Source organism: Peromyscus maniculatus, chromosome X (genome assembly GCF_049852395.1).
Source record: "Peromyscus maniculatus bairdii isolate BWxNUB_F1_BW_parent chromosome X, HU_Pman_BW_mat_3.1, whole genome shotgun sequence".
Taxonomy (NCBI): domain Eukaryota; kingdom Metazoa; phylum Chordata; class Mammalia; order Rodentia; family Cricetidae; genus Peromyscus; species Peromyscus maniculatus.
Genome location: NC_134875.1, coordinates 142,277,127 through 142,565,484, shown reverse-complemented (window position 1 = coordinate 142,565,484; position 288,358 = coordinate 142,277,127). Strand labels below are relative to the sequence as shown.

Here is a 288,358-nt window from a genome sequence, read left to right as displayed (position 1 = left end):
TGTATGGAAAACACCAATATCTGGAGACCCTACATTTTATACAGATGCCAATAAACAAGGAAAGGCAGGTTACAAACCAGAAACTTTAAGTAATGTGGCACAAAGTACTTATAATTCTTTCCCAAAATCAGAATTGTATGCTACTCTGATTGTATTAATGGATTTTTTGGAACTTCTCAACATAGTTACTGACTCAGTATGCTGAAAGAATGGTCTTATATATTGAGACTGCAGAACTTATCTGTGATGAGTCAGAATTAACTTTGTTATTTATTCAGTTACAAGATATAATCAGGAACATCCCTTATATATTACTCACATCCACTCCCGTACGGGTCTTCCAGGACATCTAGCACAAGGTAATGATGAGACTGATAAACTATTGATAGGAAATGTGGTGGAGGCCTCAGAATTTCATAAAAAAAAACCATCATGTCAATAATAAAGGTTTAAAAAAGGATTTTTCCATAAACTGGCAACAAGCCAAGGAAATTGTAAGGAAATGTCCTAGTTCTTCTTTTTACCAGCAGGATGTAACCTAAAGGGTATTCAGAGGAATGAAATCTGGCAGATGGATGTGTTTCATTTTTCAAAATTTGGAAAATTGAAATATGTACACCACACTATTGATACCTATTCAGGATTTCAATGGGCAAAACTGCTCTGAATTCCCAAAAGTCTGATTCTGTAATCATGCCTTTGCTAGAAGTTATAGCCACTATGGGTAAACCTGTACAAATTAAGACTGACAATGCTCCAGCATATGCCTCTGGTAAAATGAAACTATTTTTGGCTTATCACAATATAAAGCATATTACAGGTATACCCCACAATCCTACAGGCCAAGCAGTCATAGAAATATCAAATCAAACTCTACAGGATATGCTAAATAAACAGAAAGTGGTAACAAAAAAAACAGAAATAGACTGCATAATGCTCTATTAACTTTGAATTTTCTCAGTGCTAATGAGAAAGGAACAACAGCTCTGGAGAGACAGTGGATAACAGAAAAAAAACTACAGAATTAAATCAGCCTGTATACTTCAAAGATGTGCTGACCTGAGAATGAAAACCATGATATGTATTACATTGGGGATGACATTTTGATTTGTTTCTATAGGAGAAGAAAAGCTATGGATACCATCAAAACTGATAAAGGTTTGATTTGAACAAGAGAGCCCTCTTAATTAGAAGAGGTAATAGTTCATCAACCAGCATGACCATTCAATTTAAATTAACTTATACCACTAACAAATGCTTTTCATTTAGTCAGATGTAACTTGTCAAAAGGGAACCTCCCCAAAGTTAGGGTTGGGGAAGGGTTTTTAGTTTTGTCTTTCAGAGAATGAAGGCCAAGGCATCTGAAGAAAACTGGACAAATGAGACATCTGAAGAAAAAGGACAAATCATCCAGAAAAAATGCCCCAAGAGAAAGAGCAAATTGGCCTATTGGTATATCATATATCTAATAGGATAAAATTTTATAAGTCTTACTAAATGTTTGTTTCTGCTGTTTTCTACAGACAACAAAATGGTCTTTATGTAGTCCTAGTACAATTAAAAATTAAAGCTGGCTTTGGAATTGGCTTGTGGCTCTCTCCTCCTCTAAATCCAAGCATGCTTGTTAAAAGAAAATGCAAAATCTCTTTATCATGTTAGAAGACCCATCTAATATGAGACAGAAGAAAACCCAAACCCAAAATTAAGGGACTATTTATTCTATCGCCACTAATTTCATAAATCTTTGGTTCTATTTTCACTCTTTAAAACTTTTCTTAAGGTTTGAATTTTATATCAAAATTTATAAGATTTGTATATATATATATATATACTTTTGTCATGATATTAATGGTCATACAGAGTACTAACTAATTCTTTTTTTTAAAGGCTTCCCCAGGCGGTGGTGGCACACATCTTTAATCCCAACACTCAGGAGTCAGAGCCAGGTGGATCTCTGTGAGTTCAAGGCCATCCTGGGCTACAGAGTGAGTTCCAGGAAAGGCACAAAGCTACACAGAGAAACCCTGTATCAAAAAGAAAAAACAAAAATAAAAAGGCTTCATCTAGCTTCCTGTACATGTTTTTTCTGTTTGGGTTTTTCTCAGCTTTGGGCAGGGAACCATGACCGTGCCTAACAGTGACTTTGAAGTCTCCAAAAAGATGATGGGGCCCCACAATGATTCCATCAGGACAATGATAATCCCACTAAGCTGACAAACACCACCCAAAGATTGGCTTTGGACTGCAAACTGCTCAGGACAATTTTGAGATGGCTAGCTGAGATGATCCAGCCTCACAGACTATTTGAGTAAGGACTTGAGACAAGCCCTGCATTTCATATTATGCAGAAACTGGACAACAAATGATACAGCTACCTCTCCCAGAACTTGGCAATTAACCCAAAATTTTTCTTTTTAGGATCCCCCTAAAGATGTCTTTGCCCCCAAACAGCAGGAAGTAATTTTATGAATATGATGCCCACATTCCCAAGAGATGGGATAGGTGGTTTTTGGTCATTCAATTGGTTTTAGATAATTGTCATCGTTTAGGATGGTTGGTTACAAGTTGTTTTGTTAATGCTCAGGGAAAACGCTATACAAGGGAAATCAGATTCAGGGTTCTTGTTTGAAAAAAAAGATGATATAGATAAGAGGTAGATTATTAAATCTACTCTGAAAAAAGATATAGAAATGATAGAATAAAGGGTAGATTATTGAATATACTCTGAAAAGAAAAAAGAGAAAATATGGATATGATAAGACAAAAGATTTGATCATTAAATCTACTTTAAAGGGCAACTACTAGTTTTAAACATTTACATTGGATTGGATTTTTATATATTGTATACAAATTATATAGATTGATACAGATTTGAGATTGATTTTGTCAGAATATACTGTATATATATTTCTAATCTTGTTTAAGGTATTGTACCTATACAGTTCACTTAACAAGGTAATGCAATTTGTTAATCCTTAAAAGTTATTATTACTAACTATTTAGGATAATAAAGAAAGGCAGGTTAGTAGTTAGTCACTACAATTGAACTTATAGTCATATTAGGTATGTTTTCAAGGTCAAGCAGAAATATATTTTAGATAGACAGGTCATCTTCCAACACTTCAGAGTTCTTCAGAATATGGTATTTAAGATGTTTTAATAACATAGATTTTTTTCCATTTTTTATAACAATGAGACATGTCTGCTCCTGCCAGCACCAATCTACTTCAGAGAAGATATGGACACTGAAGAACCTCCACATGGAGTTTACTTTCACTGCGGCAGAAGTTATCCACTGGGCAAAAAAGTGCACTCACATCAACTTCTGACAGTATTCTATCCAAAATGGACAAGCAAGACACAAATAAAAGAACTACCAGTCCTTGCCAAGACACAGTAGGAAAATCCTGCTTCACAATGAGTCTGTCAGATATGTTAAGATGATGCCCCAGTGTTGGAGAGAAACCTCGGGTGACTGTCTAGGCAGCTGGCTGTTTCTGTCATAACTCACATTTTTTGGAAGTTGCTTGTTTGCACTTCCTGTTTTACTAGGTAATATTATTTCCTTCTCTGGTCTCTAAAAGAATTAAAGATTAGATAGTTATAGTTTTCCTTGTTAACAATTCAGAAAAGAAACTCACTAAAGAGGTGTAAAGTGTATACATTTGAAAGATATCAAAAGATAGTTTTCTGTTGGTTATACAAGGTAAGATAGAAAGTGAATTAGGAACATTTTGGACTCACCAAAATAGAATAGATAATGGAATATTTTTGCTGAATTTGTCAAATGCAAATGGACTAGACATTGCTGATGTCTTTATTGCTTGTATAAGCTGTATATAGTTATTGTACTTATTGTATATAGTTTTTCTTATATTAGTTATAAGTTTTTTTTATTTAGACAAAAAGGGGAAATACGGTGATATTTTATCTGTGTCCCCCAATAAAGTTTATCTGAGGATCAGAGGAAAAAGCCAGCCACTATAGTAAACATAGAGCTTAGGCAGTAGTAGCACAAGCCTTTAATCCTATCACTTGGAGACACAGATCCATCTAGATCTCTGTGAATTCAAGGCCACACTGGGAATGAAGCAAGGTGTGGTGGCACACACCTTCAATTCCAACGCTAGTTAACCATAAAGGTCTGGAGGTCTGTACAGACAGGAAGTGACAGAGCTGAGCAAAAAGATTAAGTGATATAACTGTGGAGAGAGAAGTGAGATGCAGAACAGAAAAGCATATAGGTGTGGGTATACAGGAAGTAGGTCTCTTTGGAAGCTGAGGGTTGGTAAGGTGAAGTTGGCTTTGGCTTGTCCTATTCCTCAGATCTTTCAGAGTTTACCACAATATCAGGCTCCAGGTTTTTATTAATAAGATCATTTCGCATTTCATCTACATCACTGCAAATACTTAAGATATTAATAAACACAAATCTCTTGAACGATAGCATGTATCCATCTCTGGATAATGCTCAAAGAGAAATCAGCCTAGAACAGATATAACATTCCACATATGCTATCATCCTTAACTTTCTTCTAGGTTTATACTCAGTATTTCAGTTTCTACAGAGCATTCTTCTATTTATCCACAGGATGACAGCATAAGGATGGCAGCATAACAAGCCCATCAATACAGAAGAAGCAAAACATAATTTCAGTTATTCTTCAGCTATGATAATTTCGATTATCATAAGCTCATATAACATTATTCTGATACTTTATAGAATAACAACAAAAGCAAAAATTAAATTCAGTATTTTAATATCCACATAGTATTCTTCCATTTACTCACAGGATGGCAGCAAAAGCCCATCAAATGAACTACAAGCAAAAATAAAGTATTTCTACGTCCAGATCGTATTCCTCCATTTGTCTATGGGATGGCAGCAATAATAAGCCTATCAAATACAGTAGAAACAAAAACTAATTTCAGTATTTCTACCTCCAGAAATCATTCTTCTACTTCTCCACATGACCACAAGCTAGGCCCCAAAGTCCAGTTAAAGAAAAAAACATGTGATTCCATGTACATAAAGCATTTTTCCATTTGACCACAAGATGGAAGCATAAGCAATCAAATACAGAAGAATATATTTCAGGTTTTTCTTTCTTTCTTTGAAAGGAAGAGACCTTGTGATCAAAATGGGAGCTGAGCTCTTCTTACTCCTGAACATAACTCAAAAGGACATTCAGAAGACAAGACCAGCCTGACAGAGATGAAACATTTGCCTAAATGTTCAGGAAATGCAAGCCACACTGTTGCTCTCCCCACTTAAGTAAAGTTAAAAGATCCTATGTGTTTTCCCTTCAGGAAACACTCCTTCAAAAGGAGATGGCATGGAGTGTAAATAGTGATGGAGGAATTCAAGAGTGAACTTAAAAGCTTCATTAGTCAACAGTGCAGCAACTGACAATCTCTGGAGGCATAGGCCCATCCTCTAACCAATGGTTCTAATAACTTTCACAGATATGCTATTTGTTGTAAAGAGCCCTGTAGTGATCTCTTATCTTTTGGTGATATCCAGTTCAAAAAGCACTTAAGCCCATTAATATTGACATAATTTTTTTAGGATTTATATATTATGTAGTGTTCCTCCTGCATGTATGCCTGCATGCCAGAAGAGGGCACCAGATCTTATTATAGATGACTGTGAACCACCATGTCGTTGCTGGGAATTGAACTCAGGACTTCTGTAAGAGGTGCCAACGCTCTTAACCTCTGAGTCATCTCTCCAGCTCAATATATAATATAATTCTACATCAATTCCCATACAGTGTGACTATTCCTACAATGCCCCCAACTCTTTTTCACTTTTATTAAACATATTTTCTTTTTTCACATAGTATAATCTGGATAGAGTTTCCCCTCCCTCTACTCTTCCCATGAATTTTATCACTTACCCTACTATCATAAAGTATTCCCCCTTTGTAAAAAGGATAGCAGCATAAAATAATTTCCAATATTCTAAGTTCATATGGTGTTCTTCCATTTGTCCACAGGATGGCAAGATAATGAAACACAGATACAGCAAAATAGTAATTCTATGTCCTTAAATTCTGGGTCTATGCAGAATAACCACAGTACAAGCAAAAAAAAATAAATTCAGTTTTTCAATGTCCAAGATTACTAATGAAGAAAATAAACTTAGTTGTTTTTAAGATATTTTTTCTTTTTTTTTTGTATTTTTTTAAATATTTATTTATTTATTTATTTATTTATTTATTTATTTATTTATTTATTTTTACATCCTGACTGCAGTTTCTCCTCCCTGCCCTCCTCCCATTCCTTCCCCTACCTCCCCTCTACCCAGTCACCCAATCCACTCCTCCTCTGTTTCTGTTCAGAAAGGGGCAGGCTTCCGATGGATATCAACAAAACATGGCATATCAAATTATAGTAAGAAAAGGCACCTCCCCTTGTATTAAGTCTAGGAAAGACAACCAAGAATGAGGAATAGAGTCCCAAAAGCTAGCAAAAGAGTCAAGGACAGCTTCTGCTCCTACTATTAGGAGTCACATAAGAAGACCAAGCTACACAAATGTCACATATATGCTGATGGTCATATATGAGATCAGTCCTATGCAGGCTCCCTGGTTGTCAGTTCAGACTCTGTGAGCTCCTATGAGCCCAGGTTAGTTGATTCTATAACTTTTCTTGTGGTGTCCTTGATCCCTCTGGCTCCTAGAATCCTTCCTCCCTCTCTTCAGCAGGATTCTCTGAGCTTGGCCTAATGTTTGACTGTGGGTTTCTGCATCTGTTTCCATCAGCTGCTGGAAGAAGCTTCTCTGATGACAATCAGGGTAGTCACCAATCTATGAGTATAACAGAATACCATTAGGCATCATTACATTGATATTTCTTTTCTCTAGTCATGTTTGGTTCTATCCTGGGTCTCTGGGCCATCCAGCCTGTGGGTTCTGGCACTCCAGAAAGTGTTCAAGGTGGGCTTACTCTTGTGGCATGTTTCTCAGGCTAGTTGGTCACTCCCACAATCTCTGTGCCACCCTTATCCCCCAGCACACCCCATAGGCTGGACAGACTGTAGGTCAAAGGTTATGTGGCTGGGTTTGTGTCCCAATCCCTCCACTGGAAGTCTTGCCTGGTTATAGAAGTTGGCCAGTTCAGGCTATGCATCCACTATTGCTCAGTCTTAGCTGGGATCACAGAAGTAGATTCCTGGGAATTTCCATTGCACTGTTTCTACCTCACCCAGAAATGGCCTCCTTTTCCAGTACTCCATCCCCTCAATCTCTCTTATCCCCCACCAACTGATCCCTCCCATTCCCATCCACACCCAGTCCCAGTCCACCTGTGAAATCTATTCTATTTTTCCTTCCTAGGGAGATCTAAGCATCCTCCCTTGAGTCCTCCTTGTTACTTAGCTTCTCTGAGTCTGTGGATTGTAGACTGGTTATCCCCTTTGCTTTACATCTACTGTCCACTTATTAAATGAGCACATACCACATTTGTCTTTCTGGGTCTGGGTTACCTCACTCAGGAACATTTTTTTGTAGTTCCATTCATTTGCCTGCAAATTTCATGTCATTATTTTTAACAGCTGAGTAATAGTCCATTGTGTAAACATACCACAATTTCTTTATCCATTCTTAGCTTGAGGGACATCTAGGTTGTTTCTAGGTTCTGGATATTATGAGTAAAGGTGCTATGAACATAGTTGAGTAAGTGTCCTTGTGGTATGATTGAGGATCCTTTGGGTATATACCCAGTTATAATGTAAAAGAAAAGAGCACAGCATAAAACTAGTAGGATATTTGACAAAAATACATACACATTCTGTTACAATCTTTTTAAAATTTTTGAAATGTTGAAGAATGTAAGAAATTATATTCAATAATCACGTGGAAGACTGAGCATGAACTAAACTGAAAAATGAAATGAGGTTGTCTGGCAATATTGGAGACATACATAATACAGTTAAAGACATAGAAGACATTTTTTTCATGTGTATTAATTTATTAGTGGGCTAGTTAAACTACCAAATTTATAAAGTTAAAACTAAAACAAAGTTAAATAACTACAAAAAAGCAATTTTAATTGAAGTCTACAAATTCTTAGAAAATGAAAGACTCTAGCACACCAAAGGCTTATACAATTTTAAGTGTCAATTTAAAAAATACTAAATTTATTAGAACTAATGAGATTATCAAGGTTTCTCGCTATATGACAAACATATGAAGTATTGGGCTTTAAACCAGTAATCACGTGTAAAATATGAAAGAAAATAATAGTACATTAAACAATAAGTAAATTCTATGAAACAGTCTGGTAAATGTTAAAGTTTCTCATATAGGAAGAACTCTTTCTCAAAAGATTAAAAACAAGCTCTGAGTTAGACCATGTTTTCTTACTTGTGTTAGTTTCCTTTCTTGCTATTGCAGCAAGATATTTAGCAGCAACACCTTAGGAGTGGAAGGACTTGTTTGGACTCAAGGGTTTGATCATCATGGGCGGGAACACATGGTGATGGCCATGGTTTAGTCATTGTTCATGGGTGAATATTGTAGCAGGTCACATAATAGTTAGTGGCCAACCAAAAAGCAGAGAATGGGACTGGAAGCAGGGCCTGGCTTTACTGCTCAAAGGCTAGTCCCCAGTAGCTTCTACCACATATGACTCTGACCCAAAGTTACCAAAGCATCCCAAAGACCACGACAATCTGGACTAGGTTCAAATACATAAGCAATGGGGGATCTGCGACATTCAAATAATAGCAAATGAGAAGTCTTACAATGAAAGACTTACATGATCAAGATACCAATATTTTTCTAATAAAATGCATGTACATGTCTTTAAATTGATATTATGACTAAAGCTACCAACTTTCCTAATTCTTTTTGTTGTTGTTGTTTTGTTTTGTTTTGTTTTCCGAGTCAAGGTTTCTCTGTGTAGCTTTGCGCCTTTCCTGGAACTCACTCTGTAGCCCAGGCTGGCCTCGAACTCACAGAGATCCGCCTGCCTCTGCCTCCCGAGTACTGGGATTAAAGGCGTGCGCCACCACCGCCCGGCCAACTTTCCTAATTCTAAGTGATGAGTGGTTTTAAAATTTAGTTTAAAATAAACAAATTTAGTTTAAAAAAATAACTAAACTTAAAGCTCATGTCAGGTCCCTGATGATGGTCTCAGAACAGCTGTTTGGACTCGTTTGTTCCTTCTCTCAATTTGCTCACATTAAGTAAATGCCCTGTCTGCTTTTTATTATTACTTATCTCTTGAATTGGAATATCAAGGACAGGTGGCCAAGCCTGGATTGTTAGAGCTGCCAGGTTCCAAGCTTTGACCTTAACAACTCCAGTAACAATTCTAGCAAGTTGTGGCCAAGAGAAAAGACATATTTGGGGTGTCAGCCACTGAGAGCAAGTTTACTCCAAATAGAGACAAATGATTGAATGGTCTCACACAGCTCCAATAATCACTTGTGTTTTCTCTTCTTCCCCCTTCAGCTGCCATCAGCTGCTCTCTGCCTGTATTGGATAAAGCAGAGAAACAAGTACTTTATTGATGTATCCAACCGTCTTATTAAATAAGAAACACAGAAACAATGTAAAAGAGAAAGCCGAGAGGTCAGAGCTCAGAGCTAAAATCTCACCCTTCCTCCTGCTGTCCCAGCTTCGCGAAAAGAGACCTACTTCCTGTCGGTTCGCTTTTTTTATAGTATGTTGTTCTGCCTTCTCATTGGTTGTAAACCCAAACACATGACTGCCTCGTCACTGTCTGAATGTACAGCCCCCTAGGTCTTAAAGGCATATGTCTCCAATGCTGACTATATCCCTGAACACACAGAGATCTTATGGGATTAAAGGCGTGTGCCACCACCGCCACACTCTTGCTATGGCTCTAATAGCTCTGACCCTGAACACACAGATATCTATGGGATTAAAGGCATGTGCCACCACCGCCACACTCTTGCTATGGCTCTAATAGCTCTGACCCCCGGACAACTTTATTTATTAACATACAATCAAAATAATAATTCAGTACTATTAGATTACCACCACATTCCCCCTTTTCTATTTTAATAAAAAGAAAAAGAAAGCAAAAGGTTATAACTAACAAAAGAAAAACTATATACAAAAGTACAATAACTATATACAATATATACAAGTAATAAATACCTAAACAGGTATTTGACAAATCAGAGAAAATAATTCCATTATCTATCCTATTTTGGTAAATCCAAGATGTATCTAATGCACTTTCTATCCTAATTAATTTTCAACTATAACTAACTAATCTTCAACCATAACTAACTAATCTTCAACTCCCTCAGAGACCCAAGAAGGGAATAATTAGCTAACAAAAATAAAAACAGGAAGTGCATACAAGCAACTTCCAAAAAATTTTGTGAGTTGACAGAAACAGCCAGCTGCCTGGGCAGTCACCTGAGGTTTCTCCGCAGTGTTGGGGCATCATCTTCAGCCTATAGGCTTAGTGTATCTGACAGACTCATTTGTGAAGTAGGATGTACACAAGGTCAACAGTTCAACCTCACATTGGGTGAGAGCAGTCCACGTACCAGAAACACCTGAATTCCACTAGTGTCCTGTCATGATTCAGGATTTTAAATTCTGGAAATTGTTGACAGTTTTTAAATTCAGCTGTCCATTCTTCTTGGCTGTGTATATATGGCTTCATCTCAGCATCCCCTTCTTCTCCACATCCCTCTATTAAACGCCAGTCTACTTTTGAGAGGCATGAGCTTTCCGCCGCCATGACCAGAGACACTGCAGCCGCCACCATGACCAGCAGCATGTGAAGACGCCAGTAAGCCACCAGCCACATGACAAGGTATAGATGTATGGAAATGGATCAATTTAAGATAAAAGCACAGTTAGCAAGATAGGGACAGTTAGCAGGAAGCCTGCCACGGCCGTGCAGTTTGTAAGCAAGATAAGTCTCTGTGTTTACTTGGTTGGGTCTGAGCGGCTGTGGGACTGGCGGATGACAAAGATTTGTCCTGACTGTGGGCAAGGCGGAAAAGTCTAGCAACAGTACTTAGGCTCTGTTTTGGATTCTCAGTACCTTTGGCACTTCACGCTTTGCTTTCCTTTTGGTTAGTGAGCCCTTTTGAGCTGTTCTCTCCAAAGCACCTTGGCAATTTGGTAACTGGATTTGTCTTTTGGAGTTCTTCTGTGCCACTGGGCATCTGCTGAATCATTTGGACTTTTTTTTGCCACAGCCTGACGCAGGAGGTCAGGGTAAAAGTCTCAGGAGTCACCACATGGGTTCTGGGAACCAAACTAAGGTCACCAGGCCTAGCAACAAGTACCTTTATCCACTGAGCCAATTCACTGGCCCAAGGATTATTCTAGTAAAATTTTCTCATACTCTAAATGAAGTAATGATTTTTGAGATCAATTAAGTATTTGAGTTAAATTCTCTCTTTTTTATAGTTTTGACTTTGCTCTTCTGAAAATGGGTAATAGGTTAGAGATAGTGCTCAGTGGAAGAACACTTCCTAGCATGTGTTCGTTCCTAGGTTCAATCTACAGTGCTGTAAAACACATATACACACTTGGAGAAAGTGTCTTGCCCAAGCTAGCTTGGAATTCACAGCCTCCTGAGTTCTGGGATTACAGGCCTGTACTATCATGCTGGACCTTTCATAGTTTTAAAAGCATACACATACCTACCAATATGCCTTTAGTTAGAATGTTATATGAAATATACACAAAATTAACTCTTCATAGAATTATTGAAAAATAGACAAATTTGATTGGCAGTCAACATAAAGTTAAAAGACATTTTTATCTTTTAAAATCCTAAATAATGAAGGTGGGTAGGACTCTTGTTACTGGCCAGCTCACTGTCTCTTGCAATGTACTCAACAAACCTGTTTTCATTCATAAGAGAGAAAAATAAGGGCACAGATGGCTCAGTGGGTACAAGAAACCTGAGTTCAATACCCAGAACCTACATACAGGTGAAAGCAAAGAATTGACTTCACAAAGTTGTTCACTGATCTCCACAGTCACATGCCATGGCACATCCATGTGCACACATACAGTAAATAATAAAAATAAATTTTTAACTAAAATTCTGAATGTTGGAAATAATTGGTTCAATTGAAAGTTAGGTTAATATAGGCAGGTGGATCAGTAGGAAAGCACTTCCCTAGCATATGTTCCAACCTTAAGTTTCAACATCAACAATACAAACATACCCAATAAGTACAGTTAAATTCAAAATAATGTCCAGATATATTCAAGTTCTCAAATATTAAATCTGTTACTGAAGTTGAAAGGTATCATACCATCATTGAGGAAGCATCTATACTCAGACTTCTATATTCAAGGCTAACACTCCACCACTGAGCTACATTCCCTACTAAGAGGTTACTCTTAACCCCTTGCCATATTGGGCAGCTCACAGCATAAGGCATTCACTCAGTCACAGCCATGTAGAGGGCCTGGAGGCAGATACCTCAGTAGTAGAGTACTTATTAGAATGCACAAGTTGCTGCTGGGTTCCATCTGCCATCCAGAAACTTCTATGGAGTACATCTATCACAGCCACTTTTCACAGCTGTCTGATAGGACAGGACAACTGTGTGCCTTTGGAGGTAGCAGCTTAGAATCTCAGGCTGGGTGTCTATGTAAATACTCCCAGACTGAGTTCCTGTCATCTGATGGAGTGAAATGTTAATGGGATGCAAAGATGACATGCATGAGTACAGGCAGCATTTTTTGCCTTGAATCCTGCATTCTGTTTGATTAGTTTAACCTTATGGAGTACATAAAATGCTAACGTCCAGCTGCAAAGCTTCAGAGGTATGCCATGTATTGTAGTGGTTTATACCTTAACATTTAACCCATTTCTCTGCTCCCTGGGGAATTCCATAGCTCTGCAAATAAATATACCATACAAGGAATGGGTTTTAAATGTAGACTTGAAACCCCAAAACCACTGGTTTTTACTTGTTGTTGGACAGTGACTTCAGCTGATAAAGTGTGAGCATCATGAATCTCTTAAAAACAAGAATCTATGCATTGAGAAATGATACCTCAGTAATGAGTTCATGAGCTAAACGGTGCAGCATGAGAAGAGTAAAAAATCAAAGACAAGGGGAAAGGAGAGGGACAGATGAGTCCTAAGATGTTGACACCATTATAGGGCTCCCTTCCACCAGAAAGCAACGTTGAGGACTAAATTTGCATCTTCTTGCTTAACTTCCTATTCCTTCCCTTAGATCCACCTTTGATCCCTATTTTACATAGGAAGCACTAGAGGTGAGATAAGTTGTCCAAGGTCAGCAAGGTGGTAAAGTTGAGAATCAAACCCAGCAAGTTAGGATTATTTCCCAAGAAGGTAGCTAGAGATTTGTGCCTCTGCCCCTACAGAATCTGCAAGCTGTAAGACTAGAAAAATGCACCTTCTCACCCCACCATCTTAAAGCAACACAGTCTGATTTTGAGATACTGAGGTGGGCTGCAGATGGTTAAATTTGATGCCTCATTGACTATAGCTGTTTGCAAGGGAGTGTGCACATGAGTGTGTGAATGTGTTTCGGGAAACAATTAGGATAGGTACATATGTACACTTATAATATATTTCAAAACCTTGTTCATCCCTTACCTAATGTTTCATTTCGCAGTATGTCATTCAGTGAAATGAGTTTAGTGGGGGTAGGGGGTGTTGGGTGGTTGTATGATTAAATGCTGTGGAGTCACCAGACTGTCAAATCAAACCATAAAGTTTGACTAATGTATATGCTTATCTATTTACTAATCTTTGGTCATGGAGAATGAGCTCAGAGACTTGAGTGCTCCACAGACATTCAAGTGTGGCTCAGAGCAGGAAATAGGAAGCCCACAGGAAACCTGACACTTGGCTTGTGGTGTGTGGTTAGTGTGTGGGCAGAAAGCACCCTTTTCTTCAGCCCTTAGTACACATTGAGGAAGCACTGTTGGAGGCACAGGCTGAAAAGGAAACCTGTGAATCTCAGGACTAGAAGGTGCTGATATACAACATGTGCATAAGTTACTTCTCTCTTCATAGTCTAAGGGCCTATCTGTAATGGACCTAAGTGTAATGAAACCCCCAAAATGTTTCTTTGGTTTCCCTGTTCTGTCCTTGGTCTAGGATTCAGAGCTGACCAACTATGTAACACAAGGGTCTCACCCTGGAGGCACTTCTGTGGTCTATCTCGGGGGCTGGAAAAGTTTTCCTTAAAGGAGACAGTGAAACAAGACATGGTGGCCCATGTCTTTAATCCTAGCACTCTGAACGCAGTCAGACCTCTGGGAGTTCTAGGCCAGCCTGACCTACATAGCAAGGGGATGGTACAGATTGTAGTCTTTCTTTTTTTTTTTTTTTTTTTTTTTTGGTTTTTCGAGACAGGGTTTCTCTGTGTAGCTTTGCGCCTTTCCTGGAGCTCACTTGGTAGCCCAGGCTGGCCTCGAACTCACAGAGATCCGCCTGACTCTGCCTCCCAAGTGCTGGGATTAAAGGCGTGCGCCACCAACGCCCGGCTAGATTGTAGTCTTTCGAAGTCATGCAGTCTCTGCTGCAACTGTCCAACTCTATTATAGATAGAGACCACCCTAGGTTACACAAAATCCTGTATTAAAAAAAAAACACAAATTTTTATTAAAGACCATCACTTAGTCTTTGAAGGAGTTGTAAATTCGGGGGCAGACATTAAGAACCTGTGATGTGGGTCTAAAGAGATGGCTCAGTAGTTAAAGAGCACTGGCTGCTCTTCCCAAAGACCTGATTTCAAATCCCAGCAACACATGGTAGTTCACAACATTCTATAACTCCAAGATCTGACACTCTCACACAGACATACATGCAGGCAAAACACTTACACACACACACACACACACACACACACACACACACACACACACACGACACATAAAATAATAAATTATTTTAAAAAAGAATTTGTGGTATAATTCTATGAAAGCCTAAGACAGGGACTGAATGGAAAGAAAGGCTCGCTGAACTGTGACAACAGAGAAACAAGAAGATATTGTTCCTTAAACTTGCTGGCACCACGTGAGAGAAATTGTAAGAGGGTGGGAAGGCCTGCAACTGAACTGGTCCGGAATCCTTTCCACCAGAACTGAGGACCACCCGACCGCTCCACCTGGGCTTCTCTGAACACAAATACTGCCTCCCTCCTCACCTATTGTGCTGGGCCTCCCGGACCTCAGCTGACTAGCCAATAGCCTCCCTGCATGCCCGGACTTGGCAGAAGTTAACAGTCAGACCTTGCATGAGTCCACAGAGAACTCCCAAAGGTTTTGCTGGTGCCAGGGCTAGCCCTTTGCAGCCTGTCCACGGAGCACCCAAACACATCTTTTTATTATTATTATTTTTTAAATTTATTAAATTTAATTTTACATATCAGCCACGGATTCCCTTGTTCTCCCCCATCCCCCCCACCTTACCCCAGCCCACCCCCATTCCCATCTCCTCCAGGGCAAAGACTCCCCCGAGGATTGAGTTTACCTGGTAGACTCAGTCCAGGCAGGTCCAGTCCCCTCCTCCCAGGCTGAGCCAAGTGTCCCTGTATAAGCCCCACGTTCCAAACTACCAGTTCATGCACTGAGGACAGGAACCGGTCCCACTGTCTGGATGCCTCTCAAACAGATCAAGCCAATCAAATGTCTTACCTATTCAGAGGGCCTGATCCAGTTGGGGGCTCCTCAGCTATTGGTTCATAGTTCATGTGTTTCCTTTCATTTGGATATTTGTCCCTGTGCTTTTTCCAACCTTGGTCTCAACAATTCTCGCTCATACAAACCCTCCTCTATCTCGCCAATTGGACTCCTGGAGCTCCACCTGGGGCCTGGCCTTGGATCACTGCATCCGGTTCCCTCAGTCATTGGATGGGGTTTCTGGCCCAACTATTAGGGTGTTTGGCCATCCCATCACCAGAGTAGTTCAGTCCGGGCTATCTCTCGACCATTGCCAGCAGTCTTTTGTGGGGGTATCTTTGTGGATTTCTGTGGCCCTCTTTAGCTCTTTGTTTCTTCCTTTTCTCATGTGGTCTTCATTTACCATGGTCTCCTATTCCTTGTTCTCCCTCTCTTTTCTTGATCGAGCTAGGATCTCCCGCTCTCTTTCCCTCGACCCTTGCCCTTCATTGCTCCCACTCATGTCCAGGCTGTTCATGTAGATCTCATCCATTTCTCCGTGTCTTTCTTGGGGTCCTGTTTTCCAGGTAGCCTCACTGGTTCCACACCTAGCATCTTCCTATGAGTAAGTACATACCATATTTGTCTTTCTGAGTCTGGGTTACCTCACTCAGGATGATTTTTTCTAGATCCATCCATTTGCCTGCAAACATCAGGATGTCATTGTTTTTCTCTACTGAGTAGTATTCCATTGTGTATATGTGCCATAATTTATTTATCCATTCTTCAGTTGAAGGGCATCTAGGTTGTTTCCAGGTTTTGGCTATTACAAACAATGCTGATATGAACATAGCTGAGCAAGTGCTCTTGTGTTATGATTGAGCATTTCTTGGGTATATGCCCAAGAATGGTATAGCTGGATCTTGGGGGAGATTGATTCCCAATTTTCTAAGAAAGCACCATATTGATTTCCAAAGTGGTTGTACAAGCTTGCATTCCTCTCCAGCATAAAGTGTCTTCAGTGTTTTTGATCTTAGCCATTCTGACAGGCATAAGGTGGTATCTCAGAGTTGTTTTGATTTGCATTTCCCTGATGATTAGGGATGTTGAGCAATTCCTTAAATGTCTTTCAGCCATTTGAGTTTCCTATGTTGAGAATTCTCTGTTTAGTTCTATAGCCCATTTCTTAATTGGACTGTTGGTCGTTTTGATGTCTAATTTCTTAAGTTCCTTATATATTCTGGATATCAGTCCTCTGTCAGATGTGGAGTTGGTGAAGATCTTTTCCCATTCTGTAGGCTGTCGCTTTGCCTTGTTGACCGTATCCTTTGCTCTACAAAAGCTTCTCAATTTCAAGAGGTCCCATTGATTGATTGTTTCTCTCAGTGTCTGTGCTACTGGTGTTATATTTAGGAAGTGATCTCCTATGCCAATGCGTTCAAGACTACTTCCTACTTTCTCATCTAGCAGGTTCAGAGTAGCTAGATTTGTGTTGAGGTCCTTGATCTACTTGGACTTAAGTTTTGTGCACGGTGACAGATTTGCAGCCTTCTACACGTTGATATCCAGTTATGCCAGCACCATTTGTTGAAGATGCTTTCTTTTTTCCATTGTACACTTTTGGCTTCTTTGTCAAAAATTATATGTTCATAGGTGTGCAGGTTAATGTTAGGGTCTTCAATTCGATTCCATTGGTACACATGTCGGTTTTTATGCCAATACCAAGCTGTTTTTATTACTGTAGCTCTATAGTAGAGCTTGAAGTCAGGGATCGTGATGCCTCCAGAGGTTGTTTTATTGTACAGGATTCTTTTGGCTCTCCTGGGTTTTTTGTTTTTCCATATGAAGTTGAGTAGTATTCTTTCCAGGTCTGTGAAGAATTGTGCTGGTATTTTGATGGAGATTGCATTGAATCTGTAGATTGTTTTTGGTAAAATTGCCATTTTTACTATGTTGGTCCTGCCTATCCATGAGCATGGGATATCTTTCCATTTTCTGACATCTTTTTCAATTTTTTTCAGCGACTTAAAGTTCTTGTCATATAGGTCCTTCACTTCCTTGGTTAGTGTTACCACAAGGTATTTTATGCCATTTGTGGCTATTGTAAAGGGTGATATATCTCTGATTTCCTTCTCAGCTTCTTTGTCCATTGTATATAGGAGGGCTACCGATTTTTTTGCGTTGATCTTGTATCCTGCTACATTGCTGAAGGTGTTTATAAGCTTTAAACACATCTTACAAGTGTGCTGGAAGTAGCGAAACCCCAGGGCACGCACTACTGCCCCACCCCCACCCATGCGCCCCGCCCCCTTGGGTTGGCGGTGGTAGGCAGCTGTGCTCCCAGAGAGCAACCTTTGCAGGCGCCTGAAGTAATACTGAGCTGCAGCACCCCCTGGGGCTTCACTGTGAACAGCAGTGTCAAGCCTGACCTTGGTCATCACCAACGCAAAGCAACCTTGGAGTCTGCCCGCCTGGTGACCCCTACCCTGAAGGCTTGTCAGGTTGGGTGCATGGTCTGCGTGAGTTACCTGTGGGGGTGTGGGTTCTGGACAGTTATAGCTGTGGAGTTGCGGTGCCACCGTGACTCCAGGAGACTGCCAGTTTAAATGGCTCCATTTCTGAGGTCCCCTTTCTCTCCTCCAGGAAAGAGTTTGGTCTCTAGAACAGCGGTTCTCAACCTTCCTAATGCTGCAACCCTTCAATACAGTTCCTCATGTTGTGGTGACCCCCACCATAAAATTATTTTCATTGCCACTTCATAGCTGTAATTTTGCTACTGTTGAGAACCTCTGCTCCAGAGTCTTCTGTCGTTCCTGGTTATTTCATTGGGAAACCTACATCAGTGGTGCTGCCTGGAGTGAGGGAAAGAAAATTCCCAGGAGCCAGAGATTGACACAGCTGTGCCCCAATCTGCATTGCTATCTAGGGTCCCTGTTTTTGCAGGTGTTGACCTGTACTTGCTTCCACTCAAATCCAAATTAGCAGCCGCCAGCAGCCCAGCTTTTCTATTTGGGGAAAAGTGTGGCTAGTGGACACAAACAAAATAAAAAAGCCCAGGAACTGAAGCAGAAGCATGGTAAGTTTAAGGGAAGCCTGGGTATGTAGGGAGACCCTGTAAAAAAATGTACAGAGGACCTTAGTCAGTGGTACATTGCTTGTCCAGCATTTGTGGGACTCTGGGCTTGAACCCCAAGATCACAAAAAATAACGATAATAAATTGAAAAAATAAATAATAGAGCTTCATGTAAGTGAACCTCAAAGCAAAGATTTTATGTATGTCAAAGCATAAATATCATTACCTTCACTTTCACTAGTGTTACCACTGGCCCCATTGTCCTTGCTTTGTTAGTATAAAAGTAACTCACATTTATTAAGCACTTTCTGAATGCCAGGCATGATTTTAATCCCTTGACAAATAAAGCCAATTCTTGTCAAGCATAAATCACTCCATCTCTCATTTATAGGTGAGAATCCAAGATATTAACATCTGGCTTGTGCCAAGCATGATGACAAATGCCTTAATCCCAATACTTGGGAGGCAGAGGCAGGTGGATCTCTATGAGTTCAAGACCAGCCTGGCCTAAAGAGTGAGTTCCAGTTATCCAGAGGGCCTAGTCCAGTACCATGGGGGCTCCTCAGCTATTGGTTCATAGCTCATGTGTTTCCACTAGTTTGGCTATTTGTCCCTGTGCTTTTTCCAATCATGGTCTCAATATCTTTTGCTCATATAATCCCTCCTCTCTCTCATCAATTGGACTACTGAAGCTCTGCCTGGGGCTTGGCCGTGGATCTCTGCATCTGCTTCCATCAGTCACTGGATGGGAGTTCTATCATAACAGTTAGGGTGTTCGGCCATCTGATCACCAGAGTAGGTCAGCTCAGGCACCCTCTCGACCACTGCCCTCTGGATAAGTGAGACAGTTGCTTAGCTTGAACTGTTTAGTGGACCCACAGGCAGTGAGACCAGGACCTGTCCTTAGTGCATGAGCAGCTTTTTGGAACCTGGTGCATATGGTGGGACACTTTGCACAGCCTTGGTGCAGGGAGGAGGGGCTTGGACCTGTCTCAACTGAATGTACCAGGCTCTGCTGACTCCCCAGGGGAGACCTTGCCTTGGAGGAGGTGAGAATAGGGAAGTGGGTTGGAGGAGAATGCTGGGGGGTGGGAGGAGGGAGGACAGGGGAATCCATGGTTGATATGTAAAACAAATAGAAAAATCTCTTAATAAAAAAAAAGACTGAATTCCAGGACAGCCAGGGTTAAAAAAAAATGTGACTTGTGGGAGTCATGATGTTTGAAGGCATTGTAGCCATCTCAAACATGCCTTGCCTTTCTCTCCCCAATTCCCTCTGCCTTGCTAAAAACCATTAGATTATATTCCTAAAGCTAGCCCCCAAGGCCATTGTGAGCTGTATGACCTAGATGTGGGAGCTGGGATCCAAACTTGGGTCCTCTGCAAGAGTACCAATTGCTGTTAACTGATGGGTCATCTCTCCAGCCCCTCATTTTTATTTATTTTATTCATTTATTTCATTTAGAAATAGCCTTACTATGTAGCCTAAGGTGGACACAAACTTACAGTCCTGCTTCTGCCACCAAGGGTTGGGACTACACACCTGGCTCCTTCGTTTCTTTCTTTTCTTTTTTTTAAAGGTTATATTTATTTATTTATCATGTATACAGTGAGTGTTTGGCCTGCAGGCCAGAAGAGGGCACCATATCTCATTTTAAATGGTTGTGAGCCACCATGTGGTTGCTGGGAATTGAACTCAGGACCTCTGGAAGAACAGCCAGTGTTCTTAACCTCTGAGCCATCTCTCCAGCCCCCTCCTTCGTTTCTTTTAATTTGCAACTAAACTTTATACATATTGTGGTGAGAATGCTCCCATAGGCTCAGATGTTTGGGTACTTCATCCCCAGTTAGTAGTGCAATTTGGGTAAGTTTAGGATATGTGGCTTTGCTGGAAGAAGTATGTCACTAGTGCTGGGCTTTGAGGTTTCAAAGCACCATTCCCAGTTCACTCTCTTTACTTCTCATTTATGGTATGAGCTCTTAGCTATTCCTACCACCTTGTCTGCCTACTGCCACACTTTCCCACCATGATGGTAGTGGACACTTATTCTACTGGACCTATAAGCCCAAATAAATCCCTCCTTCTATAAGTTACCTTGGTCTTGGTTGATGTAAAATGACACTGGTTGCTGGTGCTGGTTGCTGGTGGAAAAGTCATGAGCCACAGCCATGACTGCCAGAGTTATAAAGAGCTTTATTAGAAAGAAATAAGGGATAGGAGGGGATCCAGGCCTGGTGGGGGAGGGAGCAGAGCAGAGCATGGAACAGAGAGAGAACACAGAGCAGAGAGCGCAGAGAGAGGGGTGGGGATCCGCATCCAGCTTTTTAAGGTGGGGATTGTGTGACCATGTGGTGGGTGCAGTGGGTATGTAATCACCCATGCCCCCTGATGACATAAGACACCAGACCCCAAGCTATGCATGTGCCGGAGTGCAGCTGAAGTGAGAGCAAAATCCTAACATTCCAAACTTTTTGCTTATTATAAAAAAGCAAATGAATAGGAATAGGGGCATCATTTCTCCCAGAAAAACTGCTTCCAACTGACTTGGTGGGCATCGGTTGGCTCTTAGGGGGAATAGGGAAGGGAGCCTTCTGAGGTAGACAGGTGTTCTGGGATGTTGGGCTGTCCTGCTGCCCTGGAGCCGTTCATTCCTCTTGGCTTGGCACTCTGGCTACTTTTGTATCTGACAGGATGCTGGTGAGATAGGAAGACTCTGAAGTAGATCCGACCTGTTCAGGTAGATTTAAGCTGGTTTCTGGAGCTTGGGAAAAATTTTTGAACATGTTAAGAAGCAGCCATGAGAAGATTAGTGATCATTTGTCGTGTTTAGTACTCTGCTTATATTGGTTAGTGTTAATGGGAGAGACAGAGAGATTGGAACATGTTAAGCTTTATCAGAGACAGATTATTTTAAGGTACCTGTTTCCTTTATTAATTTAGCATCCAGGAGACAGGTGATCAATTGTTGAAGGCATTTATCAGTAATGGGTGGTTATATTAAAGTTTGTTTTTGCAGAGCCCAGATTAAAGTCTGTTTTTGTAGAGCCCAGACACTTTTGGGTCTGGGGGTGTAAATAAGTTTTAGCTGTTACAGTTTCTTACTTGATGATCCCTGGACTCCAGTTCTGCGGTGGTCCTGTACCATTAGCTGAGCAGTGAGTTAGGAGAGGGAACTGGGAAGAGAAAAGCTCATTGTGCATGAAAACATATTTCTTTGGAATTAGGGACAAGGCAGAGATCAGGGCCCTGTCTCTGTACACGAGGAGGAGAAGCACTTCTGACAGGTCTGGAGTGAGGCACATGGAGGAGCAATGAAGTGAAAGCTCCTACCTTAGCTGGAAAATCTTTTCCCATTAAGTAACTCTGAAAGTGCAATTAAATCTGGTGAGGTGAGTAAGGCTGTCCTCCCTACCCCGACAATAGGGAAATGAGGAAAGGTGAGACCCCAAAATTCCTAGGACTGGGTTAGTGGCTCTGGTGTCCAGAAGGAAAGAAATGGATCACTTCCATGCTGTGTTCTGGGTTCCCTGAGAGCCTGTGACCAAACCTAGGTCTGCTGGAGTTCTTAGCTTGATGTTCCCATGCCATCTTGGTGCCAGGGGGCAGTCAGCTGACTGGTTTTATTTCTAGGTGGCATTTTTAACAAGGCTCAATTGGTGGCCTGGCAGGGCACTCACTAGCCTATGTGGCCTTTTTTCCTCCCTTAAAACAGGAACCCAATGGCTTTCAGGAGCCAGTGTGTGCCAACACTTGGGGATTTTGATCTCGGGCCTTTTTTTTTTATCTCTTCCCTGGTACACCTTGACGTCCACAGATGACACTTTCGCCTGTGGGGTCAGGAGTCTTGCTCTCTAGATGCTCAAGTTTTAGTCCCATGTCAGGGAGGTCTTAGGGACCTTGATGTTTGCTGGCTTGAGGACAGCTTTTGGAAGACCTGCCAGGAGGCAGGCTATAAACTGATCTCTGACTTAAGAGCCATCCTGATTACTGTAAACTTATTTGCATGGATCCTAGCCTGCTTCCAGACACATCTGTGCCTCTCATGGCAGCTTGAAAAAGAGTGGGAGGAGTTAAGGTGAGTTAGGGTGAGAGTCAGCAGAAGCAGCCCACTCAACACAATACTGGAAAGCAGAAAGCAGAAGTCAGAAAGACAGAAGTGGTTGCATGTGGCAGGCGGCTGTAGGGGGAGGGAAAAGGATTCAGAGCTTCAGTAGAAAGCTTGGGGATAAGGTAACTCTTTTCATTTGCCCATTCACTGGCAGAAGTTCCTGTGAAGCCATTATGTGGCCAAATTTACTGGTATCCACCCCTATGTCCCACGGATGCAGCTGAGAGAGAAAAATAAAAAATTAAAATAACAAAGATCCCAGGCTCCTATCTCAAGCATCCCTGAGAATAGGCAGTCTTCGAATTGGCATTAACAGCACAGGTTACCCAAACCATTGTCACGGTAGGGGTAAGGCCTAGAGCGTACATACCCAGAAGACACCCTCTGGGGGCCGGAAAGCATCCTATACTTTGTCAAGATAGAATGTGCCATGGTATGCAGCCAAGGACCCCCCCCAGGGGTCCAACGCGAATGAAATAGCTCAGGCTGCAGTTACTGGGACTCACCAATCACACCTTCAGTGGAGGTGCAGGATGCAGCAATGACGAATGTGGTGTGTAGATGGTGTGCAGGTCCAGCAGCTGGGAAAATGAAAAAAGCAGATCTGGCCATAGCCAGGCACTCACAGGTCCTGGGTTAGGCTTCTGACATTCAGCCCCAGATGCTGAGTGCACAGAATTTCCTATCCAAGTTCATGGCACCAAATGATGGTAAAACGGTGCTGGTTGGTATCGCTGATTACCGGCGGAAAAGTCCAACTACCAAAATTAGAAAGAGCTTTATTAGAAGGGAAAGGTGGGGAGAAGAAAGGAGGGAGAGCCAGGCCTGGGGGAGGGAGCAGAGCAGAGCAGAGAGGAAACACAGAGAGCACAGAGAGAGGGGTTGGGGTCTGCATCTAGCTTTTTAAGGCAGGGATTGCATGACCACGTAGTCGCCCTTGCCCCCTGATGACGTAAGACAATAGACCCCAAGCTGCACATGAGCCAGAGTGCAGCTGGAGTGAGAGTAGGATCCTAACATTGGTGCTTTATCACAGCAACAGAAAAATAATATCTAGATTGATGGTATATAGCATGACATTGTGAAATATGTATACATTGTACACAATAATTTTGTAGCAGGGTCCTGTGCTGTTGTTCTCTTTGAGGGAGGGGGCCAAGTAGGCACAGAGTCAAACCACACAGACTCTGGGAGAATGTCCAAACAACAAGCTCAGTTTATTCAGGAAGAGACAAGCCTTATATACCCTCCACCCCACTCTGGTGTGACATGGCTGCCTCTCATTGGGCCAGGTCATCTCCAGATCTTGTCTCAGCTGCTGTTGCTAAGGTCCTTGGGCAGACCCAGTTTGGCTATCAAAAGGTATCTTTTTTACTGTTTTGGGCTCGCTGGCCCTCAAGCCTGTTAGGGATGAGTCATCCTACATAATTTATTGGAGCTAGTTAACATATGCATTACCCCACAAACAATATTTTGTGTGTGAAAAGAACAATTAACTTCCTTCAGCAACTTTCAAAATATAGTATGTTCCTTGTAGCTGCAGTCTCTATGAATAGAACAGAACTCTTGGACTTCTTTTCATGAAGATTTTGTCTTTTCAGCATCACCTCCTCCTGCTCCCCAGACCTATGTAGTTTTAAATTTTTCACACAATGCCCTCCAGGTTCATCATTGTGCAAATGATAGGGATTTTATTTTATTTTTAATGTCAAATAGAGTTCCATTTTATATAACTGTCACATTATCCATTTGTCTGTGGGTGGACACTGGGGTTGAGTCCATATCTTGAGTATTCTGAGAAGCACTTCAATGAACCTGGACATGCAGTTATCTGTCAAAGCTGCTGACTAATTCCCTTGGGATACTCACTAGTAAAGTTGTTTGGTCATATGGTTAGTTCTAAGCTCAATTATTTGAGGAGCCTCTCTCCTGATTTTCATAAATATTGTAGCAATTTGCATTCCAACCAATGATATGGAAGGGTCCCCTTTTCTCACATACTTTGCTACTCCTGTCACCCCTTATTTTTGATAGTAACATTTGTAACAAATGTGATGTGACATCTCATGATCATTTCAATGTGCATATCTTCTGTACTTAGTGATATTGACCATTTTTTATATGCCCATTGGTAGACTCTTCCTGTTAAGGGATATTTCTTTAGTCTGTTAGTGCGGTGTAGTTGATTTATTTTCTGACATTAAACCCTGCATTTAATTGTTGTTACCAATTAATTAATTGTTAATTGTTAGAATAAACTCCACTTAGCTGGAACATTTTGTACTTTTTCTATATTGCTGAATTTTTAAAAAAAAATATAGACTGGTTTAATTTAGTAGTTGTTATAATCCAATGTCTCCTAGCAGCTATTGTTTGCTCATCAGCAATCAAAAATTTAAAGTTAATACAACACTATATAGGATCCAGACTCCCCGTATATTTCCCATTTCTACATGGCTTATTCTTTTTTATTTTTTTAATTTTTATTTTAAAAAAATTTCTTTCCTTTTACACACCAACCCCTCCCTCCTCTTCTCCCACTCCCTCCACATACTCCCATCCCACCCCCATCCACTCTTCAAAAAGAATAAGGTCTTCCTTTGGTAGTCAATACAGGCTGTTATACCATGTTGGGGCTAGACATAGACCCTCCCTTCTGCCTCAAGGCTGGGATCAAAAAAGGCATTAAAATGGGAAATAATGATCAAATTATATTATACGATAAAAGTTTTGAAATTAATAAATGAAGTTAATTAATTATACTTTTAATTTTTCTCAGATATGAGATGGGTATTAACTATTCTGGTCCTTTAAGAATATATGTCTTGACTCTGGTTCATTGCTCATAATGTGACATCTCTGGTAGCTATGGAAACATAAGAATTTTTTAAGTCACTCTCTTACCGTGGGCAGTCACTAATATTTGGGCCTCATAAAAGAGAAAAATAGGCAAGTATTTTCTATTTTCTACATAGTTTCTATTAGTAAGTTTCAATTTCATGACATAGAATGTCAAAGAGGCCACTGACATGTTTCAGATATTTTTGACACCATTTCCATGTGAGTAAATCCTACTTTATTTAATAAGTGCTGTGAATACTTGCATGTCTATGAAGGCTCTCGAGCTGGCACTAACCATTATACCTGTGTAGTTGTCTGAAGTTCATTATGTGAATTAGCCTCTCTATGTTGTTCTTCTATCTACAAAATGGGAATAATGATTGTGTGGATCTCATTGGAGGGACGATAATGTAAAATATGCTAATACCCCAGAAGTATATAAATGAGGTTCCAACTAAGCAAAACAGAGGAGAGGAATGGAAAGGTTTGGGTGAACCAGGATTTGGTTGGTGGAACACTGCTGTGAATTGAAATAACTGTCTAACAGAATTTCTTTTACTGAAGGTGATTCGCCTCTTGTGTGACTCCCTGTCTGGTCGTCATTTCCTGTTGTTTGGAAGACATTTATAATCTTCGCATATACCAAATGGTTCTTCTCACCCTTGATATGCAAAGGTAAAAACTTAAAATAATCCATTGAGATTTTCAAGTAGGATCTTTCTGAAGCACATGCATCTACTCCATGGGATTCAGACATGGGCAGAACTGTATCCAGCCAGGCTAGCTCATTTGCCTTGCACAACAGCATTCTCCACTCTGTTTCCATTTGTGCTTCAAAATTCACTGCTCCTGCTCTCAACAGCTTCAGATCTGCCTTGGCAAGGAATAAGAGTGTGATATTACACAAGCCACTGTCAATTGAAAACCCATCTTGCAGGTGTAACTTCCCAAGTAGTACAGCAACTGCCTCCTTCCAATTAGGAAGCACATTCCACAGTCTGTGGAGCACAGGGTAGCTGGTACAGATTTCCTGGTAAGGAGATCCAGTTTGTAGGTCCCCCAAACATTGTGCATGGGAAATGGCAATGTCATTATCTAGAGGTCTTAGCCAACTTTCTATTCAAAGCATGGTGACACTCCTTGAGCCATAGTTTTTCAGAAGCATTAATACTACCTTCAAAGAAGTGATCTAAATAAGTTGGTGTACAGTAAATGTGGAGTCTCAATTCATGCTGAAGAAGATAGGTGTAAACACAATATAGACAAGATGCTTTATGCATTTCAATTAAATGAAGAAAATTTTCTGAAAAGGACCTTTGGGTAAGTTTTAGGAAATGCTTGAAACATCTATGAATCCTCATGTTTTACAAATAGATTTTAGTTTTCTGGGAAAAAAGAAAGAATTCAAGTTTCCCACATGATCTTTTTCTTTCTTTCTTTTTCTTTTTTTCTCTTTTTTTGAGACAGGTTTTCTCTGTGAGACAGTCCTGGCTGTCCTGGCACTCACTCTGTAGACCAGGCTGGCCTCACTCACAGAGATCTGCCTGCCTCTGCCTCCTGAGTGCTGGGATTAAAGGTATGCACCACAGCCACCTAGCTCCCCACATGTTCTGCAATCACACATATACTAGCACACACATGTACACATACAGTGAAATATACATAATTCAAGTGTGAAATTTTGATATACATGCATATACCATGTTAAACATTTGTCATTTTCCTTTGTTCTTCCAGCAGACAGTACAAGTAAGTTCAGTGTTTGTAATATTCCACAATCATATTTTAGAAGTGAAATTATTCTAAACAATACCTCTGCTTATTGCTACCATTTAAGTTATGTATCATTTTTATGTATTGCAAACATAGTGGAAATGAGCATCACCTTACATATAATATTGCAAACTCATTTTGACTTAATTTCAAGCATTAAAGTTCTTAGTTAACAAATATACACATTTCAGCATTTGACAGATACAGTGAAATTGCTAAGCAAAACCTCTTATAGAGGGAGCTTCTGCTATATTTGTGGAATTTGGGGCATCTTACACTCTTACCTGTAGTATGATGATCCCTAATACATAGATAGACTGCTTAAATACAACTGTGAGACAGCATAGCCAAGGTATGAGAGTTTAGCTCTCCATAAAGCATGACTCATTTTGTTTCCCAACTTCCCTTGTGTTCCCGGCTTGACTATATCCTTGTTCAATCTCATCTTCAGATTTTTCAGTGGAAAAGGGTGCATCTTCAAGCTGAGTGCCCTCCTTAGCAGCCTATTAGCTTTGGTGTTTGAAATAATCATTGCAAGCAGCCAATGCTGGCGCCCACGGAGATTCGACAACAACATTTTGCAATTTGTGTCCTTTGGACTCTGGGAGGCTTATTCCCCTCAAGAGCTTAATGAATCAGGGACTGTAACCAAGATGCTGGTGCACACCACTACCGAATCTACCAGGACCAGTTCACCTGAGTTTCAGATTGCACAGACCCTGATAGTGTGGGCCATTTTGATGAAGCCTGTAGTTCTGGTTTTTGGTGTAGTTGCTATTAAGATCAGCTGCATGAAAGACCCATTTGTGGAGATGGCGACATACTGCTACAATGTTTCTGCCTCAGTTTTGTGTGTTAGCAGCTTGTTCACATTGGTTTCTGTCAGCTGGAACCACTTTGTAGATCATTATGGCCAAACCACTCTTGACTTTCCACCATACTTTCCTGTTAGCAAAGAAGCACTGATAACCAAATACTGCACTACTGTGCTGCCATTAGGGGTTCTGACAGCTGCCATCTCACTTTTCAGTGCAGTTATCTTTCTTTCTGAGATAAGCGTTTTGCAACTACAGAGTTGGAAGAAGGCCCAGCATGCTTCCATAGTGACCACTCAAGAGGCCTGAAGTAAGGGCTCCTGCATTTGCAACATCTGTCAGAGGGCTCCTTGAAGAAATTTCCTATTCACACACAAAACTCAAGTACTCATCAGTTTGTTCTAAATAAAGCATAAACATGGTTCTCTGGGTGTGTCTAATCTTACTTCCTCCTCTATCTGTCTAGAATGTTCCTTTTGATAACTGTTTTCACATCCTAAACTCTGTGAAGGTCATGATCATGTGTTCAGATTTGGCCAATAAGGTATAATAAACAAAAGTAATGGTGAAATGCAATGTGCAAAATAAACACAACAAATACCAATGAAAGAAGGTTTGTGAGGAAGCTGCCACTTAAACAAAAGAAAGTAACCACACTCCTTTGTAGAGTCCATTAGGTACTCAGGTCTAATGAGGGCAGAGCTGGACTTCTTTATTGTTGGCTTTGCTGACAGTGTGTGCCCTTTTCATAAAGTGGGGAGGTCATGCTGTACACTGGGCAGTGAGCATCTCCTGTATTTCTGTTTGTAAATATCACAAATAGCCAGGCATTTCCAGTGTGCTCTGATGGAACAAGTGGTATGAAGACCGGAGGACAGGTTGTCCAAGTTGCTTTCCTTGTTTTATCTATTAAGTCACTGGGTTCAAACACACAAGTTTGATACAAAAAATATTTACCCATTATACCCCATTTCACATAAGGATACTCCATACTTTGTGCCCATAGAATGAAAGCCATTTCATAGAGAAAAAGAAACTCATGGCATCTATAAAATTTTCCATAGTCTTTATTAGCCCGAACTTTGTTCAGTAGTCCAAAGTCTCTTTTGGGACTCAGGGCAGTTTTTCAACCATGAGAACTTAGACAATCAGAAATTGACTCCTTTATTTCTAAAATAAAATGATATAGATAAATTACCATTATAAAAGGGAGGAAGGAGACATAGCTGCTGTGAACTATTTCTTTACTCTGTGTTGCCATTAAATAAACAAGCTGACTGGCCAATAGCTGAATAGGATAAAGTTAGGCTGGAAAGCCAAATTGAGAATGATAGGGAGAAGAAGGGTGAAGTCAAGGGAGACACCAGCTAGCTGCAGAGCAAGCAGGATGTGTAGAAGATGAGGTAAGAAACCATAAAACACATGGCAAAGCATATATAGAAATATGGGTTAATTTAAGTATAAGACTTAGCTAGTAACTGTACCATAGAGAATGGGCTCCAAAAATCCAGTTCTTGTACCCGAAATAAGTCCTGATCCCATTGCCAGGGAACCCACAAACACATCAAGCCACACAACTTTCATCCACATTCAGAGGGCCTGGTTCGGTCCCATGCAGGCTCCCCAACTGTCAGTCCAGAGTCCATGAACTCCTACTAGCTTGAGCTCCTACTAGCTCCTACTAGCTATCTCTGTGGTTTTTCCCATCATGATTCTGAACCCCCTTGCTCTTATAATCCTCCCTCCCTCTCTTCTACTCAACTTCAAGATCTTGGCCAAGTGATTGGCTGTGGGTCTCTGCATCTGCTTCTATCAGTCACTGGATGTAGGTTCTATTATGACAATTATGGTAGACACCAATCCAAGTGCAGGGGAAGTCTAGTTCAAGCACCCTCTCCACCATTTCTGTGAGTCTTAGCTGGGGACAATCTTGTGAGTTCCTGGGGTTTTCCCCAGCTGCAGATTTCTCCCCATCCCCTTAATGGTTCACTCTGTCAAGATATCTCTTCACTGCTCTCCCCACCCATCTCTCCCCCAACTCAGCCATCTTGAGCCCTGATGTTCCCAATCCCATCCCTTCCCCTCTACTCCCTCCTGCCAGTTTACCCAAAAGATCTTAACCCTTTCCCCTCCCTGGGGCAATCTATGTGTGTCCCTCTTAGTGTCTGCCTCTAGCTTCTCTGGGGTTATGGATTGTAGCCCAGTTATCCTTTGCTTTGCTTCTAACATTCACTTATGAGTAAGTACATACCAAGTTTGTCTTTCTGGGTCTGCTCACTCAGGATGAATTTTTCTAGTTCCATCCATTTGTTTACAGATTTCATAATGATATTATTTTTTACTGCTGCATAATACTCCATTGTGTAAATGTACCATATTTTCTTTATCCATTCTTCTGTTGAAGGGCATCTAGGTTGTTGCCGTGTTCTGGCTATCACAAACAATACTGCTATGAACATGGTTGAGCAACTGTCCTTGTGGTGTGGTTGAGCAACTTTTGGGTATATGCCCAGGAGTGGTATTGCTAGGTCTTGAGGTAGGTAAATTCCTAGCTTTCTGAGATACCACCACACTGATTTCCAGAGTGGCTCTACAAGATTGCATTCCCACCATCAGTAGAGGAGTGTTCCCCTTTCTCCACATCTTCTCCAGCATAAGCTGTTGTCTGTATTTTTTATCTTAGCCATTCTGACAGGTGTAATATGGTATCCCAGAGTCATATTGATTTGCATTTCCCTGATAGCTAAAGATTTTGAACATTTCCTTAAATGCCTTTCTGCCCTTTGAGATTCTTTTGTGGGGAATTCTCTGTTTAGCTCTATAGCAAATTTTTTAATTGGGTTATTTGATATTTTGGTGTCTAGTTTCTCAAGTTCTTCATATATTTTAGGGATCAGCCCTCTATCTGATGTGGAGTTGGTGAAGATCTTTTCCCATTCTGTAGGCTGTCCCTTTGCCTTGTTGACCGTATCCTTTGCTCTACAAAAGCTTCTCAGTTTCCAGAGGTCCCATTGATTGATTGTTTCTCTCAGTGTCTGTGCTACTGGTGTTATATTTAGGAAGTGATCTCCTATGCCAATACATTCAAGACTCCTTCCTAATTTTTCTTCTAGCAAGATCAGAGTAGCTGGATTTATGTTGAGGTCCTTGATCTACTTGGACTTAGTTTTGTGCATGGTGACAGACATGAATCTATTTGCAGCCTTCTACATGTTGATATCCAGTTATGCCAGTACCATTTGTTGAAGATGCTTTCTTTTTCCATTGTATAATTTTGAATTCTTTGTCAAAAATCAGGTGTTCATAGGTGTGTGGGTTAATGTCAGGGTCTTCAATACAATTCCATTGGTCACTGTGTCTGTTTTTATGCCAATACCAAGCTGTTTTTTATTATTATAGCTCTATAGTAGAGCCTGAAGTCAGGGATGGTGATGCCTCTGGAAGTTCCTTTATTGTATAAGATTGTTTTGGCTATCCTGGGTTTTTTGTTTTTCCATATGAAGTTGAGTATTGTTCTTTCAAGGTCTGTGAAGAATTGCATCAGGATTTTGGTGGGGATTGCATTAAATCTGTAGATTGCTTTTGGTAAGACTGTCATTTTTACTATGTTGATTCTGCCTATCCACAAACCTGGGAAATCTTTCCATTTTCTGATATCTTCTTCAATTTCTTTCTTCTTGTCATACAGGTCTTTCACTTGTTTGTTAGAGCTACCCCAGGATATTTTGTTATTTGTGGCCATTGTAAAGGGTAATGTTTCTCTAATTTCTTTATCAGCCCATTTATCATTTGTATATATGAGGGCCACTGATGTTTTTTAGTTAATCTTGTATCCTGCCATATTACTGAAGGTGTTTATCAGGTGTAGGAGTTTCCTGGTGAAATTTTTGGGGTCATTGATGTAGACTATCATATCATCTGCAAATAGAGAAAATTTGATTTCTTTTCCAATTTGTATCCCCTTTATCTCCTTTTGTTGTCTTATTGCTGTAGCTAGAACTTCAAGTACTATGTTGAATAAGTATGGGGAGAGTGGACAGCTTTGTCTTGTTCCTGATTTTAGTGGAATCACTTTGAGATTCTCTCCATTTACTTTGATGTTGGCTGTTGGCTTGCTGTAAATTGCCTTTATTGTGTTTAGGTATGTTTCTTGTATTCCTGATCTCTCCAAGACCTTTATCATGAAGGGTTGTTAGATTTTGTCAAAGGCTTTTCCAACATCTAATGAGATGATCATGTAGTATTTTTTTCTTTTAGTTTGTTTATATGGTGGATTACATTGACAGATTTTCATATGTTGAAGCATTCCTGCATCCCTGGGATGAAGCCTACCTGATCATGGTAGATGATTTTTTTGATGTGTTCCTGGATTCAGTTTGCTAGTATTTTACTGGGTATTTTTGCATCAAAATTCATGAGGGAGATTGGTCTGTAATTCTCTTTCCTAGTTGCATCTTTATGTGGTTTGGGTATCAGGGTAACTGTAGCCTTGTAAAGGGAGTTTGACAATGTTCCTTCTGATTCTTTTGTTCAGAACAATTTTAGGAGTATTGGTATTAGCTCTTCTTTGAAATTCTAGTAGAATTCTGCACTGAAACCATTTGACCATGTGCTTTTTTTTGGTTGGGAGACTTTTGATGACTGCTTCTATTTCCTTTGGGGTTATTGGTCTATTTAAGTTCTTTATCTGATCTTGATTTAATTTTGGTATGTAGTACATATCCAAAAAAATATCTATTTCTTTTGTATTTTCCAATTTTGCAGAGTGCAGTCTTTTGAAGTATGATCTAATGATTCTCTGGATTTTCTCAGTGTCTATTATTATATCCCCCTTTTCATTTCTGATTTTGTTAATTTGGATATTATCTCTCTGCTTTTTGCTTAGTTTGGATAAGGGTTTGTCTATCTTGTTGATTTTCTCAAAGAACCAACTCTTTGTTTCATTGATTCTTTGTATTGTTCTCTTTGTTTCTATTTTTTTGATTTCAGCTCTCAATTTGATTATTTCCTGGCATCTATTCCTCCTTGGTGAGTTTGCTTCTTTTTGTTCTAGAGCTTTCAGTTGTGCTATTAAGTCACTAGTGTGAGATTTCTGCAACTTCTTTATGTGGGCATTTAGAACTAAGAATTTTCCTCTTAGCACTGCTTTCATGGTGTCCCATAAGTTTGGGTATGTGGTGCCTTCATTTCCATTGATCTCTAATCTTTAATTTCTTTATTTCTTCCTTGACCCAATGATAATTCAGTTAAGCATTGTTCAGTTTCCATGAGTTGGTTGGGCTTTCTGTAATTTTTGTTGTTGAAATCTAACTTTAAGCCATGGTGGTCAGATAAGATATAGGGGGTTATTCCAATTTTTTAATATCTTTTGAGATTTGTTTTGTTACTGAGTATGTGTCAGTTTTGGAGAAGGTTCCATGGGGTGCTGAAAAGAATGTTTATTCTTCTGTATTTGGGTGAAATGTTCTATAGATGTCTGTTAGGTCCATTTGAGTCATAGTATCTGTTAGTTCCCTTATTTCTCTGTTAAGTTTCTGTCTGTCAGATCTGTCCAGTGGTAAGAGTGGGGTGTTGAAGTCTCCCACTATTAGTGTGTGGGGTTTTATGTGTGATTTGAGCTTTAGTAATGTTTCTTTTACAAATGTAGGTGCCCTTGTATTTGGAGCATACATGCTCAGAATTGAGACTTCCTCTTGAATGATTTTTCCTGTGATGAATATAAAATGCCCTTCTTCCTCTCTTTTGATTGATTTTAGTTTGAAATTTATTTTGTTAGATATTAGGATAGCTACACCAGCTTTTTTCTTGGGTTTATTTGATTGGAAAGTTTTTTCCTCAACCGTTTACTCAGAGGTAATATCTGTCTTTGAGGTTGAGGTGTGTTTCTTGTATGCAGCAGAAGGATGGATCCTGATTTTGTATCCATTCTATTAGCCTGTGTCATTTTATAGGTGAATTGAGTCCATTGATATTAAGGGATATTAGTGACCAGTGTTTGTATTTCCTCTTTTTTTTGGTGGTAGTATGTGTGTGTGTTTGTGTTTCCCTTCTTTGGGATTTGTTGATGCGAGGTGATCTGTTGTCTGTGTTTTGGTGGTTGCAGCTAGCTTCCTTGGGTTGGAGTTTTCCTTCTAGTACTTTCTGTAGGGCTGGATTTGTGGATAGGTAATGTTTAAATCTGGTTTTGTCGTGAAATATTTTGTTTTCTCCATCTGCAATGATTGACAGCTTTGCTGGGTATAGTAGTCTGGGCTGTTATCCATGGTTTCTTAGTATCTGCAGAACGTCTGTCCAGGACCTCCTGGCTTTCATAGTTTCCATTGAGTAGTCAGGTGTAATTCTGATAGGTCTGCCTTTAAATGTTACTTGATTTTCTTCCTTTACTTCTCTTAATATTCTTTCTTTATTCCATATGTTAATATTTTGACTGTTATGTGACCCGAGAGGACTTTTTTGTGGTCCAGTCTATTTGGTGTTCTGTATTCTTCTTGTACCTCCATAGGCAAGTCTTTCTTTAGGTTGGGAAAGTTTTCTTCTATAATTTTGTAGAATACATTTTTGTGCCTTTGAGCTGGAGTTCTTCTCCTTCTATCCCTATTATTCTTAGGTTTGGTCTTTTTATGGTATCCCAGATTTCTTGCATGTTTTGTGTTAAAATTTTGATGGGTTTATCATTTTCTTTCACCATGAATCTATTTCTTTATAGAATCCTCAATGCCTGAGATTCTCTCTTCCATTTCTTATATTCTGTTGTTTATGATTGCTGCTGTAGTTACTGTTTGTTTACTCAGATTTTTCTTTTTCCTTAATTCCCTCAGTTTATGTTTTCTTTATTGCTTCCATTTCAATTTTCATGTCTTGAACTGTTTCTTTCATCTCTTTGATTGTTTTTTCTTGGGTCTCTTGACTTTCTTTAAGAGATTTCTTGATTTCCTCCAATTTTTTGTTTGTCTTTTCCTCCATTTCTTTAAGGGAATTTTTCATTTCTTCTTTTAGGTTTTCTGTCATCTTCATAAAGGTCATTTTCTTCTGGGTCATCTCCTTTGGGATATTCAGGTCTTGCTGTTGTAGGATCACTAGGTTTTGGTGGTACCATATTGCTCTTTATGTTATTTAATGTGTTCTTACCCTGCCATCTACCCATTTTTTCCTTTAATCTGAACAGGTGGGGCTCTAGGTCACTCTTCTTCCAATTCGTCCAGGTGGGGCCTCTGGTTGTTCTTCTTCCTAACTGGTCCAGGAGGGGGCTTATAGCTCTGGTGTTTACTGTTCCCAATCAGTGCAGGGTGGGTATATGTCTCAGGTGGTCACTGTTCCCACTCGGTGCAGGGTGTGCATATGACTTTGGTGGTCACTGGTGCTGTAGGGGATGGTTGGCTTGGGGAGGGGGCAGGGGAAGAGGGAGCTGGCCAGTCCCTGGGTCTCCACTGGCTAAGGGGAGAGGCATGAGATGTGCCCCGAGTACCTAGGATCTAGAGTCCTGGTCTGCCCAGTCCAGAGATCAGGGCCTTACCTGTTCCCAATCAGTGCAGGGTGGGCTTATGGCTCTGGTGGTCACTGGTGCTGCAGTGGATGGTTGGATTGGTGAGAGGGGTGGGGGAAGAATCTGCTACCCAGTCTCTGGGGCTGCACTGGCTGGGAGGAAGGGCCACAGAAAGTTCCCCTGGGGCCTAAGGTCTAGAGAACTGTTCTTCCCAGTCTGGAGATGGGGCCTTAGCTGTTCTCAGTCCATGGAGTGTGGGGGTATGGCCTCAGCCTGCTTTCTTAAAGCATCTGAGACCTACTAGCCAGGAGTTTCACCCCCCTGAATTTGACTTGTGAATACCTTATCTGGTGTACTGACATTTATTTTTCTAAGAAAAATAGAACAGTGATGTTCCTTCTTAATATCTATGCCCTGCTGTGTTATATGCTCTTGTACACTGTAAAGATTTATCACTCAATTGGTTTAATAAAACACTGATTGGCCAGTAGCCAGGCAGGAAGTATAGGCAGGGTGAACAGACTAGGGGAATTCTGGGAAGAAGGGGGGGCAGATTCAGGAGTCACCAGCTAGATGCAGAGGAAGCAAGATGAGAATGTTGGACATAGAAACAATACCCAAGTCATGTGGCTAAACATAGATAAGAATTATGGGTTAACTTAAGTGTAAGAGCTAGTTAGTAATAAGCTTGAGCTACTGCCTGAGCATTTATAATTAATATTAAGCCTCTGAGTCAATTACTTGGGAAGCGGCTGCTGAGTATTTGGGAACAGGCACGTGGGAGAGAAACTTTTTTCTACAATGCCCCAACACAAGGGTACACAAGCTTATAAAACAAACACTACTACATCTTAAATCACATATTGACCCTCACACACTGATAGTGGGAGACTTCACTATCCCACTCTCAACAATGGACAAGTCATCCAGACAAAATCTAAACAGAGTATTACAGGAGCGAACATGTTATAAATCATATAGACCTAGCAGATATTTACAGAACATTTCATGCAAACACAAAAGAATATACATTCTTCTCAGCACCTCATGGAAGTTTCTCCAAAATTGATCACACATTGAGACACAGTAAGTTGAACACCCAGAGGAGTAAACTGCAAGAAATAAACTGAGAACTGAAATCAATGAAACAGAAACAAAGAGGCAATACAAAGAATGAAACAAAGACTTGGTTCTTTGAGAAAATCAACAAGATAGACAAACCTTACCCAAACAAACTAAAAGGTGAAGAGAGAATATCCAAATTAACAAAATCAGAAATGAAAAAGGGACATAACAGATGAAGAAATCCAGAGAATCATAAGAACATATTTTTTAAATCTGTACTCCACAAAATTAGTAAATCTAAAAGAACTGGATAATTTTTTTGTTAGGTACCACTTACCAAAGTTAAATCAAGATCAGATAAGCAATTTAAACAGACCTATAACCTGCAGTGAAATAGAAACAGTCATTAATAGTGCCCCAACCAAAAAAATAAATAAATAAATAAGCAGTGCCAGATGGTTTTACCTCTGAATTCTACCAGACTTTCAAATAAGAGTTGATGCCAATACTCCTCCTCAAATTATTCCACAAAATAGAAACAGAAGGAAAATTGCCAAACTGAGTCTATGAGGCCACAGTTACCCTCATACCCAAACCACATAAAGAACCAACAAAGGAAGTGAATTATAGATGAATTCCCCTTATGAACACAGATGTAAAAATACTCAATAAAAAACCTGCTCTCCCCCTTCCCCCCAGGTGGCTGTTATGTAGAACTGAATAGTATTGTAACATAAAATAAAAATAAATAAATAAATTTTTTCAAGAGATATGAAAGAAAAATAAACAAAAACAAAAATCCTGCAAACTGAAACCAAGAACACGTCAAAGTAAGCTTCATCCCAAAGATTCATGGATGGGTTAATATACAAAAATCACTAAATGTATAAACATTTATATATAAACAAACTGAAAGAAAAAGCACATGATCATCTCATTAGATGCAGAAAAGGCTTTTGACAAAATCCAACATCTCTTCATGATAAAAGTCCTGGAGATATTAAGGATACAAGGGACATACCTAAGCATAATACAGGCACTTTATGGCAAGCCTATTGCCAACATCAAATTAAATGGAAACTCAAAGCAATTCCACTAAAATCAGAAACAAGACAAGGTTGTCCACTCTCTCCTTATCTATTCAATATAGTGATTGAAGTTTTAGCTGGAGCAATAACACAACTAAGGAGATCAAGGGGATGCAGTTTGGAAAGAAAGAAGTCAAAGTATCATAATTTGCAAGTGAAATAATAGTACACATTAATGAATCTGAAAAATCCACCAGGAAACACCTACAGCTGATAAACACTTTCAGCAAAATGACTGGATACAAGCAAAATCAGCTAAAAAAAAATCAGTTGCCCTTCTATATACAAATGAAGAATGGACTGAGAAAGAAATCAGGGAAACAACACCTTTCACAAAAGCCTCATGTAGTGGGTAGCCATTCCAGCTTTGGTCTGGAAGTTCAAACCCCCACTGAGGCTTCGGTAACTATCACACCTACAAGGCGGGGCCAAGGGGGGGCCCTGAAGACCTGGGATGTGCCGCTCTTCCTGCTTGGACCATGGACGCTAGAGGTAGACCAAGGAGAGTTCTCCAGAGAACGCTGCCGGACTGTGCTGTGTCTTTCACAGAATCTGCAACCTACCTATCCCTTCATTTGTAAATTACGCCATTAAATAAATCTCCTTTTGAACTATGTGGAGTGGCCTTAATAATTACACCAATAGACTCAAATAATATAAAACATCTTGAGGTAATGCTAACCAAGAAAGTAAAAGATTTGCATGAAAAAAAAAACTTCTCAAAAAACCCTGTCTCGAAAAACCAAAAATAAATAAATAAATAAATAAATATAAAAAAATTTAAAAAAATAAAAAAAACTTCAAGACTTTGAAGGAAGAAATTTAAGAAGACATCAGAAGATGTAAAAATCTCCCATGTTCAAGGATCAGTAGGATTAACATATTAAAAATGGTGAGCAGAATTGCGCAGCGGAAGTGTGCTGGCCCCATAACATATTAAAAATGGCCATCTAAGCAATCTATATCCCCATTAATACAATCCCCATCAAAATGTAATCCCCAACACAATTTTTTATTCTCTCATACAATAGATCCCAACAACAGTTTCCCTTCTCTCCATTCCTCCCAGTGCCCACCCTTACCTCTCCTCTCCCACAGATTCCCTCCTCCTCCATTTCCCATCAGGAAAGAGCAGGCCTCCCAGTGATATCAACCAAACATGGCATAATAAATTACAATAAGAATAGGCCCAAACCCTCTTATCAGGCCTGGGCAAGGCAACCCAGTGGGAGGAAAAGAATCCAAAGAGCAGGCAAAAGAGTCAGATACACCCCTGCTCCTACTATTAGGAGTCCCACAAAAACACCAAGCTAACAACCATAACATATTTGCAGAGAATCTAATGCAGACCCATGCAGGTTCTGTGGTTGCCACTTCAGACTCTGTGAGCTTCTAAGAGCCCTGCTTAGTTTATTCTGTGGACCATGTTCTCCTGGTGTCCTTGACCCCTCTGGCTCCTACAGTTCTTCCTCTCCCTCTTCTGCCAGGTTCCCCAAGCTCTGAGGAAAGGGACCTGATGAAGATCTCCATTTTGTACTCTCTCTTCACCTAATGTTTGGCTATGGGTCTCTGCATCTGTGGGTCATCTGTTCCCATCAGCTGTTAGAGGAAGCCTCTCTGATGATTGGGCTAGGCACCAATCTATGAGTTTATCAGAATATCATTAGGAATCATTTTATTGATTTTATTTTTCTATTCTAGGTCTCTGGGCTATCCATCCTCCAGTTCCTGGTTATCTAGGCTGTGTCAGGCTCCTTTTTGAGGCATGGGCTTCAAATTAGACCAGTCATTGGTTGGCCACTCCCACAAATTCTGCACTTCCATTGCCCCGGTATATATTGTAGATAGGATAAATTGTTGGTCAAAGGTTTTATGGCTGGTTTGGTGTCCTAGTCCCACCATTGGAAGTTACCTAGTTATAGAAAATGGCCAGTTCAGGCTCTGTAGCTTCCATTACTAGGAGTCATCATGAGGATCAGCCTTGTAGAATTCTGGGACTTTCTATTGCACTAGATTTCCACATTGTGCCCCTGAAATGCCCTCCAATTCTAGTCTTCTCTCTCTGTCACCTGATCCATCCTGTTTCCATTCCCACCCATTCCCTATCTACCCACAAAATCTATTCTATTTCTCCTTCCTAGGGAGATCCATGTATCCTCCTTAGAGCCTTCATTGTTACTTAGCCTTTCTGGTCTGTGGGTTGTAGCATTAGTATCATTTACTTAACAGTTTCCAACACAATTCTTTACAGGACTTGAAAGGACAATTTTCAACTTCATATGGAAAAACTAAAAAACCCAGGATAACTAAAACAATTCTGAACATCATAAGGACTGCTGGAGGTATCACTATCCCTGATTTCAAGTTGTACTACAGAACTATAGTAATAAGAACTGCATGGTTTAGACATAAATAACAGACACATTAATCAATAAATTGAAATTAAAGACCCAGGCATAAATCCAAACACACATGGAAATATGATTTGTGATAAAGAAGCCAGAAAAACACACTGGAAAAAAAGACAGAAACAAATGATACTCTTCAAACTGGATGTCTGCATGTAGAAGAATGCAAATAGATCCATATTTATCATCCTGCACAAAATTCAAGTCCAAGTGGATCAAAGATCTCAACATAAAACCAGATATGCTGAACCTGAGAGAAAAGAAAGTAGGTAATAGCTTTGAATGCATTCACACAGTAGATGACTTCCTGAACAGAACACCAATAACACAGACACTAAGATCAACAACTAATAAATGGGACCTCAAGAAACTGAGAAACTTCTGTTCAGCAAAGGACACCACAAATTGGGGAAATGGGCAGCCTACAGAATGAAAAAGATTTTGACCAACTCTACACCTGATAGAGTACTAATATAAAATATATGTAAAGAACTCAAGAAACTAAATATCAAAAACCCAAATAATCCAATTTAAAAATGGAGTACCGATCTAAACAGAGAATTTTCAATAGAGAAAACTCAAATGGCTGAGAAACACTTAAAGAAATGTTTAACATCCTTAGCCATCAGGGAAATTCAAATCAAAACTACTTTGAGATTCCATGTCACACCTGTCAGAATAGCTAAGATCAATAACACAAGTGACAGCTCATGCTGGCAAGGATGTGGTGTAAGGGGAACAGTCATCCACTGCTGGTTGGAGTGAAAATTTGTACAACCACTATGGAAATCAATATGGCCATTCCTTAGGAAGTTGGGAATTGATCTACCTCAAAATCTAGGCATAATACTCTTGGGCCTATACACAAAGTCACTTCATCCTACCATGGGAACACTTTCTCAACCATATTTAGTGCTGCTGTATTCATAACAGACAAAAACTGGAAAATAACCTAGATTTCCCTTAACCAAAGAATGGATAAAGAAAATGTAGATGTGCACAATGGATTATGTGGTAATCAAAATGTAATTGGCCCCCATCATCTCATAGGGAGTGGCACTATTAGGAGCTGTGGCTTTGTTAGAGTGGATATGGCCTTATTGGAGGAAGTATGTCACTGTGGGGGTGAGCTTTGAGGTTTCTTATGCTTAAGACACCATACAGTGTCTCAGTCAGCTTCTCATTGCCTGCAAGATGAATGACTCTCATCTATACTCCAGCACCATGTCTGCCTGCATGCCGCCATGCTACCTGCTATGATGATAATGGATGAAACCTCTGAAACTGTAAGCAAGCCACCTCAATTAAATGTTTTCTTTATAAGAGTCGCCATGGTCATGGTGTGTCTTCACAGCAATAAAAACCCTAACTAAGAGTATTACTCACCAATTTTTTAAAAATGACATCATGAAATTTGTAGGCTAATGGATGGAATTAGAAAAAAAATAATTCTGAGTGAGGTAATACAGACCCAGAAAGACAAACATGGTATATATTAACTTATAAGTGGATATTAGTTGTTAATTAAGTAATAACCAAGCTACAATCTGTAGACTCAGAAAGGTTAGGTAAAGAGGAGGGCTCTAGGGGGAATTCATGGCTCTCCCTGGGAAGTGGAAATAGAATATATTATACTGGTAGACTGGTAGAGGATGGAGATGGGAGTGGGAGGAACCAGGTGTGATGGGGAGATGGGATGGAGGGAGAGAGTGTGGAGAGAGACAGCTGGAATTGAGAGGCATTTGGGGATGGTGTGGAAACCTAGTACAGTGGAAACTTCCTGGAATCTATGAAGGTGATCCTAATGAGGATTCTTGGTAATGGGGGATACGGAGTCTCAGCTGGTCATCTCTTGTAGCCAGGAAAGGCTTCCAGTGTCAGAACTGAGTTGTATTCAACTGAATTGTTGGCCAAGGTGAGGGTCCCATGGAAATCCTCAAACAACCCAGGCTGATGTTAAGACAAAGGGTTGCTCTCCACAAACTGACAGCATGACCGCTTTGCCAGGGACAACATCCACACAACTCATTGAACAAGAAATCAAGCTGCTGTCTACATGGAACCTTCACCCTTAAGTTCTAGTATCTTTGTTTGGGAAGGTAGTCTGACAACTACCAAAGGAGAAATGTGAACAACCAACCTAGACACAAAACCTCTAACCTACAATCTTTCCAGCCTACAAAATAGGACAATAGTGGCACAGCTGTGGGAGCAGATAACCAATGTCTGATTTGACTTAAGGCCCATTCCATGAGAAGGAATTCATACTCAACACTGCTTGGATAACCAAGAACCAGAGACTAGGTAGCCCAGAGACCTAGAGTAAAACCAAACAAGACTGGTCTAAAAAAATCCATAAAATGATTCCTAATGATATTCTGCTATACTCATAGATCAGTGGCTTATCCAGTCATCATCAGAGAGGCTTCTTTTGGCAGCAGATGGGAGCAGGTGCAGAGACTCACAGTCAGACATTATGTGGAGATAGGGTCTAAATTGGAGGACTCCATTAAATCCCTCCACTTAGAGGTCTAGAAATCCTGTGCAAGAGGAGGCAAAAAGATTGTAAGATTCACAGGGAATGGAAGGACACCAGAAGAACAAAGTCCTCTGAATCAAATAAACAAGGTATATATGAACTCACAGAGACTGAAACAGCAAGCCTACATGGATCTATATCGGGTCCTCTGTTTATATATTATAGCTATTAGCATAGTATTTTTATGGGATTTCTGATTATAAGAACAAGTGGGCCAGGAGGTGGTGGCACATGCCTTTAATTCTAGGACTCAGGAGGCAGAGCCAGGCAGATCTCTGAGTTCAAGGCCAGCCTGGTCTACAGAGGGAGAGCCAGGACAGGCATCAAAACAACACAGAGAAAACCTGTCTCAAAAAGAAGAAGGAGGAGGAGGAGGGGGAGGAAGAGGAGGGGGAGGAAGAGGAGGAGGAGGAAAAGAAGAAGAAGAAGAAGAAGAAGAAGAAGAAGAAGAAGAAGAAGAAGAAGAAGAAGAAGAAGAAGAAAAAGAAGAAGAAGAAGAAGAAGAAGAAGAAGAAGAAGAAGAAGAAGAAGAAGAAGAAGAAGAAGAAGAAGAAGAAGAAGAAGAAGAAGAAGAAGAGGTTCTCAGACTCTCTCTCACCTACTCTTGGGACTCTTTACCTCCTGTTGGGTTGCCATGTGCAACTTCAATACAATAGTTTTTGCTTCATCTTATATTTCATTTTGTCATGTTTGGTTGTTATATCTTAGAAGCCAGGTGAATCTCTGTGAGTTTGAAGTCAGCCTGGTCTACAAAGCAAGTACCAGGATAGTCAGGACATACAGAGAAATCTGTATCCAAAAAAGCCTGATCTTTCCTAAGGAAGGGATCTAGAAGGTGGAGAGGATCTTGGAAAAGTAAAGGGAGGGGAAAATATAATCAGGATATATTGTAAAAGAAAAATCTATTTTCCATAAAAGAAAATACATAAATGCATGAGAGCAGAGGTATCCCAATAAAACCTTATTTTATAAAAATGAGCAAGGTGACTAGAGAGATGGCTCAGGGGTTAAGAGCACTGGCTGCTCTTCCAGAGGACCCTGGTTCAAATCCCAGCACCTACATGGCAGCTCAAAACTATCTATAACTCCAGTTCCAGGCCTTCTGACACCCTCACACAGACATTCATGCAGGCAAAACACCAATGCACGTAAAAATAAATAAATCTTTAAAAAAATAAACAGAGGGGTGAATTGTCCTGTAGGTTATACTTGAACAACACTTGCCCAAGACTACTGTTCTGGTTAGTTTTTTGTCAACTGGACACAAGATAGGAATGTCTTGAAAGAAGGAACCTCAATTGAGAAAATGCCTCCATAGAATTGGGATATAAACAAGCAGATGGGGGTATTTTATTGATTAATGATTAACGTAGAAGGCCCAGCCCACTATGGCCAGTGCTTGTCCTGGAAAGATAGATGGTCCTGAGTTGTATGAAAAAGCAAGCTATATAAAGAACAAGCTAATCATCAACATCCCTTTGTAGTCTCTGTTTCTGATGAGTTTGCATGATATACATTAAAATAAAAATCAAGGTTTCAAATGTTTGTCAGTGGGCTGCCTGCTGGATAGTTTTATGACAGCTGATACAAGCTTGAGTCATTGGAAAGGAGGCAACTTCAATTGAGAAAATGCCTCCATAAGATCAGACTACAGGGAAGCCTGTAGGCATTTTCTTAATTAATGATTAATGTGGGAGGGCCCAGCCCATTGTAGGTGGGATTACCCCTGGGCTAGTAGTTTTGGTTATATAAAAAAAGCAGGCTGAGTAAGCCATAAGGAACAAGCCAGTAAGCAGCATTCCTCCATGACCTTTGCATAAGCTCCTGCCTCCAGGTTCTTACTCTGCTTGAATCCCTGCCCTTACTGCCTCTGATAAAATGTTGCATGGAACTCTGAATGAAATAAACCCTTTCTTTCCCATGTTGCCTGTTTTTGCTGTTGTTGTTGTTTTGGGGTTGGGGTGTTTTTTTTTTTTTTTGAGACAGCGTTTCTCTGTGTAGCTCTGGCTGTCCTAAAACTCACTTTGTAGACCAGGCTGGTCTCGAACTCACAGAGATCCACATTCCTCTGCCTCCCAAGTGTTGGTATTAAAGGCATGAGCCACCATGCCTGGCTCTAAGTTGCCTTTAGTAATGTTGTTTCATTACCACAATAATAACCCTAACTAAAACAGCTGCTTAAAATTGTTTTTAGTACTATGTACAATATGGCTAATGCAGTGGATTTCTCTGTTATGGGATGGTGTACTTAAAATAGTGTCTTGTTATGTTTGAAACCCATGACCCTCTTAATTAGAACTTTAGCATTCTGAGATTATAGATCTATACTCTGCTGGCTAGTTTTATGTCAACTTGATACAAACTAGAGCTACCTGAAATTGAGATACTGAAGAAATTGAGAAAAGTTATCTCAGTTGAGAAAAATGCCTCCATAAGATCTAGCTGTAAGGCATTTTCTTAATTAGGGATTGATGGAGGAGGGAACAGCCCATTGTGGATTATGTCATCCCTGGGCTGGTGGTCCTGGATTCTATAAGAGAGCAAGCTGAGCCAGCCATGCAGAGCAAGTCAGTCAGAAGTGCCCCTCCATAGCCTTTTCATCAGCTCCTGCCTCCAGGTTCCTGCCCTGCTTGAGTTCCTGTCCTGACTTCCTTCAATGATGAACAGTGTTGTGGAAGTGTAAGCCAACTGAATGCTTTCCTTCCCATCTTTCTTTGGTCATGGCGTTTCATCATAGCAATAGTAGCCCCAACTAAGACATGTATCAACATGCCTGTTTTTTGTTTGTTTGTTTGTTTGTTTGTTTGTTTTGTGGGGAAGGGGTTGATTCTGTGACAGGATCTTGCTGTATAGACTAGGCTGGCCTTGAACTCTCATCTTTCATCTACTCCCAAGTGCTAGGATCATAGGCATATACCATTGTGCCTAGGGAGAAGGTTGTTCTTAATGTCCTTCAGTGTACCACTTGTCACAGTTTTCTTTTCCACAAATGGCTCTTGATAAGTTGTCTGTTGAATGATGGTCCTTCCTTCAATGCTGGGGTGTTAGGAATCTTTATTTTTCTACTTGCTACCCAAAGAGTTCTCAGTTTTTGGAGTAGTCTATTAAAGAGTCTGATAAATGACCCAGGAGAGTCTAGAACCTAGGAAATAGCTCACAGAAGAGGAGATATATTTGCGGTAGGTTTTAAGCTGGAATTTTCCATGCAAGGGAAGAAGAAACATGTAGGAAGGAAAATCAAGAGCCCAAATAAAGGGCTTGGGGCACAGCAAAACCTAGCATGTTTAGAGAGAAGGCGCCATCTTGGCAAAGGGAACCGGAATACATGATGAGTGGCATCTATGCTGGCATCTAAGTCCCAGCAGATTGCCACCAGCTGAAATGTAGCAAAGTGTTAAGGTGGAAGCTATTGATACATTTGTGAAATCTATGTCTTGAATACCAGTGAATAAAGGATAATCAGTCTACTCAATGAAAATTATTAACAAAAATGTTGACTATGAAAAACAGAAAGCATTGAAGAAAAATGCTTATTCTGCATTAAGTTTAAAAAAAATAGGGGTCCTTAGTATAAAGTATCCTAGGACCATGAAGATTGAGTTAGAGACTTTTCTCTCTGTTTTGACAAAGTACCTGACAAAAATCACCTGACAAAAAAAATGGGGGGGGTAGTATTATTTTGCCTCATGGTTTCAGAGAAATCTTAGTTACTTTTCTGTTGCTGTAAGAAAATGCCATGATAACTCCTCCAACAAGGTCTTACACCCTAGTCCTTCCCAAACAATTCCACCAAAAGGAGACTAAATATTCAAACTTGAGAGCCATGAGGTCCATTCTCATATGAGCCATGGGGGTCATTCTCATTCAAATCACCACATTCTATTTCCTGTCCTCCATAGGTTTGTGGCCATGTCATAATTCAAAATGCATTTAGAAAAATTTCAAAAGTCCCTATAGTCTTCCATAGTCCCAACACCATTTTAAATCCAAAGTCTCTACTGGAACTCAAGGCAATCTCTTAACTGCAACCACTTGCAAACTCAAAATTCGAATTACATACTTCCAATATACAATGGCACAGAAAATACATTACCATTACAAAAGGGAGGAAGGTGGGCATACTGAGGAAATACTGAACCAAAGCAAGAGGGAAACCCAGCACAACAAACTCCAAATCCTGTAGCTCTATGTTCCATGTCAAAAGAATTATATAGTAGAAGGCAAAACTTTCCACTATAAACACAAATTGACTTTCTTTACTGCAGAGTTTGGGGCCATCTGGCCTTCGATAAGTCTCTTAGACACAAACACAGATCGAATATTGATAGTCTATAATTGCTGGAACCCTGGGACGTTTTGTTGTCATTACAAACAAATTCACCTTTTTCCTTTCTTATTTTATTTTCAACATGAGTATCACACAGTTATACAGAGAACTGTAAATATATACCATCTGTCTTCTTACTCTAGTCAAAATTTTAAATCCCGCTATACAACATATAGTTTAAATGAACCAGAGAAAAAAGTTACCAGAGAGGTGAAAAAAGGGCAGATTCAATATCCAAGTCTCTTTTGAAACTCAAGGCAATCTCTTAATTGTAAAATCAAAACGCAAGTTACATATTTCCAATATACAATGGCACAAAATATACATTACCATTCCAAAAGGGATATAATGTGGGAATACTGGATCAAATCAAGACCAAAACCCAGGAGGGAAAACTTTAAATCCTATAGCTCCATGTCTGATGTCAGAGGGCTTAGATGGCTCTACCCTTCCAGCTTTGCTGCCTACAAGATAAATCTCTCTCCTGGGCTGGTTCCACTCCCCGTGTACAACTCCCCTTGGCAGATATTCCATGCCTTGGCATGTCAAACATCTTGGAGTCTCCAACACAATCTAGATTTCACTTTCACTACCTCATGCAATAGCTTCTCAGGACCTCCATGCTGGGACACTTCTGCCACACACTGGCTTGCTTCAATGGTTCTCCTTAACCACAGAGGAAGATTTCACAACCCCTTTAACTGGTGTATCCTTTGTGACTAGAAAGTCAGAACCATGTGAACAGCATTGCCAAATTTGGCTGCCTGCTTGGAATGAAGACTGGCCTCCTTGAATCACATTTGCAGAAGCTTTGATTTGTTTTTTTGGAAACAGGGAATTCTTTGGGCCTTTTCATTTTACAAGTTGGAAGTTTAGCTATGTGGGGTCTTGTCCTGGGTCACCAATTTATTCTATTTTGCATCAAGCCTCTTAATCTCCTTATCTCTTTTCATCACAAGCCTTTTGGCTCCCACATTAAATTTCCTGCCATTTTTTTCTCCCCACACTGTACATTTTGTAATTCTTTTTGCCCTACTTTGTTGTTGGTTGTTTTTACTCTTTGCTCTTTGCGGGGGAGGGGGGCTGCCACCCAGCTCCAAAGTAAATCACACACAGAGGCTTATTCTTTCTTATAAATTACCGGCCTAAGCTTGACTTGTTAATTGCCAGCTTTTCCTAACTTTAAATTACCTCACTACCTTTTGCCTCTGGGTTTTTACCTTTCTCTATATCTTTTCTTTCCTTCTTATTCCGTGTCTGGCTGTGTGGCTGTGTGACTGGCCCCTGGAACCCCCCTCTCCTCCTTTTCTCATTCCTTGATCCTTGATCTCTTTTCTCTCTTTTTCTCCTATTTATTCTCTCTGTCTGCCAGCCCTACCTATCCTTTCTCCTGTCCTGCTACTGGCCATTCAGCTCTTTATTAGACCAATCAGGTGTTTTAGACAAGCAAAGTAACACAGCTTCACAGAGTTAAACAAATGCAACATAAAAGAATGCAACATATCTTTACATCATTAAACAAATGTTCTACAGCATAAACAAATGTAACACATCTTAAAATAATATTCTATAACACTGCTTGCTCTTTTTCATTGTAGACCTCCATACGAGTGATTACTAAGGACCACATGACAGAGTCAATGTTAAGTTGTCTTGTAATCTGCTCCACCAAAGAAATCAGCCCATTGCTTTTCAATTTAGCCTCAGTCTAAATCTTGGGACAAGAGCTGAAGGAAACCACATTCTTTATCAAAATATGAGAATGGTCTCTAGCCCAGGTGCTAATATTGTTCCCCTCTTGAGCTAGGCCTCCATAATCCAAATAATTTTCAGGAGTACTGCTTTCCAAACCCCTCTTAAGATGTTCCTATTAAGTTCTGGTTATAGCATCCAACTGTTTTTCTAGTCCAAAGTCTCAAAGTTGTCCACATGCCTCCAAAAACACCATGGTCAGGCTTTTCACATCAAGGCCCAATCCAACTTCTGTCTTTGTTACTTTTCTGTTGCTGTAATAATGTACCATGGCCAAGGCAACTTTTCATAAAATAAAGAGTTTAGTTGGATTTATGGTTCTAGATGATTAGAGATTATGATGGTGGAAGGAAGACATAGTGAAAGGCAGCTAGAGCAGTAGCTAAAGCTCACATCTTGATCTGTAAGCACAAGGCAGAGTGAACACTGGGAATGGCACTAGTCTTTTAAAACCTCAAAGTGTGCCACCAACAAGGCCACACCTCCTAATCTTTCCAAACAGTTCAACCAACTGGAGATCAAGTATTCTTAGGGGAAGAGGGGGGAATCAGTCTCATTCAAGCACCATCAGTTGAGAACACAGCATTCAAAATCCTGAGCCATGGAGGCATTTTTATACTCAACTATAACAATGATTCTTCATAATTACACATGAAACTTAATGCAGATACAGGAAAGTGACTTGAGGGTGTTCCCCAATGTGAGACTGTTTTATTGGTCTCATAATAATGTGAGTTATTCCTTTTATTCTCCAAGTTGCTTTTTCTATTATTACCAAAATCACCTTAACTTTTTAAGAAACTTTTGTTTTATCATTTTCATATTTATTTCTTTATTGAGAGTTGCACATGCCACAGCATACAGGTGAAGGACAGAGAACAACTTGTGGGAGTTAGTGCTCTGTCTTTACAATGCATGTCTCCAGACCAGAACTGAGTAAAGCTTGGTAGCAAATATCTTTATCTGCTGAGACAGGCCTCATGTTAACTATTTGCGTGAGTGTGTGTGTGTGTGTGTGTGTGTGTGTGTGTGTGTGTGTGTGTGTGTGTAGGGTTGGTGCATGTCTAGGTTTAGTGCCTTTTATTGTCAATCTCCAGTTGTACATTCATAACACTATTTCCCAATATCCAGTTATTTGCCAAGCTTTCAAGGATTTGAAGCTATTGGGGGAACACTCTAGTGTGAAGGATGAGACTGTCTCATCTGCCACCTCTACACTGACAAGCAGGAGCTGAAGATTATGCTCACTTTGCCTATGCTAACTTCTTGGTCAGTGCTCCTAGGAAAGTAATATTTCCCCCTCCCACCTACCAACTCAAAGAGGCCCCTGTGTGCAGTCTCCTCATCTCAAGCCCATCACTGGCCTGGAAAGAAGTTTCTCCCTTAATGTATAACATAAGTGATGCTTTCCCCCTGCTGGATGTTACCCATGTTTAGCAGATGTTAAGAGTATCGGCTGGGGTATTGGGTCTCCATCATCAGGACTCATGTGAATCAAAGCTAGACACTTTAAGTGTAATCCTATTTTAGCAAGATTCTTGTGGTATTTCTTTTGGCTGCTATCCAAGGCAAGTCCATGTTTCACTTCATGCCATGTTATGGCAGGGCAGGTCACCTGGAACCAGTCCATACCCCCATAAATCCTCTCCTTGCATTTCATTTCTATATCAAGCAAGAGAACTTGGGTAGGAGTTGAGGACTGAGCTGTGATGATTTTTTTACATGCCCATATTGAAATCAAAAGCTGTTGTAACCATATTCCATGATTTATGCTAAGAATAAAATCTCTCAGCATATTTTTGTACTATTTTATATACTGGGCATAAAACAAGTTTATGTATGGTAAGAATTATGTCTTGGGAAGAAAATATAATCCTCTTGAGAGATTAAATAGAAGTGGGTCAACAGTAAGTGATCCTCTAACAAGGATAGAATTGCTGTCCCTTGTTTCTTGAGTGTAATTCGATGGGAGCATGTGTCTATGTGTCTGTGTGCACATGCATGTGTGCATGTGTGTATTCTCTTTGGCTTATTTGACATATTTTCTATATGATCAGTCTTTCTCTCTCTCTAGTCTTGCTTTTATCAGCACCCTTCCTCTTCCACCACCTTACCCCATCCCTGCCCCTGAAAAGAGAAACCTTTATAACATAGGAAACACCAGTGGAGGAAACTGAAATGACTTCCTTATAACTGAATATTACAGAAATGTTAGTACTTACAGAAACAACACAAAAGAAAGTGTAGCACCCTTATCTTCACCCTCTTCTAGTGTGTGAATGTGGGGTGCAAAGATGGTTATGTATCCATTAGTCATAAGGTCAGACCTGTCTCAAAAATATTTTCCAAAACTTTACCATGGGGCCCCAGCCATGAACTCCTTATTTCTTGTTCATTGTGTGCTGTCTACATTGCATTACTGCCCTTAACAACAATCTTTGTAAAATGAAGTTCCAGCTCCCTCTCTCTGGTCCCTGTCCTATATGTGATGAGGTAGGCTTATTTTGTTTTGTTCTGTTCTTGTTTTTATTTGGGGGGGGTGTTTTTTTGGTTTGGTTTGGTTTTTTAATGAGGATTTAGGCTCTGCAAGGTGGAGTATGGATAAATCTTTTCAGTAGATGACCCTCTTTGTGTTATCACTCAGTCACCACCATATATTAATATCCCTTGGGTTTGAGTAAGATTTGGAAGTAATTTTTTGATGCTTTTTTTTCAAGACAGGGTCTCTCACTCTGTAGCTCTGACTGCCCTGGAACTCACTGTAGACCAGGCTGGCCTCAAGCTCAGAGATCTGCCTACCTCTGCCTCCTGAGTGCTGAGATTAAAGACATGTGCCACTACACCTGGCTTGAGGGTAATTTTTTAATCAACGTATAATTTTAGCATTGAAGGGGACTTTGTAGATGAGTGAATTCCACCTTTCCATTGGTCAGAAGAGTTGGCTAGAGAAACTAATGATCGCAGACCTAGGCTTCAGGACCATAAGGATACAGAATCTGTACCAAACTCTTCCATTACTGCATCTGCTTTCATTAGTTTTCTCACTCTGGTACTGAGACCAGAGCTCACTCCCTGATCTAAATATCAGATTATTTTGAAAGGATTGGGTTTCATTATGGCACACACCTTTAATCCCAGAAGGCAGAGTCAAAGGGATCTCTGTGAGTTCCAGCTCAGCCTGATCTACATAGCAAGTTCCAGGTCAACAAAGGATACATACTGAGACCTTGTGTGGTGGTTTGAATGAGAATGGTCCTCATAAGCTCATGTTTCAATGCTTAGTCCACAGCTGATAGAACTTTTTCAGAAGGATCAGAGGGTGTGGCCTCATTGAAGGAGATGTATCCCTGGAGAAGGACTTTGAGGTTTCAAAAGCCCAAACTTGTCATTCTTAGTGACCTCTGTGTCCAATTTGTGGGTTAGGATGTAAGCTGTTAGCTACTGCTCCAGTGCCATGTCTACCTGCCTGATGCCATGCCCCCCCCCACCAAGATGGTCATAGACTCTAACCCTCTGAAACTTTAAGCTTCCAATTAAACACTTCCTTTTATGATTTAATTTAATTTATTTATTTATTTTACAGCCTGACCACAGTTTCTCCTCCCTCCTCTCCTTCCATTTCCTCCCTCCACTTCCCTTCCACCTCCACCTCAATTCACTCCTCTGTTTCTGTTCAGAAAAGGGCAGACCTCCCATGGGTATCAACAAAGCATTGCATATCAAGTTGCAGTAAGACTAAGACCTCCCCTTGTAGTAAGGCTAGGCAAGGAAATCCAGTATGAGGAATAGGATCCCAAGTGCCATCCAAAGCAATGAGGACAGTCTTTGCTCCCATTGTTAGGAGTCCAAGCTAAACAACTGTTACATATATGTAGAGGGCCTAGATCCCATGCTGGCTCCCTGGTTGTTGTTGGTTCAGTCTCTGTGAGCCCAGGTTAGTTGATTCTGTGGGTTTTCTTGAGATGTCCTTGACCCCTCTGGCTCATACAGTTCTTCCTCCCTCTCTTCCTCGGGATTCTTTGAGCTCAGCCTAATGTTTGGCTGTGGGTCTCTGCATCTACTTCCATCAGTTACTAGATGAAGGTTCTCTGAAGACACCTGGGGTAGTCACCAATCTGATCACAGGAGATGGCCAGTTCAGGCTATGTATCCACTATTGTTAGGAGTCTTAGCTGGGGTTTATAGATTCATGGGAGTGTCCCTAGCATCAGGTTTCTACCTGACCCCAAAATGCTCCTCCTCCATTTCCAGTCTTCTCTTTCAGTACCCTCACCTTCTATCCACCCCTAAACCTGATTCCTCAAGTTCCCGACCCCACCCAACCTCAGTCCACCAAGGAGATTTCCTTTATTTCCCCTTCCCAGGGAGAACCATGCATCCCCACTTAGGCCCAAGTGCTTCTTTTTGTAAGTTGTCTTGGTCTGGTGTTTTGTCACAGCAATAGAAAAGTAGCTAAGAAACCTTATCTCAAAGAAATATGCTCTGTGCTGGATTATTGTCTCCAAACATAGACTAATGTAGGCATTCTATGCCTCTTTGAGGGAGGGCAGGCTAAGCTGTGGTGTTGGGCAGGTTAGGTGTTATATTAGCCTTTTAAGGTAACAAAATACCTGAGATAAGTGGGAAGAACCATTTATTTTGGCTGATGGTTTCAAAGGTTTCGGTCCAGGGTCTACCTCTGTTGCTGTGAACCTGTAAGGAAGCAAAACATGGTGATAATAGAATGTGGCACAGAAGGCTGCTTAATTCATGGAAGCCAGGAAGCAGAGAGGTAGAGGATGGGTTTGGCTATACCCACCAAAGGCCTGTGCCCCCAATGAGCTATTGTTTCCTTTAACTAGATCCTACCTCCTAATAATCCATTCTGCTGTGGACTAGTGAACAGATTCATCCATTGGAGAGGATAGTAACCTAATGATCTAATTATCTCTCAATAGTACCATTAACTAAAAACCAGGCTCTAGATTAGGAGCCCATGGGGCTTTTGTGGGGGGTGGGGGTGGGTGGGTTTGTTTTGTTGTTGTTGTTGTTTGTTTGATTGTTTGTTTTTTGAGACAGGGTCTTTTTGTGTAGCCCTGGCTTTCCTGGAACTCACAGCATAGACCAGACCAGCCTAGAATGAGTGCTGGGATTAAAGGTGTGTGCCACTACAGCTGGCTTTGTAGGGGATGCTTTTATATCAGACCACACCATGAATATTAAATATAACTTCTACCTGTGATATGTTCGACTTGAGATGGGTTTATCGGGATATGACCGCTTCATTATTTGACACACATTTGTAATGCTAAGAAGGCTTTGCCATCTAAGGCTGTTTTGTTCACACACCAGCACCAGTCTTCCCTTGCTTCTGTGTGTCTCCTGTTTTCCCTTCCCTCCCTCTCAACCCTAAATCACAAGTTAAGCTTCTATTATTCAGTTTTTCCTAAGCCCATTGATAACCCACTGTTCCTTGTTCACATCTCCTTCCCTAGTCAGCTTTCACCCACTTTGTGCAGCACTCTTCCTGCAGATTTTTCTTACTCAGCCTCCCCCTTGCAGAATCCTGGAGAATGTGTATGAGTCCAGCACACAAGTCAGAGTCGGGTGCCTAAGGGAAAAAAATGGAGGTGGCAGACAGGCCAACAGCAACAGCAAGCTTTGAGTGCCCCCTTGTGTGACATTGCAGAATTGCAGGGTGTTGGCTATTGAAAACAATGCATTCCACTTCAAAAACACAGATTTTGAGCTGCTATGGACCAACTGCTTGCATGCAAGAACAAACTAGCTTTCTGATTTCCCAGAGCAGGTTGACCAAAGAGGGACCTTGCTGTATGTTTATGTTGAATATGTATTTTGTATGAAAGTGACAGAGAGTGTACCCCAGGGGAGAAATGAGCCTTGTGTGGAAGAGGGTGTCAAGCCAAGAGTATTATAATTATACTAATTGTAGAGGGGACAGGAACAACGATGAAGCAATGACTAGATCAAAATCCTAACAGTTATCTTGTATACATTTCCAACTTTTAGATGGAGGCACAGTGAGTCCTTGTATCAGGTCTGAGAATTAGTTATTTGGGTTCTAAGTAGCTCCTCTGGCTTCCTCTGCAGTACCCTCACAATATTCTCCAAAGAATTTCCTAAGTTTCCAGGGATTCCCACAATCTCTCACTACATCCCCCTGAGACCATGTTGTTAATTTTATACTTGCCAGGCCCCTCCTCTCCAGCTTCCTCCTACCATGAGATAGGCCCACAACATTATTCCTGTTCTTGGTCAGGATCTCATGCATGACATCTCTTTTCTCTGAAACTTGTCCTATCCTTACAAACGTTTCTACTCACACTGCTTCATACTGCTTTCTCTTTAACATTTAAAAAGGAAAAAAATTTAAGAAAATAAAAGTAATTTTCAGTTTATCTGTCTCATCTGCTGGATAATCATACCTTCAAGATATTTCTTCCAGTGTCTCAAACTCTTGTGTGTCTAGGGGTAAATAAGAGATCATTTCATTTGTCATAAGTTTCCAGGCATTAAAAATGAAAAAGAGATAACATCATTTGAGAATTTAAAAGGAGAGGTGTTTTTATTATGTAGTCAGTGACTGTGTTTTGTGACACAATCTCCCATTTGATATGGGACTCATGAAAGTAAGGGGATGTGGAAGGATCAAGAATGATCAGCCTTGGGACTGGACCTGGCTGGACTGAGTCTACCAGGTCGATCCCGGTCCTCGGGGGAGACCTTGATCTGGAGGAGGTGGGAATGGGGGGTGGGGTGGGGGGAGGGGGAGGGGGACGAGAGTGGGAGAACAGGGGAATCTGTGGCTATTATGTTGAACTAAATGATGTTGTAAAATAAATTTACTTTAAAAAAAATAAAAAGTTAAAAAAAAAAAAGAATGATCAGCCTTGCTCACTCCAGAGCCAGGGTGGCTAGTGAATGGCATTATATTTCCATATATTGTTTTTATTTCTTACATTGTATTATAATAAAATTATTTAGGGTGGCATGTTGTTTAGATAAGATTCATTTGAAACTTGTGTCTTTATATTCTTCCTCATTTCTAGAGTAATTCAAGTTCAGAGCATGTGAAAATGTCTTTGTTCATCTAGTAGACACAACCCACAGATATACATGATTCAAATATTTGGATTGCTTCCTAAGGAAAAAAAACTTAAGATCTTTCTCTTGTGTATTTAAGGACATGTGGAGATGTTTTCATGGTAGGTGGAAACAGAACCAAGGGATAATCAAGAAAAATATGAAACCAGGCATGGTGGCACATACCTTTAATCCCAGTACTTAGGAAACAGAAGTAGTGAGATCTCTGTGAATTCCAGCCCAGTCTAGTCTATATGTTGAGTTTTAGGTCAGCCAGAGCTACATAATGAGACACTGTCTCAAAAACTTATATGAATCAAAATCAAGTGATCCTGTTACTTGTTACATCATAGCTTTATTTCATCTCTATTCTCAGCATAGGGAGTCATTACAGAGCACACCCAGTGCTTGTTTTCTTAAATCTGGTGGACATCAGTATGGTACAGTCCTTTCTGTATGGGATTTATGTTCCTACGGAGTTGCCCCACCCTTATTAATGGTAGGTATTTGGAGAGATGCCACACTGGTGGTAGCATCCAAGCAAAGTGGTTCTCAGTCTCGGCACTCCATCTTTAGGGTTAAGTAATGAATGATTTGACAAGATATACAGTGCACCCAAAGACGTTGAGTTGTATAGTTGATGACTACACTCTATATGGCAGTCTTACCTCACCCTCCCAGTGAGAACCATCCTTCAAGAATCCTATCCTATTGGTTGGATAATCAATACTGCATCAATAGTAGTAGGTTTTGTCATGAGATAAAGTAGACATGTTCAGATGCTCTTAATACCTAAATTCAACTTGACATTTATATAATGTCAGGTTCCACTAAGGATAGTCTTCACCCAGCTCTTCATGAATAGTCCTCCTCCCTATCTCACCACAAAAATCCCTTACATTTCTCTCCTGCTTGGTACCAGCTTCGCTGTTGGTCCATGCTCCATGTCAGCTGAGATGATGGCTGTCACTTGGCTTGCTTTCTTAGGATATCATAATGGCCTCTCCATGCAGACACAGCAGTAGGTCTTCTGAGAGAATCTGTCACAGCAAAAACCCAGTGCAATAGCAGCCACAATAACCCTAGCATATAATTCTGTTTCTCTAGAACCACCCACCCAGTACCACAGTCTGTATTAGTCAGAGTTCTCTAAAGGAACAAAACTGATAGAATGGAATGTGTGCATTTATATGTGATGTGTATGGGGATTTATTAAGGTGGTTTAAAGGCTATGGTCCACGTAGTCCAACAATGACTATCTCCCAATGGAAAGGCCAAGGATTCAGTAGTTGTTCAGTCCATGAGACAGGATGTCTCAGCAGTCTCAATCTGGTGCTGGAGTCTGAGGAAAGTCCTAGAGAGCCTCTGGTCTTCAGTCTTCAGTTTTCAGTCTACATTGGAATCCTGAAGAAGTAGGTTCTAATACCAGCAAAGGAATGCCTCAAGAACAAAATAGATGAATTTCCAGCAAGAGTGAGGGCAAGCAGGCAAAAGCCAGTTTCCTCTTCTATGTCCTTTTATATGGGCTGCCACCAGGTGTGGCCCAGATTTCAGGTGGGTGCATCTTCCCACCTCAAAATGATCTAATCAAGAAAATCCCTCACAGTGGTAACCAGTTATTTGGGTTTTAGTTAATTCTATATGGAGTCAAGTTGACAATCAAGATTAGTCATCACAATTACCCAAGGGACTGGAATGAAGATCCTGTGCTTAAGAGCACTGGCTGCTCTTCCAGAGGACCCAGGTTTAATTCTCAGCATACAGATGGCATCTCATAACTGCCTATAAGTCCAGTCCTAGGAGATCCAGTGCCTTCTTCTGACACCTGTGGACACTAGGCAATAATGCAGTGCACAGATTTACATGTAGCCAAAACATCCATATACATAAAAAATAATAAACATTGTTTAAAAAATTGTTACTCGACATAAACAAAAGTCTATCAAAGGGGAAACTAGAAGAGGGGAATTAAATGGAGAGAGGAATGAAAGTGCAAGGTGAAGGAGGGAACATGGGGAGGGACAATTAACACTAGAGGCCATTTGAAGAGCCATATTGAAACCTACTACTGTAGAAGCTTCCTAAAATATAAACCTATATGAGAGTAATATAAATGGAGTCACCAAATAATAGGAGAGAGATTGCCCTAACTAGACTCTTAGGCCACCAAGTAAAACCTCCAATGCCAGAAGTAAGTTACATCTTATTGAGTTGTTGGCCAAAGGGCCCCAGTGGAAACCCCCAAACATCATAGACTATTGCCAAGGCTACTGGGTGCCCTCCACAACCTGATAGTGAAGCCCTATTGCTGAAGACAGCACTTACTTATACCATTGAACACAGAGAAGTAGAACCATGCCTAACTAGGAACTTCACTCATAGTGACTAGCAGTAGTCATGGTGCTAGAAGGTACTTTGCACACTCCCAGAGAAGAAAGGAAATAACCAAATCTCCCAGCTACAATCCCTAAGACCTAGAGCAGTAACCTGCCTAAAAGATATACTGGTGTAATACTAGCACCAATGTTTAGGGTCAGTTTGTTTTTCTGGTTTGATCTTACTGTTGACTTTGAACAAGGATCTCATCATAATACATTTTTACCACTCTAGACCTTCATGCAGAATGCCTCCTTACAGCTCAGTGATGGGAAGAGGAAAATTCCAAATAGAGTTTGTCAATACAGGAAGCAGCACATTGGTGTGTGATTTCTCTGCATTGATTTTCATCCCCTGAGAAATTTTAGTCACAAACTCTTTTTCCTCCCCTGGCTCCACCTTTCCTCAAAAGATAAATCACTGCTTCCCATTGTAGATGGCAGAATTCTCTGAAACCTGGAACAGGGACAAACTCCCCTGAAGCTCACTGAACTTATTTAGAGTTTGATTTTCTCAATCTATACTTTGAATTAGGGGTTAAGGATACTCCACATATTTCCCCAACTTACTGAGTGACTAGGGATTGTCAGAAATATTTATATCTGCAGCATTTCCTTTGGGAAAATGCTTCAAAATCATATAGCTATTTTCTATCAGTGTTCTATTGCTGTGAAGAGACACCATGGCCATGGCAACTCTTATAAAAGAAAGCATTTAATTGGAATTTGTTTATACTTTCAGTGGTTTAGTCCATTGACATCATGGTAAGAAGCATGATGGTAGGCAGGCAGACATGGTGCTGGAGAAGTAGTCAGCAGTTCTACATCCAGATCTGCAGGCATCAGAAGAAGAGAAAATGGGCTTGGAATGGGCTTTTTGAAACCTCAGCACTCACCCCCAGTGACACACTTCCTCCAACAAGGCCAGGCCTCCTAATCCTTTCAAATAGTGCTTTTCTCTGGTGACCAAGTGTTCAAATCTGTAAACCTATAGGGGCCATTCCTATTCAAAGCACCACCCTGGCTCCCATACACTTATAACCATATCATAATGCAAAATGCATTTACTCCAACTTCAAAAGTTTCTATAGTCTGTAACAGTTTCAATACTGTTTAAAAGTCCAAAGTTCATCAAAAACACAAGTGACAGCTCATGCTGGAGAGGATATAGAGCAAGGGGAACACTCATCCACTGCTGGTGGGAGTGCAAACTTGTACAGCCACTTTGGAAATCAATAATCCGGTTTCTCAGGAAATTGGAATAAATATACCTCAAGACCCAGCAATAATGTTCCTAAGCATATACCCAATGGATGCTCTACCATACCACAAGGGCACTTGCTCAACTATAACAGCTTTATTTCTAATAGCCAGAAACTGGAAACAACTTAGATGTCCCTCAAACAAAGAATGGATAAAGAAAATGTGGCACAATTTACACTGTGGAGTATTACTCAGTGGTTAAAAAAATGACATTGGGAAATTTACTGGCAAATGGATGGAACTAGAAAATCATCCTGAGTGAAGAAGACCAAACCTAGAAAGACAAACATGGCATGTACTCACTTATAAGTGGATATTAGCTATAAAGTAAAGGATAACCATGCTACAATCCACAGACCCAGAGAAGCTAAGTAACAAGGAAGGCTGAAGTGGGGTGCATGAATCTAATTGTAAATGGGAAATAGAATATACATCACTGTTGAATGGGAGAAGAGGTCTGGATGAGGGATGGGGATGGGAACAGTAGACATCAGGTGGGAGAAGGAACGAGGGAGAGAGTACTGGGAGAGACAACTGGAATATGGGGGCATCTCTGGGACAAGCTAGAAACCTAGAGCAATGGAAATGCCCAGGAATCTATGAGGGTGACCCTAGCTAAGACTCCTAGCAAAGGGGAACACAGAGCCTGAACTAGTCATCTCCTGTAACCAGGCAAGACTTCTAGTGGAGGGATTGGGACACCTACCCAGCTACATAACCTTCAACCTACAATTTTTCCTGCCTACAAGATGTGCTGGGGTAAAGGTGGTATAGAGATTGGAGTGACCAACCAATGACTGGTCCAGCTTGAAACCCATACCATGAGAGGGAGCCCATCCCTGAGGGCCAAGACCAGAAGCAGGATAGCCCAGAGACCTAGGATAGAACCAAACACTACTGGCAAAATTAGTCAATGAAATGATTCCTAATGATATCCAGTTATCCTCATAGATTGGTGCCTAGCCAAACTGCCATCAGAGAGGCTTCATCCAGCAACTGATAGAAACAGATACAGAGACCCACAGCCAAATATTAGGCAGAGCTTGGGGAATCCTGCTGAAGAGAGGGAGGATTTTAGGAGCCAGAGGGGTCAAGGACATCACAAGAAACCCAACAGAACCAACTAACCTGGGCTCATAGAGGCTCACAGAGACTGAACTGACAACCAGGGAGCTTTCATGGGACTGACCTAGGCACTCTACATATATGTGACAGTTGTGTAAACTTGATCTTCTTGTGGGACTCCCAACAGTGGAAAGAGAGGTTGTTTCTGACTGTTGCCTGCTTTTTGGACCCTTTCCTCCTACTGGATTGCTTCATCCAGCTTTAATAGAAGAGAAGGTGCCTAGTCTCACTGCAACTTGATATACCATGGCTGGCTGATATCCATGGTAGGCCCACCCTTTTTTGAAGAAAAACAGAGGAGGGGAAGTCAGAGAAAGGGACTTGGAGGAAATGAGGAAGGGGAAACATTGGTGGGGAAGTAAAAACAAAAATAAATTTAAAAAGTTCAAAGTCCCTTCTGAGACTCAAGGCAATCTCTTAATTGTAAGTCCTGTAAAATCAAAATCCAAAAGCAGATAACATACTCCCAACATACAATGGCACAGATTGTGAATTACCATTCCAAAATGGAGGAAAGGAAACATAGTGAGGAAATACTGGACCAAAGCAAGACCTAAAACCAGCTGTGCAAACTCCAAACACTACGTCTCCATGTCTGATGTCAAAGTGTTTTTCAGATCTCCAACTCCTTTCAGCTTTGTTGACTGCAACACATTTCTCTCTCTTGAGCTGATTCCACTCCTTCTGTGCAACTCCCTTTGGCAGATATCCCATGGCCCTAGCATGTCAAACATCTTGGGGTTTCCAACACAATCCAGTCTTCACTTTCACAGCTTCACATGGTGGCCTCTTTGGGCATCCATGCAGGGACATCCTGACACAGGCCTGATCTCAGCCACTTTATTTAGCTGCTGTGGTGGTTTGAATATGAATGGCCCCCAGAGGCTCATAGATTTGGATACTTGGTCACCAGATAGTGGCACTATTTAAAGACAATAAATGAGGATCAATCCTGAAGATGAATTATGACCCAGTTACAACGTAACTAATCTTTTCTACCCTCCTATGGTTACCTCACAGGCAACTAAAACAAATATTTTTAAATGGTGAATCTTTTTATCATTTTTAAATAACTAAATAAGGCTTTGTATACATATCAAGGTTTCCATCACTGAATCAGATGACCTTTGTCTTCATTATGTCATAATTTGATGCTGGTCTCTTTTTTACTTTAGCAGTGGAAGAACAGACCAGAAGATAGGGCCTCTTCTTTTGGCTTTCCTATGGGCATGAGAAGACCTGAGAAGTTGTCCATATCTGTGAGGGTGTGAATGGATTGGCAATAGGTAGGTTTCAGTCTATGGATAAGGGAGGTATTACTCAGAGACAGATGTCTATCTGCAGAATCAAGTGCTTTGTAACTGTGTTAAGTGATGTGTGTGGGCTCTGGCACCTAAACACTTTACAGAGAAAGTTGTGTGGAGACTCTAGCATTACTTTGATCATGGCAGTTTTCCCTGAGTAAGTGGATATCAAATTCCCTGTCCCTGAGAATGCATTAATTTGGGAATATAGTTTTGGAGGGGTCCAGATAAACTGCATCTTTGTCCCCCAAGTAAAAATCTGTTCATCTTTACATAAGATCATTTGTCAAAAATTAGCCTATTGTCAAAGTATGGCTTACATTTGACAAGTTCCACATTGCTATGGGGTGGGTGATGGGTGGTTGAAGCATGATTCATTAGAGAGTCTCTGGGTGTCCAGGATCAGGCTGAAAATTTGGCTGAACCCCCTAGATGAATCTAAGCCAAATCAGAATTATTATGTTGAATTCAAAGGATGAAAGGCCAGAACAGAAAGGTTCAATATGCACAAGAGGAAGCCCAAGGAAGACCACACACTTCCTTGGCCTCCCAGATAGCAACAGACAGGAACTTTGTGCTGGCCGCAAGAATCTCTGCAGGAGAATGCAGCCCACACTCATTAAGCCCATCCACACAAAGCAATCCAGCCACAGCTGTTTCTGGAGCAGCCAGCATTTGCATACCATCATTTGCCCTGGTGCTACAGCAGGTGTTTCATCTTCATGGTCAAGGGGTAGCCCGTGTATAATGCCGTTGTCCAACACTGTTTACAACTCCTGAAACATTGTGAGGAATGGTTAAGCCTTGTGACTAAATTCAACCTTGAAAGCAGTGTAGTCACAAAAAACCCCCTCATGAGATTTTTCCAGCACATCCAGGATGCTGCTGTAGAGGACCAAAGAGCCAGACGGATATTACAGGGTTCAACTCTGACCCTACTCAACATCTTAGAGCCTTATGTTTTGTCTGACTAAAAAATAGATCATGGAGCCAAGTGAAGTGCAGTTTGTCAAATGGAAAGGTCTGCTTTGTTCTCTCTCTGTGTGTCTCTTTCTCTGTCTCTCTCTGTGTGTCTCTCTCTGTCTCTGTCTCTGTCTCTCTCTCCCTCTCCCTCCCTCCCTGCCTTCCTCCCTCAATCTTTTCTCTTCATTCTGTTTCCTGTTGAATGCAAAAATGTCTGCCCACAACTTATTGGCTTCTGTAGTTTTTACTGTCTGTATCAGGTGTAGTATGTCAACATTTTAAGCAACATTGACCCTCCTATCTGTCCTCTATGCCCCCACTCCCACTCACTCATCATGCTCTCAGAAAACAAAATTACCATCTGTATCATAGCTCATTTGTTTCAAAATAGAACCAACAGATGATACTCGGTGTATAAAATAAATTTCTTTTTTATATTAAAGAATATAGTGAATGTTTTTTGTTGTTGTTGGTGGTGGTGGTGGTTTTGTTTTGTTTGTTTTCTTTTTGTTTTGCCTGGAAACTCCTGACAAATGAAGAGAGAACTCTATGTATTAAATACTTTTCTCATTGCTGTGAGAGAACACCTGACCAAACAACTCAAAGGGAAAATGATTGATTTAGCTAAGGTTTTAGGATATCACAGTCTAGCATGATGAAGAAGACAGCGTGACTGGAGCCTCATCTACAATAGCAGGAGTGTGAGGCAGCATGCTTATGTCTCTGACAGATCAAAATCAGGAAGGGGCACAAGCCTGAATTGGACAGGTGGCCCCATGTCCCAAAAGGTTCCACAACTTCCCAACACAGCATCAACAGCTGGAGACCAGATGTTCAAACACATAAGCTTGTGGAGAACATTTCAAACTCATATAGCACTGTTTTCTCAAGAAGAAAATAATGTAGATACTTCTTAGCAGACTTTCTTCATTAAATATGGAAAGGATACAGGCTGCCAAATGTGGAGTTGTTCAAAGCAAAGCAGCAGAGTAGTCCTCAGCTGCCAAGACACCAAAGAGTGGCAGGCATAGCTAGCATTGCACAGAATGCCACATGTGCTGATAGAAGGGAGGTGCTAAGTGACAATAAGACCAGTTGGATCTTGCCATTTGGGTCAGAAATGGTATAAGATCCAGAACAGAAATAACATCATCCTAGTTGGGATGTACATCTTCCACTGTCTGCCACTATCAAAGAAGCACATCCCAGCCGGGCAGTGGTGGTGCATGCCTTTAATCCCAGCACTTGGGAGGCACAGCCAGGTGGATCTCTGTGAGTTTGAGGCCAACCTGGGCTACCCACTGAGTTCTAGGAAAGGTGCAAAGCTACACAGAGAAACCCTGTCTCGAAAAAAAAAAAAAAAAAAAGAAGAAGAAGAAGCACATCCCTGTTACTGGTGTTCATTAATAATGCCTCAAGCTGTTGCTCTGATGATTTGGTTTATTTATAGTTAAGTAGAAACCATGCAGTAAAAAAAAAAACAATGAGGGTCTTTCAGAGATAATCATAATGGTCATGACTGAAGATGGCTGCACTGATGTCAGGCAGCATCCATACAAGCTTTGACAGCAGCCCCTGGATATTCTAGTAGCTTGTTACACAAAGGAAGCCTACATATTTCTTTTACTTTAGGCTATCTGTATTCTTTTTTTTTTTTTTTTTTTTTTTTTTTGGTTTTTTCGAGACAGGGTTTCTCTGTGTAGCTTTGCGCCTTTCCTGGAGCTCACTTGGTAGCCCAGGCTGGCCTCGAACTCACAGAGATCCGCCTGGCTCTGCCTCCCGAGTGCTGGGATTAAAGGCGTGCGCCACCACGCACGGCTTCTGTATTCTTTTAAGTAGTTTTAAATTTTATTTTTAATTGAAAAGTTATTTTCATACATACATTATGTATAAAGTTATTTTCATACATACATTATGATCAGGGTTTCCCCTCCCTCATCTCCTCCCATATCCCCCCCACCTCCCCACTCTTTCAACTCCACACCTTCTTTCTCAAGAAAACATACAGGCAAATAAAAAGCAAACAAACAAACAAAGACTGTCTTTAAAAGGCAAAGCATAGACTAGGAATATACCTCAGTGATAGAATATTTGCCTAGCATGTATGAGGCCTAGGTTCAATTCCTATCACCACAAAAAAGATATGACTGTGGCAGTGAAGGAGTACACCTGCAATCCTAGCACCTGTGTGGTTACAGCGCTTACAAATATTGGATACTTGCCAAGATCTAAACAAAAGAGAACATTTTTTCTTACAGCCTCTACAATGGAAGTTTGAATAGGAATTAGATAAATTATAAAGACTCAGAGCATGGTGCATATGAGTATTAAGGGGGTGGGTGGGGATGAAAACAGAAGGGATCAGGTGGGGGATGGAGGGAAAGAGTACTGAAAGAGATGACTGGAAAAGGAGTGCATTACAAAGTGAGGTAGAAACCTGATGCAATGGAAATTCCCAGGAATCTACAAGGGTGACCCCAGCTAAGACTCCTAGCTATAGGGTACACATAACCCAACCTGGCCATATCCTGTAACCAGGCAAGACTTCCAGTGGAAGGATTGGGATGCCAACCCAGCCATATAACCCTTGACGTACAATTTGTCCTGCCTACAAGATATGCTAGGGATAAAGGTGGAGCAGAAATTGTGGGAGTGGCCAACCAATGACTGGTGCAGCCTGAGACCCATGCCACAAGAGGGAGCCTACCCTTGACACTGCCTGCATGGCCAGGACCCAGTGACTTTATAGCCCAGAGACCTAGGATAGAACCAAACATGACTGAAGAACAAATGTCACAGTAATGATGCCTAATGATATTCTTCTGTACTCATAGATTGGTTCCTAGCCCAATTGTCATCAGAGAGGCTTCATCCAGCAGCTGATGGAAACAGATGCAGAGACCCACAGCCAAATATTAGGCAAAGCTTGGGGAATCCTGTGGAAGATGGGGAGAAAGGATTGTAGGAACCAGAGGGGTCAAGGACACCACAAGAAAACCCATAGAATCAGCTCACCTGGGTTCATAGGGGCTCAAAAAGACTGAACTGACAACCAGGGAGCCTGCATGGAACTGACCTAGGCCCTTTGCATATATGTTACAGTTGTGTAGCTTGATCTTTTTGTGAGACTCCTAACAGTGGGAGCACAGGCTGTCTCTGACTCTTTTGCTGGCTTTTGGGACCCTACTACTCATACTGGGTCACCTTGCCCAGCCTTAATACAAGGGGAGATGCTTAGTCTTTCTGCAACTTGATATGCCATGTTTTGTTAATATCCATGGGAGGCCTGCCCCATTCTGAAGGGAAATGGAGGGAGAATTAATGTAAGGGAGAAGGGAGGTGGGGGAGAGCTGGGAGGAAAAGAGGGAGGGGAAACTTTGGTAATAATAATAATAATAATAATAATAATAATAATAAAATGTCTTAAAAATAAATGTATTTTGTATGTAAAAATGAAAAATATATTTATAGAGCATGGTGCCTGTGGATGTTGAATACTACACTGTGTGAAACATTTAAAAACAAGCATTTATGGACTAGGTGTGGTAACACATGCCTTTAATCCCAGCACTAAGGAGGCAAAGGATCTCTGTGAGTTCAAGGCCAGCCTACATATAGAGTTCCAGATTAGCCAGCACTACAGAGACCCTGTCTCTAAAAAATATATATCAATAATAAAAGCAAGCATTTTGTGGATATTTTCTGTATACCAGAGTCAACCACATGTTTCTTTATGCCCTTTTAATGAATTGATACACTCACATTTAATTAGCTGGTGGATATTAACATTCTTGTCATGTGATGGAGGTAGTGAATTAGACAAGGTAAAAATAGCACAGCAATGATCTTATGTTGTCTCTAGTTTTTTACAGTGCTGATGCATCACAAAGAGAGTCATGGTGTCATTTCCCTATTATCCTAGCTTGTTCCCATAACAGGACAGAACCAATAGCAAAGGGCCCTCTTTGCCCCTCTTGGATCAGGGCCTTTGTCAATAATTGCCTGTGGGTGTCCAGAGTATACAAGGCCTTTACCTATGGCTTAAGTTCCCAAAAAGGCAATTCCTAAACAGTCATGTGTCTATCACTTAAGAAAAGGGGTAGGTTCTGGAATATGTATCATTTATGAATTTCATCTCTATGTGAATACCCATGTGTATGCACAGACCTATAAGGTCTATGCTGCTGCCTAGATAAATGTTAGAAAAATAACTGATGGAACAATTGCTTGACAGACATACATAACCCAAATAGTAGAGATGACTGGCTGATTAACTAAATGATAAGATAAATTCACATAATCCAAATGGTTAAATGATATATGATTGATTGCTTGGTGTGATAGACAATTGTTGATATATAGATGGAATAAACATGCTTGCATAAACTTACATGGTGTAGTCTACTACATACCTGTGGCAAAAAGTACAAAGATAGCTATTGACATAGGTAATAACATAAGATAGGAGACAATGGTGAAGAGGGTGGGTGGATGGGCAGATAGGCAGACAGATTGGCCAATAGTATATCTATTGCTATAGAGTCCACAACAAACAAAACAACACAAGATTACATTTAACACAGGAGGAAATGATGCAACCAAAAGATGCAATAAATAGGAGATATATGAAGTTTATAAGAAGATGAATTCTAAAAATTATGAGAAACAGTATGATAGATGCATAACCAGCAACTCAGTAATCAGGAACTGTAATTTTATGTACTGTTCACTTTCATGTCTTGTAGTTTAGTTTATAGCATCATCACACACCTAAGGAAAACCTTCTGCTATAATGTCTTGTGAAAATCAAGTGAACCTATACAAAAAAGTAATATAATCTTAGGGATTATCATCATATATGAGGTTATCATTGACCAAAACCTATGAGGCATATGGTTATACATGTCTTTAACTGGTGATCTCAGACTAAATTTTGAAAATTCTGGTGGTGCACACCTGTAAATTCAGCACTCAGGAGGCTAAAACAGGAGGATCCTGACTTCATGACCAGCTTGGGGTACCCTGTCTCAGGGGCTGGAGAGATGGCTCCATGGTTAAGAGAACTGGCTGTTCTTGCAGACCAGGGTTCAATTCCCAGCACCCACATGGTGGCTCACAACCACCTGTAACTCCAGTTCCAGGGCATCCAGTGCCTTCTAACCTCCACAGGCACCAAGCATACATGCAGGCAAAACAGTCATACACACAAAAAATATAAATTATTTTTTTAAAAAGACTCTGTCTCAGGAAGACAAGAGAAGAGAATAAAGAGAAAGGGAGGGTTAGGTGGACAATGAAGAGGAAAAAGAAATAAGTAAATGAAAAATGTAGGAAGAACATGTCCTGACTCCCAATAGTTGTCTGAAGTCCAGCCTGCTTATTTTTTCTCTATTTTTTACCCCCTGCAAGTTGGTAGAGCTTGTACCCAGAAGAGCTTAGGTAAAGCTTTGAGCACCACATTCGAAAGATTTAGGAAGCCCCTGGGAAAAACCTTGAAGAACATAGGTGGGGCCTCAGAAGAGCATGCAGCAAAATCTTCAGGGTAAACTCATGTGTATGTGACCCAGCTTCAGTTGCCTCAGAAACAATGCCAGTTACTTGGATAGCTTACTATATAAGTTTCTTTACATTATAGTAGAAGTTTATTGGGACCACGTGGCTTAGGATTTATACAGAAATTTCTGGGTCGATGGACCCCTCTGCGACAGTGATTATAAAACTGCAACAGAGTTTTCCTTTCTCCATGGATGGTTTCCACTATCTTTATTTTGATAATCTAAGCTTCATCGAAAATCTCTCCCATTCTTTGGGAGGTTGCTTGCTTGCTTGTTGTTTTCGGTACAGAGTCTTTCTATGTAGTCCTGACCGTCCAGGAGCACACTATATAGACCAGACTGGCCTCTCACCCATAAGAGATCAACTGTCCCCTGAGTGCTAGAGTTAAAGGCATGCACCACCATGCCAGTCTTTCTATCTCTGCCTTTTTAAATTGCTGCTTGTTTATTTAGGCAGGCTGACCTGGAACCTGTGATCTTTCTGCCTCAATTTCTCAAGTGATAGGATTATAGGTCTATGTCCCTATATCTGCCTCTTTGGGAATTTGGGTTTTGGTTTGGTTTTTTTATTAGTGGTTTTGTTTATTTGTTGCTATTGTTTTGAGACAAGGTCTCACTGTGTAGTCCTGGCTGGCCTCAGACACACAGAGATCGACCTGCTTCTGCCTCCTGAGTGCTAGGATTAAAGGGGTGCTCCCCGACACCTGGCTGGTTCTTTGGGTTTTTTTGTTTTTGTTTTTGTTTTTTTATTTTGTTGGTCATTTTGGGGGTGTTTTGTTTGTTTGTTTGGGGGTGTTTTTTATTTTTCTTGTTTTTTGGAGGGGATTTAGGGGGAGAGTTTGGTTCTTTTGTTTTTAGTTTTTTGGTTCTTTTTGTTTTTTTTTTTTTGACTTGTTGATTAACTTCATCTTGATACTGTTCTTAAAGCTAATCAAGAATATCTTTCATAGGGGATGGAGAGATGGCTCAGCAGTTAAGAGCACTATCTGCTCTTCCAGAGGACCCTGGTTCAATACTCAGCACCCACACAGCATCTAACAGTCATCTAGTACTCCAATCCCAGGAGATCCAACACCCTGTTCTGGCCTCTGTGGGCAATGCACCCACATACATAGTGCACAGACATGAATGTGTAGGCAAAGCACTCACACACATAAAATAAAAATAAATTGTTAAAAAAAAAAAAGAGAGAGAATGTCCTTCATTTCACAGTGTGCATCTGACTCTTGAGTAATGATGGAAACCTGGAAGTCAGTCATGAGATGTATCAGGAAGGCATATCAAGGGAATAATGTATGTCCTTAAGAAGGATTCCTGGTTTGGGATTGGAAAGATGGTTAAGAGCACTTGTTGCTTTTGTATAGGGCCTGTGTTTGTTTCCCAAAACCCACATGGTAGTTAACAATTGCGGTTATGTATTGTGTCCCCAATATACTGTGTCCCCCAATAAAATTTATCTGAGGATCAGAGGAAAAAGTCAGCCACTACAGTAAACATAGAAGTCAGGCAATGGTAGCACACGCCTTTAATTCTATCATTCGGGAGGCAGGAATCTGTCTGGATCTCTGTGAGTTCAAAGCCACACTGGGAACAGAACTAAGCATGGTTGACACACGCCTTTAATCCCAGTAATAACCATAGAGGTCTGGAGGTCTGTACAGACAGACAGGAAGTGACACAGCTGAGAAGGAAAAGGAAGTAATGTAGCTGGAGAGAGAGAGAGAGAGAGAGAGAGAGAGAGAGAGAGAGAGAGAATGATAGAGCAGAACAGAAAGGCATATAGGCAAGGGTATACAGGAAGTAGCTATCTTTGGAAACTGAGGTGTCAATGAGGTGAGGTTAGCTTGTGGCTTCTCCTATTTCTCTGATCTCTCAGGTTTTCACACACTAAAAAAAGATACAGAAATGATAGACTAAAGGGTAGATTATTGAATGTATTCTGAAAAGAAAAGGGAGAGGATATAGATATGATATAGATAAAAAGGTAGATTATTGAATCTACTTTTAAAAGGCAACTAGTAGTTTTAAATATTTTACATTGGATTGGATTTTTGTATATTGTATTCAAATTATGTATATTGGAACAAATTTGAGATTGATTTATATAGATATGATAAGATAAAAAGGTAGATTATTGAATCTACTTTTAGAAAGCAGCTACTAATTTTAAGTATTTTACATTGGATTGGATTTTTATATATTGTATACAAATTATGTATATTGATACAAATTTGAGATTGATTTTGTTAAAAAATTCTATATGTGTATGTATAATCTTGTTCAAGATATTGTACCTATACAGTTCATTTAACAATATAATGCAATTTGCTAATCCTTGAAAGTTATTATTATCAACTATTAGGATATAGAGAAATGAAAGTTAGTAGTTAGACATTACAATCGATCTTATAGTCATATTAGGTATGTTTTCAAGGTCAAACAGAGATATATTTTAGATAGATAGGTCATCTTCAAACACTTCAGAGATCTGCAGAATATGGCATTTAAGATATTTTAATAACAGATTTTTTTTCCTTTTTTATGACTATGAGACATGTCTGCTCCTGGCAGCACCCATCTACTCCAGAGAAGATATGGACATTGAAGAACCTTCACATGGAGTTTACTTTCACTGTGGCAAAAGTTAACCAATGGACAAGAAAATGCCCTCGCATTGACTGCTGACAGTATGCTGTCCAAAATGAACAAGCAAGACACAAAACAAAGGACTACCAATCCTTGCAAAGACAAGTGTGGTTGCAGCTTTGGCAACAGGCATCCTCTGAGGCCAGGGCAATATGGCACTATTGTTGAAGTGGCTTTGCAATCCAGAAAAGGTACAGTGCCCCTTCCTTCGAAGGCAGCTGAGCAGGCAGTAGACCAAAGGCTCCTGGTGTGCAGTGGAACAGTAGCTGGAACAGATATACTTTGAAGAGTAACTATGCTGATGGAGTCTGGCCTCTCAATGGTAGACTGGCATTTAATAAAGGAGATGAAGACACCTGCAAGCTGAAAAGAATGGGAAGCTGAATTCCAAAAATACCAGCAATTTCCAGAATTTAAAATCCTGAATCATGACAGGACACTGGAGGAATTCAGGTTTATCTGGGACATGGAATACTCGCACTAAAAGTGGGGTCAAGTCTTGCATACATCCTGCTTCACAAATGAGTCTGTCAGATATGCTAAGACTGTAGGCTGAAGATGATGCCCCAACATTGCAGAGAAACCTCGGGTGACTGTCCAGGCAGCTGGCTGTTTCTGTCATAACTCACATATTTTGGAAGTTGCTTGTTTGCACTTCCTGTTTTAATGTTATTTCCTTCTCAGGTCTCTGAGGGTGTTGAAGATTACATAGTTATAGTTATAGTTTTCCTTGTTAAGAAAATCAGAAAAGAAACTCACTAAGAGGTGTTAAGTGTATAAATTTGAAAGACATCAAAAGATAGTTTTCTGTTGGTAATACAAGACAGGATAGGAAGTGAATTAGGTACATTTTGGACTCATCAAAATAGGATAGATAATGGAATATTTTCTCTGAATTTGTCAAATGCAAATGGACTAGACATTGTTGATGTATCTATTGCTTGTATATATTGTATATAGTTATTGTACGTATTGTATGTAGTTTTTCTTATATTAGTTATAACTTTATTATTATTTTTATTAGACAAAAAGGGGAAATGCTGTGATGTATTGTGTCCCCCAATATACTGTGTCCCCCAATAAAATTTATACAGGAAGTAGGTATCTTTGGAGACTGAGGTGTCAGTGAAGTAAGGTTTGCTTGTGGCTTCTCCTATTCCTCTGATCTCTCACATTTCATCCCCAATATCTGGCTCTGGGTTTTTATTTTAATAAGACCATTTAGCAATTCGTCTACAAACAATTATCTGTAACTTCAGTTCCAGGGGATCTAATACCCTCCTCCAACCTTTGTGGGCACTGCACACATGTGGTATACAGACATAAATGCAAGCAAAAATGCAGGCAAAAACTCATACACATAAAATGAAAATTTTAAAATCTTTTTCAAAAAAGACTCCATTTTTCCCAGTTGCAGTGCTTCTTATGTAACTTGTCTCATCCATAGTAAGGCAAGCAAGGCACAGCTTGTGACTTATTTGAAGAATAATGTGGACAAGGCAAGGAACAATTGAGGCACAGAAAATGATGGGATTCATAGACTTGACCTATTAGACTGTGAAGTTAATGCTCAGCAGAGTGGGATCTGTGGCTAGGAGTATAATCATTCTATGTCTTTAGAGACGCTACATAGGAAATAGCTGAATGAATATATTCTACTGTAACAGCACAGTGGTAGGTGGTGAGAAAGGTGGTGAGGTCTTATTCTGAAGTGAGGAGAGTGAACTATTTAAAGGTTGTTTATGGGTTAAGTAAATTGACAATAAATGTGTTAGTAAACAGAATCCTTAATAGAACAATAAAACCCAATGGAAACTCCCGATATGTTCACCCAGCGTCCACACAACTCCACTTGCAGCTATGCGTGTGCTAGCAGAGTTCCTCAGGGACTAATACAAATCACTGGTTTTACATCTAAGTTCTGTCTTTTCTCACCCCTCTCACCCCCATCACACTATCCCCTCCCTCCCATTATCATTGTCATGACCATCATCGTCACTTTCTCAACAATGGATTATTGCCCCCTATCTTCCCAGGATATTCTACCATCTTCCATCATTAAAACAATAACAAAATGATAACTACATCACCATATAGCCCCCAGCTGCAAGAAAAATGACTCGGACTCCCACAGTGTGTAGCTGGAAACATGGTTCAGCAGTTAAAAGCATTTGTTGCTCCTACAGAGGACCTGTATTCAGTTTCCAGCACCCACAATGGTGGCTCACAATAATCTGTAACTCCAGTCCCAGATGACCCAACACCCATTTCTGAACTCTGTGGGCACCAGGCATAAATATACATGTAGGCAAAGCACTCACACACAACAAGACAATTCTTTTTTAGAAAAGTGCGTGTCACTGTATCATTTATTTGTCTACTCCCTCAGTGATCTGGAATCAACACACTTGATGTGCATGATTCTGTCTGTAGGGCCTAATTCTGTCTGGCAAGTGGCTATACAGTGACCTCTCAGCACAACCCTGTCTCAGTTCACATGGGCAAACCTCCAGTCCATGAGGGTCAGGTGGGTAATTGGGAAGCATTGTCTTGACTGGATAGGCAGAGCAATAAGGGTTCTTGTTGAACCTGACTCATCAATGCCTGTCAAAGGAAAAAATGAGGATTTTTTTTCCTCAGCTCTGGAGGGGGGCAGTCTCTGCAGAACAGGTTAGAGATAAACTAGACAGAACCAGCTGAAATCAAGTGGCAAGGCTGGCCCCAAGAAGATAACAGACAGCAATGAGTGCTGTTCACACTCTCATGCTGGACATTACACCCACCAGAGAAACACACACTAGCCCTGCCTGCTGCCAACATCTTTTGCAGAGGTGCCTCTAATGCCTATCTCCTGATAGGCTTGCAACTCAAGAATGTGGAGACACCTGAGACTGGTTCTGTTTACATGTGTCTAGCTGCAATGGAGGCTGGAACACCAAATAGTTACCTCTGTCCTTTTAGAAGGATGTGGGAGGAAATATCCATACAGGAGAGGCTCCTGATGCTGGGGGAGGGATAAGACAGAATTCTGAGATTAAAAATACAGCTGCCCCTAGGAAATCTCTCTTTAGCATCTCCTTCAGAATACTGAGCAAAGTGAGTGAGGTCTCTCAAGAAAGATGCACAATTACCCAGAAATCGCTAGGCAACAGCTACCAGAAGCAGAGTCACACTGTGTTGGGAAACTACCTATAGTTTTGTGAGCCCAAAATGACAAATGCCAAAGTTTCACCATCTTTTGATAATTCTAAAGGGTCCTAATGTAGATAGGTTAGGAGATGCTACATGGCAGAATTGTATGTAATGTGCTGAGAAAGTATTTGTTGCGTTTCTATGTACATACTAGAGTGGTTTGTAACCCTAGTGCATGCTGCAACATTTTTGCAAAGAACAAAAGAGAAAACATGTGTATCTGTGTGTTTACAAGTTGTATGCATACAGATAGTTATTTAGATTTCTTTTTCTAGAGAGATAAATGGATAGATTTTTTTCCTTTCTTTTTTTTTTTTTTGTTTGTTTGGTTGTTTGGTTGGTTGGTTGTTTTGTTTTGGTTTTGGTTTTTGTGATGAAGACTTAGTAGCCCAGGCGTGGCCTTAAACTCCCTGGGTAGTTCAGGATGTCTGTGAACTCAAGCCAATACTCCTGTCTCAACTTTTCTAGTGTTACATACATGAATTACTGTGCCCAGCTACATGTATTACCTTAAATAAGGGAAAGGTGGGTACACAGCAATGATCATAGCTCCAGGGAGTCCTTAGGCTATTTTACTGCTTGACACAGCATAGGAGGGACAGCTATATGGAAGATATGATGCACTCCCATCCTACTGGGACTAGAGAAAGACCTGCTTCATACCTCCCAGTGATCCATTCCCAGTCTGTTCTGTTGGCCTTATCTGTGTCCCACACCACTCAAACCTTCCAGAAGACCACTGACTAGAGGTTATTTGGATAGAATCCACGTCAAAATGGACTTAGTCAGAAAGACTTTATTTAACTATTTTCTCAAGGACTTGGATCTGACACTTAGCATTACAGCTGGCCTCAGAAAAAGTCCAAATGGTTATTAAGAGTCAAGAGGTGACACTGAATGTTCTGGAAGGAATTTTCATTTCCAAGTTCTGGTGTGTTGCTTGTCCTAGCATAAAGCGCATCTTCAGGGAACTCCATTGTGGTGACCAGAGTGGGATTTGAAGGATTCTACATTGTGTCAGCACTGTGAAAGGAAGGAAGGCAGGAATACAATCCAAAACGATGAGACACAGAGCCTGAAAAGTAAGTAGGAGTGTCTGACCCCTACCCCATCCCCTCAGAGGTCCCCCTGAGCTTGGGAAATGGAGTCAACTTCTTTTATGTTGCGTGACCCAGTTGCAGTATGGATTTCAACAGTGCTGGCATCAGAACCTGGAGAAGAAAAGAAGCAGGCTGTGTTGGAGCTGAGGTCCCAGAGGGCTTTGTCTTGTTTTGTTGGCACAGGGTCACAAGTAGACTGGGCTGGCCTCAAACTTGATATGTAGTCAAGAATGACCTTGAACTTCCAATCCCCCTGCTTCCCCTTCCAAAGTGCTAGAATAACAGATATGTACCATCATATTAATTTTATACAGTGCTGGGGACTGAACCCAGGGCCTTATGCTAGCTAGTCAAGCAGTCTACTAACTGAGCAGTGTTGCCAGTCCCTAGAAAGCCTTCCATCAACTTCAGAAAATGTTCGTAGTACTCAACAATGAAATGAGATTTTTGTCTTTATTTTTCTTTACAGTAGAAAGGAAAGGAGGGAGGGAGGGAGAGGGGAAGAGAGAGAGAGAGAGAGAGAGAGAGAGAGAGAGAGAGAGAGAGAGAGAGAGAGAGAGAGAGAGAGGATATCTTAGTCAAACCTTAGCATCTAAGGTCTAAGGTCAGGTGTAGCTTTAATCCCAGCACTCGGGAGGCAGAGGTAGGTAGATCTCTGAGTTCGAGGTCAGCCTGGTCTACATAGCAAGCTCCAGGACAGCCAGGGCTACACAGAGAAACTCTGTCTTAAAAAAATAATTACCATGTATATCGCCTCTGTGTGTGTGTGTGTATAAAAAGGAGGGGGAAACCCACTATATCATCCCTTACTACATTTTATTCATTCATTCAGAGAAAAAAAAATGGAACAAACCTTAAAGAATCATTTCAGGCAGCTGACACATGGTTCCTGAGGAAATGTGACAGTTGAATTAAGGTGGCCCTGGAGCCCTGCATGCATCCTCTGGGATGTATAAACAAAGGACAGAGTCCATTCACAGGAAGCTGTGACATAGACAGTAGGTCCTCCTGCCTGGCTACCTGCACTCAGCTCCAGGAAGTCCCAGAGGGAAGGAATCTACGCCCTCTGTAAAACTCCCTCTTGTCCTCACATACAGTGCCACCAGTCTTTAAGCTGCAATTCCTGTCCTTCAGCACCTGGAAGTACCCAAAACAGCCTCTCCAACTTTCAAGGGTTGTAATTTAAACGCATATCAAGACCCAACATAAAACAGCACATGCCTGATAATGCTTTGCCAAGCCAGTTTCCTTGTTGTGATCATAAACTGGGGCCCTAGATGCAATGACTAAGTTACAAATGATGTTTCTCATATGGCATAGTGCACACATCCAAATAAGCTCTAAGTTATTTGGTGTTCATTTCTTGAGAAGCTGAAGGTGACCTTTCTCACTGGCCTTCATGTCTGGGACCTGTGAGAGCACATGCATGAGCGCACATGAGAGCAAGCTAGCTGCTGTATTTTGTTTCTAAGAGCTATTGCTAGGTTTTCTTCAGAATAATGAATTTTGTAGCTGATTACATTCTCTCTACAGTTTCCAGCTAAGAAGCTCAAAGGCAAACAAGTAGCCTCTCTAAGTAGCCTCACGTGGTTCATTTCCCCTGGCTTTCCTCAGATCTCAGCATTGTTCTCTGGTCTGTTCTATTTTCTTACTAATCAGTTTTCCCTTTGTTTTAGAATATGACATGTCTTACAGAAAGCAGTCCCAACGCAGTAAAAATGGTGGGGAAGTGAGCTCAATAAGCAAGATAAAATAAAATGTTCTCATCAAGGGTCACCCTGCAGGTCTACTTAATCACTTGACTAGCACTCCTTCCTTCCGGATAGCAAAATCCTTTGGAACAAACAGCAGACTTATTCTTTTGCTCCCAAAATACCCAGGAGCACTGGCTCTGAGCCAGGATATAAACTGGGCATGGAGAATTCAAAGACAGAGTCAGGAAGCAAGGAGGCCTTTCCCAGTATGCACAGGGCAAGTGACTGCCTTCCAGTCTCTAAGCCTCACCAACGGACTTGGCTTACTTTTGCAGCCTCAGCTGTCACTTCTATCAAACTCAAGCATACTGATCTACCTACCCTTTTCCTCCTCCTAAAGACATGGTCCTACAAAGGGCCTTTCCACAGCTCTTTGCCTGCAAAGCATCTCTCAGTTTTCTCATGACTCTGCCTTGTATTTTATTTCAGGTCTCAATTCAAATATTACCTCATCCATAGAGAAACTTCTGGGTTACCCTATCAAAAACCAGTCCTCCACCTCTCTCCCTGATTAGTGGCTCCTATTCTTAAGAAATTAGGTATTGAACTCAGAGCCTTGCACGTGTTAAGCAAGCTCTTTGCATCTGAGTTCTATCTCCTGCACCCTGATCAGTTCTGGTTCCTAGTATTTCTCACTACTGTGGACTTTCTGTAGTTGTTTTCTTTCTTCCTCTAGAATGGAGTACTCAGGAAACATATTGAGTGGATACAGTTGGGTCAATGCCTTAACAGTAGTGAGATGAGCCCTTGGAAGCTGGAGCAGTATTAAGACTGATGACCGAAGGAGGGCAGAAAGAATAACAATTTGGACAGAGGCAAGCACCATATTGCAGGATTACTCTAATGCACATGAGTCACTCACTGTGGCCTGTTAGGGAAACAGCAGCCAGACCTTCCCCAGGGGCAGATACAGATGAATCTGAGAGGCTACACGAGTGATGAAGACAGAGCAAATGTGATCCCCTCAGAGAATCTAGAGAAGGGAACAAAGAAATGTTTGGCCACGGACCTTACAGCCAGGCCCTGATTTGAGTGTGGGTGCCATCATGAGTAATGGAGGAAAACCATCTGGCTACAGTGGCCCGGCACCAGCTGGGAAGGCTTTTAAGAGCTTCCAGAATAGCACTGCCACAGGAGGGCCTGGCTGAAGGCACTTGAAAAAGATTTGATTCTCACAGGGTCACCCTGGTTATGAACTCATCTTGGGTGCATGAGAACTCATGTGGGATTTTTGTGGTTTTGTTCAAAAAGACCCAGCTGGGTATCATAAGGTGGCTTGTGATCAAGGTCTTTGCTGAGGATACTCCCCCATGACTTCACACTTGAGGACAAACTCAAGTCCCATGGCTTTATAGAGTATCCAGTTTTTCACTCCCTTCCCCCATCTCTATACAGAACAGTGATGCATAAGAACCCTCTCAAAGCCAAAGCTGCAGGAATAAAGCCACCTGAACCTAGCTCCATCTGTCCTAAGTCAGATAAGGGTTTGAGCTGTGAACTCTAACAAGCCTGGGTAGCCTTGGGTTTTCTTCTCTGTCTTACAGGTCTCCATGAAGAGAAGGAATTGATAGAGCAAGACTCTGGAGACAGCTGGAGAGGTGGCTCAGAGGTTAAGAGCACTAACTGCTCTTCCAGAAGTCCTGAGTTCAATTCCCAGCAACCACATGGTGGCTCACAACCATCTGTAATGAGATCTGGCACCCTCTTCTATATACATAATAAATAAATAAATCTTTGGTTGTTTGGCTCAAACTGTTTGGGGGGCACCCAGGCAGGGGGATCAGGATCTGTCCCTGGTCTATGGGCAGGCTTCTGGAATCCAGTACCTGTGGTGTGACACCTTGCACAGCCTTGGTGTAGTGGGAATGGGCTTGGACCTGCCTAGGCTTAGTGTGCTGGGCTCTGCTGACTCCCCATGGGAGACCTCGATTTGGGGGATGTGGGGATGCCGGGTGGCATGGGAAAGAGGGCTTGGGGTGGGAGGAGGGAGGAGGGGGGGTCTGTGGATAACATGTGGAGTGAGTAGAAAAAATCTTAATAAAGAAAAAAAGACTCTGGAGACAGTTCAGCATGGCTGCTACGGTACTGACTAGTTCCCCATTCATACATAGTCTGTGGACATCAGTTTACCATGACTTCAAGATATCAAACAACCAAACCCCAGAAATGATGCTCTGCATCATCACAGGCCCGGAGCAATAGGACCAAGCAATGGTAGACATGGTTCTTTTTATAATGTAATAATATTTCATTAGATGGATATATATCCTTTACCAGAAACTTCTAAAACTAGACCAAATTAAACCTTTCCTCTTAAGAGTTGTTCTCCTCAGAATTTTTGTTACTGCACAGAGAAATAATTAAAACATTGCTAGACCATACAGGACAATAGCAACCAAAAAGATGTGGAAATCTTTTAAACTGCACGATAGTATGCTAAGAAGCAAAACACTTAGGTAATTTACTTTCTGCACACCAGCCCTTTTCATTCCTTGCAGATCCATGTGTGCAAATTCCTCCACAGAGCCACCATACAAAATGGTGGTCACTTTATCTTAGGATTTTAATTTTGCTATTTTCAGGGTAAGGAAGTGTAAATTCCACTTCATACTTTTACAGGAAATGTTTTTGGTTAACTTTTCCAACTTACTTTGTGCCTGAAGAATGCCTCAAAAAGCTTATCTCAGCCAGCAGATAAGCAAACAATACATTACTGTGGGTTCTAAACTGACAGCTGCCTTTTATTCCTTTTCTTTTAATTAATTAATTAATTGAACAGATTCTATTGTCATTGTTTTCCTTTGTATATTTATAGTGTTGGGGGTGGAACCCAGGGCCTTGTACATGCTAGGCAAGTGCTCTATTACTTAGCTACACCTTCATCCTGATAACTGTTATTTTTAGAAAAATTCTTTTGCTTTCATTTGCTTTCTTTTTTTTTTTTTTTGGTTTTTTTTCGAGACAGGGTTTCTCTGTGTAGCTTTGCGCCTTTCCTGGAGCTCACTTGGTAGCCCAGGCTGGCCTCGAACTCACAGAGATCCGCCTGCCTCTGCCTCCCAAGTGCTGGGATTAAAGGCATGCGCCACCACCGCCCGGCTCATTTGCTTTCTTTTTCCTCCAATTTTTTCTCAAATCAATATTTTCAATGATTGCTCCATTAATTCAGTAGAATTATTATTTTAAGTGCTTTGAATTTGTGCAATAAACTATGAGGGCAGTGTTTATGGTCACTGCTGCAAACCCATGACACTGTTCCTAATACATGGCCTGGTGGAGTTCTTTACAGTCAACAGTAGTTGATTTAAAAAAATTATAAAGTGAGTATTTTTATACTATGAAATATTATTGATCTAAAAAAGAATTGTGTGCTGATGTTTGCTACTGGATGAACTTTCAAGACTTTAAGCTAAGAAGTCAGACAGAAAAGGGCAAATATTGTATAATGTGACTTATAGGAAATGTGTAGAACATTCATATATGTAGAAAAATTAGTGGCTGCCAGGAACTGAAGATGTAATTCAGTTGGTAAAGTGCTTGCCTAGCATGCATATAGCCCCAGATTCAATCCCAGCGCCATGTAAACTGAGCATGGTGGTGCATTCTCCTAATCTCAGCACTCATACGATAGAGGCAGAACAATCAGGAAAAGTCGGCATCAGCTGCATAGTGAGCTTGATGTCAATTTGTGATACATGAGACCCAGGCTCAAAAAAAAAAAAAAAAAGAATGGGAAATGTAGCCTCCAAGTGATAAGAATATTCTGGATTTAGATAGTGGGAACATCTACACAACTTCATGAATATAGCAAAATGCACTAAACTCTTCAAAGGATAAATTCTATGGTATTTGGGCTGTATATCACAATGGACTGTCTTTTTTTCGGGACTGTAGAGGGGTTCCAGTCTTCCTTACTATGCCAGAACCTCTTCCTTTTCTTTGAAAGGAATTGAGATAGGACTTGGGGTGTGGTTCTGTGGTGTAGCAATAATCTGACATTGGTAACACACCGGGTTCCATTTGAAGCACTATAAAAAGAGGAAAAAAGATCAGCAAAGAAGGGATCCTTAAGACAGCAGCCATTATGAACAATGGCCCTTTTTATTTTCCTGTTGGACCTTTGTTCATTTTTAAAGACTCTGAAAGCTTTCAGCCTATGAGCAACAGTCCTAGGCAATAGCTATCTGGAAGGAATAGAAACAAGAAGGGCCTTGTTAATTCTAGGAGAGGTAGGGTGCAGGGACCAGATGTAGTGGGATTTATTGTTAATGTAGGATTTTATTATAGTGTCAAAAATCGCTCAGTTGTTTTGAGTCGTCAGGATGGGAATTCAAACACACACAACTAATTCTAGGTGCAACTTTTTGCCTCCTGCCCCAGGTTCTATCAGTAACTTGGCATGCTGACAGCAGTCTAAACTTGTATGTCCCTGTCCATGAACTACTGGGGCTATATCAGAAGCCTACAGGCTAGGGTGTGACTGGGTTTGTAGTAATACCCCAGCATGGATGAGACCCTGGGTTCCATTCCAGCACAGCCAGAAAAAGAGAAAGAAAGTCCCAAAACACAAGGTTTCTCCATCTTGTAGGTCCAGCCAAAAGGGCTTCTCTGATTCTTCTAAAGCTCTCCAATACCAGCTCAGGGCATCAGGTCATGGATTTATCTACATGTTTTCTCACTCAAACTTGTCCCAAAATGAATCTTCTTCCACGTATTGAAATAACAGTAAAGAAAAAGAAGAAGAACTCCTCTAGTCAATTCCACACATGTTTCTCAAAATACACCAAAGTAGTTTGGTGGGGCTGTGTCTTGTCTGTCTCTCTCTCTCTCTCTCTGTGTGTGTGTGTGTGTGTGTGTGTGTGTGTGTGTGTGTGTGTGTGTGTGTGTACATGGATGTGCATGTACCCCAGACAACCTGTTCAAAAATGTAAGTTTCTTTAAGCTTTTGCAAAGGAGACATTTTCTGATCCAGGGGACATTATGCCCACAGAAGACATTTGTTAATGTGTAAAGAGCTTTCATTGTCACACTCTAGTGAACTGAGATTAAAGAGGATGCTAAACATTCTAAGTGCATAGAACAGCCTGTAGAAGCAGCTAGCTAAAAATAAGGGGTGCTGCTCTGGAAACAGTATGTGATAAGGAGTGTAGCATCAAAACCAGCTGAGAATGGGCAGGATTGTTCTGATGTACCTGAGTAAGTTTGTTGCTGTTTGATTTGTTTTTATTTATGTGTATCTATGAGTACATGTGTTCAGGTGCCCACCCAGACCAGAAGAGGGCATCATATCCCCTGGAGCTGGAGTTACAGGCGACTGTGAGTAACCCAATGTGGGTGCTGGGAACTAAGCCCCTGAGTGTTTTTAAACCTCTCTCCTTCGATTGCCAGGAAATTATAGCAACCAACTAGCTGGAGATGGTGGTATATTCCTGTAACAGCACTCAAACAGCTGAGGCAGGAGGACTGAATGTTAGAGACTAGCTTTTGTTTCATGGTGAGATTTTGTTTTAAAAATAAGGGCTTAGTGGGTATGAGCACTGGCAGTTCTTCCAGAAGAATCATGTTCAATTCCCAGCATCCATATAGCAGCTTACAAACACCCATAACTCCAGTTCCAAGGGGATCTGGTCCCACCTTTCGGTTTCCATGGGCACCAGGTATGAATGTGGTGCACAGACATACATGCAAGCAAAACAGCCATACACATAAAATGAAATAGATTTCTAAAAGAGGAGAGGTGGATAAATAAATAAAAAACAAAAAGAAGTGGAAGAAGAAATGCAAGAGTATAGTGACATGTAGGTTCCCATCTGCACCTCCCAGCTTAATGAGGGACTTCCAGGAGGCCCTGGGGGCTCTGCAGTTCACCTCCTTTGCCAACAGGGCATTACCTTCAGACAGAATGCTCAGCACCTCGTCAGAAGTGTGCCCCCCAACACACACCACCTTCCTGGGGTTTTCATGGGGCACACAGGAGCCCACAGGGGACTGGTATGTGCCCTCGGCAGCTGAGGCAGTCATTGCTTCCCACTGAATCACCATCTTGGGAGGGTGGACATCCAGGTTGCATCCTGTCCAGCCATAGAAGGCTAGAGACAAGAGAAGTCCTTGGGCTGGATTCAGTATTCCCTAGGAAGGAGGGCAAAAGGACACATGGAGGTCAAAGGGAAAGTGACAACCTTTGGTCAACATAATAAGTTCCATCCTGGTAAGCCCAGTGGCTGGTCTTCCTCTAAAACACCCATACACATAAAATAAACTATCATTTTAAAACAAACAAAAAAGAGTAACAGTTTGATACTGTGAGTTAATTTCAAATGCTTCATACTCTAGGCCAGAGCGACTTAACAGAGATTGCCTCGTTTTTATTCATTTGTTTATGCATTCACTCACACACTCACTCACTCATTTTGCAGTGCTGATGATCAAACACAGAAATCCTTGAATGCTAGGCTCTGCCATCAGGCTACATCCCAGCTCTGAGCCTAACCAATAATACAGTGACTCAATCTAGCTTAGCATTACATCAGGATGATAGAGATAATCCAAAAATCTTGCACTGGTTATATATTTATACATTTTACTTTGAATGTTTTTCATATTGATTTTCTTTTTTTACAAGAAGAAAAAATTAGTCTAGATTGGCCTACCATAATAAACCATGTGGTCCTGGCTGCATTCTGGATGCGTTTCAGAGAGCCTCCACGGATATCTGGTTGCATTTCAAGGTAGAACAAAAGACTTTCATTGATGATATTGGACAACCAACTGATGGGAAGAAAATGGTCCACAGGTAAAGAAAGCACTCAGTGAAATTCATTGTGACTTTTACCATGGTCTATATGTACCAGTTTTTGGTAGCAACTTGACCACTTTTGTGGGAAGGAATTGAGTTGTCACCAAGACTTTAAGAAGCACAAATCCTTCTCTTGGTCTAACACAGACCTCAAATAGTCCTCCTGGTAGAAACACTCCACATCACATCAAGGTGTAAAGTTTAACTCTATATCAAATCAGAACTCATTCTCCATGAGAGAGGTAACCTAAACACTTTCTTTCTTTCTTTCTCTCTTTTTCTTTTTTTAAATTTTATTTAAATAACATTTTTTCATTTATTTTACATATGGACCACAGTTTCCCCTCCCTCCTCTCCTCCCTGTCTCCCCTCCCCATCTTTCTTTCCTTTTTTATTGAGAAGTAACCTAAACTTTTGATGGAGACCAAAATGCTATTTTGATATTTTATATGGAATTTGTGTGTACCTGAGAGATGATGCATGCATGCTTGGGGGCAGGGGCAGGGGTAGGGGGAGTCATAGGACATCTCTAGGAGTTAGTTCTCTCCTGCCATCTTGTGAGATGCAGGAATCAAATTCAAGTAGTCAGTCCTGAGCATAAGCACCTCTACTTACTGAACCATCTCATTAGTCCTGTGGTAATTTAAAGGAGAATGGCTTTGGTAGGCTCATCCATTTGAATACTTGATTCCCAGTTGGTGGGGTTATTTGGGAAAGGTTAGGAGGTGTGGTCTTGTTGAAGGGGGAGTGTCACTGGTGGTGAGCTCTGAAGTTTCAAAAGCCCACAGCATTCTTTACTTCCATTTTGTGAACTGGGATGTGAACTTTGAGATGCTGCTCCAGTGCCCTGCCAGTCTGCTTGCTACCATGCTCCTTGCTATGATGGTGAAGAACTCCTATCCTTCAGGAATTGTAAGCTCCAACGCCCCTCTCTGTCTCTCTGTCTCTCTGTCTCTGTCTCTCTCTCTGTCTCTCTGTCTCTCTGTCTCTCTCTCTCTCATTTTGTTTTTTTGTTTTGTTTTGTTTTGTTTTGTTTTGTTTTGTTTTGTTTTGTTTTTCGAGAGACAGGGTTCTCGATAGCTTTGCAGCCTGTCCTGGAACTTGCTCTATGGTCTGGCCTTGAACTCACAGAGATCTGCCTACCCCTGTCTCCCAAGTGCTGGGATTAAAGGCGTGGGCCACCACTGCCTGGCAAACCTTTCTTTCTATAAATTGCCTTTGTCATGATTTTTTATCACAGCAGTAGAAAAATACTTAAAACAAGTCCTTATGTGGAATTTTAAAATGTCAATCTTGGTAGGTCCCTGGAATGTGAAATAACAAGGTGAATGGATGACAAGCAGTAGATAATTTAGGCCTCTCCTCAGAGGGCATTTAAAGAAATGTCCTCATGCCAGGGGAATTAATACTACAAAGAGTTGACATGTTCTGTATGGTACTGATTCATTACTGTTTGGATAGAATCTTTTTTTTTATTAAGAAATTTTCTATTTTCTACTTACTTCACATACCACCCACAGATCCCCCTCCTCCCTTCTCCCACCCCTCAGCCCTCCCTCCCAAGCTACCCCAATCCCCACATCATCCAAATCAAGGTCTCCCATGGGGAGTCAGCAGAGCCTGGCACACCAAGCTGAGGCAGGTCCAAGCCCGTTCCCACTACACCAAGGCTGTGCAAGGTGTCACACCACAGGCACCGGATTCCAGAAGCCTGCCCATGCACCAGAGATGGATCCCGATCCCCCAGCCAGGTGCCCCCCAAACAGTTCGGGCTAAACAACTGTCTCCTGTAACCAACGGGCCTAGTCCAGTCCCATGGGGGCTCCACAGTTCATGTGTCTCCACCAGTGTGGCCAGTCATTTCTGCATGTCTTCCCATCATGATCTGGAAGTCCCCTGCCCTCAGAATCCCTCCTCTCTCCCATCGACTGGATTCATGGAGCTTAGCCTGGCACCCAGCTGCAGATCCCTGCATCTGCCTCCATCAGTCACTGGATAAAGGCTCTATGATGACAGTTAGGGTATTCACTAGACTAGTTAACAGAGTACACCAGTCCAGGCACCCCCTCGATCACTGCCAGCAGTCCAAGGTGGAGTCATCCCTGTGGATTCCTGAGAGCTTCCCTGGCACTCTGCCTCTTCCCACTCCCATGATGTCTTCATCTTGGATAGAATCTTTTTACATACGATTTGCTACATGCTTTCAAAGTATCAACCACAAATATTTGTGCAATGGTGGGCACAAAAGGGGATAGTTGCTCAGATTCTTCTCTACCCACCAGTGAGTGAGCTGAGCCTTTACACTGAAGATGGGCCTTGACCTTTCCCTAAAGACACAGGACTTGTGGGGACAAGAGTAAGACAGATGGGCACACTCATAAAACACAGCCAGGGCATGGGAAGATGACTCATCATTCAAAAGCACTTGCTGTTCTTGCAGAGGATCTAGGTTCAGTTCACAGCACCCACAAGATAGATCACAAATGTCTGTACCTGCTGGGCACAGTGGCACATGTCTTTAATGCCAGCACTTCAGAGGCAGGCATATCTCTGATAGTTCCAGGCTAACCAGAGCAACTTCATAAGACCCTCTGTCTTTAAAAATGAAAACAAAGTGGTAACTCCAAGGGAATCTGAACATCCTCTCCTGGTCTCCATGGGCACCAAACACACACATGGTACATACACTTCCACACAAGCAAAATACTTATATACATAAAATAAAAAGCATGACTGTCCCTTTATTTTGGTTAGCCCAGTAATGAGACGAAATATCAGGTGCATATGGATTAAATATTTGAAAACTGAGCCAGGCAGTGGTGGTGCACACCTTTAATCCCAGCACTCAGGAGGCAGAGGCAGGCAGATCTCTGTGAGTTCAAGGCCAGCCTGGTCTACAGAGCAAGATCCAGGAAAGGCACAAAGCTACACAGAGAAACCCTGTCTCGAAAAAAAAAATTTTTTTAAACTGAACATATAGCTGGGCATGACAGTACATGCCTGCAATCCCAGCACCTGGAAGACAGAGGCATGGGAATCACTGAAAATTCAAGGCCACTGGGGCCTACATAACATGTTCTGGGTCAGCTAGGGGTATATAGTGAGACATTGTCTCAAACAATGATAAAATAGAAGAGGAGGAAGAGAGAAAAGAAAAGAAAAACTGGCTGAATCTGTCTTTAAAAAACAAAACAAAAACTTGAACACTTAGCTTCTTATTTTCAGGGTTTGGTACATAATTGTCATAAAGGTTTTATAAAAATATATGAGTTCTGGATTTGCTGACCTGTTTTGTTCATTCCTTTAGGGAATACCTTACATTGTCTCAAAGATTTCCCTTCCAGATTCTTTCCATTGGAACACTCAAGTCACATTTGGAAAAGTAAAATGACAAGTTGGCATATCCTTCCCACTAACACAACCAACAATAAAAAAACTAGAAGAAAGGTTACCATGCAATTAACACCAGCATTATTTTGAAAAACCGGGTCTTGATCACGGCTCCCATCAGTCTCTCGTTCTCTGTGTAAACACCTTTTCTTCCTTTCAGTAAAGAGGCCACTATGGGGGTATAGAGGAATGTCAGACAACATTCATGACTTACATTAACTCCATAATAGAGAAGAAAATCGAAGCAGATATGAACTCTTACACATAGCCAGAAGGGCATGAGGCAAAGCCCATTACTAAGAGTCATTACAGTGTTGCACCTGAAGTCCTCACAGATACCAAGGTATACACATGTGCATGTACACATATATACACACACATACATAGAAACTTATACTTTGAAATAACTTTTTATTTGTGTGATACCTGGAATGAAACTTAGGGCCTCATGCATGCTAGGCAAGTGCTCTACCACTGAACTCTGTCGTTTAACTTACTGAGCCCAGAGAATTGCTACACACCTAGAGCTTCTCCTAGTTTCTCCCAGTATTAACATCATGCACAAATGCAGGACTTTTGTCACAACTGATAAATTAACACTGATCATTTTTTGTCACTGAACTCTTGATTTTATTAGGAATTCATTCAAGTACTGTGTTTTAAAAGGCTTGTTTTGTCCTTTCTAAAATAATATACACTTACTATTTTTTTTTTTTTTGGTTTTTCGAGACAGGGTTTCTCTGTGTAGCTTTGCGCCTTTCCTGGAACTCACTTGGTAGCCCAGGCTGGCCTTGAACTCACAGAGATCCGCCTGGCTCTGCCTCCCGAGTGCTGGGATTAAAGGCGTGCGCCGCCACCACCGCCCGGCTACACTTACTATTTTAGTATATTTAAAAATTTCACAATTCTTTTTAAAGACAAGTTAGAATATATGCTTAGAGAAGAATTAATGACCCTTGGTACCTCTAAACAGATATAACCACTGGAACATTATAGAGTTTGGCCAAGGCATTTCCACTGCTTTGCCAAAATAATACTTTAAAAAATCACTACTTGTGTGTAATTTTTAAAACAAAAATCCTATATTTAAATGCAGTTAAGAAAAAAATTCATCCAAAGATAAAAAATTCCTATCAATTATAATATACTTTTAAAAGATTATTTTAATTCTACAAGCAAAAGCTGGAGAGAGATGCCTCAGTGGTTAAAAGCACTTCCTGCTCTTGCAGAAGACTGGAGTTTGGTTCCCAGCAACCACATGACAGTTCACAACCATCTGTAACTTCAGTTCCAGGAAATCTGACGCCCTCTTTTGGCCTCTACAGATATGTAATGCATATAAACTCAGGTAGGCACACACATATACACATAAATATAGTAAATAAATAAATTTTTCAGCTTAACCAACTGTTGATACTATAGCATAAAAAGTATAGTATTTAAGCCGGGCGTTGGTGGCGCACGCCTTTAATCCCAGCACTCGGGAGGCAGAGGCAGGCGGATCTCTGTGAGTTCGAGGCCAGCCTGGGCTACCAAGTGAGCTCCAGGAAAGGCGCAAAGCTATACAGAGAAACCCTGTCTCGAAAAAAAAAACCAAAAAAAAAAAAAAGTATAGTATTTAATGCACTATACCTAAAAGCAGCTAGGAAAAGATGCATCTAAAGCATCAATAGTTTATTACTAGTGATAGAGACTTTAAGTACTCTCTTTAGAAATTTCTACAAACAACTGCTGATTCTTAAATGGCCTTTCTGCGAAGGCCAATGTGCAAATGCCTTAATTCACATTCTACCCAAGAGATACGCAGAAGCATGAGACAGATGGGCACTCGCTTCAAGTCATGGTCACTTGAGGAGATGGTAAGAGGTATGTCCCTCTGCTGACTCACTATCTCCCTCTCTTCTAGATTTACTATTGCAATGGATAAATTTCCTGTGTCCCACTTCCTGTTTCCTCTACATCTGAAAAATGCAAGTGCATAGGAATGACTAGACTCTGAATCCATACCTGATCCCTTCCCTTATCTGCCTCTTGCTCTATCTACTTCTATGTGGCCTCTACAATTTTACAAAATCACCTTCAGGCCTTCCATACTAAAGGCAGACTCTGGAAGAGCCCAGTACAGAAGTGAAGCCCAGCACAGAAGTGAAGACTAATGGTCTTTAGCTAAACAAATATCAACAAAAACCCTGTATAGCAAACAGGTAAATAGACTTTCACATTTTCACTTATTAAACATGGTCAGTTTGTCCAACTATTCTGTTCAAGTTTTTAAAAAATGATAAAGAAGGTCAATTGTGGTATGTAATTCCAGAGGGAATAGCTGTTTTTTTTTATGTGAGTCCAATGCATGCAGATGCACTTAGTGTCCATATACCAAGAGTAATTCCCCCAAGATTTACCTGCAGTCACTGTCTTGTGAAACAGGATAGGGTTGGCCACAAGGACAAGCAGTAGTGGCAAGTACGTGGTGACATAATGAGGGATAGCATGGTCCAGGCCCCTCTCACACCTTAAAAGAGGAATATCAAAACATTCTCCTTCAAAAAATGCTTCAGATGAGATGGCCCACTTACCTGGAAGCTGAGATAAGAGAATAGAGGAGAGGGAAATGCATCAATGTGCTTCTGACTGTGTCCAAAGGAAATATGACTCATTTCTCTTGTGTGAAAACAAGTAATGCATTACAGGATGGTGAAGGAGATGGATCGTGTTCCTGTCTCATATATGGGAAGAGTGATAGAGCATTTCACTAGGGGAACCCTTTTAAGGCCTACTAGGGAAACATAGGATGGAAAAAAGTCTTCTGGAGTGGTAGGCTCTCTGCACTGGGTCCCTTCAGGGAAAAGGCACACAATTCATGTGGAAGGGGAGACAAAGGCACCTATTTAAGTACAGAGCTTTGAGTACTTGCTACATGGCCTTGCCCAGTAACATAATATGATCCACTCCATATCCCTGAGCAACTCAGAATCTCAGAATGTAGAAATTCAAGATTTAAAATAAACTGGGTGTGGTGGTGCATGCCTTTAATCCCAGCACTCAGGAGTCAGAGGCAATTGAATCTCTGAGTTCGAGCCCAGCCTAGTCAATATAGCAAGTTCCAGGACAGCCAGTGCTATCTAATAGAGAGAACCTGCCTCAAAACAAAAAAGTTTTAAAATTAAATAGGTTTTCATTATCACGGATAACAAAAGTCACAGAAGTTATTCTTTTTGGGGCAACTAATAATGATTTCTACGAATTAATCACAGAAATAATTGGTTACGTTAAGATGTAGTGAAAGGCCATGCACTCGTGTTACAAAGATAGGAACTGAAGCTGAGAAATGGCTCAGAGGTTGAGAGCACTTGCTGCTCTTGCAGAAGACCTGGGTTCAGTTCCCAGCACTCATACATCACAATCATCAGAGAACCCTGTGCCCTCTTCAGACCTCCTCTGGCACCAGGCACACACATGGTGCACATACATACATGCAGGCAAAATACTGATATAAATAAAATATTTTTAATCCAAAAAAAGGTAAGAATTGCCGGGCGGTGGTGGCGCACGCCTTTAATCCCAGCACTCGGGAGGCAGAGCCAGGCGGATCTCTGTGAGTTCGAGGCCAGCCTGGTCTCCAAAGCGAGTTCCAGGAAAGGCGCAAAGCTACACAGAGAAACCCTGTCTCGAAAAACCAAAAAAAAAAAAAAAAAAGGTAAGAATTATCAGCTAAAACACACATGATTGATTTAAGAGAAGAAAATGGCTGCTGATAACTCTTACCGGGCAGTGGTAACACATGCCTTTAATTTCAGGAAGTAATACAGCAGGACACAGAAAGGTATATAAGGCATGAGGAAACAGGAACTTGCTATCTTGAGGCTGAGGATTTCATTGAGGTAAGCTAGAGGCTGGCTGTTCTGCTTCTCTGATCTTTCAGCTTTCACCCCAATATCTGGCTCTGGGTTTTTGGTTTTTTTTTTATCATAAGACCTTTTAAAATTCATGTTACAATGGGTAGCACAGAACTAAGAGATAATCATGCATCAATATTTTAAATCCAAGCCATCTGTCAAAGGCATTTGGGCACCCAGAGGCTCCTTGCAAGCCCTGAATCAATGAAACTCATGGGCTCAAATTGTTTTCTGGAAATTTCCAGGTCCCAGAGGGAACCACATGAAAAAAGAAAGCACTTTCCACGTGTATTCTACTACAATAGCTATAACACTGTTGTCTGCCCTTTGTAAGTTCTCCAGAAAGCAGAATATACAGTGGACCTGCACTGAACTCCCTGAGAACACTCATAGTTGGCAAGGTGTAGTGGTGTAAATGAGAAATGTCCCCAACAGGCCCAGGTATTTGAACAGTTGGCCCCCAGTTAGTAGTGTTGTTTGGGAGGTGATGTGCAGTCTTGTTGTCACACCTCCCTGTCATGATAGACTCTTAATCTCTTTGGAAGTGCAATCCCACATAAAATCTCCCTTCTTTAAACTTTAGTCATGGTGTTTTATCATAGCAACAGAAAAGTAAATTAATAAACAATGCAATACCAAAGTGGAGACAGATATCCAACAAAGGAACTGAAAGTAGTCAAAAAAAGTTCTACATTATGGGTCAGCAAACTTATCCTGTAAAGAGACAGATGGTTCATATATTTCAACTTCATGGTCTCTGTTGCAACTTCTGAATTCTGTCTTTGTAAAGCAAAGGCAGTTGCAGACAGCACATAAACAAGTATAGTTGTGTTCCAATAAAACTATATTCATAAACATTAGGCAAAGGGTAAGATTTGTCAGGAGGGTTCTGCTGTGCTGAGCCCTGCTTTACACATTTCTAAAATCACGGAGACACTGTTTATCTCTGTCTGTTTTCTACTTAAATTTAGAGTGTTCATCCTTAGGCCTTGAGGTTTTATAAATATCTCCATTTGCAGAGAGGGGATGGATCTCAGGGCATCAAGCATGTTGGAAATTCCTTTACCACTGAGTTACCTTGCCTAGGTCCCTTATTTTTTCCAGTTGGATTTATCTATACAGCTTTCATTCCCTATTAGAGACATACAACAGACCAGGGATCTGGGCACCATATTGCTGAGTGACCTGGCTTACCTGGACACAGAAGGGTAGTAAAGCATGACTGCCCCCTCCACACAGAGCAGCACAGCCAGGCCCCAGGCCATGATGTGGTATAGCAGGATGGTGCTAGGAGAAAACAGAAGAGGGGTGGCCACAGTTCAGAGGGTCACAGGCCTACCCAGTGGAAATGACCATATTAGCTTCTGTGCTTCAAAGAGCTTCCTGTGCTGTTGGTGAGGGGGTTGTTGGGTTTGGATTGTTGTTTTTTCAATTAAGATAAAATTCACATCACATAAAATTTGTTATTTGAAAGTGAACAATTCAGAGACACTTTGCAACATTCCCAGTGTTGTTCAATCATTACAACAATCTAGTTCCAGAACATTTTGATCATCACAAAAGAAGCGCTCATTCCCATTAGCAGTCACTATCATTCCTTCTGGCCCTGAAAGCTTCTAATATGCTTTGTTCTGTGGAATTGTCTGTTCTGGACATTCACAAAGACGATAGCACATTGAGTGGCTTTGTGTTTGGAATTTTCACTCAGCATGTTTTTCATAGCTGAGTAATACACCATTATATGGTCAGACCCTACTATGCTCCTTCATAATGGAAATTTAGACTGCTTCTATCTTTTGGCTACTATGAATAGTACTCTTATGAACATGTATATAGCTATCTCAGTTCCTGTTTTTAATTTTTGGTGTGCGTGTATGCGTGTGTATGTGCATAATTGCTGGGCCAAATGGTATTTTCGTGTTAAGCCTGCATACATACATCTTCATAGATGGCAGTCAGTTGCTCTATGACTAAGCTGCACTCGGCCCCTTCACATTTCATTTTTGAAGGAACCAAATTCTCTTTGTCTTTGATAACAGTGAACACTACTTTTTTTTTTTGGTTTTGAAGTGGTGTGTGTGTGTGTGTGTGTGTGTGTGTGTGTGTGTGTGTGTGTGTGTTTAAAAAACAAACAAACAAAAAAGTGGGAGTTCACTTTGTTGTCCAGAGTGGCCTTGAACTCCTGAGCTCAAGTAATTGTCCTGCTTTAGCCTACAAAGTAGCTGCAACTACAGATACACACCATTATGAAATTCCAGTTCTGATGACAGCCATCCTAACGGGAGGGTGATGACTGCTACTTCTGAGACTCATTCTTAATAAAAACCATAAGAGAAACAATCCCGTATGTAGATGTCCTCAGGCAGTACTGTCAAGCTCTTATCTGTTATGCTTTGAATGTTGCCAGGAAATTCTAATGTGAAAGTAACAGTGTTAAAGATATGAGGCCTTAAAAAAGAAATGGAGCCTTCTGAAAAGTGATTGATTTTGGTGTGTAATTAGTTGGCCCAGTTGCTTTGACCCTGTGGTAATACATTATGGTGATAGTATATGGCACGGTGAAATCACTCATTAAATGGACAGGAAGCAAGAGAGAAAGAAGGAAGGGCCAGGGGTCCATGACCCCCTTGCAGGGCAGACCTCAGATGACTTGAAGACTTCTCACTAAGCCACCCCTTAGAGGTTCTACCACTTCCCAATTGCACCCTGCTACAACTAAGCTTTTGACACGTGAGCCTTTGAGGGACAAATAAGATCCAAACTACAGCAGACAACCTTTTGGGGCACAATTTTCATGCCTGTTTCTCTTGACCCTCCACACCCACACACATGCTGCACACCATAACATGTTCATGGAGGTAAGAGGACAGCTCGTGGGATCTGGTTCTCTCTTTTCCAGGAACCAAACCCAGGTCATTAAGGCTGATGGCAAGTGCTCTTACCCACTGAGCCACCATGCTATCTAAGCCATCATATGGCATATAAGGTATATTTCTTTTTTCTAAAGATTTATTCATTTTTATTCATTTTATTTCGTGTGTATGTGTGAGTGCCTGCATGCTGTGGGATGGTCTGTATGTCAAATTGCTCTGATTGGTCAATAAATAAAACATTGGTTGGCCAGTGGCCAGGCAGGAAGTAGGTGGGACAAGGAGAGAGGAGAGTTCTGGGAAGCAGAAGGCTGAGGCAGAAAAACTGCCAGTCGCCACCATGACAAGCACCATGTGAAGACACCGGTAAGACACAAGCCACGTGGCAAGATATAGATTTATAGAAATGGATTAATTTAAGCTATAAGAACAGTTAGCAAGAAGCCTGCCACGGCCATACAGTTTGTAAGCAATATAAGTCTCTGTGTTTACTTGGTTGGGTCTGAGTGGCTGTGGGACTGGCAGGTGACAGAGATTTGTCCTAACTGTGGACAAGGCAGGAAAACTCTAGCTACACCTGCATGTATGTATATGCACCACTTGCATGCCTAGTGCCCTGCAAGGCCCCTAGAACTAGAGTTATGGGTAGCTGTAAGTTATGTAGAACTGTACCAGTACGATGAATCTCAACTTTCAGTGGTCAAAGTTTATGGAACAAAAGTTGTAGACACAGAAAATGCTAAGAACAAAGCAAGTCCTTTTTCTGAATATGAGGCTACAAGTTCAAGTAGATAGCATATAAAAGTCCTCATAAGAATCATACAAGAAATTTCTCCCCCTAAACACTAACTAAGGAAACAGGTACAGAGGCTGAGAAATCAAGTTCAGAACTGTGATCATCCAAAGCAGAAGACTAAGTTTATAAGTTAAGTAGCTGAAGAGTGTGGTAGCCAGAACAAGGTCCCAATGATGTCCATGTCCTGATGTCCAGAACCTAGAAGTACAAAGCTTTATACAACAGATGTGATAAAGTCCACAGATGTGACTGAGTAAGGACTTTTGAGGTGAGATCAGCTTAGATTACCAGGGTGGCCCAATATAATCATAGGAATCCATAAAAATACAGGAACTTTGGGTTAGAGTACGCATAGCCAAACTCCTGTCTCAAAAATAGGTAGGTAGGTAGGTAGGTAGGTAGGTAGATAGATAGATAGATAGATAGATAGATAGATAGATAGATAGATAGATAGATAGATAGATAGATACAAGCAGTGGTGGCACACCTTTAACCCCAGCACTCTGGGAGGCAGAGGCAGGCAGATTGAGTTTGAGGACAGCCTGGTATACAGAGTGAGTCCCATGACAGCCAGGGCTACACAGAGAAACCCTGTCTTGAAAAATGTAAACAAACAAACAAATAAGTAAATAAATGTAGGACTAGAGGGATGGCTCAGCATTAAAAGCACTGGCTGCTCTCCTAGAGTACTCAGGCTCGATTCCCAGCATCTACATGGTGGCTTCCAAACATCTGTAACTCAAATTCCAAGGTATTCAATACCTTATTCTACCCTCTGCATGCACATGATGCACAGACAGGCATGCAAGCAAAACACCCATACATAAAAAGAAATAAAGGTAAAAAAAAAAATTCAAAATGCAATAAGATAAGTGTCAAAGTTTAAAACACTAAAATCTAGAAAAGAAAAAAAGGGCTCTACTTTAAACAGGGGCAGGTGGGAAGCTAGAGAGATGCTTTAGTTAAGAGCACTATACTACTCTTGGAGAGGACCTGAGTTCAGTTCCCAGTACCCTTGTCAGGCAGTTTCATAAATGTCTGTAACTCTAGCTCTAAGTGATCCAGGTAATGCCCTCTTCTGACTTCTTCAGGTACTTGCAGTCACATTCATAAGCCCACATACAGATACACAAATATACACATAATTAAAAATAAATAATAAACAAAATGGGGGTGGATATCTTGGATGGAAATCAGACAAAGGGTGCAATCTGAAGGCTCAAACAGAGAAACTGCATCCCAGGACCTGGTGGGGATTAGACATCCCAAATTCTGCAGGCAAACCTGAGGGGTTTCTTTACTTCCTCCCTCCTCTGCACTCCCCATTCCCTGCATAGCTCACATTCCTGCCATATCCCTCCTTTATCTTTATGCTTGCACATACGCACCCAGCCCTACCCTTGTCACCCAATCCCCCAGATTTGAGAACAAGGCCTTCCAGATGCTGCCAGTAACTCTGTAGATTCACACAGCTGATCCCATGGAGCAGTGGATAGCATTCAGAGATGCTTTTTTGTGATTGGGTGAGCATGTTGGGCTCCATCAGTCACACACACTAGCTGTCATTCAAGATTCAGCAGGATACCTAGCAAATAGCACCCCATGTCCAATTGGGATTCTGACTTTGAAGATCAGCTGTATGAACAGAAAGCATGCTCATGGATCAGAGCAGGAAACCATAACATTAAGCAGGAAAAGAAGCAGAGGCTGGCACACAAAGCTTCTAAAGAAAAACCATTTTGTGCTAGCTGTCTGGGAGAGCACAAGGAAATGACTCCAGCATACTTTGCCTCCCCCATTGTAACCAGTTCCTGGAGTATCCCTCCTCTGGCCTCACAGGGGCAGGAAGCTGTGGGGGAGCATGTCAGTAATGTGAGTATTGCCAGAAGTCTAGGCTGTGTGGAGACTCAGCTACCCCAGAACAGCTGTCTGCGGGGAGCTGTATTGTTGATGACAGCAAAATCTGCTCATTCCACCACACCCTCCCCTCATTTTGGGCCACACTGGATGCATTTACAGAGTAGGGAGTGAGCAGTTCAGAAGGCAAGACCAACCAGTCCAAGACTGGAGGTCACTGAAGCCTGGACAGTAGTTCCTCCTTCTATGCAATAACAGCCATATCTGGGCCACAGGATACAGGAGGTAACTATATTAATAAAGGATGCCTTCTGAAACACAGCCAGGTTATGTGCCTTGCACCTCAACTCAGTGGCAACTCATGGTAGTCAGACCATAACTAATCCCCTACATACCTTTATCTGGATTCTAGACGGTTCCCAACTACAGGCATATGTAGGTTCCCCCACAAACATTCTGCCACTCATACTTCATTTCTTTTTGCAATAGGTTCCCATTATTCAGTCTGAGTTGACCTCCAACTACAGATACTCAGTCTCTGGCGTGCTTGAGGTTACTCAAGTGTGCCCCATGGAGAACTACACTGTCGTTTTCTTACAATAAATAGTACTTTTAGATCAAGGCCCTTTTTAAGGCCCCATGTAATTTATTTTGAAGCCTGTATATTCCACTCTAGGAGGGAGCTACAGTGAAAGTTGAAATTTAAACTTCACATCTATCTTAATGACCTTTCTTGGGATGGGAATTAAAGGGGGAAATACTCCTCTGTCTGCCAGAGAAAGTGGGTGAGTGCTGATCTCAAAGGACATGTAAAGTTTAGCCAGCCATGTTTGCCAAGTTGGGCCCCTGCCCTGGAATTCAGCAGGATACCTCTCCCCACTAGCCTCGGTCTCTCAGTGGCCATCTGCTGAAGCAGCTACACCCACTACCCTGGAAACCAGCAGCCTCTTCAAAGGGGAAAGTCACATTCCCAGCTCTGGTTCATTCCAGCCAGTGGAGGCCACACCCACACTTTGCCCAAGGCTCCAAGAAGTAGGACTTGTACCAGGCACCAGGGTGAGATTTAGTCCCCACGGAAACTGAGCATCTTTGTTACCTCTGCTGTGTACCTGGCTTCTCTATGATGAGGAACCCAGTCCATTCCTCACAGGCACATATCATTTTTTCAAAGTCTTATGATTTTTTTGTGTTTGTTTGTTTGTTTGTTTTGTTTTGTTTTTACACCCCGAACAATGTTTCCCCTCCCTCCTTTCCTTCCAGTTCCTTCCTTCACCTCTTCCCTCCTCCTCTTCCATTTCTATTCAGAAAAGGGCAGACCTCCCAGGGATATCAGCCAGCCATGGCACATCAAGTTGCAGTGAGACTAGGCACTTCCTCTCTTATTAAGGCTGAATGAGGCAACCCGGTAGGAGGAATGGGTCCCAAAAGCAGGCAACAGAGTCAGAGATATCCCCTGCTCCCATTGGTAGGAGTCCCACAAGAAGACCAAGCTATACAACTGTAACATACATGCAGACAGGCACATATCTTAAGGCTTGAAACTTGTCCTTGTTCTTGCCCTTGTAAAGTTTCTGGGGCTTCACATCCCATGTATTAACTTTCTACATGATGGCACATCCTCAGAAGCCACACTCTTCCTAGAACCTTCTAGATGCTGACATCACCATCATCTTGCCTGCTAAAATGAATGTTTACCTCATAATTAATACCAAAGCCCCAGAGTAGCAGGGGACAAGATGGGAGCCCAGATGATAAACAGAGCATAAAATCGGTGTGGGATGACATGAAGTGAGGGGCTCTCACATAGTGTTCACTTCTAAATCTTCCAAATGTCTGATCCCCCCCCCTTTCTTTAGTTTGTTTATTTTGGTTTGGCCACTGGAATTGAATTCAGGGTCTTGAATACATATGTTCTTCACTTGAACTTACCAACAGCTCATAACTATTTAATTTCCCAAGTTACTTATTTGCAAGGTTGTAAGAATTTTGATGTTTTAAATTTGCCATTGGTATCTTATAAAAATGAGCTGCCAGCTGAGAATAGTGGCAAATCCTTTTAATCTGAACCCCCAAGAAGCATAGGCAGGAGGATTCTAGGTTCAAGGAAAGCCTGGATTGCATAGTGAGACCAGGTTCCAAAAGAAATGTTACTATAAAAATGAGGAAGCATCAATATTTCTGGATGTAAATCCAATTGACAGGCTGAGCCTCAATGCAAAGAACCTTTGAATGCCCAATAGCATGTCCAAATTTTACTCACAAAATCAGGAAAGACATCTCTGTTCATGTTCCCAGTCAATAAATACCTCAGTCCTGCAGATCTCCTGATCACCAAGTACACATCAACTGCATAGCAGAAGAGCCACCAGAGGCAGGCACCATACAACAGCTGGATCCACATCTATAATCAAGAGGAGCTCAGCATCAAAGATTCTAGCAGCATGCATGAGGTGTCCAACTCACGCCTGAAATGAGGGACAGACACGGGTTTGCCTGGCAGCATCGGTGAGCTATCCCATGTGGACACATTTTCTGAAACTCATTATGGCTATGACCCAGAGGCATATGTGTATGCATTTGTCCTCTGTCTATATAGTTAGATTTGATATGGTAACTCTGTCTCGGGTGTGCTTACAGACAAGGCACTTAGAGGTCCATGATGCCAAATTTACAATGGTTGAAAGACTCCTGTGGTTTCAGGTAGAAGTTCTGTTTCTGAGAAGGGGAAAGTGTGAGCCTGAGAGACTCAGAAAGCACTTCAGTAAAAGGGGATGACAAGAGTGGAGTATGGGTTGCAACATAAAATCAATGTGCTTTAGTAATGCTGTTGAGACAGGGGCATTATTGGAATGCAGTTAGGAAAACATAGAGAGTGTAAATGGAAATAAGGTGGGAATTCTGTAGAGGAACTGAGACTCCACACAGTGTTCATGCTTTCTACACATCATTCCTATAAAGGGCAGTGCAGTGCAAGAAGCATAGCATGTTTCTCTGTGTGAAATATGTATATTTACTGAAGGCTTTATTTATACAAAAATTCATATGGAATATTTAATGTATATTTAAATATATTTCGTTTAGAAAACCACATCCAATCTCCTGTAGCTGGCTTTGATTGGGGCTGTGCACACATCATAGAAAGTGTGTGTGTGTGTGTGTGTGTGTGTGTGTGTGTGTGTGTGTGTGTGTGTAAGGCAGAGGCTGAGGCACTGGATGGGGTCATTCTCAGACTTGTGTGTCCATCTGCACCCCAGGCAGATTTGGCCTCACTCTGACTCCTGGTCCTCAGGTCCAGGGCATGACCTGAGAATTGCTTTCATCACAATTCCCAGTGTCTACTCTGCTGACTTTGAAGACCACCATGCAGCAGGAACAGAAGGAGGAGGGTGAACAAAGGGAGATAACTTACCGCACTCCCTACACAGAAAGCAGCAGGCCAAATGTCTGTTCCATTCACATTGGAGATGTTTTCAATGAAATCTGGGTAGGCTACCCACACCGTGGACCTGGTAACGATTCCTGTATGAGAATTAGATAGTAAAAACCTATTTGATTTTAATTCAAATCTGAAACAAGCTGGTTGCTTTGGAGGGGGATATAAAAAAAGAGAACAAAGGAAGGAAGGAAAGAAAGATGAAAGAGAAAAACAGACATATTGGTGTGTAACAATAAAGAGAAAAATGAAGGCTGAGAAACTGAGATAATTGTCAATGTCAGAGTTATCCCAGGCACTTAAGTGTCTAGTCAAACCATAAGCAGGAATGTGCATTATGCTCTAGTTGAAAAAGGATATTGGAAAACTCATTCTGTTATGTGTCAAGTAGTTAACCATGATTGTTTTGTGGAGCACAGTGTCTATTTCCTACCTTTTACTCTGCCCTAGCAGGACTTAAGAGGGTCTCAGATCAGGAGTAAATCCTGGGCAGTGCTGTATTCCCACACAACTTTGTGTAAATTCATGTAGAACTCACGTGCCATTTTCTTCTCTGGGGTGTTGAAAACGTTTTAAAATGTTGTGTCATTTTATAAAGGTGTCACAGAACACGCACCAGATAGAACTTTGTATACCTGAGGCTCAAAACCATAATGAGGGGCCAGAGATAGAGCTGCTTCTTGAAGATTTTACCCAGCACGCACGAGGCCCTGGTGATTTCAACAACAGCTCAAAAGATAGGACTTTCAGATTAAAAACAAAACCAAACAAACAAACACATAGGAAAGAACATGGGCACAGACAGTGTTGATTGTCCTCCTTGAATTAACCAAGGACCCATTTTAGTTTTGTTTGTTTGTTTCTGGATTTTAACTGCATAGTCTGAAATTTCCTTAATAAGCTCCACTAACAAACACATACTTTTGTTAAAAGTTCCACGGACTTTAATTTTACCAACCACTCTGCAGAATTCTCTAGTACTATCCAGTCACCTGGTGAATAGATCCAGCCCTGCTCTAAACACAAGGGCTAGTAATCACATATCTCAGAGCTGTTCCCAAACCTGGACTCCCCCGCTGGGGCCCCGCATCAGGGCCAGAGCAGGTCCCATCCAGTGAGTTGTGTACCATCCTCAAGCGAGGGCAGATCCCACTTTGTGGAACCCTGAACATTCCACCCTGTGAACTGCACATTCCAACCCAAAAAGGAGCTGGCTGTATGCGCTTACCCAGGCAGCCAAGAAAGTCGCAGGCGGTGGCAGCGCGGAGAATGTGGACTGAGGCCGGTGGAGATGTCGCAGGCGCCCTGTGACCAACAGATCTGCGCCCAGGCAGGAGCTGCAGGAGGCCAAGCACCAGGCGGAGAGCCCCGCTGCCCAGGCACAGCGCGTGGAACACCCGCGGTTGGAAGCTCAGCACCAGCTGTGTGGCTGCGTCCCTTGTAGGGCAGCAGAAGATTCCCAGGCGTGGGGAGGCCATTTGTCTTGCTCAGGGACCGGTCTCCGTTCTGAGGAATCCGAGGCTTTTCCCGGTCAGGTGCTGGGCTGGCGAGGGAGGTTGGACATCATGTGCCTGTGCCTCTCCCCCACCCTAGCCCCTTAGGCTACAAAGGCGCCTGGCTCCGTGGGGGCGGTGCGCCCTCCTCAAAGGCCACGAGGTCTCACGAGGCTAATGCTGGATCTTCAGACGGGGGATGGGGGAAGGAGCGCCAGAGGTGGGCAAGGGTCAGCAATTTCCCCATCCACCAGGCCTTCCCTGTACCTTACCTCCTCAGAACCTACAGCCTGCAACCTGCCATTTTCCCTTAACTGGTCTCCCTGGAGAGATATGTCCCATTAATCAGACAGTTCCTGTTTCTGACTGTGACATCTTCATGTGATGCCTGAGAGGCAACATACTCATGTTCATACACTAAGACTCGTCCCTCTGAATACATCCACTCCTAAACAGAAACAGTCTCCATATCCTACCTTCTCTGTGGTCCTGTCCCATGGAAGCAAACCCACAGGGACCTTCCTTTCAAATTAAAGACATCTGTAATTCCAGCACTTTGGAGGCAGAGGCAGGCCATCTTTATGAGTTCAAGTTCACCATGATCTACATAATGAGTTCCATGCCAACCAAAACTACACAGTGAGATCCTATCTCAACACACACACACACACACACACACACACACACACACACACACACACACACACAAATAAGCAAACAATTCACCCTCACACACCAAATAAAACTAAATGAACTACCAGCACCAAATTCAGGGGTCTTGCTTTTATGTTTTTAAGTCAGGGTCTGACTATGTAGACCAGGCTGACCTCTAACCCACAGAGATCCACCTGCCTCTGCCTCCAGGGTAGTGATATTAAAGGGGTGTGTTACCACCTCAGGGCAACTGATACCTGTGTTTATGGATTGTGAAACAGGACAAGGGTGAATACCAGAGGGCTAGGAATTTTCCAAGTTAAAACTTCATGTTTAGAGTTTTACTCTAGCCAGGTTAGTGGCCCATGCCTTTAATCCCAGGACGTGAGAGACAGAGGCAAGGCAGGTTTCTGTGAGTTCAAAGCCAGCCTGGTCTACATAATGAGTTCCTCGGCTGATAGGGCTACGGAGCGATCTTGTCTCAAATTTTTAAAAAATGTATTACTCCAGGACTCCTCTTTAAATTCCACCCTGCACCTGGTAGGCCAGCATCCTTTTACAAGCCCCACTCCACCCAGGCCTTGTCCCTCATCAGAGCTCTTGATACCTATCACTCCAAAGTTTCACAAGGTGTATTAACAATGGGTTACTTGCTCTCTCCACACACAACCCTTTACACAGCAAGCTCTACAGGACAAGGCACATGGCTTGGATCATACCTCTATTCTCTGCCTATGATGGGAAATCCAGCAAATTTCCTCCTTGAACTGTGTGCAGAGAGGTTTCAGGTGGAAACAGCACTGTGCAGAAAATATTTACAGGACCCAGAACAGGGTTTCTAACCTCGTTCATTATGCCAGAAAAACTACTTCATGTTTCTGTTTATGTACTGCATACAGTGGAATGATATCAATAGTAATAAAACAAATAATTGATGTGTTATATTGAGATTGGTTTTTGTGTGTAAGAGTGCTTTGCCTGCATGTATATCTGTGCAACATGTGTGTGCCTCACACTCATGAAGGCCAGATCAAACAGTTGTTACAGATGGTTGTGAGCTGACATATGGGTGCTGATAACTGAATCCAGTACTCTGGAAGAACAGCAAATATTCTTAACTGCTGAGCCATCTCTCCAACTGCTACATTAGGATTCTTAAAATACCTATATTTCAAAAATCATTCTGAACCTTGTTATTAATTTAATTCATATTTAATTGATTCCTATACTGTATAAATGTTCAGCTATAAATTGCAACTGTAATTAAATATTATGCTTATGTTCAAATTTAATTCTCTGTGATGTATACAGTATATATAAGGCACCAGTTCCCCTTAGGAGCAAGGCAAGGATCCATTGAGTAGAGGCAGAATATCTTAGGCCCCCTAGTATAAATGAGGAAGGTACAGATCATCTTGGACAGATAGGGAAGGCCATAGCTTCCTTTAGGCTGAGCAGGAAGACCTGAGGCCCCCTAGGTCAGAGAAGATTTCAGAGCAGTCCAGAAGCAGCCTAGGTGACCAATAGGCTGGTGAGAAGTTCCCTGCCAGGTCTCTTCCTCAGGCTTCTGCTCAGATACTCACGTCTGGGAATAAAAGACAAGGCTACTCTATTTCTAGTGACCAGCTTAAAAGCAGATGGCATGGAATTTAGATTCTGTTTGCTCCTTTTGTAGTCTGTGACCTCAAACCAAAGCAGTCCACCCCACTTCTCTTTTCCTTTGTTGCACTGGCTCAGCTTCTTTAGAACCATCTCTTTGACACATCTTGGAGCTGGGCAATTGAACAGGCTGTCTGCACACCAAGAGAGAAAGATCTGGCTTCTCATGTGCCTCTGGGATCCAAGGAACTTCTTGGCATTCTTTGATCTGGCTCATGAACAAAGGTGTGTTCCTTGATCAAATCTGTCCTCAGGTACATCCTCTGGACAGGGGCTGATGTCTCCAAGGTGGCCGTGCTCTCAGAGTCCTGATGTTAGGAATAATGATTTACTTTCTGAAGACTGTGGACACTGTTGGAGGGGAAACTCCCAAGACTTGACTGATGGCTGGGCTTGGTGCACCAGCAAAACCACACAAAAGTACTCAGGAACCTCTGTCCTTGGGTTCCACATGAACCAGATCCATGCCAGCAGACACAAGGCACCGTGGCAGCCATAGGTACATCATGCTCTCTGAATAACTTTGGACCCTCAGGACCTTCTGCTTAGGTGACTCACAGGCTAGGTTCATGCTTTCTGACATAAGGGCATTTACAGGGACAGCAGCATCTGCAGGTGCACCATGCAGCATGCATGACAAGTGCCATGCAGAAAGACCCTGTGACCTCAGGATCTGCATTGGCAAGGCCCCCAAGTGCTGACATGAGGTCACTATGGATGACAAGGAATATACATCCTTTGTCCTTCCCATTGTCTTCCAAACACTGAGCTCTGGGCAAAAATGAACCTCTCTTCATACACCTGACACTGACATAACAGGCACAAAATAGAAGAGTTATTATAGACAGCTGTTGACAGAAGGGTGTCAGCCTTCATCATTACAGGCTCAGATGCCTTTAAAGGAAAAATAAGTACTCTTCAGTAAAGATGATTGACATATGTTGCATCTTTGTCAGATGGATGTCCATGCCACTTTTCATATTTTTTAGACACACTGGATATGTAGCCTAGACTGGCCTGGAACTCTTTAACAACACTCCTGGCTCATTCTCCTGAGGACAGGAATTATAGGCATGTAATCAGTTATTAGTATCATGTAATCATATTATCAATTTTTGCAATTTAGCCTTTAATTAAATAGCAACATTATCCAGGGTTTGTTTTAGCACTAGAATTGCTGTTTATTTAATAGGGCTGTCTATAATTCTCAGTCTTTATCCATTCACATGGATGACTTCCTATATGAACAACATCAAATTCAAGATAGAGCAAAAGACTGTGCACAGATTATTAGCGGAAGTCTGAGTGGTAAGGGTGGTAAGAGCTTAATGAAAAGGTGACAAAAAGGTATTATTTCATGTGGGCTAGTGTTTTAAGATGCACAGTCAGCATTTGATGCAGGGCAATTAGATCATTAGCACAGACCCCTCTCTGATAAATTATATTGAGAAGCTGAATCTTCAATCTAAGCATGGTCCCCACCCATGAGATTTTGAAAACAGATCTTGAAGAATGTTATCTTCTTAAGAAGGTTTTATGACAGAAGAGATTTTTTTTCACATATAGTGGAGATAGCAATGTCACCATTGGGGATGGACTTCTTATAGTGTGGTGATGGTTTTTCTCCCCCTCAATATCTAGAAGATATGTTTTGAACTCCTCTTCAAACCATTTCCTGTCTGGCTAGCTCAGATGGAAGTTCCTCCTTTCTTTAGTTAAGAACCTTGTCATTGCTGGGGCCATGGCTCACACCTTTAATCCCAGCACTCGAGAGGCAGAGGCAGGCAGATCTCTGAGTTTGAGGCCAGCCTGATCTACAGAGTGAGTTCCAGGACAGCCAGGGTTATACAGAGAAACGAGACAAAACAAAAAAAGAAGCTCGTCATCCTGGACTTTAGCCACCATGTCAAGACTACACCTTCATCATTGCCACTTCCCAGTCTCCAGGTCTCATCTTTCTAGACATTTAATATATTATGGGCCAAGGTCCTACAAATTAGATCCACCACTGTGCCTCTAAAAACTGTCATAGTGAACAGAGACACTAAAGGAGTCCCCTTACCACTGGGGATGTGTTCCAATACCCTGGTACCTTCCTGCAACCACAGACGCTACTGGAATATCAATCTACCTGATTATTTTTTTTCCTATACATTAGTTTATAAAGAGGAGATTAACAGCTAATAATAAATTCAATTATGACAATGTTAATAATAAAAGTTATGTGAATGTGGTCTCTTGAAATATTGTATATGTGTATTTGGATTTTATGGTAATTAAGATGAGTAGACTACTATTTTGGAGTGTTGTTTGTACATGGATAGCCCTTCATAATCTGACTCTGATATTACTGGGGAACTTCTGTACTCGTTAAAAGATTTCTGTTTTCTGTTCCTGGTGCTCCTCTACTATCCCATGAAGGACATTTTTTTTGTCAGCATGCAACCTTTATTCCAGAGTCCATGCCTAACAAACCCTCTAAGGGTCACGTAGTGTCCTGTGAATGTTTAGGAGTAAACAAAGCCACCCAGAGAAATCTGTCTAGTAAGACTACTGAATGCTGGTACCAGGAAAGGCTTATGTTCCCTTGAGAAAAACATGTCTTTCGGAAGAGAGCTGGTTGATCTAACCATGACAAGTTATATTAACCCTCTGGGTCTCAATGTTTTCATGTGTAACACTGGGGTGACATGTATATTCACGTTTGCTAAGAGGACTTATTTACAATGTGCCTGACACACAGCAGGCATTCTGTGAAGTAGAAATTGTTTTTCCTTATGGCTGCTTTCTATCTCAGCACAAAGCCGAGCCTCATATACAAACTCTAAATATGAAATGTGAAGTACTATAATGGTGTCAGTCATGGACAGGCTACAGAGACCCTCTTCAGTTCGCTGCATACCTCTTTACAAAGAGAGATCTGTAACTTGCAACCAACATGATGCTGTGTGAAATACTTTCAAGATCTGATTGAGGGAATATTTAGCATTCTGTCTCATCACTAATAGATCTGCAGCTAAGTTAATTCTAATGTTTGCAATGATAGCTTTTAGAATCCTGTAGTAAGGTGATAATGGTCAGAAAGGATAACTTCATGTTGTGAAAGTCTTCTTTTAGCCACAGGCACTCTTACTCTCTAATTTTGACAGCTCCTTTGCCAGTCTGAATTCATAGGCATCCTGTGGGTAATGGAGAAAATAGTTAATACTGCCCTTTATCTGTTTTTGGTATTGAGGCTTCATGTTTTCTATCATTAAATTACACCTCCAGCCTCCTTGCCTTGTTAATTTTTTATTTATGTGTATGAGTATTTGCCTGCATGTACATATGTCTACTATGTTCATGGCACATGGCTGAGGAGGCAAGGAATGGGTATTGGCTCCCCTGGAACTGGAGCTATAGATGGTTGTGAGCCTCGGTGGTGGTTTGAAAGAAAATGGCCCCAAAGGGAGTGGCACTATTAGGAGGTGTGGCCTTGTTGGAGGAAGTGTGTCACTTCGGGGGCGTGCTTTGAGATTTCCTGTGCTCAGGATACCATCCAGTGTGTCAGTTGACTTTCTGTTGCCTGCAAAATGTATCACTCTCAGCTCTGGCATCAGGTCTGCCTGCAGGCTGCCATTCTCCCCATCACGATGATAATGGACTGAACCTCTGAAACTGTAAATGACCCCTTCAATTAAATGTTTTCTTTATAAGAGTGGTCATGGTGCCTCCTTACAACCCTAATTAAATAGCCTCCATGTGGGAACTGAACCCTGGTCCTTTGGAAGAGCAACAGGTGCTGTTAGCCACCGAATCATCTCTCCAGCCCCTCTTTTTGAAAAAATACTATATTAAAAAGTTTTGTGGATAATGTAGCCATATTTACCAATTTACTGCTGATTTGTAAACCTTGTGTAAAAATGTGGCACTCTATCCTAAAAAACATTTTATGAGTATAAATCTCTTTGGTTAGAAGAAAAAAACTAAAATAAATTAAGCTCTATTTCATAAGGATTAGCTATTTTTAAAACATTAACATTTTTATGAATATATACTAATTATGCAAAATAAATTAATTTATGACATGTGAAGTACAGTAATGGTGCCAGTCACAAACAGACTACATGGGCCCCGCTCTGTTCCCTGCACATCACTCTACAAACAGAAATCTACAAATATTGCAACTAACTAGGTCCTGTGTAAAATCCTGCTTGAGATCTGACTGGGCAAAAATGGGTCTTTAATATGCTGCTTTATCACTGGTAGATCTGCACCTAAATCAGTTCCCATGTTAGGTCACCCCTAGCAGTCCAAAAGAGTACATGCTTGTGCTCATATTTCTTGAGTAAAGCAGCTGAATATTCAACTCAAGGAGCACAGAGACTGTTTCTAACCACAGAGACAAAAGATATCTCTGCCTTTCCAAGGAGCATCAAATACACTCTAATTTTAGGAATCCCAGTGAAATTGTGTGTCCTGAGGAGGACAAAGCTATCACTACCAGAAGAGTTAAAGTCTGATAAAACTGGGACAATGTCTTCCTGTCAAGAGGTTTTTATTTTATTTTTTTGTGCCCAGAGAGATAGTTCAAGAACACTGGCTGCTCTTCCAAAGCACTGGCAAGAGAACCTAGTGAACCTGGGTTTAAGCTCCAGCATCTGTATGGCGGATTCCATCTGCTTGTAACTCCAGTCCCAGGAGGATCCGATGCCTTCTTCCGGCCTTCACAGGCACCAGGAATGCATGTGGTACATAGACACACATGCAAGCAAAACACTCATATACTGAAAATAAGTAAATACAAATTTTAAGAACTTTATTTATTCAAATGTGTATGATGTGTGTGCCATGATATGTGTGCCATGATGTGTGTGTGTGTGTGTGTGTGTGTGTGTGTGTGTGTGTGTGTAGGTCAGAGGAGAACCATGTGGAGGTGGTTCTTTCCTTCCACCTTTATGTGGGTTCCAGGGATTGAATTCCAGTTGTCAGGCTTGAGTGGCCAGCACTTTACTTGCTGAGCTAACTCACTAGCCCTGTCACCTGTCACAAGGTTTTGATATTTTCTCAGGATACTTGAGAAATAGAAATCTAGGTGTCATGAGAGCCAGGACAGATGGGTTCAACCTGGATACCCCCAAGAACATGGGTGAGTGGATTTAGGAAGGTAAATGGGCATCTCTCTTATAGCAGCCACATGACTCAGCCCAGTCTCCTTAGCATATTTATCAATGTCAATACAGACAATAGCCTCATTCACACTCACACGATGCACAACAGGGAACAATGTCTAACATGAAGACTCTAAAACAGATCTCAGAAAATACAGATTTGCACCTAAGCTTAAGAAAGAAAGTAAAGCTGGGCAGTGGTGGCACATGCCTTTAATCCCAGCACTCGGGAGGCAGACAGGTGGATCTCTGTGAGTTCAAGGCCAGCTTGGTCTACAGAGTGAGTTCCAGGACAGCCAGGACAAACACCGAGAAAACTGTCTCTAAAACCAAAAACAAGCAAAGAGTAAAGACACTGAGGAAGAAGGTGTGATCCTTTAAAGTGGCAGATGGGAAACCTGACAATTAGTATATAATGAACAAAAACATTAAGGAAACTGGGTGTGGTGGGGCACTCTTGTCATCCCAGTACTCCAGAGGTAAAGGCAATTGGATCCAGAGTTAGATGCCAGCTTGGACTACCCAGTAAGTTCCAAGGCTAGCATGAACTACAGAGTAAAAGCCTATGTCAAAAGAAGATAAAGAGATGGAGAAGGAGGGGGAGGAGAAGAATGAAGGTTTTGATTGCTGCACACAGTAATGATAGATTTATGAAAACACTGAAACCACTGTGGCGTTTGAATGAGAATGGCCCCCATAGGCTCATATATTTGAATACTTGGTCTTGGAGGTGTGGCCTTGTTAGAGGAAGTGTGTCACTGGAGACAAGATTTGTGGTTTAGGTTTCAAAAGACTCGTGCCATTTCCAGTGTGCTCTCCCTCTCGTGTCTTGTGGTTGTAGATCTAGATGTGAACTCTCAGCTGTTCCTTCAATCAGCCATCTAACCCTCTAAATCAGAGCTCTAACCCTCTAAACCTGAAAGCCAAATTAAACGCTTTCTTTCATAAACTGCCATGGTCATGATGCTTTATCACAACAACAGAAAAGTAACCAAGACACTCTGTTTCTGTTGTGTGATGCATCTGGTCTGTTTGAAAAAACTCTGACCAGAGTTGAGCTTCCCTATCCAAGCTTCACAGTGGCAGAGTCTAAAGATGCTCTTGGCACAGTGTTCTCTGGTTGTCCTTGCTGTCTCCTCCCAGTACCATCATGTGCTAAAAGTATCAGGATGGAGCTGTACTGGGGAAACAAGCCTCCAGCTACACATACAAACATCAACAAAAAAGAAAACTTTTTTTCTACTCTGTAAGACATGTCATGTATACCTTTCTAAGGTGGGCTTGTTTCATGAATATAGAAACCTAGCAAAGTATTAATAGGCATGATGGCTCACATCTGTAATCCCAGCACTTGGGAGATGCAGGTAAGAGAATTAGGAAGGAATCCAATTATCCTTGGCTACATAGATTTCAAGGGCAGATAATTTCTAAAGTCAATAAATAAGTTAGTCAAAAATTTAAAAAGTAGCGGACTTTCATTAACTTCAGACTAATTCCTCTTTTAAGGATGTAAACGCGGAACACACTTTAAGAACTTGTGGCACGTGGATGGGGAGATACCTCAGGTGGGTTCCGGCCCCAGCACCCACGTGGTGACTCACAAGGAACTGTAACTTCAGTTCCAGGGGATCTGATGTCTGCTCTTTTTCTGGCCTCTTGTCTGGCCTATGGAGGCATGAGGCAGGCAGCAGACCGCAGCACCCCCCCCCCCCCCCCCATTAACTTGAAGCACACTTTTATGAATGTTAAGGGTAGGGACTGAATGGAAGATAGGCCTCCTAAGCTGCGACAAGTGCCACCAGTATGCCATTTACTATGCCTGCTGGTGCCACAGAAGGGAATTTGCAAAGGAGTGGGAAGACCCAGGATAGATCAGGTCCAGGGTCCTTTCTGCGGAAAGGAGTTGCCTGGAGCATTAACCACAGGGCCAGAGCTTTGGGGTGTGCCCGCACATGGCCCGGAGCCAGGGCCAGAACTGCATCCTGGCGTACAGATGGTTCTTAGGGACAGCTTTTCTAGAGTCCCCGCGCTGGATCAAAGGTGCGGCCATACAGGACAGCGGGGACGCCAGGGTTTCGTCTTCACCTGTGAAGTCGCCCGCAGTCTGTTCCGCCCACCGGCTCAAAGGAGGAAGCGCTGGGCCGACTCCCGCTCCCAGTTGGAAGGTGCTGGACTGCAAACTATTCTGATCGCGGTCGCCTCCAGGTCCCGCCTAGTCCGGTATGGACACTTCCGCCGTCTCACCTGTTGCACCCGGCCTCCACGGCGGCGCCTAACCCCCCCCCCGCCCCCCCGCAAGGCTCTCAGCGCCTCCAGAGCTGGGCGGAGGGACCGTGGGATCTCATGTCGGACTGCGTCCAGTCGGGGCAGTTTTCGCTGGTCCCAGAGCGCGTGCCTCAACCACTATCGGTTGGGCGCACAAATTAAACCCCTTTGGACCTTTAGCGCACTCAGTGCGGAACCCCCATATGCGCGCTCCCGCCAGTGCCGGCTCCCGGGCGCGCGCCTGCCCCTCCCCCTCCCCTGCCCATGCCTGAGAGGAGCGCGCCTGCTCCGCCCCCTCCCCGTGCCCCTCCCCGCGCCGTTTTCCGCGCTCCCTCCTGGCCTGGCCCGCGCTGCGCTTTCCAAGTTGCAAAGCAAGTTGAGTGGTGGCCGGCGGCGGCGGCGGCGGCGGCGGTTGGTGGCAGCGGCGGTGGTGGCGGTGGCCTGGACGCCTGGCGGCTCATTGGTGGTGGGCCAACTTGTGCTTCCCGGAGTGCATGGGCGTGGGCCCTAGCGCCTGGAGGGGCTGAGCGCCCCGCATCATGGAGGGCGCCGAGCCCCGTGCGCGGCCCGAGCGCCTGGCCGAGGTTGAGGCGCGGGCGGCTGAAGGCGTCCGCCTGGTGGAGGTGCAGCTGAGCGGAGGCGCCCCTTGGGGCTTCACCCTGAAGGGCGGCCGCGAGCATGGCGAGCCTCTGGTCATCACTAAGGTAAGGCGACCTTGGGGTCTGCCCGGTGACAGTCCTGAGGTGGTGGTCCCGAGCCAGAGGGCTTGTCGGGGTTTTGGGGCACTGGATGAGGCGTCCGGTTAGCGGCCTCCCTTTCTGGGGCGCATCTGCCGGAGTCACCTGTGGATACTGGGTTCTGGTCAGCCGTAGGTGTGCGGTTCCGGCTCCATCCTGGCGGCCCTCGGGCGGCTCCCAACGTTGCTGGTAGTTTCAATGGCTCCTGTTCCGGGTCTTCTTCCCCTCCCCCTCTGAGAAAGGGCCTGGTAGTCCCCTGTAACTCCTGGCCTGTCCAGCTGTGGACCTACACCTGCGAGGCTGCCATGAGATGAAGGGGGAAAAAAACCCATTCCCAGGATCCAGGGACTGGGCACAACCTTCCCCACTTTTGTTTGCTTATTTAGGGCTCCTGGTTGTCACCCTTTTGATCTGCACGGTTTTGAGTCTGAAACCTACACTAGAAGCTGCTGCCAGTCAGCTTCACGATTCCCGGGAGCTCATCAATATTTGCTGACTTTCGGCGTCCTCTCCTACATCCACGCACTCTGCATATCTACCAACATTTATTGAAACTTTTCTGCATGCTTAAAATATAGAATTTGAGTTCCGATAGTAAGAAAAGAGACCTTACTCTCACTTGGAATTAGCGCGTGTGAGTGCGTGCATGCGTGTGTGTGTGTGTGTGTGTGTGTGTGTGTGTGTGTGTTGCTTTAGAATTGGAATTCTCTTAAAACGCAATCCATCTTGATACTTACCAACTAAACGTGTATAAACCTGTATAAACAAACAAGACAATCTCTCAGGTCTTCTGGTTAAAAGAAACTGGGGGCCTGTTCTAGGCAGAGTTGAGTCTTACCAGTTCTAAGGGCAAAGTCTCCTTTAAAATGTAAATATTCCTGGCTCCTAGAGGTGTTTGGAGGTGTGAAGGTGACTTACAATTTTCCTTATCTTCCCACTCTCATTAAAGCATGAAGAAATGAGGTGACTCTTAATTCACCTCCACTGATCATGATTTTGGAAAGTGGAATGGTGTTATTCAAACAGCAAATACGACCTCAAATCAATCAATCATTCCCCCCACTTCCGTTACAGATTTAGCTAATATGTAATCTTTTATATCAAACTGGATTTTTTTTGTTTGATTGCCATTCAGGGGAATCAAATCCAGGGCACTGCAAATGCTAAGCGAGTTCTGTACCACTGAGCTACATACAGAGTCCTAGTGTGCCCTCACCCCATTTTTTTTTTTTTTTGGTTCTGGGAGTGAACTCAGCATTGCCAATGCTAGGTAAGTGCTCTTTTATCACTGGGCTATCCACAGCCCCGTTTTTATTTTTATTTTTGAGTCAAAAATCTTACTAAGTTTCGGCCTTGAACTTGAAGTCCCTCAGCCATTTCAGTGCTAGTACTACAGGAGTATACTACCACAGAAAATCTCATTTGTAACTTTTTAAAGAAAATTATTTTTATTTCATGTGCATTGGTATTTTTCCATGCATGCATGTCTGTGTGAGGGTGTTGGATCCTCTGGAACTGGAGTTACAGACAGCTATGAGCTGCCATGTGGGTGGGTGCTAGGAATTGAACTTAGGACCTCTGGAAGAGCAGCCAATGCTCTTAACCACTCAGCCATGTCTCTAGACCTTCATCCGTGTTTTTAAAGAAGGTTTTAGAGGTCATTTATTATGATATAGTTAAAAGTATATCAAGTAAATCTCAGTCCTGTAACATTTAATGTTTTTTGCTACTGTCGTTTTTTTCTTCTTTTTTCCACCTCTGAGACAGCCTTTTGATATGTTTATAGCTTGCACCTCTCAATCCTACCTCAGCTTTCCAACTACTGGCATTTCAGGCATAATGACGCCACACCTGGCATATATTTCTTTTCTGCTTTTTTCTTCTTTTTTGATGTTTTTTGAGCTATAGTCCCTTGTATTTCAAGCATCTGGCTTCAAACTCTCTGTGTTGCTCAGAGATGAGCAACTAACCCTCCTGCCTCCACTTTCCTATTGCCCTACCACATCTGGTATGTACTTCTTTAAAACAACAAAATAGGATTCCACCTATCTTTCTCACACTTGTTTGTATAGCAGATGAAATAAGCTATACATCGTTTAATATGCAGTTTTAGGATTTTTAAAGCAATATTTTAAAATTTGTTTATTTCATTTCAGGTATTTTGTCTGAATGTATATATGTTCCCACTGTAAGAGCAACAAGTGCTCCTAACCACCGAGACATCTCTTTAGCCCCTAGCATTTGGTCTTTCACCATATAAGTAAGCTGGAGATTACTTTAAATAGAAAGATTTGCTAGAGAAATTTTTATCCGTCCCAGTTTTGCAAACTCTACATACTTGATGACCTCCTGGCTCTCTGCCTTTTAGAAATTGAAGTAGGTGCTGGTCAAACTCAGTCATACTAAGCTGTACTACTGAGCTATGTTCTCACCACTGCATAATTTTTATATATGATTCAGTATGACTGAAAAATTATGGTTTCATTGCTTAGGATGGATGAGACTCAGAGCAACTTGGGGTTTTTGTATTTTCATGCTACATAGATATCCATGTGCTGTTGCTCCTATGTTTGTGTACACCCATGTACTTTCACCACATGTTCTATTGTATAGAATTAACAGTATTTCAAGTACCTGTCAATTCTTTAAATTAAGAACACACACACACACACAGTCAAAATAAGAACAACAAAAAGATTATCAGTAGTGTTTGCTTAGAACATGACAACTGATAATAATTGCCACATTATTTAAAAATGAAGGGTTGGCTGGAGAGATGACTCAGGTTTGATTCCTAGCACCCACATGGGGCCTCACAACGTCTGCAACTTCAGTCCCAGGAGATCTGACACCTTCTCCTGGCCTCCACAGGTACTATCTGCACATGGTATGCAGACATACATTCAGACAAACATTCATGCGTGTGAAATAAAATAAATAAAATTTCAAAGAAATGAAGGGAATGTGTATGTTTACAGCCACTTACAAGGTAGAAATGAACTGTTCTGATAGATACTAGGGGAAATCGTTCTTCAACTGGAATTCACTTTAAACTTTTACTCTTCCAAGAGCTACTGAAATGTCATTGAAGTTTATTAAATATTTTTTCTAATAGTTCTTTTTCCATTTAAAAAATTATGCAATGTTTATATGTTGAATTCTTGGTATACCACAAGGGTTTTCTGTTTAATTTTTATGAATTATAGTTATTCTATTTTTATATTTATATTATATATAGTATTAATTATAATTATGTTAATTAATATTTTTCTATTTAGCTAATACTGATTTGGGAGTAGCTTGACCCAATTTAAGAGGACACATTCTTTTGATAATAATGTGACTATCATTTGAATATCTCATGTGAGCACATATCTTAGAACTGGGAGGTGCTGGAGATATAGATAGTTGGAGTGCTTGCTTTGCCTACACAAGATGCTGAGTATCATCTTCAACATCACGGGACAAAATAAAACCAGAAGAGATGGCAAGAATCAGGCTGATTCAGTCCTAGTCTTCAACTGGAGAGGTCTTATCCACCCATTTTGTGGATGTAACAGCTATGACTAAGTGAGGGTAAAATGATATACTCTGAGGTCACAGACATGGCAAGTCCTAGGCAGTGTCTTGAAAGTAAGACTCTAATGGTGAATATCAGTCTTGCTTCCTGGCCAGTAGATACTGTTTGCTTTTGACTGAACTCTCTTGCCATGTTATTTATATTGAGTAACTCAATGCCATCTGTAGGGTGAGTTTTTCCATTCTGTTGTGGGGTCTGTTCTGTGCACTATAGTCCATTTAGCTACTTCCTTGGCTTCTACCCACTGAAGGCCATTGGCACCTGTCTCCAGGTATGACAATCTGAATGTCCCCAGACATTGCCAAATGCCCCCAGCCCAGTTATAAATCACTTTGCTAGGCTAATAGTGTGTCACCTTTGTTTTTTAAGGACTTTGGGCTTTTATTTTATTCTTTTTGAAAACAGTGGCCTTTAGTGTGGTGTGTTTGGAGGCCCTTGGCATTTTCAGTGTTTTCATGTAGGTCTGTTTTTCTTTTTGACATGAACTTTTGGCTCTGAGAAAATGCTTTATTTACATAGTAAAATGCAAACAAGTACTTGCTTCATCTGCATTTTTGCAGTTGGAGAAAGGAAATTTAGAGCAGAGACTCCCTAGTACGGTGCTTCATAGGCAATCAGAGCAGATGCTGGGGAAGGTCTGACTATTCTCTAGATCTGGTTTGAAGTTAAAGGACATTAACTTCCCAGAAGAGTAGCATGCATAGTATTTCAGATGCATGCCTGAAACTCTACAAGACTTCTGCTGAAAGATGACATTAGGAGTCATAACTACTGAGTATATTTATAACAATTTGCAGCTTGAAATCTTGCTACCATTAACAAACAAACAAGCAAATGCATACATGCGCGTGCGTGCACACACATACACACACACACACACACACACACACACACACACACACACACAAATGCCACATACAAAACTGAAAAGCATAGAAACACACTAAAGCCCATTTTCTCATGCTGATGTTGCAGAAAGAACAGAAACGACCTGCATGTTTGAAAGGTCTCATGATTTGGTGATATTCTTTGAGAGTATACATGGGTTTAGGAACTCTCAGGGCCCTGAAATATTGCACTTTAGCTGAGTTGGATTTGCAGGTAGGTTGAGCCAATGTGGCCTGCTGTTTTTTTTTTGTTTGTTTGTTTGTTTGTTTTCTTCCCCCTTTGTGCTGTGTTCATTATGGAAACAGGACTTTGCGAGTGCTCTACTACTGAGTGACATTCCTAGCCAAGTCTTGCTGGAGTTACTTGAGAATTTCAGTGGGGGAGGAAAGCAAGCTCATTTCTATGATGTCACTCACTGGAGAGTTGCATCCACCAGCTGGGTATCAGGAGGCCCCCTGCAACCTCAGGAATGTTTATCAAGGGAGAAGGAATGGAGCCCTGGCCCTGGCTACTCATAATTTATTAAAGCCCATCCCCCATGCCAGAAACTGCTAAGAACACATTTATCAGGGCCTGGCCTAGCTTGGCCTTGCTGGCAAGCTCTTTTGAGAACCCACTTTTCAAGTTGTCTTTGGGAATACAAACCTCTTGATGTGTGTATTTGTATATGTGCACTACTGTGGTAAGGGAAATTGGAAGTTTTTTTTTTATAGATAACCTTCACTTTGTCACCATTTCAGGGGCTTCTAAGTATTACAGCATTTATTCTCTGGTTATGGGACAACACTCATCCTGATTATGTGAACACTGAAGTCAGAATCAGGACAATTTGGAGGCGGGTATATGCTATGTTGCAAATGTCATATGTTAAGTGTTGACTGATGTTCAAAGAAACAGAGGGCAATAGGGACAAGGACAAGCAGTTGTTGATGGGTGTGTGTGTGAGGCCCTATACTATATAATAATACCATAGTGATTGAAAAAGGAGTCTCCGATTTAGAGGCTGTGTGGAGTTAAGGTCTTGGTAGCTTGAGATCAGAAATGTTGAAACAGTAGCCCAATCATTGTCCCTTGTACCCTTTTATTTGCTTTTTTAAAGGTTTATTTTTATTTTCTTTGCATGAGTGTTTTGCCTGCCATTTAAGTGCACCATGTGAGTGCAATATCCACAGAGGCCAGAAGATAGGTTGGATTGGGAATTACAGAAGGTTGTGAGCTGCTGTGTGAGTGTTAGAAACTCAACCTGAGTCCTTTTCAAGAGCAGCCAATGTCTTAAATACTGAGTTATCTTTCCAGCCTTTGTTTGTTTTTGAAACAGAATCTTCATGTAGCCCTTGTGGGCCTCAACCCTTGGTATGTAGGGAGGAATGACCTTGAACTTGTTGTCCTCCTGGCTCCACCTAGAATTACAGGTCTATGCCAACACAGCTGTGGGGTATGCAGAGGATTTTGAGAGAAAGGTAGGTACTCTACCAAAATGAGCTCCATCCCTATCCCCTTTGTTTGGTTTTGAGACAGGTTTCTTGCTGAGCTGGCCTGGAAATCTATGTCAGGTTGCTTGAGTCTCCTGAGTGCTGAGATTATAGGTGTGTGGATTAAAATTTGTGTGTGTGTGGGGGGGGTGGTAGTGGGAGTGGGTGGGCAGGGAGTAGAACTCAGAGCTTTCTACAAGCTAGGCATGAAGTTCTAGTTGAAGTTTTGAAAAGGGGAATCATTGAATTTAGTGGTGGAAAGATGGATGTGAACTTCTGTCTGTCTAGATTTTGGTTCACTTCTGTGTGCCACACAGTTCACAGCAGGCCAAACCACTACTTTGTTAGTGTCTGGGAGTGCTTGGGTCTTGTCCCCACCCACACCCCTACTTCCTCACTCTAGGATGCTAAGGTCATATAAGTCCTCAGAATGGTAAAACCCTGTCTCTTTGCAGTGGCAGTCACAGAAGGATTTGTAGTTACTAGGGTGAGTGTAATTCTAAAGACAAATTTGTAGTGAGAATTCATAGTCTGGTTAAAAAACACTAGGTAAGTTTTCTTTCCTGTGCTGAAAGGCCTTTTCACTTGGGAGACCTGCCTTGCCAACTGGCTTTCAAATATATCTTTATTACCCCTTCCAGCTTGCAAATTAACTTGGCCTTGTGGAATTCTAATCCTTGTTCCTTCAGAGATGTTTCAGGCATAGGGGGTGGGGAGCCAGGCATAGTGCCTAAAGTTGTAGTCCAAGGTCTTATAGCTGGAGGCTTTCAGGTTCAAGTCATGGAGGATTCTCCCTATGGGAGGCACGAGAGTATGTGACTCACACCTATAAATCCAAAGGCTTCCACCATTACAAAAAGCTATAAACCTGAGCTATGCCTCACACTTCTGTGCTGTGCTGAATTCAGTCTTCCTGGCTGAGTTAGGAGTATTGCTTAACATGTCCTAACATTTATCTTTTGGAAAAAAATAAAGGTAGAAAGTTAGTTTGCCCAAGAGCTACATGTCGAATAATAAGTAGTACTTTTCAGTTGGTCATAATGAGATGGGTTTTCTTCATCCTTGGCATACTTCATAGCTCTTTACTTGGTAGGACTTTTTTTTAAAATTATTTTATTATTATTTATTTACATGCACCTATGTGTATGTCTGTATATGTGCATGTACCTGAGGTTAGGGCCATCCCCTGAAACTGGAGTTACAAGCAATTGTAAGTTGCCTGATGTGGGTGCTGGGAATTGAATTTGGGTCCTCTTTAAGAACAATATATGTTCTTAACCACTGAGCCATCTCTCCAGCCCCTAGGACTTTTTAAAAATGCATTTTGGAGTTATCTCCTTGCTGAAGTTGTTTTGTGCAGCATGCAAAATAGGCTTGGATTTATGGCTAAACTCTTAGAAGCAAAGGAGGAAAGTTCTGGGGTCTGTGGAACTTTTCTTTGCATGCCAGACAAGGCAGAAACATTCAACAAGATAATTTTAGGGTATAAAGGCTGAATGGACTTTTTATTCAGGCTTTTACTTTCAAACACTAGAAAGGTGTGGGGCCAGGCTTTATAGAAGTTGTACAGAATTTGGAAGCTTAGTCTCTTTTGATATATGTGTGCTGAGAATTTTAACTCATAGGAGGATTCTGAACGAGTTCTATCAGGACTTTAAAACATACAGCTGGATGGGGAGTAAGGGGAGTTGGTACTGCCTGGAGATGTGGCTCAGCTTTCTTTTTATATTGAAAAATATTTTTCGTACAGTATTATTTTGATTATGTTTTCCCCTCCTCCAACCCCCAGTTCTTCCCAGATCCTCCCCACCTCCCTAGCAACCCAACTTTGTTTTCTCTTAAACAAATGAAAACAAAACAAAAAATAAACATACACAAAACACAGAAACAGAAATAAATATAAACAAGCAAAAGACCAATAAGACAAAAAAAAGCCCAAACAAAGCAAAGTGAGACAAAAAAAATATATAAAGATACCATTGGGTTCATTTTATGTTGGATATGGGGCCTCCCCTGAGGTGTGGTTAATATATCCACTGAGACTTCCTTTGGAGAAAACTGAGTTTTCTTTTGCTAGTTGTTATCAATTGTAGATAGCTTCTTGGTTAGGAGTGGGAGATTGTGTCCACTTACCACTCAGGGTCTCAGTGCTGAGATCTGTGTAGGCCTTGTGCCCTCTACCACAGTCTCTAAGTTCATTTGTGCATTGTCAGGTCTGAAGAAACTCGGACAAATGGCTAACTGTGGTGCCTATTAGCATACCAAAAGCGAATGCTGGCCTCTAGGCTCTCAGCATCACAAATACCTGTTACAGAGCATCCTGGCTCTTCTCACCCACTTTAAATGTTTCTGGCTCATGACCTTCCCTTTTCCCAGCTTCTTCTTCCTCTATAACCCTGCCATTTTAGCTATGTGCTCTTGCCCCCCCTCTTGCCTCTCTCTCCTACTCCCCTCTTTTGTCTTCCTCTCCCCACCCCCCACCCCCACCCCCCGCCATGGTCATGTTTTTAGTTCACTACTTTCTTCCCTCACTATGGACTCTTCCAGATGTACTGTACTCTTCCTCATATCTACAGTAAAAACCTTCCCTTAAACCATGCCTTGGGGCAGTCATGTCCTCACTTTATATATCTGGTGTCAAAACTCCCCCTTTTTACATGTGTCAGTCCTTTTATGTCTGGAAGACACTGTTTCCATGGAGTTGTCATCACATCTGGCTCTTACTGTCTTTCTGCCTCCTCTTACACATAGATCCTTGAGCCTTGAGGCTTTGGTGAAGACACCCCATTTGAGACTGAGGGCTGCAAAGTTTCACTCTGCCCATTGTCCAGTTGTGGGTCTCTGTATTAGTTCCTATCTACTGCAGAAGAAACTTCTCTGATGAGGGATGAGCAAGGCACTGATTTATGGGAAAAGCAGTATGCCATCAGGAGTCATTTTATTGCTGTTCCTTTAGAATGATAATAGCATTTGGTTTCCCCCAGGCCCATGAACTATTAGTCTTAGGTTCTTAGCCACTTGAGCATTGTCAGGTATGGGTTCCATCTTGTAGAGTAGGCCTTAAATCCTACCAGAAAGTGATTGACTACTCCTATAATATATGTGTCACTGTTGCACCAGTAGTATATCTTACAGGCAGGTCACTGTTGTGGGTCACAGAGTTTTTAAGCTGGGAGATATTAATGATTGCCTTTCTCTTCCAGTAGCATCAGAGTACCTTCCAGTAGCATGAAAATTAATTAGTAAGGATGAAGCTCTACTTAGTACCAGCGTGACTTCTCCATATCCAATGACATATGTGTCTTCAGCAATAAGGCCTTATAATCAGGTTGCATGGTTCAGCTTTGAGTTGGGTTCCCAGCTCTCAACATCCAAGTGAGGCAGCTCACAACTGCCTGGAACCCTAGTTCCAGGTACCCCCACGGCCTTTTCTGGAGTCCATGGGCACCTGTTCTCACTCGTGCACACACACACACACACACACCCCATATACACATAACTAAAAATAATACAAATAAATCCATAAAAACTACTGCTGGGTGCTGGCATGTGGTTCAGTCAATAGAGCATTTGCTTTAGGTTCAAAGAAAAACAAAACAATATAAAAACAAAGCCAGTATTGAATTTAAGGAAGGTCTCTTTAGCCTTCTCCTTGGGAAAATGTGTTTTAGTGGAGAGATGATAGTGTATCATTTAAAAATCAAGGTCAGATGGTATACATTGACAATCCCAGCACTGGGGAGGCTGGAGTAGGAGGATGGCAAGTTCTACTTCAGTTTTGGCTTCTTAGTGAGACCCTGTAAAAATTGGGAGATGGGAGGTTAGTCAGTGGTAGAGTGTTTATCCACAGGTATGAGACCCTGGGTTTGATCCCTAGCATCATTTTAAGTGGGAATAAAAGAAAGGAAAGGAGTTGAAGAATATGAATTGCAAAGCAAAGGTAACTCCCCTCCCACTGCCCAGTTGAGGAGACTGTGGGCTGTTTTGTATTTTGAATTCCAAGAGTATTAAGTTGCAAACAATAATGATTGTCTGTGTGGGAGAAGGAAGAAAAACAGTGTTCTAGACTGACTATGGACAGCTGTGATTATCTTTTGGCCATAGGTGATTTTTAAGATTTTCAGATCAAAGGCAAATTGTGAAGGTCATGGAGAACCCAGACAAGGTTCTGTGTCCTTGAAGATCAACCTTTTTACTTTTGGCAGAAGAAAGGGAGTAGAGTGCTTATGAGTTTTTTGTATGTTTGTTTTTTGTTTGCTTGTTTGTTTTTGAAATGGGATCTATCTATGTAGCCCAAACTGATGCAAAACTAAGTATGTTGCCCAGGCTGCTTTGGAACGCAAGCAATCCTCCTTCTGCCTTGCCTCTTTAGGGCTTAGGAGAGAGAGGGAAGGGGAGAAAGTATACTCACCCCAGCTTTGTTTTTATGTTTGTGGAAATGGCTCTTTGGCATCAAAGTTTAAGTAATCAAATAGTTGTTCTTATGTACTCTCAAGTAGGCTATTGAAACTTCTTTTCTCCTGTGCTGGAAGTGGAATCTGGGGCCTTTTCTTTTTGGTGTGCTAGGCAAGGGCTCTAGTGGATCTCATACCATATTTTGGGCTACAAAAATATTTTTCAGCCTTGACATTTATATTTGGGACCAAATGGTTCTTTATGGTGGGGCCATCTGTGCAAGGTAGGATGTTTAGCGGTGTTCCTAGCTTCTTAGGCTAATCCCCCCTCAATGTGACTGGTGACAGCCAAACAGACCCCCAGACACTGGTAGATGTTCTCTAGGAGCCAAAATTGTGTATTGGTTAGTTTTTGTCAACTTGACACAAGCTAGGGTCATCTGGGAAGAAGGAACCCCAATTGAGAAAATGCCTCCATCAGAATGACCTTTAGGCAAGCCAGTAGTGCATTTTCTTGATTGATTATTTGTGTGGGAGTGCCCAGCCCACTGTAGGTGTACCACCCCAGGGCAGGTAGTCCGATGGGGATGGGGTGAAGGGTTGTTGTACCAGAAAGCAAGCTGAACAAGCTATTGGGAGCAAGTCAGTAAGCAGCACTCCTCCATGGCCTCTGCTTCAGCTCCTGCTTGGACTCAAGGAAATAATACCTGTAAGATGAAACACACACTTTTATTTCCAAGTTGCTTTTGATTGTGTTATCACAACAACAGAAACCAAACTAGAACACCTTGAGGACTAGGTTAACAATTTTCAATGCTTAAATTATTTTGTTTTGTTTTCTTTGTGGTGGTGGAGATAGATCCCATATCCTCATGTGTCTAGGTTAATAGTTCTCCCATTGAACTATATATCCTCAGTTGCAAAGATTTTTATAGCTTGTTTCCTATATTTACTTTTAGTATTTTGTGGTGCTGAGGATCCAGCTTAGTGCTTTGTCTGTGCTAGGTAAGTGTTCTTCCACTGAGCTACATCCAAGTCCTGTTGTTTGGATGGCAAATGATGTCACTGTTAGGCCTGTGGGAAGGAGAGGGTACAGGCATATTGTGATTATTTTTCCTGTATAAGATTTTTGCGCTCATTAGTATTAATGACAGTTCTATTTCATTGTTTAACTTCCTCTGCAGTTATCATTGATAGTAAGTCCCCAATGATGATACATCTCTTTTTGAGATATATATATATATATCAAAGTAGCTTTTCTTCACTTTGCAGTATTAGGGTTTATCTTGCTATTCTGATGGTGGTCACCATTTTACATTTTCTTACAGTTTATTAATATTGCAGAAGTGAGGTCAGACCTTTCTGATTCATGATCCATTAGACTTTCTCTAAATTTTTTCTCTCTTATTTTTCATTTCTTTTTGGTTTTGACCTTGGGAGATTTTGTTTAACCTTATCTTACAATCCTTTCATTGGGTTTCAAATTTGTGGCCTCATTTTTTTTTTTCAAATTCTAAATTTTGTTTCCTGGTTTTTTGTTTGTTTGTTTTTGACACCATATTGAACTTGTTTAATGGCTAATTCTCTTGTCTAATAATACTGAGCTAGTTTTCAAAACTGTCCATTTTCCACAAAGATTTTGTTTCTGGAGTTGGCTTTTATTATTTGTTGGGCTTCTTTCTTCCCTGACAGAAGTTTCTTCAGTGTCTACTGCTGTTTGGCTATCTATTGGTTTTAAAGAGCAGATTGCTTTGAATAGCATATAGCAGCCCTCTGCATATGGATGAGTGACCCAGTGAGGCTCTTTATCTGGGAACTCCTGGATGCCAACAACTTGGGTTTCTTTTGGAATTGGCTATATCTTTATCATATAGTAAGTTTTGCACATATATTTTTTTTGTATAAAGTGGATTACAAGGTGATGGGAAGCCCACCAATAGAGGAGATCCTTCCCTTGCTCAGCTGAGTGAGCAAGACAGAATCCCTACTCTGGCCATAGCAGTTCCAGCTTAAAGGAAGTCATCTACTAGTAATGAGTTGACAATGCGTGTTTGCATTCAGAGCTAGTTCTCTCACATGGTCTTAGCCTTTTTAGCCCTCTATTCTCCAGTTCGTCAAGATAGAGTCATTTTTATTTTATTGTATTATTGTGGGGATTAAATGAGACAGCATGTAAAGCTAGTTCTAATAAACTTGAATTCATTCTCTTCTTTTCTCCTACTAAATCCTGATTACTTATAAAGCTGAGAAATTATAAACAATGTTTATGTATCAAAGTACTTGTTTACTATAGACAGAATTTGAGCTGGATTTTGCATGGGAGAAATTGAGTATGTATCAAGGTTACTGCTTAATATGGGATTCATAGGCATGCATTTAAGTTAAAGATACTTCCAATTGGGGATGTTCCTCAGTGGTAGAGTGCTTAGTGTGTGCAAGGCCCTAGGTTTGATCCAAAGCAATGCAAATTATAGATACATAAATAAATGAAAGTAAAAGATACTTTTTTTGTTTTATTTTTTCAAGACAGAGTTTCTCTGTGTAGCTTTGGAGCCTGTCCTGGGACTCCATCTGTAGACCAGGCTAGCCTCGAACTCACAGAGATCCGCCTGCCTCTGCCTCCCAAGTGCTGGGATAAAAGGTGTGCGCCACCACTGCCCAGCTAAAGCTACATTTAATATTAGCTTCAATCTATTGTTTGTATTTTATGTGGTTCCATAAATGATTGTTTTCTTCTATCACTCCAAAACTTAAATTATTAAATTATGCTAGTTTTGTAATACTGTGAATAGTCTTTCAGGTCAACAGGAATTGTCAAAGGTAATTTTTTTCAAAGGTGCATGAAACTAGTGGGAAGGATAAAGGCTAAACATACTTGTGACACCAGGCTCCATTTTATCTCACTCCTTCATTTATTTGTAATAGAAAATCTTTCTAGGAGTTGGATCCACAGGTGTGGTATGGTTGTGCCTTGTGGGAAAAAAAATCCATGTAGCTGCATCCTAGTGTTGGGCTATGTTTCTCAGCTCCCCATGCAGCTAGGTATGGCTGTGTGACCATCCTACTCAGTGAAGTCCAAACAGAAGTAATGCCTGCCATTTTATAGCCCTTTCCCCCATAGATTGTCCCTCTGCCTGGTTGGGATGAAGATAGTGTCAAAGCAGAGCTTTATCAACAGAGCTCCTTGAATGACTAATGAGGTGGTTTCCCGGGGCATGCTCATTCGCCTTGTACTGCTACTACATGAAATAAACCTGCATTATGTTTTGGTTCCTGGATTGCTTAATAAGTCAGACTGTTCTAACAAATGAATCCTGGCACTAATGAAAAGTTTTCCTTTTAACAACTATGTTCAAGGGACAAATATATAACACTTGATACCTGTGTAGGAGGACATGATATTTTTACTTTGTTGGAAGAATCACAGTGGTTGTCCAGTTAGCACACAGCTTATTCCCCACATACTTATTATGTAATGTGAGATCTCCACACCTGTGGCTTCTTCAACTCTAGCCTTTCCTTTTAGTCGGGAATTTAATTTTCACCTAGTCGTACTTTTCCTCCAGGTCTGTAGATGCTTACTTGGGAATTTTGGAGAAGAAGGGCAGGAAGCTGGGAGAATGCCTAATGTAGATAATTAGCCCTCGGGTAGGGCTGGGTGTTGTAATGATGTTAGAGTTTATACCTTTGACCTGTCAGTGCTGTCCTTTTCTTAACCACATGGCTTCAAGTGCAGAACATGGTGCCCGGGAAGGTTACACGTTAAGTGGTCATTAACAGAGCTGCCTTCATCAGATTAGCTAATTATAATCTTGAATAGCAGACTTTTTCTTCCCTTGAGGAATAATTGCAGCACATAGACACATGAGTTGGATCAGCAGTGAGAAGGTAGATTAAAGATGAAGGTCCCAGATATCTGGAGGAGATGTGAGGAGATGCTAAGGAAATAGCAGAAAGCCCTTCTTGCATTTGTGAAGTAGGTAAAAATAGTTCTTGTCTATAGATCCAGATTCTGTATCTGATGAGATTTTACCTGTATATTAATTGTGCATATGTTTCTAAATTTGTAAACACTGATATTTATCAGTGTTAATTGTACAAATGTTTGTAAAGTTGTTGCATAGTGGCATGGTGGTATTTTGAAGTTGCCTGGGGCTGAGTTAATAGAGCACTTGCTTCGTATGTGCAGAGTCTTGGGTTTGATCTATACACACCTAGACAGACACAGAAAATACATTGATTAGTAGCTTAAACATAATACGATCCTTGTGGAAGTATAGCTGTATTTTTCCCCTCTACTCAGGAATTCTGTATTGGAAACAGTGAAGACTTAATTATTAAATGCTTGAAGATAATTTTTTTTTTTTTTTTTGGTTTTTCGAAACAGGGTTTCTATGTGTAGCTTTGCGTCTTTCCTGGAACTCACTTGGTAGCCCAGGCTGGCCTCGAACTCACAGAGATCCGCCTGCCTCTGCCTCCCAAGTGCTGGGATTAAAGGCGTGCGCCACCACCGCCCGGCGAAGATAATTATTTTGAGAATCACATTGTCAAAAAAAAAAAAAAAAGAATCACATTGTCAAGCTGGGTGTGGTGGCACAGAAACTGTAATTCTCAGCCCTTGGAAAGTAGAGCAAGAGGATCAGGAATTCAAGGTTAACTTCCATTATTATATAATTAGTATTTAATAATATATTATATTAATAATTATTATATAATAATTTCAGGCTACATAAGGCTATATCTCAAAAAGAAGAAAAAGAAACGAACAAAAAAGAATTATACTGACAAATCTTTGGAATCAGAAGACAGATAAAAGGAAGTTTAATTTGTTCACTTTGAAATGTTAAGAAACACATTTGGGACTGCAGAGATAGCAGTCTATCTGGTTAAACGCACTGGCTGCTCTTCTTGAGGATCTACCTGAGTTTGGTTCCCAGCACCCACCTTAGGTGGTTCACAGCTGCTTTTGTAACTCCACCTCCAGAGGATCTGATGCCTCTGGCTTCCTCAGGCACCCACACACATGTGGCATACATATACACACACAGAAGCATGAATAAAAATTAAAAATCTAAAAAACAAATGATATTTGGGGCTAGAGATGTAGCACTTTGTTAGAACACTTGCCTAGCATACTTAGTCCCCAGCCCTAAGGCTTGGGAGGGCTGGCAGTGGGGGACAGAATATTTTGTTTTCGTGGAATATATTTATTTTTATAATTTTCTACATAGTTCTATTTAAAAAGAAATCCCTAACTTCTAGAAAATAGTACTTTAAGTTGAACAAATATGTCAGTCTTTAAAACAATTTTATTTTATTTTTTTGTTGTTTGTTTTCTTTTGTCTGTGATATTTTTCTTAACATTTTCATTGTGTGTAGAGGGCCTGAACTTGAATGAAAGTTTGGAAAGAAAACATCTGGACTTGAAAAGACTGGCTTGCTGCTGTGCCAGTCATATTTATTTTATGTTGACTTAACAACAGAGATTTTATACAGCTGATCCCATTTAGGGGTTAGGAGCTGGGAGTGGAGGGGTTGTTTCTGATCCCCTATCCATTTTCAGTGGCTGTTTTGGAGAAAAGTAATTAAAACCACATACCACTCTGCATAACTGTGAAATTTCTACCACAGAAATGCATTTTGCATTTTGGCTCCTGGGGATGCAAGCCTCTATGTGCCCTGATGAACAGCCGGAACTTGCTTTGTTTTTACAAGAGTTTCATTCTCAAATTACCCATGGTGTAATTGCAGTTCTGAAGATTTCTACTTCACATGAAAATTCATTGTTTCTGTTTCTTTCCAACTATTTTCACAGTGGTCTCTTACTGCCTCATTTCCTTTGTACCCTACTGGAATGTTAGTTTCTCTGGAAGGTCTCTCCTGGCTGATGTAGGTGGTCTCACTCATGTGCTCTCCCCTCCTTTTTTATTTTTATGTAATCTTTACTGGTCTGGGACTCACTATGTAGATCAGGCTGGCCTCAAACTTGTAGCCATCCTCTTGCTTCTGCCTCTGGAGTGCCAGGGTTACAGGTGTGCTGTGCCACCATACCCAGGGTTTTTGAAAATATTTGTTAAGACAGTTGTCAAATCTATGTGTGTAGCCTCTCCTTGTCTTCTGAGCTCTGGGGTGGTACTCAGTGTTGCTGAGGCTTCATATGCAGCATGAGCCAAATGGAAATCATTATTATTTTACCTTTTCTAGTCTCCTGGATTTTGAATCTTGACCATAGGTTTATTCCTAAATGTTGAAGTCATCTTTGATACTTCTCTCTCATTAACCTTCTGTAACCAGTTGATCATGAATTTGATGTTTATATATTTGTTACATGATTTTCCTGGGGAGATATTAAGAAACATCTGTTCATTGACCCAGGTGGAAAGACCTAGACACTCCACAGAAAGGATTACATCCAAGTCCTTCTTGATGAACCAGTGACTTTATTGGTATTATTTCCCTGTTTTAGCTGCTTCTGAAGTCACCATCTGGTGTGGGAGTGTGTAATTTGAGAGCGGTGTAGCCAAGGGAAGGTCATGTAAGAGCAAGACCCAAAAAATATAGAGGTAGACAGGCTAGTTATGAGGTACACCTGAGCACAGGGAACTGAGCTTTTGCCCTGGACACACCCAGGAGGGGCTTTTTGGAGAGGTTGTTTTGAGGATTTTAAACATTTTCCACTTCTTCCTGACCTTGTAGCCCTGAGAGTATTCTGATCTTGGGTTGTAGGAGTTTCTTTTAATCCAGTGGTTCACAACTTTCCCAATGCTTCAACCCTTTAATACAGTTCCTCGTGTTGTGGAGGAGCCCCCAATCATAAAATTATTTCATTGCTACTTCATAACTAATTTTGCTACTGTTATAAATCATAATGTAAATATCCAATGTACAGGTTATCTGATATGATACCCCCCTGAAAAGGGTCACAGCCCATAGGTTGAGAACGCTATTTAGTAATTAAACTGAACGTTTAATAATTATGGTCATTCTGTACCATCTCAAATTGAAGATACACCATGTGGTATCTGTTTCTTTCCTTGGGGTGGCTAGGAAAGGTCTTGAAAAGAAATGTTTCCTGTTTGTTTGTTTTATTTTGTTGAGACAGAGTTTTACATAGTCCAGGCTGGCCTTGAACTTCTAATCATTCTACCTGTATCTCCCAAGTGCTGGGATTCCGAGTATGTGCCATTATACCCAGTTTTCCTCTTGATTTTTTGTTTTTAGTTATGAAAAGTTGATATTATAAACTTCATAATCCCTCCTCCTACCACCCTTTAAAAAGTTTTTATGTATACTGGTGTTTTTTGCTTTCAGTATATCTATGTACCACTTGTGTGCCTGATGCCCATGTAGGCCAGAAGAGGGTTTCAGATTTCTTGGAGCCAGCGGTAGTTATGAACCACCATGTAGGTGCTGGAAATCAAACCCAGGTTCTCTGGAAGAACAGCCAGTACCCTTAACCACTGGGCCATCTCTAGACCTTCCCCTTTTAATTTTGTTTTTTTCTAAGATGGTATACTAGTTACTTGTAAGGTTGCTACTGCAACCTGACCAACCAATATAAGGAATGGTTTATTTTGGCTCATAATTCGAGGATTCAGTACACCATGGCAGGGAGGTCATGGTTATAGGAGCATGATGTAGTTAGTCACATTGCATCAGTAATCAAGAAGCAGAGTGACGAATTTTTGTGCTCAGCTTGCTTTCTCCTTTTGATTCAGTCCAGGATCCAAGCACATGTTCAGGATGGATGTTCCCACTTCAGTCAACCTAATGTAGATAATTCTTTATAGGCATGCCCAGAGGTTTGACTCCTAGGTTATTTTGGATCCTGTCAGTTTGGTAATCAACGTTAACTAACACAGGTGGAATGATGCTATATTTGTTTCCCAGGCTCCTTTCAATTCCTGGGTTCAAGAGATCCTCCTGCCTTAGTCTTCCCAGTACCTGGGACTATGGGTGACAGTTACTGGGTTCAGCTAAAATTCTCCCTTTTTAAAGTGTAGGCTTAAGTGGTTTTTTTGCTTGTTTGTTTTTTATTCACCAAGCTGTGTAGTTATCACTTTAATGCCAGAACATTTTCACCACCCCAAAAATAAATCCTGTACCTCCATTAGCAGTTCCTTTATACCACCTAACTCCCCATCTGTAGCATCCACTAAATGATTTTAATTCCCTCACTCTGTATGGGTTTGTCTAGTTTAGATATTTCATAAAAGTGGAATCATGCTATGTGGTCATTTGTGCCTGGTTTCTTTCACAAAGCATAATGTTCATGAGGCTCATGCATGTTGTAGTATGTATCAGTACTTCATTTCTTTTTATGATCCCAGTACCATTCCATTTTATGAATGGACCACATTTGGTTTTTCCATTCATCTGTTGGTAGGTATTTGGGCACTTTTTACTTTTAAAGTATTATGAGTGATGCTGCTCTGAACATTTATTTACTGACTTTGTCTAGACATTTTCATTTGGAGAATTTTTCTTGTGTTTCAAGCTTGTTACATTCTCCCCTACCTCTATCCCCTAGGCATGGTACCTGTGAGGCCCTGTGTATAGGGGCCTTGTGCCTCATAAAGGAATACAATTGGTCATTCTGGATCTGAGGCTGTTTACACAGAATTTAAACTATCAATTTAAAAAAAATGTTGAGGCTGGCAAAATGGCTCAGCAGGTTAAAAGGCATTTGCTGCTGGGTGGTGGTGGTGCACACCTTTAATCCCAGCACTCGGTAGGCAGAGGCATGTGGATCTCTGTGAGTTTGAGGCCAGCCTGGTCTACAGAGTGATTTCCAGGAAAGGCACAAAGCTACACAGAGAAACCCTGTCTCAAAAAAAAAAAAAAAAAAAAGGCATTTGCTGCTCAAGCCTTGCAACCTGAACTCAATTCCTAGAATCCTACCAAAGGTGGAAGGGAGTTGTCCTCTGACCTCCACATGTGTGCTATTGCATGCCCCTCCCCTCTACAAGTTTTCAAAAGCTGTAGAATTGGTGTATGAGCTCCTGCTTAGACAAACATAAATACTGGCTCACAAGAGTCCTCAGGGCCCTCCCAAACAGATATAGTTCAGTCACTGGAGTCATTTTGTCCTTTGGATTGCTGTGACAGTCTCTTTCTGTCCTATGAAGTACAGTGTGATTTTATACCTTACTAAAAAGACCGATTTGTTGTAAGGAGAGACTGCCCTCACTCATAGAGCCACCATCCGTTGGGGACAGGAAGCAGTTTACATGTCTACTATTCAGGGGTGTGTGTCAAATATCCATTCTGTGGTTAGCCTAGTAGGAGAGAACCCTTTTCTCCACTGTGAAGTGATCCTGGATCCCATTTGGAAAATGAATGGCTTTCTCTTATCCCTTCCCACTCTTTCCTCTTTATAGCACCAACAACTGCTGCAAAAGAAAATGCAAACCATGTTTCTTGATAGTTTCTGGTTTCATGAGTCCATACCAGAAGGGAATCACCCTAAATAAACTTGTTACTTCTAGAATTAGAAGTCACTGAGTGCACTGTAGGGTTTGTAATTTCCCTTTGAATGTTTCAATGATGTGTTTGTTTTTGACTTTCTGTGTGCTTGGATTTCACTTGTGTGCCACCATGCCTGTCTTATTTATAATCTTATAATTATAATTGTTTGTTTTTATGTGTGCTTCTGATGGAACCCAGGGCTTTGTGAATGCTAGATGTTAGGCAAGAACTCTATGCTAAACTATATCTCTAGCCTCTTACTTTTCCCTTATATATTTATTTAGTTAGTTATTATATGTAGTGTATGTATGTGTGTACTCTTATGTGCATGCTCATGTGGAGGCTAGGGGTTGACTATGGGTATTCTACTGGGATTCATCCGTTTCTGACACTCGAACCCCCATTACTGGGGTTACATGTGTGTGCCATTATACCAGCTTTTTATGTGGGTGTGGAGGATTTCAACTCAGGTCCTCATGTTTGCCCAGCAAGCAGTTTACTCACTGAGACATCTCCTCAGCCCCTCATTTATCTTTCAACTCTGATTTTGTAATAAGTCTGCCAGGAGATTTGGCTGAGGTTGTTTATGTTTAATAGGTATGAGCATAGGCTCCAATGTCCTGGCAAAGGTCATACAAGGTAGTCAAAAGAACAGTGTTCCAACTTGGGCCACTGAGCACATTAATGTATAACTCTTCCTTCCCTCTGACTTAAAAATGTAATCTTTTTAAAGGCCAGCTTTCAAGGTGCAAAGAGGATCCTCAGCATTTTATGGAATGCCATGCCCTTCCCCATTCTTAGCTCTGTAAGAAGTACCAGAAGTCTCACTGTAACAATAGATGTGTTTGGGATGTTTCTAATATCCAGATGACCCTCTGTAAATAAAGAGCCAGCAAACATTTTATCTAAAGGTCCACAGAGTATTTTTGGGTTTGTGGGCCAGTTCTTCCTCTGTGTCTTATATAGCCAGAAATAGCCATAGACAGTATATAAATGAAAGGACCATGTACCAGTTAAACTTTATTCATAAAGTAAGCAGTTGAGGGTGGAGCTGGAGAAGTCTCAGTAGTTGAGAGCTCTTGCCACTCTTGCAGAGGACCCTGGTTCAGTCCTCAGCAACCATGTGACAGTTCATAATCATTTGTGATTCCAGCTCCACCAGGACACCTGGCCCCTTCTTCTTACCTCCATAGACATGAGGCATATATGTGGTACACATAGATAAAGGTAGTCAATATTCTCACAAAAAATAGGCAATGGGAAGAATTTGGTGTGCTGTTATTAAGCAGTGGATTTTCAGTGTGGTTCCTGCCAGATTAGCAACATCAGTATCCACTGGGAATTTGGTAGGTAGGTGAAAACTTTTGGACCCTGCTCTAGAGTTTATGAACTCCATATTGGAAGATTATTGAGGATAAGCCAGAATATTCTAATACTGACTAGTTTAAGAACTATTGGCCTAAAGAGGTAAGGCCATTTGCATGAGAATCACCATCATTTGATTTTTTAAGATGTTTTTATAATTATATTGTACATATATTGTACATACAAGATTTCATTATGACATTTTCATATGTGCACATAATGTATTTTGATAATATTCACCTCACCCCATTACTCTCTCTTGTTCCCCTTCCACTGGTTCTCTTCCTCTTGCCAGCTAGTCCTCCTCCTTCTTTCATGCCTTTAAAATTTTTCTTTTTGGTGACCCACTGAATTTAATTAAGGTTGCTTACAGGAGCACAGATACCTTACCAGTAGCTACACCACTGAAGAAAAGTCTCATCCATACTTGCATTAACTGGCCACAGATCCTTAGGGATGGGTGTGTCCTCCTTCTTGTGGAGGTAATCACAGTTGCTTTGAGTTCAAGAGTGGAACATCCATATCATGTCTCAACATTTGATTCCATACCATCCTCTGGCTCTTAAACTCTTTCCACCCCCTTTTCTAGTGTTCTCTGAGACTTGGAGGGGGTGATATAGATGTTCCATTTATGATTGAGCATTCAGTGGTCACTTATTTTCAGCACATTGATGAGTTAAAAGTCTCTACAGTTAACTACTGCCTGTTGAAAAAAAAAAAGCTTCTCTCACCAAAGGTGATAGTAGCACTAATGTAAGGGGATAAACATAGTTGTTTTATTTAATTAATTAATTAATTAATTAATTAATTTATGTGTGTGTGTAGGCAGGCATGTAAAGGCAGTTTCCTGTGAAGACCTTTGATACTGAATTCCCTTGAAGTTGGATTTAAGGGTACTTGTAAGCCACCTAGCATTGGTGCTGTGATCTAAACATGGGTCCTCTTCAAAAATAGTACTTGGCCCTATCTGAGTGACCTGCACTATCACCTGGGGCCATGGTGACATCCAAACCTGGGCTGCTGCTGTCTGGGTGCATGGTCCTTTCACAGTTAGGGACTATGATGTTTGTAGCCCGTGGTACGACCAAAGGCCACATGGATGCCTGGAGTCTAGGCTTCATCTTGTTGGTGTCCGAGGGCCATGCTGCCATTGGGGCCATGGTGTCGTCTGGGCCAGGGTTGCTGCTGAGGGCAATGTCTGGGTCCGTGGCCCTACAGACATGGTCTGTGTTGATGTCCATGGCTCCTGGATACCATCCAAGGCAATGCCAATGCCAGGGGTCTAGGCCACCACCTGGAGCCATGTTGGTGTCGGAAGGCCATGCTGCCACAGGGGCCATGCCGACCTGAGTGGCCTACACTGCCAACTGGGGCCATGGTGACATCTGAGCCTGGGCTGCTGCCAGGGACCATGTGTTGGTCTATGGCCCAACAGCAGCCAGGGTCTGGGCTTATGTCCGTGGTTTATGTTACCACAAGGATTTATAGGAACTGTGTGTGTTGAAATCCGAGGGCTGTGCTAAGCCAGCCCTGTCCCTCACTGGCCCAGAGATAGCTGGTCCTGTACCTCACTGATGCTGCACCCCCCACTCCCCCAATGGGAGAGCTGACCCCAGCACTGGGGAGAGATGGCCCCGCCCCTCACCACAGGTGTGGGAGAGCTGGCCCCATGGCATGGGCCCAGGAGAGCTGACTCTGCCCCTGGCCTGAAGGGGTGGTCCTGAAAGCCCAGACCAACTAGTTCAGCTACTACCCAGACCTACATTTTGGGCTTTGGGTTGGCCCACCTTGACAGCTGCTCCATCTGGAGTGTACAAAGGGATTGGTCCTGTGGAACAGTAACTGTAGGATCTCCATGATTCGGAACAACAACAGGATATCCAAGAGGAGTTCAATGAGTGCCCAGTGATGATGGTATACCAGAAACCAGAGGCCTTGAACCAGATCAGTGACTCATTGCAATGAACATTTTGTGGGTGGGGCTGATTGCACAAAAGGGGTATACTGCGTGACACACTACAGCTCCCAATGCCACAGGATAAATGAAGATGTGTTGGAAAAATGGAGGAGTGAGGTGGGTTTTTTGTTCGTTTTGTTTTTAACTAATTTGGGGGGCAGCATAAAGCAGGGGTGAGGGGCAGATATAGAGGGACTGAGGGGTGAGTGGGATTTGGGTGCATGATGTGAAATTCCCAAAGAATCAATAAAGAATTATGTTTAAAATAAAGAATATGATTGGATGTTCCTGTTTCAGTTATCCATTGTTTCCGCTGTCCTGACATATCCTGGGTTCAGGTCCTGAAACAGGGAAAGAGCATTAGCTTAAAAAATGAAACTGTGCAACTACCAGATGAGTTTCACACAAGTAGCCGGCCCCCAAATAGCTCCAGCTGTCTTTATTATACAGCAAGCACAAGCATGTTTTTCCATACTAACAAATAAGTTTTTCCCACCCTCCAACATTAACCTCTGGCAATATATATATGTCCCCCCCCCAACTTTTACATTAAAACATCTTTAAAACAAAACACCACCTATCATTTTGCTAGTTTGGCCAAATATCAAGCCAGGTACATCCTGTCTTTACAAAACTAAAAGGTGATTGACATAGGCACATAGGCACATATTTTCAAGAACAACAATCCTGTTCAAAACATATTTACAGAAATAGATTGATCTGTCTCTGATCTTGTCAGCACTGAATCAGAATAGCTCCTGGGGTCTATGACGACAGCTGGCCTCCCCAGACAAGAAACCTGAGAAGCATCAGCTCCCAAGGAATTTTAGGGGGAGATATTTGAGAAAAAACAGGGTTTCTAGGAATGATCACATCTGTCCCATGAGTGATTGACAACATGACACTAAAACCACCAAGAGAATCATCAGTATTACAAGAGAGCAGAGAGTGTGCAGGCCGAGCAGTCCCAGCAGTATTCTGGACTGTCCCGAAGTTCACTGGTCATTGCTGAGTGAGACAGCTTTTGCCTCATCTGGAGACCCGCTGGACAAGCACTCATATACTGGTCCAAAACTAGGCCACACACTCCCAACACATTGTTGTGTAATGAACTCCAAAATTTTAATTAAAAAAAAAAAACCAAAAAGAATAGTACTTGGTTCTTAACTGCTGAATCATTTCTCTAGCACTAAACATAATTATTCAGAATATAATTTAATAGGCACAACATGTCAATTTCCTCATTAGACTTTTTTTTGAAGCCAGGGTCTCTGTAGCCTAGAATTCATACATCTGCTTTAGTCTTCCAATGCTGGGATTACCAGTGTGGGCCAAAAAGTCCATCTGCTTTAGTCTTCCAATGCTGGGATTACCAGTGTGGGCCACCAAGTCCAACTGAGACAATTATTGACATGTGCAAAAGCATGGACCCCAGAAAGCTGAATTTTAGCAACTGGCCCACATGATCTGGTTCTCCTTGGAATGAGACCTGATTTCTAGGGGCTAGAGAGATGGCTCAGAAACACTAACTGCTCTTCCAGAGGATCCAAGTTTGATTCCCAGCTACCACACAGTGACTTACAAACCATCTGTAATTCCTGTCCCTCCATGGGCAATGCAAAAATGTGGTACACAGACACACATGCAGGTAAAACATCCATACATATTTTTTAAAATATTAATCTTTAAAAAGAACTGATTCTAATAAAATGCCTTTCTCCATAATAGAAGCAAACAGAAGCTATCAGGGAACCTTTTCTAACTACAGCCTGCACTTCAGTTGAGGTGGTTTTGAAGGGGAATTCTGAGTGTGGAAAACTTGAGATGTGCGTGGCTCTCTTTTACCTCATGAACTTTATCCAGAGTACCTATTCCAGGAAGCTGGCTTTACTTATCCTAGTACCTCACATGTATTCTGAAGTGCTGGAGGTGTGAAGTGAAGATGGGTTGAGGAATGCTGTGCAGTACCATTCACACACAAAGACTTGAATAAGGAATGCATGGAGCAGATTGCTGGCTGCAAGGAAAACTAGAGGCAGTAGGATCATGAGTTTGAAGTCAAAATGGGCTACATGGTGATACCACTTGGGCCTGGACTATAAATGAGGCTCTCTCTCAAAAAGGGGGTAAGACTCCCCTACCAAAGTCAAGGGCCAGCATATGGAAAGTCCTGGGTTCTATCCTCAGCATGGAAAAAGGGCTTCATGTATGTATTTTATGTTTAGATTACAAAGCCCTGGGCTCTTGGAATGCCTTTAGGGATCACATGCGGTGTCAGTTACTGGGATAGCCCAGCATGCATTTCACAGTAGTCCATACTAAATGCTTTGTGCATGTCTATGTTGGGTTGGCTCTGGATCTGACCCATGGCTGGACCAGCCTTAGAAGAGAAGTGGGTGCTCTTCAAGAGGCCTCATCTTTCCATGCTGAGTGAAGGGATTTGAAGGAGAGGCCATACAAGGTGATAGCAGGTGAGGTAGGAGGAGCAGCATCCTTTTTAAAAGACAGTGGGAGCCATGAAGAGTTTTTTGTTTGTTTTTGTTTTTCTGCTGGCAATTGAATCTCCTGTGCTAGGCACATACTCTAGACAGAAATTCTGCCACTGGCCCCCAGTACCATGAACAGTTTTAAACAAGGATATGGGGGTCCAGGACAGCTGGCACCAAGTGTGTGAATAGATGCAGGGATGTGCAGAGCATTAGGAAACATTGGGCTTCTGGGGAGGAAAAGTGTCCAGGGATTCAAGTGTTACCCCTGAGGTACTATTAGGAAACCTGGCACTTGGTTGGAGGGTGATATATGGCTTTAGGGTCTGCTCCATCCATTTCATCATTTCATTTCTTCTATATCCCATGTCTGGCAGAGGCCAAGGCTGAGTAGGGTTGGTGACTGGAGTCCTGGCTACTAGATCTGCACCATGCACTAGATAGGCAGTAGCTTCTGAAAGCTCTGGATGTTTTGATGCATGCTGTACAGGCTATGCCTTTCTCTATTTCTTGATGTACACCTGTAACAGGTGTTCTCAGGTGCCTCCACTGCGGTCTGAGCCCTAGGGCATTGTCCCTCCCCAAAGGTTCCAATCAAACAGGCAGTGTGCAGTTTCTGTGCTCAGTTCTAACAGCTACCAAGAGGGATGAAACTGAGATCTCCCTAGACCCTGAGTGCTGAAGTGACAGGTGTGTGCCATCAGGCCTTTTGACAATAAAGATTATTACAGAATAATTTTCTAGGTATCACATTTGGGTCACTTTGATATAAAATTTCCAACTTACTCTCCACACTGTTTTACTTATTTATTTACCTTATTTATTTATTTTTTAAGACAGATTTGCTGTGTAGCTCAGGCTGCCTGGAACTGGAGATATTCTTTTCTCCCTCTTCCAAATGAAGGGATTAAATTTCCTCCTTTTAAAGGAAACATTGTAAGTCACAAATAAGAATGCAACAAACATGGGAGTTTTAGGTTTCCCTGGAAGAGATTAGAGCCTTATCTGTTTTTCTTTTTGAAAATAACATGCAGCCAGCTAGCTACTCCAGGTGGAGATTGCGTGTCATAATTAGGATTTCAGTCACACTAGAAGTAACGAGATGGATAAGGAAGTTGCCTGTCACTAACTGTTAATGTTATCAGCCAGGAGTAGCCACTTGAGGCAGAGGCAGGCAGATATTTGCTGGTTCTGAGCTGGCCCAGAACTGGAACATAGGGAGTTCCAAGGCTACAAAGTGTAACTTTTTTTAAAATTTTGTTTTTTCTTGTGCTGGGGATGGAAGCCAGGTCTTTGTACAAGATAAGCATGCCTCCTATTGCTGAGCTGTATTTGTAACTACATGTAACTCTAACATATTCTTATGTGGAAATGTGTGTGCTGTTTTAAGGGATTATAGAGCATGAGCAGAAGAGACCTGTGTGTTTATCAGAGAGAAAAGTAATTCAATGAGTCTGCTTGAGAGAAACCTTGACTATTAAAGCCACTCGCTGCATTCAACTACTAGTGCTTTGAGGACCCAATTCCAGTACTAATGCTTTAAGCTAATTTGCTATGGTAATTCACACAGCCCAGTGTGAATATTAATCACCATGGAACAGCCATTCATCTGATAAACTACCTAATTTTGCAAAGATCAGTAACTACTTTATTATATATGACCATTGCCAAATTACTTACACTTTGGAATGAAAGCTCATTATTTTATGACCAAATAAATTTCTCAGTGTTTTGTTCTCAGGAATTTCCTTTTTTCTTTTTCATTTTGAGACAGGGTCTCATGTAGCCCAAGTTGGCCTCAAACTTGCTATGTAACTGAGGGCAAGCGGGTCCTCCTGCATTCATGTCCTAATTCTTAGGGTTGTAAGCATGTGCCACCATGCCTAGTTTATGTGATACTGGAGATTAAGCCAATGCCAGGCAATCACCCTGTGAACTGAGCTACCTTTCTAGCTTTCTTGTTATTCTTAATGGTAAGGTGACATTTGAATTGCTACCACGAGAAATAAAGTTCTTACATCTATTGCTTGTTTTGCATTCCATTAGTGTAACCTTATGCCATGAAAACCTAGTTTATAGCAGTTACTTTTCCTACTGTTGGGCTGGATCTATGTAGTGATGATATAATTATGTGCCAGATGTAAGTAGAGAAATAGCTTAAGGTTCTATATTTTATTTTTGCAGTGCTAGGATGGAACCAGGGTCTTACACTTGCAGCCAAATAATTCTACCACTGATCCTTATCACTAGCTACATTAAGGTTTTTTATTTTTTGCAAGAGTCCCATGCTGGCCTTGACAAACTCACTATCCTCCTGCCTGGTGCAGGAATTACAGAGGCCAGTCTTGATGCCCAGGTATAATATTTAGGTATTAAATGAAAGAAGTTTGCTTACATTCCAAGTTCTCTCTCATTTTTTAAGTTTAAACAACAATATAAAAAGTAAATTTGCAGCAAGAGCAGGGGACATGTAACATGTAAACCTAGAAATCCTCTATAGATTTTTTTCCTTCCTTTTCCCTCCTTATACTTCTTTCTTTTCCTCTGCTGCCCCTTCTTTCAGCCCCCTCCTCCATTCAAAGAAATCATTTACTTGGATAAAGGTAATTTCACGAAACTTCGTAGCTAGTTCCTAGAGCTCCCCATAAGGAACATGAAGGAAGGCAGGGAAACAGTCTGAGTATTGGAATGTGGCTGCATGGATCAGCAGTTCAGCTGTGCTTCTATGATCCCAGCACATAAGAATCTGCCCTTTTGAACTGTGCAGGGTCTTAGCTAGGCTGGGCTGAGCTGGGCTGGGCCTGGCAATGTGGCTGTTTTCTCCTGTTAGGGGTGTTCAGTTACTGCTCAATATGTGGAAAATAGTGAGAAAAGCTCTAAGACAAGTGTTCTATTTGACAAATGTTCCTCAAGGTCTCCTGTGGAGTGGTACTTAGCAGTCTGTTTCTGGGACCCCAGTCTTTCACATATTCTCAGGACTGAGTAAGTGAGTAAATGAATGAATGTGTGTTTATGAGGAGTGTTTTTAGGAAAGGAAGGCAGTTTCACCTTTTTGAATGAAGTATCTCATTTTTACATGGAAATAACATAAAGGCAGCAAAGGCTTTTCCTAAGTGAAAGTTCACTATGCTTGCAATAAATTTGGATAAATCACCTTAAATACCAAACTACAGAGGTTGTGGAATAATTTGTGCTTGGAAAGGCTTTTAAGGTATCGATCTAGAAATTTTAAGTTGTTACTAAAGGGTGGGGAGGGGGGCGGGTAACAGGGGGATGGCTCTACAGGTAAAAGCACAAAACTGAGTTTGATCCCTGGGTCCCATGGTAGAAGGAGAGAAGTAACTCCTGTAAGTTGCCCTATGATTTCTGCACATGTGGCATGGTGTGCACTTACCCATTGTGCATATCATACACATAAATAAATGTAATATCCCTACCCTTTGTGATGCAATATTTAAATAAAGAAAATGAGTGACTCTGGAATAAAAGGACTCATGAAGGTCTATATTGTTGCTGGGGCTGGAGTCCTAGGTACAAACCTTTAGGCAAGCTTTCTACAGTTGCTCCATTCCTATCCCTGTAGGATGTATTTAATACCACCTTCCTTGCCTCAGGTTCCTTATTGTTCTGTGACTCCTAGTAGAGGCCCCTGTTCAATGTGTTGTGACTTCTGCCTTGCTGGGGGAGGGGGGCTATACTAATCATCCTATGACAGGGTGGAATTTTAATTGAAGCAGAAAACTGTTTTGCTTCTCCTAGCATGGTGAGAATCTTCTGGGATTTTGTTTTCAGAAGCTCTACTGGGAATGAGAAAATTAATGAGTGGACATTTAAGAGACAGCTACATTGTAACTTCTCTGCTGCTTCCTGTGTTTACCTCCAACAGTGATAAAAAGGCAACCTTTTATAGTTTATATGCCAGGAACTTGAGTGTCAGGGACAATGTGGCACCCCAAGGAAAAGGGCATTTCCTAGCTGTTATTTTTTAATAGACATTGGTTGTTCAAGTATTTCTGATAACCATGAGTGCGTTGTGTGAACATGTTTCAGCAAGGAAGATAAGTTCAGAGTGGCTTCCTTTTTAGTCAGCACTCATCCACCACTCATCAGACCCTTGAATGTTTCAGTCACTTGGATACTTTTTTTTTTTAAATTTGTGTGTTTGGTTGGTTGCATTCACACACTAGGTAGGGACTGTGGAGGCCAAAAGACAACCTCAGGTCCTGGTCCCTGTCTTCTAACTTCGTTTGAGGCAAGATTTCTTGTTTACCACATCATATGCCCGGATAGTTGGCCCATGAACTTCTGGGGAGTAATCACACTGGGATTATAGATATGTGCTTATGCATCTGACTTTACATGGGTTCTAGGGATCTTAATTCCAGTCTGCATGCCAAGTGTTTTATCCACTAAGCCATCTCCTTAGCCCTTTTTTATCTAAAGCCTGTAGCATGATTTGGAGGTGGTGGCACCTTTAAGAAGTGGGACCTCATTAGAAAGGTAGATCATTGGGGACATGCTATTGAAAGGGGATATAGGGACTCCAGTCACTTGTCTCTCTTTTCTTCCCAACAGCCTTGAGGTGAGCTGCTGTGGAATGGTCTGTATGTCAAATTGCTCTGATTGGTCAATAAATAAAACACTGAATGGCCAGTGGCCAGGCAGGAAGTAGGTGGGACAAGAAGAGAGGAGAATTCTGGGAAGCGGAAGGCTGAGGCAGAGAGACACTGCCAGCCGCAGCCATGACCAGCAGCATGTGAAGACGCCGGTAAGCCACCAGCCACGTGGCAAGGTATAGATTTATGGAAATGGATTAATTTAAGCTATAAGAACAGTTAGCAAGAAGCCTGCCACGGCCATACAGTTTGTAAGCAATATAAGTCTCTGTGTTTACTTGGTTGGGTCTGAGCGGCTGTGGGACTGGCGGGTAACAGAGATTTGTCCTGACTGTGGGCAAGGCAGGAAAACTCTAGCTACAGTGAGCAGCTTGCTTTAGCATGGACACTGGCACCTTGATGTGTTATGCTGCCAACAAAGATAATGGCTTAGTGACCAGGGACTGAAACCTGAAACAATTAATCAAAAGAAACCTTTCTTCTTTATAAGCTGATAAACTCAGGTATTTTGTTGCAATAAAACAAAACTGACAAACTTACCAGGGTCTAACATGTGGGGCATATAAAGAATTCTTAATTCTCTCTTTATTTGTAGTACTGTACTAGGTAGAGCCTTGCAATGCTAGACAAGTGTTGTGTCACGGAGGTATAGTGTGCAGTGTTGCCACACTGGACTGGAATTCACCAAGTAGCCCAGGCTGGCCTTGAATTTGCAGCAATCATCTTGAGTACTGGGATTCCAGGATAGGTAGCTTTAATTTTCTCTTTCTGTGTAATCAAACCTAGGACCTTACAAATAGTAAGTAATCATTCTGCCACTGAACTAACTGTATGTCCCTAAGCCCCCCTTTTTTGTTGTTGTTTTGAGACAGGGCCTCTTGAACTTCTGATCTGTTTCCACCTTCAAGTCCTACATGCATTACAGATAGATGTGCATTGTGCACAACCATGTACCTCACATGCAGCCTTAATTCTTTTATTTAAAGATTTTAAAATTTATTTTATGTGTATGAGTATTTTGTATGTATATATGTATATTTACCATATGTTTGAAGTGCCTGTGGAGACCAGAAGAGGTTGACAGAACCCTTGGAATTGCAGTTAAGTGATGGTTGTGAGCTGTCATGTGGATGTTTGGAACCAAACCTGGGTCCTCTGAAAGAACTCTAAACTACTGAGCCATCTCTCCAGCTCTTAATTCTTGATCACAGGTTAACATCCAAGCACCAAACATTCCTTTTAAAACTTAATAGAATATTATGTCCACCTGGCTATTGGCCCATCTGGAGGCCTGAATATGTGTTTTCTATGCCTGGAGACCATGTTCTTTTTGTGCCTGGCATGGTGTTGGAGTTAAATTTTGGCTGGATTCTAGTGACCAAAAGGGTCACAGGAAGGGAAAAGGGCAGTTTCTGCTGGGCCTGGAGCTGACAGGTTTTAAAACAAAGTTTCAAGGCAACAAGGCAGAGGAGAGAACAGCAGGTCTGGGAAGTGAATGGTAGGGCTGAGATGAAAGGCAGAGGGCCAATGAGGCCACATTCTGCTAAATGCTAAACGTATCACGGAGGCCTGCTTTAGGAAAATATATATTGGACATGTAGTGTCTCAGGCTCCAACCCAGATTTTCCCAGTCTCAAACTGGAGGTTGAAAACTCAGCCTGCTGCTTGCTTAATTGTGGATTCTAGGCTAGACTTTGGGATCATCAGCTTTGATGATCTGTTCCTTATATCCAGATGATGTTGGAAACTGATATACCTACACTGTTCTCCTTCCTCCAGCTAGGTCTCACCCTCTGAAGTTTACAGCATATTCCAAAATAGCACGACCAGTTAGGAACCAAAGGCTTAACACTTGAACCTATAGGACATAGTTCATATTCAAACTATGGCAACATTCATTCCCTATAAATGTGTATACATGCATATATATATATATATATATATATATATATATATATATGTATGTATGTATTTGTAATTAAAGACAAATTCTTACTGTCTTGCCTAGGCTAGCCTTTGAACTTGAGGGCTCAAGTGACCCAGTTATTTCAGCCTTTAATATATCTAGGACTACAGACACAGGCTGCCTTGCCTGGCTTTGATATTTTATGCATCATTGGTACTTTGGTGGTTTAAACAGAGTTATATGTATTTATTTCAATCTGTCAACGAATCATCTGTCAGTTCACCTACACATACAGTTTTAGAAATGACAATGTAATGGACATTATTTTGAACGGGCAAAAACAAATCCTTAGCCAGGTATGGCATAAAGATGACCATAGAATTAGATATGGGGTAGAGATTAACATAGGAACCTTTCACATTGATTAACCTTAAAATCCTTCTGCATAGTTAAAATCTTCCAGTCTCTGTGTTTATATCTACTGCCATGAAGAACCTTCTCTTGGTGCCTTTAGCCCCATTTCTTTTCTTGGTACTAGACAGGCACTGTTGCCTCCCCTGTTGGTCTTTTTTTTATGCAATTTCCTTGTGTAGTGTGCTCATACTCTGCCTCACTGGGGTAGCTGTCTACAGAGTGTTATATGCTTTATGTAAATCACATGTGATGGCTAGACTACCTCTAAAATCTGTTATATCCTTTACTATTTGTACCTAGGGTTGTCCATGAGGCAGGTCGCAGCACCTACCTTCAGGAGAATAGAGGTGGAGAACTGTAGGTTTCCCTTTGGTAGGGGTCCATGTTTGAAGATGCTGGATTGAGGTTATGGGGTGGGGAGGGGGAAGGGCAGGGAGTAGATGAGGGAAGAGGAAATAGGAACCATCCAGGAGGATGGAAGAGGATATAGGAAGGGGGAGCAAGTGAGGAGGATAGAATGAGTGGTGTAGCTCTCCAGTGCTGAGACATACAAAAACCACTAGAGTTCCCTTCTGAGGGTAACTTACTGCCCCAGCTCCCTTGTGCCTGACTCCCTTGTGCCCATTTCTACAAATGCCTTGGCATTGCAGGAAGTTTACTTTGAGCCTTTCGGGGATTCGGAGAAGGGATGGGGACGAGGATATGAGTGAGGCTTTTGAGATGGAGACTAAGCAGAAAGAGTTCTAAATTCTTGAAAGCCATCAGAACACAAATTGAGCATTGCATTTCTTAGAAATATGCAAAGCCTGTCCTGGGACTTTCCTTGTTAGAGAGCTCTTCTGGGGAGAGGGAGAGGAGGAGCTGTTATCAAGCGGCCCTGTCTGTGCCTGGTGCTGTTTGATTCCCTTTGCACTGACTGGATTTGTTCTGAAACGCCACCCAGCACCTGCTGTGGGCAGTTTCCTCCACTGGGAGGTGGGTGCTGGTGTTTCTGGCTCAGCCAGTCAAGGTCATGTCTTATCCCTGAAGTCCAGCAGATCTTTCAGAGAATGAATGTGTCCTTATGGAGAGAAGGTTTTATTATGTTAACTCTACAGACTGCTCAGTAAAAGAGAAAAATACAGCTGTCAGTATTTACTGTAAATACAATGTTGTATTTTCTTTTCCTAACTGGTTGTGAGGAAGTCGGACCCCAAGATTCTATTCTTAGTGATTGCTTCTGAAGACTAGAAGTCCATAGGAGAAAGGGTGGGTGTGTATGTGGCACACTGCTAGGCATGGGTTCACAAACCCCTTCTTCCAGCAGCCTTAATGTTTTGAGCTTGCCGCTATTCTGTGAGACACACAGTAACTTCATTCACTTTGTGCCCTTGGTAATATATTAGGAATGCAGAGTATAATTCAGAAAAAGCATGTGGCATGCTAAGTTTGAGCAAAATATTGTTAATAGTCTTAAGTTGGTGTATTCACAACAGCTGTACCTGGTGGAAGGCTTGTGGCTTTTAGCATAAGCATATACTAGAATTTTGATTTTAGAAACCAGGTCTGTGGAAGGTCCCCAGGCCCGACCTAGGGACTGGATGAACAAGCCCACATTGTTCCACCTTTCCCCTGGCTCCAACATGGGTGGTTTCTGGTTGGAGGATAAGCAGTGTTCACTGAGTTTAGCTGGTGGGAGATGGAGTTCTCTACAGTCTTAGGTGGGAGGAGAGCCTTGGTATGGAGCCCATTCTAGAAGCCTTGTTGCATGGTGGGGGCAAATTCCCCAGACCTACTGCAATTTATGGAGACACTTGTCCTTGGCCTGCTGCAGTCTGTAGATCTGGAGGAACTGGGAAGGGCAGCACATAGCACAGATGAGGCCAGAAGCCCCCTGCTAGCCCCTTCAAGACTTGAGGTCCAAGGCAGTTTGTTTGGTGGCTGAGTTCCTGAGTTCCTCTATCCAAGCACCTGTTTTCTGGACAAGTGACTGCATGTGAAATAGGAACCACGTCCAGCTGGTCTCCTTTTTAATGGGATGAAATTTCTGCAGCATCCTTTCCATATTCTGTAGGGCTTAATGCATTGCCTGACTGAGAGAAGCTGCTCAACAGATTGGAAGTAGAAATTGTTAAGAACATTTCAGACTATCACTTTTGTGTCTTTTTGGAATCTATCTTCCCTCTGTAGCTACCCTTTGTAGTCTCAAGTGGCATTTCTCTTTCTTCCCCTCACACACACACACACACCCTGCTTTGGGACAGGGTCTTCCTTCAGTCTGTTCATCCTGGATTTCAGATACTGAAATCAACATGCTCAATGCCCTTCCTTTCTTTCAGAACTTTATGGAGGCATGTAATTTTCATCTGTTTTTTTTTTCTTCGAACTACTAGTATTTGCACACTACTAGTACTTGAACCCAACTCAAGCCCTCTCACATGAGATAGATAGTCCTCATTTTGATTTTTGACACAGAACATCACTAAGTTGTCTAGGCTGCTTCTATCTAAACTCAATCTGTAGCTCAGGCAGTCCTTGAATTTGCAGTCTCAAGTATGAGGATTCATACCTGCCAGGCCTCCCAAATAGCTGGGGCTAGGGACCTGTGCTACCAGGCCCACTAGTTCACTAGTTTGTTTTTGTTTTTGTTTTGTTTTGTTTTGTTTTAGGTTTTTCTTGACAGGATTTCTCTGTGTAGCCTTGGCTGTCCTGGAACTAGCTCTGTAAACCAGGGTGGCCTAGAATTCAGAGATCTCCCTGCCTCCCAAGTGCTGGGATTAAAGGTGTGAGCCACCACACCCGGCTTCAGTTTATTAGTTTTAAGTTTAGTGACTTAGTAAGTTCAGAGTTTGTGTAGCCATCACAATATAATTTCAAGACATTTCCATCCCCGCCCCCCAAAATGATGCTTTATGCCAGGGAAAGTACTCATTCCTACTCATATCCTAATCTCAGATAGCCAAAAGGCTGCTCTCCAAATCTCTGGTTGGGTCTGCCATAGACATTTCCTGTAAAGTAAAATCATATAACATTGACTTTTTGTGTCTGGCTTTTGTGTAGCACTGTGCAGACTTGTCTATTACTGCGACAAAACACCATGACCAAAGAGCAAGTTAGGGAGGAAAGGATTTATACAGCTTACACTTCCACATTGCTGCTCATCACCAAAGGAAGTCAGGACAGGAACTCAAACAGGGCAGGGTCCTGGAGGCAGGAGTGGATGCAGAGGCCATGGAGGGGCGCTGCTTACTGGCTTGCTTCCCATGGCTTGCTCAGCCTGCTTTTTTATAGAACCCAGGACCACCAGCCCAGGCATGGCAACACCCACAGTGGGCTGGGCCTTCCCACATTGATCACTAATTGAGAAAATGCTTTACAACTGGATCTCATGGAGACATTGCCTTAACTGAGACTCCTTCGTCTCTGATGACTCTAGCTTGTGTCAAGTTGACTCAAAACCAGCCGGTTCAACTGTCAAGTATACTGCAGAAGGCCTGGCAGTTCATTTCTGTCTGGTGCTGAGTATGTATCCCTTGTGTGGATAGACCACTTTGGGTTGTCTCTCCTTCAGCACCCAATGGGTATTTTCTTTGCTTCACTAGACCCTAAATTGTCTGTTCATGTGAGTAGTTTCCCAGTCCCTATGAGTACACTCTAGGGGAGATGGCCCAGGCTCTGGGAATGAGTAAGCTCTGTAGCTTGTGGGAGTCAGGTCATGAAAGTCTTTTGAATATAAACTTTATCCCTTGTGATCAGGAGTGGATTTTTCTTTATATATGTATTCTAGGATGGTTAGGGAAATCTAATAAACCAAAAATTTGAAAAATGTGTTTCATGTTGCCTTTCTCTGACCTCAGGAAGTAGCTCTCAATTTTTGTCATATGGAGAAAAATCTGTAACATCATTAATCTGACAACAGAGTGGATAAAGCCTTCTGCATATTCTCTGAGTTGTTTCTTGGGAGATAAAACATGTACACATGTCCTGTCCTGTTCTGCCCTTCTGATGCTGTAGAATGTGGAACAGGCTTAGGCAAAAAGGCCTTGCTTCAACAGCAGCAATTTCACTCTAGTGTGGCAGTAGCTGTGCTGTGAAGTTGAGGTCATTAGTTTTGCATAGTTTTCTTTGATAAAGTGAAGGCACAAAGAGGCAGTTAGGTACATGCTAGACCTGGTCACATGCCCTGTGGTTTATCTGTTTTCTCCAGTAGGATGCAGTTTGGTGTCCCTGTGCACAGACTCGTCTCAGCTGCCTGGACACCTCATTATTTTGTCCCAACCCGGATCTCAGTGTCTCAATAATGAACAGCAGCCCTCTCAAGACATTTCATGGGCTGGTCAGGACAACTTCAATGGGACACTGCAGTTGCTTTTTCCAGCCTTAGAAAGTGGATGACCCTTGTCTCTGTCTATGTGTTGGGCCTTTGCTCATGGAGGGGCTCAGCTAAATAAGCAGAAAAGCTGGGATGGTCCCAAATATTACTCTAGGGGATTGGAGCACTGAATATACTCAGGGTTTAAATATGGGCAGCTGTTTGGAGTTGGATCAGTGCTGACATCCAGGAAAGCTGTAAATGGTATATATAAAAGGCTTATTGTATGTGTAGTTTATTATTATATGTTTTAATATGATTGAGCCTTGGGTTACACAAACTTATGATACATAGATCGAGTCATAACAACTAAGGAAGAACTTGAGGAGATCTGCAGGAAAGAATCTATGTAGGAAGCAACTGTACTTAGCTTTTGTTTTCCTCGAGGAGTGTTTTGGGGGTGGAATGGCTTAATATATCAACCACGCCCTTGAGTTTGATCCTTTCTCAGTCTTGGATTAGAGTGGACTACTGATATACATATTACTGTTCTCCAAGCTTCCATGGGAAGTTCAGTGCAGACCTATGTGCTCCAGCAAGGTAAACGAAAACAAAAGACAAAATTTTAAACAAGAGATTTTTAGACTCACTGCCCCATTGTTCCTCAATTTAGTTTCTTTTTCTAGTCCAAGAGGGCTACCTGGTTCTCTACAACAGCATCACAAAGTCCCAAGTGAGACCCACTAAATTACAGATTCTAGCTAGCTTGGTGATGTACACTTGTTATCTCATCACTCTGGAGGTAGGATCAGGAGTATCATGAATTCAAGGCCAGTCTGGGTCACAGTGATTCTAAGCCTGCATGGGTTATAGAATGAGAACCTGTCTCAACACACACACACACACACACACACACACACACACACACACACACACACCATTCTCAACTCACCTTATGATCTGCTAAGACTTTCACTTTTAGTCTAATGAGAAGAAATCAGAAACCAAATGAGAACCAGATGCATGAAAAGAGGCTCGTCTTTTTCCTGACTGAAATTTCACCAGGTGACTTTTGGCGTAGAGATAGACATCACTGAGTAATATTGAGTTACACTGAGTATTAATTATTTCTGTCATTTTCTAATTGGTGTCTAAGGCAGCAGCAGCCGATGTGTGAGGCCTATAAGCAAGTCTGAATGGGTGATACAGTGGCTTGGAGGGATGGGAACAGTATCCCATGGGTTCCTTTCTGGGGTTTAGGTGCCATATATCCTAGGAATTAGCCATTTTCATGTCATTCTCATTTCCTAACCAGATGTGAAATCTGATCAGAAAGGAGGAAATCTTGTTTATTCATCTGGCTTGTCTAAGGGGCACAGAGCTTACCTCCCCCTACCCCAGTGAGACCAATGGAAGTATTTTCTTTCTGCCTGATCACTACTCACCCCCAATATGAATGTGTCCTGCCATGATAGGTTAGTGTGCATTTTTCGGAATGTTGTATAAAATACTGTTTTCTGTCTTAGAGACAGTCTCAATAAAAGGTGATCTCAAACTTACTATGCAGTTCAGGCTGGCCTTGAACTCTCTATCCTACTGCCTCAGTCTGTGCTGGGATTACAGGCCTGTATTACAACTTTCTGCTCAGTTTTATGCAAATGTAATCCTATTGCAGGTCTCCTCTTCTGCCTGGCAAACTTCACTCAGTTATTACTTAGAACAGTGGTTCTCAGAGTATGGGTCTCTATCCCTTTGGGGTCTCATATCAGATATCCTACATATCAGATATTTACATTATGATTCACAATAGTAGCAAAATTACAGTTATAAAGTAGCAATGAAAATAAATTTATGGTTGGGGATCACCATAACATGAGGAACTGTATTAAAGGGTTACAGCAATAAGAAGGTTGAGAACCACTGACTTAGAGGCTTACCCTTGTTAAATGTGTAGTAAGTAGTACATTGTCAAGTTGCAGGTTACATGCTGGATCTTGGTAGATTTTCTTTTTGAAATATTAGATGTTAGTTTTTAAAGATGTGCTTTTATTATTTTAAATTATGTATAGGTATCTGTGTGTCTCTCTGTTTATAAGTGAATATGAGTGCAAGTAGGTGCCCAAGAGGATAGAGGCATTGGATCCCCTGGATCTGGAGTTACAGGTGGCAATCTTCCTGGCAATCTTCACTCAGTTATTACTTAGAACAGTGGTTTTTCTGCCAGGCAGAAAAAAAATTCTTGTTTCTCACAGGAACTCAGAATTTCCCTCACATGATTCCATTTCTAACACCAAGCCTTGCTTTTCCTAGCCTTTCTTTTCTTTTCTTTGATTTATTCCTGCATTCATTTGAAATGTCATGGAACACTGATTGCACCTTTGACTTTGCTTTCCAAGTTCACATAAGATTTATATTTTATCTGGACAGTAGTTGGAGACGAGTTCTTCTGCACTTCAACATCCACAGAAGGACAATGGAGTTTTAGGGCAGTTAAGTAGTGCAAAGTTAGGGTGTATCTCAGTGGTAGAGTGCTTGCCTATTATACCCAAAGCCCTGGGTTTCATCCCAGCACTACCAGAGAGAAAAAAGATATTTAAAAAGAGGCGAGAAGGTAACTTGGAGAATACAGGATGGCATACTTCCTTTTTGTAGGCATAATTTCTCCCATCCAAGTACTAACCAGATCAGACCCTGCTTAGCTTCTTAGATTGGGTTCTGTCAGAGTGTTAGCCCTAGACAATAGTGCACACTTCTAAGAAAGGCGCTTTTTATATTATTGTCTTTTAAAAGTTGAAAGAATGTCTTTATATATACTAAGAGGAAGACACTTCATTGTAAGAAAACATTGATCATTAAACTAAAAAATAGAGTGGATTCTTGTTTCAAATTCCTGTAAATGTATGAGAGAAAATAAAATGTTTGACCCCAGGATTCAGATCTCTTGCTGTTGCTGCTTTCACTGTTGCTAAAGGAAAATAGACTCAGAAGATTGGAGAATTGGATTGGCAGTTAAGAGCACTTAACTACTCTTGCAGAGGCCCCAGGTTTGATTCCTAGTACCCACATGGTGACTCACAGTTATCTTCAACTAGAGTTCCAGGGTGAATCTTCTGTCCTTCTTGAGTACGAGACATTAACATGGCATACAAGCATATATGTAGGGAAAACACTCAATACACATAAAATAAATAAATCTGAAAAAATATAGAGTTCAGAGTTCTGTGAAATCTTTCAGACCAATGGCTATTCTGTCACAGATCAAAATGCTGTTGTTTTAAGGAGCTTATAGGAGAACAGTTGCTTCAGGTTGCATGTAAAAACTTCATGTACTACAGAAAAGAGAAGGAAGAATTGAGAGAGTATACTAAAATTGCCAAATGTTGGTTTTAAAGTTGTTGAATGAATATGGGTACTCTCCTCATGTTCTTCATTATACTTTTATATAATTTAGCAATCTGCTATGACTGTATTTATATCTTGCTATATTTATTTTAAGAAAGCAGATAAATGTACCCAACTGATTGGCAAAACAATTTTTCTTTTGGGTTTAAAAACCAAAGGGTAGTTATTTCCCCCCACCTTCATCCTCCTTTTCCTACTCTTTCTCAGTCTTGTTTCTTCATGATGTGTGTGTGTGTGTGTGTGTGTGTGTGTGTGTGTGTGTGTGTGTGTGTGTGTGTGTTATAGCATATGTTGTATAATTCGGGCTGTCCTGGAAATCAGTGTGTAGCCTGGGTTAGTTTTCAATTTAGGATTTTTCTGTTTCAGCCTCCTGAGAGCTTAGAGGATTATTGCACTGCCATACTGGGTTTAGATTTTTTTTTCTTCTTGAAGATAAATTCTTTTGGGGCCATCAAGATGGCTCAGCTGGTAAAGATGCTTGCTTGCTGCCCAGCTTGACAACTTGAACTCAGGCCCTAGCACCCATATAATGGACAGAACTGACTCCCCTGGAAATTATCTTCTGATATTCACATGCATGCTATGGCATGCACGTACCCCCACCCCATTAAATAAATATAATTTTATTTTTAAATAAATACATTTTAAACAATTAAAAATCAATTGTGTCCTCCATGGAAATGAAAATAATATGTATAGATTTTCATGTATAAAATTTATGTTATTATATATCCCCTTCCTTTTTATGGTATTGGGCACAGAATCCAGAACATGTGCATACTATAACAATAAGTTACACTCTTATCTATTCCCCTCCCTTTAATGTAATTTATTTACCTTGTCCATTTGGGTCAAGTTATATAAATGTGTTGTTGTTTATTTTTTTAAAGTCAGAGTTTTACTCTATAGCTTAGGCTGACTTGGAACTCACTATATAGATCAGGCTGGCCTGGAACTCAAGGTCTTTCTTCCTCAGCTTCTTGGGTATTGGAATTATAAGCATTAACTGCCATGCCTGGCTCCATTGTGTCTTTGAAGTTCAAACTTCATGTTGTAATCTGACAATTTATGTAATAAACATCGTGAATTATGATTTTTTCAATTATGATGTGTGTGTGTGTGTGTGTGTGTGTGTGTGTGTGAGAGAGAGAGAGAGAGAGAGAGAGAGAGAGAGAGAGAGAGAGAGAGAGAGAGAGAGAGAGAGAGAGAGAACAAGAATGAATGCACATCTTTCTGGAGCTGGTACTCTTCTTCTACTTTGTGGGTACTGAGAATTGAACTCAGGTTGTCAGGCTTGGCAGCAAGTGCCATAACCTGCTGAACCATCTCACCAGTCCTCTTTTTATTCTTCAAGCAACATAAACTTATAGCTTGTATAATTTTTCTTTTGCTTACTGTCCTCCTTCATGATTAATGTGTATTATTTGTTTTTCTTTTGCTGAGGATAGAATGTAGGGCCTTGTGCATGGTAGACTAGAAGTTATGTATGTCCCATTAAGCCAAATACCAAGCCTTCTCTTCTCTCCCACCCCTTTTCTTTTTTGAGATGGTATCTTGCTTTGTAGTTGAGGTTGATCCCAAACTCTAGATCCTTCTGCTTCAGCCTCTTCAGTAAGCCACCACTCACCACACTCCCTCCCCCTCCCTTTTCTTTCTCCTCTTTCCCCCTTTAGTCCTTTCACCCTTCTCCTCCCCCGCCCCTCTACTTGTGCTGGGAATGGAACCTAAGGACCCTGCCCATGCTAGCTAAGTGCTCTATCCCCTCCCCAAGTTATATTTCCAACGTTTTCAAGTTTGTTCTCTCTCCACACCCCCCTTCCCTTCCTTCTCTCTCTGCCTGCCTTCTTCCCTCCTCTCCCCTCCTATATGATGTTTTTGGCACAAACCTATACATATTTGATAAGAGGAACCTCGGTTGGGAAAATGCTTCCATCTGGATTGCCTGTAGGAAACCTGTAGGGCATTTTCTTGATAAATGATTGATGTGGGCAGTGGCAATGGGGTTGGTGCTACCCTTGGGCAGGTGACCCTGAGTTGTGTAAGAAAAGCAGGTTGAGCTAGCCATGAAGAGCCAGTAAACAGCACCCCTCCATGGCCTCTGCATCAGCTCCTGCCTGCAGGTTTCTGCCTTGAGTTCCTTTTCTGAATTCTCTCCATGATGGACTACAAGTTGTAGTATGATATAAACCCTTTTCTCCCCAAGTTGGTTTTGGTCATGGTATTTTATCACACCAATAGAAACCCTAAGACACCTCTCCTTCCCCTCATTATTTCTTTTCACCTTTCCTTTCTTTCCTGGGTTTTAAATAGTCAAGGATAGCCTCCAAATAGATAGGTAACCATGGATGAACTTGAACTTCTGATCCTACTGCTTCTAATTCTCTATCTCCTGAGTGCTTGGATTATATGCATATTCCACTGCATTTATTTTTTGTTGTTGTTCTTGTTTTTGTTTTTAACATGAAGTTTTGGTGATTGAATACAAGGCTTCATGCACCTTGGTCAAATACTCTTCTAACTGAGCCACATCTTCTCCCAAGTTCTCTTAAACTTGAGGAACTAATGAAAATTTTTATAGTACCTATGTTTTGTATAATTCTTTTTGATGATGAAATCTCTTCAGGGGAGAAAACAAATAATTTTCTTCTGAAAGCACACTGGAGATCAATAATGCTGAGTTCAAACAGAGACAGAGAGAACTCTCCCAGGAAGGTGTGCTAAGTAGTATATCCTGTAGATATGTTCTTTGTCTTAGTCTCTATTGTTCTGTGTCTTAAATATAAACATTTTAGGTTTCAAAATAGTGCCTGAAGCTCTACAGTAAAGTGTGTGCTACTCTAATTCTGTTTTACCCAACCCACCTGACAGTGAGGCCTGGCAGTCCATATCCCCATAGCAACAAATGGCCAGGTCTTTCTGTTATTAGCTTGGTAGTCCATTGTTTTAGGTTTGAATGACCACTACATCTGTGTGTCAGACATTCAGGCTGTCGTAGCAGCCACAGACTATACATAACTGAATGGTTGTGACTGTCATTAAATGTCTTTATTTACAAACATAGGTAGCAGGCTGCATTTGACCTCACAGATAATAGCTTTCTACCCTTGTTCTGTTGCAAAAGTGTTTGCTCCAGTGACTTTATTTTCTTGTTTTTGCTTTTCTAGAAGTCTGCTTCCTTTGTTCATTATGTGATTATCTACTGGGGATACATGTACTGATTTTTAGGGAGCTAAGGATTCTGATCACTAAGGAATGTTGCTGTATGACTTTTCCTTGGGAATCTGTTTCTAATCATCTAAGATAGACAGGGTAACATCAGATCAATGATACTGTTTCATCTAAGTCTACCTTGGTAAACCATTAATGTTCCTCACAAGAGCATGGGTGACTCTCAGGCAGCTACATCCCCACACCCCAGCATGAATGATGACTCACAAAAGCTGTATCACTGCAGTTTCCTGTACAATGTGCAGACAACCACGCCAGCTGAAGAATGCTCCCTCCCCTAGAAATTATTTACTGCTCATTTAATCTTGGGAAAGGTCCTATTGAGTCTTCTGAATTTCTTGTACATATCATGAGCTTCTTCTGTCTCCATGAGATGTTTCAATTCTAAAGAAACAGCCACACAACAAATTGTTTTGGGAATATTTGCAGCCATGCAGTCAACCTGATTGAGTAGCAAGACAGATTGATTGGATCACCATTCTCTATAGCAGCCACCCTGATTCATACAGCTTTTGAAATCTTGTGTATGTGGAGGGGGTGCTTGTCCTTTCCAGTTAGCCTTTCCTCTTCTCTGTTCTTGGAAAACAGGCAGAGGCCTTTTTTGAAGAAGGATCATGGAGGAGGTGGCAGGCTTTGAGTCAGATGTCAGCCATAAGCTATGTCCATATATACCAGTTCTAACCTGTATAGATAGCAGCTCTGCTGGGATCTTCCTCATTTCCTTTTCTGCATTTTTCAGCTCATCTTGACTCTTAGTCTCATCAGCTCTGCTAATGATAGGCCTTCTTGGGGGCTGGCAAGATGGCTCAGTGTGTATGTGTGCTTGTGCAGAGAATTGCCCAGAAATGTTTACATCCGGTAGCCTGGAATACACAGCACAGTGCTATAGAAACAGCAAGAGAGACCTGCCTCACCAAGTTGGAAGGAGAGAACTGATTCCTGAACGTTGTCCTCTGGTCTTCATATATGCATCATGCCACGTGCATGTCCACACTCATGTATATACAACAATAATGACAATAATTGTAATAATTTTTTTAAAAAAAACTTCAAAGATAGGGCCAAGCATGGTGGGACACACCTTTAATCCTAGTACTCAAGAGGCAGAGGCTGGTGGATCTGTGAGTTCAAGGCTATTGTTCTGCATAGTTCCAAGATAGCCAAAGCTACATAGTAAGACCATGTCTCCAAACATCAATCAATCAATCAAACAAACAAAAAACCCTTTTGGGGCTAGAGAGAAGGAAGGTCAGTGGTTAAGAGCACTTGTTCTTGCAAATAGCCTGAGTTGGTTCCTAGAACCTTCATGACAACTCATAACCATCCCTAACTTCAGTGCTAGGAAATCCAACCACTTCTTTTGACCTCCTGAACATAACATGGTGCACATACATACATGCAGGCAAAATAGTCATATGCATACATAAATCTAAAAGAAAAAAAAGCCCCCTGCCCCAGAATGAATGGAAAAATGTTATTCCTGGCAAACCTTCCTCTACCTTTTGAAGAATGAACACAGCCATGTAACCTACTACCCAGATTCAGGACTGGAAATGTGGCTTAGTGGTAGCATGCTTACCTAATATGCAAAAAGCTCTGGGTTCCATCCCCATTGCTCCCCCACCCTCAAAAAAAAAGAAAGAGAACACTTGTATTAATGTTCTAGAAGGGCTTAGTGCCCTGATCTTGAGCTCCACCTCACCAGCTATCTGGAATTTTCACATAATGGCAATTTGATATTTATATATAAATAAGATTGTATTTGTGTCTAGCTTTTTTCTGTTGATACTATTTTTGTGAGATTCATGCATTTTATTGCTGGTGGAAGAAGTTTTATTGCTTCGAATCATTCTTATGAGTACCTTTGTCTTTTTTTTGTTTTGTTTCTTTGTTCTTTGTTTTTTTTTGTTTGTTTGGTTTTTTTTTTTGTTTTGTTTTTGTTTTTTTAGATAGGGTATTACTGTGTAGCCCAGGCTGATCTGGTACCCGTTATTGTTGTGCAGGCTGGCCTACATTCAACTCATGACTCTCCTGGTTCAGCCTCTTAAGTGCAAGGGATGCAAATGTGTGCCACCTTGGGCAGTTCCTAAAGGGTTCTTTTGAAAGACTTTAGAGTTGTATTAGTTACTTTTTTATGGTTGTGATAAAACACCATGACAAAAAGCAACTTGAAGAAACAATTTGATTTTGGTTTATGGTTCTAGAGAAATAATAGTCCATCATGGTGGGGAGGCATGGCAGTATATCATGTGTAGGTATATGTACAGGTTACCAAGGAGGCCAGAGTTGTTGGATACCCATGGAACTGCAGTTATAGGTAGTTGTAAGTCACCTAACATTGGTGCAGTGAACCAAACATAAGTCCTGTGGAAGAGCAGTATGAGCTCTTAACCACTATTTCTCTAGCCTCTGGGACACTTTTAAAAGGGCAGTCTTATCTCTAAGAACATTGACTTTAATCTGCTGTGCTTTGTTTTGTTTTGTTTTGTTTTGTTTTGTTTTGTTTTGTTTTGTTTTTCTCTTATTTTGGTTGCTTAATGCTGTTAACCATTTATATTTTTCTGCGCTTGTGTACTCTCACTCAGTAACTATGAAACCAAACATATCTGCTATAATCAGTCTGGAAAAAACAAGATTATAACCAGCTCCTATGAAAAGGAATTAGATCTTGAAATTGTCCTTTTCATGTCATTGGGTTTTTTTTTTTGTTACAACATAGGTGTCTATGAGTTGTGAAATGAGCATTTGCTTAAAGTCTGTAAAAGGTCCAGTCTATGAGATTGAAATTGTGTTTTTTTATTTTATTTTCTTTTTTGTTTTTCGAGGCAGGGTTTCTCTGTCTAACAGTCATGGCTGTCCTGGAACTCACTTGGTAGACCAGGCTGGCCTCAAACTCAGATATCCAACTGCCTCTGCCTCCACAGTGCTGGGATTAAAGGTGGGCACCACCACTGCCTAGCAATGATCATTGTGGTTTCCTTACTTATTTACATGTGTGTGTGTGTGTGTGTGTGTGTGTGTGTGTGTGTGTGTGTGTGTGTGTGTGTATGTTTGTATGTATGTATGTATGTATGTATGTATGTATTTAGTTTATGTCCCAGCCACATTTCTCCTCCTTCCTCTCCTCCTAGTTTCTCCCCTCGACCCCACCTCTGTCTCCACCCCCCAATCCACTTCTCCTCCCTTTCTGTTCAGGAAAGGGTAGGCCTCCCATGGATAGCAACCAAACACCACATATCAAGTTGCAGTAAGACTAAGCATCTTCCCATGTATTAAGGCTGAACAAAGTGACCCAGTATGAGAAGTAGGGTCTCAAAAGCCAGTAAAAGAGTCAAAGACAGCCCCTGCTCCCACTGTTAGGAGTCCCACAAGAGGACCAAGCTCTATAACTATAACATATATGCAGAGTGCCCAGGTCAGTCTCATGCAGGCTCCCTGGTTGTTGGTTCAGTCTCTGTGAGTCCCTGTGAGCCCAGGTTAGTTGATTCTGTGGGTTTTCTTGTGATGTCCTGGACCCCTCTGGCTCCTACAATCATTCCTCTCCCCTCTTCTGCAGGATTTCCCAAGGTCTGCCTAATGTTTGGCTGTGGGTCTCTGAATCTGTTTCTATCAGTTGCTGGATGAAACCTCTCTGATGACAATTGGACTAGGCACCAGTCTATGAGTTTAGAAGAATATCATTAGTCATTATTTTTTCTCCAGTCATTCTTGGTTCTATCCTAGGCCTCTAGGTCCTCCAGCCTCTGAGTACTGGTTCTCCAGGCAGTGTCAGGGATGGGTTCACTCTCCTGGCATGAGTTTCAGGCTATACCAGTCATTGGTTGGCCGCTCTCTGAACTGACCATCTACTGTGACCAGGCAAGACTTCAAGTAGAGAGATTGGGACACCATCCCAGCCACATAACCTTCAACCTATAGTCTGTCTTGCCTATGGGATGTGCTGGGGGAAGGGTGACCTAGAGATTGAGGGTTGTGGTTTTCTAGCCAATCTTATTGAGTGCTGTGGTGCATTAGAATGCATTGTATACCAAATGCAGGTAAAACTTTGTTGTTGTCAAAATAGCTGTGTGACTTTAGATATGGCAATGAGAAATATCAGCATACTTCTGAGGTATTTTCAGCACAGGTAAACACAAATGTTATGGCAATAACTAATGTTATCTAATGTTCACACATACAGTGCAACATTCCAATACCACATTTTTTTTTTGAGACAGGGTTTCTCTGTGTAGCTTTGCGCCTTTCCTGGAAATCACTTGGTAGCCCAGGATGGCCTCGAACTCACAAAGATCCGCCTGCCTCTGCCTCCCGAGTGCTGGGATTAAAGGCGTGTGTCACCACCGCCTGGCGAATAGCACAGTCTAAAGCTCCTTCTCCGCCCTTTCCTGTGCCCTTTTAAGGTTGTCGCGGTACTTTAAGAGGCTAACACGGAAGGGTAAAGGAACTCTCCATAAAACCCATGGAGGAGATTGTACTCCTTCTCTTTGGATCCTGTCTGGAGTCACAAATGAAAAAAATAAAATAAAATAAAGCTCCTTGGCATTTACAGTGCTGGCTGATTATTTTCTAAGAAACTCATCCATTTCATTTATTCATGAATGTCCCAATGAATGATCCTTTTTTACCATTGTTTCTTAATTATTTGCATTTATAGCTGCTTTTCTCCTCACCTGTAGTGCTCAGGAAAGGAGTGGAGAGAGGGATATAGCACCCTGAAGACTATTTAACAATATCCTAAAAAGCATATGCTACAGGAGGTTAATACCTCTGGTGAATTATTGAAAATATTTTATGGGTTAAAAGGAAGGCCATGTGGCTGGGCGGTGGTGGCGCACGCATTTAATCCCAGCACTCAGGAGGCAGAGGCAGGCGGATCTCTGTGAGTTCAAGGCCAGCCTGGTCTACAGGGTGAGTTCCAGGACAGGCACCAAAGCTACACAGAGAAACCCTTTCTCAAGCAAAAAAGGCGGGGGACATGTTACAGAGATCTATAAATCTACATTTATAGTTAATTTCATCAGTATATGGCTTGCTCAAGGAACAGCTTGGATTTATGTGTCTCTTGTGGATATTTATGTTACTGAAGTTAAGTTGGATATCTTTTGAGAAGCTTGTTTTATGTGTCTAAAGTATTTAAGTGCTAAATATCTATTCCATGATATAAAAAATCCCTTTGTGGCTCTGTGGATGTAGCTCAATGGTAGAGTGTTTGTCTGGTATGTGCAAGGCTCTAGGGTTCAATTTCCAGCACAGCCCAAAGAAGAAAGCAAACTCCCTTTGCCACAGGGATATTGGGAGAGGAAATATGAGGTTTTGTGGTATCTGTGCTTTACCACCAAGTAGCTATGTGACCTTGAATGAGTTACTGCATATCTCTGACTCCCAAAATCTGTTCTTTGGTTGTGTATGTATATGCTTGCAATGGTACTGACTTAAAATAAAAATCAGTGTTTGTCTAGAATGACTGCAGAGAAAGGGGTGGTGCTTTTGATGTGGTCTATGCCACTTTTCTTGATCGCTGTCATTTTTCATTAGTTTTTTTTTCCCATTTTCTAACCTGGTGAGTATATGATAACAAATGACAAGCCACACATACTGCTACTTATTCATCTATCTATATATCTGTCTATCTATCTATCTATCTATCTATCTATCTATCTATCTATCTATCCGAATGATCTGCCTGTATATTATTTGTCTGTGCACTATATTGTGTGCTTGGTACCTGTGAAGGTCAGAAAAGGGTGTCAGAACCCCTAGATCTAGAGTTAAAGATGTTTATGAGCCACCATGCAGGTTCTGGGAACCAAATCCAGGTCCTTTGTAAGTTATAATTAGAGGTTTTTTTCTTTTAATTTTTTTTAAGTTTTGTTTGTTTTGAAATAGGGTCTGCCTATGTAGTTCAGACTCCCTACAACTCAATATGTAGCCCAGGCTGACTTCAAACTCATCATCCTCCTTCCTTTGCCAGGATTACAGGGATATGCCACCATGTCTGTCTGCTAGTTCTCTAATCTTAAAAAGAGTAGTAAGTAGATTTGTTTTAGAAGCTGATTGGGAAGTAAGTTGGTAGCCTGCTTCTGGGAGGTTCTACAAGGGTCCATCATCTCCTTTAGAGCAGGCAGTGAGGGCTGGGGTATGGCTCAGTGTTAGAGAGCTTGCTTGGTTAACATGGAAAAAAAAATCCCTGGATTCCCCCCAGTACCACAGCAAAAGAAGTGTGGAGAAAGTAGCGGTTGTAGAAGACTGGTGCTGTAGCTCATAGGGTTAGATCACCAGCAATGCATGAATTGGGTACATAATTGTAATCCCAGCACTTCAAAGGTCCAGGCAGGAGGCTCAAAAGTTCAAGGTTATCCTAGGTTGCTTAGTTCAAGGCTGGCCTGGACTACACGATGGGCCAAAAGTAGGCCAGTGTTTATTGACAATCGGCTTATCTATATCCATTTTCCATACTACCACATTTTTTAATGAAAGAGGTGTTTCTTTGGTGGGTCTTGGCAGATTTTGCATCACAGGCACAGGGTTAGCCTACTTCCCTTTGCATCTTCTGTTATGGAGACTGGTTGATTTCTTTCTTCGGTCCTCTTTTTTTTTGGCAACTCAGGATAGATTTATTATTTTTAACACCAATGGTTAGTGTTTCTAAAAACCACCAATAACAAAAACTTAAATGTGATATTCTCTGGGATAAATAAACTCCATACTGCAGGTTCTAATAGGTTTTATACATAGGGATAACATTTATATTATTTAGCATAAAATTTATATTTAAGAATTCCAAGCCTATTTGATTATAGTTTCAAAAATAAAAAAATATTTTCTTAAAATATCCTTCTCTTGGGATCTTCTTAACCCTGTATGCATAAAATGAAAAACTTATTTTTTGAAGAAGAAAGAATTAATGCACAACACAAATCCTGTTTTTATTTTTCAATTTTAAAAATATATTTTTTGATCATATTTCCCTCCCCAGAGTTTGTTCACATCTCTATGCCTCTTTACCCTTTATGTTCTTTCTCAAAAACAACCTAAAAAGCCAATACAACAACAAAACACCCAAGACCCAGGAAAACACATACACACAAAACCCCCACGGAGTACATTATTTCTTGATCAGCTAACAACTCCTGAACATGAGATCTGCCCTGGAATGGTTGATATACTCAGTATTATTCCATTATAGAAAACTGATTTTTCCCCCTCTTCCAGCAGGTATAAATGACCATTCTATTGTTAACCTTTACTCCTTTATGTCTAGGTTTACACTCATTCATTCATTCACTTAAAAACATATAAAAAATGAGGTAAAACAAAAACTATCATATCAAAGTCCAACAAGAGAGGACACGAGTCAGAGACCTACTGGTTCACACTCTCAGGAATCCCATAAAAACATTTAACTGGAAGTCATAATATAAGCTCAGAGGACCTGGTGCAGACCTACCTGTCGCACTGCTTGCTGCTTCAGTCTCTGTGAGCTCATTTGAACTTTGTTCATGTTGATTTAGAAGGCTTCATTTTCTTGGTGTCCTCCACCCCCTCTTGCTCTTACATTCTTTTCTGCCTCCAGTCCATGGGAGGATTTGATGGAGACATCCCACTTAGAGCTAAGTGTTCCAAGTTCTCTCCCTCTTGCATAATGTCTGTTTGTGGGTCTCTCTATTTGTTCCCATCTACTGCAAGAGGAAGCTTTGTCTGATGATGGTTGAACAAGGCACTGATCTGTGAGTATAGCAGAATATCACTAGGAGTCATTTTATCACTATTTTTCTTTTTTCCTTTTTTTTAAGACCAGTATTATTTGATTTTACTTTAGATCCCTGGGTTATCTAATCTCAGGATCTTATTCACTCTAGCAGTATCAGGTATGGGTTCCATCTCGTGGAGTGGGCTTTAAGTCGAATCAGAAATTAGTTGGTAACTCCCACAGGCTTCATGCCACCATTGCCTTAGCAATCTTGCAGTTAGTACACCACTGTGGATAACAGGTTTTTTGTTTTGTTTTGTTTTTTTTTACAATTTATTTTTATTTTATGTGCATTGGTGTTGTCTGCACATGTGTCTGTGTGAGGCTTTCAGATCTTGGAGTTACAAACAATTGTGAGCTGCCATATGGGTGCTGGGAATTGAACCCGGGTCCTCTGGAAGAGCAGTCAGTGCCCTTAACCACTGAGCCATCTCTCCAGCCCCGGATAACAGGTTTATGGTTGGTTTGGTGTTACATTTCCCTTTTGGTAGCCTGCAGAGTCCTTTCCTGTACCAAAGACACTGGAACATAGGAGTAAGGCTCTATGTAGGCACCAGCTTGACCTGTCCACATTCAGAGTTGTGCAAGTATTGTCTTAAGCAATGGGACCTTGCTGTCAGTTTGTGGAGAGCAACCTATAGTCCTGGCAGTAGTCTGGGTTGCTTGGGGATCCCATAGGAACTCTTTGGCCAACAACTCAATTTTAGATGTAACCTAAATCCAGCACTGGAAACTTCGTTTGGTGACAACAGCCGTTTGGCACTCTGTCTCCCACACTATTTGGCAATTTCATTTAGATTGCCTTCATATATGTAATATTTTATGAGGTTTCTCCTATATCCAGTTTCCATACTACCCTTCAAATGCTCTTTAATTTTAGCTGTCTCTTCTCATAGTCCATCCTACTACCCATTTCCCCCTTCCTATTCCCACTTGATTCTCCCATTGTAGACCCCCCATCTCTAGGTATCTATTCTAGTTCCATTTCCTAATGAGATCTGTTCCCTGTAGTTGCTTTCTGTATACCTACCCTCTGTGGTTCTATGGATTGTAGCTTGGTTACCATTCACTTAATAGCTAATATCGACATAAAAGTGAATATAAATGTTTGTCTTTCTGGGTATGGTGTACCTAACTAAAGATGATTTTTTTTCCTAGTTCCATCCATTTGCCTGCAAATTTCATGATGTCATTTTTAACACCTGAGTAATACTCTATTGTGTAAATGTACTGCATTTTCTTTATTCATTCTTCTGTCAAGAGATATCTATATTGTTTTCAATTTCTGGCTATTATGAATAGGACAGCAATGAACATGTTTGAGCAAGTATCTCTGTGATAACATGAAATGTTCATTGGGTATATGCCTAAGAGTAGTATAGATGGATCTTGAGGTAGATCAATTCCCATCTTACTGAGGAACCACCACACTGATTTCCATAGGGGCTGTACAAGTTTTCATTCCCATCAACAGTGTATGAATGTTCCACTTATTTTACATCCTCAAAAGACTGACCTGTCACTTGTTTTGTTGACTTTAGTCATTCTGAAAGGTGTAACATGAAATCTCAAAGTCATTTTGATTTGCATTTCCCTGACGTCTAAGGATGTTGAACATTTCTTTAAGAGTTTCTCGGCCATTTGAGTTTCCTCTATTGAGAATTCTCTGTTTAAATTGTTCCCCATTTTAAACTGGGTTTTCTTGATATCTAGTTTCTTGAGTTATTTGTATATTTTGGATATTAGCCCTCTATTGTATGTGGAGTTGGTAAAAACTTTTCCTATTCTGTAGTCTGACATTTTATCCTATTGATAGAGTCCTTTGCCTTACAGAAGCTTTTCAGTTTCATGAGGTCCCATTTATTAATTGTTGACCTTAGTGCCTGTGATAACTGTTCTGTTCAGAACTTTTCCTTTGCCAATGAGTGAAGTACGATCCTAATTAGTCTTAACAATAAAAATCTGGAGTCAGATATCAAGGGTGAAAGCTGAAAGATCAGAGAAATAGAGCAACAGGCAGTAGAAACTTCTTACCTCTACGAATCCACAGACCAAATGGGGGTTGGGGAGAGAGATCCCGTCTCCACCTGCCTTATATTCCTGTCTCCACCTCCTTAGTGCTGGGATTAAAGGCTTGTACCACCACTGCCCAGCCCTGTTTCTCTTTTAGCCTGGTTCAATCTCATGTATGTAGCCCAGGGTAGCCTTTAACTCCTGATCTTCCTGCTTCCTCCTTCCAAATGCTGGGATTAAAGGTGTGTGCTACCACAGCCTGGCCTCTATGGTTAACTAGTGGCTAGATCGCCCTCTGATCTCCAGGCAAGCTTTATTTGTCAGAACACAAACAAAGTATCATACAGCAAATGAGTTCAAGCTTATTCTCCCCTTTCTCTTCTATCAGGTTCAGGATATCTGGTTTTATGTTGAGGTCTTTGATGCATTTGGAATTGAGTTTTGTGCAGGGTGGTAAGTATGGATTTCTTTGGATTCTTCTACATGCAGCCGTCAAGTTTACCAGCACCATTTGTTGAAGATGTCTTTTTCCAGTGTGTATTTCTGGCCTCTTTATAAAAAACCAGGTGTCTATAGGTGTGTGGATTTATGTCTGGGTCTTCACTTTGATTCCATTGATAACACGTCTGTTTTTGTACCAATACCATGCTGTTTTTATTACTATTGCTTTAGAGTACAACTTGAAATTGGGGGTGGTGATACCTTCAGCAGTTCTTTTGTTATTTAGGATTGTTTTAGATATCCTGTTTTTTTGTTTTGTTTGTGTGTGTGTGTGTGTGTGTGTGTGTGTGTGTGTGTGTGTGTGTGTGTGTGTTTCTACGTGAAGCTGAAAATTGCCCTTTTAAGTTCTGTGGAGAATTGTGTTGGGATTTTGATGGAGATTGCATTGAATCTGTAGATTGATTTTGGTGGGACGGCCAGTTTTACTATGTTAATCCTATCAATCCATGAGCATGGGAGATCTTTCCATCTTCTGATACCTTTAATTTCTTTCTTTAGTGACATGAAGCATTTATCATACAGGTCTTTCCCTTGCTTGTGAAAGCTAGTGTCCTGGCTGGTTTTGTGTGTCAACCTGACACAAGTTAGAGTCATCAGAGGAAGGGGCCTCAGTTGAGGAAATGCCTTGATGAGATCCAGCTGTAAGGCATTTTTCTCATTTTAGTGATCAGTGGGGGAGGGCCCAGCCCATAGTAGGTGGTGCCATTCCTAGGACATTGATCCTGGGTTCTATAAGAAGGCCAGCTGAGCAAGTCATGGGAAGTAAGTCAGTAAGCAGCTCCCCTCCATGGCCTCCGCATCAGCTCCTGCCTCCAGAATCCTGCCCTGTTTGAGTTCCTATCCTCACTTTCTTCAGTGATGAACAGCAATGCTGAAGTATAAGCCAAATAAGCCCTTTCCTCTCCAACTTGCTTTTTGGTCATGGTGTTTCCTCGCAGCAACAGAAACCCTAAATAAAACAAACTGGTGACCGATATGACCATGTTTTGGGGAGGATTGTGGAATAACTTTGGAACTTTGGGCTAGAAGAGCCATTAAGTATTAATAGCTCTGTGGGATGTTCTGTGGGATCTTGGAAGATAATGTTAAGAGCAGTGCAGAAGATGGAGGCCTGGCTTGTGGAATTTCAGAGGGAAGTTTAAAGACTCTATGAGGGCTATTTGTTATTTTGAATTAAAATTCTGTGGTTCTGGTTAGCTGGGGCTAAAGAATCAGCTGTAATTAACAAGATACCAGAACTACTAAAGCAAAATTTTGCTTTGCTGAGATACTTGATGCTGGTCGGTTGGTGCTAAGAAATTAGCAGTGGTTAAGAAGGGCCCAGCATCACTGGTGAAATCTGGGAAGTGTTTCCTGAGAGCACAGAGAAGCTATGTTCCAGAGGCAGCCAAGGTTGTACCTTGTGCTAGCAGCCAGACTTGGTAATGTGTGTCACACTGGTGGTACTGATTTTGAAGGCATGAAGGGGTCATGGAGAGCAGCTGAGGCTTGGTACCTTGAAGAGAGCCTATGAGAGGCTATTGATAAAAGTGCAGCCCAGCTGAAACAAGGGACCCCAGCATTTTGGAGACGCCAATACCATGGGAAGACCATCAAGAACAGTAGCATTAGTGGTAAGTAGCCAGCCAGAGCCTAGAAGATAAACTGTATGTGCTGCAGAGGGCAGAGCTGGAGAAGTGACCCAAGCCCTTTGGAGGATCCAGAGGATCATGAGTGAATCCCAGATAATTGGACATTGAGTTATTTATACTGTTGGAGTTTGGTTTTGCTTGGTGTGATGGTGCCCTGGTTCTTCCCTCTTGAAGAAGGTATTTAATTTTGATTTTTAAAGGAGCCCACAGCTGAAAGAATTGAACTTTTAAAAGAGATTGGATATTTTAAACACACTGAAATTTTAATGTGTTTAAATTGGTAAATACTGCAGAACTTTTAAAATTATGATTTTAATGTGAGATCTTGGGGATAAGAAAGGAATGGATGTGGTTTAATAGTGATTGTTTGTGTGTCAAGTTGGCAAGGAGTCAGTTGTACTGGTTGGTTTTGTGTTCCACCATTTCTCTATTTAGTTTTCTGGATGACCGGTCTATTGATGAGAGTGTGGTATTGAAGTCTTCCACCATCAGTGAGTGAGGGTCAATATGTGATTTAATCTGTAGCAGTGTTTCTTTTACAAATTTGGTTGCACTTGTGTTTGGGGCATAGATGTTAAGAATTGCAATGTCCTCGTGATGGCTTTTTCCTTTGAATATGTAGTGTTATTCCCTATCTCTTCTGATTAGTTTGGTTTGATGTGTATTTTGTCAGATATTGAAATAGCTACTGTACCCTGAGGTAATGTCTATCTTTGATGTTAAGGTTTGTTTCTTGGATTCCATACAAGAATGGATCCTGTTTTCACATCCATTCTGTTAGTCTGTGTCTTTTGTTGGAGAATTGAGTCCATTGATGTTGAGAGATATCAATGAGCAGTAAGGTTTGACTCCTGTTATGTTGTTGTTGGAGTGTGTGTGTGTGTGTGTGTGTGTGTGTGTGTGTGTGTACGTACGTGTGTACGTGTGTACGTGTTTGTACAAGCACATATAGTTCCCTTCTGACTTTGCTGGTCGGAGATTATTCTTTGTGTTTTTTCGCTTATTTGTTTGTTTGCTTGTTTGTTTTTTGTAGTTAACTTCTTTAGGTTGGAGCTTTCCTTCTAGCACCTTCTGTAGGGTTGGATTTATAGATAGATATTGCTTAAATTGTGTTTCATCATGGAATATCTTATTTTCTCTATCTATGGTGTTTGAAGGTTTTGCTGGGTACAGTAATCTGGGCTGGCATCTGTGGTCTCTTAGTGTCTGCAGCACGTCTGTCCAGGCCCATTGAGAAGTTGGGTGTAATTCTAATAGGTCTGCCTTTATATGTTAGTCTTTTTCCCTTGAAGCTTTTAATATTCTTTCTTTGTTCTGTACATTTAATATTTTGATTATTTTGTTCAGAAGGGACTTTCTGGTCCTGACTCTTTGGTGTTCTGAATGCTTCTTGTACCTTAATATGCATCTCCTTTAGGTTAAGGAAATTTTCTTCTGTGATTTTGTTGAAAATATTTTCTATGTTTTTGCGCTGAGATTCTTCTCCTTCCTCTATTCCTATTATTCTTAGATTTGATCTTTTCATAGTGTCCCAGATTTCCTGGATGTTTTGTGCCAGGAGTTTATTTGATTTTAATATTTTCTTTGACCAATGTACCTATTTCTTCTATAGTGTCTTCAGTACCTGAGATCCTTTCTTCCATCTCCTGAATTCTGTTGGTGGTAAAGCTTATCTCTGAGTTTTTTGATTGAGTCCCTAAATTTTTATTGCCAGAGCTCCCTCAATTTGGGTTTCCTTTATTGGTTCTATTTCTACTTTCCAGTCTTGAATGGTTTTATTCATTTTATTTTATTAATTTCCTTCCACTGTTTGTATTTTCATAGATTTCTTTAAGGGATTTATCCATTTCCTCTTTAAAGACCTCTATCATATTCATAAAAGCTGTTTTAAGGTCTTTTTCTTGGGCTTTAGCTATGTTGGAATATTCAGGGCCTGCTGTGGTAGGGTTGCTGGTGCTCTAGTGGAGACATATTGACATATTGTTCTGCCTATTGTTGTTGATTGTGTTTTGATGCTGGTGTCTTGGCATCTGGGATTGGGAAGACAGGTAAAATGTGTTTGGCTATTCATTCAGACTTGAGACTTTGGAATGAGTTCAGGGCAGTGATGGCACTTTCCAAGAGGGAGGAAAGCTGCAATTTTCTTAGTCTCCTGCTGTCCTGGCAGGAGTCCTGGTTGATTTCTTAACCTTCTCTTTGGTAGTTCCTTTTGGTTTTAAAATTAAAACTCTCCACTTTGAGATGGTGAATTGTAGTTTTGAAAATGGGGAGAGATGCCATGGACCTGTCACCTAGGTTCTCCTTGTAGCACCATAACAACAGTATCACATCAGATTATTGATGTGGATAGAGATCACACACATGGCATTTCCATCCCTACAAGGACTCCACCTCTCTTTTGTTCTCTCATAGTCCCCTTTCTATCTGCTACCACCACCACACCTCAAGTCCTACCCTCATTTCTGTAACTGTATTGTTCCCAGAATAGTATGTGAGTGGGATAATACAGAATGAGAATCTTTAAGGTGGGCTTTTCCCCATGATAGATAATTGTCTGGAGATGTATCTGGATTTTGCATTATCCACTGTGGGCAGTGCCACTCCTGGACAGGTAGAAGAAGAAAACAAGCTGAGCAAGCCATGATAAGTAAGCCAGTAAGCAGTGTTCTTCACTGGTTCTGCTCAGTTTCTTGCTTCTGGTTCCAGCCTTGAACTCTTATCTTAACTGTGAATGGGATATTGTAAGCCAAATAAATCTTTTTCTTTTTACCCTTCAGACTGCTTTTGATCATGGCGTTTTATCACAGCAATTGAAAGCGAACTAGCACACTGGCTAAAGTACCTTAGGGCCTTCTTTTGTGTCTTCAACTCGTAGGACTTTGCTCTTTGCATGGATAGCGAAGAAAGAAGATGACAGCAGGTTCTCGACTAGTCAGATTCTGTCCTGGAATGTGTCTGGTTTGCTTTTTCTTTTTCATGTATTGCAGCCTTCTGAAACAGTGCTGTGGAGGATGATATTAGTACCTGAGTCTGCCTTCCTTTTGAAAAGTGAGTTTTTTGGGGGTGTTCTCAGTTGGCACTTTCAATGTCAAGTAGACAAAACCCTGAAAAGCTGGTTAGCATACGGGCAGCTGGTATTTAGACACAAACTAGTCAGGGCTGGCTCCTGAGATGATTGGGTTCCTCAGCCATTCTTACAGTTACTTTTCTTGTGTAATGTATCTGTGTGGCAACAGTGCTTTGCCAGGAGCACAAACAAGCACCTAGAAAGTTAACACTCTGCACTCCGTAAACACGCTGCAGTTTTTCCTGTTGGATTTCATTGTGTTATTTTAGCTTCTGTTTGATGGTACTACTTCTGTCTTCCTTTTGAACAGATAAAAAATTCAAAACTTTATTAGATCATAAAACTGTTAATCAATTGTCAAGCATTTAGATTAGCATTTGACTGCAGAGGTTTCCCTGAGTGAAGTCTGTTTTACTTTTTCAGCTTCTAGTTTTCAGTAGAGAGGGTTTACTATATTGGAAAGAAGGCTTCTGTTACTTTAATGAGTTATGGTGGGATATAGCTGATGTGCTACTGGGCTGGGATATAGCTCAGTGGTAGCATGCTTGCTTAACATGTATGAGGGCTTGGATTCTAATGCCCCGCCCCACCACTTCCTCAAAAAAAATGTTATTGTCCAGAAGAAAGGACTGGCTCATTAAAAGCAGCCTCTCGTGAAGTTGAAGCTGATCAAGATATATTGGAATGCAAAGCATGACTAGTATCTGGCTGAGCAACTCAAAAAACCTTTGGAGCAAGTTAGTGTGGATGAAAAGGTTTATGAAGGTTGTCAAGAAACAAACAAACAAAAAACCCTCCAGGTAACTTCCCAGTAGCACATCAGCTAAAGCTGTAAATGGAATATTTAATGAACTGTTTTTTTTTCTTTTTCTATTTTCTGCTTTTAAGAACTGTCTTTTAGAGCTGGGGATATAATGCAATGGAGTCCTGTTGTCAGTCCTATTGGGGCTGGCCTAGCATGTACTTACTCCTGGAATCAAATCTAGTCCCTGGAATTGATTCTCAGTACTGCAGTAAAATGAACGAATCGATGGAGAAAGAAGGCTCATCACTCTTCTTTGTATTTTGACTGGACAGTAGGTACAATGTACTGCTTTCTGATTCCCACCTATGGGAAATTTCTGTCTGGGTTCTGTCTAGCTCCTTGATGATTCTGTGTAGCATGTGAGGATTCATTCATTCTTAGTGCCATCCCTTTGAAGGCTTGCCTTAAGCTGAGTGTGCAGATCCAACTTTTTCTCTTGTTATACAGTGTTCCGCTCATCACCTGCCACATTTTATTACTATGAAGACAGTCCTCTTGAATTCCAGTTCTAAAGGTGGTTGAATTTGACCCACAAGAGACAATGACTATAGTTCTAAAATCTTAAAGTCAAAGGAGGTCTTGAAAATAGTATAGGTTGAATTTATCACTTTTGGGGTAGGGAAACTGAGGCCCAGGAAAGGCCACAAGTTTTATAACTTTGATAAAAGTAGAAATTTACCCGCTTTTCAGTCAGTGGCAGGAAGCCCGTGCAAGGGCTTTGCTTTTGTTTTGTAGAAACAAGCTTTCAGATTTGCAGTTTGTGCTGTCCTCCAGTGTATGATCTTCTTGCCTCAGTTTCTGGGATGCCAGGATTACAGGGCATGAATTCTGCAACTTTTTGACAGTAGATGATACAGATCTACCATTTGCCTCACGCTGTATGTTTGGCATGCAAGTTAAAACAATCTACAAGATTTAGTATCTAAGGCAGGTGGTACACATCTGTAATCCCAGTACTTGGGTGGTGGAAGCACAAGGATCACAAGTCCAAGGCCATCCTGAGTTCCAGAGTGAGTTTAAAGCCAACTTGAGCTACTACATGCATTTCAAAATAAAAAGAAAAACTTAGTGTACTTCTCAGTAAGACTGTAGTTTTTTTTTTTAAAGAAAACTTGTTTTTGTATGTTTCTTGGGTATAACAAACTCAGCTGGTAAGAGGGTGCCAGTCATTCCTGCTGGAGGCAGGAGGATCCTATGTGGGAGGGCCATGAATACCAAATCTACCTGCCAGGCAGTGGGAGGGGTGACCAAGTACCACAATACAGTTAGCAGTAAACTGAAGTTTTTTTAAAAACAAATATATATTTTTACAGTGCTAGTGATAGGACCTAGGGCTTCCCACATGTAAGGCAAGTACTCTACACTGAGCCCCATTCATGCCCAGCAGAGGTTTGTTTTCTCACGATAAATACACAGTTGAAATTCTGGAAGCTAGATATCCCAAATCAATGTCAGCAGGGCCATCCATACCCTTTCTGGACACTAATGAAGGTCCTTTCTGCCTCTTTCAGTTTCTTGTAGACCTAGGCATCCTTTTGTTGGTGGCTCCTTTACTCTAGTCTCCACATCTATCATGCATCCACCATGCATTTATGTCTGAGTTCCCCTCTTGGATGACCTCATCTTAACTAATTATGTCTATAATGATCCTATGTCCAAATAAGGCTAACTTCGCATGTTTTGGGGCAGAGGCTTCAACATACCTCCCCCCTTCTCTCTTTATTTTCCAACATATCTTTTTTCAGTGACATAATTAAGCTTATAGCAGAAATAATAAATTTTCTTTTTTCTTGAGATAAAATCTCCATCCAGAAAAATGTTTACAACATGAATATAGATCTTGATGAATTTGTACAGAGTGAACACACTTGTAATCTTCACCCATATGAAGGAATGGAGGAGATGATCTGTTAACCCCTTGTTCCTGATCCTACCTAACACCTTTTAAGGAATTCCTTGTTGGAATATTTTCTCAATGTTCTTCTAGCATGGTTGGTGCTTTTTAGATTTTAGTCTAACACTTTGCTTACATGTAAACATGGGGATGCATTGTTTTCGTCTTTTTGCCTTGCTCTGCAAACTTGTGCTCATCATAAATTAAACTGAGTCTTAATTCAGTTACAGGTTGGCTGATGAATAACTTGGGCTTTAACTAATGTAAGAGGAAGTAGGGTGCAAGTTAGACCAGTTACACTAATACTCAATGATGAAGGTGTCATACTGTGAGCCAGAATCAGCATTTTCACTTTGTAACCTTGATGGCTTCCTGGGAACTCTTTATTGTAAAGCATATTGTTATAGAACAAATTGCATTTTGAGTATGAATAATTAGATTCACACTAGAGACTCTGTAATATGTTTATCAAATAATCTACAATAAAACTATTTATATCCTAAATTCAAAAAGATCACTCCTATCTGTCATTGTCACCTTGGATTCTGATAGACCTTGGTTATGCTTCTGTTGTGAATGTCTTCTCTCTAAAACAGATAGACTGTGTGGATGGTGGGAGCTCATATCCAGTTTCATTCCCATGTCACAGTCTGAGACCTGAGTTTAAATGGGAAAGACTCTGACTTACTGGTAGGAGTTTATTGCTCTGCATTTTCTTCCACTTGAAAGACATACATTCTTGTTCTCCTGTTCTTGTGAAAGTCTTGTACACATATTAACTGTCATAGTAAGTCACTTATCTTTATGGTCTTTGTTTTATTTTCCTATAGAATTGAGAGAAAAATTCTTGGTCAACTGTCATATTTAAATTTTGAGGGGGTTTATTTTGATTTTTGAGACAGTGCCTTACTATGTATCCCATGCTGGCCTTGAACTTACAGTCTTCTTGCCTCAGACTACTGATGCTGATGTGAGCTACCACAGTGGCCTGAAAAAAGTTTATAGTCTATCATGAAAACAATCTGTATTCCATTTTGAACATTGATAAATACTCCCAAATATTTCTATATTAATCCTAGCAGATGAATGTGTAGTTTTGCATGAAAAATTTGTTCATAAAAGGATACAAAATAAGACATGGCTGTTTCCAGATTAGAAAAAAATGAAAAAGAACCAGAAATGCCTTTGAAGCTTCAGCTTTGTTATGTCAAGAATTTTAAGCCTAGAAGAAAAGATGGCTCTATTCTTGATTCACATAAGTGTGAGGTAGTTGTGTGTGTGTGTGTGTGTGTGTGTGTGTGTGTGTGTGTGTGTGTGTGTTTTGAGGGGGTTGTCCCTTTGCTTTGCAAATTCACATCCATCATAAACCAAGTACATCCCACTTAAGTGTTATAACCCAGGCTGTACCATTTGGGGAAGTAGAGGTAGATTACTCAGCAAGTTCTGCCATCCCAGTGGAAGGAAGGTCACCTGCTTCCCAAGAAGCACAGCTGAAACTTCAAATTGTTCATCTTGGTTTAGCTGAGGCTGAGATGCTACCTATCAGGAAAATTAAGTCATTTAAAATTTATATACTTAAACAGGTTTCTTTTTTTAAAAAAAAAAAAAAGTCATTTTACACATATGTGTACAAGTGGGGGTGGAGTGCTCACAGAGGCCAAAAGAGGGTGTTGGAGTGCTCACAGAGGCCAAAAGAGGGTGTTGGAGTGCTCACAGAGGCCAAAAGAGGGTGTTGGATCTTCTGGAGCTGGAGTTACAGGTAGTTGTGAATCACTTGAAGTAGGTGCTGGCAATCAAACTCAGGACCTCTGCAAGAGCAATAAGCACTCCTAACTGCTGACCCATCTCTTTAGCCCCAGTTTTTGTTTAGTATCTACCCAAACTGTGGATGAACTTAGAAGAAATAAACATATCATTAAGGAATTAAGATTTTTCCGTAGGAGAGTTGGCAGCTGAACAAGTCAGCATAGGGTGTCTGGTTTTTGTTTAGTCTTGGTTTGTGTGGCATAAATTTTAAGTACCTTGCTGTGTTTTAAGTGACAGAGAAGAGTTATAGCTTAGATAATAGTTAGGATATTTTGGTTTGATTCGTGTATCATTTTGGCCTGGATAAATAATACTGTTGAGGTGAAAACTGTGTTAGCTTCCTTGAAACAAACAATCAGACCTTGCCCTCATGTATTCCCATTGCTCTTAAAGCAATTGAACTCAAACCTGTTAACTCTCTTACTGCCTACCCCATGATATATTTTGAAGTTCATTACAATTGACCTCTGTATCCATTGATTCCATAGTCACTAGATGTAACCAACTATGAATCACAAATATTTTGGAGAAGAAAATTTGTGTTGAACATGTACAAATTTTCCCTCTTGTTATTAGTTAAACAACATAGTGTAACAACTATGTACATGGTACTTACATTGTGTTACATATTATTGGTGATTTGGAGATGGGTTAAAGTATATGGAAGGCACGAATAGACTGTATGAATGCACTGTGCCATAGTATACAAAGGACATGATGATCCTCAGACCTTGGTGTCTACAGAGGATCCTAGGAACACTGCCCCCTCCATTGCATAGCAGAGACAGCTATACATTTCCTTGTTAGCAAGAAATACAGACATTGGATGAAAATAAAAATGTAATAATGCCATTGTAGGTGGTAGATGTAGGGTAAATTTAGTCTACTTTTATTCCTACTTATTTATTAGTGGTGCTGAGGAGACCCTACAGCCTCATCCATGTTCAGCACACACTTAACTGAACATGTCTTAACTCTTCAAGAAAGCAAAGAAAAATCTTGCTGGTTTTGCTTTTTTTCTCAGCCACAATAATAGATTTTACTCTTTCATAGTTCTTCCTGATTATAAAAGCAAGCAAAGTTTTACCATATAGAACTATTCTCATTTGTGTTAGTTTTTTTTAAGGTATTTAAGCCAGGCTTAGTGGTGCATGCCTTTAATCTCAGTTCTTGGGAGGTGGAGGCAAGAGATTCAAAAATTCAAAGTCAACCTCAGTGACACAGTGAGTTCCAGTTAGTCTAGACTACATGAGACCCTGTCTCCAAAATATAAAAAAAATAAAGTATCAAAAAATGAATATATAAGCTGGGCATGGTGCATACCTGTAATATCAGCACTTCAGAGGCCAAGGTGAGAGGATCAGGAGTTTGAGGCCAGCCTTGGCTACAGAGTGATACCATGACCCCCAATAAACAAACATAAATCATTAAGTAAATGGGTTAAGAACCATTTGAAACATCAATCTTTTCTGGGAAGAGCTTTTTTGTTTGTTTTGTTTTTCGAGACAGGGTTTCTCTGTGTAGCTTTGTGCCTTTCCTGGAACTCACTCTGTAGCCCAGGCTGGCCTCAAACTCACAGAGATCTGCCTGCCTCTGCCTCCTGAGTGCTGATATTAAAGGCATGTGCCACCACCACCCGGCAGGAAAAGCTATTTTAACTACCTCACTTCAGGCTCTTCAAGCAGATATTGGGAATCCTGGACCAGAAAGTTTCCTGGAATCTCAGAGTTTTCCCTGCTGCTTTGTCTAGACCCATGGCCATGCTACATCTGGACCTATAGCCCTTCATGTCTTCCCTGTTGCCAAGTAGTTGCTGCATCCATGGGCATCCTGTCTAGTTTTAAGGCCAGCACAAAGAGATGGCCCTAGATGTCTCTGCCCTTTGATTGCAGAGACTAAGGCTCTGCTCTGAAGTTTCCAGCTGTTTTCTGCTTTTCTCTGCCTAGTGGACACTCTCTCCCTGCAAGGGATTCATTCAGACACTGGAAAGCACAGGGCTGGGAGCTACCACAGAGAATTTAATATTAGTGATGAGGGAGGGAGAGGGAAAACTTCCAAAAGACACAATCAAGGATCACAGGGAAGGAACTTGGACATGAATCAAGCTCCAGGGAAAGGTCAACTGTGGAGAATCATGAACCTTTGAATCGTAAATCCGGGACAAAGAAAATAAAGGGGAAAGTAAGGTTCACCTTTTTTCTCCCTTTATAAACATTCTATTAAGGGACTTGAGCACCTTGGGGTGCTGGGTTCCTGCATGGATGCCAACAAAAAAAACCATGGATATTTATATCTGAGAAGTTTTGAATTAGCCAAACCAGCCATATGTGATTTTATGGTTCTTTAACTTCTTTTGTTTTTTTAATTTTGTATTACTGGGATTGAAAGTAAGGTAAGGCTTCTAGTAGTGAGCCATAACCCTAGCCATCACCCCCTTTTAGGGTAATGCCTCCCTATGTTGGCCTCAACCTCATGATCTTTCTGCCTTAGCAGCCCAAGTGTGGAATGACAGCCATATACCACTATGCCATAATACTGTTTTTATGGGGTGGAATGGAATGGAGGAACCACTTATTTTGAAAAGCAATGTAGACATTTGAGAACAGTCTACCTCTTAAATAGACATTTGAGAACAGTCTACCTCTTAAAATCTAAATTGTTAGCTCAAGACACCTGCTACCCCCTAAAGAGAGGATCCTGCCATTGCCCTGGGGTTGTGTATGTTGTACTCCCAGCCCCTTACTTGCGTCCACCCTTCCAACCCCATAAACATGTGCAAGAGCTTTTTCTTTTAATGTTTGTTTTTGACAGCAAGCATCACCAAAAGGTTTTTCCAAAAGACTAAAAGATAGTCTTTGTGATTAGCAAGAACATCATACTGTATTCAAGAGAAAGAGGAAGGTTGGGGGTGGTGGTGTCTGAGTTCACTTCAAGGGAAGTCACTGTAGCTCGGTTCCCCCTCCCTCTTTCCTTCTTACGTGCACAGCCACAGTGCATTCAATTGTTTAAGAGCAACACATCCTTTGAACTAGCCCTAGGATGGGAATGTCCATTAAAAATAAACAGCCATGTGTCCCGAGCAGCTGGGACTCTGTGTTCTAACACCCAGCAGTTCCGTTTCCTGTCTCTTGATTGTGTATCTGTTCTTCCAGATTGCCTTTGTGCTTTGAAAACTGCAGGTTTCAGTAATCCTAGTAATCTCCATGTAAGCAAGTGTTTAAAAGACCTGACTCCTCTTTACCTAGAGATCTGTGAGAACTGCCTAGGAGCAGATAAGCGTTGTTGCTAGATGGGTGGGAAGCTTGCTTGGCATCTAGATATTTGGAAAACCTACTTGAACAGCTATGGTGGTATGGTGGGTTTTTTTGGTGTGTGTGTGTGTGTGTATGTATGTGTGTATGTGTGTGTGTGTGTGTGTGTGTGTGTGTGTGTGTGTGTTTGCTCTCTGATTCATCCTAAGATGAATGCTGGGCTGTAGTCAGGAACTTTACTTATCTTTGCTGATTCTTTTCCTCTTCTTTCAGCCTTTCCAGAAATGGTGTCTATTGTATGTGAGGGCCATCTGTACAAGAGGGGGAAAAACAAAATATAAAATTTGGTCTTTGTCTTTAGAAAGATGCTGGTTGTGTTTTGTCACTATGACAGACTATATGATAAAAATAACTCTTTAGAGTTGCATGTGCTATTTTTCCCTGTAGACACCATGATCCTAGCACTATTCTGAAGTTGGTACTTGCCCTGCATTGCTAGCTGCATAGGCTGATGCTCCACATTTGAGCATCTAAGGACAGGAATCATTTTCTTTCTGGGTTTGGCCAGGGAGCAGAGGCACTGAGTGAGGGTTCTGTGGCATAGCAATTTTAAAAGCATTAGAAGCTGATGTGACTGGGAGAAGGGTCACAGGCAGATGGTGGGTCTTGGGCTGGTTATCCCTTAACTAATTCGGACTGCTGATGGTTGTTAACATAGCGCTGCTTGTCAAGGTGAAGATGTAGAGCAGTGGAGTATGAAAACAGGGTGGCGCCTTCTGGGACTCTCTTCATATCTATACAACACCCCATGTGACTGTGACATGACCTCTCCCATCTGTTGTATCACCTCTGCCTTTAATCCTTAACAGCTTCCTCTTTTGACCTAATGAATGGAGATCCTTGAGAACAGTTTTCCTGATCCATGCACAGGCTCTGTCTGCCTTCAAGGGGCCAGCTGGTGAGATATGCATGTATTCTTTTCTGTTCCTTCCTTGCTTGATTGTAAATACAGGATATTTAGACCATGACATATTAGCTGATCCTCTCCTCCTCCACAGTCTTTCTATGTAGCTCAGACTGGTCTCAGATATGCTATGTAGCCTGTAACTCAGCTGACCTCTAACTCCCAATACAACTGCCTCAACATTTTGAGTATAGGGATTACAGGTGATCTCCATCATACCCAACAAAATCGTATATTGGCTCTGTGTCAGACAAGATATATAGAAGATTCTTTAGTTTTCTTATATCAATCACTGAGTATGGAAATCAGGTCCTTGCCTATGCTAAACAAGTGCTCCACCACTGAGCCAGCCCCACCCCCAGCTATTAGGTACCATTTAATTCATGGGGGAAATGTGACCTGGTTTCCATAAAATTTGCTTAGGCTAAACTTTTAAGTCACCCCACTTACAAATTGAAACTTTTTGTGTTTTCTGTAATGCTGTACATAAAACTTACTGTTTAAACAACACAAATGTGTAGGATAACTGGAGTTTTTCTTTCTAATCTTCTTACATACAAGGGCTTAGAAAACATTTCACCTAAGTAACTTTGGAGTAATGGTTAGTGGAGAGATCTCCCTTTCCACTAAGCTTCCAATGTTCTCATATTATCATCGAGATCTGTGTAAGTTGCCACTGAAACGGAGAGTGGGGCTATCTGAACTTCATTTCTTTTTCTTCTTCCTCCCTCTTCATACCCCTCCTTTTGGTTATGGAGATAGGATCTCGTGTAGCTCAAGATGGCCTGAAACTCACTAGCTGAGGATTACTTTGAACTGCTTGCTATCCTCTTGCCTCCACCTCCCAAGTATTGGGATTGTGGGCATACTCCAGAAGCCATTTGTATAATACTTGGAGTTTGTAACATATTTCCATCTTTAACTCATTTGTATCCTTGTAGTTGACCTAGGGTGGGTTTTTTGTTTATTTTGTTTTTGGGGTTTTTTTTTGGAGGCAGAGTCTGTGTATCACACACCTACTTGTGTAAGATGCCCTTGAACTGATCCTTCTCCCTTCACCTCCCAAGTGCTGTGCCACTACACCTGGCTTTAATCCCAATCTGACAAACAGTCAGGTTGTAACAATAACAGTGATCTGTTAATATACTTGTATTAGGAATTTGCAACATATCTTCATTTTTATCTCACTTTTATCTTCCTGGTTGTCTTAGGGTCTTTTCTTTTTTTCCCATTCCCCCTCATTTCCCTTCTTCTCTCCTCTTCCTTTCCCTTCCTTCCTTTCCCTCTTTCCCTTTCCTTATAATTTCCCTTTTCCCTTATCTTTCCTCCCCTCCCCCTTTATCTTCTTTTTCCCTTCCTCTCCCCCTTCCTTTCTTTTTTAAGGTAGGATTTGTGTAGCTCAGGTTGGTCTTGAATAAAATAATGTAGTTTAGAATGACCTTGGACCCTGGATCCTTTTGCATACAACCTCCTCGGTGTTTGGAATTATGGGTATTTGCCACCATGTCTTGCTGTCTGATGGTATTTTGTTTGCTTGCTTTTATTGTTTTTTTTTTTGTTGTTGTTGAGGGTGGGTCTCACTGTAGCTCAGGCTGACCTGGAGCTCCCAGTTCTCCTACATCAGCCTCCCAAGTGGCTGAGATTACAGCAGTCCATCACCAAACCCAATTTAGACAACCATATAGTTAGTTTTTGGATGACCAAACTGAGCAAGGAAAAATAAGTAATTTTTTCCAAATCCTGTACAGACAAGTCTTAAGTCTCATATCTCTCCTCGATGTTTTATAAACCTTCCATGACACAAACCTTTTCCCACCTTGCTACCTGGTTTTTCCTCCTCTGTGCCATCAGGGCTGTGTATCTGGTAATACATTTTCCTCACAACTTTATTAGTCAGTTTTGGGTAACAAACTACACAGTAATTAGAATAAAGAATGCTTAATGTAAATCAGAATTTGGTGAATTGGCTGTTGTTTTCTGTCTTGTCTATTTATAAAAACAAACTAGAGTAGTTGCCATAGAGACCAGAGGTATTGCAAAACAAGACTTATTTATTCAATGCCTGTGGCTCTTGATGAAAAAAATTCTCCTGTTCATGCACCTATAGTCACAGCTTCTCAGGATGCTGAAGCAGGAGATTGCTTGAGTATGGTAATTTGGAGCTAGTATTAATACCATAGGGAGGACTCATCACTTAAAAACTGCGCAGAATCATTAGCAACAGGCTATTGTTTATTTTTGACTTGGCATTAACTAATAATTACTACAGGTAAAAAGAACTCAAATGTAAATAACATATAAAGAAGGCAGCATCTCCTGGGTCAGAGTCAGGGTATGTACAAAAAAAGAAATCTGTCTTCGCCAGCCCCCAGAGCTTAGCCGTTCATCTCAGTGGTGTGTGTGCATGCATGTTTGCTTGCGTTGAGAGAGACTGAGACTGTATTTATGTCTGACTGTCTGTCTCCCTTGAAGCTCACTAGCAAACTGGCTGGGATGCCCGTGAAACTCACTAGAAAGCCATTTGAAAGTTGTTGCTAAAACTCCCTGGGAAACTGCTGGGGGTTGGGGTGAAGTGATGAAGCTAAGAATGGCACCTTTGAGGCTACTGTCACTAGGTGTACCACAGACCACCATGTCCCACAGGACAGGCAGAGAGGAAAGCTTGTGAGATAAGGAAGGGAAACCAGTCTTCCCTTTGTGTCCCTCTGGTGCCCTCTGCTGACAGTACTGAACAAGTGCTAGCTGTGGCTTCGGGAGAGATGGTCCCAGGGTGGGGTGATGTTTCAGAGCCTGTACTTTACAGTCATTGAGATGTGCGACTTGGCTTTGGGGCTTTGGAGGGTCGGGTCAGGAAGGTTCTATATTTCTTTCTTTTTCCAGCACTGCCTCTGCCCTGTAGATAGGCTCTTTTTTCCCCTATTTTCTTAAGTTTGAAGTTGAGGCAATGCATTGCTAACAAGTGGTACTTTGCTAAATTGGCAGTGCTGCGGTATGCTGTTTTTAAATCCTTTGTCTCTGTAGAAATATAACTTTCTTCAGAAAATTCTCTTCATGGGTGTCTCTTAGGCAGATTGTAGCTGTCACTGTCTGGTCTTGATAGAGATTTACCAGGAACCAGCGTTTTCAGGCCTTCACCCCATCTGGAGAAGAGGCCCACAGTGCTAGGCGTTCTGCCCGTTGCCATGAAAGCTGTGAGCTCTTGCTGCAGAATATAAATGGCCCCCTGGCTCCCAGTCTATCTGACCAGGCTGCTGAGGCTGCCTGTCTACCTTATAAAAAATTGACCCAATACGTGGTTCTCACAGTCAGAGGAGCAGTCAGCTCCTTTTTGTTCACTAATAGCTGTCTACGAAGCCCCTGGATCCTGTGCTTGCCTTGGGAGACTGAGGCCCCATGGGCACCTCTCCTTCACATTTTGGTGGCTACATGCCTCTGCCCTTGCATCAGAACTTGTAACCAACACATCATCTTCCTTGTAAACATTTCATTGACCTGTCTCAGTCTGTCACCCCATCCAGTCTTTATCTGCCTTTTTGTGTCTTAGCGCCAAGTATAACCTGGCCCTTATTTCAGGGAGGATAAAAGGATTGCTAGACCTCTATATTCTTTTTCCTTGAAGTCCCACCTTAATGGCATTTCCTAACCTGTTAAACACCCCACTCCAGACCTGAGTCAAACTTCCTTTCTGAAGGAACTGAGACCAGACAGAATGAGTAAGGGACTTAAGAAGACTGAGGAGAAGTCATTATTCTCCTGTCTAACAAAAGGCATGGTCTGGTCATGCATTTTAGGTTATTCACTGGAAGGTGAAATATAATTACAGCTGATAACCTGCATGTGTGACTCATATAGTGAAGTATGATTTCAGGCTCATAAAATAGCAAAGTTGTTCTTCCCTATTTCATTCTGATGACTGGTTATAGGGGATGTTTCATTTCCCAAGCTCAGAATTTTACTTCAACATGAACAGCAGAGCTAGATTTTCTTCCTTCCACCACCAGAGAGTCCTGCTTACCTTAGTTGTCTTCACCCTGTGAAGACCTCTTGCCCTCTGTCAGGAGCACTGAAAAGGCTTTAGGGGTGGGTATTAATTATCAGGGCTGCACTGGCTTCTTGCACCCCACTTAACACAAGGTCTCACTATAGCCTAGGTTGTCCTCAAACTTGCAATTCTCCTACTTCACCTCCCGCCCCCACCCGCAGTGCCAGGATTTCAGGTGTCCACCACCATGCCTAGATCTTGCTGTTTTATTCTTTTTGCTGAAGAAATTTGTTTTAATTCTAGCTGCAAGGTTAATCATCCTGAAGCAGTTGTTTTTACCATAAGTTCACACTGGACTTCTTTGCCCCCCCCCCATACCCACTTCCACTACCCGAAGAACAGTGCCCACATTCTGCTTCAAGGTCAAGTTCTCAGTCTTCTCTCTTTCTGCCCTTGTCCTCCCACACTCCTGTGTATTCTTTACTCTCTTTCCCCTGACTCATCCCTCTGGCATGCCTCCATTTCCTGCCTGCATGTTTCTTCATATCAAGACTTCCATGGAATGTCCTCCCTAATCCTGCTGTCTTCCTTTCAAGTTGCCCTACACGACACTTTGTTTGTAGAGCCTTTACATCTCCACTCTGAAGCTGAGGTGGGCATGGCCCTTCATATTTCAATTGTACTAGACTGTTTTGTCTACAGTGCACCTGATTCTCTGTAGAGAATCACATTCTTTTACCTTTCCAAGACTTCTTTCTTGACTGTAAGGGTCTACTGTATTGACATTGATAGTTACAACACACACACACACACTATGACTTTTCTTTACAAACACAAGACTACAGTGTAACAAGCATCATGTGGCAATTCTGTGTTTTCTATGTTTGTTTGTGACAAAGTCTCACTGTGTACCTCAGGCTGGCCACAGATCGTTCCATCTCAAACTCCTGAGTGCTGTGATCACAGATGTGTACCACCCATGCCTGGCTCACTGTTAGCCACAGTCATTATTCTTTGAAAATTGGTGCCAAGTTTAGGCATGTTCTCTATAGAATGGAAATTGACAAAGCATTTTCTTTTTAAAATTTTCACGTTTCTCTTTTATTATACTGATTTGGGAAAAGATGTCATTCTGTGATGTGTAAAGTGAATATCAGTACTCACATGGCCAGACCAAGCAACTGAACCTGATTCATGAGGCATGATGAACTATTATGTGCTTATATTATCAAGTAACATTTCACTGCTCCATAGCAAGGCAGATGATGCACAACAGGAGGCACTACTGGTCCTTTGAAGCCAAGGAATTTATCCCAATTTGGTGTGAGGAATGGTTTATTTTCTCTTGACTGAATGCAGTACTATTTCAGCTACCACTAGAAACCTCAGAAGGGATTTTGTGTATTATTAAATATAGCATATAAGCTTGATTCAGGATTGAGTCCAGCCTTCTGGAACCAGCTCCTCTAGAGTCAGGGAGGGAATTATTTTTCAAAAATCACTATGCAGGACACTTTCATCTTCCATTGGAATGACCACAGTCCCCAGTTACTCAACTGCAGTAGAACATAGTGAATGAAAAAAAGGACATCGGGGCTCAGCAGTTAAAAGCACCAGTAGCTCTTCCAGAGGACCTGGGTTCAATTACCAGCACCCATATGGCAGCTCACACCTGTCTGTAAACTCTAGTTCCAGGGGACCTCAACACCCTCACATAGACATATATTTTGACAAAATACCGATGTCCATAAAATAAATAAATCTTAAAAAAAAAAAAAAGAAAAATAAGGACATGATGGCTCCAAGGTAAGATTGAGAAGGTTTATTGTAGATATGAGGGGGAGAACAGCCAGAGGCATCTGGAAGAGTCCAGACTGAACATGGTCAGCAGACTGAACCAGGCCATGAGAGGGGAGAGGAGGGGGAGAATGAGAGAGGAAGAGAAGAGAGGAAGCAGCCAAGAGAGAAACCAGGACCCAAGAGAGTATGTGGGAGCCAAGAGGGCTCATAGCCAAAATGGCTTGGTTTTATAGGAAAAGAGAAACAGAGGAAAGGGAAGTGAAGCTCAGAGCCTGGAGAGATTTAAGGTAGGGGCTGAGGTATGCCCGCCAGGATGACTCTGTAACAGGTACTTGTAATGCTGAGAGACGCTGGGAGAACCTGGCAGCCAGTATCCACTTTGATATGTTAAATAGACATCTCAACCATTTGTTCAGGCTTTCTTTGAGACTTAACACAAAGGACAAGCTCCAGGGACAAAAAAAAAAAGGCTCTGGTTTCTCTTTGGGCATGCCCCATCATGGTTCTTCTCTGTCCTTTTTCCAAGCAGCTCCTTAGTAAACAATGCACTAAGACAAACTATAATTACTGCCTCTTGATTCTTCTGGATAAGAGGAGCATTTCCTGGGTTTGGACAAAGGACTTATACTCTAGAGGTGCTATTCTGGCAAATTCTGTGAGGGGAGTGGGTTCAGGGGACAAAATACTAAAATGAAAATGAGAGCCACTTATCCCTTTTTCAAACTACCACTTAATATCCTGAAGATGTAATCAGTGTGACAGGTGTTGGAGAAAAGTATAGGAGACAAGAATACAAGGGAAAGTGTGTTTTGGGGTAATAGTGTGCCTGCTTGCCTTTACTTCTTGGCCTTGCCCCAAGTAGCCACAATTTTCACAGCTTCACACATAGGTATCTTCATCCCCCAGGAACTGCATGGGTTTGATGGGCCTAAGCTATTATATAATTTTTCCCTCTTTGAAGAAATTTCTCAGATCAAAGAGGGGAAAGGTGTCCTTGTTACAGCTCATAGCAACAGCCTTTAGGGTATCTCAAGTGTCTGGTGGGTCTCTTTCAAGAGGCATTGTGGAGCTAAACCTTTCAGCTAGTATTGTCACCATCTGAAAATCAGATAAGAGCCTACCTAAAGTTCTGACAGTAGTGCCCTTCAGACTCTCATAAGAGGGTAGCTGATCCTCAATGAAGTTTGAATACCTGTGATCCTTACTGATGTGGAAGGGATAATCAGGCACCTTTGGTGGTGATGGAACGTCATAGTAGCACCTTAAGATTGTTACTTATGCTTCACCATGCTTGGCAGCAGTTTCTACCTTATTGAGGCCAGTCAGACCCCCATAGTGCTACTCACTGAGGTGCTAGGTCCTCTCCACTGGCAGTCACACTGTTCAGATGATCAGCTTATTCTTTTCTGCACTGAGGTGAAACATATCAAATTCATAGCCAGCATCTTGGTACTGAAGCTATTCTCCAGGTTCTGGGCACTCTCACCATGCTGTATCAGCACCAGATTGTAGGCTGTAGTGGCAGCAGGCTGGGGATATAGTGGCCAGATTTTTGTTTTCTGATTACGTTCCTCCTGCCTACATAAATATCTCTTGTCAGGGGAGCAATGGAAAGGAAAATACCATGGTATCTCCTAAATGCAAATATATTTTCCCTGGAAAATAGAGATAGGGCATAGCTGAGGAAGGCATATGGGTTCCTTGTAGACAAGAAATAGCAGGTATTATCATCCTTCTTTGAGAAAGTGGAAGGACTCAGATGAGATTACTTTGATAAAATGTCCCAGAACTTATTATATAAGCATTTATGGGAACAGGATGGAAAACCTACTCTTAAACCCCACTCACCATAGCTGAGTCAGACACAGGTAATACGTCATTCTAAGGAAGTACTACTCTAAAAGCTGTCTTGGCCAGGCATCGTGGCATACTTAATGATTCCAACTCTTGGGGGTTGTCTTAGGGTTTCTGTTGCTGCAACAAAACACCATGACCAAAGCAACTTGAGGAAGAAAGGGTTTATTTGGCTTATACTTGCACATTGCTGTTTATCATTGAAGAAAGTTAGGACAGAAACTCAAACGGGGCAGAATACTGGAGGCAGGAGCTGATGTAGAGCCCATGAAGGGATGCTGCTTACTAGCTTGCTCCCCATGGCTTTCTCAGCCTGCTTTCTTATAGAACCCAGGACCATCAGCCCAGGGGTGTCCCGCCCACAGTGGGCTGGGCTGGGCCCTCCCACATCAATCACTAATTAAGAAAATGCTTTATGGAGGCATTTTCTCAGTTGAGATTCCCTCCTTTCAGTGTGTCAAGTTGACACAAAACTAATCAGCACAGGAGTCCAAGGCAGTGTGGTATATGTTGTGAGACCCAGTTTCAGAAAAACTGGGACTGGAGGTATTTATAGAGCACTTGGCTTGCATGCATAAAGCCTTGGGTTCAATTCCTAGCACAATAACCCTGTCACCATGACTTTGCTAAAGATTTTCTTAATGTTAGTAGAATTAAAATTTTTTAGGGTCAGGGATGTATTTTGAAGTTTAGCCTCTGAATTTTACACTGGGACAGAATAGTTTTCTTCCTCTTATTTATTGAAGAACACACAACTTTTTATTGTGTGAAAATGTATCCAATATAAAATTGAGCTTAGTAAAAGCATATTGAAATGTAGATTTAGTGGCCATTAGGTATATTTCACACTGTTGTTACAACCATCACCAGTGTCTGTGTGTTGACAGCCTTCCATCCTCTCATACTGAAACTCTGGCCCCATTTAGCCATTAAGTGCTAATTCTCTATTCTTCCTTCTTTTCCCTGCCCTTGGAAACCACCATTTTGCTTCTGGTTTTGGGTACTTAGGTACCTCATATAAATGGAGTTACATGCTTAAAAAATAATCTGGTATATGTCATACAGTATAATGTCAAAATTATTCTTATTGTAATATATAATAAAGCATCCTTTGGGGGGCATGAGGATAGTGCGGATGGAAACTCAGACCTTATGCATGCTATGCAGGTACCTTACCTCTGAGCTATATCTCAATCCCACTTTTTTTAAAAAAAGGCTGGATAGCATGTCATTGTATATGTATACATTTTACTTATGTATTCACCTGTTAATGGACATTTGGGTTGTTTGCATCTAGAATGCACAACTATTTAGTAGCAAGGTTCCAAATAGTTTCTGTTTCTCAGCCCACCATCCAGGGACCCAGATTCCTACCAGATTGAATGGTCTGATATTGAGATTCTTCTACCAGCTGGCTTCAGGGGAGTGATCCCAGCTACAGTCTTGTATTCCTGGGTTTTGGCTTGTCTTCTCATCCATCACTGTTAGCAGTCCAGGATCTATCTGTTCTTGATGTTCATTCTTCCTCCTTATCTATCCTTCCTCCATGGTCTGTGTTATATCTAAGTTGTCTCCGTTGGTACCCCCAACCTCACCTTCAGGCTTTAAATATGCCCTGTTTATAGTCACTTCACATGTAGGATGCCTTTCCTTGGGTCCTACCATTAGACAGCCAGTTGTCCACATGCTTTTTGACCTGGGTACTCCTAAGTCTTTCACATGAGATTTGTCAAAACTTAGTTTCTTTTAGATGGCTGTGCATTTATGGCAGAGGGTGTGGTCTTGAGTCAGGTATAAATTATGTTTGTTATGACATTAGGATAAAATTGTCTAAACTTGCTGGGCATGGTGGCACATATCTTTAATTCTATCACTTGAGAAGCAGAGGCAGGTGGATCTCTGAGTTTGAGGCCAGCCTTGTCTATACAGCAAGGCCAGTCAGAGCAATACAGTGAGATCCTGTCTCAAAAAACAAAAAAAGTTATTTGGACTTTTGGAGTGAATTATTTATTGAATGGACTACTTCTGTTTTTGCTAAGAGTGTTTGCTTGAACCTTGAGCTTCATGCATGAAGACAAATGTTTCACCATTAAACTATGTCCCTAACCCATTTTTAAAAAAATTTCATTCGTTATTTCATTCATTCGTGTGTGTGTGTGTGTGTGTGTGTGTGTGTGTGTGTGTGTGTGTGTGTGTGTGTGTGTGTGTAAAAGTAACTGGATAACTTGCAGGAGTCAGTTCTCTTCTTCCACTGAGTGGATATTGCCTCTCTCTTTTTACCATATGGGTCCTGGGGATCAAAATCTGTTCATCAGGCTTGACAGTCTTCTGAACTATCTTGCTGTCCCCAGCACATTTTTGTTTTTTGTTTGGGAGCAAGGGCTGGTAAGTTACTGTTTAAGCCTCCTGAGTACCTGAAATTATAGACTTGCCCCTTTAGGACAAGCTAGGAGTACTATTTTAATTTTGTGTGTGATACTGACCTACAGTGGATAATTGCCTTTTTAGCTAAAACTTCAATTCTCCTAGGGACTTGGTAGAGAGTTTAGTAAACTGTGTAAATATATTTATTTATTTAATTATTTAGAGACAGAGTCTCATTTTCTTGCTCAGGCTGACCTAAAACTCGTAGCAATCTCTTGTTTCAGTCTCTTCAGTGTTGTTATAAAAGGTGTGCACCACTCAAAATATGAGACAAAAGATCCTGAATTTGAGGCCAGCCAGGGTTATATAATGAGACCTTGTCTCAAAACAAACAAGTCAACTAACAGATTGTGTACTGAGTACCACTAGTCATTTGTTTGATGGTGCAAAGAACACTGGGGTTCTTTGCAACTTCTTGTTTCTTTTCGGGAGTTTTTGGAGAGGAGGGTGTAACAAGCAAAGTAGAAAATATATTTGGCTTTGTGGGCCTAAAAGTCAGTGGTCCTTCATGGCACTATCTAAATGTGTATTTATGTTCTGGTAAGTTTTATTAATAGGTAACAAGGACAGTAAAGTCCCCTGACTGGATTTTGTTTGGCCAATGACTATTTGCTAGCCAACCACTTGTGCAGAAGATAAGTATATGTATGGATCTGTAGTTAGTTGCTGGCCTAACTAGGTTTTAGTTACTACTAAGTGGTATAAGTACTAGATAAGATAACAATGATCTGTGTTGTATTTAAGGTAAGAGCTATAAAAGGTGATGTTCAAACTTGGTGCATGTATGCCTTTTTTTCCCATGTGCTGAGGATGGAGCCAATGGCCTTACACATGCCAGGCAAGTGCTCTACTACTAAGCCCACACCCCCTTAGTGCAGGATATTCTTAGCACTGATTAATGAATCTCTTAATATGAATAGCATGACATAATCTGATTTGGACTGTGGTAAAGATATAGGTATTAACAAGCGTATGGAGAATTCACAATCTTTATGAACTACCTCTGAGAAGTGGAATCTTATTTTTTTTAAAAAAAGAACTGATATTTTCTCAAAAATATTAAATATAATTACCATAGGACCCATCATTTCTTCTTGTAAGTATACCCAACAGAAATGAATATATAAAACCTGGTATACCAATATTTATAGAAGCATTATTCATAATCACTAAGAATAGAAACAACTTAAATGACTATCAGCTGATAAATCTATGAACAAAATGTGCTTTGTTCATATCATAGATTATTTAGTCATAAAATTTAATGAAGTAATGACATGCTATAACACAGATGCATATGGAAAGTATTATACTAAATTACAGAAACTAAACGTTAAAAGGTCACAAGCAGGGAAATTTGGGTTTAGACTAGAGAGTGTATGTGGTGGTGGCAGTGTAGGCCTGAGATCCCAGCTACTCTGCAATCTGAGGCAGAAGGATCATAAGTTCAAGGCCTGCCTGATCTATAAAAGTAAATCCTAGGCTACCCTGGACTACATAGTGAGATCCTTTCTCAGTGAATGAATGAGTAATGAACGGATAGTACTGAGGACACAGCTCAGTGGGGCTGGGTTTATTCTCTCATGCTGGAAGAAAATGATTAGAACTATTATAACCATACTGCTTAATGATCAGTGGTTTCTCTTGGGGCCAAGGAAATGTTCTGAAATTAATGGTGACTATGCAACTCTGAATGAACTAAAAGCTGTAAAATGGCTTTTATAAGTGGATGTATAGAATTTGAAATATATCTAAAAAATATTACTAAAACAAGGTACAGGATTAATGTATAAGAAATAATTAGTAAATAGTAAGAATGATCCAAAATATTGTTCAGATAAAGAAATTCCGGAATATTAATCTGGTTTTAGATCCTTTGTTTTTATTTTATGGGTTTCTGAGTCTTCCCATTCCTCCTTCAGTGAACTTGTGTACTGGGGGACTAATCAGGATGAGGGATGCAGATTGAGAAGCATCATTGTATGGGTCCTTTTACTCCTAGGTAATGCAAAAACTGTGACCTGCTTGAACCTTATACATGTTATATTCCCAGCTGCATTGGAGGAACTTGCTATGGCTCAGGGATGTTCATGGAACCCCCTTCTGTGTTACAGATTGAAGAAGGAAGCAAAGCTGCAGCAGTCGACAAGCTTCTAGCTGGAGATGAGATCGTGGGTATCAATGATGTGAATCTCTCAGGGTTCAGACAAGAAGCAATTTGCTTGGTGAAAGGCTCCCACAAGACCCTGAAGCTTGTGGTCAAAAGGTGAGATATGTGCCTCTTTTTTGTTCACCAAGACAAATAAGGAGTAGAATGTTAAAATTACAAGCCTGTGTGGCTTTTCTATATGTTAGAGATTTCAATATGCCTATGAACTTACAGTTAGAGTTTTCTCTCACTAGTTTCTGGAGACTGTCCCAGAATCCCCCTTTCAGATACCAGAATCTGTACATTCTTCAGGCCTTTCTAGAAAATGCTATCATATTTGTTTATAACCTAGGCACATCCTCTCACATGCTATAAATACTCTCTAAGTAGCCTCAACTTTTAAGTCTCCATGACAAAAATACCTGACAGTAACAACGTAAAGGAGGAAAGATTTCTTTTTGGCTCAAGTTCTCAAGAGATTGGTGCCCATCACATTAGAGAAGGAATGGGTTTTATAGCGATAAAAGTATTCTGCAGATTCCTCCTTCTTGTTTTTTGCTGACCAAGAAGCAGACGAGATGAATCAGAACTAGAGCTGAGCTAAAACTGTCAAAGGCTTGTTGTCCTCAGTAACCTTCCAGTAGCCAGAACCCACCTCCCAAAGGTGCCACTACCTTCAAAACACGAGCCTATGGAGGACATTCTACTCTCAGTGAGGGGATATGTTGATTATTGTTCATAGAAGGTGGTGGGCTACTTGTTTTGATTCTTATGCATGAAAGAGAGTACTTGAATCACAGATACTTGGGCAAACTGTCTGTGCCTATAAATTAGACTGAGGGTAGGAGGTTAGATGATTCTAAGAAAATTAAATTAGGAATATGATGGTTTTATGTATAGGATAAAAACAGTCCTCCCAGGTTGGAGAGATGGCTTAGTGGTTAAGAGCATTGGCTGCTGCTTTTCCAGAGGTCCTGAGTTTAAGTCCCAGCATCCACATGATGGCTCACAACCATCTGTAATGAGATCTGGTGCCCTCTTCTGGTCTGCAGGCATACATGCAGACAGAACAATGTGTACATAATGAATAAAGAAATCTTAAACAAAATAAAAAAAACACATACAAAAAAACCCAGTACTCTCAGGTACCATGAGAAAGATTGTACTCTATTGTTTTCAGAGATTATAGACATGGGCCTCTGAGCCTGGCTACATGTCTTATTTGATAGAATCAGTAAAGTCATTGATTTAATTAAAAAGTTAAGCTGGATGTGGTAGTGCATGACTTCCATCCCAGTATATGAGAAGCAGAAACAGATGGATTGCTGTGAATTCAAGGCCAGGCCTTGAACATGTAATTATGAATAATTAGGACCTGTCTCAAAAAATGTTAAGTCAAGCAGTTACTTCAGATTTTAGCACACATTGAAAAACATACTTCTAAGGAACACATCCCTGCTTTTGAATGACTTTTGTTTATGTTTTGGCAGTGTTAGGGATCAAACCCAGAACCTGATATATGCTAAGCAAGTATTCTACCACTGAACTTTAGCACTGCCAGTCCTAAACACTCTTTTAATTAGTCCTTACAGCTCAGAAGATACAATCTCAGAATGATAGTTTCTGATCTGTTTGAGGAAGTTGGAATGAGTTATCATCAATGTATAATCCCTTGATTACCTCATGAACCCTCAGAAGGAAGTTGTCTTACTTATGATTACTATTACTGTGATGAAACACCATGACCAAAGCAACTTGGGGAGGACAGGGTTTGTTTGGCTTACATTTCCACAGCACTGTTCATTATTGAAGGAAGTCAGGACAAGAACTCAAATAGGGCAGGAACCTGGAGGCAGGAGCTGATGCAGAGGCCATGGAGAGGTGCTTCTTACTGGCTTGCTCCCCATGGCTTACTCAGTCTGCTTTTTTATACAACCCAGGACCACAAGCCCAGGGATGGCACCACCTACAATTGACTGGGCCCTCCCCCATCAATCACTGATCAAGAAAATGCCCTACAGCCAGAATTTATGGAATCTCAGTTGAGATTCCCTCTTTTCACATAGCTAATTTGTATCAAGTTGACATAAAACTATCCAGGACAGAAGTCCTTTGTTGTCTTGAGATGCAGTTATTCTTAGTCAAGTGATGGTCATGAGAGGATTCGTATTCTAGACTAGGAGTCATACATTGCCTCAGACAATTGTCACTGCCTCCTAAACTTCACTCCCTGGTTCTCTTTGACTTACTTGACTTTTGAATGAGGAAGATACAAATTTCAAATCCCTACAACAACTTTGAGCATCTGAATTCTGAGCAGAAGATTTTTTGGGTTTTTTTTTTCCCCATGAGACAGAGTCTCTCTCTGTAGCCCTGGCTGGCCTTGAATTTATGGTGTAGAACAGATGACCTTGAACTCAAAGAGATCCAACTACCTCTGCCTTCAGTGTGCTAGCATTAAAGGCACACAGCACCACACCAAGCCTAGTAAGAGGATGTTTGAGTTAGAAGATATGTACAGAAATATGAAACAGATTTCTTAGTCCACTTCTTTTTGGTGTCAAATCTAGTTTAGGGTGTTTCTTTTGTTTGGGGGAGTGTGAGTGTGTGTGTCTGTGTCTGTGTCTCTGTCTGTCTGTCTGTCTGTCTGTCTGTCTCTGTCCATGGATTTGGTGGGAGAAAAGTAGTTTTACTGTTTACTTTGCATTTCTGTAGTTATGAGGTAAAGTGGACATTGCTACATACATGTCTTAATGTGCTTGATATAATTTGTTTTTAAACTAGAATTATATATCTAAGGATATCAATATATGGACTAAAGCCTGTTTAAAATTGTCATTTCCGTATAGGAAGCAAAGAGAGGAGACCATAGAGCATTTACAGGCTGGTGTAGCCAAAAAGACACATAAAAGATTTGAGTAAGAGGAATTAAACTTTTGTCTTGAAGGACTGATGGAAGGCACTATGGAGAACTCCTGTTTTGTATTCTGCATGTTTCCTTTAAATGAGGAGTATAGACAATTATCTGCTTTAGATAAAATTGAATAGTTTAAGTAGCAAGATTTTAAAATAAAGCTGTTTATTCAAGTTTTTATTTGAAACATACTTTTGTTTTTTTTTGAATTTTTGAGATTTTGTTTGTTTGTTTTTTTCTGTGTAACTGACTTGGCTGTCCTGGAATTCGTTCTAAAGACCAGGCTGGCCTTGAACTCACAGAGATCGACCCACAACCTGTCTCTGCCTCCTGAGTGCTGAAATTAAAGGTGTGTACCACCACCACCCAGCTTGAAGCATTCTTTTTTTATTTTTATTTATTTATTTTTCATTAAGAAATTTTCCATTCATCCTACATATCAGTCACAGATTCCCCTGTCCTCCCTCCTCCCACCCAACCCCCCAAGCCACCCCCCATTTCCACCTCCTCCAAGGCAAGGTCTCCCCTGGGGAGTCAGCAGAGCCTGTCATGTTTAGCTGAGGCAGGTCTAAGCCCCTCCTCCCTGCACCAAGGCTACACAGTGTCTTACCATAGGCACTAGGTTCCTAAAAGCTGGCTCATGCACTAGGGACAGGTCCCAGTCCCACTGCCTGCCCCCCCCCAAACAGTTCAAGCTAAGCAACTGTCTCACTTATCCATAGGGCCTAGTCCAGTACCATGGGGGCTCCTCAGCTATTGGTTCACAGTTCACGTATTTCCAATAGTTTGGCTAGTTGTCTCTGTACTTTTTCCAATCATGGTATCCTGGAGCTCCTACTGGGACTCGGTCGAGGATCTCTCCATCTGCTTCCATCAGTCACTGGATGAGTGTTCTATGATGACAGTTAGGGTATTCAGCCATCTGATCACCAGAGTAGGTCAGCTCAGACACCCTCTCAACCATTGCCAGTAGTCTATGGTGGAGTCATCATTGTGGATTCCTGGGGACCTCCCTAGCACTCTGCTTCTTCCTTTTTCCATGGTGTCTTCATTTATCATGGTATCTCTTTCCTTGTTCTCCCACTCTGTTCCTGATCCAGCTAGAACCTCCCGCTCCCCTAAGCTCTCTTTCCCCCACTCTTGCCCTCCATTACCCCCCCCCCCCAGTTTGCTCATGTAGATCTCATCTATTTCTTTGTCGCTGGGTGGTCCCTGTGTCTTTCCTAGGGTCCTCCTTATTAGCTAGCCTCCCAGGAGCTTTGGTTTGCAGTCTGGTTATCCTTTGCTTTACATCTAGTATCCACTTATGAGTGGGAACATACCATGTTTGTCTTTCTGAGTCTGGGTTACCTCACTCAGGATGATATTTTCTAGTTCTATCCATTTGCCTGCGAACCTCATGATGTAATTGTTTTTATCTGCTGAGTAGTACTCCATTGTATATATGTACCACATTTTCTTTATCCATTCTTCAGTTGAGGGGCATCTAGATTGTTTCCAGGTTCTGGCTATTACAAACAATGCTGGTATGAACATAGTTGAGCATGTGTCCTTGTGGTATGATTGAGCATTCCTTGGGTATATGCCCAATAGTGGTATAGCTGGGTCTTGGGGGAGATTGATTCCCAATTTTCTGAGAAACCGCCATACTGATTTCCAAAGTGGTTGTACAAATTTGCACTCCCACCAACAGTGTAGGAGTGTCCCCCTTGCTCCACATCCTCTCCAACATAAGCTGTCTCCAGTGTGTTTGATCTTAGCCATTGTGACAGGTGTAAGATGTATCTCAGAGTTGTTTTGATTTGCATTTCCCTGATGACTAAGGATGTTGAGCAATTCCTTAAATGTCTTTCAGCCATTTGAGATTCTTCTGTTGAGAATTCTCTGTTTAGCTCTATAGCCCTTTTTTTTTAAATTGAACTGTTAGGTATTTTGGTGTCTAGTTTCTTGAGTTCTTTATATATTCTGGAGATCAGCCCTCTGTCAGATGTGGGGGTGGTGAAGCTCTTTCCCCATTCTATAGGCTGTCGTTTGACTTATTGATAGTGTCCTTGGCCCTATAAAAGCTTCTCAGTTTCAAGAGACCCCATTTATTCATTGTTTCTCTCAGTATCTGTGCTACTGGTGTTATATTTAGGAAGTGGTCTCCAGTGCCAATGCGCTCTACTTCCTACTTTCTCTGCTATCACTTTCCAAGTAACTGGATTTATGTTGAAGTCTTTGATCCACTTGGACTTAAGTTTTGTGCATGGTGACAGATATGGATCTATTTGCAATCTTCTACATGTTGACATCCAGTTATGGCAGCACTATTTGTTGAAGATGCTTTCTTTTTTTTCCATTGTATGGTTTTGCTTCTTTGTCAAAAATTAGGTGGTTATACATGTGCAAATTAATGTCAGGGTCTTCAATTTAATTCCATTGGTCCACATGTCATTTTCATGCCAGTACCAAGCTGTTTTTATTACTATAGCTTGTGGTGGTATTGTGTTCCCCAAAATATTGTGCACCCTAATAAACTTATCTGGGGTCAGATACAGAACAGCCACTAGATACAAAGGCTAGAAAATGGTGGCACTCACACCTTTAATCCTAGCACTCCAGAGGTAGAAATCCCTCTATATTTCTGTGAGTTCAAGGCCACATTGGAAAACAGCCAGGCATGGTGACACACGCTTTTAATCCCAGAAAGCGAGCCTTTAATCTCAGGGAGTGGTAGTAGAAAGCAGAAAGGTATATAAGGCATGAGGACCAGAAACTAGAAGCATTTGGCTGGTTAAGCATTCAGGCTTTCAAGTAGCAGTTCAGCTGAGACCCTTTATGGATGAGGACTCAGAGGCCTCCAGTCTGAGGAAACAAGACCAGCTGAGGATTCTGAGGTGCCCGTGGCTTGTTCTGTCTTCCTGACCTTCCAGTGTTTACCCCAATACCTGGCTCAAGTTTGATTTTATTATTAAGAACTTTTTAAGATTCCTGCTACAATAACTCTATAGTAGAGCTTGAGGTCAGGGATCATGATGCCTCCAGAGGTTGTTTTATTGTGAAGGATTCTTTTAGCTATCCTGGGTTTTCTGTTTTTCCATATGAAGTTGAGTATTGTTCTTTCCAGGTCTGTGAAGAATTGTGTTGGGATTTTGATGGGGATTGCATTGAATCTGTAGATTGCTCTTGGTAAGATTGCCATTTTTACTATGTTAATCCTGCCTATCCATGAGCATGGGAGATCTTTCCATTTTCTGATATCTTCTTTAATTTCTTTCTTCAGAGACTTAACGTTCTTGTCATACAGGTCCTTCACTTGCTTAGTTAGAGTTACCCCAAGGTATTTTACATTATTTGTGGCTATTGTAAAGGGTGATGTTTCTCTGATTTCTTTCTCAGCCCTTTTATCATTTGTATATAGAACAGCTACTTTTTTTTTTTGAGTTAATCTTGTAATAACTGCCGCATTACTAAAGGTGATTATCAGCTGTAGGAGTTCCTCAGTCGAATTTTGGGGTCACTTATGTATACTATCATATCATCTGCAAATAGTGAAAGTTTGACTTCTTCCTTTCCAATTTGTATCCCCTTGATCTCCGTTTGTTGTCTTATTGCTCTAGCTAGAACTTCAAGTACTATATTGAATAAATATGGAAAGAGCAGACAGCCTTCTCTTGTTCCTGATTTTAGTGGAATAGCTTTGAGTTTCTCGCCATTTAATTTGATGTTGGCTGTTGGCTTGCTGTAAATTGCCTTTATTATGTTTAGGTATGTTTCCTGTATTCCTGATCTCTCTAGAACCTTTATCATGAAGGAGTGTTGGATTTTGTCAAAGGCTTTTTTAGCATCTAATAAAATGATCACGTGTTTTTTTTTTTCTTTCAGTTTGTTTATATGGTATATTACATTGACAGACTTTTGTATGTTGAACCAACCTTGCATCTCTGGGATGAAGCCTACTTGATTATGGTGGATAATTGTTTCGATGTGTTCTTAGAGTCTGTTTGCCAATATTTTATTGAGTATTTTTGCATCAGTGTTCATGACGGAGATTGGTCTGTAGTTCTTTCTTTGTTGCATCCTTGTTTGGTTTAGGAATCAGGGTGATTGTAGCCTCATAGAAGAAGTTTGGTAATGTTCCTTCTGTTTCTATTGTGTGGAACAATTTAAAGAATATTGATATTAACTCTTCTTTGAAGATCTGGTGGAATTCTGTGTTGAAACCATCTGGTCCTGGGCTTTTTTTTAGTTGGGGGACTTTTAATGACTGTTTCTATTTCCTTGGGGGTTATTGGTCTATTTAACTAGTTTATCTGGTCTTGATTTAACTTAGGTATATGGTACCTATCCAGAAAATTGTCCATTTCTTTTAGATTTTCCAGTTTTGTGGAGTAGAGGTTTTTGAAGTATGACCTGATGATTCTCTGGATTTCCTCGTTGTCAGTTGTTACGTCTCCCTTTTCTTTCTTTCTTTTTTTTTTATAGTTTAATGTATTTTAATAGCAAACTTACAGGAACAGCACAGAAGACAGACAACATTAAAAACATGTACTTGCATGTAGGATAACTCAGTTAGAAAAGTATAGTGAATGGATGGAATCTACTGTATGATAAAAATGCTACAAATACCATTTAGTTGCCGTCAATAAGAAATTTACTTATTTTCAGAAATTCCAAATGCTGGCATTGTCCAGAAAAATTTAACAGGTTTATTTATAATTGTTATAAAGTTGAACTGTTGAAATGTGTTCACTGAAACATTTTTCTTGCATTAATGCTTTACATATTGCATTTATATTAAAAATTCACACATAAATGAAAATGGAAAAACTGCCAATACCTGATTTCTGTCCCCTATTTTTCCACTCGCAATCATATACTTAGGTACCTTTTGACCCCATGGAAAAAATATCTAACATTCAGAACTACTGATAACAGGAAGAAGAGGAAAAAAAATTTTGAGAATGAAATGTTGCCCCTCATAGTGGACTATTAAGCACGTTCTCCACGTATGTGGCGTGCTAGCTGGATATCTTTTGGCATAATTTTTAGACGTTTGGCATGGATAGCACACAGGTTTGTATCTTCAAAAAGGCCAACCAGATAGGCCTCACTTGCTTCCTGCAAAGCACCAATAGCTGCACTCTGGAAGCACAGATCTGTTTTGAAGTCCTGAGCAATTTCTCGCACCAGACGCTGGAAGGGGAGCTTGCGAATCAGAAGTTCAGTGGACTTCTGATAACATCTGATTTCACGGAGTGCCACAGTACCAGGCCTGTAACGATGAGGTTTCTTCACCCCTCCAGGAGAGGGCGCACTCTTGTGAGCGGCTTTAGTAGCCAGTTGTTTCCTGGGTGCTTTACCGCCGGTGGATTTGCGGGCAGTCTGCTTTGTAGGAGCCATGGTATGGGCACCTCCTTACTTATCCCCCTTCTCCTTCAGCTGGAGCTCTGCAAGCGAGAGGCGGTGCTGGCATTAGGGAGTAGCGGCAGCCACGTCTCCCTTTTCATTTCTGATTTTGCTCATTTGGATGCTCTTTCTCTCTGCCTTTTGGTTAGTCTGGATAAGGGCTTGTCTATCTTGTTGATTTTCTCAAAGAACCAACTCTTTGTTTCATTGATTCTTTGTATTGTTCTCTTTGTTTCTATTTTATTTATTTCAGCTCTCAATTTGATTATTTCCTGGCATCTATTCTTCCTGAGTGACTTTGCTTCTTGTTCTAGAGCTTTCAGGTGTGCTGTTAATGCACTAGTGTGGGATTTCTCCAACTTCTTTATGTGGGCATTTAGTGCTATGAATTTCCCTCTTAGCACTGCTTTCATAGTGTCCCATAAGTTTGGGTATGTGGTGTCTTCATTTTCGTTGATCTCTAGGAAGTCTTTAATTTCTTTATTTCTTCCTTGACCCATTTGTGATTTAGTTGAGCATTATTCAGTTTCCATGAGAGTGTAGGCTTTCTGTAATTTTTGTTGTTGTTGAAATCTAACTGTAAACCATGGTGGTCTGATAGAACACAGGAGGTTATTCCCATTTTTTGTATCTGTTGAGATTCGCTTTGTGGCTGAGTATGTGGTTGATTTTGGAGAAGGTTCCATGGGGTGCTGAGAAGAAGGTATATTCTTTTTTGTTAGGGTGGAATGTTCTGTAGATATTGATTAAGTCCATTTGAGTCATAACATCAGTTAAGCCCCTTATTTCTCTGATAAGTTTTGATTTGACAGATCTGTCCAGTGGTGAGAATGGGGTGTTGAAGTTTCCCACTATTAATGTGTGGGGTTTTATTTGTGATTTAGCTTTAGTAATGTTTCTTTTACATATGTGCATACCCTTGTGTTTGGGGCATAGATGTTCAGAATTGAAACTTCATCTTGGTGGATCTTCCCGATGATGAGTATGTAATGTCATTCTTGTTCTCTTTTGATTGATTTTAATTTGCAGTCAATTTTTTGGATATTAGGATAGCTACACCAGCCTGCTTCTTAAGACCATTTGATTGGAAAGTCTTTTCCCAGCCTTTTATTCTTAGGTAGTGTCTATCTTTGAATTTGAGGTGTGTTTCTTGTATGCAGCAGAAAGATGGGTCCTGCTTTCATATCCATTCTGTTAGTCTGTGTCTTTTTATAGGTGGATTAAGTCGATTGATATTAAGGGATATTATTGACCAGTGATTGTTAATTCCTGTTATCTTTTGGTGGTAGTGTGTGTGTGTATTTCTCTTTTTGGGATTTACTGCAGTGGAGTTATCTATTGTCTGTTTTTTGTTTTTTGGTTTTGTTTTGTTTTGTTGTTGTGGGTGTATCTGACTTCCTTGGGTTGAAATTTTCCTTCTAGTACTTTCTGTAAGGCTGGATTTGTGGATAGGTAGTGTTTAAATCTGTTTTTTTTTCTTGGAATGTCTTGTTCACTCCGTCTATGATGATTGAAAGTTTTGCTAGTCTAGGCTGGCATCCATGGTCTCTTAGTGTCTGTATTACATCTGTCCAGGTCCTTCTTTCTGGCTTTCAACGTCTCCATTGAGAAGCAGGGTGTTATTCTTTTGTTTTGCCTTTATAAGTCACTTGGCCTTTTTCCTTATCTGCTCTTAATATTCTTTCTTTATTCTGTACCTTTAGGTGTTTAATTATTATGTGGTGAGGGGACTTTGGGGGGGGGTCTAGTCTGTTTGATGTTCTATAGGCTTCTTGTATCTTCATAGGCATTTCCTTCTTTAAGTTGGGAACGTTTTCCTCAATGATCTTGTTGAATATATTTTCTGTGCCTTTGAGTTGGTATTCTTCTCCTTCTTCTATCCCTATTATTCTTAGGTTTGGCCTTTTCATGGTGTCTCAGATTTCCTGAACATTTTGTGTTATGACTTTTTTGGCTTTGGTATTTTCTTTGACTGACGATTCTATTTCCTCTATTGTATCCTCTACACCAGAGATTCTCTCTTCCATCTCTTGTATTCTGTTGGTTATGCTTGCATCTGTGTTTCCTGTTTGTTTACTCAGATTTTCTATTTCCAGCATTCCCTCTGTTTGTGTCTTCTTCATTGTTTCTATTTCCCTTTTCTGGTCTTGAACTGTTTCCCTCACATGTTTACTTTCTTTTTCATGGTTTTCTTGGCTTTCTTTAAGGGATTTATTGGTTACTTCCAAATATTTTTTTTGTCTTTTCCTCTATTTCTTTATTGATTTCTTCAAATTTTTTGTTTGCCTTTTCCTCCATTTCTTATATTTTTGGTTGTGAGCCTAGCCTTTAACAGCTGAGCCATCTCTCCAGTCCCTTTCCCTCCATTTCTTTAAGGGAATTTTTCATTTTTTCTTGAAACGCCTCTAGCATCTTCATGAAGCAATTTTTATGGACACTTTCTTCTGCTTCTTCTACATTGTGATGTTCAGGTCTTGATGTTGTAGGAGGGCTAGGTTCTGGTAATGCCACATTGCTCCTTATGTTGTTGTATGTATTTTTGCATTGATATCTGCCCATCTCTTCCTCTAATAGGTATAAGAAGTGCCTGTGTCTGGAGCGAGCTGCTATTGGTCCACTCTGTGCTTGTTGTGTCTGTGTCTCAAGGGGCCCCTCTGGGTCCAATCTTAGCTCTTGGTCTAATTGGATCTGGGAGATTCTGTATCTCAGGGAGCTGCTCTTGGCTCAACCCAAGCTAGTTGATTCTGTGACTCACGGAGCCTCTCTTGGTCTTATCAGGGCTCTTGGTCCAGTCAGAGCTGACAGATGCTGTGTCTCAGAAAGCCTCTCTTGGTCTAATGAGGGCTGGCAGATTCCCTGTCTCAGGAAGTTACTCTTGGTCCAATGAGAGCTGACAGTTTGGTTTCCATGCATCAGAAAGTTACTGGTGTCTCAGGTGGATGGGTATTGGGGCAGGGCATGTAGATTGCAGGGTCTGGGGGGGGGGCTTCCTAAGAGTTTTGCCTGCTGACTCTGCTGGTTGGCAACTGGGGCAGAGTTGGGTGGGGTTTCCCAGGGACTGGCTGTGTCCCAGGGCTTGGATCCTAGGGGCAGGACTCTGGGTGTGAGAGGAGTCACTCACCTCTTGGTCCAAGGACAGCTGGTGGTTTGGTATCTGAGCCTCAGGAAGTTACTGGGGTCTCAGCCAAATGGGTATTGGGGTAGGACATGTAAATTGTGGGGTCCGGTTGAGGGTTTTTGTTGGGAGGGGTTTCCCACAATAGTTTTTTCCCTGCTGGCTGGCAACTGAGGCAGAGTTGGGTGGGGGTTCCCAGGGACTCAAAACATACTTTTAATAATATAGTGTTTTAAATTTTTTGGAAATAATTTTATATGAATTGTAGGTAATAGAGGTAGATATTGTTCAAGTTTAACATGGAGCTGTTTACGGATGTAAAAGAAGTTTCTCAAGCTGGTAAATTAGTTAATATTAGGACTCATGTCTGTTTCTCAGTGCATCGTGAAAAATTACTGTTGATCTTAAAGATATACATAGTAAAGCCTTTTAATACTCCAGAGTAACAGGTCTTTATTACAAATGCACCAATTGTTCTGAAAACTAGCATATATTCTTCTCTAAGTTTGAATCTCCCCACTGACATTTTTCTTCATGCTCCAGGCAACCACTTAATCTGCTTTCAGTCATTGTGGATTAGTTAGCATTTACTAGTATTTTATATTGAGCTCCAACATGGAGCATGCCTTCTCACAAAAACTTCAAGTTCTTGGGTGCAGCTCCATAGTAAAACATGTACTCAGCACCTAAGGCCCAAGTTTGATTCTAAGCACCCAAGGCAGAGTCTAGCTCACAAAAAGTCACTTTGAAAGTGACTCATAGCCTAAGCTGCAAACACATAAATATATGTTACCCTGCTAAACATTATGACCAAATAATAGACTATGTTGATCCATCCTTTGCCTTACTGCACCTCCCTACCTCAGGTGAGAGGTGGTGGTGGTGACTGTTAACATTTGAATAGTAGTCCCTGCATAGACTCCCCTCCCCTTAATGACAGCTGCACCATCCTTTTATTTCCTGTGCTCCTTTTATCTTAGTGTGTGGGACCAACCAACTCAGATGAGATTTCAATAGGCTAGTTTCACAAAGGAGTGGAATCTTGTTTCACAAGGCCCCAGTAATCTTGTCCTCATTCAGAAGCAGTGTCCGGACAGTGATGCCTGAAGGGACATGGTGATATCTGATCCCCAGTGAAGATTCTTCCATAGACAAAAGAGAATGGCTACTTTTCTCAGGGGTAACTGAGGAAAAAAAGAACTTTAACTATTATCTCCAGCAAGAGCACATGTTCTTCTTCATGATGTCCAGGTGGCATTCGAGCTCATGAGCAGTAGGATGGGGGACTCTATAGGAGCCAGATTGGTGGGGTTGTGACAGGTTGGGTCCAGCATGCCTACCTGTACTTTGGTTTCCAAGGTGTTTGGTATTTCATTGTGTCCCTTTGCAATGAAAAGACAGTGTATTCAATCAATATGCATTAATTGTCTCCACATTGTTGTCACCTGCTCTGTTCTCCTCCATGTAAAATTTTACAACTGGAGATCTCATGGGTAGGACTGGCATGGATCTGGGCTCTAGGATTTTCACAGAAGGCTACTGGCAGTTTCATTGGGTGGCTGTATTGCTTTGAAAAAGCTGAGGAATGCAGAGGCCCAAGGATCTAGAGAGTTCAGTCTGGGCAACAGAGTAAGTTTAATGGCAGCCTGGGTAGTTAATTGACACACTGTTTCAAAATAAGAAACACAAAGGAGGACTGGGGATATAGCTCAGTAATTAGTGTTTCTCTAGCATCTGTGAAGTCATGGGTTCAATTTCCAGTAATACAAAAACAAATCAAAATATACCCATGAACCCTAGGGAACATTAAATATTAAATAAATTAAATATTTAAACATTAAATAATAAATAGGGAACTTTTAAATATTACACTGTAAATACATTTTCAATCTTTTTCCAAATTTACGATATAGTATAGTATTAGTACACTTACACTTACACCTTATTCTTAATCTCACTCTGGTTGTTTCTGGTGACACTGTCCTGGATTACAAGTCATTTTGTTGGGGGACAAGCCAGAATAGGGTTAATTCATGTTACTTGTCTCTGCTCGTAGCCACAAACTGTCTTGTGAATCTAATTATATCTGCTAAGCTTACATTCAGGAGCAGATTAACACCAAAGAGGAGGCTTTTCTTTTGCTGGAGTCTGCAATGGTTAGGCAGCCTGTATTAGATGGTTGCATGTTTGGCAGAAAGCAGGCTTCAGATGCTGGACAGAGGTATTGCTTGCTGGGAACAAGTTTTATGCAACATGCATCCCTTCTCAGATGTTGTAGAGTTTCATTGCCTTCAGCTTCATACTGGTACCTCTGCACTGGCCTCATAGAACTGGCCTTGAGTGGGTGGCCGGAGGGCCTCAGTGATGATTATTAGCATAGATGTTCCTGTGAGTATTTACAGTGGTATGTCAGGAGTAACGGTTTCGAGACAGCAGCTGGTTGTGTCTTTTCTCCTCTTCCTCCCTTTTCTTTCCTCTTCCTCCCTTTTCTTTCCTGTTGTCTTTCCTACATTCTAGAAAGCCTTTCCTTGCAGAATCCTCCCAGAATGGGGATTCTTGGTGTGTGTGTGGAAGGGGTGGTCCAAGGAGGGTTTCTGGGCGTGTCAAGTGAAATCCATGCTATAGGGTAGTTTGCTCTTGTTTGCTCATTGCTGAGGGCATTATTTCTATTGGTGAGCATTTGGGGGCATGCTACTATGCTTATTTCCTTGTTGAAGAAGAGATGTCGAAGTTTATGCCCTGATTTCTTTGTGCTTCTTTCAGTATTTTCTTTATTAAAGTCAGGGAAAAAAGCAAAACCAAATAGTTCATAAGTGTTTTATCTTGAGTTTGGACTTGTATGTAGCTTAATCAGATGAATCTCTGTGAGACATTTCATTTTCTAGGTCAAAGTTAAGACTTTTGTTTTTCATTCTTTATTCATTGTAAAAAAGAAAAAGGGGGGGGGGACTTAATCTTTATGAAGGCTGTGTCCATACTGTAACTAAGACATCAAATGATGTTTATAAAATTCAGTTTGGCAGAAGTATAGAGTAATGATTTCTAGTGAGTTAAAAAAATTACTTTGAAAATATTGATGGCTTTTAGTTTTCATTAGTTTTACTGTTTTTAGTTATACAAAATAATAGATCTTATGACATTTTATTGCATACAACTGTCGTTTTACTTTGACTTTTTCTGGTATTGGGGACTGAACCCAAGGCCTTGCTGATGCTAGACAAGCATTTTAATATTGAGTTACATCCCAGACTCACTGTTTTTTTTAAATATATTAAGAGACACATATTTACTGTATATATTAATATATATATATATTAAGAAACACATTAAGAGAAACTTGATTTTGCTTCTTTCAAGTTTCTAAAAGAACTGGGATTTTTTTTAAGACAAGGTTTCCATAGACCCAGGCTAGCCTCCAACATGAGATTTTTCTACTTCAACTTTTCAAGTCTGGGATTACAGATGTGTGCCATGGCACTCATCTCAGAGGAGCTGTAAATTGTATAACTAGCCTTACATGCTACAGATTATCTTCATTTTTAGATCTGAGGAATTAAGATGTAAACTGTAGCATTAACAATGCAGTTAATGTTTTTGGTGCTAGCCAAGTGCTATACCATAGAGTCATACCCTCACCTATATTTTAGATAGATGATAGATAGATAGATAGATAGATAGATAGATAGATAGATAGATAGATATAGATGTGTGTATATATATAATATATATATTATATATATAATTTTTAAAAGGGGTACCAGTGTTAAGGTCTAACATGAAGGACTTTACATGAGAAAATTTCTCTATGTGCAGTTGAATTGAAAAGAGAAATATGCTGATGTGATTATGGAGTGTTTCAAAGTATCCTCTCTTGATAACATGGGAGTGCCAGGACCTGTTGCCCAGCAGATACCAGGAGTCCTGCCAACCTCTCAATGGACTTCTCTTGGCAAGAGGCCTATGTTTTGGTTATGTCCAACAGGTTGCTCACTCTTATTATTACTTGTAGGAGCCCATGACTCTCAGAAGTCTCTGTCCTTCCCTTGGTTTTAGTCATGGCTATGCTTGGAGGATGTCTTGTTGCTGCGGGCTGACTGCTTGGTCTAGGAAAATGAACTTTTGGTTTCTTACTAAGGGGAAGAAAGAGGTGATATTGGCAGAGCCATGAGAAAATGGCTGCCCAGTAGGTCACAGAGACGGAATAAATGTTACTTCTTACACATGTCTCATAAAGTTTGCTACTACTAATACCCCTTGATTGTCTTTGGGGAAGGAAGCAAACACACCTTACCATGTAGAATGGGTGTTTTCTAAAAAGAATTGCACTGTGCATTTTGTTGCCTTTGTTTTTACATTGCCTGCTTCATTTATGCAAGGAAAATGCTCATGGATATGAGAACCTCATTGTGTGTCTTCCTCTTACCGTCTCAGATACTTGCTCCCCTCCCTACTGCTATACCATTTAGAATAGGTGCCAAGGAAGGGGATTTTATAGCCTGCTTATAATAGTTAAATCCAAAGCCTTTTTAATTTAATGAAGTTGTATTGCTAGTGATTTTATTAATGTGATTATGAAATGTCTAACTAAATAACTGAGGTTATGCTGGGTGTGGTAGCACATGCCTGTAATCCCAGTACTCAGAAGGCTGAGGCAGGAAGTTCCAGGCTAGCCTAGGGTATATAAGGAGACACTGTCTCAAAAAACTAACTAAACCAAAATAAATAACTCAGGTCCTTTTGGCTTTGAGATAGCTAGTGTTCTTTGGGTAGAATAGCTGCTACCATGACTGGGATAAAGGGATGGCAGGTATCTGGCCTCCACTCTGGAAAATGGCTATATTGCATTATCTGTTAGTGTAGGTTTGCTTCTCTGTAGCTGTAATGAAATAACAGAAACACAAAAATCAAAAAAAAAAAAAAACAAATAACAAAAAAATAAGCATGCAGGTTTTTCTTGAGCATCTTCTCTAGTTTCAGTTTCTAAACATAACACTGTTGTTTGTTTATTAGTGCTGTGAATGGAATTTGAGGCCTTCTGAATGCCATGCAAGCACTCTATTCCTGAGCCACACCCTCAGTCGGGGCTTGGGATTCGTTTAAGGATACAGAGGATATTCTGTGGCTTGGTGCTTTTCCAAAGAAAAGGACCATCCATCCTCATTGAGTTGATGTATAATAAAACAAATGACAGTTTCTCCATAGCTACTGAGTATTTATGGATGTAGAGCAACCATGCATGTAAGGTATTGTTTAATAGTTCTCCAAGTATGGAAAGCATTCTGAAGGGTGTAAAATTAACAGATTCCTTTGGGAAAAAATATTATTGATTTTTTTTTTTTGAGACAGGGTCTTAGGTATCCCAGGTTGGCTCTTAACTCAGTATGTACAACCCGAGGCTGACCTTGATGACCTTGATCTCCTAGTCCTCCTGCCTCTACTTAAGAGTGTGGAGATCACACATTTGTGCTCCCAGACCTGATTGAGAAATATTATTTACTCAGCGTAGCATTTAACTCTTTACATTCATACTGCAGCAGTTGGCTGACTCCCCCCTTTCCCCTCCAGAAAGGGTCTTGCTTTATTGTTCAGGCTTCCCTTAAACTTGAAGTCCTCCTGCCTTAGCCTCTCAGGTGTAGTAATTACAATAGTAGACCCATTCTTTGTATTCAACAGACTTGGTGGTAAACTTCAAGGAAGTCATTTGTTTTATTTTATAATGGAGTTCTTTCATGGTCAAGGTTCAACATTTCTTTACCACATGGTGATGCTAACATCAGTCTCTTGAGTTGCCTTTCCTACATGTTAGATATCATATATATATATATATATATATATATATATATATATATATATACATATACACATATATATATATAATCTCTACTTGTTGGTCCTTTTTCTAGGAGAAGAACCTTCTAAATTCTCAAATTTTATCAAATTTATTCTACCATTTTATCAGGGCATGGTGAGCATAATCACAAGCTCTAGGGGGATTTTTTTTTTTTAAACAGGCAAGAGAGCCAGGATCCACTGTATGCTTATATGAAGATGCTTTTTATTTCTTATAAAGAATTAGGGGAGTATGTACAGTTTCCAAAGGCCATTTCAGTTCCACTCTCCCTCTACCTTCAGCCTTCCAGAAACATCCTGTTCAGCTGTGCCTTCTGTGGGATTTGTCCCTTTGAGGCCTTTGTACATCCCCGCCCCCAGACCATAGGGTCTCCAACTGGCACTTTTGTAGTCACTGAGATCCCCAGGGTATTTCCAGTGTGTTTTGATCTGGCCCTTTATAGCAGGGCTTTTCAAACATCTGCCTCCTTTTATCTCCGCTGACTCTGTCAAAGATATGAGCTAGGTAAAATGCCTTTATTAAACTCCTAGGTAGGAGAATCTCAGTTTCCATAAGACTTCTTACCTAAAACCTTGGAGGGCCCACTATGTACCCATCCTCAGCTGTAGCTCTGACATACTAATTCTGTGGCTACCTTTTTTTTTAAAGAAAGGGTCTTGCTGTTAGAACAGACTGGCCTCAAACTTGTGGGAATCCTTCTGCCTCCACTACCTGAGAGCTAGGATTACAGGTGTGAGTCACCATACCCAATTTTGTGTCTTTGTTTTATATATAAGACTCATCAACTCTGCTGTTAATCCTTAGGGCTATTTATAATAGTGACATTAAAGCCTGTTCATTTGAATGTCTTTTGTTTCTTGGCCAGCATTATCTGTTCTGTTGAAGTGAAGCCAGGAAGTTGTATTGGAGTCCTTGTAAATGTTGCCTGATGTGCTAGGCAGCTGGAAATCCTGTTATTGATCACAAGATCACAAGTGGCTTGGATATGGAGTGGAGAAGAGAAGAAAGCTAGCCTTTCTTTTCTTTTCTTTCTTTCCTTTTTTTTTTTTTTTTTTTTTTTGCTTTCCAACATTGTAAATGTATGGAAGGGTATGTGACAAAAGAAAAGACACTATTTATTTGGGTGTACTCCAGTACTGAGCATGGTGTGAGTTCATTTTGTAACATTCTTTTTCAGCAATGGAGAGTGTGACAGGGATAGGATGGAGGATACTAGAAGCAGATTCCTTCCTCTGGCCAGGGCAGAGATAAGGGAACTATACTGTCTGAGAGAAGAGAAACTGAAGCTTTTATCCTTTGACTGCTGCTGTTATTGCTGAAGATTGGCCTTTGATAGTTTGTATCAGTTTCATCTGCTGAGTGCATTAGGACATTTGTATCTTTCCTGAATTCTTCTAATGTATAAAGGCAGGAACTCTTTCACTTCTGTCCCATCGCACCAGATTTTATCAGGCAGGATGCTCCCAGCCACAGCATGGCACTCTGTGCAGCACTGCCTAGGGAAGAATGTACTATTCTATGAATTTCTCACTGTACCATTAAGCAGTCAACATTTCTTTCTTTTCCTTATCGTTTTTGTTGTGCTGTTTTTCTTTTTTGACTTTTTGAAGACAGGGTCATGCTGTGTAGCTCAGGTTGGCTCTTGGAACTTTACATGTAACCCAAGCTGGCTACAAATTCTAGGTCTTCCTGAGTTCCTGGGTTACATTTCATGCACACTCAGACCTAGCTACTTTTTTCTTACAGTAGATACACAGTGTTATCATTAAGAGTGCTCGAACATATACTTTATATGTTCACTTAACTTTCAAGTAACATACCAGCCAAGTAATTAACATCATTCCAGTAGGTCCTGCCATCTGGAATGCTCTCAGCTTAAATGAGCTGATAAGACATGGACCACAGATGCTGTAACTAGTGAGTGATAACTCCAAGAGGGAGGAGGGTTTCTGTCCTGAAGACAAAGCCATGGAGCTGTCTTTCAGTGGCTGAGCCAGGTGCTTGATGAAAATATACAAACCTCAGTCAGCTATACCAAGTGTACCTGAGATAAAGCACAGAGCTGTGAATCCTAGGGAAAACAAGAAAAAAATATACAAGGTGAGAGCCAAGGTCCACTCTGCATGAAGGTACTTCTTAATTTGTTTGAAGAACTTGAAGTGTTGGCAATTGCCAGGAGCCAGCTAAATTCCACTTTCTTTTACCCTGGACCTTTTGAAATCATCCTGTCTTCTGTGGGCCTTTCAGGGGGTAGGGTGGCTTTGTATATCTCTCCACAGACTGGGCTCTCCCACTGGTACTTTTGAAGTCACTGAGGCCCAAGTATTTCTAGCACATTTCTACACCGCCCTTTTTATGAAGTAAGGCCTTTATAACTTCTGCCTCTTATGTCTAAAACACCAAGAACTCTTCCTTCACTCGCAGTATGTGGAAACAGCCCCCTAGCCTGCCTAGTCACAATTTCCAGGTAGAGAGATGTGCTGAGCTGTTTCTGCCGGCTTCCAGAAGTCTGAACAGCCAGGCCTCCTGTGTGTACTTACCACTTGCAGAACTAACTAGGGCAGGAAGACCAGACATAGGCAGTATTTGGGGAGGAGATACAGTTCACTATATTCTAAATGATTTAAAAAATACCAAACTCATATGTGATTACTATGTTTTTGAGGAAAGGGAAGGGATTCTGTATGTCCTTTTGAAGAACAAAAATGTCATTGAAATAGTTATGCTAATAATTAACAGAATGAAACAGAAGCTGGATTTGTGGTGTTCAGTAACAATTTTGAGGTTACTGTAGGCTGCATAACAAGTTCCAAATTAGCCCAGGATACACAATAAGAGACTGTCTCAAAATAACAAAACAAAAGGAGAAGGAACAGAATTTTTTATCACTCTATGCCAATTTTTGAATTGAAAAACTGAACACTGTTCTTTCAAAATAAAATGTATCCAAATATCAGGCTGGGAGATGGTTCATTGTATAATGTACTTGCCATACAAGCATGAGGACCTGAGTTTGGATCTCCTTAATTCACGTAAAGCCAGATGTAACAGCACATTACTATAATACAAGTGCTCCTCTGACAAAATGGGAGGTTGAGACAGAATCCTCAGAAACTCATGGGCCAGCTAGCATAGTGTGCAGAGAGGCAAGCAAGACCCTTTCTCAAACAAGGTAGAAGTCAAGCTCTGATATCCAAGGTTGTCTTTGAACTGTACATATGCACTGTAGCATGTGTGCATGCACTCAAATGCAAATATATATGTGCATGTATACACACACACACACACACACACTAAAAACCATATCCAAGTTGTGCTATAAAATTATTTTTTAATGAAGTAAATCCTGTTTGTTGTACACTTATGACAGATGATTTCACGAAAAAATTAGTTGAGTATCAACAATGAAATTTTTCTTGCTGTTTGCATGACCTAGCAGCTGGGCACAAACTCAGTGCTATCAGGGACTCCACTTTTATCTCTTCTGTTTATCTCTTCTGCTGTGGCATACACTGAGGTATGTCTGTGTCCTGTTCCCTGTACCTGTATTACTAGGGACCACTGGTTTAAAGCCTATCTGGCTGTGTGTCCTGCATTGGAGGAAACAGAGCCTTATTTATGAGTGGATTTCAAATCTGTTCTTACCACCTGAGAATGGGTAAAACTAATCAAAGAGATGGTGAGTGTGGGTGGGCCATTAGGTGGCATCAGAGAACACAAATTCTCCTCAGAATTGTGAATGGCTGGTCAACTAGGCTCTAGATGCATCTCATTTTTATTAATACAACCTCAGCTGTTTCCCAGCATCTGAAATGGTAACTAGCCCAATGCACTTGATCCCCAAATGTGTTCAGGGTGTACCAGGAAATTCAGAGGGTGTGAAAATGATCACATGCATTTTAGGAAAATTTCACTGCCCCTGGTAGGTGTTGGAGCCTTTGGTGATTGCATATAGGAGTATACTCTTTTCTGTATATCTTCATTTATCTTTTTAAAAAATAGCCCCAATAAGCATGAAAAACTTAAGTCTTCTTGAAATCCCCAGTTTTTGCAATCTTCATTTACCCCTTTTTACTGTTTGTCATTATTTGTTTTCTTAAAAGAGTCTCAGTCAACTGCTGACTATAATCATAATTGTCACATCTGTCTGTGTGTTGTCTTTTAAATATCAATGTGCATGTTTGTGTGCATGATGTGTATGTGCCACTCTGGTTGTGGAGGCCAGAGGACAACTCCATTTTTATGTGAGTTTTAGGGGTCAAACTCAGGTTCTCAGGCATGTGTAGCAAGTGCCTTTTTCCAGTGGAGCCATTTTGCTAGCCCTGTTTGTTGTCCTTTTAAGGACCTTCTGGAATGTTTTTCATTTCACCATGGCCTCACAGAACATAGTCCATTATTCATACATACTTCTCAAGGATATGAGTCAAGAGATGCATTTTGTCTTACACTTCTTAGTCTATTCCCTCTAGCCTTGGAGAACTTCTCCTAGCTACCTTTCACATAAACATACGCCTAGGTTCTGTGGAGAACCCTCTTCCATAGCATCAGGCTTTGATTCTGACATGCTAACTAATGACTCTTACATGGCTTTCTTCAGGGAAAGCATTCTAAGTCAGCCAGGAAGAAGTTACAGGTTTCCTATAACTATATGCAAATAGGAAGAATGTTATTTCTTCCCATTTATTAAAAGGAAGGAAGGAAAGGGGAGGTTTACACAGTTGAACTCAGGCCTGCTAGGAACTTGACTATGTAGCTCAAGCTAGGCTCCAACTTACAGCAGTCCCCCTGCTTCCACTTCCTGAATACTAGGATTACAGTGCTAGGATTACAGAATTACACTTAGCTGCATTCTGTTACTTGAGCTGATCACCTTAAGTGAGCTCACACTGAAGGGGAAGGGACACAAATCCAACTAATGGGAGGGTAGCCAAGATGTTACAGACATTTTAAATCTATTACACATTTTGTAAAAACCAAATTTATTACTACTATTTTAGAATTTGCTTACTAATAGCAGCTTTCCTGGACATTGCTCTTCCATAGCCTCAGCTAGTACTCAGTATTTTAAGGCATTCTAGTGTGGAGGTACAAATAGTATCATCATAGGTGAGGCATTTTTGGGGGTGTGGGGGGGGAGGGGAACTGAGGACCAAACCCAGGGCCTTGCTCTTGCTAGCAAGCACTCTACCACTGAGCTAAATCCCCAACCCCAGCATTTTCTTGCTTAGCCATATTTTCCCTCCCCTCTGCTCTCACATTCAGCCAGTCTGGTTTATTTTTCTCACCAATTAACCAAAACAGAAATACAAAAGAATTTATAGATAATATAGCATGAAAAACCAGCAGACAATGAAATGCATGTGGTTAGAGCCTTCCTTATGAAGCTTTTGAGGAACTCTATAAGGTACATTCCTGCTTTTATAATTCCTTACTTCTGAGGTGTAATGAATTTGTCCATTTTATTCTTTTTCTAGTTCCTGGAAAATGATTATAAAGTCAATATAATTTTTTTACCCCTTGCATACTCATTGAAACTATACAAGTCATTAAAAGATTTGTTTTACAATGTTTTTCAGTTCTATCTTGGGAAAAATTCTTTCTTTTAACTTTTCATTGATTCTTTGTGAATTTCACATCATGCACCCCAATTCCATTCATTTCCCCATCCCTCTGTATCTGCCCTCTGCCCTTGTAACATTCTCCCCAAAGAGAAAACATACAAATTAATCAACAAAAAAAAATCTCACGGTGGAAGCTGCAATGTGTTACACAGTAGACCCTTTTGCCCAAACAGATTTACTTGCAAATGTTCATTGCAATGAGTCATTGGATTGGTTCAAGGCCTCTGCTACACTATCAATACTAGATCCTCACAGGACAACTCTTAGATATCCTGTTGTTGCCCTGTATCATGGAGATCCTGCAGCTTTAGTTCTGCAGGACCAGCCCCTTTAGGGTCTCTAGCAGGTCTTAGTTGGAGCAGATGTTGGGGTGGACCAACTCAGTGTCCTGGATCTGGGTCTAGGTGGTAGCTGAGTTGTTCAGACTGCCCTCTCCCCTGCACTCATGTCACCAGGGCAGCTCTTCTGCTTTACTAAAGTAAGGGATGGGGTGAGCTCTCCTACCTGTGGCAACTGGCAAGGGGTGGGACCGGCTCTTCTGTGCTCATGCTGTAGGTGCTAGCTCTCTCTCACCCATACCACCAGAGCTATGCCACCAGGGATAGCTCTCCAGCACAACCCCTGGGAGGGGTGTAACCAGTTCACCCAAGTGTCTGCAAGGGGCAGGACTATCTCTCCTGTGCTCATGCCCTTAGGGCCATCTCACCCGTGCCCATGCCACCAGGGCCAGCTCTACTGTGCTGCCCAGATGAGATGTGGAGCTCTGTCTTCCAAGTGCTGTAGCCAGCGAGGGGCAGAACCAGCTCGCCAGCTCTCTAATCTTCAGGGTCAGCTCTCCTGCATGCTCTGGGGTGGGGGAGGCATTTCTCTGGCACCCAAGCTGACACGGGGCAGGTCCAGCTTTCCTGAGTGCTTCAGCCAGTGAGGGGCAGGGCCAGATAAGCACAGTGCTCAGACATCAACATGGCTTCAGGCTGCAACCCAGATCACAGACATACACTTGGCCTTTGGTGGTAACACTGGCCACAAACATCAACACAGACCCTGGCTGCAATAGGACCATGGACCCAGACATAACTCTTGGTGGCAGCCCAGTCCCAGACATCCCTATGGCCTCAGGTGGCAGCCTAGATCAGGGACATCTGAATAGCCCTCAGTGGCAACCCAGGCCATGGTCATGGCCCCTCGGCACACACTTGGGTATTATTTTCCAGGCTGCCTGGGGCCAGGCCAGGCCAAAAATATTCTTTATAATATAGCATTCTGTAATATTTTTTTCTGTGGGAGAAAATATCTAGTCTATTATTTACCTAAAGGTGTTCAGTGGGTTCTTTTTCCATTGTTTACTAGCTCAAAAAACTATCCACTGTGAGGTTATTTTTGTCTTAAACTGGAGCACTGAGAAGTAAAGGTGCCTTCATGCAGTGACTTTTGGAGTTGAAAAGATGGGTCTTCATGTTTGTGGCATTCCCCTGAAGGTGTTTTGTTGTTGTTTTGGGGGTACTGGAGATCAGTCCCAAGGCCTCATACATACCCTGTCTTAAAAAAAAAAAACACAAAGAGCAATAACAACAAAACAAAATAAGAGCTAGGTATATAGCTCAGTTGGTAGAGTACTTGCCTAGTATGTATAAAACTCTGGGTTCCATCCCCAGCACTGCATAAAACTGTGCATGGGGAGTACACTTGAAGAATCAGGAGATGGAGGCAGGAAGATCAGATATCAAGGCTAGCCTGGGGTACATTAGATATTGTCTCAAATGCTTAAAAAATTTCTAATTGACAAAACAATAATCTTATCCATTTATGGAAGAATAAATTAAAAAGATTAAGGGCTGCCTTAGAGCCTATGATATCCAATCTACATCATGACAATTTGGTCATTAACAACCATCTGAAAAAATGTGCATGCCTATATACGATGGCAAGTAGCTGTAAGCCATGCTGTGTATTGGGTGCCAGCAGATGCCACTAGTTTTCCTTTGTTGGGTTCCTGCTGATGTCTCAGACAGGAAGGTATCTAGTATGTGAAGTCCTTCAGTGTCTGCATTCTTTTCCAGGAAAAGTGATCCGAGTTGGAGGCCTCACTCCTGGCATTCCACCAAGTTCTTCGATACCCACTCTGAGCCAGCAGCCTCACTGTTTCTGAGCACCAGTGGTTCCCCTTCCTGGAAGAGCCAGCACCAGGCTAGGTAGGTAGTCTTTCCCTGAGATGAGACACCATGTGTGATCTGTATAACTGTAGCATTCTGTGACTACTCAGAAATTTCCATGAGTATCTTGATTTCAGAATAGTCAAGGCTACCTATGTTCAATTAGGGTTAGAACTGAAAATTTTACTGAACACAATAGAAAACAAAATTGAATGGCTAGACAAAGGATGAACAAACTTGTTTTCTCTTGTGGGTATTTCTTAAAGAGTCCCTTTGTGACTGTCAAGTGGGACATCAAAGAGTTGGTAGTTCTGAATTTAGCAGTGTGGGTTTCCATAGCACCCCTTTGTGGTCAGCCACCATCCTCTTTTGGTGTGGGGAATGGCTTAAAGTTTCAGAGGTTTAGTCCATTATAGATTGTGTTTATTAATTTATGCATGTTGAACTATCCCTGTATCTTTGGGATAAAGGCAGCCTGGTAATGGTGGATAATCTTTTTGCTGTATTTTTTAATTTGGTTTGCAAGTATTTTATTCAGAACTTTTGTATTCATGTTCTTTCAGAAATAGTTCTCTTTTTTGTTGGGTCTGTCCAGTTTTAGTATCAGGGTGATATTGACTTCATAAAAAGAATTTGAAAATGTCCTTGCTTTAATATTTTATGGAATATTGATGTTACTTCTTTGACAGTTTGATAGAATTCTACACTGAATCCATCTGGCCCTGGGCTTTTATAAGTTGGAAGATTTTTGGGGGGGAGGGGTGTTTTAAGACAGGGTCTCACTACATAGTCCTGGCTTTCCTGGAACTAGCTCAGTAAACCAGGCTGGCTTTGAACTCACAGAGGTACTCCTACCTCTGCTGAGTACTTTAATCCCAAGTGCTGGGATTAAAGGTGTGTCCTACCATGCCCAGCTAAGTTGGAAGACTTTTAATTGTTGTTTCAATCTCACTGGATGTTATGAGCCTGTTTAAATTATTATTTTGTGAGATGACTCAGTGGGTAAAAGTCTTGCAGTGAAAGATGACTTGAGCTCAATCTCTGGAAGTCATAGAAAGGAAGAAAGAAAGAACGAATTTCACAAAAGTTGTTCTCTGACCTCTACACACATGGCATGACACAGGCCTGCATGCACACACACAGCATGTATACATGCACACACAATAATAAAAATATAAATTTAAAAAAAAAATTTAAAAAGCTAAGAACCATTCTTAGTTCATGAGCTGTCATTTTCCAGTCCCTGCTTTTAACCGATGAAGGACCATAGATGTTAATTCAGGCACTGCTTGCATCAACGTGGGCATTAGATTGAGAAAATGTGGTAACTTTGAAAAGGATCTTTAAAAGGCAGTCAGAAGGTTAACAGTCTTTTCAGTGTGCCCTCAGAAATACCTCCCCTCCCAATTCCCAATCAGTTACTGTTAAGTATCCCGTCCCCCTCAGTGGAGGACCAACTACACTTATAATGCTGTTTTCCTCAGATCTTGCTGTTTGCAAACCTTTTGTTGTGCTTTTTCTTGTTGAAGTTCTTCCTCCCATGATTTGTCTGGCTCCTGGGAGCACACAAGCCTACAGCGTACTTCTGACCACTTCAGCTCTGTGGGCAGCATAGACAGCCTGGACCATAGCTCCCAGCTCTACCCCTCTGGACACCTGTCATCTGCCAAGTCCAACAGCAGCATTGACCACCTGGGTGGCCACAGCAAGCGAGATTCGGCTTATGGCTCCTTTTCTACCTGTTCCAGCACCCCTGACCATACCTTGCCCAAGGCCGATGCCTCTTCCACTGAGAACATTCTCTACAAAGTTGGCCTCTGGGAGGCCTCCAGGCCAGGCAACAGCCGGCAAAGCCAGTCTGCAGGTGATCCTCAAGGACTACAGGACAGGCCATGTTTCACACCCAGGGTTCTTGGTAACAGCAGTAAAAGCCCAAGACCAGAGGATAATGTTGAGCCCAAAACAACCACTTTTGGAAGATCCAATTTTGGACCGGTTTGGTATATCCCTGACAAGAAAAAAGCCCCTTCTTCTCCTCCCCCTCTTGCACCACCTTTGCGCAGTGATAGCTTTGCTGTGGCAGCCAGGGGCCATGAAAAGGCACGGGGCCCTCCATTTTCAGACTTGGCCAGTATGCAGCACTTTACCACACTGCCCCAAGTGCAACCCCGGGGAGACCGCAGACTGGAAACAACTGATCGACAGTGGAGGCTGGCACACCCAAGCAGTGGCAAAGAAATAGGAAGTTTGGTTTACCAGCAAGAAGGGCACCTGGATTGCCATTGGCTATCCTCTGATGATAGAGCAAGTGGACACTCAGGGGCTCCAGGCAGGCACCACTTCTCCCTGTCCAGCACAGATATGCGCTTCCTGAAGTCTTACCATGGAAGCCACCACCCACGGCAGTGCAGTGATGAGAGCCCAAGGGTCCCCTCATCACCAAGGGAGCTGCCTCATATGACTCCTGGTGGAGGTATGCAGGAGCCTCCTGCACCATCCCAGGATGACAGCCCTGCTCAAGTGAGGTGGTCTGGTTCTACCAACCAGAAGCTGGATGACAGAGGGCGGAGCCACTACTTTTCTGTGCCCCACAGGCAGCCTGTGCAGGGGAATACCCAGGTTGTGATACCCCGAGGTAACTATTGGCATTCAGACACAACTCCTGTGGACCTTGAATATCCTCTCTTGCGCCCAATGGGCCAGAGGTGCCACCTACAACAGCATGAGGAGACCCTGGCCTCTCATGAAAGAGAGGGGTATCAACAGCTGGATGCAGGGATTGAAGGCTGCTGCTCAGAAATTCAAGAGCCTCCTAAAGCCAGCCACACTGTGAAAGCTGGAATGCAGTGTCCTGATGATGACTTCAAGTTGGTGGATGCTGAGAGTGGAAGAATTTCTCGTCAAAGGACACCCATGCTGCACTCTCTGACCCAAGATGGCACATGGAGACCCGAGAACAGTAAGGATTGTGGAAATGAGAAGCCACCACTGCTTGATACCCAGATGGGTAAACCCACACGAAGGAGTGACCGTTTTGCCACAACACTGAGGAATGAGATCCAGATGCGCAGAGCAAAGCTGCAGAAGAGCAAGAGCACTGTGACACTGGCTGGAGACAGTGAGGCTGAGGACTGTGCTGGAGACTGGAGAGCTGATGTGGGGGCTGTCCCAGAAGGTTCCTTCCCCAGCACCTATAAAGAGCACCTGAAGGAGGCCCAGACACGAGTCCTGAAGGCCACCTCCTTCCAACGCCGTGATTTAGATCCCACCCCAGCAGATCAGTATTCAGGACAATCAGAACACAGGACTTGTGACCATACTGCTGCATCTTGTTTATCTTCTTTCCCTGGGGAGTCAGACTCTGTCCCCCGCCTCTGTGAGGCAGGTCTGGCCAAGCCACCCTCTTCTGGAGGTGGTGTGTCTCACATTCTTCGAATTGGAGGCCGGAAACGGTTCACAGCAGAACAGAAACTGAAATCCTATTCTGAGCCAGAGAAAATGAATGAAGTGGGTCTCTCAGGGGACCACAGTCCTCATCCTAATGTCAGGACACCTGAGGATACTGTGGGTACATTTGCTGACAGATGGAAGTTTTTCGAGGAAACAAGCAAATCTCTTCTCCAGAGGCCAAGCCACAGGCAAGCTGTCTGTGGGCTCTCAAGAGAGAAGGCTGAGAGGCCACAGACAGGGGGCCATGAGTGTGAGAGTACAGAGTCCTGGTTCCAGAAGAGGTCACAGGCTACCTCCTATGGAGAGATCCTCAGTGATGACAGAAAAGTAGAAAAGGCCTCTGAGAAATTGAATCCACCCAGAAGGCTTGGAACCTTCGCAGAATATCAGGCATCTTGGAAGGAACAGAGAAAACCTTTGGAAGCCAGGAGTTCTGGGCGGTACCATTCAGCAGATGATATTCTGGATGCTGGTCTAGATCAGCAGCAGAAGCCACAGTACATTCATGAACGGTCCCGGTCATCACCGTCCACAGATCACTACTCACAGGTAAGCAGTGTACCATAAGCCATGACCTCGCTTGCACTGAGCACTGCAGACACTTAGGACAGACACTTAGGACACACCCAGCATATATGATGGCTCACTAAGGTGCAAGAGTGTTATTTCTAGTTTGAAAGATAAGGGAAGGAAATTGCTTCCAGCACTATCATTTAAGTGCCACATTTGTGCAAGCAGCTCTTTCATCCCCAGCTCCCTCTTCCTAACTTTCACTTCACTATCTTTTAATTAAGTAGCTTGTCTCTCTTCTCATGCTAAGCAAAGAAGTCTGGGTGCTTGCTGGGAAACTATAGGAAGCATTCACTTTATCTAATGAAGTGAAAATGGGTGCTTTGTTTAAAGGCTTAACATAAAATAGCCATTTCTTTAAAGATTTTATTTTCATGTATATGTATGTGTGCATGCCACATGTATGCTAGTGCCCATGGAGGCCAGATGAATCCCCTGGAGCTGGAATTACAGGAGATTGTAAACTGCCCAATGTGGGTGCTGGGAACTGAACCCCAGTCCTCTCCAAGAGCAGCAAGGACTCTGCTGAACCGTTTCTCCAGCATACTCCACCCACCCAGTTTTTAAATATTGATGTGGGGTGGTGTTAAAAATAATCAAATTTAAAAATTGATGTCCTTTGCTATTTATTTTTTCTATATATATTCTCTCTCTCACCTCCCACCTTCCCTCGCAGCCAGTACCCAGGGTTGAACTTGGCATATTCTAGACAAGCAGTCTACCATGGAGCTATACTCATTCTTTTTACCTTTTTTTTCTTTTTTGCAGCAGGATCACTGTAGTTCAGACAAACTTGGAATTTGTGATCCTCTTGCTTCTGCTTCCTGAGTAGTTAAGATGATAGAATTACTCTGGTAAAATGTGTTTAGTGATGCATTAAACTAATGCACCCCCATCCTCCGTAGTGCTGGGATTAGAACCTAGGGCCTTATTGTTATTAGGCTATCATCTTACTTGAACTATGCCCTCAGCTGTTTTCCAGCTATTTTTTGTTGTTTTATTTTCTGTTTTTGGTTTTTGAAACAGGGTTTCACTATATAATTCAGGCTGACTGGAATTCACTCTATAGACCAAGCTGGCCTCAAACTTGCAATCCTCTGGCTTCCACCTCCCAAGTGATAGAATTGCAGGTGTGTACCACCATACCCAGGCCCTCCTGCACTATTTTCAGGTGACAGTTTTGATATTTGAGTTAATGTTGAGTTCTCTAAAAAACTATATTTTCAGGGTTGGAGATTTATCTCAGTGGTAGAGCACTTGCCTAGCAAGCACAAGGCCCTGGGTTCAGTCCTCAGCTCCAGTAAAAAAAAAAAACAAAAAACTATATTTTCTTATCTATCAGTACTTTAGTGTCCACTCTCAGTCACTTTCCCTGTCCTCTTCTTTCCCTGTCCCTCTATGTGCTTTTTCTGTGTATCTGCTCTGTGGGGGTAAATGTTGCAATATTAACAGTCTCGTTTTCTTATATTAAGAAAACAAACTACTAGTAGTTTTCTTAGAAGATACCCACCATGTTGTACATGGAAGGATAGTTGCTTGTTTGCTTTTTGGCTTTTGGTACTGAAACTCCATGCAGACCTGGGGAGAGCTTGTTTCTGCTGCTGCTACACTCCTACTTATTCACACACAGTTCAGTGTGATCTCTAAGAACTCTATGCCTTCTCAGTCAGGAGTAAGAATCCCAGCCCCCACAAGTCCTAGAGCGTGAGGTTTCCCAGTAATGATTTGTGGCCAGCTGTCTTTTATTGTGTTTCTTTTAGCCAATGTGTCACATGATAACAGCCCTCACATAGGAGTTCTTTTTCTTGCTTAGCACTGAAGTGGATGCAGGGGTCCTAGGTCAGTTGTTCTCAATAAAGTGCCTAATGGAGATGAACCGCCATGTCCTGTGACCAGGTCTCGAGTCTGAGACAACAGGCCTTGCCACAGGCATTGTGGGACAGGCACACAAAGCAAACCCACAAATGAAGGGTTTCATAATAACAGCCGTCTCAGGCATGCAGGCAGCTTGATGACTCCATGTCTCATGGTGTTGCTCTTCACAGGAAGTGCCTGTTGAACCAAACAGGCAGGCAGAGGACTCTGGTGGGCACAAAGAAGCACTTCAGTGTACACTGCAGGCTGAGGAGGGATGCTCTGCTCCAAGGTAGGTGAATTGTGGATTTGGGGTTGCTGAAAAGTTGGGTTGCAGGTGAACATATTTATGGGAGGTGAATGCTAGATTAATAGGACAAATCTGGGTTTTGATAATTGGGTGTGATTTTCACCATCACTAAATCTTAGAGTTAGAAGGAGAGAGAGCCTGTGAATTCTGCAGCCTTGCCCAGAGAAGCAGGGCAGTAATAGCCTTTAGTGTTCTTAAAATGACTATTGTGTTTTTCTTCTAGTGAAATGCTTTATGGGGACAAAATAAATGTCCAGTTTAACATCCTTGAACAAAGCATTTAACTGAAGAGATACTTTTACTATCTGACACACAGCTGTGTTTGTAGGCCATAGTCTCAGAATTGTCAGAAGGGATTTTGGTGAAGCTTTCTAAATTGGGTTTATTTAATGAGTTAACTTGAAGCATTAAAATGGAAGTCACTTGACTCCCCAGAGAGAGAGAAAGAGAGAGGCAAGATCTGTGCTCTTACAGTGTTGCCTGCAACAATCAATTCCAGATTGTTGTGGACGGGAGCATGTAACTATTAAGCTGTGCAGAGGATGGATTCAATTAGATGTGTGATCTTGCCCTTCCTGAGGAAGGGGAAAGTGAAGAGTATATATCTGCAGATGTAGTACAAACCTGCGTTACGAGGGCCAGTGGAAGGATGGAAGTCGGCATGCACCAGTCTTTCTTGAGTGAAGATTTTCCTAATGTCTCATACATCATATGTGGCTAACATAATATGCAAATGAAACACTGACGTCAAAGCTCAGGGTTCCATTGCAGAAATTTAGATGTATGCTTTCAAGAACTTTATGTAATGGTGTCTTGTTTCACATGCTTTTACACTAACTGTTGTTATTCCTATTCAGAAGTGTCACATGTTTATGTGGCTTTAAGGTGACCAGATTGACTGTGTGCCTACCTCAGAAATCCCTGCAATTACTTAACAGTCTGCATAGCTAAACTGTTGCACCCATGGGTAAGAAAGGCTGCTGAATAATCCGCCTACAGAATTTAGCAGTGTCTGAAGAGGACAATTAGAGCTTTATTCCTGGGTTCTGAGTCAGTCACGTGCTGAGCACCAGCTGTGCAGGGCATGGGGGTGCAACACGATGCTATGTATAGAGAATGTCACCATGGACAGCTATAATGTGCATGTGGTGTGTGTGCACATGTGATTATGTGTGTCAACGGCTCTGTCAGAGCTCACAGGAATAGGGAGAAGGGAGGAGGGGCCCTCTGCTTTATTTATCATGGCTGTGTCTTTCAACTGACTGCTTAACTACTCTGAAGAAATTAGTTCCAGAAGCAGTGTGCGTTTGAGTTATAAACCTAGCAATTTTCAGAATTGCAGTGTGTGTGTGTGTGTGTGTGTGTGTGTGTGTGTGTGTGTGTGTGTGTGTGTGTGTGTGGTGTGTATGTGTGTTGAAGAATGGCAAGGCCATTGAAACTTTGGAATTTATAAGTTTCTGGAGGATCAGCAAGAAATAATATGCTTGAGAAGTTAAAGACTAGTAAAAATAATACAGTCTAAAATGCAAAGGTATAAAGATACCTAGTGTCCTTATGCAGGTTTTAAAGTAACATAAGCATGTCTCTATGAGAAATTGATTGCTAATCTGCTATTTGATACTTGGAAATAAAGTGTTTTATTGCATTCTGTTGAGATAACACAAAAATGTTGACATAGGAATTATTATTTGCTGGTTGTTCACCAAAATCAAATAGAAATAACTTTTTTGTTTTTACAATTTTAAGTTTTTCTTATTTTTGAGATATGGTGTCACTTCCTACCCAGAAACTCCCTGTGTAGCACAGATTGGCATTAAACCTCTGCTGATCCTGCTACCTCAACACACTCTGGATAACAGGGGTGAGATAATCATATCCCGCTAGTAATACCTTTTTTGTGTATGTGTGAAGTATAAAGATCCTGTAGGACCTTACCATGTAGTAGGGAAACAATTACAAGTATTTATAGCTGAAAGGAAAGTACATAATTGTAAATCTTTTTTTTAATTATGTGGGAGCTGAATATGTGGCATATGCCTATAATCCCAGCACTCAGGAGGCTAAGGAGGGAGCTCATAAATTCAAGACCTTGTCTCAGAATAAAGAAACAAACAAACATAAAGGTACATGGGACATCAGAAATCATTGGAGCCTGCTGGATTAAGGGGGAAATACATGGTAGCTGGGTAGCCTGACCACAGGTTAGCAGATACAGTGACATTTTCTCCCCTCCATCACATCTGGTCCTGAGCAGCCCATCTCATTTGTTCCTTCCTGCCTTCCCTCTTCTGAAGATATTTTCCTAGAGGTTCCAACTGCTCTCAGAGATTTCATGCTGAATCCTCAAGCTTATTAGAACCAGTAGATCTGTTTCTTGCAAATGCATTGCATGACTGATTTGGGAGTCCCATAAATGCTCAATATCTGATTTCTCAATGGCTATCATTAAAAAATGGTCTCACAGAGGCTGGTGAGATGGTTCAGCTGGTAAGGCCCCTGCCACCAAGCTTGCAGACCTGACTTCATCCTTGGAATACATATAGTGAAAGGAGAGAACAAACTCCCATAAGTTGTCCTCTGAGTGTGTGTGTGTGTGTGTGTGTGTGTGTGTGTGTGTGTGTGTGTGTGTGTGTGTGTGTGTGTGTACAAATAGAAACGAAATAGAGACATTTTTTAATGTCCTGTATCCTAGATAGTGTAAATAGTAAGCACTGACCCTTTCCAGGCTTGGAGGCTGAAAGATCTAGCAAGATCAAAGGAAGGACTGGTTCCTCCCAATGCCTCTCTCCTTAACTTGTATCTAGACTCCCATCTCCTCACTGTGTCCTCATTTGCTTGCATTATGTGTCTGTTTCCTAATTTCCAGTTCTTATAAGGACACCAGACAGATTAATTTTGAGTCATCCTAGTGACCTCATTTCTTCTTAACCACCACTTTAAATGTCTTGTTTGGCTACATAGTTATATTCTGAGATACTAAAGATAGGGCTTAAACACATTAATTTCAGAGGAGGTCTCAATTCAGTTCCTAATACTAGGAAAGATGCCCTGTTTTTCTATATACCTTTATACTAGTGGGTTCTGTTCCCATGTCAGCTTTCTCTCATGCACAAGTGATGGGAAAGCACTGACAATGAAGAGTAAGAAAGGAGTCTTATGTGTGGTTACTGGGGTGGGGAATGGGGCTTCAGAGCACTATATAACTGTATAAACCTTGTTGTATAGACCCACCTTTGTTTAATAATTCTGCTTTTCAGAGTTTGACTTTGTAAGACATTTTAGTCATTTCTCTTATCAACAGCTTTAATGGCTGAACATCTGCTTCCTTTTCTGTCCTCTCCTCCAGAGTCCCTTTTGTCAGTTCTTTGTTAGATAATCTTGTTTGATCAGGTGTAATTGGCTTCCTGAAATTCCTGAAATGTTTAAATTTCTAAACATTACTAATTCTACCTATTTGCTAATTCTATTTTCCCTTTTCATGCCACTTTTCTAAATTAGCCAATCAATAGACAGTAAGATTGGAACCTCAGCCAGTGAGGAACAGGCAACCTCCCTGTTGTGTTAGGGATAAAAGACAGAGGTCATCTAGGCCATGTGTGCTGCTATTCACTAGCTTTATCCTGGGGCATGACTCGCCCTTTTTGCAAAAAGAAATTGCCATGCTGAGTTACTTTCACTTTGTTCATATGTTCCTTTTTGTGACACCAAAATTAGTCTTTCCTAACACCCTCAAAGTAAATGCCCATTATACTGTGAACAGTGATGTCCTCTGCAGACTGGGATATTGGGGGGGTGGGCAGGAATGAAGACGCTTGGATTCAGTATCATGGATGTATTTCCACACCATTATGTTATCTGGACTCCCTCCCCATCCTCATTCCTGCTGGACAGTTCAGAAGATTTTAATTTTTTACTACTGTTTATCATACATAGTTCCTACATAGATTAGGTGCCAAATAAATGGTTGGTGGATGAGTGCACTGGTGAATGGATAGATGGGTGAAGAAACAGACAAATAAGCCAATCCTTGGGTAGATGAATGCGAAGATGGGTAGGTGGATGGATGAATGGATGGGCACGTGAATGGATGAGTGAGCAGATGAATAGAACGAATGAGTTGATTATGGATGGGTATGGCATTATGATATAGTCTAGGGCTTTTAAATCAAGTTCATTTTCTCCTTCAGTTAAATAAGTAAAAGGCAAGAAAAATCTTGAACATGACAGGTAGCAGTAGAGAAATCTTAACCACCACAAATAAGCACAGACAGAATCAGCAGTTGAAATGCATTTATTGGGGGTGAGGAAACATATATATAACAGACACATAGAGAAAACAACCCTCTCTAAAGCATAATGGACAGGAAACCCAAAATCCAGTCCGTTCTCAATGGCTGAGTATTTTTAAAGTCTCTGAAGAATTTTCTTCCCCTAATTTAGGATTGGTCAGTTTGAATAAAGGTAGGATGGATGATTGGCCTACAACTGTTGTGTAACATGTCTTTATCCTGCCTGAACTTGTTGAACCAGTCCATCAGCAGGAGAAAAAGCCCACAAGGCCTTTGTTTTAAGCTGTCAGGCTTTTGTCTCAGGTCAGGAGGGTGAGGAAGAAGCAAGCCATCTTGGAAGCTCACCATCTTTAGCACCTAGCCATGGCATCTCTCCCTATATGATGGCCTGCCAGAGAATTTGTCTAACTCCCAGGCTCTCTGTTAGATAAGTGGTTGTTTGGATGGATAAATGAGTAGATAGATGGATGGAAAATTGAATGGATGAATGGATAAATGGATAGATGGATGGATAAATGAAGGGTCTATAGTAGGATGGGATAGATCAATGAATGGTTGGGTGCATGGATGATAGATGGACGAATAAGTAGACAAACAGATGGAAGATAGATGGGTAGATGGGTGATTTGATTGGTAGATGAGTGGATGGTTTCCTGATCAACCTTCCTTGAGTCCTTGATCAACATTCTATGGTAGTACATGCTCTGTGTTGCAATTTTGCTAAAGGTTTTAGTTAAAAGCTAGTAAGTCAAGTGGGCTTTACTGTCTGCACTTGATCCAGAGATCCAAGAAGACATAACCATCTCAGAAGAAATCATGAAACTGACTTGTTTTCCACAATCATACTTTAAACTCTGTAAGAAAATTAATGTATACTACTTTTGATGTTGCTTCTCACATTTGAGCTACTTCTGTAAAGATATTATGTCCTGGGACACTATAGAAATTGGGGCTGAGATGAGATATGGAGTTGACCACCACAACTGGGCTGCCACTGACCTCAAGACTGTATTTTATTGGGATGAAGGGAAGAAAAGAGCAAGAGTATGTTATTACTCCCGGTAGAGCTACAAAACTGAATGCTTGTGGAGGATATTGCATTAGAGAAATTTTGCTCTAATATAAAATACATTAACCAGCAAAACAAATCCAATAGACACCACTTGGGTGTTTTCTCAGAGAGAGAATTTGGTGTGTAGAAACTATAGTGAAGACCAATTTCCTCTTTAGAAAATCAGCTTCTGCCAAGTGGATTTCAGAAGGAAGAGAGTTTGATTACCAGAGAGCTCTACCCTATGTTCATGGCTTTAGGGCAGATGTTAATTGTCTCTGGCCTTCAATTAGCTGTCCAGCAATTGCAGCCTGCCTTTCTAAAGGACTGTGCTAGGTAATTATGCATCCAGTGCTGGGTGGGTCAGGATAAGGAAGGTGAAACTTAAGCTTGGAAGTAGAAGGATTGGGAGTGGGAAGTGGACAGTGATGTGGGCAGAGCTTTCTATTTCACAAGGCCAGGCAGAGTCCTGAACTGAAGCATTCTTTCTGTATATGCAAACACAGGACCATTATCCCAGAAATGAAAAATAGCTGCTGCCAGAAAAAGGCAGAGGCACAAGACTGGTTGGTTGGTTGGTTGGTTGATTGATTTTTATTTTTTTTTTTTTGTTTGTTTTTGAGACAGGGTCTCTCCATATAGCCCTAGGTGTCCTGGAACTCACTATGCAGACCAGGCTGGACTGAAACTCACCAAGATCTGCCTGCCTCTGCCTCCTGAGTGCTGGGATTAATAGCATGCCCACACTGAGGCAGAATTTGTTTTTATGTCTATTATTAGTTTCTCTTCTTATTGCTGTGACAAAATACTTGACAAAGCAACTTCAAGAAGGGTGTATTTTGGCTCATAGTTAGAGGGTACTGTCCTCCCTAGTGGTGAAGTCATGACGGCAGTAGTGTGAGGCAACTGCTCACTTTGAATCCATAATCAGGAATCAGGAAAAATGAATGCTGATGCTTAGCTTACTTTTTCCTTTTATTCAGTCCATGGGATGGTGCTGTCCATACATGATGTGGGTCTTCTCACCTCAATTAACCTTGTTCAGAAACATGCCCAAAGAATTGTTTCTGAGGCATTCTAGATCCTGTCAAGTTGACAATCATTGATAACTATCACAATGTCTTCATTTGCAATATGGATCACACTGGTTTTGAACTTGAGGCAATCAATCATCCTGCCTGAGACTCCCAAGTACTGGGATTATACACATGAGTCACCATACTTGGCTGCCTTCTGATTTCTCCCCCATCTGCACTGCTTCATTGTTGTGTTCTGATCCAGGACACAGATGGGACAGAGGTGATACAGGAACTCATTGGAAATGTTGTACAGGTTCAAGTCAGCATTAAGTAAGTCAGCAATACTCATTAGCAGAGTCACTGGAAGCACCATCATGGGCTCCCCTTGCAATTATCTTTTCCTTGTCATAGCTTCTTCAGTTTAGTATTGACTTGAGACAATTTCTTGTTTGATTCTAGAACCATATTGTGAAATGCCAGGTCTTTGATCCCTGTTTCTTCTAAAGGCCCTCCTGTGGCACCCTGTTTTGTACCTGTGTCTTGACTTTCCTATTGTTAATGTGTGAAGTCAAACTCCTTCCTTAAAGGTATAGAATTGCCCTGTGTTAGAGTTTTAAGCATACCCCATCTCTCAATTGTGAATATTGTGGTTCCAATCTGCAGAACAAACAGCATATAGAAGTACATTGAACATTCTTGACTGTGGTAATAATGTGAGCACAGGTTCTCAATAGAGCATATCTTATCAAACTAGGGAACAACTGAATGTTATCTCAGAAAATAGCAAGTTAAAGGGCAATGAGCTACCCAGCTGGTTGCCAGCAAGGATCCTGGTTCAGTTTTCATGTTTTTCATTCTACATTTCCCTACTGCAGGCTTCTTTCAGAACCATTTGCTTTTCTAGCATTTGCCTGCTTGTAGAGCACTGAAAAGTAGCTCTAGATGCAGGCAGTCTCTTGTGGGTATAGGCACACTAGTGTTCACTCTTATGAAGAGTGAACTTGACTTGACTGAGTTTTTCCTTTGCTACTTTCTCTTTATGCTAGCACCTATATATTGGAGCTATGAAACCATTGGATCTATGTCTGATCTTTGGGAAAGCAAAGGCCCATTGAGTTTTAACCATCTAGTAAGACAGCTATAGGTATTGAAATGCCTGACTTCCCTTGAATAGGCTTCATAGGTACATACCTGGGGAGCCATCTTGGCTGTTATTTGTTTGTGAGTTTACCTTAAATCCCAGCTTCTTAAACTGTGGGTCACAACCTCGGGTTGTGTCACCTAACTGAATGTGAGGGAGTCACAAAAAGCTTGATAAGAATAAAAGATTTCTGAACATACAGGAACCAAAAACAGCTGGGCGATGGTGGCGCACACCTTTAATCCCAGCACTCAGGAGGCAGAGCCAGGCGGATCTCTGTTAGTTCTAGGCCAGCCTGGTCTACAGAGTGAGATCCAGGAAAGGCGCAAAGCTACACAGAGAAACCCTGTCTCGAAAAACAAACAAACAAACAAAAGAACCAAAAAACTTTAAAACTCAAGTAATGAATCTGAAGTGTTTCTGGCAGTGCTTACCCATGGTGTATGTAGCTCATGACTTCACTGCAGCCTTGGTTCCAAACACAAAATAAAGTATACTTTTCATTGCACATGCTATCACAGTGTGCATTGCCAGCAGGCTTTGCCTGAAATACCTTGATTCAGATTTAAGAGTACTATGTGTTATAAATTTCCAGGTTTTTTTTCTTGTTATTAGCAGCTGTTTCTTGTTGATAGCTCCCTGTTTGTAGCTTTCCTTGACAGGTATCCCACAGCTCTGGTATCTTCAACATCTTGGGGTCTCCAAGACAATTCAGGCTTCACTTTAACAGCTTCACACAATGGTCTGTCTAGGCCTCCCATCAGGGACAGCCCTGCCACATGCAGCTTTCTTTAGTCATGGAGAGAGATTCCATAATCCCTTTCTTCTATCCTTAACTCTAAAGCCAGAACCACGGGGATGAAGCTGCCAACCATATTCTGCTGCTTGCTGGGGCTGGAACATGGCCCCATTCCAATTCCTGGTGCCCCTTTTCTCCTCAAACTGTACATTTTGTATTTTTATTTGCCCAACTTGCTCCTTTTCATTATTAGATCTTCATAAGAGTGAACACTAGTAACCATATGACAGAGTCTGTACTAAGCTGTTTTGAAATTTCCTCTGCCAATGGAATTAATCCAAAACTCTTCACTTTAGTTTCAGGCAGACTCGTTGGACAGGGGCAAAAAGCAGCCACATTCTTCACCAAAATATCACAAGGACAATCTCTAGACCACATATTAACATTCTTCTCGAAACCTCTTGAACCAGGCCCCCACAGTTCACATCACCCTCAGCACCACAGTCTTCTGTGTTCTTACTAGGATGGCCCATTAAGCCCCAATTAAAGTGTTCAACTGCTTTCCTAATCCACAGCCCTAAAGCCCACATTCCCCCAGACAAAAGCACAGTCAGGCCTATCACAGCAATACGCCAGTCCCTGGTTCTGTCTTAGGGTTTCTATTGCTGTAAAGAGGCATCATGATCACAGCAACTCTTATAAAGGAAAATATTTAATTGATGTGGCTTACAGTTCAGAGGTTTAGTCCATTATCCTCATGGTGGGAAGCATGGCAGCACGCATGCAGACATGGTGCTGGAGAGGAACTGAGAGTTCTACTTCTGGATCCACAGGTAGCAGGAAGAGAATGCCACACTGGGCATGGCTTGAGCATCTGAGACCTCAAAGCCTGCCCCCAGTGGCACACCTCCTCCAAAAGACCAGACCTCCTAATAGTGCCACTCCCTATGGGTTTATGGAGCCATTTTTATTCAAACCATCACAGAGTGTTTCTTTTTCTTGTTTTTGGCAGTGCTGGAGATCTAACCAGGCTCTTGCCCAAGCTTGGCAAATGCTCTACCCATGAGTTATATCCCATGCCTATTCCTTTTTTATTTCTGGAATTTTTTTTGTTTGTTTTGTTTTGTTTTTTTGAGACAGGGTTTCTCTGTGTAGCTTTGCGCCTTTCCTGGGACTCACTTGGTAGTCCAGGCTGGCCTCGAACTCACAGAGATCCACCTGGCTCTGCCTCCCGAGTGCTGGGATTAAAGGCGTGCGCCACCACCGCCCGGCTTATTTCTGGAATTTTTAAGGGTACAGGTGTTTTATGTTTATTAAGAAGAAATTTGGATCTTAGTGTGTAGAACATAACTAAAACCCAGCACTTTAGAGATGAAGGCAAGAAGGTAATGAGTTCAAAGCCAGCCTGGTGGGTAGAGTGAGACCCTATTCCAAAAAATAAATGCAGATGTATTTACAGTTTGTCAAGATGACTTTAAAAATCTTAACACTGTTAATACTGCACAGTCTGTGAAGGGGTTTGAACATCTTATAAATTCTGGTGATTATGCCTTACTCAAAAAGGTGTGGGTATATGGAAACCCAGATTATAAACCTCTATATCCTAAGTGCTTTCTCTTTAGAAATAATTCACAATGGGTCTCCTTTAAGAATTCCTTTGTTTCTTTTTTTTAATAGCCTACCAATTCTGATTTGTGCTGCCTATACATTTGTCTTAAGAGTTTCTATTGCTGCAACAAAACACCATGACCAAAAAACAAGTTGGGGAGGAAAGGGTTTATTCAGCTTACACTTCCAAACTGGTTGTTGATAACTGAATCAGCACAGGAACTCAAACAGGGCAGAAACCTGGAGGCAGGAACTGATGTAGAGGTCATGGAGTAGAGCTGCTTACTGGCTTGCTTCACAAGACTTGCTCAGCCTGCTTTCTTAAAGAAGTCAGGATCACCAGCCCAGTGATGGTGTCAACCACAATGGGCTGGGCCCTCCTCCACCAATCACTAATTAAGAAAATGCCTTACAACTGGATCTTATGGAGGCCATTTCTTCAACTGAGATTCCTTCCTCACTGTTGACTCTAGCTTATGTCAAATTGACATACAAAACCATCCAGGTCAACATTCATGGATGTGAGGCTGTCCATTGGCATGAAGTTGGAAGGGTGGAATGTAATGGAAGTAGATCTGGGAGAAGTTAAGAGTAGGGAAATGGGAGGTGAGTATAATCAAAATACATTGTGGGCATAAGAAGTTCTCAAAAAATAATAAAAATATTCTATTTTTTAATGTAGTTTTTAAAAATGTAGTTTAAAATATTAACAATTAGACCTGGGAGATACCTCAGTATGCTGCCAAGCTTGGTGACTCAGTTTGACTCCCAGGATCTACACAGTGAAAGGAAAGAAGCAGCTCCTACAAGTTTTCCTCTGACCACCACACTGCTTTGGTATAAATGCACTTGCACCTGCACGTGTGTGCACGCGCGCGCGCACAGACACACACACGTAATTAAAAAAGAATTGTCAGCTAAAATGGGGGTAGGGAATACAATAAAATGGCCACAAATTTTTCCTCAATTTTTTTCTTCCTAACCCAGGAAATAATATTGTTTATGGTATAAAAAATTACCCAAGAGTCTAGAATTCTTTTAAAATCCCTTTTAGATTATTTAAAATTAACAGTAAAAGGTAGCTGGTACAATGATGCTAGTTTAAGAACATTACTTCCATTCATTTATCTCATCCATCAAACCTGTCTTCCTACATAATATTTACAGCTGTGTGAACTGATGCTGTGATGTTTATCTAATACTAACAATTCAAGCAGCTATAAATGAGAGGGAGGAATATGAATATACGTTGCAAAAGCAAAGCCCCCATACAAATCTTGGTCCCATAGAAAGGACCAGGGCCACCTTGAAAACTAGTTAGGGAATATCAAAGGTGGGACAGCCTGGAAGAGATTGGAAATGAAGGACAAGATCAAACACTTACAAATAAACCCAGAAACCAAAATGAGGTGTTTACTTAAGGAGTCATTTATTTATATATAGGCCTCTTAAGCCTATAGTGAACAAAGCTGGAACACTTGAAGCAACAAAATAAAGTAGTGGTAGATATCAGTCAAAATATAGAATAAATTCATAGTATTTATAAAAATGAATGAATAAATTAATACATGGGCAATAAACAAGTCTATCATGCAGACAAAGTCCAGGTACACTCTGCTATTATGATTTTGATCTAAAGTGTTCCAAAAAGTCCCTGTGTTAAAGGCTTGGTAGCAAACTGATGATTTTTGTCCAGAAGTGACTGGATCATGAAAGCTCTGACCAATTGAATGGAGAACTGGGAGGTAGTAGAACCTTTTGGAGCTGGGGTGTGAATGGAGGAAGTGGGTCACCTGAGTGTGCCCTTGGCTATTTTATTCTAAGCCCCCATCCTCCTTTCTGCTTCCCCAATGCTATGTAGTGATATCACTGTGTTTACTAGAGATGCTGTGATATTTTTACCTCACTTAGGTAGTTGACCACTGTGATACCTTGCCTCACTCAGGCTCAACGCAATGAAATCAGGTAATCTTGGATTGAATATTTGAAACCATGAACCAAAATAAATCCTTCATCCTTTAAGTTGTTTTTCTCAGATATTTTGTTGCAGAAATGGGAAAGTTGAGTATGACTACCCTTAAGGAGGTGGAGCATAACTGTGGGCCTTCAGTGATGGTAATGTCCTACAGAAGAATGTAGGCTGAAGGGAATGGAGAAAGCTTACATTTACCATTCACATTCATCAGATGCACCATGTGATTAGATTGATGCTATAGAGATGACATGATAGCAATGTGTGATGATGACAAATGGTACTCCACCTGTGTAGTCTGTATCCTAAATTCATAGACCCAATCTAATTATAAAAAGGGAAAAATCAAATGAGGAACATGTTATAGATGCCTGAAAAATTCTCCTCAGAAGTGTTGAGAACACCAAAGTAAAGGGAAGTCTAATTATCTATCTGTCCTACTCTATTCAGGCTGCTGGAACAAAATATCTTAGACTAGATGATGAAACTGCTCACCTCCTAGCATCCAAGAAGCCGAAAGGGAGGGAGTGGTCTTAGGACAGATAGTTCCTTCAAGGATACACACCCCAGTGACCTACTTCTAGTCACACACTGACTCCAAAGGGTTCTACTACCAGGTATTTCTGTTGTTGTTTGAAACATGGTCTCACTATGTAGGCCTGGCTGGCCTGGAGCTCACTGTGTAGACCATGCTGGCCTCACTCACAGAGATCCTCTTGGGTGCCACAATTAAAGGTGTTTACCACCATGCCTGACACTACCAGGTGTTTCTAACCATTCTGGAGGCTGAAGTCCAAGGTTAAGGCACTAGCAGATTTGGTGTCTGCTGAGGTCTCATTTTCTGGCCCAAAGATGAACATTTTTTCTCTGTGCCCCCACATAAAGACACTAATCCCTTAGTGAAATATCCACTCTATTTATCCCCCAAATATTCTACCTCCTAGTTCTTACAAAGTTAAGGTCAGTTGGTTGGTTGGTTTTTGAGAAATGGCTTGACTATAGCTCAGTTTATCTATGAACTCATTATCTTCCTGCTTCACACTCTGCTATGTAACACTATTCCTTGAGAGTTGTGACAAATGTCCACTCATCCCAGATAGGGATACAGACCAAAGTATGGCTAGTGCCAAAGTCCAACTTGGTGAATCAGTGAGTTTTTTTTAGGAATTACAGGAATATGGATGAGAAGTTATTTATAGGAGCAGAAAGGATTCAAAAACAGCTGCATCACCAAAGCCCACCCCAGCATGAGTAACAGCTCGTAAAAGCTGGAATTGGGAACACACTATACAACTTATAGGCAACAAGTTGGAAAGTGTTCTTGCAAGCTAGTTCTGTTAGTGTAAGCCTCTTCTAGGAAGCTCAATTTGTCTGAGTTTTCTAGGCAGCTGGACTGCTTTCTGCTTTTTCCAGGTGGCTGGGCTTGTCTGAGTCTTCTCAGCAGTCTTTACTGCTTATATAGTCTTGGGGAGGGAAGAGCCCATGAGTGTGGTCAGTTCCTGGGACTTTCTGAAGCTAATGAATTTTTTACATCCTGTTTTAACAAGCTTCCCTACAGGATGGAGTGTTTTAATTCCCCTTAGAACATCTTGTTGTTTCATCCCCCTTTTTCTATTCTGTGTCTTAAAGGGTTTCCCTCCAAGATAAAAGTTTTTTCCTAATAAACTGCTACACAACATCTTCATCCTGAATTCTGAGATTATAGGAATATATCTCCATGTCTGACATGGTTGTGCTTTTAACATATACATTTGAGGGGAGGGACAAGCTTTCACTTTTGTAGTAGTCACAATGAAAGAGGCTTAAGAAAATGTAACCACTGAATATAGTGTGGTACTTAGCTGGGATCCTAGGCCAGGAAAGGAACAATAAATAATATATAAAAATTAGTAAGATATAAAATAATTTGTAAAAGTATAAAAATTAAAAATATAATAATACTAAAATGATATATGACCTTTAGTTAATATTAATGTATTAATGCTGAAGTGCCTTGTTAGTGCAGTAGGTAGTACATCATACTCAAAATGTACCAATATTGATTCATTAGCTGGGGTAAATTATATTAAACTGTTTTCCATCACTACAAAAATATGAGATGAACAACTCATAAAGGAAAAAAGTTGTTTTGGCTTATGGTTTTAATTTGCAGTTAGTTACATTGCTTTTAGGCCTGTGATGAAGCACCACACCATGGAAGGAACACATAGTAGAAGAAACCATTTATCTTTTGGTAGCAGAGAAGCAGAGGGGGAGGGAGGAAAGAGGAACTGATAAACTACAGTCTCTTTCAAGTATATATTCTTAGTGACCTAACTTCCTCCCTCTTGGCCCTACCAACTGAAGGTTCTTCAATTTCACAGTAGTGGCCTTCAGGGGACCAAACCTTTAAAACATAGGACTATGAGAGATACTTTAAGATTCAAATGATAGTACACTATACCATACAAATCTCAGGCTTAATAATAGAGGAAACTGGAAACTCCTTCCTTTTATTTAAATTTTCTATAATTAATTTTTTTCTTTTAAAAAATAAAGTGTTTGTGATTAGAGATATACTCAGTTGGTATAATACTTACTTAGCATATACAGGCCCTCCTTCAAGAGGAAGGTAGGGATGGGGGTGGCAGAGAGGTGACATCACTGTATATTTGATAAAATACTATATCAACATGAAAAAACACTGGAAAGTGTATGGGCTTTGCAATCAAAAATACATGTTCAATTCCTCACTGTGTTTGTATCAGGCTACCCAGATTTAATAACCCCTCATAACGCTTTCTCTTAGACTTAAGTGTTTAGTGGAATCCAGGTCAGTATACCCCAGAGACACCTACACATCAATGTCCACTGAAGCACTGTTCACAATAGCCAAGTTATTAAATTGACCTGGGTGTCCCATCAACAGAATAGTAAGAAAAATTGTAGGGTAGGATGTGAGTGTGTCTGTGTGTGTTTTATTTGGCCACAAAGAAAAATGAAATTATGCCATTTGTAGGGAAGTAGATGAAACTGGAGATCATTGTGTTAAGTACAATAAGCTAAATCAGAAAAAACAAACTTGTTTTCTCTCATGTAGAATCTAGATTAAACATATACATGTATATGCATATGACATGAAAGTAGTAGAATGATTAGCATTTGGGAAGAGGATGGATAAGAAGGAGGCAAAGGAAGGTAATAGAGTGCAAGTATGAGCAAACTGATTTTAATGTATGAAAATACAAGAATGAAACCCATAATGCTGTAAAAGCGAATATATGCTGATAAAAAAGTAAATGCTTAATGGGTATAATAACATATTAGCAGTGTACTACACTGCAGGCTGAATAATAACGTGTTATTTGGTGAAATGAACAGGAGCCTGAAATAATTACTGTGCATTGAGAAGAGCTTTATGGGAAAGAAGCTGGAAAGAGAAAGCTATGGTGGCTAAGCTCAGGACTCAGAGAATGGGGGCTGTCTAGGTGGGAAGGAGCTGTGAGGGAAGCAATTTCTGTTCAGGACCATGGCACTGAGATTTGGGGGCTGTGCTCAGAGAGGAGGTGGGGCACAGGATCTTTAAATGCAAGTCATTGTGATGTGATGAATTGGGTGAGTCGGGGGTCAGCCTGTTTGCTTTGTCTTCTTGCCCCAGTGCCCTTGCACACAGGAAAAGTTCTGAAACACTTGGTTTGTAAGTTGATGGATTACATTCCTAATGAGTGTGTAATCGGTGTAAGAATATCCACAGACATAAAATAGGCTATTGAATGTCATCTTTAACTGCATTGTGGTTATAGCGTTAGACCATGTATAGCCTGTGATAGCATTGCTGAGAGTTCTTAAGTAGAATTCATGAATGATATCCTTGCAGTAGATTCTTCTGTATTTTTCATTTTTAAAAATTAGGAAAAGAAGGACCTCCCCCCACCCCCATGCCTGATGGGGATTTTAAAAGGAGAAGCTTCTTACAGCTTAATCATAGGAAGTGTTAGAAACATTCCCCGAGGTCAGATATACTGGGTTCTTAAGTTGACAGAGCCTGCATAAACTTGTACATCATAAGGCAGGAGGCTCTGATATTCCAGCTGTTGCCAGCATGCCTTCGTGACTCCTCAATGCTGTAGGCAGCAGGATTCTGCGGTGGCAGAGGCGGGCTGTGGGTCCCTGAAGCACTTAGCTGCCTTTGCAGACAGAGTGAGCCACAGTCTACAGCAGCGAGCAGGGGTGCAGGTAAGAGACTCTAGCGCTCCTTCTCAGGGCATCTTATCCCCGAAGGGAACTCTTTTAAAAATCACTTGTGCTATTTGTGAGGGGGGTGGTGTAATTCCCAATGCTTCTTTTGTTCTACTGTCTTAAAGGGCAGGTTGTTTGTCAGCTCACAATGGCGTGGGTCTGATCTGGCAAGATCTGCAAACATTCTCATTGTTTATTGTTCTGTCTAAAGATGAAAAATCATGCAAATCAGGGTGCAGATTCTGACTGGAGCTCTGCAACCATGCACACATGTGAGAGGGGACATGTTTGTCCATACTGCATGCATGTCTAAGGATACATGCAGTTTTTGCAGCCTTGGTTTTTACAGCTGGCTGAAAGCACGTTGGAACTGAAAGCTGTCGTCCCTACTGGTGGGACTGGTAGCCGTTGCTGTGTAGAAAAATTGCTCTGTGTGAGAAGCACATGGGTGACCTGAGTATGCTGGCACTAGGATGCCGGAATCTGTGAAGACCTGTCTGCATTGCCGTTTCTTTTTCAGTAGCTATAAGATGCAGGCACTCTCACTCCTGAGACACTGAGTGTGGACACTGAAAGAAAATGGTGAGTTAGTCACATCCAAATGGGGGTGAGTGGGTGGGTAAAAAACAGGTGTGCATGCTTGGTCATGCGATCGGTCCATGGGTACATTCACACAGCTTGATAACTGCAGTGAAAAAAAAAACCTACAAGGAGAAAATGGAATCTCCATGGCTTTTAACATTTTTAGTTCTTGTAATTTGTTACTTATTTTGATTATGATAGTGTCCTTTCTTTAAATGTATTATACATGTACTTGTGTTTTCTTTTCTGCCTCTTACATTATGATTAAAAATGCAGGTTATTGTTTTTGGTCATGTTGCTAAATGATGAATTGCCTTTGCTACAGGCAAGGAAGCTTTCATATGTGTGGAAGAAATGCCATTTTCACAGGGAAATTGCTGCATAGCTATCTCTGTACACACATACACACACTATCTGAGTCTGTATCCACTGACTCATGGGAGTAGGTGTCATCTTGAATCACACATTTAGGCATTGATTGTGCCAGTGCAGAGGCAAAAAAAAAAGGAAAAGAAAAGGAAAATTAAGGAAAGGTTTTCTGAAATCTGGTAGTATTATAACTAAACAGCTTGCTGCCTACCAACTGCATTTATAAAATGAATGAAAAATAATTTTAAACATAAAAATACTGGTATAAATTTGATGAATGATTGACATATTTTCTAGGCAAAGTATAGATAGATAGATAGATAGATAGATAGATAGATAGATAGATAGATAGATAGATAGATATAGACATAGATGATGCAATGGGAAAATATTGCATTTGTGGTAGAAAAGGGGACATATCTATATACTTTATTATATATAGTAGAAAAAAACTATTCTTGTACATATATATATGCACGTACACACCTACCTCTATCTTAAGGAGAAACTTTGCAGGGGCATTCTCATTCATTCAAGCATGCACAAAGGCATTTTTTTCAAAGTTCTGGAAATAATCACAAGTCTATGTTAACCAAATGGGTTGTAGAAGGCTTCTGCTACCCAGCTGGAGTGACAAATGACTTAGTAAATGCCTATTAACTGCTGCGTGCTTTGCACAGACTGGCCACTCCCCCAAAGTCTGACTTTGGATGCTGGAGGATCGGGAAGGTAATAATTTATGTGGCCTTTTAGAATACTTTTGTATGGCTCTTTACTGCTTTAGATTTTTTGTGTGTCTGTGTGTGTAAGTACATGTGTATGTGTGTTTATGTATGTGATGATCATGTTTGAGGAGCCATAGGAAGAAGCTGGCATTTTATGTCCACTTTGAGCTATCCATTTTTCCTTTTCCTTGGTCACTAGAGGTTTTAGCTAGTTTCTGCCAGAGCATCTTAGCTGTCAAATCATTGGTAGACATCTCTGGATGTCCAAAGAGATTCAGTATCTATTTAATTATTTACACACACCCCTTTAAAAAATAAAGTCTTAGATGGGGTGGGGAGATAGCTCAAATTAATTTTTTTTAAATTAAAACTATCCTTAATCCCCTCACCCAGTGATTCCACTACAGAACATGGAAATGTCTTTGCTTTGAAGTCTTGTTTCATTGCAAATATATATTTTATATATGCAGTCATTCTCCACATAGTGTATGTAAACTGGGTTTAAAAAACACAAAAACCTTTTATATGTACTATGCTTGGTGTTTTAAGATGTGAGAAATCTGTCTTACACTGTAGACATTTAAAGCTGTTTCTAGCCATTCACAATTACAAATAATACTTAAGTAAGCATATTTTACTGAGAGAGACATACATTTCCATGTGGGTTATCTTAAAACATGGTAGATACGTATTTAGGAGGTATCACCTTGTGAACCTATGAAGTGTATCCTTGCTATATATGCTTCATTCACCAGCAGCCTAGGAAGTCCTGTTCCTCTTACAATTTTACCAATATTAAGCATTAATTTTAGAATTCTGTGGTTTATTAAGTAACCACCAGTTACTTACCACGCATTTTGGGAGGCTGGGAAAAAGCAATTTTTTTTATTTATTGGTCGTTTTTTTTTTCTTTTTGTTCATTACTGTTCACATTCCTATTAAAAGTGGGCCTTTCTTCTCAATTTCTTTATTCATTTTATATACTAACCACAGATCCCCCCTCATCCCTCCTCCCAGTCCCCCTCCATCTTTCCTCTTCCTCCCCCCCTCGACCCACCCCTCATCCCCTCCTCCAAAAGTGTAAGTTGACCATGGCAACTCTTATAAAAGGAAAATATTTCATTGGGGCTGGCTTACAGCTTCGGAGGTTTAGTTCACTATCATCGTGGCAGGACATGGCAGCATGCAGGCAGACATGGTGCTGGAGAAGGAGCTGATAGTACTACATCTTGATTGGCAGGCAATAGGAAGTAAACTGAACTGGGTGTAGCTTGAGTATAGGAGACCTCAAAGCCTACCCCCACATTGACACACGTCCTCCATCAAGGCCACAACTAATTCAACAAGCCATATCTCCTAATAGTGCCACTCCCTGTGATCTTATGGGGGCCATTTACATTCAAACTACCACAATCTGGCTCCAGGGATGTTCCTTATTCTTTGATAGTAAATTAAAATAAGCAGGTATATGTAGGATGAAGTCATTAGATATATACTCCTTTCTGACTCAAATGGTAGGTCTCTAATTGGTCTTGTTACAACCTGTGACCACACTTATATTAGTAAATCTCTCAACAAGTTACATTCTGTGCAGCCTTAGATTTGTCTGCTTCTCCTAAAAAATTTAAGATTTATTTATTTTATTTTATGTATATGACTGTTTTGCCTGTGTGCATTTATGTGCACCATGTATATTTCTGTTGGATCCCCTAGAACTGATTATGGATGTTTGTTAACCACCATGTGGAGGCTGGGAATCAAATCTGGGACTTCTGCAAGAACAAGTGGTTTTAACCACTGAGCCATCTTTCTAGCCCCTATCTGTCTCTCTTTCATAGGCTCACAATATCTTGGGGAAGGTTTTCATACAGTAGGACCAAATTGGTCTAGAAAAGTATATTATGATAAAACTTTGTTTATAAACCATGCAGCACACCAGTGATTTAATACCCATACTTTTTCTTAATGAAAGGGACATGACAAACCAAGGATTCAAATGTCTAGTTTGCTAATCCCTGTTCTGCATAGCAAGGCATATACTAGAACTTTAAAATCACCAGTGGCTTGGCCTGGTGTTAACCAGGCTTTTAAGCTCAGCTACTTGAGAGACTAAGGCAGGAAAATTCAAGTTCAAGTCTGAGATGGGCAATTTATGTGAAAATAAAAGCAGGTTGGAATTATAGCTCAGTGGTAGAGTGCTTGTCTCATAGGCCTGAGGTCCCACATTCTTGCAGTTCCCGGTGTTGTCAAAGGGGAAATGACATCAACAACGAAGTATGTATAATTGCTCATTTTATAAACACTGGGAAAGGATAAGGAGAATGTTAGGCTAGTGTTATATCCCAATTGGTAAAGTGCTTGTCTAGCATCCAGGAAGCCCCTGGATTCAATACCCAGTATTGCATAACGTGGGCATTCTGGTACATGCCTTAATTCCAGCATTTAGGAGGTGGAAGCAGGTGGATCAGAAGTCTAGGGTTATCTTTGGCTATATAGTTAGCTCAAGACCAACCTGAGACACTTGAAATCCTGCCTCAAGTAAAAGAAAGAAGGGAGGAAAGATGGAAGAGTGAGACAGGCAGAGAGAGTAATGAGGAGAGAGAATGAATATGCATATGAGAATGCCAGGAAGAGTTTTATGTGGTGAAGAGTGTGATGAGGTTTGGAAAACTATGTTTTTAAGAACAAACAAACAAACTTTCCTGGCCTCTTTTCAGTTTTATCTGGGGGCAATGTTGTTTTACCCCAGTGGAGCTCCACAGACTTCATTTTGAAGGCATAGCATTTTGAAGCGATAGTCTGGCCCAGGGCTCAGGAAGTTGTTCTGACTGGAGGGACATAGGTAGGTTTCCCCTAGACCTGATGCCAGGGGACATTAAATGTCACCATTTTTATAGATAATGATTATTTCCTTTGGAAGGGACATGCAGAGTAAAGGATTAAAGTGCCAGGAATATAACTTTTGATACCTACATGTAGTGGGTAGAAAAGTAGGAGAGAAGGAATTTGGAAGGGGAGGTTTCACAAAACAGATTCCTAATGTTTTCTTGACATCCAAATTGCTTGGAGAGCTGGTTTAGAAATGGTTTTTGAGGCATGTCATTCTTCAGTGTTCAACTCTCTTCCCAGCCTTCTTACTAATTTAAGCAGATCCCAGTTCCTTGTTGCCTCAAATCTTGGGACCAAGTATGAAGTGATGGCACAACAGAAATGAGAAACACCTTGCCACAGATTCTCAGAATGTGTGTTGTAAAAGCCTAGTTTGTTCACTGGGACACTTGAACAGCAGTTATAATAGATTATTATAATTTCCAGGTCCAGGCTGCTGCTGCTGCTGTGTGTATGTGTGTGTGTCTCTCTCTGTGTTTGTGTCTGTGTCTGTGTGTATGTACATGCATATAGAGTTCAAAAGTCTATATTAGTGTCCTTATCACTTCCTACCTTCTTTTTTTGTTTTTGTTTTTCGAGACAGGGTTTCACTGTGTAGTCCTAGCTGTCCTGGAACTTACTCTGTAGACCAGGCCACCTTATTTTTTAAGACAGTCTCTTCACTTAACCTAGAGCTCATCAATATGGTGAGTCTGGCTGGCCAGTGAGCTTCAGGGATCCTCTTTTTTCCAAATCTCTCTCCAAGACTGGTGTTACACACATACACCACCACATCCAGCTTTTACATAGATGTCAGTGATTCAAACTCAAATTTTCATGCTTGCACATCAGGCATTTCCCAGCCTACTCCCCTCTTTAAAATTACTGGATAGTATTAAAAGTCAGTGCCTGTTAATTTGAGTTTGCATCATCTGTGAGTAGAATTTCTCTTTTAATCTATCTACTCCCCAACCCATTTAACCACAAATGACTTATCATTTTGTCTAAAGCAACTTCATTGCTACTTGGCATCTGAGTTTCTGTAAGCTAAAATGAAATCCCAAGGAAACTGCAAACCTTTTAAATCCATCTGTGAAGACGTTGGAGAAATAAAACTCATCTGGTTTTCTCAAGTAATTGCTTTTCCCACATGGTATGAAAAACACAGGCTGGCATAGAAAGAGAAGTTTTAGCCAGGAGGCATTGTAGTAAACACATGACCAAAGTCAGGATGTTTCTGTGCTTGTGTTTCCCCCCAAAGGACATCCAGCAAGACACAAAAGACTGGGCATGGTAGTGTACATCTGCTATCTCAACTACTCAGAAAGTTCAGGTGGGCTTGCCCGGGCTGCATTGCAATTTTGAGGCCAGTCTTGGCTGCATAGTGAGATCCTGTCTTAAAGATACTCCCCCAAATCCCCAAACAAAGAAAACTACTAAATGAAAAGATCTAAGAGTTTGAACAGAACATGCAGAAATAGTTCTTTTCCTTGTCATCATAGGTATAATTTATATGTTAATTTGGCAAATACAGGTTAATCATCCCTAGTCCACAAACCTGAAATCTAAAATTCTCTTGAATCAGAAACACAATGCCACAAGAGTTGAATTTTGACACTTGACATTATACATTATACTGTGATGGCTTGAAGTAAAAATACAGGTGCACTAAAAACAATAAACTAAAATTCTTTCAACTATGTATATGAATCATGTAAAATGTAAATGTGTGTCTATGAATATAAGTGCATGGCATAAGTTAGCATTATTGCATTTATGTTTATAATTAAGTTCCATTCCATAGGTATTTCATTTTTCATATGTGTATGTATGCAAATAGTCCAAAATAATCTTTTAATTCCAAATTCAAATATGTCTTCTCCCAAACAGTTGAGATAAGAGATGTTCAACCATCTTGTTTCCATGCCTGAAAATTTGGCAAAGGATAATCAGACAGTCCCTACTTTGCAGCTGCTTGTGCTCTGGGAAGTCTGATGATTAATTGGCATTTCTACAAATGTAACTGGTACCATTATTCTTAAATGTTCATTCTCTTTAAATGTTTTTGATAAGGTCTGTTCCTTTGTTGATTGGTCAGTTGGTTAACTGATTGCCTCTTTGGGGCTCTGGTGCCATATCCCACTGTCTATTTCCCACTTCATTTGACAGTTATGGGATGCTGTGTTGATGGAAGAGCCTTCCACTTGTACTTGAACAAGGAATTAATGTGACTGCTAAGAATTATCAGGAATGTGGGAAGGGTGGTGGAGAATACCAGGGGCTTACTTGGGAGACTAGTATGTGGAGTGTCTTGGGTGTCCTGTCTCCTAGTTAGTTACCTGACTTCTACACACAGATCTGACTGATATGTGCCTCTAAGCTGTAGGGCAGACTAGCTATCTGTAATTGATGATGAATAAGTCTACCCTTTCCCAAATCACCTTTGTTAATACCCACAGACAGTGGAGATGTACTTCCTGGATGCCACTTTCAAACGTGAATGTGAAATTACAGAGAACATGAGACTTATGGGATGTTGACATTTCCCCTTTGTGGAAACGCAACTCTGTTTCCAAGGCAGGGCCCCTGGGTTCCACCCTGGTTGTTCTGAGCTAATTGGGTACTTTGCAAATAAATTGGGCAGCTAGCTCTCAAGTATGATTCTCAGGCCACAGCATAGAACCGCTCCTGTTCATTGTGTGTCTGTGTCTGTGTTGTTTATAATGGATATAGATGACACATCATGCATGTGAAGGTCAGAAGAAAACCTCAGATATTGGTTCTTACCTTCCACCTTGTTTGAAACAGGGTCTTATTGTTTTACTGTTGCCTATACCAGGCTACTCACATACAAACTTCTAGGGATTCTCCTGCCTCTGCCTCCCACCTCAGTATAGGAGCAATGGGATTACTCATCTTCATACTTGCACAGCAATTGCCTTAGCCACTGAGCCACCTCTCTAGTCCATGTTGCTTTTCTTGACAGTGTACTGTGAATAATAAGCTTGTGTAAGGGCATGTTAGAATTTTATATCATGCTTAAATGAAAGGAGGAAGTACCTTAGTGTCTTACTTTCTATTTTAACAAAATACCATGACCAAGGCAATTTATAAAAGAAAATGTTTATTTAGGCTTTTGGTTTCAGAGGCAACAGGAACATCTCAAAACTCACATCTTCACCTGCAAGTAGGAGGCAGAGAGAGAACACACTGGGAATAACACAGGTCTTGGGAAACCTCAAAGCCTGCCCCTTAGTCTCCTTCAACAAAGCTATACCCCCAATCCTTCTCAAACAGTTCCACCAACCGGGAAACAAATATTCAAATATATGAGCCTGTGGGGCCATCCTCACTCAAACCACCACACTCAGTGTTATTGTCTGTTGAAAGTTTGTTCTGTCATAGCCCAGAGTTTTACTGGTGGCCTTGACACCTAGTAATCACTGAGTGGCTGACTTAGCCTCTTGGGGGAAATGCCTGTCCTAACTCAGAACTCTGGGCTGTTCTACCTGAGCTGTGTGTATTCTACCTGGGCTGTATTGTGTCTTAGAAAGCAGTTGTGTGGTGATTTTGTCATGGAGAACCATGGATGGCTCCATTCATCTACAGACAGCTGTTGCATCTGTCTTAGCTGCATGGCTCAGAGGAACTCCACACAAATTCTCTATTATATCATGGGATCTCTGTGCCTCAGATTACTTACAGCTATCCACTTATGATTTGATCTGAAATGTCTCCCATAGCCTTATGTTTTGAATGTTCAGTCACTGCTCATAGCACAATTTGGATGGCTATGGAGCCTAGCTGGTAGAAATGTGGATGAGCCTTTGAAGGTTATTCCTGCCCCTTATTCTGCCCTGCTTTCTCTGCTTACTGTTCCACTAAGATATGAAAAAACCTCCCTTGTATGTTCCCACTGCCATTGAACTTCTTTACCATGTCATCCTTAGCTATGATGGACTGAAATCCCTCTGAAACCAGGAGTCCAAAGAAAGCATTCTTCTCATATTTTATCAGATATTTTATTACAGTGACTAGAAAAGTGACCAATGCACACGTGTGATATAGTATGGCCTGTGATGACCATGTATCTGAAAGGCTATGAAGCTTCCTCAAGCTTGTTTATGGACATAAAGCTGGTATACTATAGATCATTATTAGAAGTATCTGCCAACAAAACACCAGATTACATGGGACTCATATTTTACTAAGGCATTAGACACCATGTCATTGATAGAGCAAAAACTGATGATGAATTAGAGTCCTGTTCCAGTCATTGACAGCAAAAGCCAAGAATGGGTGGGAAAGGAAGACCCTGTAGTGTTTGTTCATTAATGAATCCAAAAGATTTGGAAAATTTCCCCCATCATCCTTGATAAAGATAGTTATGAAGTCTATAAGCAAAACAATAATGAATTAATTAGTAATAATACAGTAGCAAAAAAATTAGTTAAGTTAGAATGTCCATATACAAGGTTATTTCATCAAGGACTTAGCTGTTTGCTTCTTGAAAAAATACGCCCCCCCCCCATGTGTAACATTCTTCACAGTGACTAAAAGTGAGTGGCAGGAACAAGGCTATTTACATATTTTTTCCTTCTTTTTTTTTTTGTTTGTTTTTTAAGACACTGTTTCTCTGAGTAGTCCTGGCTGTCCTGAAACTCACTCTGTAGATCAGACTGGCCTCAAACTCAGAGATCTACCTGCCTGTTACCCGAGTGCTGGGATATTTACATATATAAAGGGTTGCCTTTTAGGCCCTGGAGAATATAGCTCATGGGCCACCTGTTAAGGTGCTTCATGCTAGGTGAGGAGCAGAGGCTGAGTAGAAGTAAGACCACTTCAGAGTCCCATGCTAGGGTGGGACATGAAGATTGGAATAGGGCTGGCATGTCTAAGGGCCCATGTGGTAAGGAGACAGGTGTGCCTAAGATGTGGCTTCAGGGAGCAGAAAACACAAATTGAGAGCATTGAATGCAGATTTCTCAGCTGCTATAGTGAGCAGATGGAGTCTGGAAATAAAACAGTTATTCCTCATATACAGAAACTCCCCATTGAGTTCTGGGATTGGTAGTCTCCAGAGGAGGATCAGATATGCCAATTTAAATAACAGTGAGGTTAATAGGATTTCTAGAGCGTTTGTCTGTTTTCCCTGATTGGTGGTGTGAGCATGCTAAACCAGAACAGACACATTTGTGCTTTTCTATGATGCCAGCATTTATTGAAAACAATAAATTCATGAAGTATATCATGTTTTATTGGCAGGAATTTACCAAGTAGTCCCATCAGCATAAAGAGTCTCTGTGGGAATGAGTATGATATAATGAACTGTTGAAGGTTTGCTGTGAGTCAAGCTATAGAATCAGGCTTGAGTCAAGCCTCAGGGTGGAATTGAGCTGCAAAAGTAAGGAGTGGGACTGTGAAGGCCATAGAAGTAGGTCAAGACAGAAGAATAGATACACAAATGGATGGCAGACAAACAAGCAGAGTGACAGCAAATCAAGTGATCATTTCAACAGTAGGTACTGAATCTCAGTGAAGCTTCTGGGACACTCAAGAATTCTCTGCCTATTGAATCTCTGATGCATATACTGGGTAATCAGATGATAGGGTAGTAGGGGCCATTAGATGTCCTTTTAAAGTCCATCTGAGAGTGTCTCCATTTTGCTTCCATCTGATGTGTCCAATAAGTTCTTGGACCAGATTTTCCTATGTGGTTTGAAAAATGGGTTGTTATTTTTTTCTTAAGATTTTAAAATATTTTATTTTAAGTGTGTGTGTGTGTGTGTGTGTGTGTGTGTGTGTGTGTGTGTGTGTGTGTGTGTGTGTTGGGGGTGTGGAGGGTGCATTATATGCACATTAATGCAGTGCCCACAGGGGCCCAGAGGCAATGGGTCTGTCTAGAGCTGTACTTACAGGTAGTTGTAAGCAGCCATACATTGGTGCTGAGAACAGAACCTAGGTCCTCTGGAAAAGCAGTATGCAGCACTGTTAACCACACAGCCATCTCTCAGGCCCTTTCTGATGTGGTTTTAATATGACCATATGTTCCTATAGTCCCAGTTTACTTTGGTAAATCTATAAAATCCATTTTACTTTTAGAAATACATTCTTGTTTTAAACTTTCTTTTAATTTATTTTCTGTGTACTTTCTTTTTATTTTCTGTGTCTTTTACATCATGCATCTTGATCCCTTTCATCTTTCCATCCCTTCATATCCACCCTCTTCCCTTGCAACCCCATCTCCAAAATAAAGTAAAATTTAAGAAAAAGTAAGAAGAAAAAAGAAAGAAAGGAAGAAAAATCTTGTCGTGGAATCCATAGTGTGACACAGTGAGTCACACAGTTTACTCATTTATCCATAATATCTACTTGGAAATGTTCATTGCAACAAGTCATTGGTCTAGTTTGAGGCCTCTGGTTTCTGCTACACTATTGATACTGGGCCCTTAATGGAATTTCTCTGGAATATCCTGTTGTCCTGTGTCATAGAGATCCTGCAGCTTCAGGTCTGCAGGATTGGCCCCTTTACATGCTCCAGAGGATTATAGATGGGGTGGGACAGCTCAACCTTAGTTCTGAGCTTGGGTAATTGCAGGATCGGTCAGCCCACCAACTCTCCCCGTCTTCACCACCAGGGTGAGCTCTTTGGTATTGCCCTGGCTAGTTCACTCCTTGTAGCAATGAGCAAGAGGCGTGACCAGGTCTCCTGCTTTCATGCCATCAGGATTGGCTCTCCCATACCTACACCAGCAGGGCTAGCTCTACTGTGTTGCCCAGAGGATGTGCAGGGCCTGCTTTCTGAGTTCTGCAGCTGGTAAGGGGCAGTGACAACTCTCTGGTTCTTATGACCTCAGGGCCAGCTCTCCCACATGCCACAGGTGTGGAGGGGAAGGAGTATCTGTCCCCTACCCATGCTACCATATGGCAGATGAGAGGCAGGGCAAGATCTCCCATGAAAGGGGTCAGCTCCCTCACCAGCTAGAGATGGTAGGAGTGAGTGGGGAGGGCATCTTTCCCTCCACCACCACCCCCCACCACACTGCAGACAAGGAGGTAGTACCAGCTATCCCATTCTCACACCTTCAGGTCTGACTCACCCATACCCCTGACTACAGGGTCAACTTTTCTGTGCTGTCCAGGCGAGGCAGAGGGTCCATTCTCCCGGGTGCTGCAGCTGGCGAGGGGCAAATGGAAAAGGGCAGCTTTCCCTCCTTACCCCTGCCACCACATGGCAGACTAGAGGGGCATGACCTCCTCTAATATTCTCACCCTCTCAGGGCCAGCTCACCCATGTCCCCACGAATAGGGTCAGCTCCATTGTGCTGCCCAGGTGAGGAGTAGGACCCTTTCTCCTGAGTGCTTCAGCTGGTGAGGGGCAGGACCAGTTATTCCTGGTGTTGCAGCCATTGAGGGGTGGAGTCAACTCTGTACAGCCCTATCCTCTCAACCTTCAGTGATATCAGGAGCTATGGACATCAACAGAGACCATGGCTGCATCAGGGCCATGAACCAGACATGGGCCCCAGCAGCAGCCCAGGCCCAGGCATCACCATGGCCCTGCGTGGTAATTAAGCCACCCACCTCAAGCCCTCTCCTCCTCTTCAGATACACCTCTGTCCATAGGAAATGAACAACTCTCATATTCTCATTCTCTCTCTCTCTCTCTCTCTCTCTCTCTCTCTCTCTCTCTCTCTCTCTCTCTCTCTCTCTCCTCTCCCCCTCTCCCCCTCTCCCCCTCTCCCCCTGTCTCCCTGTCTCCCTCCCTTCCTTCTCTCCCTTCCTCCCTCTCTCCCTCCCCCCCCATACTACTCCATACATTTGCTCACCATAATAGTGCCTGGTTGCCTGGTGCCACAAGGTACTGGGCAGGACCATGCTTTCTTCTCCTAGAAATACATTCTTACCAGTGTGTGTCTTGTGAGTGGTGCTGGACAAATGATGGTGTTTATGTAGACCAAGGTACAATCATCCTCCAATCTCCAAATTGAATCCAAAGCTGCTTTTAGAATGGAGTCTCTTCAGATAAAACACAGCCTGAAAAACCATTGTTTATATAACAGAGTAACTTGGAGCAGGGCACAACTTAATCTCAACAATTGGTTTCTGCCACATGGCATTATGGTAGGCTCTTGCAATGCACTTGTCCTCTTTAGGTGAATTTTGTTGGACTCTGTAATCCTCTTCTAGACCATTTACCACCTTGATTGTATGGTGGGTGTCTAGTGAGAACTGCATGCCTGGTAGCACCCATTGCAGGTCTCTGGCACCTCTGCTTAGAGCCCCCTTCACACCTTAGAGCTGATGCATTTTTTTGGTAACTAGTTATTGGTGTTTTAGATGAGAATGAACCACATACCCAGCCTGAATATCAGTTGCCAGGACTCTGGGATGCTGTTGCCTTTGCAGCCTTCCTTTGGCTGCACTTCCTGCTCCAGTATTATTCTCAGGGTAGCATACTGACACGAGGAAACAAAGTCCTTAAGTCATCTTATTATATTATATAATATATTTTTGTCTCTGGACATCCATCCCTCCCTCCTGCCTCCCTTGCTGCCTTCCCTTTCTTAGGATTGCCATATTGCCCAAGCTACTTGAACTCACTATGCAATCAAAGGAAAACCCTGAACTCCTGGTCTCCTGATCCTCCTATCTCTGCCCCCACTAAGTGCCAAGATTATAGGCCTTTTGTCACTTGTGTTTTATTTCAAATGAATGAAAAATGGACAAGCCTGGCTATTCAACAGGCTGAAGCTGATACATCACAAGTGCAAGGCCTACTTGGGCTATGGAATGAATTAAAGGACAAGTTACTGAGACCCTGTCTTAAAATTAAAAAAAAGGGGGCTAAGGATATAGTTCTGTGGTAGGGCACATGCTAGCGTGCATCTGGATTCATTTCCTAGTTATCCCCACCAAAAGCCAGATAAGGTGGTACGTGCCTAATCTCAGCACTTGGGAGGCTGAGGCAGAAGGATGGTAAGTTTGAGGCTAACATAGTATCAATGAAAATTCCTGGAAAGAAGCTCTGTTTGTACAGGCTAATTGGCTGTTTAAAACTGTAGTAATATGAAGATGTTGGAATGCTTCACTTGGACTAGCTTTAGCCCTGTGAATAACCATTTCTTGTCTACCTCTGTGTTGGAATATCTTGTGACTAATAAATTAAAACCTTTGGAATCTATTAACTTAGTGGACCATTAGCTTCTACCATCCCAAAGCTAAGAATGTCATCAGATAACATCTCAGGCCTATAGGAAAAATTCCCCCCAATCTTTCTGTAACCACCTCTGGTGTACACACCAACTTGCCTTGTATGACTTTCTTTGTTTGGTAAAACTATGAATCTTCTTCCATATTTGAACATGGAATTTGGGGCAACCTAAACCTGTGTTCCTGAGTTACAGTTACTCAAATATGGCCCCTGAATAAACTATCTCTTATTCCCTTAAAGTGAGAATTGTGATTTTTGCATCAACAGTTATGTACTGTATGAGACCCTGATTTAGAAAAATAGTATAAATCGGGCTGGAGAGATGGCTCAGAGGTTAAGAGCACTGACTGCTCTTCCAGAGGTCCTGAGTTCAATTCCCAGCACCCACATGGTGGCTCACAACCATCTGTAATAAGATCTGGCACCCTCTCCTGTATATATAATAAGTAAATAAATCTTTAAAAAAAACGAAAAAAAAGAAAAATAGTATAAATCAAAGGATGTATGTGCATGACATAGCCACATATACACAGCCATGCATCTACATATATAAAATACAACAGAGTATGGATACCTAGCACATACACATATATGCACAACTGGCACACATGTACATTCACATACACATCCGCACAGACAATATATATCTATTTATAAATATATGCCTACATTCAAACATAGCACAAACATATCATACTAGCCTCTGTCTGAGTTATATATCTCTTGAGCACCATTAAAAACACACAGATTTGAATATGGTCCCAACAGAACTCAAAATTGTTACATTTTGGTCTTTTTTTTATTATGTATATCTGTGACCTGATTTACTGGATTCTTATTAACTAGGGCAGTTAAAATCAGTTGGTGATTTTATAGTGTTGACCCTGCAAGCTTGGAGTTTGAAAGGGCCAAGAAAAATAGAGAAGGGAATTGTTGGGGGAAGGTACATTAAATTGTTGTGTCAATTGTAGTGTGAATGAAGATAACTTTCTAGGTAGATCATTGTGTACTAAACTGCTAGCATAAGTGAGCTCTGCTATGCACTGCTCTGCCAAATACAGAGCCCTCTAATGCTATATGGGGTGTTTCTAGAGTAAACCAAGAAGGAACCTAGGGGGTCATCTAGCCAGGAGAGAAGCCCAGTCTAGCTCAAGGCATGTTTTCTCAGCATATCTTTTGCCCCAAGTCATTATTTACCAACCCCTCTTTGCAAGTGAAGCTGCCTCTGGTGTATGAGTTCTCTTCAGTTTCTGAGTAAGTCTCAGACACTTCAGTCTGAGATCAGAGATTAGAAATCAGAGATTGCTAAACTGCTCATATAGTTTAGCAGTATAGTGCTTGCTTAGCATGTGTGAAAGCATACTTTCAACCCTCCAGGCCAGTGTCATTTTGCAAATATGCTTCCTTTTTAACCAGTGTTCATGTGAGTAACTAACAATACTTAGATTTTAGCAATAAATTGCAGCTCATTTGATTCTGGTTATATAATACAGTGGCTGTTTATCAAATACTAAGTACCAGGATCTTTTGGCTGGGCACATGGCTACTGCATTTCAGGAAGTTAATATTAGGAAAAGCAGTTCATGAGGACCTAAGTTGTTTTGTTTTCTTGGTGATACCAGGGAAATTGGGGTCCCCTTATGAATAAAAGAATTTAAGAATGGCCTCAAACAGAAACTTGAGGACAATTTCATTAGAGTTTAAAAGAAGAACCTCAGGGCAAGCAAACTGTAAACCTAAGCAGCTATGCAGAAGGGGAGACTGGAGGAGAGAAGGAAAAAGAACCATGTTGATTGAGTTAAGCCAGTATGGAACTCAGCCACATGGTGTGAAGGAAAGCCTTATAGAATGTGAAAAGGGGCATGGGATGTAGCTTATTTGGTAGAGTGTCTGCCTAGGAAGAATGAAAAAGCCCAAGTGCTAGAGAAAGTATACTTAGGCTCTGGCTAGCATTGAAAAAGAAGAAACAAACAACAACAAAAGGAAAGGTTATATTCTTCCAAGGCAGGCAAACCTACAGAACATCATAGCAGCTTGTAGGGCCTACACTAGGGAGCAGGAATTCAGGGAAGGAAAAGTACATTGTCTAAGTAAAAGGCTATTCCTTTATCTTTCTTAGCATGGTTTAAAGATGAACCCACCCTCTTGAGTCCCTTAGCCAGGTCAGTAGCCAGCTCAGGAATGTTAAATCTCTACACAGGCCAGAGATTTCATCCTCTCTGCAAGAGGAAATAATTTCCCTTAATGAGTCTTCACTGCTGCTGTGTCATTAGGATGTCAGTTTCTAGCTCCATGTTGTTTAACTCTCTGTTTTTGGAATGTAGGGCGTCAGAGTGCTCTACTCTGGAGTATGTGTTAACCCAGGACAGGACCTTCCTCTCTCCTCTTCTCAGAACACAGCAGGGTTAGCGTCCACAAGGCAGGACACTGGTGTAATAGTCCTGCAGACCACACCTGCAACACCGAGATATTATACATCATGTCCAGGTTGTAAAAAGAGGCATCTTAAGCACTCTGGATATGAAACAGGGATGGGTCTGCATTCCTCTTGTCGGTGACTAGGTTATATCATCTCATTGCTATTTATACATGCTGTCCTTTCGTTTAGTAGCAAAGTTTTCTTGGTAGTGTGTCCCCCCCCTCCCCAACCTATTGATCAAACTTAGAGCCTTGCACATATTAGGCAAGTGTCCTACCACTGAACTATATACTGTATCCCTCAAAAGTCAACTGATTGTTTTTGAGACAACTCACTTTGTAGCCCAGTCTGACTTTTAACTAAATGCAGTCTTCCTACTTTGGCCTCCCAAATACTGGGATTACATGAAACACCATGCCCAGCTCAAAAGTCAATTTTAGACTGAGAATTGCTCTTTTCCTTCAATCGGGAGTTTGTTTTCTCCTTGGGATTGGTTTGGTGTGGTTTGTTGGCAGAGGTACTACACACTGAATTGTTACAGATTTGCTAGTCAGCCCATAGGCTTTTGACATGGATAATCATATATCCAGACCAGCTTCAATATGTATGTCATGGGCGTGGCCTATGCATATATATGTATGTTCATGTGAAATGATAGTGTAAGGGGAAACTCTGTAAGTCATAGCTGCTTCCAAAATAAACAGTTGTTGTTTTTCTCATTTGTCATGTCTTATTTTAAAGGTTTTTATGACTGAATTGATTCTTGGCCCATCTTGAAAAGGTCTGTCCCTATATATATATATATATATATATAAGCATTTTCCATATGCTGTGTAAAAATATTACAACTTGAATTAAATAGTCCCAAATATATTTAGATCTGACAATTTTCACAAAAACATGATTTTTTTTTCTTTTTTGTGGGGATGTATTTATTTTAATTAAAGAAATGTAGTTAGTATATACATGTGTGTCTATGCCAGATCTATATGTATGTGCCGTTAATGCCTCGTGTTCCATATAGAACATGTTCCACATATAGCCTAACATATATAGCATGTGTTATAGATTGTTACCACATCACAAGTGGCAGTAGGCACAGGTGTTAGAAAATTTGTAGTCCTTAAAATGATCTAACAGAGAAGATTCTAATCAGAATTCTTGCCTAATTTTTATTACATCTTCCTCTAGACAAACAGATGCCCAGTGTTAGGAAGTCAGTTTAAGAACATTGCAGGACCTACTAAATGAGAACCCACAGGCCAATTCCACATTGCCAGAATTGTTCCACTCCCAGGAAGACCCAGAGCCTCCACAGGATGGCCTGGACCAAGCCAGGACTCTATCTCAAAAATATACATACTCAGAGGAGAGCACACTGTCAGACTTGGGACCCCAAATCCAGGGTCCTCCTTCACCCCTACCTGTTCAGGAGCACACTTTGTAGCCATTGAGCACAGCCTGGAACCCTAAGAAGACAGCCCCACTTCAAAAGCCTTCAGTGCCTAATCTCGAGCCCAAGAAGTACTGGAGCCTAGAGAGTACACCTACAGACTCTTACCTAGCTGTCCCAACAAGTCCTCACTAGCACCATTTACTGAGTCCCGGATGTGTGTGTGATTCACCTGTCCTTCTCTTGTAGCCCCTCTGTGCTCAGCAGTGCCCAGCTACAAGACAGCCAGCATGTGAATGAGGATACAACTTTCCCTCAGCCAGAAGCCCAGCTCTCTTCCAAGTGTCGACAGCTACAGACATCAACCATGGAAACCTCTCGCTCCCCTTCACCCCAGTTTGCCCCACAGAAGCTGACAGATAAGCCTCCCCTGCTTATCCATGAAGACAACTCAGCAAGGTATTGTCCTATGACAGCATGTTATGTATTCATTCCATCATCCCTTCAGTGTTTGTTGCTGGAGCCTTGCTGCAGCTTCAAACACTAGGGTAAAATTTGGCCATAGAAAATTGTGTGGAGAATAAGCTACAGCTCAAATGACCAGTTATAATTTAGTGACATCATGATCCCCTTCGTGCTGAATTCATTTCCATTTGTCTTATTCCCTGGCACATGCAGACTAAGCATGTTTTGCCAGTGATCAAAATCAGATTTAACCTAAGTATAAGATCTTCAGGTAAAGTTAAGTAATGTCCAATAGTTTCATACTCTTTAAATTTCCCCTCTCTCCTTCCTTCCCTCTTGTTGTTGTTGTTGTTTTTGATACAGGATCTTGATGTGTAACCTGGGTTGGTCTTGAACTCACTGTGTAGCCTAGATTGTCTGTGTAACCTATAATGTCTTTGAACTCTTCATCCTATTGCATATAACCTCTAAGGTGCTAAGATAGCCAAGGACTCTATTAACCGAGCTATATCCATAGTTCCTCAACCTACCACCCTTAAACTTCTGAATAACTCAGATTAAAAAGCCCAGTGTCATGGGCTACCTCTTTTCAAGTTATTGGTCAGTAAGGTCTCATAGACCCCATCCATTATAGGTTATTACCATTGCTCTTGGTTACCTTCCAGAACTTCATGGTAAGATCCTATTGCTGAAGATACCACATACTTGAATCATAAAACATGAAAACAAGCTGGTAATGACCTAAAAGCTTAATCACCACTGGCTAGCTTCATATTGCTAGAAGGTGTTATTGACAATACTAGGGGAATAAACTAATCAACAATCTTACCCAGCTTTGAACTCTGGGAATTATAATGATGAATTGCCTGGAAAGATCTACTGGTGCAATAGTGATAGGAATGTTATGGGAGTAACCAACTATTTTCTGATTGGATTTAAGAGCTGCTCCACAAAACAGAACTTATGTCTGCTACTGTTAACAGTGCCAGGAACTCATAGCTGGGTAGGTCTTAGACCCCAGGAGAGAAAGGGAAGCAACTACTATCATTCTGCTAAGTGGACATGGCATTAAACCTTCCCTTAAGTACTTGTCTTTATACCCATAGGTTGGTACATCTTAACCCTCATCAGATAAACTTCTTTTGCAATAGAAGACAATTAACATAGAGATCAATAACTCTTGCAGAGAATATGAAACTTCTAAGTTTTCAACTCTAAATGGGACATGATATCACACCTTCTCCCAAAGTTCAGAGATCATTGTGGAAGAGTGCCTGGAAAACTTGTAAGAGGCAGATGTAGTAAATGACTACAATGAAACTGTTTTCCAGACAGCACAGGACAGCTGCACATAGGGGCTCACAGTGGCTTTGACTGCATGCACAAGATTAAGCCAGACAAATCCCAGCATAGATGTCACAAAGTCCCACCTCCTACTGAGAAGCTGTTGGCAATCAATGAGAGAGGGAGAGTCAGTTTTTCTTTCAAGATGTGTCCCCTGGGTGGCTACCCATGCTCCAACAGACAGTCCTACATCCATGCACATACTAACAACACTAAGTGGACTCAGAGGTTTTAAAAGACAAGGCAAAACAAAAAGCAACATAAAATTGGGAAGGAATAGTGGGGGAATGTGGGGTGGATTTGATGAAAACATGAGTATGTGTGGAATTCTCAAATAATAAAAAATCATTTTAGAAAGGACATCATTGATGTAATTATATCTCTGTCCTACTTAGGTTTCTACTGCTGTGATAAGGTCCATGACCAAAAGCAACTTGGGGAGGAAAGGATCTCTTTCACCCCACAGCTTATAAGCCATCATTAAAGAAAATCAAAGCAGGAACTGAAGCAGAGACCTTGGAGGAACACTGCTTACTGGCTTGTTCTCTATGGCTTGCTCAGACTGCTTTCTTTTTTTTTTGTTTATTATTAAGAAGTGTTCTATTCATTTTACATACCAACCACAGATCCCCCTCTCCTCCCTCCTCCCACCCCCCAGCCTCCCCTCCCAGCCCATCCCCCATTCCCACCTCCTCCAAGGCAAGGCCTCCCATGTGGAGACAGCAGAGCCTGGTATACTCAGTTGAGGCAGGTCCAATCCCCTCCCCCTGTACCAAGGCTGTGTAGGATGTCCCACCATAGACACTGGGCTCCAAAAAACCCACTCATGCACCAGGGATGGATCCTGATCCCAGTGCCAGGGGGACCCTTAAGCAGGTCAAGCTAAACAACTATCTCGACTATGCATAGGGCCTAGTCCAATTTTATGGAGGCTCCACAGCTATTGGTCTGCTGTTCATGAGTTCCCACTAGTTTGGTTTGGTTGTCTCTGTAGGTTTCCCCATCATGATCTTGATGCCCCTTGCTCATAGAATCCCTCTTCTCTCTCTCTGCAACTGGACTCCTGGAGCTCAGCTTGTTGTTTGTCTGTGGATCTCTGCATCTGCTTCCATCAGTTACTGGATGAAGGCTCTATGATGACAGTTAGGGTATTCACCAATCTGATTACTGAAGCAGGCTAGTTCTGCTTCACCCTCTCCACTATTGCTAGTAATCTATGGTGGGGTCATCCTTCTGGATTCCTGGGAACTTCCCTAGCACTCTGTTTCTCCCTATTCCCATGATGTCTACCTCTATCATGGTATCTCTTTCCTTGTTCTCCCACTCTGTCCCTGTTCCAGCTCTACCATACCATTCCCTTATGTTCTCATCCCCCATCCCCTACCTTCCATTGCGATCCATGCGTCCCTCTTAGGGTCCTCCTTGTTAGCTAGCTTCTCTGGAGCTGTGGGTTATAGTATGGTTATCCTTTGCTTTCATCTAGTATCCATTTATGAGTGAAAACATACCATGTTTGTCTTTATGACTCTGGGTTAACTCACTCAGGATGATATTTTTTAGTTCCATCCATTTTCCTGCAAATTTCATAATGTCATTGATTTTTACTGCTGAGTAGTACTCCATTGTATATATGTGCCACATTTTCTTTATCCATTCTCTGGTTGAGGGGCATCTAGGTTGTTTCCAGGTTCTGGTTATTACAAATAATGCTGCTATGAACACAGTTGAGCATATGTCCTTCTGGTATGATTGAGCATTCCTTGGGTTATGCCCAAGAGTGGTATAGCTGGGTCCTGAGGTAGATTGATATCCAATTTTCTGAGATACCACCATACTGATTTCCAAAGTGGCTGTACAAGTTTGCACTCCCACCAAAAGTGGAGGAGTGTTCCCCTTGCTCCACATCGTTTCCAGCATAAGCTGTTATCAGTGTTTTTGATCATAGCCATTCTGACAGGTGTAAGATGGTATCTGAGTTGTTTTCATTTGCACCTCTCTGATGCAAGGATGTTGAGTAATTCCTTAAATGTCTTTCAGCCATTTGAGATTCTTCTCTTGAGAATTCTCTGTTTAGCTCTGTAGTCCATTTTTTAATTGGATTGTTTGGTATTTTGATGTATAGTTTCTTGAGTTCTTTATATATTTTGGAGATCAACCCTCTGTCAGATGTGGGGTTGGTGAAAATCTTTTCCCATCCTGTAGGCTGTCATTTTGTCTTATTGACCATGTCCTTTGCCCTACAAAAGCTTCTCAGTTTGAGGTGGTCCCATTTACTAATTGTTGCTCTCAGTGTCTGTGCTACTGGTGTTATATTTAGGAAGTGGTCTCCTGTGGCAATGCGTTCAAGACTACTTCATACTCTTCTATCAAGTTCAGTGTAACTGGATTTATGTTGAGGTCTTTGATCCACTTGGACTTGAGTTTTGTGCTTGGCAATAGATATGGATATATTTGCAATCTTCTACATGTTGACATCTAGTTATTGCAGCACCATTTGTTGAAGATGCTTTCTTTTTCCCATTGTACAGTTTTGTCAGCCTGCTTTCTTATACAACCCAGGACCACCTGCCACGGTGGGCTGGGCCCTCCCACATCAAATTAATCAAGAAAATGCCCCACAGACTTGCCTGTAGGCCAGTCTGATGGAGGCATTTTCCAATTGCACTTCTTTCTTCCCAGAGGATATTAGCTTGTATGACATTAACAACCACAAGAGAAAAAAAAACAAACCAAAAAAAAAAAAAAAAAAACAAGCACAGTCTCCAGTTATGGTGTTGAATTCACAGCTTTATATGTATGCCTCAGCTGTGTTTTATGTCTTAAATGGTATCATTTAAGCATCTTTCAATTAATAGCATTGTTAGGGATCTGGAGGGAAGGTGTCCTAGTCTGGTAGTTTCTGCTTTAATATAATTCCATGGGCTAAGTGGCTTAGAAACAACAGACATGGCTTGCTCATGTTTCTGGAGACTGGAAGACCAAGGTCAAAGTGTGGCAGATTCAGAAACCTGTTTCATAGATGGCACCTTCTTGTTATGTCTTCATATGTAGAGGAGGCAGGAAGCTCTGTAATGTTCTTTTATAAAGATACTATCCATCCATGAGGCTCCATTTTCAACATACCACTTCTCTAAGGCCCTATCTTCTAAGACCATACCTAGGGTATTAAATTTCAATCTAGGAAGCCATACATTGTGGCACATGCCTTTAATTACAGCACAAGAGGCAGAGGCAGCTCTGAGGCCAGCCTGGTCTACATAGTGAGACCCTGTCTCAAAAAAAAATTAGCCTAGGAATTTGGGTGCACATAAACTTTCTTATAGCAGTAGGAAAAGCAATAAGATGACCTATGTGATAGACAGCATTTTCATAAGCCAGTCAGCTTAGGGTTCCTATAGCTTCTCAAGTCATTAGAACTATAGTGAACACAGTGGGCTTCATAGCAAAACAAAGTGTCTTACATTGGGGCTGAAGACCTGTGTGAATCTAGGAAGTGGCTTTTGTCCCAGTGAATGCTAGTTTTCTTTTTTGCATTTTTGAGAATCTATTTGCTGTTTATCACAGACTAGCCACAAACTCAGCAGTCCTCCTGCCTCAGCCTCCCTAGTGCTAGGATTACAGGCATAAGTTACTATGCCTAGCTAAAAACTTGTCGTTTTTAAAACATGTTTGCCATGGGTAAATCACTGACACTAAAACAGAACAAGTGAATTCCCTGTGTACAGCAGGGTATCCCTTACAGTGGCATGTCTTTGTAAGGGTGGCTTCAGGTGTCAATATGTGGGAGACACATGGAACATGGGATGCAGTGCACATGACAAAGCTCCTGAGAGGGACTCATGGGTGGAGGTACTCAGCAATGATTCCAAGCACAGCAACTCCCAATAGAAGTCTTCCAGGGACATGGAAGGCAACCCAGGCACCTGATGGTATAGAACAACCTACTTTTAGACTTGTAGTAATTCTATCCACTGATGATTTTTCCTACAAAGGAAGTTTAACAAATAGGGCTTGATGCATTTTTTTTTTACATTGCCCTCAGAATAAAAGCACGAAATCAAGGAGTGTAGCTATAGCTCATGTGATAGAGCACTTTTCTTCACCTAAGTCCCTGGGTTCAATGCCCAATTTCATAAGAAAGAAAAAATGAATATTAAATATCTCATGTCATCCAGGACCTCTCTCTCCCTCCAGTGCCTATAGGTGTGTGGCAGAGTTTGAGTTGGAGTGCTAGGCATCCGGAGACCATGTGAGGGGGTCAGATGAGGACAATTTCCAACCTCTGCCTTGTCTTTCTATTTGGCTGGTTGACAGTGGGTCTTTGTGTTGGGATCCCTGTGTGAATTGTGGGTGGGAATCTGTACATGTCAAGATTTCAGAGGACAGCCCTTGTCTTTGCAGAATTGAGCGGGTAATGGACAACAACACCACTGTGAAGATGGTGCCCATAAAAATTGTACACTCAGAAAGCCAGCCTGAGAAGGAGAGCCGCCAGAGTCTCGCATGCCCAGCCGAGCTGCCCGCACTGCCCAGTGGGCTGGAGAGGGACCAGATCAAGACATTGAGTACATCGGAGCAGTGCTACTCTCGCTTCTGTGTGTACACACGACAGGAGGTGGAAGCCCCTTATAGAGCCCGCCCTCCAGAGCCCCGGCCTCCCAGCACCCCTGCACCTCCTGTCAGAGATAGCTGTTCTTCCCCTCCCTCCCTCAACTATGGGAAGGCCAAGGAGAAGACCGAGGATGACTTGAAGTCTGAAGAATTAGCCAGAGAGATTGTGGGAAAGGACAAGTCATTGGCTGACATCTTGGACCCCAGTGTGAAGATCAAAACCACCATGGATCTGATGGAGGGAATTTTCCCCAAAGACGAGTACCTTCTGGAGGAAGCTCAGCAGCGGAGGAAGCTGCTTCCCAAAGTCCCCTCACCTAGAGTCACAGAGGACAAGTGAGTAGATAGCACATAACATGGGGTGCTTGTTCCTCATTCCCTATCTCGCAGGCTTAGAAGTGAAAGAAGGGACTTAGGGTAATATTGATATTCCTGATTGCTTCTGGGGGGAGGTGATGGTTTTCCTTTGGGTCCCCAGTACTTAGTACTTTTTGGTAAGTTTTTAAATTATCATACCTGGATTTGATTGTATGGGACTTAGCAGAGGTAAGATGATGCCCACTGCAGCTGCTAATGTCCTTAGCTTACAGCTGGCATGATTATGGCAGTATCCACATGTCCATCCTCTCTAGGGACCTTTAGGAATGTCATTTGGTAGGTTTCTCTGTTACACTGGAGAATGGAGCACTCCTGACATCTAGTGGATAGGCAGCAGATACTACTAAAGATCTTATAGTGTATTAGACAGCCCCCAGATACTCCCACTGCTGGTCCTGAGAAACCCTCTGTTATTGTGAGGCTAACTGTCCACCCACTCACCTGTGTTGTGTCCATCATCTAATCTCAATATTCAATATGCATATCATATACCTGTCCATCTATATATCTGTTTTTAAAGTAGAGTCTCTCTGTGAAACTTGGGCTCCCTTAATCTTGGTCCTTCAGCTTCCCAAATGCTAGGGTTGTAGGAATATGCCAGCACACCTGCCTATCTCCCTCCTACCCACTTCTTGATAATGTTGAACTAGATTCCAGGTCCTCATATATATTAGGCAAAGTTGTCATCACTAAGCTATAAGCCTTACCCATTTTATTTTGTTTTGAGACAAGTTACCTATACTGACTTTGAACTCAAAATCTTCCTGCCTTAGATTCCTGAAAGCTAGTATTGCATATGTGTCCTACAGCTATCATGTAATCTTTACATGTGTTTAATCTGTGTATCTTTTGTCTACCTGCCTTTCACCTACTTTTGAGTCACATTACAAAGTCTGCTTCTAGCGTAAGGATGTTATATTGAACAACATTTTCTTTCATTGGAGATGTTTGTTTGTTTAAATTTCAGTTACCTAGGGGCCAAGGATGCATCTCAGAGGTAAAGTACTTAACCTAGCTTGTGTAAGGACTTGGATTTAATCTGAATCACTGATGGGAAAAGCAGTTTTGCTTCTATGAGAGACATGTGACCATGTGACAGTATCTAAAAACATTTTTGTTTGCTACATCTGGGGGCGTACAGTTGGTATCTAGTATATGGAGCCCAGCGGTTCTGTTCAAGATTCAACAGAGCATACACACACACACTTAAAAATTAAAATCCTCTGGTCCTGGGTTGAGGATACAACTGGGTATGAAAGCATTTGCCTAGCATAGCAAGGCCCACAATTCCCAACCTATTACTGAAAAACAATGGCAGCGATGACTAATAGTTGTGAACCTTGTGAGTAGTAGTGGGGAAGGGTTTTTTATTTTGTTTTGTTGTTTTAATATTTTGGGTTTCACCTTATTTTCTCATCTTCCTGGTTCTTGTCCTTCTGTCGGTGCCATTTGTCACAGCCCAGGTACTGGGTTCAAAGAGTGTGCATGTGCCACAGCTGATTAAAATTTTGGCCTCTTCACCCAGGAAACAGGACTCAGGTGTGCCAGGGGTTGTGTCCTTGGCCACCAATTCTGCCTATTACAGCACATCAGCCCCCAAGGCAGAACTGCTTATCAAGATGAAAGACCTACCAGAGCCTGAGGAGTATTCAGGGGGTGACTTGGACCATGACCTGTCAGTTAAGAAGGTAAGAAGGAGAAGCACAAATCTGACCTCATCCCAGTAGTTCCAACTCACAACTACTAAGGAGGCTGAGGCAAGAAAATCATTTAAGGCCAGGAGTTCCGGACCAGCCTGGGAGAAATACCAAGACCTTCCTTTATGCTAACCAAATCCCCTATCATGGTGATATAAGCCTGCAATCCCAGCACTAAGGAGGCTGAGGTAGGAGAGTGGCAAGTTTGAATCAGTCTGTGCTACACAGTAAGTTCAAGGCCAGCCTGAGCTTCACAGTGAGATCCTTCCTCAAAAAAATTAAAAACAAACAAACAAACAAACAACCCTTCCCTCAGAATTGTATGCTAGGTCAGTGAAAGGTAGTAGGACCACTCATTTGTCACCCCAGCAGAGACCTTGCCTAACATCTCTGAGGTTGTTTATACTTGCTTTTCATGCAAGACATGGTTCAGCATGAATAAGCCCTTCATGCTTAATTATGTTCCAACCTTTCTACAAAGCCCGTGAGGATCCACCTGTAGGTAGACTAGAGAAAGGAACCCTCTCTAAGGGACATTGTGTTATCATTGGAATTATGTATGGCCATAGCCCCAAAAATAAACAACAAAAAAACCCATGTCTATCATAGGCTTGGTAAACCTTACCCTCTACCTGCTTTTGGAAATAGGTTTTATTGAAACATAGCTACATCCATTTGTTTACATATTGACTGTCACTGACCATGTAGCCTACAAGCAGCAAAATATCTATTCTCTATCCCCTAATGGGAAAATTTCGCCAATCCTTGCTATTCTACATCAGGTATTAGACAGTTGGAATAGGGTGAATGGATAGAAAGAGACAAATGCCTGTGATTGCAGAAACACAGAGTGATGCCAGGCCCAAGCCCTACAAATGTGTACTGTGTGAGGGAAAAGGAAGCAGGTACAGATGCCCTTGGCGGGAGCTTGGTGGTCTTTGGGAAACCTTTGGGCAAGGCTTCAACTTCGCTTCTTGAAGGAGGAAAGAAGGTTGGAAATTAACTCAGGGTCATGTTATTTAGTACCAATGACAATCACTGCAAGGACAGTGTTATCTATTGCTCCCAACCTGGTGATTTGAAAAATAGCACAGCTTGATCTTAATTATGTTAGAAATGTTAGGGAAGGAGTATAGTGACCTGTTTATATATTTTTAAAAAATCCTTTCAGTGTAGAAAATGGTAACCTTTGGGGTCCTGGGAATTAAATAGGAGGATGGGGGGTTGGTCTCTTACAGACTTTGAATTAGAGTACTATGTACTTTATTCTAGCCACTTGTCCATATTTTTTAAAACATCAGCATTTTCAGTTTTTCCTCATAAAACAGAAGTCATAGAATTTGAAGCATTTTAATTTAGGCTACAATGTACATACAGGGAACTGCCTTCTTCACAGTTAAGACTTGTTATTTCATAGTATAATATATTTAAAAGTACATGCCTTGGCCAAGGACGTAGCTTATTTGCAGAATGCTTACCTAGCATAGGCCCTAGATTCATTCTCTAGCACCCTACCCCACAAAGTATACCAAAATATCTTTAAAATCTAGGTGTGGTGGCACATATCTGTAATCCTAGCATTCAGGAGGAAGAGGGAAGAGGATTAACACAAGTTCAAGGTCAGTCTGACATACCTAGCCAGCAGATACCAGCCAGAGCTACATAGCAAGTCCCTGTCTCAGAAATGCCACCCCCAAAACACAATTTAAAAAATGATCTCACCCACCTTTGCCTATATTGTGCTCTAGCTGTTTATTCTGAAAGGCAACACGTGCTTGGATACTGTGTCACTAAAGGCAACCGCTTTGGGTCTGAGTGAATCGTAAAGGCTGAACAGTTTTATTGTATTTTATTTATTTATTTTTGGACACAGAGTCATGCTATGTGGCCCAGGCTGACCTACAACTTGCTATGTAGTTCAGGCTGAGCTCTAACTTGTTGTCTCCCTGCCTCAGCCTCCTAAGTGCTGGGATTATGTAACTATAGTAACACACCCAGGCAGGCTTACATTTTTAAATAGTAAATATTAATTTGGCCATTTCCCCCTGTTCTTGGGATGAAAGCTAGGGCCTAAATCATCATAGGTAAGCACTCTACCCCTTAGCTGCATCCTAATCCCCCTTTCAATTAAAACAAAGTGTATGGGGAGGATTCCTATGTATGTGGTGTACACATGTGTGTATGTGGTATACTTAGTTTGGTTTTTAGACAGAGTCTTGCTGTGTAGCCTTGTCTGGCCTGGTACTCCAAATGTATCCCAGGCTGGTCTTAAATCTCTTACAGTCCTATCTCAGCCACCTCCATGTTGGACAGGCATGAACCACAATATCCAGCTCCACATTGTATTTTTACTTTTGCTCTTTGAAAATCAGTGTTTTAGGACTAGGGAGCAGGCTCTGTGGCTAAAATGCTCTCTTTAGAAGCAGGAGGGCTAGAGTTCAGATCCCTAGAACCCACGTAAATATATAGTGGATATGACAGCCTGCCTGTAATTCCAGTTCTTATGAGACAGAGACTTAGGGCACACAGAGAAGCCAACTAACTAGAATAGCCAATTTGCTATGGTCTGGGTTCAAGTGAGAGACTCTTCCTTAGTATAGAAGGTGGAGAGCAATCAAGGATGAAACTCATGTGAACCTCTGGCCTTCACACTCATGTGAACCTCTGGCCTTCACACACATGCTGAGATCTATATACATACATACATGCACACTACATACACATGTAATGGGTAGAGGGTGCACCCATGATCCTAGCATTGAGGTTGAATCAAGAGGACCACATGTTTTAGGACAGGCTAGACTATACAGAAAGACTCGTCTCAACAACAGTAACACCAGAAACAAAATCAATGATTTAGGACTGGAGATGTAACTCAGTGACAGAGTGCATGCCTAACGTGTAAGAGGTCCTGTGTTTGATCCCCAGGATCACATAAAAAATAATAATAAATAAAAATTATCCTTTAAACAGTGGTTCTCAACCTTCCTAATGCTGTGACCCTTTAAAATAGTTCCTCACCTTGTAGTGACTCCCAACCATAAAATTATTTTCATTGCTACTTCATAACTGTGATTTTGCCACTGTTATGAACCACAATGTAAATATCTGTGGTTTTTTTTTTTTTTTTTTTTTTTTTTTTTTTTTTTTTTTTTGGTTTTTCGAGACAGGGTTTCTCTGTGTAGCTTTGCGCCTTTCCTGGAACTCGCTTTGGAGACCAGGCTGGCCTCGAACTCACAGAGATCCGCCTGGCTCTGCCTCCCGAGTGCTGGGATTAAAGGCGTGCGCCACCACGGCCCGGCCAATATCTGTGTTTTTTAATGGTCTTATGAAACATCTGTGAAAGGGTCATTCGACCCCAAGGGTTGAACCTCACAGCTTAAAAACCACTGCCTTAAATGGCTTCTGTAGAGGTGGGTTATAATGTTAATGTTTACTGGTCTGTCTGAGGAAAATGGGGTTCTAGAAACGAATGCCTGGTGGTAGCTGCACAGAAGTATGAATGTGCTAAATTCCACATTGCCACACACTTAAAAATAGTCAAAATGTGGGTCTGTGTAGCTTGGTGATATAGTGCCTAGAATGAACAAGGCCCAGAGTTAATATCCCCAGCACTGCAAAAAAAGTGAAAGTTGAAATGTTAGATGGTTTATGGTACATATCTATTTTCCATAGTAATTTATTTGTCAGATTGAAGGCAGTAGATTATACTGAAAGATGTCTCAGAAGGTTACTGACATTTCTTTACATGTTACTTCTGCCTCTCTGTGATGAGACACTTGACATAGACCACATTAGAGAATGAAGATTTTTACTAATCATGGTTTCATAGGCTAAATTCTCCAATAGTGGATATGACATGGTGGAGCAGATCTTCTCACTCATTACAGCCAGGACATAGCTGCGCAAGATGCAGCTCTTCAGATCATGCCTAGTGTCTCAGTCCTCTAACCAGGCTCCACCTCCCACACTTACACCACCTCCCAGTAGTCTTTCAAATTCAGAAACCATAGATGAATAAAAGCATCATTTATGTCAGAGCTCCAAGATCTAATTGTCTCTGGAAGCATCCTTCTAGACATGCCCAGAGCTGTGCTTCACTAACAAGTTTTCAGTCCAGTCGAGTTGACAATCAAGATTAACTGTCATTATTTGTGAAGAGTACTTTTGAATCATGGTATTTAGTATTTAACTTTTTCTGAGAAGATGAGAACAAACCATCTACTTATGCCAGATAGCATACCAAGAAAAAAATCAAAGTGTTAGTCTTCAGTATTGTTTTATTGAAAGAAATAATTCAGTCAAGAGACAGGCAGATTAAGCAAAAAGTTACATAGCAAAACTAAGCAAAGCAAACATTCCAAAGATAAATTGGGTGAACTTCCCAAAACACAGAGCAGCCCATGGTTTTTCATTGTGAAATTTTAAGGGATTTTAATGAATATTTATGAGATGGGTAGCATATTCATGGAAAAAGGCAACTGGCTTATACTTCTGAAATCATGGTGCACCAAATCTCCTTTTTAAAAGGAAATTATTCACATGATCCTCTTAAAAAGCTCACAAAAGGAAGGGTGTCAACCATAATGCAAATGTTGATTCCAGGTCTTTTGAGGGTGTAGACATTTGTTAGTACATATGTGTGGGAGAATGTTCTAGCTCCTTAGTTTCTGATAAAGTAGGAACAGACTACCTGCATCAAAGATGTCTAACCACAAGGATGCATTCTGTCAGGAGACCTGGTACCTAAGATACATAACTGAAGTAGTACTCAGTTGCCCCATTTCTAACTCCTTGCATAACTGGCATCAAAAAGAATACTTCCACCCATATATAGCTTGGTGAATAAATAAGTTTACTAGCTGGTCGGAGGTGGCACCACCCTTAATCCCAGCACTTGGGAAGCAGAGGCAGACAGATCTCTGTAAGTTTGAGGCCAGACTGGTCTACAGAGTGAGTTCCAGGACAGGTTCTAAAGCTATACGGAGAAACCCTGTCTCAAAAAACCAAACAAAAAAAATGAGTTTACTGGATTTACTGAAAGAAGCATGAGTGACCCCTAAAACAATCACATTACTGGAAAACTCTCACCCTTGCTTAGGTAACAACTTCCTAACATACGTGGAGCCCTTTCCCCCTTCAGTTAAACATTCATAGTCTACACACCATTTTCCACCTCCCAAAGACACATGCTCATAGGAAATGTGCAGGAGGAAGTGGCTGGAATCCCAGGAGAGGGTCTAATGGCCTTTTCTATTCTCTCCTTCTCTGAGGGAGAGATAAGAAGCTGATGTTATTGATGGTCTCTTTTCTGCTTTGGGGTAATGACGAGAGAGGGAGGGAGGAGGAAGGGAGAGGGAGGGAGGAGGAAGGGAGGGAGGAGGAAGGGAGAGGGAGGGAGGAGGAAGGGAGGGAGGGAGGGAGGGAGGGAGGGAGGGAGGGAGATTTACATAAGCCTAAAGATTTGAGTTTAATCCCCAGATTTCACAAGGTGTCAGAACAGAACCAAGTCCTCAGAGTTTTCCTCTGACCTGTACATGTGTGCCATGGTATACATGTACTTGCATGCATGAATGCACATGCACATACTAAATTAATAAATTTTAATAAAAATATATGATAGGTGTTTTGCTCAAGGACAGGGATCAACAATAGCAGTAGACATAAGAATCAAAATGTCTCTATATGTAAGTCTTTAATTTGTATACTTAAAAAGACAGAGGTATTATATAGATTCTGTGAATCCTTACAAATATAGAGGTTGAAATAGTATCTACTGTGAGTCAAACTGAGGTAGCTCTAGTGTAACAGAACATTCACCAAATGAGAATTTATTTTGTTTAACTTTTGTTTTTATGTTTTGAAATAACATCTCACTATATATCCTGGGCCAGCCTGGAGTTCATCATCCTTGAGCCTCTGTCTCCCCAGTGCTGAATGAAATTAAAGACACGTAGCACCAGGCCTGGCTTCCTCTTTCTTTCTTGATTCATTCATGTATTTTTGTGGTACTGAGGCTGGAACCCAAGACCTCATGCATGCTAGGCAAATGCTTTATCACTGACTTATATACACGCCATCCCTGTTTTGTTTTTAATACATTTTTATATAAACAAATCAGAGTTTATATATTCAGTAAGTACAACTTAATTTCTTTTAACATTTGTTTGTGTGTATGTGTGCATGTTTGTGTGCGCACCATAGCACATGCATGGAGGTTAGAGTACAACTGATGAGAGTTGGTTCTCCTTTCACCATATGGGTTGTAGGAATAGAACTCAGGTCATCAGACTTGGCAGCAAGCATCTTTATCTGCTGAGCTACCTCTTTGGCTCATACAAACAATGAAGATCATATTTAATCAGGAGGCCTTCTCCTCTCACTGGTTTTACAAATCCCTCATTATTTGATAGTACAGAGACTAACACACCCAATCTGGCTGAATTCTTCTCTGACTGTGTATGATTTAGCTACACTAACTTAGGGCACCAGCTTGGGATCATTCTAACAAGTGTCCCCATGCCTCCCTGTGCCCTACAGCAAGAGCTCATCGACAGTATCAGCCGCAAGCTGCAGGTGCTCCGGGAAGCCCGTGAAAGCCTGCTGGAGGACATCCAAGCCAATAATGCTCTAGGGGATGAAGTGGAAGCCATTGTGAAAGATGTCTGCAAACCCAATGAGTTTGACAAGTTCCGGATGTTCATTGGGGACCTGGACAAAGTGGTGAACCTCCTGCTGTCACTGTCAGGGCGCCTGGCCCGTGTAGAAAATGCCCTTAATAATTTGGATGACAGTCCTTCTCCTGGAGATCGGGTACTTGCAAACACATGTGTCTGGGAAATGGGAAGTGGTGAGGATCCTTTAGAAAGGCTGTCCTTGAGGTGCTAAGAAAGTCAGCTCTTAGAAGCCTCATACTGTCTGTGCATGGTTTGTATACTGTTTAGAGCATGGTGCTCTGGTATAGCTGAGGTCCACTCTCTCAGTTTTCTTTCAGTTGACAGACAGACCAAGCTAATGAGATTCAGGGAGTAGGGGGCATTACAGGAATGTACCACCATGTGTATCCTCAGTTTTCTTGCTGGCTTTATTTCATAAGTTATGTTTCAGTCAAACATCTTTCTGTGTTCTTTGCATATTATAGAATTTCATAATGAATCTCTTTATTAATAAAACATCTACTGCAGTCTCCCACCACTATCTTATTAACTTGCAGGCATCCATGTGATTTTTCACAACCTGAACTACATTTGTAGAACAAGTTAATGTCAGCTTATTTTCTGTTTGGAGTTCATTGGCCTTACCTGGCCTCTTTCCATGAAAATATCTTACCTCATTGTCTCAGGCCTGACAGTACAAGAGGCTCTCTAAAGCTTATATGGTCATGGAAATCCCAAAGAGAGTTTCTGGTTCAGGCCACCTTTAGGAACAAGTAATAGCCCCTCTTTTCTGACCTTTCTGCCAGTCTTCATGTGAAGACATTGAATACATTCACCTCTCCTTCTTAGTTTCCTTCATCTTGGACTTGGTAGGGTTTCTATTAGATGTGTATATTCTATAAACTGAAAGCAGTGATTGTGAGTTTTGTGTGTTAGAGACATGATTGTCTGTCCAAAGGACACTGACACCCTCTTCCCAAACAGGACACTGAAAAGAGTTAAGGGCTGTTCATACACACCTCCCAGCAGCTCTACCCTCTGTGTCTTGCTTTTCTGGCCTTTATTTGTCTTTGTACCACTTCTTGTCGAAGAGTTTAATCCTGCCCTAGAATCAATCAGTCTCAGTCCGTGTGTGTGTGTGTGTGTGTGTGTGTGTGTGTGTGTGTGTGTGTGTCCCCATCTGTGTCTTTCCTTCTCCCTCTCATACTAGAGATTGAACCCATAGACTCATTCATACTAGGAAAACTCTTTACTGCAGAGCTATAGCCCAATCCTACTTTTGCTTTCTATTTTGAGGCCAGGTGTCTGGGCTAGATTTGAATTTACTTCATAGCTAAGACATACCTTTCACTTATGAGCTTTCTGCCCCAGTCTCCTGAGTAGCTGAGATTACAAGCCTGAGCCACCAGGCTCAACTTACAGTATTTCCCTTTTTCAATTTTGGGACAAACAGGATCCCCAAGTCCTTTGTCCCTTTGAAGCATGTCAGAACTGTCTAGCTGCTGGTCCCCGATTTTAAGGCAAATGGGAGAGAAGGCACAGAGAGAGGAAACCCAGAGGGGCCTTTGAGTGCTTCTGGAAGGGTGAAGGAAGGAAGAGCTGTAGAGAAGCTATCCATAGTTAAAAGCACATGTAGACTACATCATGGTCATTCCTATGGAGATCCCATGTGGCTTCAAGGTTTCCATGAACAGTTATGAGACCAGTCTCCAAAAGCTGCAGGGCTTTTAAGGGGTTGGCCAGAATCTTTGCTTTAGCCCTGCCTCAACAGGATTTTCTGTCTCCTTCTCCCTCAACAGCAGTCACTATTGGAGAAACAGAGAATTCTAACCCAGCAGCATGAGGATGCCAAGGAGCTTAAAGAGAACCTGGACCGTCGCGAGCGCATTGTGTTTGACATCCTAGCCACCTACCTCAGCGAGGAGAACCTGGCTGACTATGAGCACTTCGTGAAGATGAAGTCAGCCCTTATCATTGAGCAGCGAGAGCTGGAAGATAAAATCCACTTGGGTGAAGAGCAGCTCAAGTGCTTGTTCGACAGCCTACAGCCTGAGAGAAGCAAATGAGTAGCCCATTCCTGCAGAAGTTGGACACTGAGCCTTGGAGATTAATGTCTGGGAATATAAGAGTGAACCCAAGCCTATTTGCCCATCTTTGGAGAGACACACTCTGGAGCCACAAGGCTAGTAAAAAAGCAATAATGTCCTGTTAGTATGTGATGATTTATTTATGTTTTTCATTTCTGTTGGTTTGCTGAGCAGAGTTTTGTATTACACGTGACTTCACAGAATGCCAGGCTTTGCTGGTCAGCAGGGTCCCCTAGGATGTCCAAAGGCTGAGCCCACAATACACGTAAGCACTCCTTTGCAGCAGTGGCACCACCTCCCCTGTGTAGATGCCAAATACATCCTTATGGTGCAGGAGAGGAAAGACCCTTGTGATTTAGCCAGGCATGGGCTGCTGTGTGTTCTGTCCTTGTTCATTCTACAATGTGAGCATTCATTGATCTATCATCATGGCATTCTCTGACCCAGTTAAAATCAGTGATGATGATAAATTATTGATGTGTTGGAAACATGAACAGTTTCCTAGTGGTTAAAAACCAACTATGAAATGAACAACCTGTATATTGGATGCATTCATTCCAAGAGTAAAATCATCACATAACTTGTATGCATGCTTGGAAACACCCTAAACAGATAGCTAGTGTCCTTCTTGTCACATCTTAAATAATTTGAAGTCAAGTGGCATTACTTGGTTAAAAGTGTCTACTAATAATGTTATTGCTTGCTCTTTATTTCCTGAGACTAATGGAATATTTTGAAGTTTCTTTCCCAAAACACTAATTTGTTTGTGTATGTGATCCTTAATGATAATCGGTCTCTTGTCTCTCTTTACTTTTCTGTCTGTTACCGTGGGCCACATGCCATGTACCTTAAGACTTAAGATTCCATCTTCTAGTTTGTCAGAGTTCTTGTGGAGTGATTGCATTTGAAATGGTTTCAAGATTCCTTGTCCTTAGCAGTTAAAAAAGATGACAAATAGAGTGTTACTCATTAAAGCAGCACTGTCATTCTATTGGTTTCCAGTTAACAGGACAGAGATTGGGAAAAAATATTTGTAAATCATGTGTCAGATTTGTTATTCATTTTGTTTTTATTATTATCTGTTTGTTTTAGAAGAGTCTCATGTAACCCAGATTGGCTTCAATCTCCCTATGTAGTCCAGATGACCTTGAACTCCTGATCATCCTGCCTCCACTTCCTGAGCTCTGGGTTTACCAACATACCCCACTTCCATGGCTTCATATATCTGATAAAAGATTTGTATGAAGAACTCCCAACAGTAGAAAACAAACCATTTGAAAAAAGTGGGCAAAAGACTTGACTAGACACTTCACCAAAGAGGATGTATGTATGGCAGATAAACACATAAAAAAATGTTCACCCACCAGTGACGTGTATAACTTACTTACATTAAATGTGTGTAGATTTGGTGTAGTTCAAAAGATGTTTATGTAACTAAATGCATGGTGAAAGATGAGCAAGTCCCTTTAGTGACTTGATGTTTAGGCATCACTAGTCTTGGTTCTGTCAAGGGATTATTTCATTCTTATTTTCCCCTGAGATTGCAGCAGATGCAAAGATTCCCTCTCTGAGCAGTAACCACACCCTTTCCAGAATACACATGCACCCTTAGATCCATGTGTATATGCATGTACTCACACTCCCACATACAGTTGTCTTAAAGGACCAGAATCCATGCATTCTGAGCCAGAGGAACAGAGGTTGACACCGTAAGCTCTGGTGAAGATGATATCGTCCTCAGTATAGATGAGTCAAGATGGGCAAGCTTCTGTACTGCAGACCACAGATGGCCTTGTTGACAGCCTATCACTATCAGCCGGGAGAAAACCTTTGCAGAAGTGTTGATTCCTATTAAACAAAGCTACGTCTACCTTTCCAAGTCCCTGATCTGCCACTGTAGCCTCCTCCTTCCACTTGGTCATCCCTTGCTGTGAACATGGGTCATGTCAGAAAATGTGATGCTGGCTGTCCACAAACTTTTCAAGGAATTGCAGACTGTTTTGTTTTTAATTTACACCAAGCTATTTACCTGTGGTTCTTTATCCCCAAATACAGTGTTGTGAACATTTTAATGATATGTGTGTAAAATGTGAATAATAGAATTTTGTTTGTCTGTAACCTGCCCTTTCGTGTTGTTCCAGGATTGTCTATTATGGAGAGCAATATGTAGTGTACTAGCATGCTTGTACTGAAGCACATGACAATTATGTCCATTCCCTGCTTGCCTGTTCCATGTCTGATTAGCAGGGACACAAGAATTCCAGAGAGTCCATGTATGTATGTCTGTGAATAGTGATACTATTGCATAAGAAACAATCTGGTGCTAATGGTTGGTCTTTGGCATGCATAGATGTGGCCATAGCTATGGAACTCTTAACTCTCTGTACACACACTGACCTTGCTTGTGGTCGGTTTTTGTGGCTTTACCCTGAACTCTGCCCTGGCAAAAATGCACATTTGTTCTTGATGCTTACCACTTATCAACAGATCCTCTTGCTTGACTTTAACAAAATAAATAGTGTCTCTTCAAATGAAAGAAAAATGTCTTTATTTCCTACATTGTAGCTTTGTACAAAAATAAAAATACCAGTGATGGGCATGTAGCCCAAGGGAAAAGAGTATGAGCATGGTGCCCTGACTTCAGATACCAGCAGTATACTCCACACAAAAAAAATCCTAAGCCAGGCACAGTAGCTAGGTCAACAGTGTGACTATTCATTGCATCTATTATAACCCTCTGACCCAGCCAAAAATCAGTGGTGATAATTAATGTGTAGGAACATGAATGGTTTCCTGGTGGTTAAAAACAAACTGAAATGGACAACATATATTTTGAGTGTACGCAAAGATTAAAATCTTAAGTGCATTAACATACCCATAACAACACTTTTTTTTAATCATGACATTGTCCTTTATACTACCACTTTCTGAGCAGCCTTTCTGATCAGTCTAGAACCCCTCATGGCCATGGCCTATCCATTCTACCAATCTCTTGCAATCTGGCTTAACTCCCATACCTTTCTTTCTCATCTTACTGGGCACATGAAGCTAGAAACATGGGTTTCTTTGGGGGATTGTAGCAGGAGGAGTAGGTCTGGGATACATAGTTTTTATGTTGAATCTGATGTCTGCTGAGCATAAAGTGCCTTGTCTGATGGAAGCTTTTGTCTGAGCAGAGTGTTATCCCCCACCTGGCTCATCTTGGGATCTCAGAAGCAGCCCATCACTTTAATTCAAGGGTTAATGTTCATTCTTGTCAAAGCACTGTTCTTACAAATGCATCATAGCTATTTGCCCACAGACAGAGACAGGATGGACACCAGTTCAAGGCTAGTCTTGGCTACACAATGAGTGTGAGGCCAGAGTGGCCTACATGAGACCTTGTCCCAGATGAAACAGCAGCGGAGATGGTACACCTTGTCAAACCTGGTTATCTAGCTTGCCTGATACCCTGGGCAACAAAGGGCATTGACTTCCAGGTGTATGCCAGATGAGGATGCACCTAGCACACACTTCCATGACTTAAATTTCTGTCTTCAACTGCAAGTTCTATTATGTTCTTCATGTAGCTGCTTGTTGCCAAGCCTATGACGGGTCAGGCATTTCCTACTATCTCAGAAGAAACATATACACTCAGTTATTCTCATTCAACTCCACTCTTAACTTTTCTAACCATCTGCTGTTTAAAGTATCTGTCCTGCTTGTTTTAGTGTTTTGGTTTTTGTTTGGTGTGTGTGTGTGTGTGTGTGTGTGTGTGTGTGTGTGTGTGTGTGTGTGTGTTATTTTGGTCAACTTGACTCAAGCTAAAGTTATTTTGGAAGAGGAATCTCAGTTGAGCCTCCATCAAATGGCCTATTGGCAAGTCTGTAGGACATTTTTCTGTTTAATAATGTGAGAGGATCCAGCCCACTGAAGAGTGACACCACCCTTGGGCCTGAGTTCTCTAAGAAAGCAGTCTGAGCAAAGCCATGGGAAGCAAGCCAGTAAGCAGCACCCCTCCCTAGTTTTACTTCAGTTCCTGCCCTGACTTCCCTGAATGATGAACTACAACTGTAAGTAGGAATAAACCCTTTCCCAACTTGCTTTTGGTCATAGTGTTTTACCACAACAATAGGAACCCAAACTAAGAAGCCTTCCTTTCAAAACTAATTTTTTTGTCCAAGCTTTGTGGTAGGTGCTTGTAATCCTAGCCACTCTGCAGGCTGAGAAGGATTGCAAATTTAATGCCTCCCTGGGCTAGCTTAGAGTAGAGTTCTTGCATAGCGTGCAAGGGAGCTAAGCTTCAATTTCCAAAACTAGACAAAAATAATTTGCTCAGCCAAAGAGGACAGTTCTAAATATGTCCCTCCCCAGCATTGCTCAAGCATTAGAAGGTATTTCTACTATCTTCCTGCAACAGCCCCTCACCTTCCCTGTCCAGGGTAGTTCCATTAGGAACACCACAACCCTCAATGTTTTTCTATCTCGCCTTCCTTTCTCCTGCATCCAAATCCACCATTAACCTACCTCCTGGGTACATTCTGACCTTTCAGTTCAAGGCAGGTCTTAGGCATGTGTTGGCTTCCTTTCTCCTCATTTCTAACACTTAAACACTTGGAAGAAATATCAAAAAACTTCCACCTCCTTGTGGTGTCCTCTATGCCCTGTAGCATGTGTTAGTTGTGACTCACAGGGCCTGTCTCATCCTCTCTCTTTGCTTCGTACCTGAAAGTGTCTGTGTCCTTCTAGAGCGCAAGTTCCTTGACTTGATGTATATGATTTGAGGTTCCTCTGTGCAGCTTTGCACTTTATTTTAATGTTATTTTATGTGTATGGGTAGTGTTTACCCTGCAGGTATGTCCCACATTCAAGCCTGCTACCCACAGAGACCAGAAGAAGGTGTTGGATGCCCTGGAACTGGAGTTACAGATTTCTGTGAGCTACCTTGTGGGTGTTGGGAATTGAACCTGGGTCTTTTAGAAGAGTGGCTCTTGTCACCTCTCTAGTCAATTATTTTCTTCATTGAAGGGTACCAACTACAATGAATGAAGCCCTACTCAATGCCCTCATTTAACTTGATTGTCTCTGTAAAGATGCTATCTCCAAGACATGTTCTAATTGCTTCTGTCTGGGCCTTTGATTAATATATAAAGAGTATCAAGTCACATTGTAGTGCTCTGGACATTATCATATTGGCATATTTGAGGAGCAGAACACCATTCAATTCATAATGCTGAGATACAGAGCCTAGTAAGAAACAGCCAGAATGAAGGAGGGGACTCATCCTACTCTGGGAGGTCTGTACTTCTCAAAGAATCAAATTGGGCAAAGAGAAGCACCCAGACATCTTCAAGAAGAGAGGAGTGGTCTATTTATAATGAACAGTAGCATAAAGTTTGAGTGTTCTATGCTGAAAAATGATGGGATTGCCACCTCCTGGAGCTAGAAGCAAATGAAATAAGCAAGCAGGTGTTGTCCATCTCATTCGTTCATGTAAATAGGATGAAGTGCTACAGAAGAGCTCTTCAGAGGGCACAGAAGTTCAGGGGAAGAATTTTCACCTGCACAATGTGGGTTTTTTAATTTTTGTTACATTTGTGTGCATGTGTAGGTGCACATATGTCACAGCACGTGTCAGAGGACAACTTGTGGGAATTGGTTCTCCTTCTACCATGTGGGTCCTGGGTATAGAACTTAGGTTGCCAGACTTCATTACAGGTGCTTTTACCCACAGAGACATCTCACAAACCCTGTACGTGCTAGGTTGCCAGACTTCATTACAGGTGCCTTTACCCACAGAGACATCTCACGAACCCTGTATGTGCTTTTTATTTTGAAAATATTTCTTTTATTTTTGAGATCATAATATACTTAATTTCCCTTTCTCCTCCCTCTAAACCCTCCCATTCTTTCAAATTCATGTTCTCTTTTTTCATTAGTTACTATATACATATATGTGTATATATATAAATACACCTTTTCCCATCTGTATGATGTTTCTTGTATGTATGTTTTCAGGGCTGACCATTTGGTATTGGATAACCAGTTGGTGTGCCCTTCTATGGTGAAGAATATTTCTCCCTCTCTCAGTGCTCCTTAGTTGCTAGTAGTTCTTTGTGTTGGGTTAAGGCCTCAAGGACTTTCCCTCATCCATGTTAGCATATCTACTGTTGTCCTTGTTCAGCTCATGTTTAGGCAGACATGTTGGTGAGACTTTATGGGTGTAGCTTCTGACATTTCTAGGAGACACAATCTCACAGCAAACTCTGTTGATGTAACCAATCGTCTTATTAAAATAAGAAACACAGAGCCAATGTAAAAGAGAAAGCCGAGAGGTCAGAGCTTAGAGATAAAATCTTACCTCCTGCAGTGCTCCTAACTTCCCCGCGAGAGAGCTACTTCCTGTTTGTCTGTGTTTAAATAGTCTTTCTGTTCTGCCTTCTCATTGGTTGTAAACCCAACCACATGACTGCCTCATCACTGCCTGTAAGTACCGCCCTCCAGGTCTTAAAGGCGTATGTCTCCAATACTGGCTTTATCCCTGAACACACAGAAATCTACATAGCTCTTCTAACCACCATGCTCTTGCTATGGCTCTAATAGCTCTGACCCCAGGGCAACTTTATTTATTAACATAAAATTAAAATCACATTTCAGTACAAATAAAATATCACCATATTTCCCCTTTTCTATTTTAATAAAAAGAAAAAGGCAAAAGGTTATAACTAACAAAAGAAAAACTATATACAAAAGTACAATAACTATATACAATATATACAAGTAACAAATACCTAAACGATGTCTAGTCCATTTGTATTTGACAAATCAGAGAAAATAATTCCCTTATCTATCCTATTTTAGTAAGTCCAAAATGTATCTAATTCACTTTCTATCCTAATTAATCTTCAACTATAACTAACTAATCTTCAACTCCCTCAGAGACCCAAGAAGGAAATAATATTAGCTAACAAAAATAAAAACAGGAAGTGCACAAAAGCAACTTCCAAAAATTTTGTGAGTTGACAGAAACAGCCAGCTGCCTGGTCAGTCACCTGAGGTTTCTCCACAGTGTTGGGGCATCATCTTCAGCCTATAGGCTTATGGTATCTGACAGACTCATTTGTGAAGTAGGTTGTACACAAGGTCAACAGTTCAACCTCACATTGGGTGAGAGCAGTCCATGTACCAGAAACACCTGAATTCCACTAGTGTCATGTCATGATTCAGGATTTTAAATTCTGGAAATTGTTGACCGCTTTTGAATTCAGCTGTCCATTCTTCTTGGCTGTGTATATATGGCTTCATCTCAGCATCCCCTTCTTCTCCACATCCCTCTATTAAATGCCAGTCTACTATTGAGAGGCATGAGCTTTCAGTTGCTGTTCCATTGCACAACAGAAGCCATCGGCCCACTGCCTGTTCAGCTGTCTTCGAAGAAAAGGACACTGTACCTTTTCCAGATTGTGAAGGCCACTTCAGGGATGGTGCCATATTGTCCTGGCCTCAGAAGATGCCTTCTGATAAAGCCATAACCACACTTGTTTTGGCAGGAATTGGTAGTCCTTTGTTTCGTGTTCTGTCTGTCCATTTTTTCCTGTTGATTTGAGGATACTTTGTTGTCCAGTGGCTAACTTTTGCCACAATGAAAATTAACTCCATATGCAGTTTCTTCAATGCCCATATTTTCTCTGAAGTAGATTGGTACTGCCAGGAGCTGACATGTCTCAAAAAAGAAAAATTTCTAAGTTATTAAAACATTTTAAATGCCATATTCGGTAGATCTCTGAAGGGTTTGAAGATGACCTGTCTAAAATATATCTGTTCAATTTTTAAAACATATCTAATATGACTACAATTTCTATTGTAATGTCTAACTACTAACTTTCATTTCTTTATATCCTAATAGTTGGTAATAATGTAAAGTATTTAAAACTAGTAATTATCTTTTTCTTTTCTTTCTTTCTTTCTTTCTTTCTTTCTTTCTTTCTTTCTTTCTTTCTTTCTTTCTTTCTTTCTTTTTTTTTTAAACAAGAACCTTAAATCTAATCTCCTTTGCTTAGCCTTTTTCCTAACCCTTGACATTTCTGACATTTCTAGGAGACACAATCTCACAGCAAACTCCCTGGTCCTCTGGCTTTTACAATCTTTCTTCTTCTTCTACAATGATTCCTGAACCTTAGGTGCAGGGATTGATTTGTAGATGTATCAATTAGGTCTGGGCTCCACAACTCTGCATTTTGATTGGCTGTGGTTTTCTGTAATGGTCACCATCTGTTGCAAAGAGAAGTTTCCCTGATAAAGAATAAGGAATACAGCCGGGCGGTGGTGGCGCACGCCTTTAATCCCAGCACTTGGGAGGCAGAGCCAGGTGGATCTCTGTGAGTTCGAGGCCAGCCTGGGCTACCAAGTGAGTTCCAGGAAAGGCGCAAAGCTACACAGAGAAACCCTGTCTTGAAAAACCAAAAAAAAAAAAAAAGAATAAGGAATACATTTGTCTCTGAGTATAAGGGCAAATAGAGTGTAGTTAGGGATTATGCTCGTTTAGTAAAGTGGTGTTTGTAGGTTATCCTCTAAGATATATGTGTTCACTAGCCCTGGGTAGTTGGCTGGGTTTCTAGTACCAGGTAGGATTTCCCTCTTATTGAGTGGGTTATTTTTTTAGATTATAATATAATTACATTATTTCCCTTTTCCCTTTCCTCGATACAAACCCTCCTGAGTGCCCTTCATTGCTCTCTTTCAAATTCATGGCCTCTTTTTTTGGGATGTGTGTGTGTGTGTGTGTGTGTGTGTGTGTTTGTGTGTGTGTGTATAAAACCTGCTCAGTCCACATAATGTTACTCGTGTGTATATGTTTTCAAGGGTAACCATTTGGTGTAATGTGGTTTTAATTTTCAAAAGTGAATGTTATTGAAGATGGGCAGTGATGGCTCACACCTTTAATCCCAGTACTCAGGAGGCAGAGGCAGGTAGTTCTGTGTAAGTTTCAGGCCAGCCTGGTCTACATGGTAAGTTCTGTCTCAAAAAAAGAGAGTATATGCTAGTGATACACTTTGACCTTGTTAAATGATGAAATGATGCATTTCCCCAGATGGTAAGTGTCTGATGAATCCAGTTGTCTTTTTTTTTTTTTTTGACACTTGGCAAATAATCTGGTGACTGTTTTGCTTTATGTTTATGGACCCCAATATTCTCCCATCCTGGACATATAGTGAGAACCCACCCATCTGGTTCTGGTTCTCAAGAAAGTTGTGTATGTTTGTTTGGTTGGAAAATTGTGTCTCTCTATGTTTTCTGGTGTGTCTATAAGTTTCATTGCATTGTTTGTCTTGTTGGAAATTTTAACCATCTGTTTCTCATGAGAGTCGTGTCTCCGTGTTTTGTTGGAAAGTTTTGTCTGTTTTTTATGGTGTGTTCATAAGTTTTGGTGAAAGCATGGAGCTGATACAGAAATGGTTTGGATATTTTTGCTCTCTGTTGTTGACAGTAGCCAGTCACCAGCACTGCTATGGCTGCATTCTTGGTCAAGGCTCAAAATTTGTCTCTGAGCTCTCTGGTCACTGGCTTTGGATTAGTAGTTCAGATGTCTTTGGGGGTATGGATAACATTAAAGTTATTTTATGCTGTTCTTCTTTATTGGAAAGCTGGATCTAGAGTTGGATTATGGCTCTCCCTTTGCTAGACCCAGGCGTACTTATTAAAAGCTTCCTCTATGTCGCTCTGTCAGTTGAGCCACCTGGCACAGTGACAGGGAAAAGAAATCAAAAATTAGATGTGCTTTATGTAAACATTCTATGCCTCAATATTTCTAACTTTATTTTGTTAGATGTGGTTAAAAATCTGTAAAATCTAAAAAATAATCTGAAAAAAAATTAAAACTAGTAACAGTTGGAGTTGATAGTTAAAAATCTATGCATGGGTAATTTTATAGGAACCACGTGTCATGATTCCATTTTGGATTGCTAGGATTGGAGAGAGCAGATGTTATGTGACTTCTTTGCCATCTTGATTAAAGGTGACCACATGAAATGGGCCTACCAAGGATGTAACAACAGGTCTCCAAATTATTTTGGACTAGGAGGGATTCTTGTATGATAATTCCTGTCCTGTCCTGAAAACAAAGTTTATGAAAGATAGGATTTAAAAAACAATGCTTATTTAATAGGGTATTAAAACTGCACCTCCATCCTTTTATACGCAAGAATGTACCTTGCTCTGGCAGCTAAACTTGGTAACGTAAGAGTTACCCAAGTGATAACAGTTTTAAAGACATGAAGGGATCATGGGGAACAGCTGAGGATTGCAAATGTGTAGCAGGGCTAGAGTTCCTAAAGAGAGCCCAGTTCCAATGTGTGTACCTCAGCAGTTTTGGAAATGCTAGTGCCATATGAAAAGCACCAGAAGCACCAGTCACAATGAAATAGAACAAGCTGAGATCTAGAAGGCAGGCTATGTATATGCTGAGGGTGGGCCAAAGAGGTGATACAAGCCTCTCAAGAAAACCCAAAGGATTGTGAATGAAGTCCCAGATATAGAGCTTTGAATTGTTTGCACTATTAGAGCTTGTTTTTGTCTTATGCAAATTGTAACTGTGCCATCTATCTTCCCTCTTGATATTGTAGGAACACACAGTTGAGAGATTTTAAACTTCTTTAAGAGAAGATTTTGGAGTTTTACAGAATTTAAATTAAAAAACTGGATACTTTTTAAGGAACAGTTTTTAAAGTATTTAAATTTATAAGGCTATAGACATTTTATGTTTATAAAATGTTTTATATTATTAGTATTTGAACTTAAAAATAAATAAAATGTTAAAAATTAAGGCCACAGCTATGACTACCAAATACTAAACACCAGAAACTGGGAAATTCCTATCTTATGATGTAGCAAGACAATGGCCTAAGCAATCTGGCAAAGAGCTTGGAGCAGCTTCTCAACCTATGGGTCATGACCCTTTGGGGTTGAAAGACCTTTTTCACAGGGGTAGCCTAGGACCACCTTCTTGTTGGATGTTTGCATTGAGATTCATGACAGTGGCAAAACTGCAGTTGTGAAATATCAACAAGAATGATTTTGTGGTTGGGAGGTCACCACAACATGGGGAACTGTATTGAATGGTCAAAGCATTGGTAAGGTTGGGAAACACTGGTTTATAGAACATCTCCTTACCTAAGGTCTATTCATGCTTGAGAATGTATGTCTAGCCTCATTTCTTTGTTAAGCTTAAGCTATTTTGATAAACTGAGTCATATAAGAAACTGTTATATTCTGTAATGGTGTACTATAAAAGGACCAGGAAATTAGTCTCTCTGTGGACTATGGTTATGAGTTAAAAGGTTTATTTTGATATTAAAGGAGCTTCAATTCAGAAATTGTTTTTTAAGACTTAAACTTAACAGAGATCAAACTATAAAGTCCTTTCCCAAGGTCAGGCATTAGACAAAAGCCCTCATTCCCTCAGGGGCTTGAAGAAAGTTTCTGCTTGCTAAAGGGAGCTATTCTCATCCCTGGCAAAAGGAACTTGTGGCCCTTCCATTAACACATGGCTGTGGTGCCTATTAACTTGTGAAGGGAAATGCTAGTCTCTAGGCTCTCACAGTCCTTGCTTGCAAGCCCTACCCCAGCAAGTCCTGGCCTTATGAAAGCTAATGAGTTATTGTAAACTCTTAAGGATATTAAGAAAAATCTGATTATATTTGGTATCCAGTGTGGGGCATGACCACACAGACAGAGAAATCACACCAGTCAGTGCTGCCAAAGTTGCTGCCTGGGCTTCTCCATGAGCACTCATAGAGACTCTGGAAAGGAGGCTCAACAACTTCTCAGAGCTAGGGCAGTAAATGCAGCTCCCTCCCGTACCACCAGCCTGAGGCTAGATTCTCAGGGAACCAAGATGGGCAGAGCCAGCTGCCAGAGCTATGTGGCAGAGGTCCTAGCCACCACCTAACAGTTTAAGCATTGGTTCACAGTCAGAGAACACTATAGACTTGGTGAAAAAAGCCAGGTCCAGGCCAAGAAAACCCCTGAAGATGTTACAATATGCTTGAAAATGTGCTTAGGTGCTAAAGAAAGAAAAAAAGGATATAGACAGTCATAAAAGTAAATAAATAGTTAATTAAAAATAATAAAGTCTTTAAAGAAAGAGTAAGGTAATATAAAAAAATAAGCCACATGTACTGGCTGGTTTTCTGTGTCAACTTGACACAAACTAGAGTCATCAGAAGAAGGAGCCTCAGCTGAGGAAATGTCTCCATGAGATTCAGCTGTAAGGCATTTTCTCATTTAGTGATCAATGGGGACAGTCCAGCCCATATGGTGGATGGTGCCATCCCTGAGCTGCTGGTCTTGGGTTCTATAAGAAGGTGGGCTGAGCAAGCCAGTAAGCACCACCCCTCCATGGCCTCTGCATCATATCCGGCCTCCAGGATTCTGCCCTATTTTCCTGACTTCCTACAATGATGAACAGCAATGCTGAAGTGTAAGCCAAACAAACCATTTTCTTCTCAACATGCTTTTTGGTCAAGGTGTTTTGTCACAGCAATAGAAACCCTAGCTGAGACACCACATAAGGATGGGAAATACATAGGGCATCTGGATCCTATATGTTGCTTTGTTGACTTTGAATTTTTTAAATGCTGATGAGCAAACAGCAGCTGCTGAGAGACATTGGATTGTGGAAGTAACTCCTGAATTAGACCAGTGTATAAACTTTAGGGATGTCTTGGCTTCAGAATGGAAGTTGGGAAATGTGTTGCATTGGGGGAGAGGTTGTGCTTTTGTTTCCACAGAAAACAAAAAGCTATGGATTCCTTCAAACTTAATAAAGATCAGATGTGACTGGGGGAGACCTCCTGAGGATCTTGGCTACAGATGTGAGGGAGGAAGTCAGAAAAACTACAGGACAGGTGATATGTGTGCCAATTTCTCTCCATGGAAAGAGCTCTGAAATTGGATGAGACATGATAAATCTTGTTGGCTACAGAGTCCTCTTAGCAGTTTGGTTATACAGTTCAAATGGACTTATAAAGTTGACAGATGTCTTTTATCTGCTCAAACATAAAACAAATCATCTTTAGCTGACTTGTGCACACCACACCAATCCATATTTATGTTTGTTGTGGCCATGTCGCGAGACCCCCAAGCAAGACCACCACAGAGTCAATATCCAATGCAAAACACACAAGGGTTTATTGATAACAAGCAAGCCTGGGCTTGGTCTGTGCCCAGCATCTGACACAGCAGATGGAGGAGGAAGGCCCTGAGCTCTCAGGGTGAGGGGTTTTTAAAGGGAAAACCCACAAGCAGAGTGGTACAAGACTTTGCATCATATTATTGGGTGAGGAAGTGTAAACTTTGAATTTACTGGTTGGGGGTTACAGTTACCATTTGGCGGCAGGCTGGGACAAGTCCCAGCACATGTCTTTGAGCTGCCATGGAGGCTGGCTGGCTTGCACATACTGACTGTGGGGGCTGACTCAGTGGTCCAGGCTCTGTCCTTGAGCTGCCATGGAGGCTGACTGGCCTCCACATTCACATTGACGCATGCATGTAGCTCTAAGTTGGTGAGGGGTCCCAGACAGTAAACAACTGGCTGAACCTTGAGCAGTCAGAGTACATGTAGAAAGGGAGCTACTGCAAGGACTATGTCTTTTGTTTATGGCCCTCCCAGAAACTGCTTGCTTAAGTCTCAGGAAACTGAAATTGAGGCCTGATCTCTGAGAGAAGACTGAGCAGCCTGTTATGGCATCTGCTTGGTCCTTTCATTGCCCCCTTAAGTTGTATATCATCTCCAGTCTTGGAGATGTTTCTTTTTGGTAAAAGACTTTATCACCAGAGTAGTAGATTAGTTTGGATACTAACTGGATTAGGACTTAAGAGTTTTCCTATTATCAATGGCGATGTGAGCTTCCCCTTATTCAATTGTTGCCATATGCAAGTGTGTCATGGGTTCAGGGGTGGATATTGGGATTCTAGCCTCATCGGTTTAGTGGTACCCAGACACGAATCATCATTTAGTTAAGACATCAGTGACATAAGAGCCAACAGTAATTAGCAGAAGCACAAGGGCCAAAATCCCTGTAATGGCTGACAGAGTTCCTTATCCTGAAGGAACTTGGAAATGAGAATGGGGACCAGTTATTACTTTATCTCAGGTTCCCTATGACAATAAATTCCCTTTTGAGCTAACATTCTGGGGGAAAACAATGTTTTTTGCTTCTGTAATTACTTCCTGCTGATGTTGGGACATTGTTGTCAGGACCCTGGAAAGCCAAAATGTTAGTCAAAGGCAAGGAGGGAACATTTTATTGACCAGCTGAAAAGGTGGCATTTATATCAGCTGGATTGGTCTGTATCAGCTTTCAGCAAGTTCAGGGCTCATCAGCAAATGATGCTTGAATGTATCTGTCAGTCAAGTGGAAACCTGTTGAGACAGATATAAACTAGGAATGGGAGTTAAAATTTATGAACTTATTTGGAGATTTCAGACCCACAGTCTCAGTAATTGTAGTATTATCAATTTGCCTTGGAATCCATACTGTCTTTTCTATCTAGAGAGCAAGGTATAGATTGGACTGAAATGTCTTTGGCTTAATGAAAAGCATCTGTAAGTCTATATTCATAACCTATTTCTCTCTCTCTCTCTCTCTCTCTCTCTCTCTCTCTCTCTCTCTCTCTCTCTCGATTTAGTAGCTTTAATTAATTAATGCATTGATC

The 288,358-nt window shown here is 41.3% G+C and overlaps 3 protein-coding genes and 1 non-coding gene across 6 annotated transcripts; 3 read left to right on the top strand and 1 right to left on the bottom strand.

Annotated features, from left to right (window-relative positions):
* The first annotated feature begins 25,669 nt into the window (after positions 1 to 25,669).
* Positions 25,670 to 28,641, top strand: LOC102914530 (uncharacterized). Its single transcript, XM_006997796.4, has 3 exons — positions 25,670 to 25,737; positions 26,194 to 26,304; positions 27,854 to 28,641. Exons 2-3 carry the CDS (start codon positions 26,276 to 26,278, stop codon positions 28,524 to 28,526), a joined length of 702 nt encoding a protein of 233 aa, XP_006997858.2. The 5' UTR covers positions 25,670 to 25,737; positions 26,194 to 26,275; the 3' UTR covers positions 28,527 to 28,641.
* A 46,525-nt stretch (positions 28,642 to 75,166) lies between these two features.
* Positions 75,167 to 111,441, bottom strand: Gpr143 (G protein-coupled receptor 143). The gene is made up of 10 exons (XM_006997790.3): positions 111,316 to 111,441; positions 101,503 to 101,817; positions 100,251 to 100,360; positions 99,148 to 99,242; positions 92,513 to 92,605; positions 89,825 to 89,934; positions 87,485 to 87,593; positions 83,887 to 84,004; positions 83,128 to 83,365; positions 75,167 to 75,596 (listed from the first exon to the last, which is right to left on the bottom strand). The coding sequence occupies exons 2-10, from the start codon at positions 101,750 to 101,752 to the stop codon at positions 75,502 to 75,504; spliced, it is 1,218 nt and encodes a 405-aa protein (XP_006997852.1). The 5' UTR covers positions 101,753 to 101,817; positions 111,316 to 111,441; the 3' UTR covers positions 75,167 to 75,501.
* A 396-nt stretch (positions 111,442 to 111,837) lies between these two features.
* Shroom2 (shroom family member 2) lies at positions 111,838 to 276,206 on the top strand. 3 transcript variants are annotated; one of them, XM_006997791.4, is made up of 10 exons: positions 111,838 to 112,199; positions 191,556 to 191,707; positions 216,543 to 216,674; positions 218,165 to 220,634; positions 222,701 to 222,801; positions 256,676 to 256,885; positions 262,637 to 263,182; positions 264,750 to 264,912; positions 271,462 to 271,734; positions 273,377 to 276,206. In XM_006997791.4, the coding sequence occupies exons 1-10, from the start codon at positions 112,035 to 112,037 to the stop codon at positions 273,641 to 273,643; spliced, it is 4,479 nt and encodes a 1,492-aa protein (XP_006997853.1). In that variant the 5' UTR covers positions 111,838 to 112,034; the 3' UTR covers positions 273,644 to 276,206. The 3 variants fall into 3 exon arrangements, with proteins under 3 accessions (XP_006997853.1, XP_015846265.1, XP_015846266.1); XM_015990779.3 differs by lacking the exons at positions 111,838 to 112,199; positions 191,556 to 191,707; positions 216,543 to 216,674; positions 218,165 to 220,634; positions 222,701 to 222,801 and adding an exon at positions 238,741 to 238,853; XM_015990780.3 differs by lacking the exons at positions 111,838 to 112,199; positions 191,556 to 191,707; positions 216,543 to 216,674; positions 218,165 to 220,634; positions 222,701 to 222,801 and adding an exon at positions 239,111 to 239,438.
* Positions 160,087 to 160,208, top strand: LOC121825946 (small nucleolar RNA SNORA26). Its single transcript, XR_006068307.1, has one exon. It is a non-coding gene; the product is annotated as a small nucleolar RNA SNORA26 (small nucleolar RNA).
* Positions 276,207 to 288,358: the final 12,152 nt, after the last annotated feature.

What these genes read in the sequence shown, in the direction of transcription:
- Shroom2 (XM_006997791.4), top strand. Translation starts at nt 112,035, where the DNA reads ATGGAGGGCGCCGAGCCCCGTGCGCGGCCCGAGCGCCTGGCCGAGGTT. An exon ending in CTGAAGCTTGTGGTCAAAAG is followed by an intron (nt 191,708 to 216,542) that starts GTGAGATATGTG and finishes ATTCTTTTCCAG; the next exon opens with GAAAAGTGATCCGAGTTGGA. An exon ending in CATGAAGACAACTCAGCAAG is followed by an intron (nt 256,886 to 262,636) that starts GTATTGTCCTAT and finishes TTGTCTTTGCAG; the next exon opens with AATTGAGCGGGTAATGGACA.
- Gpr143 (XM_006997790.3), bottom strand. Translation starts at nt 101,752, where the DNA reads ATGGCCTCCCCACGCCTGGGAATCTTCTGCTGCCCTACAAGGGACGCA. An exon ending in CGACTTTCTTGGCTGCCTGG is followed by an intron (nt 100,361 to 101,502) that starts GTAAGCGCATAC and finishes ATTCTCATACAG; the next exon opens with GAATCGTTACCAGGTCCACG. An exon ending in TACTACCCTTCTGTGTCCAG is followed by an intron (nt 89,935 to 92,512) that starts GTAAGCCAGGTC and finishes TCCTCTTTTAAG; the next exon opens with GTGTGAGAGGGGCCTGGACC.
- LOC102914530 (XM_006997796.4), top strand. Translation starts at nt 26,276, where the DNA reads ATGGTTCTTCTCACCCTTGATATGCAAAG. An exon ending in CTCACCCTTGATATGCAAAG is followed by an intron (nt 26,305 to 27,853) that starts GTAAAAACTTAA and finishes TCTCATCTTCAG; the next exon opens with ATTTTTCAGTGGAAAAGGGT.